The sequence below is a fragment of the Rhinatrema bivittatum genome, chromosome 4 (assembly GCF_901001135.1).
Source record: "Rhinatrema bivittatum chromosome 4, aRhiBiv1.1, whole genome shotgun sequence".
Taxonomy (NCBI): domain Eukaryota; kingdom Metazoa; phylum Chordata; class Amphibia; order Gymnophiona; family Rhinatrematidae; genus Rhinatrema; species Rhinatrema bivittatum.
The window spans coordinates 422,828,025-423,116,382 of record NC_042618.1 but is presented as its reverse complement, the minus strand read 5'-3'; the positions used below and the strand labels follow the sequence as shown (position 1 = coordinate 423,116,382).

The 288,358-nt window shown below is 44.9% G+C and overlaps 3 protein-coding genes across 17 annotated transcripts; all 3 read left to right on the top strand.

Moving 5' to 3' along the window:
* Positions 1–137,059: 137,059 nt before the first annotated feature.
* Positions 137,060–183,397, top strand: ALDH1L1 (aldehyde dehydrogenase 1 family member L1). 2 transcript variants are annotated; one of them, XM_029601357.1, is made up of 23 exons: positions 137,060–137,215; positions 139,630–139,785; positions 139,906–140,140; positions 141,245–141,410; positions 141,756–141,857; positions 143,302–143,391; positions 145,686–145,823; positions 150,501–150,626; positions 150,983–151,074; positions 153,042–153,189; positions 154,186–154,305; positions 155,204–155,331; positions 156,572–156,722; positions 157,466–157,536; positions 160,020–160,125; positions 160,958–161,045; positions 161,411–161,504; positions 162,762–162,861; positions 163,261–163,359; positions 164,660–164,825; positions 166,452–166,557; positions 168,911–169,110; positions 182,477–183,397. In XM_029601357.1, exons 2-23 carry the CDS (start codon positions 139,659–139,661, stop codon positions 182,530–182,532), a joined length of 2,709 nt encoding a protein of 902 aa, XP_029457217.1. In that variant the 5' UTR covers positions 137,060–137,215; positions 139,630–139,658; the 3' UTR covers positions 182,533–183,397. The 2 variants fall into 2 exon arrangements, with proteins under 2 accessions (XP_029457217.1, XP_029457219.1); XM_029601359.1 differs by lacking the exon at positions 137,060–137,215 and adding an exon at positions 138,186–138,573.
* Positions 183,398–184,577: 1,180 nt separating this feature from the next.
* On the top strand, positions 184,578–280,339 carry SLC41A3 (solute carrier family 41 member 3). Of its 13 annotated transcripts, none has more exons than XM_029601343.1 (13): positions 190,471–190,660; positions 191,471–191,697; positions 192,373–192,450; positions 211,917–212,225; positions 238,125–238,232; positions 239,373–239,444; positions 258,910–259,054; positions 260,479–260,625; positions 261,530–261,674; positions 264,043–264,122; positions 276,450–276,584; positions 278,155–278,303; positions 280,055–280,339. In XM_029601343.1, the coding sequence occupies exons 4-13, from the start codon at positions 211,941–211,943 to the stop codon at positions 280,217–280,219; spliced, it is 1,431 nt and encodes a 476-aa protein (XP_029457203.1). In that variant the 5' UTR covers positions 190,471–190,660; positions 191,471–191,697; positions 192,373–192,450; positions 211,917–211,940; the 3' UTR covers positions 280,220–280,339. The 13 variants fall into 13 exon arrangements, with proteins under 13 accessions (XP_029457201.1, XP_029457209.1, XP_029457203.1 ...); XM_029601346.1 differs by having other exon boundaries at positions 190,477–190,660; positions 211,917–212,058; XM_029601352.1 differs by lacking the exon at positions 211,917–212,225 and having other exon boundaries at positions 190,484–190,660.
* Positions 264,696–272,670, top strand: LOC115091243. 2 transcript variants are annotated; one of them, XM_029601356.1, is made up of 2 exons: positions 264,696–264,736; positions 269,839–272,670. In XM_029601356.1, the coding sequence occupies exon 2, from the start codon at positions 271,666–271,668 to the stop codon at positions 272,605–272,607; it is 942 nt and encodes a 313-aa protein (XP_029457216.1). In that variant the 5' UTR covers positions 264,696–264,736; positions 269,839–271,665; the 3' UTR covers positions 272,608–272,670. The 2 variants fall into 2 exon arrangements, with proteins under 2 accessions (XP_029457216.1, XP_029457215.1); XM_029601355.1 differs by having other exon boundaries at positions 264,719–264,769.
* Positions 280,340–288,358: the final 8,019 nt, after the last annotated feature.

Sequence of the window (288,358 nt, the reverse complement as noted above, 5' to 3'; positions counted from 1 at the left end):
AGCACTAGGTGGCACTAGGAGCTGTCTCTCAAAGCTTTAGAGGTTTTTGCCCTACTGGGCATGCGTGGCAGTTCCCACACAAATGATTATTCCAGAAGTCCCCTCAGTTCTTTTTTTTTTTTTTTCTGTGCATCGCATGAACGGTGGAATCCTTGTCTCTCAATTCCTCTCCTCAGTTTGTTTGTAAAAACTCACTTATGCGAACCCCAAAGAGCACTTTTCAATGCTCAACATGGCTCAGAAGAAACCTTCGGGGTTTTAAATATTGAAGTTGTGGCCACATCATGGCCATCATTTACGGCCACAACTATTGTTATCTCTGTCTCGGCCTGGGCCCACAACCAGGCAAATTGGCGCAACTGCAGAAGGATATCACCAAGGGCAGAGAGGCAGATGGCAGAAAAAATTGCTCACCTTCAGAAAGAACGTTTTCCAAAGATTAATGCTGACAATACATATCCAGCAACACCAATTTTTTTTTATGGTGCAATACTTGTACGAGTGCATACAATTATTAAAGCCATGCATCAGGAGGGAGAAAGGCCAACCAATCTCTCAAAAAAAACGTTTCATGACATGGAAGAGAGGCTCTGGCGTTTCCTAAGATCAGAATATGAAGGATTCAACTCAGCGGCAAGAACCTCAGTGACCTCCATAGTGGCAAGGCACATTTCGTGGCTGCAAGCAAGCAGCATAAGGGAAGATGCACATGACAAGTTGACAGACCTCTTTTGTCTAGGTGACAACCTCTTTGGTGAAAAGCTGAAGGAAACAGTCACATAAATAAAAGAGCAGAATTTCACAGTACAATCCCTCTTTACCAGTCAAGCATGCCATGGTGTTTCTATCTTCAATATAAGAAACCCTTCTTCCCAAGGTCATGCTGACCATACCAGGGCTACCGGCAGGTTCCATATCAATCGCTGTTGTAGTTCATGGAAATAAGAATGCTTAAAACCAAGAGCTGTAGAGAAAACAGACTTATGTTTTTTAAATGCTATACCTTGGAGAGAGAGTCATCATGCTCTTCAAAGCACCGATGTAATACTTTTTCTCAAGTGATTTTACTGATAGCAAGGCTATATATAGGATTTCTACACTTGTTTCATCCACCCCTAAGCTAAATTACATACTTGACAAAATTTCTCTGATTGATTTTCTATTATAAACAAATAATATGAATAGACATATGGTAATTTGCTCTCAGTTTCTATGTTAATTATTCTTGTCTCTTATGTAAATAAGATTATCTATGACTCGCAACTGCTGTTCAAAAATGTTCTATAACTTTGTAGTTCAATATCTTTTATCTAACTTATAGAGTCTTTTTATCTAGGAAAACAAGTACAAGGCTGAGACTAATGTTGTTAGTACCTACAAAACTGCTTATAATCAAACATAAAAAAATTTAGGAGAACAAGAGAATGACTTCATGTATGACATGTCAAAAAGTGCATCTTCACCACTTTCATGTCTGTGATGGAGGCTTGTAAGCACCACAACACCACCACATCCTCAACAATCAACTTCGGAATCCCGTGGATGACAGAGATATATGCCAGCAAAACAACTGCCACAGACAGAGGCAAATCCTCAGTATAACTTTTAAAATCGCTACCGCCACAGCAAATGACATCAGTCGGGGGCAAAATTCAGCACTTCGCAAACTACTGGTCCACAATAATGACAGACCAATGGGTGTTGACAATAGTACAGAAGGGGTATCACCTGAATTTTAAAAGTCAGCCTCCAACACCTCATCTGGCGCTACTTCCTCTTGACTGTTCCCAAATGACCTTTCTACATCTAGAAGTGTAATCCTTTTTGAAGCTGAATGCCATTCAAGAACTAGCCCACTCTCAGTACAATCAGGGCGATTACGCCAATTTCTTCCTCTTCCCCAAGAAATCTGGAGGTCTACACCCTATCCTAGACCTCAGATCTCTCAACAAACACCTACACCGAGAAAAATTCAGGATGACATCTCTAGGAACCATCTTGCCTTTCATCCATCACAGGACTGGATGTGCTCCCTAGACCACAAGGATGCTTATGCTTATATCCCTATGTACCCATCTTCTTGGCATTACCAAGGGTTCAGAGTGGGAGACAAACACTATCAGGACAAGACATATCGTCAACCACAAGAGTTTTCACAAAGTGCCTAGCTAAGGCAGTAACCCAACTATGTCATTCTGGAATAAGGATCTTTCCGTACCTGGATGACTGGCTGATAACAGCCCCCTCGAAGGAGACCCTACACTCTCACACAGAGTTGGCCATGACCTGCCTGGAGACTCTAGGTTTCGTAATAAATTATGAGAAGTCAAACCAAAATCCAACCCAGTCCATACAATTCTTAGGGGCTTGGATAGACTTACTTCAGTCCAGAGCTTTCCTTATGGAAGACAGAGCAAACAACCTTCAGATCTTAGCAAACCAAATCTGCCAATGGACCTATACATCGGCATATCACATCTTAACGTTACTAGGTCATCTAGCTGCGGTAAAACATGTAGTCCCTTTAACCCATCTATATATGTGACATCTACAGTTAGGGCTGTGAACACAGTGGAATCAATTCCTTCAACCTCTCATCCAGAATTATCATTACTGAGTTCATGAAAATGGACGTCAAGTGGTAGCTCCATGAAGGAGTGTTGGAAGTAGGAGCCCCACTTCAACCATAACCATACCAAATCATACTCACAACAGATGCCTCCACTCAGGATTGGGGAGCCCATCTCCTACAATTCAAAATGCAAGGGCTGTGGTCAACCCAATAATTATTTTACCAAATAAATCTGCTGGAATTAAGAGCAATTCGATGTGCACTGAAGTTTTCCAACACATGCTTTGGGGAAAGAGCATAATGATTCATACTGACAATCAAGTAGTGCTCTATTACATAAACAAACAAGAGGGAATGGGTTCTTGGACCCTCTGCCAAGAAATGCTGAAGATCTGGGACTCGACAAGATCAATTTAATGACCCTACAGGTAGTTTATCTTCCAGGAATTGCAAACACAGAAGTGGACAGACTCAGCAGAGTTTTCCAACCACACGCAAGAAATAGCTGACTGCCTGTTCCATCAATGGGGATGCCCTTGGATAGACCTGGTCACCACAGAAGGGAACAGGAAGGGGACCAATTTTTTCTCCATACGTCCCAGCCCATACAGAGGCTCTAGACACCTTCCTAATTTCATGAAATCAGAGACTACTCTACGCTTTTCCCCCAATTTCACTAATAGCCAAAACACTACAAAAATGCATGCAAGACTGTGCCAGGGTGACTGAGGCAACCTTGGTATGCATATCTCATACAACTTTCAGTAGGTCCACCACAAAGTCTGGGAAACAGCCCAGCACTACTAACCCAGGAAGGGGGATTGCTCCATCACCCTTTATAGCCTTCACTCAATCTCACAGCATGGATATTGAATGCTTGACACTAGCACATTTTCAATTATCTAGCAGTGTTGAGGATATCATAGTATCAGTAAAAAAAACCTTCTATACGCTGTAACCTCGTCTTTAAATCGAGTCATTATTCCACATAGTGCAAGGATCGTTCCATTGACCCACTTACCTGTGAACCTTGTCAATTGTTAGAATATCTACATCTCCTTTCCTGGAAAGGCCTCGCAACCTCTTCCATCCAAATGCATCTAAGTGCAATAGCAGTTTATCATTAACAGGAGAACGGAAATCCCATATTGATACATCCACTCATCTCCCGATTCATGAAAGGGCTAATTCGTGTACATTCTCCTACACAAAAACCTCCAGTGCCTTGAGACCTATATGTAGTTTTCAGAGCCTTAATGGAACCGCCATTTGAACTCCTGAAAAAAGCCAAATTTAAATATTTGACATTTATTAGTTTAATTTATTTGCTTTTATATGCCGATATTCATAAAACATCATACCAGTTCACAACAGTTAAAATGCATAAATAACAATCTCATTAAAAATCTAACATCATACAATATTGTATACAATTAAAATATAAATCTAAAATAACAAATACTTAAAACACTACAAAAAATTACATTAAAAAACCCATCATATTTCAATTAAAAAATTGCATCAAATTAATAGCATAAAACAGATAACATGACCAATGTGGAGACTTAATAACCTTAGGGATCTTACAATTTCATATCTGGAAAGTAATTTTCTTAGTGTCAATTACCTTGGCAAGAAGAGTGAATGAATTGCAAGAGTTGGTGCACTTCCCACTATATCTACACTTCTTCCATTACAAGGTGGTCCTATGAACCCATCCGAAGTTTTTGCCAAAGGTGGTATCAGCATTCCACTTAAATCAATCCATCACGCTCCCCACTTTCTTCCCAAAGTCGCATAGGCATGAGCGGGACTGACAACTGCACACCTTAGATTGCAAACAAGCATAAGCCTATTTCAAAAGCAGGACACAAGATCAAAGTTATAGTCTTCTCAGCTTTTCGTGCCACACGATCCCAATAGATTGGGAGCACTAGATGCAAAGTGAACGTGCTCTAATTGGATTATATCCTGCATACAACACTGCTGTGAGACGCAGTCCCATACTATGTCGCATCCTATAAAGGCATATCAAGTATGAGTGATGGCAGCTTCGATAGCGCATTTGCAAAATGTGCCCATAGAAGAAATCTGTAAGGCAGCTGCTTGGTCATCTGTTCACACCTTCACATCCCACTACTGCCTAGACGAATTGGCAAATGCCTGGGGAAGGCAGTATACACCAACAATCATCCAGACAGATGCTGTCCACAAAAGAGTCTGGGTTGTATAAAAAAAACCCAAAACACTTGCCTAGATATGGCCTTTATATTTTTGACAAAGCTTGGGTATCCCCATGCAGCATGGCTAATTCCGCCTGCTTATCCATTGAAAAAAGCAAGTTTACTTACCATAAATGGTGTTTTCCGTAGATAGCAGGGTGAATTAGCCATGCATGTCCGCCCTGCTCCCTGGACAGCATTTTTACGTATCTATATAGCTTATTTGCTTTGATATGAACTGAAGAGACTTCTGGAATGATCATTTGTGGGGAAACTGCCATGCATGCCCAGCAGGGCAGAAAGCTCTAAAGTTTTGAGAGACAGCTCCACTTACCATGATATCACTCAAGCAACATGGCTAATTTATCCTGCTATCTATGGAAAACATCGTTTACAGTAAGCAAACTTGCTTTTCACTGGGCTTGGTTTGGATGGGGTAGGGCAGCTTTAAATAGGAAGAGAAAATATCTGAATTTAAAATGTACACATGTAAAACTACTCCATTGAATGCCTGCAGCCCAGTACAGTCACAGAGAAGTTGTCTGTCCCGGATTTGGCCCTGTTTGGTTTCTGAGATCTCCTGGGTCCTGGTAAAAGCATCTGCATGGTCAAAACATTTCAGTGCTCGGAGCCAGATCAAAGCCACATAGGCTCAGAGCCACTTCTAAAAATGGATCCAGGCTAGCAAGGCCCATGGGATGTTTAGAGGTTTTAAAGGCAAAAATGAAAATAAAATGAATTCCAGCATTTAGACTCAATACCTATGGCTGAGTAAGAGGGGAGGAGTGTGTGTGGGGGGGGGGGGGGGGGGGGGGGTGTGTTGGGGGGGGGGGAGGGTAAGCACACTCTGTGGCGTACACAAAGCTTCTAAAGGCTTTCTTACTGAGGGCTAATTTCTAAAATGTATGTGTGTGTCTGAGACATGAGGATTCGGTGTTAGGTGTGTCTGTGTGTATCTTCTTGACGATTTACACCCATGCACTTTTATTTAATTATATTTTACAAAATGCATTACATCTTAAGATTTTCATGAGCCTTTCATTTAACATAGTAGCAGAGTAAATGACAGCAGATAAAGATCAAAAAGGTTCGTCTAGTTTGCTCAGTAAGGTATTTAGGGTTATAATTGCAATTCCATGCCAGATTATCCCCATGATTTCGGTTTAGGGTTGTAACTGTTGCTCCATATAAATTAATCTGTACTAAACTACCCCTCCTCCCCCCATGAGATTACTGGCTCATGTACCCACCTCCCCTGAACCTGTGACAAACTGTGCCCCAGACCCAGCCTACAGCAGGGATAGGAGGGTGGGGGCAGGAAAAGAGTAAAGAGGGTGAGTGAGCTGGCTCACTTCCTTTAAACCTTTATCTTTACACCACGTCTGACCTTTCGCTTGGTCTGCTGCCTCTGTCCAGTGGATGGAAGATAAAAGGCCATGATTTAGGTATGTCGTAGCTTCCTGGAATCCTACTCCCCATCCCTATCCCTGTCCCCTTGCCAACAAGGACACAAAACAATTTCCAAAATGCTCTTTGAGTAGATAAAAATGGCCACAGGCATACAAGCATGAACTTAAACATAACATACAGAAAGACTTTGTGCAAACTTAACATTAACCTTTGATAAGAGAATGGCTTACACCCCCACCGGCAAAGACTTCATGCTGTTATCCCCTCCCCCCTCCCTTGCTGCCGCTATCCCGGTGAGGCGGCAGCCTTCCAACCTGCCGCTCCTTGAAGATGGTACCCACTGGCATCCCGCTCCGTGAATGCTACTGTGGTCACTGCCGCTCCGTGCAGTGTGCTGCCGCCTCTCCAACCCCCTGGCAAACCTTGCAGGCCATGCCTATTTATTTACACCAGGCCTCCATTTGGCCACGCCAAGATCGGCCACCATCTCGGTCTGCGCCATCCATTGCTTAGGCCCATAGCCCCCTGCCTATTAATAGGCTGACCAGTCGCACCCTGCTTCACGGACACCCCCCCCCCCCACCTCATGTTTCCCCCTATGCGTAATCTGTGGCACCTGGACCCTTCCCACTTTCACAAACACCAAAGCGTCTCCCTATGCACCGGTGAGGGCACTGCTGCTGTTAGCTTAAGGCTGTGACTAAGTACTGCCCAAAACCCATGCCCTGTAATGCTATGTGGTGGTGGGAGGGCTGCTGTCTCGTCCTCTGTCGGCAAATGTGCTGCTCTGCCTCCCCTGCCCCTTATTGCTGCCTCTCCCGTTCTCATTGGTTCCTGGCTTAGTTTTAAATCAGCCAGGGGGCCCTATTGGCCACTTGCTCCCCCCCCCCCCCCCCGAGCTGGCTGCAGCCCACCTGCCCAGTTATGAGACCCCTGCCTCAATCGGCTGGGCCTCCTTTGTGAGAGGGTTCACCCCTTGGGAGGAGGGAGGATAGCGGTGGCACCTAATTAATGACGCCTGCCTGAGCACTCTGGCTCAGGGTGAGGGGGGTGTGTGTATGTGTGTGGAACCCTTCTTTTTACAGTTTGAAAGATGACATGGACCATACAATAAGGAGTAAATCTATTTCTGACTTGTGTAGTTCATCCCCCAAATGTATTTCAGTCTCACCTGATGGCGCTGTAAATGATTGAGAATTGTACTTTACCTAGTAATCATTTCTTTTTACTCTAGAACTTGCATAGGTTTAGCTTAGTGCGTTTAACCCCATCCTTTGTTACCCATTGTTTTATCATTAACCTCTTACTATTCTAATCGCAGTCAGCAGAAGAATGAAAACTGCAAGTCATTCAGCTACTACACAATGCTGCTAGAAAGGTGGAGAGGGCATGGGGCTACGATGTAGAGTGAATGTCTTCACCCAATGCCTTGCTGAAGATTCGTGCTTCTATCGAACCTTGCCCCATAAAATTGAATGGAAGTCTTTTGGAAGTCTTCCTAGGCTATAGACAGTGACAGCGTAGATAACGGTCATTTGGCCCACCATGTTCTGCCTGGCTGCCCCCGTCCTACGCTGCTCTAGCTAAGGATATTATTGAAGCCTGCTGAATATTTTAATGTTTGGTTTCCTAACTCCCTCCCCCTCTCTCTTCCAGTGAGTACATTTAGGGGGTCATTTTCAAAGGAGTTACGCATGTAAATGTGACATACTATTGTAGCAATTTTCAAAAGCTATTTACTCGAGTAAAGTGCACTTACTTGAGTAAATCCTATGGACAATTCAATGGCATATATTGTAGCAATTTTGAAAAACCCACTTACTTGAGTAAAGTGTATTTACTCGAGCAAAAACCAGTTTTGCTTGAGTAAATGCTTTTTAAAATCTACCCCATAGAGTGTTAAGCCTTGCTAGGTAGTGCAAGTGTTGTATGCCCTTTTCCCAAACCACTTCTATCCTCTCAATGTCCTTATGAAGGTTATGGCCTCCAGAATTTAACACAGTGGTCCAGGAGAATCTCTTTATCACAGTGGCTCTCATCTCAGCCCTGGAGGCACATCTCGCTGGTCTGATTATCAGGATAGCAGTAATGAATCTGCATAAGAGAGACTTTTTTTACACCAGGTCTCCAATTTATTCAAATCTCTCTTATTTATTTATCAGGATTTATTTACCTGCCTTCTTGAACATTTGTTCACCCTAGGGGGGTACAATAGCTTAAATAAAGTAAATTAAGGTACAATGACATGATGAACAGGTAACAACCAGAAAGATACAGCACTTAAACAGCTTAACAGGCCGATGCAATAAAACCTGCGGGAGAGCGGGCGCTCCAAGGCGAGCGCCTGCTCTCCCGACGCGCACCCAGGCATCTCTCCTGGGCGTGCAATTTTGTATTTAAATTAGGGCCCGTGCTAATAAGGAGGTGCTAGGGACACTAGCGTGTCCCTAGTGGCTCCTTATTAGTGGAAGTGGCGGCTGTCAGCGGGTCCGACAACCGACGCTTAATTTTACTGGCATTGTTTTTGAACCCGCTGACAGCCACAGGCTCGGAAAATGGACGCTGGCAAAATTAAGCGTCCGTTTTCGAACCCGCCAACTGGCGGGAAGATTTTTTTTTTCCTTTAAGTTTTTGGTTTTTTTATTTTTGGGACTTCCGACTTAATATCGCTATTATCTGACTTAATATCGCTATTGTCCAACTTAATATCGCCTTTCTGTACACTTTTCCTGGTGCTTTCTAAATTAACGCCTGCCCTTGGGCAGGTGTTAATCTCTGAGAGTAAAATTTGCAGCTTGGCCGCACATTTTACTTTCAGTATCCCGGGCGGCTAACTAATAGGCTCATCAACATGCATTTGCATGTGATGAGCGCTAATAGTTTTCACGAGTTTGGCCGCACGTTTTCAAGGCGCTATTACCCCTTACAGTATAAGGGGTAATAGATGCAAGTCGAAAACGCACGGCCAAACGGGTACTAAACAATGCGCTTGGCCAAGCTCACCGTACTGAATCGGCCTGTAAGTAAATAAAAGTGTAACCATTTAGATAAGCAAAAGTACAATCACATAAATAAATATGCAAAGAACCTGGAAACAAACCAAAGGGAGCAACAACTTAAACAAATCAATAGAAGTCACACAATATTGTGGGTCATGTAGCCATGGCTCTCAGAGCTGTTACAAGGTGTTACAAATATACTTATGTGGATGAGAACTAGGAGGATTCAATACACAGTGACCCATTGGGATCCAGTTCTTCCAGGCAGGATGGGTAGAGCTGGTCAGTCAGCACCGCCCATTGATTGAAGGTAGTCCTGGATTTAGCAAAGCTGCTCTTGGGAGAGAGTTCCAGAGGGTGGGAGCAGCACCCAAGAAGGCCTGTAGAAGGGTATTGGACCTTTTCATTTCTGGCATCACTGGGTGCTTAAGGCAGCTTCTTGGGAGGACCCTAAAGTGTTCTAGTCGGTTCAAATGTGGACCCTAGGTCCAGAGGGTACTCACCAAGGATCAGCCTTGATGAACTCCTCTCCAGAAGGGGAAGTGGACAAGCCCAGGCGAGAGTCAAGGCAGGCAGCTGGTAACCAGAGTTCAGGTCCGGGCAGGGTCAAGGCAGGTGGCAAACAAACAGAATTCAGGTCCAGGCAGGGTCAAGGCAGGCGGCAAACAAACAGAATCCAGGTCCAGGCAGGGTCAAGGCAGGCGGCAAACAAACAGAATCCAGGTCCAGGCAGGGTCAAGGCAGGCGGCAAACAAACAGAGTCCAGGTCCAGGCAGGGTCAAGGCAGTACCAGCAGAGAAGCACCAGAAACAGCTTCTCAGGAACCTTGTTGCAAAGGCGTCTGCTGGGTCCCAGGGAGAGGTTTAAATCTCCCTGGGTGTTGACATCATCTTCCGGGGCCGGCCTGGACCTCGCGCTGCGGCCCCTTTAAGAGGTGGGGCCTGCTGCGCTCTCCCCGATGCTGTGGTACGGACGCCGGGGAAATTGTGCTGTGGTCCGCGCGCTGACCGCCGCGCCGGGAGGAGGCCCCACTCAGAAGCACCGAAGGAGGTAGGGGGTCCTGGCCGAGGGCTACCTCGGCCAGGAATCGCAACATAAAGGCCTAGCAGAGCATAGAAAGATAATTTGTCCTTCAGGTGATCTAAACCAATTTCTCTTAGGCCTTGAATGTTAGGGTTTTAAATTTGGTCCTGCAAAGTACTGGTGGCCAGTGTAGTTTTTGTGGACTGGACAGAGTGAGGCCACTGTTCAATAGGCCATTTAATAGACAAGTTATCCGGCTAAAGTTAGCTCCATGGGGCCATGCTCTGCTCACCCCTAAAAACTGTAAAATATAGAAAGACCCCCATCCCGGTGAATTATTAAAGTATATATCAGCCTATCTCTTCCCTTCCCTCCCACAAAGGATTCAAAACATTGTGGCGACCCCTGACCCTTTCTATCCCCGCCCCAGTACCTTTTTGGCTAGAGACACCACTGGAAGTGTAAATGTAACGCAAGCTTCCAGGAGGCGCCAGATGTACGGCAGAGGGTCCCTCGTTCCCGGCAAAAGGTAACATGTTAACAGAATACCTGTCATTAGCATCCTTGGATCGATCGTATAGTGACACAGCACAGCATCTCACGTCTGCATGAGAAGCAAACGTACTCACCCCAAACTAGAAATGACCTATACCCAGTATCTTAGGCAGCACAGATCTTCTCCTTTGAAGAGAACTGGATGGGAAACAGTTTTGGCCAACGAATTTCAGGTGGACCTTTCTTTGTCCAGGGCAGGCTGCTGATGGACCTGTTTCTCCTGACTCAAGAACACAATCCCAGTCATCTGGGAATTTCTGTGGGCTTGGGATTCATTTGGATGACGCCTGCAGCTTGCAAAAGTCCACTATGAGCAATTTTAATAGCAACGAGTACAGAAACTACATAAACGTATTTGCGGGTCACCTTTGAGCAGCACGCATTACTTGTTTGGGATCGTTAGTGCGTACGGTAGAATTCAAAAGGTTTTCCATCCATTTCCCTTCCATTTTACTTTAGCCTTGTGCTATAATCTCTGAACCACATTTGTAATGCAAATTGCACTGTAGCTTTAAGAACATAAGCAGGACCACGTTGGGTCATTCCAAAGGTTCATCTTGTCTCCGACTGTGGCTTATCTGGGTCACAAGAACCCAGAAGATCCTAATAGGGAGAACCTTTCCCTGTTGAGAACCCCACGTCTATTTAGCTAATAATTAAGAGACCTGTCCTCCAGAAACCTTATTCATTGTTGATTTAATATCCTGGAGAGACAAATACATTTCACTTAATAATCCTGTAGCTCAATATTAACAGTTTCAATTCATATAGTGCCTTTAATCCCAACAGCATCAAATACACTTCACAATGTACAGCTTCCAAAATGCATGTGCAGCCACTGCTGGGGTGGCTGGCCTAGAGAGAATATTTCTAGCTCCTAAATTGCACGAAGGCCTCTGAAGGGGCAAGAAAAACAGGAAGCATGTTGGACACAGCAGTCGGTGAGTAACCTGACATCATTCAGTCATGAAAACAGCCCCGTTATGCCACCCTCCTCTGTGCTTTCCATCTTTGGGTGAATTCACTGTTTGTTAACACTGGGCCATTCCGTTTCCATGACTTAAAACGTCAGGGGAAAAAAAAAGAGACATGGAAATACTTGCAGAAGTCCAGATGCCTGTATATTACCTTGTACAGAGCAAAGAGGAGCCCTGTCCTGTCTGCAACATGTGAGAGAGAGAGCAGATCTGTTGGGTATCAGCCTTCCGAGATTTATAGCTCAAATTCTTCACCCAAGACGTAATGTGGTCATTTCAGGATAGGAATAGACACCCTCCTTGTTGTTTAGCAAGGTCTGAAATGTTGCTGATGTTTTCTAGGGTGCCTAACACACAGAGCTGAAAGAGGAACATCTCTAGTGACAGCCCAGACATTTAGATATCCCGTTCATTCAAAAGCATGGAGGTAAGAGAAGGTCTTCAGCAGCTCAGGGCACATCTCCCATGCCTACAAAAGATTGCATTCTCAAGGATGCAAACTGGTTTGGTCTGGAAATGTGCTCTCTTTTTTTTTTTTTTTTGCCTGGTAGTTTCCTTCGTTTCCTTTGAACTTCCATTCCAGTTGCATCCAACTTTCATTTGTAACTACCCAAACTTTAACCCATGTTAATTACTTTCTCGCCCATCTAGCCCAGCCATCCCAGAAACGGTCAGTGACCACAGACCGTAAAATTACTGAAAGGTCTGATTAAGAGAGAATGACAGATAACGCTTCTTAGTAAAGACCCCAGAAAGGGTAGATAAATGCTTGGAAGAGACAAAGTGAAAGACTGCCAATGTTGGACTATGTAGAAAAGACAATTAACAAATTTGCATTAGCCAGACCTGCAAAATCCCTGCTTAGCACAGACAGACTTAGGGCACAATGAATCAGATTTAAGTCTAGGACAAGGATGGCCAACTCCAGTCCTCGAAAGCCATAAACAGGCCTGGTATTCAGGATTTCCACAATGAGTATGCATCAGATAGATTTGCATACAATGGAGGCAATGCATGCAAATCTATCTCATGCATATTCATTGAGGTTATCCTGAAAACCAGGCCTATTTGTGGCTCTTGAGGACCGGAGTTGGCCACCCTGGTCTAGGGTAAAAGAAGTCCTTTTGCCTACATAATTTAGAAATGGTGCAGCTTTTGTCCAAGTACCTAATTTTCTACCAATTCAGGAAGCAAGAAACTGCAGGGGAAAAAAATCACACAAGAGCCAAAATTTGTGCTCAAAGCACTGTGGGATGTTAGCCCAAAAGCACATCATGTAAGAATTGGGTCAAAGCTCCCCAGCGCTTTTGCACAAGGTTTGACTGCCCAAGCTTTTTCTGTAGATTTTTTTCCTTTCCTTTCCAGGAGAAATAGGGAATTCAATTCAGAAGATGCATTGTTTCAAACTTCTGCACAGGAACTGCCTTTTGGGCTTTTTGTACTTCATTTGACTTGCTTTTATTTAAACTTTGCTGCTTGCCCAATACTGGGTACATTTTCAAAGGATTAGCTGAGAAATCCATGCACAGTAGGGAGTTATGTGGATAGATTTGCTGAATATCCAGTGCTGATTTTTCAGTATCCTGAAACTGCATCCATTCACAATATGCAATGGGGCAGATCTTAAAAGCCCTACGTGCACCGAGCCTATTTTCAAAAGGCCCGGCAGTGCTCGTAAAGCCCCGGGACACGCGTATATCCAGGGGCTTGGAAAAAGGGGCGGGGCGGGGCAGGCAGGGTGGGACCGAGGCCTCCGGCACAGCGGCCATTTGCAGCTGTGCCGGGGGATTGTGCGCCAGCATCTGGCAGGTGCTCGCAAGTTACGCCTACCAGAGGCAGGCGTATCTTACAATATAAAGGTAGGGTCCCTGCTGGCTTTCCCCGTTCCCTCCAAGGCCACTCCGAAATCAGAGCGGCCTCGGAGGGAACTTTCCTTCCGCCCCCCCCCCCCCCCACCTTCCCCTCCCTAACCCACCCCCCAGCCCTACCTAAACCCCCCTCAACCTTTATTTTATAAGTTGCGCCTGCCTCTCGGCAGTGTAAGTTGCGTGCACTGGCCAACGGCCGGCCCGCGACCCCAGGCACAGCAGCAAATGGCCGCTATGCCTGGAGGATCTGGCCCCGCCCCTGGACTGACCTGCTCCACCCATTCCCCACCCCTTTTATCAAGCCCCGGGACTTACATGCATCCCGGGGCTTTAAGTGCGTCGCCGGGCCTTTTGAAAATAGGCCCGGTGCGCGTAGGGCTTTGAAAATCTGCCCCATATTTTCCTCTGTAGGTAGACATCCTTTAGTAAGATCTCTGGCTAGAGCCCCATGGTGATTTTAATTGTACAAAGCTCACTCAGCGATTGTCCGGGAATCCTATTGGAGAGGTCCCCAACTTCACAGTAAAAGTCCTACCTTGCTGCATCTCCTCTCTGGACACCCAGCCCGTCCTTGTCCCTTGGGCGGAGATCCGGATGGGGTCTCCCGATCTTGTTCTTCCTTCCTTAGTTGTCATTTCAGGGAGACTTCTCGTGGGGAAAAGTCAGGTGGGATCAGACAAGTTCTCAGCACTGCAATCCCTGTGGGGAGGGGGGATCCAAAAACCTCCCCACTCTTCTAAAGTCCAAAAAATACTTCAGAAGTTAACCTGGATACATCTTCTGCCCTCACTGTCTCTCGCATCACTGGGAGTTTAGAGTTGACTCATAGGTCTTTGGTCCCCTGGTGAAAGCCCCTTTGCCCCAAAAGAGTATCAGGCGTAAAAATCTATCTCTTTGTAACTTAGGAGAAGGACTTGGCAGGGAGTGCATAGTGAGGTGTCTCTTCTTAAAGAAACTCCATGTAGGTGAATCTGGGAGGCCTCGCCAGAGTGTGGAACTGAAACATCTTTACTGTTCAAAGGCTTCCTCAACTGTCCCCAACGTGTTCGAAAATGGTTGAGCTAAACACTGTTCAGGCATCCAGTCCAGGCCCTCCAGGTGGGAGGGACTGAGGGGTATGGATGGCTTCTTATTAGAGTGTTATCATACAGGAACAGTGACATCTGGTGGCCAAACCAGCGGAGCCTGCCACACTCCTATACACTTCTTGTGGCATAAGTGCCACAATTGCATGAGAACACTAAATATCAAGGGGTAAGCAAATCCCATCTGATACATTTTTGCTCATGGAAATTTGACAGATATTAAATTATTTTGGCTTTTGGAGTTTGCACTTCAAATTCAGTGAAGTCTGTGAATATTTGTTTTTATATTCGCATTTTTAGATCTGCTCAAACAGTATAAACAGGGAAGAAGTTTCCTGTGTTCCCTCTCTTACTGGGAAGGGCTAGGTTGAAGAGACTTAAACCAAACTTGGGCGCAGGCCGCATTTGTGTTTAAAAACAGATTTTCTTTTTTTTTTAATTTGTACATCCCTACTACTAAGTAGGTCAGGCACAGAGCTGCCAAGTGACCCGGTCCTTCACTGGAGATATCTAGTCATCCCTGGAACTACGTGCAGCAAGTGCATCAGGAGCAGGTATCAGAAAGCCAGGCCTGGCCTAATGTCTTCAACCAGGAATGAAGTCACTTGGCAGCTCTGTGGTCAACAGGGAGAGACGGTCAGCCGATGCAATACTACGTGCTGAAAACATGCGTCCAAACTGGACACACCTTTTTTAACGTGCGCACAATCACCTCTCCTGGGCGCTCGATGCAATAGGCAAATGAGCTGCAGCGCTAAAAAGGATGCACTAAGGTTAAATTGTGCGTCCCTAATGCATCCATGGCATCAAGCGCCCAGGAGACATGGGTGTGCGCAGGTTAGGGAAATGGATGCTCAGTTTTACCAGGGTCCATTTCCCTAACCTGTGCAGAGCCACGGGTTAGGACAATGGACGCTCATGAATTGAGCGTCTCTTTCCCTAACCTGACCACTTTAAAGACCTTTATTTTTTATTGTTTTGCTGCTTCTGTGGTTCCCCTTGCTTAGTATCGCGACAATACTTAGTCGGAGGAACCACAGAAAAGCGGTATTTTTTGCTTTTCTCCGCATGACTTGTGGCGCCTCAAAACTTAATGCCAGCTCGGGCTGGCGTTAACTTTGAATGTAAAAATGTGCACGTCCGGCGCACAGTAACTTTTGACATCACGTGTACTGGCTAATAGCCTCATCAACACGCATGTACATGTGATGAGCGCTATTAGCTACGTGCTAGTTTGGACGCGCTAATCTCGTTATTGTATCGGGTGTTAGTCTAGCACGTTCAAAATGCGCATCCAACCACGTGTTCAGCAGCGCGCTGACCTTACACAGGCCGATGTGATATCAGGGGCTGTGTGTGTGTGAGAAGACTTTTGTTTCTGGGGATGAATCTATTCTTGGAGATGTAACAAATAAGAGTAATTACAATGTCAGCGAGTCTCAATAAGAATATCATTTTAGGAGGCTTTAGCCTACCGCCTAGAAATGTATGATAGGTGGACTATAAATTTTTTAAATAAATAAATACAACACAAAGCCACAGGAGAGTGCAGCTCTGGACTAGCTTGGGAGCTGGTGTACAATGTGCATGAGGGCACAGCTGGCTCAGGAAGCTAGGGTAATATTTATACCATGTGCCCAGATAGTGCCAGTACCATCAGTCTCATGTGTGGCTCAGGTCAGCCAAGAGACGAATCAATAGATCATACTGTATGGGATGCTGAAGCATAAGGATGCAGGAAAAGTCTATGCAGAGAAGCTGGTATTATTTGTCTTCTGCAAGATCTTCCAAGTAGTTCAACTTTTGCAGAACATTTTGTGAAACGACATGGATTCTTTGCAGGTCGTGATATACCTTTCATTGGATTAACGCAAGAATTATCCAGACATGAACTTTTAGCACTGTCTGGGTAAGTCCTGTCTTTGGGTGGCAAGTTTTTTCCAGGATCAATATGGCTTTGAGAACTCATGATTATTTGAAAGCCAAGAACCCATTTGAATAATGTCTTGGAAAAATCATAGCAAATTCTCACAAAGAAATCATGCTAAATCAGTCGTTGATTATTTATTTAAGGCCTGCTTTTTTGTGTTGAGGGCAAAATATTAAGGCAAAAAGTGGTGTTTTTTGCAAGTAATTTACAAGACACAAGCACTTGAATTTTTGCACTTTACCCTTATTAAGCAACATTTTTTGCACATCTGTACTTAGGCATTAATTCCACATCTGGGCTCTGCTACTCTCTGCAAACACTTGGGCCATAAAGCCTGATTTACAACTAGAACAGAAAATCCTCACTGAATCATCCTCTTTCATTTGATCGTAGATGTGTTTACTCATTACCCCTGGACACCTCATTTAATTCCCGAGTTCCAATGCTCTCGCTCTTTCTCACTCACTTTCAGTGAAGTGTGCAAATTATCCAACCTTCAGCTGCCAGTATTCTCCCATGCTTCTGGATATAAATAAATTCAAAAGGAAGAGGAATGACGATCTGTGCAGAAAATGTATCATAACATCTGAATGAAATAACTGTTGCTAGGGCTGGTGGCCTTGTGCCAACATGGAGAGGATCCCAATCTCTCTGCAGTCATCACATGAGCGGCCAGATTGTGTGCTAGGCTCTAGACCTTCAAACAGCAGGCAGGCTGCGTAGACACAGTTGGGTTTTGTTGGGGGGGGGGGGGGGGGGGTTAGGGGGATGAAAGGAAGGGAATGCTTTTAAAATGAAAGATAAACTATTTTTTACAAAATTTGAAGCTTGTTCTCTAGCTGTTCAAGGGCTGATCGAAAATCTGCACAGTGCAGAAACCTACTGGGCAGTCAGAGAAACCCACCCAGTTTTATACACATATTAGTAGACTTTTTTCCCAAAGGGGATATGGCGGCATTGAGGAAAAATGAAAATGATCTTGGTTATGTTTAAGGACGGCTTTCAACATTCTGGTGTCTTTCCATTCAGTTACCATAGGCTTTCCCAGTGAAGAGTGCGAGAGAGAATGCCTTGGCTTCCCCTTAGGACAATCCTGCTTTTGGAAGTCGTCTTTCTTGGCAGAGACCTCAATATTTAGTAGAAAAGGAAGATCGCCTAATCCGCCGTTAGTATATTCATTCTGTAACAGTGTTGTGTCCGTCGGTGCCCGAAGCCCTCTCTCCGCCCTCCTTACCTCTCTGGCGCCTCCCTCTCTGTCCACGGGAAGATTGGCTGCCACGGCGTTCTTCTGCTGCAAGTCTTTGGGCATTCCTGGACAGCTCGACGCTGCTATCCGCCATGTTCCTGGAGGCCTAGGGGCACGCGCGCGGCGCTGCCCCGACTGAAGTACCGGCTATGGCGTGAAACTCGGGGGCGTCCCCCGAATATGACGTCACCCGCAACTGATATTTAAGGTCTCAGTATTTGCTAACACATCGAGTTAGCAAGGGTTTTGCTACCTAAGCTACTCTGCCTCCTCGGACTTACCAGAGGTACCCGCTCCTCGGGGGCCTCGCTCTCTCCTTTGTTTTTCAGGTGTCAGTTTGGAACCGGTACTCGCTCCTCAAGGGCCCTTGTTCCCAGACTTGCTTCATATACTCTTCTGCCTGGAAGTCATCACTACCATCTTCTATATCAACTATATCAATGAATTACCATCGTTCTCTCTGAGCTTTCCCTGGAACCAGGAACTCGCTCCTCAAGGGCCTATACATTCAGGCTCCTGGGCTTCTATTGAGACATTGTGTGAGTGTTACCATCTGCATACCCTGCCTACTCTACAGCTCAGCCTCCAGGGATCACTGTTCCAGTATCTGAGGGACTACAGCCCAGCCGGGCTTTCCAGCTCACTACTGCCATCTCTGGTAGTTCAATATATTGTTTAATAAAAGAACTAGTGTGTGTCTGTCTCCAAACTCTGAGCCTGACCGGTGGTCCCTCTCGGGATCTTCCCCCGGGGGCGAGGTCATCTGCCACCGGCCCAAGGATCCACCCACAACTATAACAGAGACTGCTAACTCCCTAGCAGATTCTGAACAGACAGAGATTACATAGAAACATAGAAATGATGGCAGAAGAAGACCAAACGGCCCATCTAGTCTGCCCAGCAAGCTACGCACTTTATCCATTTTTTTCCCCTTTTTTTCTCTCCCACCTGTTACTATTGGCTTCCAGTACCCTCCATCCCTAATTCCCCTCCACCCCACCACCAATTTAGAGAGCAGCGCCGTATCTGCATCCAAGTGAACATCCAGCTCAATTAGGGGTAGCAACTGCTGTAACAAGCAGGCCACACCCTTACCCCATACTCTTACCCACCCCTGTTTTTATTTTTTTGTTTGTTTTTTTGTTTTTGGGGTTTTTTTTGGAGATAGCAGCCCTCCATCCTTCCGCTCCGTGAAGGTGGAACACCGACTACTGGCCACTGGCATCCCGCTCCGTGAATGCCTCTGTGGCTACTGCCGCTCCGTGCAGTGTTTTGTTGCCTCCTCTTTATTTACGCCCACTAGACTTGATGGATCCACAGTGTTTATCCCACGCCCCTTTGAAGTCCTTCACAGTTTTAGACTTCATCACTTCCTCCGGAAGGACATTCCAGGCATCCACCACCCTTTCCGTGAAGAAATACTTCCTGACATTGGTTCTTAGTCTTCCTCCCTGGAGCCTCAGCTCGTGACCTCTGGTTCTGCTGATTTTTTTTTCTGACGGAAAAGGTTTGTCGTTGTCTTTGGATCATTAAAGTTTTTCAAGTATCTGAAAGTCTGAATCATAGCAATCACGGTGCCAATTAAAAATAAGCGATAATGAGGGCAATTTTCTAACTCATCACAATGGAACAGGGATCAGAATGGAACAGGGATGGCCCAGAATTTTCTAACTGATCACAATGGAACAGGGATCACAATGGAACAGGGATGGCACAGACTTTTTATTCGTGCACTTTGCACTCTGCCGTGGGCATAAAGTCCGCGCGATCATTCGCATCTGCTTTTTATGCAGGCAAAATTTTGCTTGAGAAGTTACAGGAGTAGATCTGAAAATGCCACCTAGGTACATTTCCTCCCCCAGCCTAAATACCGCCCTGGGAAGGCTCCTCTCAGCCACATCGAGGAAGGGCAATTGTCAGACAGCTGACTAACGGACACGGGTAAAACACTTTCTTCCTATGTAAATCATATGTGGTCAGCCCTATACCAGACTTGGAAACATAGATGATGTAAGGAGCACCCAGTCTGCCCAATTGTATCTGCGTACTGTGCTGACTAGGGGTGTTCATTTAATTTCTTTTTCGTTTTGTTGTGTTATGTTGCGTTATATTTGTATATTGCCTTCATTAGCCATAGTCTAACCCAAAGTGGTTCACAAAGCATGGAAGTAATATACTAAATAGCAATACCTTATGAAATGAACACATCAAAAATACAATAAATAACATAATACATCATAAAATAATACATCAGAAGTACAAGTTATCAAAAATACAATAAACATTAATAGGGCCACAGCTTGAACCTACCCCACTCTTACTTAGACAAGACAGAGCTGCTTCCCCAACCATTCCAACTTTAATTAATAAAATCACTCTCTTAATACCATACCTCTGTGCAACAAAATGGCACCAGCATTAGAGCCTGCCGGTGCCAATCTTAAATACCAACAGGCAAGGTTGGAGCACCTGGGGATCGCTCCTCTCCCATGTGGATTTCTTAAGATCCATGGATGGTATAAAATGTGGCTCTGAGGCTGGTAGGGGAAGGGTGCTGGCAGGCTCCTTCTAGAGGGGGACTTTAATTTTTACTTTTTGTAGTGCCAATGCTGCTTTCTTTCTTTTTTTTTTTTTTTAGGAGAGGGGAGGGTGGAGGGGCTGGGATTAGCTGCTACTGCCTTTTTGTTTTTAAATAAACGAAAACAAACTGTTGTTGATTTTTCTTTCTTTTCATTTTCAAAAGGAAAGAAAATAAAACAAGAAATGTTTTATTTCAAACAAAAGCACACTCTTAGTGCTGTCACAGGTCTTACTCAATCTCTGTTCTCACTCATTGCCGCCATGGTCTTTGTGTGTCTCTCTGGTGCCTGTTTGAGTTCTGCCACTCTTTTGGCTTCAGTAACATCTGCTGGAAGTCTCTTCCAGGTGTCCGCCACCCTCTCATTGAACAAGTATTTTCACACACTGCCTTAGAGTTTCCCTCCATTCTATGGAATATATCCTGCTGGATATTTGAATGTTTACATCTTACCTCCTTTTTTTTTTTTTTTTAGAAAGTACACCTTACTCAATAATCACCACAATTGACAGCAGGGAAACATCATTCTAATCAATAGGTCTTCAATGCAAGTTTCTTTTGTTATTTTATAATTCAGAATCCATTTTTCTTTAATATGCCAAGACTGTGAAATTGAAAAAAAAAAGAGGTAGACTGGGTCGCTTTGATCTTTCCAGGGTAGCAGAGTTTTTCCTTGCTTTATTTTGAGTTGCATTTCGATTATTACAGCTCTGAGATTCCCTACGAACAAAGTAATTCAAGCTACAGAGCACCTGGCTCAAACCCTTCAAAGTATACAGATGTTATATAAATTCTGCTTGTTAACTCTGGCAGCCGATGCTCTGATTGCCAAGCAGACAGTGGGATAGGAGTCAAAAATGTTCTGGTTGATACTGATCTTTGCAGCAGACAGACAGTATTTCAGTATCCTTGAAAAAGTTTCTTTCAACATCACCAACTGGTGTTATCGACACAATGGACTATAAACAGAACCATCTTTCTGAATATAAATGACATGATGTCCTCATTTCACAGTGGCACTCTATTGCACTACACCCTTTAAGTTTAAAAAAAAATACATATACATATATCACAAGACACTCTATCCAGAGTGGGCTACAAGCACTTAATATGTTCAAAAAATGTTCTTAATTATTTTTAATTTTTTCACAAATCATTTTTTATTATAAAAAATAGTATCAAAAACAATTACAATCCAATGTACAATATAGTCAAATCACTTTACTCAGTTAACATTATATTCATAGGTTTATCCTTATATTGTCTGATTTATTTGTTTATATATATATATATATATATAAAATATTGAATGTGAACCGACATGATGTTACTAAACGAATGACGGTATATAAAGAACCTCAAATAAATAAATAAATAAATAAAATATTTATATATATATATATATATATATATATATATATATCACATTCCAACCACTGGCTGTGAATTGGAATAACTGGGTTTCTTGTTTCCCAAAACAGGGGGTGCTTCCCTCCCTGAGCAAGACAAGGGGAACCAGGGAGCAGATTAATAAAATCCAAATGATTCTTGAAATTCCAAAACACTAAGACATACATCTGGTGGACCAGCAAGGTGTTGTCTCATTCCCTATCCCATGTAGCCAGGAGTGTGAGCCCAAGCCAACATAGAAACAGGAGAGCAAAGAAAAATATATCCTCTGGTTTCAATGACTAAAAATATCCATCACTGCTCTCAGGCCCCACCTGCTGGAACCTAGCACTGCAGAAACCTTATTGCTGGGGGGGTTCTATGGCAAAGTGGTATGTTCCAAATCCTATTTCTCTTGTAGATTCTACTGGAGATCCCCAAGGATTTCGCTATATAATCTTTCCTCCTTCCACTCCCCCAGGAAGCTCCTGCACATCTGGGCTTCCAATTTCATCAGAACTAATTTCTACTTGGGGTATGGTGCCACGAGCCATGAATCTTCATTCACAGCTATCTGCTTCTTTCCTCCCCCTTCTCTGCCCACTCATTTTGATCCCTCTTTTGTCTATTTCAGACATCTCAGTAACAAACCTCAGCCAAAAGCCTCAGACAACAGACCATTCTGGAACCTGATTAGTGGCTGTCACTGTTGTGTGACACAGTTCCCCACCAGTGGCTATGAATATTGCCTCTACAGTATCCCCAGCACCAACCACGGAGGTTCTAAATACATTTAAAGAACAATGGGATCCTGGAACCATCTAACCCAGGGCTTCCCAAACCTGTCCTGGGGACCCGCAGCCAGTCGGGTTTTTAGGATATTCGCATTGAATATGCATGAGATACATTTGCATACCATGGAGACTCAGTATATGCAAATGTATCTCATGCATATTAACTGTGGATATCCTGAAAACCTGACTGACTGTGGGGTCCCCAGGACAGGTTTGGGAAGCCCTAATCTAACCCATGATGCTGGACTTTTAAAGGTGAAATTTAAAAGCCTGGTGTGTGCCAAAAGTGGGAGATATGCACACAAGTTGAGCTGGCGTGCACTGAGTGGCTTTTAAAAGCCGCCCGAGTATATGCGTACTTGCCACTTCGCACACAAATGAAAAGTTCCAAAAAAGGGGCTGGGTGTGGGCGTGGCTTGGGCAGAGCATGGGCGTTCCTGGATTTCACACTGAAATTAGTGCATAAATATTTATGCGACCAGGCACGCGCCAGGGTCCCCTGCCGCATAACTTTACTTCTGCTATGGATGATGTGGAAGTTATAAAACAACAATTTCTAGGTAGATCAGAGAGATTTTAAAATTTGGGGCTAACGGAAGAAGGGAAGCTATTAAACGAGAAGGGTTTTCTGTTCTCACTAGCAGGCCGATACAGTACAGTGAGCTCCAGTGGAGCGCACTGTTAACTGGCATTTGGAGGCGCGTTTTCGATGCACTAGCATTACCCCATATTCTGTAAGGGGTAATAGCACGTCGAAAAAGCGCATTCAACCCCCCCGAGACTAATAGCGCCTGCAGCATGCAAATGCATGTTGATGGCCCTATTAGGTATTTGCACGCGATTCACTAAGTAAAATGTGCAGCCAAGCCGCACATTTTACTTTAAGAAATTAGTGCCTACCCAAAGGTAGGCGTTAATTTCTGCCGGCGCCGGGGAAGTGCACAGAAAAGCAGTAAAAACTGCTTTTCTGTGCACCCTCCGACTTAATATCATGGCGATATTAAGTTGGAGGTCCCAAAAGTTAAAAAAAGTTAGAAAAAAAATATTTTTTTAAATGAGCCTGTGGCTCGCGGGTTGAAAACCGGACTCTCAATTTTGCCGGCGTCCGGTTTCTGAACCCATGGCTGTCAGCGGGTCTGAGAACCAATGCCGGCAAAATTGAGTGTTGGCTTTCAAATTCGCTGACAGCCGCCACTCCTGTCAAAAAAGAGGCACTAGGGATGCACTAGTATCCCTAGCACCTCTTTTTACCGCGGGCCCTAATTTAAATAAATTAACTTACTGAATCGCGTGCACAGGAGGGTGGGCGCTCTCCCGCGATTTTTACTGTATCGGCCCATAGGTAAGAATAAACATAAAGAGGCCAACCTGCAAAGTTGTGCGAACGCCACTTCACATGCTAAAAGATCTAATAGTGTGCATTACTGGCGATAGCTTGCACTTTTCCTCTTTTAGCATATGAAATTTAGTGATTTGTTTCACAGAGAACTAATGTTACGCATTTTGTTATGCATGTGAAATTTAATGTAAATTCATAGTATGAGTGACTGTGATGCAAAATTAGGTTAAGCAGCTCATTAACATGCTAAAATTGTCACAAATGCAATTTCACAAAAGCTTTAACTACATCTCAGTGAGTGTATGTGTGAAAAGGTTGGTAACCAAACTACGTGCATTATTTTTCCACTGACCTCATTTGCATGGATGTCCTAGTAGCAAAATATCACGTTATTTACTAAAGTGTGTACAAAGTTTGGCATATCAACCTCATAATGATTAAAATCAATGTAATAAACAGCGCAGCTATGAGCTGGAGGTCATAGAGCAGGCGTCTGATTTGTAAATTTTTAGAGTGTTCCATGGAATGGCCACATCTATAGGGTGAGCTATTAAAATATTAACATGTATATGATTCACACACAAAGAATGATCTGAAGGGAAAGCAGATGTGTTCCTTCTCTTCTGTCGCCGTGTAAAACTTTGCAGAGTGGAGCTGGTCTTATTTTGAAAATCAAAATAGGATTGAAAGCCGTACAAGAAGAGAGCCAGGAGTATATTTATAGATGTAACCCCTGGGAAGATAATCCGGGATAGAGGGACCCGTGGCACATATCTCAAACACAGTTTTACAGCAATATCTACGATTCCCTGAATGGGGTATAGACAATGCTTCTAGGCCCTGTGCATTGCGGTTAGGATTGTCCCAAAGTAAAGTTCATGTATACAGCAGTGATGATCACGGAAGTAACTACGCAGTAAGAAGCATGCTAGAAGCTGAAATGGTTTCTAACAGTACCTTTACGGAACAGTTATTAAATGTTGGAAAATGATCTTTACTTAGTTTCTTTGTAATGATGTTACATCCAAACCTCTTAATAAATTTGTGATTCCCTTTGATCTTTTAAGTTTTTGAGAATGGTACAGCCAAATTATCAGTAAATCCACAGTAGATATTTCAACTAAGCAATCACTCATCTCCTACCTCATTCAGTAGTGTTCAGAAAATATTTTCTTTTATCTCCTCCTAATATGTAATTGGTGTACTCTTCATCTCCCAACTTCTCCAGTAGATATAAGTGGGCCCTTGAAGGTGTTCACAATGACTCCTCTCCCCCTCTTCTCTCTGCATAATAGTAAGTCATACCTCCTTATGCATAGAGGTGATCTCAGATTCCTTGTAAGGGAAGAACCCTCTCCTTTAGAATTTAGAAAAATCAAAACGAAAAACCTGAATTCCAAATAGTGAGGGACCCTGGTAATGCAAACTAAAAACAGGAGGATAGGGAGGTTGGAAGAAATTGTCCATATCTTAACAAAAAGAAAATTCTCCACGGTGGCCTTAACTCTTAAAATAAATGAATACACAAAGGGCAGCTATAAAATACAGTCCCTAGGAAGGGTAACAAAAGCTCCACATTGACAAAGGGTGGCCAAAGCTTAGCTTATATATTTTATTTATTTATTTATTTATTTATTTATTTATAGGTTTTTTTTATACCGACCATCATCAGAGATATCATGCCGGTTCATAATTAACTAGGGAAATGAAGTGGGAAGATATCAGTTACGAAAAACAGGGGTCTTAAAACTGGGGGTGCGAGAGAAGAGGCGCACGGGAGGGATAGTAGAAGGGTACAGATAAGGATATACAACGGCCGACATAGCTACATAACAGCTGAAACTAGCTACTGTGTGGTTACGTTTGTAAATGTAACAAATGTTAACAGACAGTGGACCTATTTACAGTTCCTATATCAGAGGAACTCACCATTTGCTATCTGCCCATAGGGGAGCTAACCACCCACACCACTTTGTCTCCTCCTAAATCAAAAACTGGTTTACCCTTAACTGGTAGAAAACCAATGAGTCTCTACCTAGGCAAAAAGTTAAGAATTGCCTACAAAGGTGAAAGAGCCAGGGTACATTTCACCTAGTTGCTGTTCAGGTTTCTTTCGTGACTGGACAATATGATAAAGAAAAGCTTCATTTTGTCCAGGAAAAATAAGAGCAGTGACAATATGTTCATCTTATCCAGCAACTCACTTTACCTACAAAAGATACACAATTAGCAGTGAAAAAGTGACAGGAGTCTCTAGTGGCAAGAGTTTAGCAATGCACGTAACAATGTTAGGGTCATTCCTTAACATAGCAAAATTTCCTTTCCTCTTTCACGCCATCTTTAGACTTCAGGATCACCAGCTCGCCTCCCTGCTTTAATGAAAGATTAATCAGGAGCTGAGAGGCTGAAATACGTATGCAGGGAATGACTGCGAGGGGGAGGGGCCTGGACAGTCACAGGTGATGCAAACAGATTACACGGACACGTCACTACACATCCAGTGCCAGAGTACAAGAAAGGGATTGGTGTGACCCTGATTTCTCTACTGGAAACCATTTATAATTCCACATACATTAACAAGCTGTCAATCAAAAGAGGACAACAGAACTGAAGCATCGGTATGGCATGTCGTTGGCATCTATAATATCTTGCTTAAAGGAAATATATACAATCCTAATAGTGCAGTGTGCTGTCGGGAGAGTGGGGGGTGGGGTGGGGTTGGGAGTCCCTTTTCGTAATCCTGAGCTGGGAACCTAGGAAGGCATCTGTGATAAAGGTGGTTTGTTGTGGCAGAATGTGATGTCTACAGCAAACTCTGCTTCAAATGGAGGAGGGGCATTACCATAGGTTGCGATTCTTCTTCTTCTTCTCGTAACCATCAGAATCAGATTTCTTTCCACTGGTGAGCACATTTCAGTGCTCATGAGGTGACCTTAGCAAGATCTCACACTGTGAAGGGGTTGTCCTTAGGCAGTGGACAGACCAGAAAGCGTTGCATGGTCTCACCACAATTGCAGGTCTCAGTTCTGGTAGAGAATCCCCATTTCGCCCCACTGGCTTTTAACTTACCAACTTGGGTAAGGAGATTATTTAGGGCCTTCAGGATGGTCCATGTGATAATGTGGATAAAGAGACTTGGTATAAGGACATGTAAAATGAGGTAGCTATGTAAAACTTCACTCTGGAGTCAGGAAACACGCTGAGTCCAGCCGTCTTCATGCAATGACACTTTATTTACAACACAAAACAAGGTATACACCAGACTCCCTACCTCTTGCAGTATCTTCAATACCTTGGGTTAGGTCAGCAATATTGCAGGAGCTGACTTCTCCTGGAGGCATACAGGTCCTGCCCATCCCCACCTGGGTCCCAACTCTTATTCTCCTCAAGCTGGTCTCGCCCTCTGAGTTCCTCCTGTCCAGCCGGGTCCCGCCCATGGAGCATTCTCCCTTTAGGGAATTTAAAGGGGACCAGGCATCTAGTCAGGCTCTGCACAGACTCATAAGGTACCACTAGGGGTGCACTCTCACATTTGCCATATCAACCTCGCCATCGATCTGATGTCACTAGTCGACTGGAGGGAACATTCTATAAAGTAATCTTCACAGTCAAAAGTTTGTTGATAGTTCAAACACAACTAGAATATTGTAGAAATATTAGGAATAATAAGTTATATTATTTTTAACAAACAAAAAATTACTATTCAACAAATACTGTTTTCAATTTTCCTTTCCAGGTGAATGACTAAAATATAAGCTGGTTCCTTTAAAGAACTTAATCAGATTATAATATTATTATTTGTTCTCTGTTTGTATTGTATTACTTTTCCAAATTTTCTTTAAAGTATTGATTCTTTATGTTTACTTATGTCTATCAGGTATCACAATAAAGATTACCAGCAACAAGGTAAGTATGGTTAAATTGTTTAAGTATTCTATTTTGTTTAAATGTATTATCTTCTTGTGTTTCCTTTTTTTGTTCACTCTATTCTGTTATATTAGTATTCTTTATTAACATGTGTTTAATGTACACTCAGTTCATGTTTACCCACTTATCTCTGGGTTCTCTTTAACAATAGAAGATGGGGGAGGAGCTTGAGTTTGTGACTAGCTTACCTTAGTATAGGAACCCCAAAGTAGAGAAGCTTTTGATGCTAGCTGTCAAAGTGGCTCATGTAGACTTGCATAGACAGGAACAGAACTAAACAATACCAACTGTTGAGCACGTTGTCTATGAGCTTTTCCTACTACTCTACCTTTACAAAATCTTTAAAAGAAACTATCTATCCTCCTTCAATCTGCAGACCTTCTGCCACTCTAATGTGTTTCTCAGTGTATCTGGTAGTCTGTGTGCTAAAATGTATACTAACTAAACAAAACAAATGATAATTAATTATCCCTAACTTTGCATTCAAGTAGAACTGGGAATATTTTAAATATGTACAATAATATCCTATATCTTGTGATGACTAAGTAATTAATTACTTCAGCATACAAAATAATAATAAGTATGCTCATTCATACACATATACTTCCAAATTGGGTCATATATGAGTTATATACATTCCTTTTCTTTTTGTTCACTCATTAATAGTATCAAACCCACAATGAATTTCTGATAAATTCTTCTACCCTCTCCAAATTTGGATCAATGCTCCATGCACCCCTTTCTCAGTCTTTCTTTACTTTATAACTTTCACCAAGGGTTGAGTAGCTTTTGCTACTAGAGTCTCTTCTTAGAACACATTTCAAGTATGTCCCATTTATCTTCGATAAGAGATGTCAATTTACCTGCTCCCTTCTCTACATGACAGGTCTTAATATCAAAATTGTCACTGGGAGAAAATTTGGTTTTATCAGTAAATTAATTTTTATCTAGCTTATCTTTAGTGTTTATTCCCTTTAAATAATAATTTTTATTCAGTTTTCCAACTTTCATTATTATTATTTATGCTTTTTATATACCATCGTTCCTGCGAATGATCACAACGGTTTACATAAATTGCATATAAGTACAATGTAATATCACAGGATTTACATATTCATTAAAGAACAAATAATTGTTAAGTAACAGTTATAATATTAATATGTTCAATAACATTAGAGGATGCAACACAATTCATTAGGTAAGAGTTTTTGTTAAAGTGTTCAAAAAGGATCTAGATAAGCTGATAATAAGCTGCCATTCAGCTAATTAAAATTAACTAGTTAGTAAATATTTTGAATAATTATATATCATTTAATTTGAATAATTAAATGATATATTTCCATTCATACACATTCATTCTCTAGTGTTTTCTAACTAGTTTGTGTTTTAAAATAGCAAGAAGGCTTCAACATGTAGGCTCTCAACTCTCTCTATGTGCGTTCTAAACTGTCAACATCTAAAGACTGTAAAATTCCTGCTTCTAATGACGTCACTCTTAAAAACAGGGCTCGTTATACTCCGCTTTATCGTTAGAACTTCACATTTCTGCACTTAAACCCCCCTGCTCATGCACTTGGGTTAAGAAAATAATTTTGAGACTCAATATAATTTTTTTCCCATTCAGATACTAAAATAAAATCAACTGTGATTTGCCTAATGAGTGTATAATTCCATTGGACCCAAACATCCTGAGTTCAGGAAAGCTACCCTGTTTCCGTGGCACTTCCTTGATTACAGCTTTCCTGGTTACTAGTTGCTGTGCTGTATCCAGCTGCCAGAGCTCCCCAGGCTCCCGCGGCACCTCCTGCAGCACCTCTCGAGCTGGCCAAACGTCGGGGAAGCCCGGAACGATACTGATCAGCTGATCTCTGGGACTCCCCAAGGCATGGGCCGCTCCTGCTACAGCCGAGGGCATGCTGCCGCTTCACTTGTCAAACTCGGCAGGAAACCACTGCTTCTCCTCCTGTTTCTCAAAATAAATACAATTTCCCGGGCTACGTTCCCCAGGACTTCCAGACCCCAGAAAACCCCTCGGACTCCTGAAATAAAAAATAAATAAATCAGGCCAGTATCCTTGGACTTTGGGCCTCTCAGGCAACAGGGACAGTCTCCAGCAGCCCAGAACAACTCCATGGTGCAGGTAAATATTTATGATTTATTTTTTTTTACCCCATTCCAAGTAGCACTACAGTTATTCATAGTGTGATTCACTTTAAAATTGCACACATTTCCAACATTCCGTTTAACCCCTGGTTAACCTGTGGTTGGATGCGCGATTTGGACGCACGTCCACAGACCCTTATGCTATAAGGGGATTAGCGTATCTAAAATGCATGTCCAACCCCCCACCCCCCCCCCCCCGGCGAAACTAATAGCGCTCATCACATTCAAATACATGCTGATGAGGCTATTAGTTATTCACCCCAGATCTAAAAAAAAAAAAATGTACACCCGACCCACACATTTTTACGCTCAGAAATTAACGCCTGCCCAGCCCAAAAAATTGTATCGAAAAGCAGATAATACTGCTTTTCTGTACATCCTCCGACTTAATATCATGGCGATATTAAGTCAAAGGAACCAAAAGGTTTAAAAGGTTAAAAAAAAAAGTGCCAACAGTCAGGTTAGGGAAACGGACGCTGAATTAATGAGCCCCACCTTCCTAACACTTCACTGTGCACAGGTTAGGAAAATTGAGCATCTGTTTTCCTAACCCGCTGACAGCTGATTTCTCCTGGGCGCCCGCTGCCAAGGAGGTGCCAGGGGTGCGCAATTTTCCCTAGCGCCTCCTTGGCAGCACGACCCCTCATTTAAATATTGCATCACGCACCCAGGAGAGGTGCCTGGGCTCACATTAGGAAAGTGGGCACTCAACACTGAGCGCCTGTTTTCCACGTTCATTTATTGCCTCGGTCCCTATATGACGAGGTGTAACACACCCATGAGAAAACAAAAAAGGGAGGGAAAAGAATGACAGAAAGACAGCCCAGGGTCAAAAGAGGCAGAAATAAAGTTGAACCAAAAAAGGGAAAAGGTTGTGAGGCAGAGAGAAAGGGAGTTCCTGGGTGAGGGTTTGGGGAAAGGGAGGGGAGGGGAGGGGAGAAGGCAGAGGCAGCTGAAGGGATGGAGAGCTGAATCCCATAACACCTGAAGAAGGCGACCCAGGGCCGAAATGTTAGAATCATACTCCCTGACGATACGAAAAGAGGAAGGCCTTGCAAAACCTCACAACTGAGATCTAGCAAAACTAGAAGGAAGCCAAGGAACAACGTGGGATGTAGCCCAGGCCTTCAAAGCTAAACTTTACTGCTGTGAGGAGGTTATACAACAGAAAATCCAAGATAAAAGCAGCCCAGAGGCCCTTTGTTGGGCCTATCAGGAAGCAGCTGTAGATCAGGAACGATTTGTTGTAAGCTTGGCACCATGGCGGCATGCATGACTTCTGACTTTTTGAGTCAATTTAATTGTCTTTTTAATTAGGTGCTTTTTGTAGATTGATAGGTTTACTAACAACGATTCTGGAATTACTTATAAAGGCTAAAATAAAACCATGAAAGAAACAGAAGGACCCTGGTATGAAACTGAAATGTGTTTATCAGCTCTCCTGCTCCCTTCCCCCCACCCCAGTGCAGGTTTAAGTGTTTTCATTGTGCATTCAATAGCCATAAAGAGAGTCTGTACTTCCTTTAATAAATATTATTTTAATCTTTCTGGGTTTTTTTCTGCAGTGGAGGGTTTTTAATGTGCTACTTGACGCTAGGCTGTGGAAATGTCTGCGGCACGGTCCGGGCTGGGTTCCACACCATGAAGTGAAGCAGCTTCCCTGTACAGACTTCCATTCTGTGCCACACAGGACTGCACTGTGCCAGAGTGGCCTCGGTGCCCGGGAGTGAAGTGGCATGTGGTTGGCTCTCTGCGTGCCACTAATATCGCTGAAAGGAGGCCCTTGTCTTTTGCCAGCTTCATAAAGTGAGCTCATGCTCAAGGAGATGGAATCTGGCTTGATAAATGAGGTGTGCGGTGGAGTCCACAAAACGCTTTCCTCAAAAGCTTGGACGGTATGTCCATCCAATAGCAACCTCTCAGAACAAAATGTACCCTTTCATTTGATGTACCAACTCCCATAACTTTGTGCGACAAACACATGACTGGAAAGAGTTATCAAGGGAGGCCTGAAATGATGTAATCTGGAGAAAAGCAGTTGGTAGAAAACATTGGCTGTGCTGAACCCTTCCGAAGGAGACTTTAGGAAAGCGTGTTCCCACCTGGTCCAGTTCTTGGTTCCGATTCCCCTATGAGACACACCAGACCCTCACCAGAGTCCACCCTTGGGCTACACTCACTTAGGCAGGAAGGGGAGATGGGGCTGGCAGTCTTTATCCGCCATCATGTCCTGTGATTCTATATAGCGCCCTACTGTCCCCACAATGATGGTCTCAGAAGAGAGGTCATGGAGATGGGCTTTCCTCTCATCCCTAGAGGCAGGCCCTGCAGGGAAAGAAAGAGGCACTGTCACAGATCGGTGCAGGGGAAGCTTGCATTGCCTGTGTTACTACCCAGTTGTCATGGATACATTTCACAATCAGAAAATGTACCAAAAAAAGTGTTTAAAAGTTCATATTGTATTCCCTGCTTGAATATTTTAGCTAGGAGGCAAAAACTATTATTTTTTAAATTTATTGTACTTAACATTTTTAGTGCTGCTCCATTAAGAGGCCTGGTCAGGGTTGCAGAGTTCTGCTACGGGGAAACTGGCTGCTCTGTCTGGCAAGAGAGGAGAGAAGTGCTGACATCAGGGCCATAATCAGCTGTCCTGTGTGTGTGTGTGCGGCAGGGGCAGAGGACCCCTGAGAGTGCGTGGCAAGCATTGAAATAGTAGTGGCGGTGGGCTTTGAGTCAGGCATGGGACCAGGGAGAGGCAGCAGCAGCAAGCAGAGAAAAGAGTCAAATGAGTTTCGGGGGAAAAAAAGCATCCATGATTGGAACCAGCACTCCTGCCATAATCAGCTGTGCGCTTCAGGAACTGCTTGCCTGTGGAGGACCGAGCTTTTATGTAGGAACTAACCGCTTGTGAGTGAAAGCTGCATAGGGGGACAGAAACAGGGACGGAACATTGGATGACCAGGTGCAGGAACAGCTGTGTTGCGGTCATTTCTCTGCCCCTTTGGAAAAAATAATTAAAAATAAACTTTTGACAGCGACACTTCTGTTTGAGATAGTAAGTGTGGGCTTGCCTGAAAGCTTTTAAAGAGTTCTTTTAAACAATGGTATTAATGGGTCCTTTTAATATATTAGTTTCAAAACAGAGTTCCCTTTAAATCTCGCTCCAAAGGCTGTTCAGTAGTAACCCTGATAAAGAAAAACAAACTTCCTAAAAGGGGTTTTATTTAAGAAACTGGAATGATTTCATGTTTCTGATCGCTCTGTGACAGTATTTATTTATTTAAAATATTTCTTGTCCACTTACATCAGACGTTCTGTACTAAGCAGATTACAAAGCAAGGCATAATAAAACAAATATACATCATAAACAGTTAATATAAACAGATATCACTTGCATTAATACACTGTGCACTAATAACTCTTAAACTGACAGCCTGCCAAATGCTTCCTGAAACAAGAAGTTTTTTAGTTGCTTTCAAAACAAACACAAATCATCAAGGGATTGCAATAATTCAGGTAGGGCATTCCAAAGAAGAAGGGTCCACCATGGAAAAAGCCTGGGATCTTGTTTCTTTTAAATGAGCATCCATCAAAAAGGGGGGGGGGGGGGGGGGGGGGGGAGGGTGTATCACTGGTCAAAAATAATACACAGTAAAGGATAACCACATATGCAGTATCTGTTGTATTTGTTTGTAGGACCTACAACTTGATGAGTTTGGCTAACGTACAAACTCATACTCTATGTAGAAGGTCCATTTGCTTTATTTTAAACACTCAATTTTTAAGTTTTTGTTATTTTGAACTCCACCGAGTTACTTTTAAATAAAATTCTGTGTCAATAAACTGAAGCTGCCACACAAAGTACTTTATAAATCACACGTTTCTGAGACAAATGCTCACAGAAATAGTCCGACCTTTGTCTACTTGAAAAAAGAGTCTCATGAGTATATGTTGGAAACACATCAAATTACCAAATAATTGAGAAGAATACTCATCTGTATCTTTAAAAGCAAAAGTCCATTGCGAAAAGAGTCCTGACACGATTGTGTTTCGGACCATACCAGGTCCTGCTTCGGGGCACACGACTCTTAAAAGTAGCTCTTCATCACCCGACGCAAACTTCAGTACAGCTTCATTTCTTTGTTCTCCAAAGCACAACGCTTTAATGGTTGAATCAACTATTGTTCAGCGTGGTCTGCCTTCAAACCGCAATTTAACAAAAACATGGCGGACCCTTTGATTTTATACACTCAAACCGGAAATGCTATTACATCATCGTAAGTTCTCAACCAGGTAATGTTGAAAGCAGGGGCCAAAAATGGAACAAAAAGCAATGAAAAAATAATAATAAACTGGAGAATCAAAATGTGAAAAAAGACTCTGCATACACCAATCAAATATCCATCGATACAGAAGAGCAAGGTATCAAACTTTATCCAAAATGCTCACAGCAAAGTCCAAATGGCACACTATACGTTAAGGGGTAGATTTTAAAAGAAGCGCGATCAGCCTACTTTTGCTTGCGCATCAGACTCAAGCAAAAGTACGCTGGATTTTAGTAGATACGCGCGTAGTCGCGCGTATCGGCTAAAATCCTGGATCGGCGCGCGCAAGGCTATCGATTTCGTATAGCCTGCGCGCGCCGAGCCGCGCAGCCTACCCCCGTTCCCTTCTAGGCCGCTCCGAAATCGGAGCGGCCTAGAAGGGAACTTTCCTTTGCCCTCCCCTCACCTTCCCCTCCCTTTCCCTCCCTAACCCACCCGCCCGGCCCTGTCTAAACCCCCATCCTACCTTTGTCGGGGGATTTACGCCTCCCAGAGGGAGGCGTAAATCCCCGCGCGCGAGCGGGACTCCTGCGCGCCGGGCCGCGACCTGGGGGCGGGTACGGAGGGCGCGGCCACGCCCCCGGGCCGTAGCCACGCCCCGTACCCGCCCCCAAAACGCTGCCGACACGCCCCCGCAACGCCGCGCGCTCCGGCCCCGCCCCCCGACACGCCCCCCTCCGAGAACCCCGGGACGTACGCGAGTCCCGGAGCTCTGCGCGCGCCGGGAGGCCTATGTAAAATAGGCTTCCCGGCGCGCAGGGCACTGCTCGCGTAAATCCGCCCGGTTTTGGGCGGATTTACGCGAGCAGGGCTCTGAAAATCCGCCCCTAAGAGCGCAGCATGAAACCATATCCTTAAGACAGTTTTCAACTAGGTCTGTCTAGGAAGACAAAAGTTCAAATCAAAGAGTACCAGTTTATCTTCTCATTAAGCCCCTGGGGATGTACAGCACGAAGTTTGTAAATCCAGAAATGTTCGCGGCGATTAAGGAGGGCTTGAATGTCTCCGCCACGAATGCTCTTATGAAGTTTCTCTTTTTGTGCGACCCATATAAATCTTATCACAAGGACACTGAATTACATAGATAACACAATCAGATTCGCAGTTGGTTAAAGCTGTCTGTTGCACTACAAAACTTGAATTAGGCAAACTCCAATGAGTCCCCGTGATAGCAAGAGCACACATCTCGCATTTTCCACAAGTTTGATGTCCACCCATGCCAAAAGTCCCTGGTGGTATGGCGGGGGTCCTAGAGCGATCTCCTGCACTTGGGCCATCAGCTGCCGGTATTCAAAATGGCACCGATAGCCTTTGCCCTTACTGTCACAGGGGCTAACGGTGCCATTGGTCAGCCCCTGTCACATGGTAGGAGCAATGGATGGCCGGTGCCATCTTGTGCTCCTACCATGTGACAGGGGGCGACAAATGGCACCGGTAGCCCTGTGACATAGTAAGGGCAAAGGCTATTGGCGCCATTTTGAATACCGGCAGCCAACAGCTTGAGTGCAGGATATGGCTCCAGGACCCCCACTGGACCACCAGGGACTTTTGGCAAGTCTTGGGGGGGTCAGGAGGGTGGGGGTTTATTTGTTAGTGATACGTTGTATTCGTGGGAGTTCACCATACATTTCGTGACCCCCACGAATACAACGAATTTGGCATATACGTTGCGGATTTCCAATTTGTTGCAAATGAATGCACACCCCTACTAAGACCTACAAGCTAGTTAGTCTGACCTCTGTGGTGAGCAAACTAATGGAATCGCTGCTAAAACTGAGGATAGTGCAATTTTTGGAATCAAGTGGATTGCAAGATCCAAGGAAGCATGGTTCTACCAGAGGTAAATCTTGTCAGATGAATCTGATCAATTTCTTTTAATGGATGACCAGAGAGTTGTATCAAGGAAGAGTGCTAGACGTAATGTACTTGAATTTCAGCAAAGCCTTTGACACGGTTCCACACAGAAGACTTATAAATAAATTGTGCATCCTTGGTATGGATCCTAGAGGACTGACTGGTTTAGAAACTGGCTGAATGGAAGGCGACAAAGGATAATGGTAAATGGAGTTTTCTCTGAGGAGGGGGTTGATAGTATACTAGTGGTGTGCCTCAGGGTCAGTCCTTGGACTGTTCTTTTCAACATTTTTGTGAGTGACATAATGGAAGAGTAGTTGGAAAGGTTTGTCTTTTTTCCAGTGATATCAAAATATGTAACAGGGTAGACAGCCAGGAAGAACTGAAAAACATGCAGAGTGATCTAGCAAAGCTTCAGGAATGGTCTAAGGTTTGGCAGCTACGATTTAATACTATGTAAATAATGCAGAGTAATGCATTGAGGATGCAAAAACCCAAGAGTATTGGAGGTGAAATTCTTCTAAGCACAAAGAAAGAGAAGGATCTGGGGGTAAATGCATCTGATGAACTTAAAATGGCCAAACAGGTGGATAAAGTGACAGTTAAAGCCAAAAAGATGCTTGGCTACATAGATAGATGAATGATCAGCAGAAAAAGGGAGGTGATATTGCCTCTGTATGGGTCCCTGGTGAGACCTCACTTGCAATACTATGTACAGTTCTGGAGACTGAACCCCAAAAGAGTATAAAGAGGATAGGATTGGCCCAGAGGGTGGCTACTAAAGAGATTAGTGGTCTTCGTTCTAAAGCATATGGGAATAGACTTAAAGATCTAACATGTATACCCTAGAGGATAGACGAGATAGGGGAGATATGATAGAGACATTCAAATATCTCAGTTTTCTATGCATAGGAGGTGAGCTTTTTTCAATGGTTGAAAGGGGGTAGACTCAGGAGTAATCTCAGGAAATATTTCTTTATAGAGAGGATGGTGGATGTGTGGAACAGCCTCCCAGTGGTGTTGCAAGGGTGGATCCTTGCACCAAGGCAAGGTTGATGTTACCTGAAGGGAGGAGCCCTGCAGGACCTCGCCATCGAATGGTGGAATTGACTGGTACAGAGACCCAAAATGACCTTCACCAATACCAGGTATCATTTCTCGTAGGTTGAGTCCTTGGGTGCTAGGGCTGGCTGGACTTACGTGCAGGTCTCCGACAAAGAAGAATCCTACAATGACAGCAGGCAAAAGCGGAGTAAAGACATACCAAGGAGCAGGGCAGGCGGCAATCAAGGGAAGTCCAGGAAGTGAGCAAGAGGTCAAGACAAGCGGCAATCAAGGCGAAATCCAGGAGACGTGCAAGTGGTCAAGACAGACGGCAATCAAGGCGAAGTCCAGGAGACCAGCAAGGCTCCAAAGTCAGAGAAGCAGTCCAGGAGGAAGGCAAGACGAAAGGCTGGAGTCAGGAACATGGAGTCAGGAACACGAAGAGAAGCAACCAACTACTCCTAGGAGCGCGACCTGTTGCTGAGGCATCTACTGCAGGCCAGGTCGGGCTTTAAATAAGGAGGCTGCAGTGACATCATTGGTGGGCATCGGGGGAATTTTCCTGCCGCGGGCCCTTTAAATTGAAGAGAGATGCGTGCATGCGCACCTAGGGATGCTTACACAGAATAGCGGCGTCCCTGGCATGGCATGGTCTCTAGAGTGCAGTGGCCTGCCAAGTCTGAGTCGGGGGAATCGAGGCTGCATCAGCATTCCAGCCACTGCCCTGGGTTTCGGGTGAGTGCAGCTGGCCACGGTGTAGGCCTCTGGTCGACCATACGTAACAGTACCTCCTCCTCTAAGCCCTCCCCCCAGGGGCCAGGTTTTCCTAGCATGGACTGCATGGAATGCTTTGAGGAGATTCTTATCCATGATGTGTAAGGCAGGCTCCCAGGTAGACCAGGAAGAGCGACGAAGTGGGTCATTTTACAGAAACAGTTGATGATGATCCAGATAATACAGCAGCCGTTAGAAAGGGGGAAATCAACCACAAAGTCGGTGGACAAATGGGTCCAAGGTTCCTTGGGGGCTGGCAATGGCTGTAACAGGCCCTCAAGGTCATCCCACCATAGGTTTTTGCTGGGCACAGGTCTGACAAAAGTCCACATAGGCCTTGGCATCCTTTTGCATCTGGGGCCACCAGTAATACCGCTGGAGGAGTGGAAAAGTCTGGGCCCTACCAGGATGGCCTGCGACACGAGAATCGTGGGACCATTCCAAAATCTTTTGACAGAGGCGGAGTGGAACGACCATCTTTCCTAGAGGGACAGGCATAGTGGTGGCCAGTAAGATTTGTGCTGGGTCAATGATGTACCCAGGTGGGTCAGGTGTGTCTTCTAGCTCGAAGGACCGGGATAGGGCATCTGCCTGGGTATTCTTGGATGCCGGTCTGTACTTCACTTCGAAGACAAAGTGGGCAAAAAACAGGGACCACAGGGCTTGGTGAACATTCAAATGCTGGGCATGGCGGAGGTGTTCTAAGTTTTTATGGTCAGTGTAAACAGTGATGCAGTGTTGCACTCCTTCCAACCAATGTCGCCATTCCTTGAGTGTCATCTTTATAGCTAACAATTCCTTGTCCCCGATGCCGTAGTTTCATTCAGCAGGTGAAAATTTCTGAGAGAAGAAGGAGCAAGGACGAAGAATTCCTGTGTAAGAAGGCTGGCTTAATACTGCCCCGACTTTCACTGAAGAACATCCACTTCAAGTATAAAAGGATGTGTGGGATCAGGGTAGCGGAGGCAGAGTTCTCGAAGGAAAGCTTGCTTCAATTTAGGGAAGGAGTTGATATTTGCTCCCTTTTTGGTGAACGCGATCTGAGAGTAATTGGGAATAAAGTGTCGATAGAAGGTTGCAAATCCCAAGAACCATTGCAGAGGACAGAGACCAGAGGGTTGTGGCTAGTTCTGAATACATTCCACTTTCTCAGGGTCCATGCAAAAGCAGCTAGAGATTATGTACCCCAAGAAGGGCAAGCTCTCCTTTTCAAAAATGCACTTTTCGAGCTTGGCATACTGTTTATTAGAGCATAGAATTTGGAGAACTTGCCGGATGTGCTGACGTTGAGAGGAAAGATCTTTGGAAAAGATGAGAATGTCATCAAAGTAGACTATCATGCAGACGTACAAGAGATCTCAGAAAATCTCATTCATCATGTTTTGGAACACGGCGGGAGCGATGCAGAGGCCAAAGGGCATTACCAAGTATTCATAATGGCCATGCCGTGTGTTGAACGCTGTTTTCCATTCATCATCTGATTTAATGTGGATAAGATTGTACACCCCCGCGGAGGTTAAGTTTTGTGAATATCCTGGCTCTGTGAAGGAGATCGAGAAGGGGCAAGGGATAGCGATCCTTCTTCATTATAGCATTCAGATCCTGATAGTCTATGCAGGGTCATAGTGTACCATCCTTTTTTGACATGAAGAAGAAGTCTGCCCCAGCTGGGAACTTGGAAAGTTGTATGAAACCCCTTAGAAGGTTCTCCTGGATGTACTAAGACATAGCCTTCGTTTCTGGAGGAGATAGTGGGTAGATTCTTCCCCTCAGTGGAGTAGCACCTGGTATAAGGTTGTTGGTGCAATCAAAGGATCGATGCTCCAGTAAGGCCTCTGCTTTCTTCTTAGAGAATACAGCTGCAAAATGAGCGTACTGCGGTAGTCCCAAGGAGGTCATGGCTAGTGGGACAGGAGATAGAGGCTGAATCTGACAAAGATAGGATGTATGGCAGTAGGGACCCCACTTTACTAATTGCAGGGTTCCCCAATTGAAACTGGGAGAATGAAGCTACAACCAGAGTAATCTGAGCATGATTGGGTGTACAGCCTTCTTGAGGACAAACAAGGCTATCTCCTCCACATTTAGGACGCCGGAGCAGAGACGTAGTGGCACAGTCATTGAAGTGATCTGACCCGGGAGGAGTTCCCTATATATGGAAGATATGATCAATGGAGTGTCTCTGGAAACCATGGGTAGTCTCAGGTGATCCACCAGTACCTTCATGATGAAGTTTCCCCCTGCGCCGGAGTCCACTAGTGTGATGGTGGAGAATACATGATCTCCTGAGGTGATTTCCATGGGAAGGGTGAGTTTGGGAGCAGGAGTAGTATAGCCTAGGGAATCTCCCCACTGGTTCCTAGGCTCAGCAGTTTCCCTGTTTCACAGGGCATTGTGCTAGAAGGTGCTCCTTGCCTGCGCAGTAGAAACAGAGGCCTAAGGTACGGTGATGGTGTTTCTCCTCCAATGTGATGTGGTTCTGCCCGAGCTGCATGGGTTCCTCTGGACAGGTCGAAGTGGGCGTTGTCACCACAGTTGACATATGGGGATGTGAAAACGATGGGGCTAGTAGCACCTGCCTGCGTGGTGCTCGCAACTCCTGAGCCCATGGTAGAAGACGCTGGTCAATCCTCCCGATCAGATCTTTGAGGGCGTCTAGGGAGTCAGGCAGCTTTCTGGTAGCTAGCTTATCTTTATTTCGAGGGGGATACTCCTTCAGAACAAGTGCTTCAGAGGCTATCCTTTTGCCAATTTAGTTCCGTGGCCATCATGCGGAACTTGATGGCATACTCCATCAGGGGTCTGGTGCCCTAATTTTGCTTTCCTCCCTCTCCAGTATGTTCCAAGTATTGCTTTACTTGGACCCTATCTTCATACCTATATTATGTATTTAATAGTAACATTAACATTCTCATGTTTATCATCACAGTTCCTTGCAACTAGCATTACATGTAATTAGCAATTAGCATTTAGCATTACATGTAATTAGCATTCAGCATTCTATGTTATCAGTGTTCTATGTAATTAGCAATTAGCATTTAGCTTTCTATGTTATCAGCGTTCTATTCGCATTTTATGTTCCATGTAATTAGCATGCTCTTATGCTTGTGTTCAGTTTCAATGTAAACCGAGACGATATGCAATACCTTGTATGAATCCCGGTATATAAATAAATAAATAAAATGATCCGCCTGTGGCCAGATGTCCCAGTTCATCAAGTACCTGTTTAAAGGCTTTGATAAAGAGTTGTATGTCCTGAAGTAAAAGATCTCCACGCTCCCAGAGGGGGGAGGCCCAGGCTAAGATCTTCCCATCCAGAAAAGAGAGGATGAAGGTGGTTTTAATGGTATCATTTGGAAAACTGTGCTGGCTGAAGAGAGAAGGGCATAAAGTACTGATTCAGGAATCCGCGACATTGTATAGGATCCCCCGCATATCTGGGAGGTACTGGGAGACTTACTGTGTGGGGTGCCACAGTTATTGGTGCCGCTGGAACCCCTAGGCTTGTTAAGGCAGTGGTTGCGTCAAGACGGTGCTCAGCCATTCCATCGAACTTGCCAGTGCTTCCAGGAATTGTTGCTGCTGCTTTATTTTCTGAGCCAAACCCAGAATGGTCTGGAGGCCAGATAGCTCAGCCGGGTCCATGGCCTCAGCAAATTGTAGCAAGGGGGGATCCTTGGACTGAGGCGAGGTTGACACTATCTGCAGGGAGGAGCTCTGCAGATCCTCGCCGTCAGCTGGCGAAACTGACCGGTGTGGAGACCCAACAGGACCTTCACCAATACCAGCCCTTGTTCCCCGCAGGTTGAGCCCTTGGGTGCTATGGCGGGCTGAACTTAGGTGCAGGTCTTCGATGAAGAAGAATCTCATGACGACAGCAGCTGAAACCACAGTCAAGACGTACTAAGGATCAGGGCAGACAGCGAAGTCCAGGAAGTGAGCAAGAGGTCAAGACAGGCGGCAATTGAGGCAAAATCCAGGAAGTGAGCAAGAGGTCAAGACAGGTAGCAATCAAGGCAAAGTCCAGGAGATAAGCAAAGGTCCAAAGTCAGAGAAGCAGTCCAGGAGGAACTTAAGGCAAGATGAAGGGCCGGAGTCAGAAATACAGAGTCAGGAATACAGAGAGAAGAAACCAGCCCAGACAGACATTTCTGAAAGTCAGCAAAAACTCCTCAATGGATTGCAATCTTTATATATATTCAAATATCAAAGTATTAAAATCTTGTAACAGAGTGTCAACAAAGAAGTTGAAAAGTCCATGATAAAAACTGGATCCTTACTAATGGTTTCAGAAGGACAATATAATACTAACATCCATTCATGGAATTTAACCACAAAATTCTCACACCCATTTCCCACTGAAAGTGGACCACATTTAAAATTTTAAAAAGTTTTATAAAATAAAAATCCCTACCCCTCTGGTTATCCCTAAAATGTTGATAATAGGAGTAATAAAGGGGGTATCCAATCATGTAAGCCAAGTTTCACTAAAACATAATAATCCTAAATCTCCTTCAGACAATAGGGCGGATACAACATCAATTTACTTTCACAAAGATGCAATATTCACACATATAACCGATAATGTGTGATCAACTGAAATCTGCAAAGGACAATCGTGAAATCATGAAAATAATACATCAACTCTTTAGAAATAGGGTTTGAACTAACCAGCCTGGGGCAATCAATAAAACTGGGCCCCTATTTACCTTTTCCGTGTAAGACCAGGATAGAACTCCACCCCCCCCCTCCCCCCACTACCAAGAAGCCAGAAATAAAGATTAAATTATGCAAAAGTCGAAGCAAAGGTCCTAGCGAAGGGACAAGACTCTTTGACATGGCCCTTTGCCAGAAACCCGCCTTTAGGTCCATGATTTTAGCAGCCCCGTGGGCCTCTGGTGATGACATGGCGAAGAAGGAGCGGAGCTGCTTCCTTCAGCGTCCTCAGGCAGAGAAGGTAGGCTGAGTCAAATAAAGATATAGAACTGTTCCAACCTTCCACCAAGGATTCCGGTGATAATTCTTGTTGGATGTCTAACCTTCCCAGTGCTTTTTAAAGAGACCTTGAGGAACTGTTCTTGGCATTTGGTTTGTTTTAAAAGTTTATGTTTTTTCAAATTATTTGAATGGGGTGCCAAGTTCCTATAGGAGCCTATGGGAGAAATAAAAGTGATAGTTGGCTGGCAGGAAACTGTAACTCAATTTTCTTTAATAGCAACGTGTGTTGGAAAGAGGAGAATAACTTCCCAGGGTTTCTGAAAACTCTAGCAGTCAGCGGATGTGGAAAGAAGACATTTGTATTGTTTTATTTGGTGATATTTTAATACTGGTTCATTTGTTTGTGAAGTAAAAGTTTATAAAAAGAGAATATAACAGAGAATCAGAATGGATGGATTTTTACTAATTTTGGGCTTGATTTTCAAAAGCGACTTGCGCACATGAAACCCTGCTTCATGCATGTAAGTAGCATTTTGAAAATCAATCAGGGATCAGTGTGCATAAAAGTGCATGTATAACCCAGTTTAACAAATACTTTCAAGCATATTGAGGAGGGGCGTTCTGGCAGGGGCTGGGAGGCAGTGGCATAACGCAAATGCAGACTTTAAGTGCTATGTGGGCTGTTATAAACTTACCCTCCCTGTGGTTAGTGAATTTAAATAGAAGATTGGAGAATGCTGGATTATTTACATGGAGGCAATCTTAACTGTTACTGAGTAAAATGTGAAATAATTTGATTGGATGGAATTCTAGTGACTCACTGGTGACATTAGTGGGCAGAAGAAGTTTTTATGCAGAATTTACTCTAGCCAATCAAGGATTCTGTTTAATTTGCAAAAACGTATTCTAGCTAATCTGAGCTCCTGAAACACGAAGGGAACAGAATGCAGATGGTTCTTGGCTGCTCAGCTGTTGTCAGGCTTCATGTGAGAGTGGCTCCTGCCTTGTTTCACAGGAAACTAGGCTGCTGAAGTTGTAAAGTTACAGTGACTACAAAAAAAAAAGTAATAAGCTGCTATATTGCCAATTCATATTGTGACTTAATGTCATATAGATATTTTGATATGAATGTACATTTGTAAACTGCCATGAACTAATGAATTGTGCAGTAAAGAAATAATTTTAAATAAATATCCCTAACATATTTTAGGATAGGGATAGTTTAGTTTTCTTTATAAACAGGATTCAGCAAAGAAAAGGCATACATCTAGGCATACAATGTGATAGGATAACCTGGAAGAAGGGGTGCATTGCCAGGTAAGAGTTAATAGTTTCATTGGTTCTAGAGAGAGAACTAAGGCAGGTCATAGTATTGAATCCCCAAGAGAGTGACACAGATGTATGACCAGTGAGTTCATCTCCTTGCACACATTTACACATAAAACGTTGATCAGAATTAAATACTCAGAACTGAATTGAAAGAGTTCTGACATAAATTTATATTAAAATCCTCATTGGATTAAGAAAATAAAACACTGGTAATGTGTATTCTGTAAAGGTAAAAGAAAGTGTATTAATAGAGTTACTAATAACTTTGAGGCATGAAAGAAACATACTTAACTGAATTATAAGGGAGTTTGATTTCAGCCAGAAGGACCTGAAAAAAAAAAAGATTTAAGAAAAGAAACTTTGTCTTGAATATAACCCCTGACAGGGCACACAACATTTAAAAAAAAAAAGCCTGGCACCTGGTCTGTGGCTGGTGAAATAGACCAGGCACAGAGGGGATGAGGGAATGAAGGTCTCATACTGGACAAAGACACACTTGATTTCCCCTCTGTGATTCTTAACTGTCCCCCCTTTATTACACTCTTGCCATGCTCTTCAACCATTCTTGATCAGACTCTGGATTTCATATTCACACTATGGGATCCAATAACTCATATCCATATAGCAGGGGTGGTGGTTCCAATGTGCAAACAAATGATTTACATCTTGTGGGGAATCAGCAGAACTTCACACAAAATCATGAATCACGGGCTCCTATAACAGAGATAATACCACATCAGCCAGGACAAATAAATATAGCTCTATCCCTTAGCAGCCAGGTTATTAAAAAAAAAACCCTTTTCATCCTGATAACAATAGGCATCTACTCTGTCTCCCATGATAACCCAAAGATTCTTCTGAGAGCTGAGTCCATCAAGGATTATCCCAAACAGGAAAAGGTTGGCTCTTGCTGATGTCTGCATCCATGAGTCCTTCTAGGACTCCATGAAGAAAAACTAGGCATTAGCACCCAGGAGTTGTACCTTGGGATTCCATCACTAATTGTAAGATTATTAAGACCCTTCTAGACTAGGAAGACCAGAGTACTTCTAGAGAAAATAACATAACCCCTTAATAGGCCCTGTTCTCTTGAATTTCAAATGCAGACTCTTTCAGAAAATTCCCCCTCACTTGAGAAAGTCAGTGTTACACACTACCTGCAAAGGATGTTACACCACACTCAGTTAAAGGTAGCAAGACATAATTACAGCCTAGAACGGCAGAATCACCCTCCCCCAGAACATGAAGGTAGATGTTAAGCAGTAGAAGTTAAATACACATTTTACCATACACCTGAAGATCACACTTTTGGGACCAGGGTCACACAAAGGCCTGGATTTATCAAAATGCACTAAATATCACATGCGATAGGAAAAGGGGTGGGGAAAGAGAGAGAGAAAGACTAGCCATAATGCCCTCATACTAAGTAGGTATTTATACTTCTATATGAGGCCCACCTAGTCACTCGAGGTGAGGTTTAGGTATTAGTGTAGGGGTTAAGGGCCACTTTGACATTCAAAGTGAGACGTATGAACAGAACAGTGCTCTCTTGTGAAGATTTGATGACCTTCAGAGTGAGGAAACTCACCCAAAGATGAGATTTGTGCAATGTTCGCTCAACCCACTTGGTCACAAATCCTGCCCCAAACTTCTCCCCTTTTTCTAATTTGCATTGCACTATGCATTATGGGGTAGATTTTTAAAAAAAGCACGTTCGCGTACTTTTGTTTGCGCACCAGGTGCAAACAAAAGTACGCTGGATTTTATAAGATACGCGTGTAGCCGCACATATCTTATAAAATCCTGGATCGGCGCGCGCAAGGCTGCCGATTTTGGGCAGCCAGCGTGCGCCGAGCCGCGCAGCCTGTCTCCGTTCCCTCCGAGGCCGCTCCAAAATCGGAGCAGCCTCGGAGGGAACTCTCTTTCGCCCTCCCCTCACCTTCCCTTCCCTTCCTCTACCTAACCCACCCCCCCGGCCCTATCTAAACCCCCCCCCTTACCTTTGTCCGTAGATTTACGCCTGCGAGAAGCAGACGTAAATCTATGCGCGCCAGCGGAGTGCTGGCACGCCGTGCTCCGACCTGGGGGCGTGGTCCGAAGGCCTGGACCACGCCCCCGGGCCAGCGCCACGCCCCCGGTCCCCCGCCGCGCCACGCCCCCGAAACGCCACGTCATCGGGTCCCGCCCCCGACACGCCCCTTCCGAAAACCCCGGGACCTACGCGCGTCCCGGGGTTCTGTGCGCGCCGGCGGCCTATGGAAAATAGGCGCGCCGGCGCGCAAGGCCCTGCTTGCGTAAATCCGGGCGGATTTACGCGAGCAGGGCTTTTAAAATCCGCCCGTATGGCATTTTCGCATGCGTTAAAGGCGTTTTTTATGTGCGAAAATGCCTTAATGCATGCGAAAACGCCATATAGCAGTTTGATAAATGACCCCCAAAGTTAGCTTTAAAGCTATATAATGATGATGCTTTGCAAAACATATCTATTCTAGGATTCCCAACTTCCAGGTCATATTTATAACAAATTCCTAGGAATAAAAGAAGAAAAAGGTTAATAAGGGAAGAGTGATCTCAAATAAAATTAATCAAGACTATAAAGATTTAAAGGTTATTTACCTGTTAGTTGAGTTACAATTTCTGTGAAGAAAAGAAAGTCAAAGAGTTAATCAATCTTAAAGTGAATCCTGAGACAATGAGAAAGGTATAAGAATTTTATAAACACTTAACAGATTAATTAACCTGTACTGAAGAGAAGTTTTGGTATTAAACATTGATCTAGGTTAATGTGAAGAATGTCTTAAAAATGTTCTTGTGTTATGTGAAATAACTTTTTTGTCAGCAAAAGAAAAAAAGCATGAAGGCATATTAAAGAGCAAATGGTCCATCCAGTCTGCCCAGCAAGTTTCTTATGGGAGTAACTGCTGCTCTGTGCAGGTTACCCCCAAGCCTTATGTGAAGGATAGTAATACTTACAATCAAAACCAAGCAACTGTCAAACCCATAACAAAATTAATGCTAGCAATATATTTACATGGTGAGCAGCCTTCCTGATAATTCAGACAATGCTGTGTTTTACTTCTGGACTTGGCCGTTGAAGCAGTGCTGTGCTTTATCCCTAATGTCAGTGGATCAGTATCCCAGACCATAAAAGTCATGGCCCAGTGTTTGAATGTTGTCTGAATCCACTAGCCCTTTATTCCTCCCCTGCCATCATACTTTTTCACATGCGCGTAACTTGTGATTTTAGAACGTGCTATAGAAGTTAATAAGTTGATTGAAAATCTGTGATTTGAAGTGGCCGGAGATCATCATATTTAACAAATGTCTGTCTTATCCTTTCCTTTCTGACCTCAAGGGAAGCTGTAACAGTGTGGGTTTACCCACTACTCAAGTATCTGCTGTAGAAGGATAGGATTGCTGGGGGTAGGCAAGGCCCCCCCCCCTCCACCCCCCAATTTAATGTAAACCCTCAGGTGAACCTGCAGCTGTGCTAAAAGATCCATGTAATTCCATACTAGAAAACCCTAGCACTTTGAAGCAGGAGGCTTTCGTCCTCTGGGCATGCTACAGTACATTGAAACATGTCATATTGAGAGAAAAGGACAGATGGGCCAATGCTTCGTATAGCCATGTCCTCAAAATATTCAGCATTTTGCTCTTACTAGTTTAAGATCCTTTGCCCTTCAAATCCATTGCCTTCCCTCAAGGAATGGTACAATCCATTGGACCCCCTGTTGTAACACTAGGGGTGGAAAGGGGGAAAAATTGAGTTTCATTTTTTATTTCATTTTTGTGTGGGGTTTTTTTTTTTTTAACAGGAATTTTGTTTCGTGTAATCTTTATTTCGTTTCTTTAGTTTTAAAAAAAACCTGAAATAAACAAAAAAAAAAATATGAAAAAAAAAGAAACTCAGGGTCACTGGGAATTCTGTTTAACCCCCCCAGCACATATGGAAGAAATCTGAAAGCGATCCAGAAAATCTAAAAGTGTATTCAGTGAGATCCATTCTGGATTTTCCTTCGGGAAAGAGTCATCAAGCAATCTGATAAAACTTCTGAATTTTTCCAGGTTTTTCAAATTGACTGACAGACCTATTTTGAAGAAGTTTACATGTCTCCAAGCCTCCTATCTTCATCCACAAACTCTGCCCAGTGACTGCAATGTTGTTCTGCCAAAATTCCTTCCCGTCTGAAATGTCTCTTCCACAAAGCATGCTTCTAGTGTTTCCCACATTATAAATGTGCTAGTTTTGGATACTTATGAGATTGCGGTTACATTTCTGCAAACATACATTGGATACAAAAGACTGGACAAAAGGCAATGAAGAAGCATTTTGAAACCAGAGGAAAAAAAAAAAACTTCTCTCTCTGCCATGAAACAATTGCATGGAGAATTCTACCTGCGAATCGGGGCCATCAGCTTATTTTCCAACGTCACTGCTTTTTATTGACCTCTGCCAAGGTAGGGACCCAAATTGCAAGTCATTCTGGTAACTAATACTTTCTCTAACAGTAATGACAGTAGGACCTAAAATAGTTTGGCTTCATGTAGCAAAGCCTTATGTAGCACTGACATCTGATGCATCCATCAGCCTGGAAAACTGGTTTCGTCGGAGTGCTATAAATCTCTAAAATGTATAAATAGAGCTGGGATACAGCGCAGTGTGGTCCTGAAGTATTTGGCAAAAACAGGCAGTACATTGCCTGAAGATAAAGTATTCCCAGCCAGGAGGACATATGTGGCCTTCCCTAATGCTTCACAGAGGATATGAATTAACCTTCTTTGAAGAAAGGCTCGATTGGGAAGCCAAGCTTTGCTAGGCTGGTTTACTGAATTCTTACCAAGGACATTACAAAAATCCTCAGGCCCCTCCCCCCCCCACCCTCTGGACGTGTTAGCAGCCCTCTCTGCTTGGTAACGGTATAGCCATTACCTCGGGTGGGCCCAAGGTTAACATGGGTGGGCTGTAGGCATACAGGTCTGAACCCTACAAGTTGTACTCTTATTGATAAATAATGCCTTAGCATTCACTCTACATTCGGTTTCTAAGTAGTCTACAACATCCATTATGCATCATGAATGAAACTTTTAAAAATATTTTAACTCAATTATTTTAAGCACTACCAACATTAAAAATTCCTTATTAATCTGTATTAATTTATTTTATATTTATTGCAGTTTATAAATACACAATAATATCATGTAAAAAGCAAAGGCCACATATATATCAGATCCAATCAATCATGACAAAAACAAATATCAGTGTATTCTTTCATGAATTCTCTCTCCAGAAAGGCAAAGATCAATAAAATATCATGTTATTTTGACCAATATAAAGTATGCAGAATTTTTCAGAATTTTTAAAGTTTTTGTGCACAGAATTTAAAATTTTTTTGTTCAGAATTCCCCCAGGAATAAGTAACACAAACCCCTGCAATAAAAAAAGTGCCTAGAACCTTGCCATGCCAAAAAATCACAGCACTGACTCTCAAGACTCAAATAACAACAATCTTATGAAAAAGCAGCAATGCAAATAGTACACCAGGCCTTAGAACATTAATATACCACCTACTGGGCTAACAGAACAAACCAGACTGCTACAAATCTCTACAGAGAAACTACACGCTAGCAGAAATATTGTAGCTCAGTCATACACAGGCAGAACACAGACCGACCCTTACCTAATACAGAAATAAGGGATTACAAATTAGAAATAGAAACATGTAAAAAAAATTGAAGTAGAAAGCCTCAGAAAGCAGGTTCTGAACTGTGGAACTCTAAAGAGCAAAATACAAAAATATAAGATATGCACATACCCAAAGATGGCATATTCCAATCGCTAAAAACTCAAAATAATTTTTTTTTTACCTTTGTTGTCTGATCTTTTTATTTTTCTAATCAGTTGGTCCTGGTCTCTTTCTTCCACTTTCCCTATGTCAGTCTTTTCCTAATTCCTTCTCCAGGGTCACTCTTTTCTTTCTGTTTCTTCTCTCTCCTTCTGTCTTCTTCCCTTCCTCCCTCATACACATACACACCCTTATCCTTTCTCTCACAGACTCCCTCACACACACAAGTTCTCACTCTCACATACTCTGCCACACATACAAGTTTTCTCTGTCACTCTTGCCCCTAGGCTCCCATTCTCACACACACACACAAAATACCCAGGCTCCTATTCTTACATATACAAACACATACACTCAGGCTCCTATTCTCACATACAAACACCGAGGCTCACATTCACACTCTCACACATACAACCCAGGCTCCCAGTCTTATGAAACCCCCTGGGGTTAAAAATTAATATAATTTTTTAAAATAATAAAACTGACCTGGGCTTCTGGGAGCTGCTGGGAATGTGCTGCATAGGAACCCCTGGGAGACCTTCGCGGCACTGGGGAGGAAGCAGGAGGTGGCTGGTAGTTAGTCTGCTGCTGTAGAAGTCGCAGGAAGAAGATAGAGGCCCGCAGTGAAGTAGGAGAAGCAGAATCAGCTGTTCAAGGCAGCCATGAGGGTCCCATACCTTGCAGCTGCATGAGAAGCAGCAGGCAGCATTTGTTTTTCCCTCCGACAGCAGGAGATCTGGCCCAGAGGAGGCAGGTCTGTTACCCACGATGATCGCGGGTGAAAGAGAAGCCCCAGGCCAGCTGGTTTGAGCAGCAGCAGCGCTGGAGACATTGCCAAGGCCCTAGAGAGGCATAGATTTGCATCAGGGGTCCCCTGGGACCAAGTCTGGTTTCGCTGTTAAATCAGGGGAAGTTTTACGTTTAACTAAAAATAAAAGTAAGAGGCGGAATCATTTAAAACAGCGATTACGAGCGGGGGAACCCTCCCTGAGCGCCGACGTAATTTTAAAGCTCCCAGGAGAAAGTCACCTGACCCGAGATCTAAAATTGCCTAGAACTCCTTTAAAATTGAGAAAAGTGACCAAACAAAAAGCTGTGACCAGGTGAGGGGAACCTCCTGAGGTGGTCCTTGTAGGCTTTAGGGCCCCAAAGGGATTTTAATGGCCTCAAGTTAAAAACGGGTGTTCTGTCACTTTAAATTCCCCAAATTCCAGCCAGCTCGTGCTGGTGGTCAAGTGAGGACAAGCTAATTACCCTAAGATGACTTTCAAAGCGATTTAAATCAGACCAGTGCAATGTCGGTCACTCAGGACGCGCATTTTGGATGCACTAGACTTCCACCCGATGCAATAGTGGGATCAGCGTGTCCAGAATGCGCGTCTAAACCAGCGCGTGGCTAATAGCGCTCATCACACGTAAATCCCATGTAGATGAGGCTATTAGCTATTACCACCCAATTTTAAAAATTCCCACGCAGCCAAATGCGCCCATTGTAATACAGCAAATGTAACACCAGCCCAGGAGCTAGCATTAAGACATGCCGCAGTCAAGGGCTCTACCAAAAAAACCCCCAAATCCTACTTTCTATGATTCCTCCTATTAGTATCTCGCGATAAAAAAATAGGAGGAACCACAGAAAGCAGCATCGCGCCAAAAAATAAAATCTTGGGAAAACAAAAATTCAGGACGCTCAATATACACGCACAATATACACGGTCCAGGCCGTATGTATTGTGCATGTTTCTTGTGCTGGCAGCCAGAGAAAACAGAATCTCATATTGAGCGTCCATTTTCCTAACCCGCACTGACAGCCACGTCTCCTGGGTGCCCGATGCAGAGGAGGTGCTAGGGAAGCACAATTTCCCCTAGCGCCTCCTTTTTTTATGTAGCAGCTCATTAACCTATTGCATCGCGCACCTGTGAGAGGTGGGTGGGCGCGTGAGTTAGGAAAGTGGGCAGTCAATCATCAGCGCCTGTTTTTCGCGTGCTGATATAGGATCGGCCCCAAAGTGTTTAAAAAGGCTCAAATTAAATGTGAAATCTGGGGGGGCAGAAGAAAGCTCTACCACAGTTTTGACAGGGAAAGTTCTCTTAGAATCACTTGAAAGAAATTAATAGACCTCCAAACAGAAGCCAGATGGAGGGAAAACTATGGGGAAACTTTTAATTTTATTGCAATGTCCGTTAACACAAGTTTAACTTGTGAATGGGGTCTGTGGACCTGAGAGAGACTGTAAGCCACTTTAAATTGGCAAAATAATTAATTAAGAAACATTTTCTTGGTCTTAACACCAAATGTTTATAACAAAAATATTAGAGTTCAGTCAATAAAAACCTCCGAGGCACTTCAGAAGTTGAAACAGCAGACTCCATTTTGTGACAGAGCATCTATGCAAATGAGCTAGCCTCCCCATTTTCTGGGCCAGAGTCAAGGAGAGTGCTGCGAAGAGGCTTGTGGAATTATACTTTTGAGTTCCCCTCTGATCAAGTAACTCCGATAACAGTTAAGGGCCTGCTTTTAAAAAGCATTTACTTGAATAAGCAAGCTTTTGAAAATTGCTACAATATATGCCATTGAATTGTCCATAGGATTCACTCACATAAATGCACTTTACTCGAGTGAATGGCTTTTGAAAATTGCCACAATAGTAATTACATTTACGCACGTAACTCCTTTTGAAAATAGCCCCCTAAGTTTCTAATGAAGTTCTACAATTCCCAAAGATTCATTACTGTTTCTTAATTCAAAAATGTGGAGAGTCCATCAAGAGCAAGGGTATTAAAAGTCTTTCAAAGCTTATCCATGGACTATCTAAAAATAAACTTGTCTTAAATATGTCAAAAACTGAGATTGTGTATCTCACAAGATAAGATAGCCCTCTCAAGAAATCCCAAAGAAAACAGATGTGGATGGAACTTCGATTGCTATAATTGAAGAAGTTAAAAACCTTGGTTTCATCATGGATACCAAACTATCGCTTCGCCCACAGATTAGAAAGTAGTACAAATCTCCTACGTTAAATTACAAATGCTTAGGAGAATTTGGCTTTTTTTTTTTTTTTTTTTTTTAAATGATCTTGACTTGAAACTGTGATTCATTCTCTAGTTCTGTCCAGTCCACTGAGTACTGTAATTCATTATACATGGGGCTCCCAAAGAACACAATGCACGCTTTACAAAATGTCCAGAATTCTGCCATGAGAATAATAGAACGAATCTCTATTCATTATCATATCACTCCATTCCTGATGAAACAGCATTGGCTTCCTGTGGCTTGGTGGGTAAAATTTGAAACCCTAATGCTAGTGTACAAAGGAATGAAAGGCATTGAACCGCCTAGTGTGAATGTGGCCCTTAAATTGTACTACCTGGTCAAGCTCTTCATTCGGGATCAATGCTAAATTTAGAAGTTCCTTCTTTTAAGCTTGTACATTTGGAAGAGTCCAGAGAACGTCTTTTTTAATGTTCAGGGCCAACACTTTGGAATACACTACTACAGCAACTTAAAAATGAAGTAGTGCTGACAACATTTAGAAAGACGCTAAAGGCCTTTCTGTTTACACAAGCCTATAATCTATAATTTAATGATTGTTGCTATATATGATGCCAGTTTATTTATCATCTCACAGACTGCTTTTTATGTTTTTACTATTTTAGATGTATGATCTTTTATCTTCGCTTTTTTTATTATGTTTATGATTAATATTTTATGGTTTCTGAATGCTTTTTGTAAATCGCCTAGGATTGTAGGTAGGTGATGAAATCATTTATACATAAATAAATCTGTGCTGATGTCATCAGCAGTGCAGGAATCTCTCAAAGGGGTCAATGCAATAGTTATGTGCAGAAGGCAGGCGCTGAACAGTCAGCGCCCGCTTTCTTAATGCGTCCTCAGGCGCCCCCCTGTGGGGGCGCCATGCAATATTTAAATTAGGGGTTGTGTTAGCAAGGAGGTGCTAGAGTCCCTTGCGCGCCCCTAGCGCCTCCTTGCTAATGAGAACCCGATTGGCTTCAGCTGTCCGCCAGTTAGGAAAACCGACGCCGAGTTTAACGGCGATGTCGACGATGTCAAGGGGCTGAGCGCACTGTATTGCATCGGCCCTAAAGAGATTTTATCGGTTAGAAGCCAGTCAGTGAGAGGAAGAGCTGACAGAGACAGAGGTGCTTTTCTCACCTGATTCTCTTCAAAGACTGCCCTACATGTCTGTAATCAATATAAAACACAGAGGAAATATTTTTAGGCACATTTCTGAGTGAATGGGATGGCGTGATTGAGAACTTTAGTGCCTGTATTTATTAAAGTGACCAGCTGCCAGGACAGAAATAGATAGCCTTCAAAAGTTCTGGGCCACGGATTTTATTTTCTCAGCAAGTTAGCTACGCCAAGAGAGATCATAAGTTTGTGTGAAATAAAAATCCACATCTTAAAAAGTTTCTGTTAGTGAGAAATTTCTCACAGTACAGTTGTTTAGTACTGACTGAACATTTTAAGGCCGACCTTCATAATAAAATACTGGCAGATACTGTTACCAGTCCGAGCTTATCAGTCTGAGTCCTGTGGCTGTTCTTAAAATTGCTCTACTCATCTCCCTGTTACCCAAGTGAAGGGAGATTGCTCCTTTGAAACCCAAAGCCATAAGAAAAGAGAGATAGAAAGAGAGAAGAAAATTTGAGCTCTCTTTTGATTTATGTAAAAATACAGGGTAAATATGAACAAAGGACTTCAGGTGAAGAACATTACATTACTGCATCTGAAGTAATATTTGAATGCAGCTTGAACAGTGAGATTTTCAAATATAAGGAAAACAAGAATATCAGTACCAGAGGTGATATTTTCATTTTAAATATAGAAATAATATAATCTCGCTTGAACAAAGAGGTGAAATAAACTAATTATTCTGCTAAAGAGAGAGAGAGAGAGCCTCCCCCCTAGACAGGTATTTTTATCCTTATGGGAGGCCCACCTAGTAACTCGAGGTGAGGTTTAAGTATTAGTGTAGGGGGTTAGGGGCCACTTTCACATTCAACATGAGACGTACGAACAGAACAGTGGTCTCTTGTGAAGATTTGATGACCTACAGAGTGAGGAAACTCACTCCAAGATGAGATTTGTGCAATGTTCTCTCCACCTAGCTTGATGGACTCTCTACCTGGGTAACAACAAGCTAGGTGGAGAGAACATTTCACAAATCTCATCTTGGAGTGAGTTTCCTCAAATCTTCACAAGAGACCACTGTTCTGTTCGTACATCTCATGTTGAATGTGAAAGTGGCCCCTAACCCTCTACACTAATACTTAAACCTCACCTCGAGTCTCTCTCTCTCTCTCGCCCCGTGATATACTGGCAATGTAGCCGGGCTAGGGTAATTAGTGTACACACTATTTCTTTATTTAAAGTTAGATCACATTTTTATCCTCCGAACCCAACAACCCAGGATTTCAGCACAGCTGAACAGAGAGCAAAGGGACCCAAAGGCTCATTCCAAACCTAGGTTTCATGGTCCGCTGCAGTGGCTCTGCTTTAGCTTGACCTGAGATTTTTAATCATCTGAAATTAAAGAAAAAAACAGTTACGTCTGCGGGAATGGATGCCAGGCGGGTAATTGCTACCATGATGTGATTGCCTCTCAGCTGTTTTAGATCAAATGCCAAGTCTGAGCTAGGGCCTGAGAATTGTCCTTTCTTAACCATTATCCTGGCATTGAGAACCTATACAATATAGAGGATGGGGAGAGTTAACATCCTGGTATCTGACCCCACTGGGGACAGAATTACAATATGACTGTGCCACCCTCCTTGATCTGGACCATGAATTACCCCTATGCTTGGGGTGGGGAGGACCACATGAGAAATTATATTTACTAATATGATTTATCTTCGGGTTCCTAGCCTAAGTGGAGGATGAGACCAGGTCCCAGTCAGTCTGATACCACAATTCTGAGCCCTTTCCAAACAACCTCTCACTTGTGGCACCACAAACCAGATAAAATCATCACACCAGAATAAAACAGTAATTAACCCTTTTACTTGTATTGTGTAAGTAGACAGTAAATTCAGCTAGAACATTAAATGGGAAAAGAACAGTAGCGAAGCATAATATAAACTTGCAGTTTTCTTATTTTATATCAAGCAGTGCAAAAATAACACTGGGTATGGCCTGTTAGCCAGGGTAACCAACATACTCATGGATAGTAAAAAAAATATAAGAAATGCTAATACACAAAGGTTGGGGGAGGGGGAAAGCAGTGAAGTACACATCTTTTAAAAATTGTCTTTACCCCTGAGTACTAGAGTTGAGTATTAATTTTATAGCTAATACAGATAGAATTGGACATGACTTATAACACACACTAATTAATATTTATTATGAAACTATGTTACAGTATTTTGATAGCACCTGTTTAGTTAATATAATTTAAGCCATTTTATGCAACATGAAGTTATGTACCTTATTGTGAACCTTTGTGATGGCATCTAGCTTAACAACAGTATAGAAAAGATGTTAAATAAACAAATAAATAAATAAATACTCAAAAAGGGGGGAAACAGGTCCACCCCAATGTCACCAGTTTATAAAGGGGCGGATTTTAAAAGGCCCGCGCGCCGGTGGCCTATTTTGCATAGGCCACCGGCGCGCGTAAAGCCCCAGGATGCGCGTAAGTCCCGGGGCTTTCGAAAAGGGGAGGGAGGGGGCGTGTCTGGGGGCGTTCCAGAAATGACGCGGTGTTTCGGGGGCGTGCCCCGGCATTTTGGGAGCGGGCCCGGGGGCATGGCACTGGCCCAGGGGCATGGTCGAGGCCTCTGGACCAGCCCCCGGGACCGGAGGACGGAGCGGGGATGCCGGCGACGTGCGCAAAGTTACGCCTGCCGACAAAGGTAAGGGGGGGGTTTAGATAGGGCCGGGGAGGTGGGTTAGGTAGGGGAAGGGAGGGGAAGGTGGGGGGAGGGCGAAGAAAAGTTCCCTCTGAGGCCGCTTCGAAATCGGAGCGGCCTCGGAGGGAACAGGCAACTCGCGCTGGGCTCAGCGCGCGCAGGTTGCACAAATGTGCACCCCCTTGCGCCCGCCAACCCCGGATTTTATAAGATACGCGTGGCTACGCGCGTATCTTATAAAATCCAGCGTACTTTTGTTCGCGCCTGGGGTGCGAACAAAAGTACGCGCTCGCGTATTTTTTAAAAATCTGCCCCAAAGGGTGCACCCTATCCCAAACACAAAATTGTGTGGAAAAAACCCAATCAAGAAAATGAAGAAGATCCTCTTTATGGAGGAGCTGGCTAGATGACAAACCAAATAGATGAGCACTGTAGTGTGTGAAAGGTCTCCCTCTCCTAGGGAGTTTCCCCAATTGGTTTACTTGGTACTATACAGAAAGCAGGCCTGGTTTCAGTCTCTTACAGAAAGATTACAGTCCACCAGTTTTTCTTTCCCAGTACCTGCCAGCAAGGTTTATGCTTGACTTTGGCTGAAAGGCTGAAATAGCTAAGATGAGATACTGAATTTGTGACAAAAAGCAAGGAAATAAACCTCCCTTCTCTGCTAAGATACTCTCTGGGCAAAGTTTACATTACTTAACTCAGTTTATTAGACTTGTGATCCAGCCATGTGCTCCTGGGCTTGGATATGTCTGGAAAGGAAGTCTCTCAGTCTCTCAGTTCCTGGCTTCTCTGTCCCTTGTTGGGATTTTGCATGTAGCTCGGCTATGAAGCAAGAACATCTATCTGTCTCTTTATTTCCTCAGTGCGCAGACTTCTTTCTCTCCCACTTGATAATTAGCTATTCAGGAGAACTGATTGCAGGGCTGCCAGATGCACTCCTCTCTTCCTGGCTTCTGACTCCAGCTCCTGGCTGCCCTCATTTCGCACACAGACAGAGCCAGCCAAATTGCGCCTTTTCTATCTTAAATGGTCTCCCAGCATCCCTTTGGCTTTCTCCTCTGCTGGCTATGTAGTGTTGTTCTCTGGGCAGGCTAAAGAGTACAGCCCTTTTCCAAACTTGTGGCATGCTGGCTCTTGCAGAACATTTGTCATTCACGTGAGAGCACACATGGGTTTTTATATATTTTTATATTCCTTCACCTTGGCTGTGGTGGCTTGCAGTCTCTGCAAGGTTGAAAACCCCATTTTGAATCAGATCCAGATGCAGTTTGGTTCATATTGTAAGACTCCAACACATGATAAGCTCGTAGGGGCAGGAACCTGATTTTTAGTAGCTTGTTACACAACCATTGCTAAAGCCCATAGCAGTACGATTAAATCTCCTGCTAAAAAAGAACAAAAAACTAAGATTTCTAGTTCCCTGCTGCTCAACCAGGTGGTTTTTTAAAGGGTTTTTTTGTATCTGCTGTTCAGCACTTCAAAGCAGATGACATTTGGGTACTGTATTTCAGGAAGGGGTGACAGTTGACTGGGCAAATTTTGACTTTTGTGGAATGTGTGCAGGTGAGAGGGTGATGGCCATCCTGTGAAGATGTTATTCCATGTCAGTTAAATCACATCGCTATCAGTGATCCTGAGGGAAGAATTAGCTCTAAAGAAAGATAGGGTACTTCCCTATCCCCAGAGGGCTTATAATCTAAATTTGTATCTGGGGCATTAGAAAGTAAAGTGACTTGTCCAAGGTGCAACAGTGGGCCTTGAACGCTGGTCTCATGGCTCATAGCCCACTGCTCTAACCACTAGACTACTCCTCCACTTGAAACAGTTAAGCAGTAGTGCCAGTTGTCAAAGCTTCAATCCAGCTTACGATCCCTTCATGCATCTTTCATATGTATTCAGAATTCAATCATTTTCTAAAGAAAGACAATGAAAAATTAATGTAGATGAATGAGCTGTCACTGCTTCATGAATGTTACTAAACAGCTTGGAGAGCTGACACTGACAGAGAGATAGGAAGATCCTCCAGACTCTGGGGAAGGGACACTACTGTATTAGATTCTAAGCTCTAGGGAGCAGGGGCTGGTGTGTATTTGCACAGTGCTGGGAAATCTTTTTCAATTCAGTTCATTTTATTCATTTTTGGATCATTTTTTATTTGTTTTCTCATTTTGTGTCTTTTTTTCCTTTGTTTATTTCATTTTTGTTTGTTTTGGAAAACAGTGCGCACTATTCCCAAAAAGTGAACACTATGTGCAAGTAGTATGTACTATTTTCCAAAATATATGAATGCAAACATTTGGGGGATTTTTTTTTGGGGGGGGGGGGAATTATACATTTGTTTCAAGGGAAAACAAACTGAAACAAAAATACCTGATTCAGATCAGATTACCATTCATTTTAAAACGAATGGACATCCCTATTGCCTAGATCAAGTAGCACTGTGGATATGGAAGTGATAAATGGCAGTAGTAGCAGTGGTATTGCTGGCCCATTTGGTGTCCACTAAGCATCATGAATGTGGTGAATCTCAGCCTCACTGCTGGTTGCTCTGGAGTTCAGCTTTCCTCAGCAGCCGTCAGTTCACTCAACTGTAGTTTGAAGGTGGAGCATGCGCAGAGTGATTACTCAGCAAGTAAGAATGCTCCAGAGTGCAGGGCATTTCCTGGTGCAGACTAGCAAAACAAGTGCCCAGGTGCACTGCAAGGACCCGTGATACTTCATGCTCAGAGTCCAACCAACACCTCTCCTCCCAATGCTGATTGTGAGCATATGGTATGTCTGAGCCAGGGACCAAAAAGAGCAAGTGAGCAAAATGTCCTGTTTACCCAGGAACCGGATACAGAAAGCAATGCCAGTGTGTGGGGGATGGGAGCAGGATAGTCCTTCCCAAATGAGATTTTTTTTTTCCTACAGTCACAAAGTGGAAGAAGAGAAAACCTTTTATTAAACTGGACCTTTAATCCACTCTTCACGTCTCTTATCCTCATTTTCTTTCCAAACTTCAATCTTTTCCATCAGTCTATTCTACAATCAGGGTTCCTGATTCGTTTTGTTTTACCATAGGGAGGGAGTTGAGAAATCGCTATATAGGATAGCAGTTCTGAACCTCTGCATGGCTGGAAGCCCAGGGATTTTCTCACAGGAAGGGGGGTGGGGGGAGGGAAGAAGTGGGAAAAGTCCCTAATTGCATCAGGAACTTTGCAATTTTTCTCTCTGATTTTCAGGGATCTTATTATATTAAGACTTCTGAGTGCAATCCAATGTACACTCACCATGGGAAAATCCATGAATTATAGGCGAGGCAAGAGGACTTTAAAAATAACAATCCAATGTCCAATTCTAGTGTTTACCAAAGCATCCCTTGGATGAAGCTCTACATTCAGTCATGTTCCGGCTGTGCTGCAGGGATGCTGCGCAGCTGAGGACTGGGTAGAACTTGGTTTTGTGGGAGATCCCTTTTCTTCCTCCAGCTCCATCCTTAGGTGCTCCTGAACAGTGGCGTAGCCAGAACTGAGTTTTGGGGGGGGGGGCGGTAGACATACAGATCTAGACCCTACTAGTTGTACTCTTAGCAAGCACCCTACAATGGATTTCTGAGTAGTCTGCAACAGCCATCATGCATGAGTGACATTCTAAAATATTTTAATTCTATTACTTTAAGCACTTGCCATCACAAAAAATGCCTTATTAATCTGTATTAATTGGAAGATATGGCAGCTGGGATTCAATGCCAAGAAGTACAGAGTCATGCACCTGGGGTACGGTAATCCGAAAGAGCTATATGTGATAGGGGAGGGTGAAGGGCTGTTGTGCACGGAGCAAGAGAGGGACCTTGGGGTGATAGGGTCTAGCGATCCGAAGACGGCGAAGCAATATGACAAGGTGATAGCTAAAGCCAGAAGAATGCTGATGCATAGAGAAAGGACTAACCAGTAAGAAAAGAGAGTTGATAATGCCCTTGTACAGGTCCTTGGTAAGACCTCACCTGGAGTACTGCGTTCAATTCTGGAGAACATATCTCAAAAAGGATAGAGACAGAATGGAGGCAGTCCAGAGAAGGGCAACCAAAATGGTGTGGGGTCTGTATCGGAAGACTTATGAGGAGAGGCTGGAAGGATCTAAATATGTATACCCTGGAGGAGAGGAGGTGCATGGGGAGATAATGTACAGACCTACAGATACCTGAAAAGTTTTGATGATGCACAATCAACAACAAACCTTTTCCATTGGAAATAAATCATTAGAATTAGAGGTCACATAATGAAACTCCAGGGAGTATGACTCAGAGCCAACGTCAGGAAATATTTTTTCATGGAGAGGGTGGTGGATGCCTGGAATACCCTTCCGGAGGAGGTGGTGAAGACAAAAATGGTGAAAGATTTCAAAGGAGCATGGGATAAACCCTGTGGAGGCTAGAGGATGGAACTGAAGGAATGAGTACATGGGAGTAACTAGCTGAGTGGCAGTTCCTAGCCTTAACCAATAAGCCTTCATGCTGTTGATGCAACTCCATCATTGCTCTCTGCTTCAACAGCAGGGGAAAAGATGAAAAAGGGAATCAGATTCAGACAGCAAACAAGGACACTGAATTTTGTGGACTGGGAAAGCAATTAAGCATAGGGGTAACTTGCTGATGTGGCTGTATCTACTCTTAACCAAAAAGCCAAAAACTCTTGATGCAACTCCAATATTGCTCTCTGCTTCAATGGCAGGAGGTTAACGGGGAATTAGATTCAAACATCAAACAAGAATGGCCCTGACTTGATGGTCTGATAAACTGAAACGTATGGGGGTGACTTGTATGGTGTGGCAGAGACTACTATAAGCTTGCTGGGCAGACCGGATGGACCATTGATCCTTTTCTGCTGTCTTTTCTATGTTTCTATGTTTCATATTCCCACACAAACATATAGACTCTCACATACTCTTTCTCACATGCAGACTTCTGCTCCCACTTCCATGCATATGTACACAAACAGGCTCTCACTCTCATATGCAGGCTAACACTCTCACACAAACACACAGGCTCCCACTCTCACATGCAGGCTCCCACCCCACATACACAAGTTCTCACTCTCACATGATCCACCCCCCCCCACCCCCAAGGTAGGCTCCCATTCACACACGCACACACAAACAACAGGGAAGGCTCTCATTCACACACTCCCAGCCCCCCAGACAGGCTCCCATTCACACACACACACCCCTCCTGGCAGCCTTCCATTCACACACACACACACACACACACACACACACACACACACCCATCCCCAGGCAGCCTAATATTCACACACACACATACCCAAGCAGGCTCCCATCCTCATGTACCCTCCCACCCAGGCAGGTTCTCATTCACACACCCCACCCCCCCACCCTCAAGCAGGCTACCATTCACATACACCCAGGCAGGCTATCATTCACATACACAGTTATACACACAGATAAACATAAAACACAAGCAGGCTCCCCATTGGGAGCAAAAGGGGGAGCCTTTTCTGCTGCTGCTCCTCATGTGCCTGCCCATGGTATTCAAAATTTGTGGGGCTAGCACGTCCTCTGTGCTGATCTTGTGATGCACGAGATCAGCATAAAGCACTTATTGGCCACAACATGTTTTGAATACCGCAGGGCCGGCACATGTGGAGGAGCAGAAGAGGCGCTTTCCGATGAGGGTTTTTTTTTTTTTTCTTTCACCGCCTACTCCTCTTCTCGGCTGCTGGTGGGATAGGGTGCACTGGCTGCCTTGCAGGCCTCTTTCTCTTCTCAGCCCCCCGGTAAGATGGGGTCCACCGGCATTGGCATGGGCCTCTCAGTCACTGCTCCCCTTGATGTGCACGCCCGGCATATTCTCTGCGGCCCTGTGACAGGGTCTCTCTTCTTGGGCTGCCAGGCAACGCTGATTGGGTGGGCCAAAGCCCAAAGTGGGTGGACCATGGCCCGTCCAGGTCCACCCATGGCTCCGCCACTGCTCATGAAATTTTCCCCAATTGAACACATCCTAAGAGAAATCATCAGCAAACTCACAGGGAAGTGCTAATGTAGGCCTGTACTGTAACCAAAGCAGCAATGCAGGCTCCTCAGGGCAAACTTTTTTATGAACAGGATGACAACAGGGAGGAAGCAAAAGTGCCAGGAGATACTGCTAACTCGTAAGAAAAAAATCTGTTTTCAACAGTGACCCTTAGGTCTTCCTCCTTATTTTCCTCCTCCTTGAGAGTTTGTGCACCAGCCATTGGAAAATCAGGGCAAGACGAGGAGAGGAGGAGGGGAAGTCGAGGGTTTGTAAACTCCGAATTGATAAAATGTGAACTATATTTCTATCTATATGAGTCCACAGGGAGTGCTAACCGCAGAACCTGCATCTGGTGGAGCTAAGTTGGGCTTGCTGGGAAAGAATGCTTAAAATCTTAATTTAAAAATTTTTTTAAAGGGTTACTATCAACTGCCTCTATTTATTGTGTGTTAGTTTCTAAAGTCAGTATTTGCTTGCAAGTGTGAAAATGTGTATGTGTTTAGAAATAGGACTTTGGGTTAATTCTGGGAACTTGTATAAGTTATTATTTGGTGGCCACTGTTAGAAATTTTGAGAGTTTAGGGATAGTAGACTTTGAGCTACCATAATTTTGTGAGTTACTGTAAGTTAGTATTTGTTTGTAAGTATTAGAATTGTGAGTTTGCAAAGGTCACATACTTGATCTGAATAATACTGGTTTCTGAGCAATTAGTCACTAGTTTGACTCCCATCCACTCTATGCTTTTTTTTTTTCTCCAATAATAATCTCCAAAATAGGAGGCAATTAGAGATGCTGAATAATTTATAGTTAACCCTGATTTTAGTGATTGACTAATTTTTGTCTTGTTATTGGTCATGCATAAACTATCCTGGGTCAGGCAGGCTGGGCTGGGATCTCCCTCAGCAGGAGTAGGGCCATTCTTGGAGGTAGGGCCAGACTGGGACCTCTGCCTGTACCAGCCACCTCCCTCGCAGGCTGAGCCCTTAGGTTCTGGTGGTCAACAGGACTTATCTGGAACTGGACGAGCTAGGAGTTGAAGCATGGCTGGAGCTGGAACATGGTACAGGCTGGAAGCTGGAGCAAGATTCAGGCTGGGAGCTGGATACAGGCAGGGCTGGAGGCAAGAACTGGAATCAAGGGAAGACTGGGCCAGAAAACAAGGGATTGAGCTGACAGGTCAGGGGCTGGAATGAGCAAGGCAGGACAAAGACTGGACTGGGCAGGACAGGACAAGGACTGGACTAGCCAGGACTAGAGAAGGTCTGGACAAGAACTGGACAAGGACAGGATTAGAACAGGCAATCATAAACTAGAAGGTCCAAACAGGGCACAAGGCTGGCTAGACAAACCTGGAATGTCCGAAAGCCGCAAGGCAGGACAGAGAGGCCCAGAAGGCCACTAAGCAAGGCTGGAAGGCCTCAGAGCAAGGCAGGGAGTCCTGGAAGGGCACAGAGCAAGGCAGGTAGGTCTGGAAGGCCACAGAGCAAGGCAGGAAGGCCTGAAAAGCCATAAGGCAAGGCAGGAGGCTGAGGTAAACTGAATGAAAAGGCAGGAGGCCAAGGTAGGCCACAAGGCAAGGCAGAGATACAAGACAAGGACGGCCAGTTCAAGGAGTCAAGGTGACTTGATGAAGAGGTACGGAGGAAATGGACAGACTGGGTTAAGTAGGACTGGAACTACCACCTCATGTGATCAGCGATGAGATGGCTAGAGCAACTGTAAGAGAAGCTTACTGATTACCTCTGCTGGTGGGAAGGCTGCATAGCAGGTGGAACCATGTCACAAACTAATGTAAGTCATCTAGTTTTCACCTTAGATTTTAAAAGTCACCAAATAATTTAAAACCCTTAAATTGAGAGATATACCAATTTCATTAAATTAAGAAGCAGATAGAAGTCTAGCAGCATTAGAGACTATCTAGTCTTTTGCACCGAGTGCCACATGTATGATTATCTATGTGTTTGTTGCGGAGCGCACCCTCAGGCTCTGTTAGGAGCGCGGAAGCGCGGTTCCATCCAAGGTAGGATGTGAGCCCTTGGGTCACGGCGCGGCTCAGGGAGGAGCCCCAAGACACAACACGAGAGGTGAGCCAGTACGAGCATGGATGGAGCAAGAGCAAGGCTGGACTGAAGATAAGGCGAGGATAATCTGGAACAGGAACTAGGCAGGCTCAGACCTCCACTGGACCTACAGGTACCAATGAGATCTAGCAACGCAATGCTGATCTTGAGAGTAGCCCTTCCGGACCCGCCGCTATGGAATGACGAGTGCGTGAGGCCAGACGGAGGCTGAGGGCAGGAACATGAAGGCTCAGACGACGACTCAGGATACTCGGAGGATTCAGACAAAGACTTGGGTACTCAGGAGACTCGGACGAAGACTTGGATACTCAGGAGACTCAGACGAAGACTTGGATACTCAGGAGACTCAGATGACCCAGACAAGGATTCAGGAAACTCAGAAGACTTGGACAAGGATTCAGGTTATTCAGAAGACTTGGACAAGGATTCAAGTTGCTCTGAAGTTTCAGGCAAGGTTTCAAGAGGCAGGCGAAAGTACTGGGTGAGAACTGCATCGCAGCACGTCCTACACAGCCGCCCATGGCTGGTCACGGACCATGCTGAAAACAAAGCAGACTCCAGACGAGGTAATGGAACTTGAAACTGGAACATGGTGAAGATTTAGTAGAGGCCTGCACTAGGGCATGCCCTACACAGCTGCCTGTGGCTGGTCGTGGACCACGCTGGAGCGGAGCAGGTTCTGGCAGAGTCTTAGGCATGGACAGATGCAGGCACAAGGGAACTCAGTAGAGTGGGAACAAAATGCTCAGGAACAAGGCTTTAAAAACAGAAGTCTCCTGGAGGCTTGCGCTGCAGATGAGAAGAATGCCTTGTACCATGAGGCACCCTACACAGCCATCCCATGGGCTGGTCACGGACCATGACATGGCACGCCAAGAGAGATAAACAGACGAGGGACCTGGGAACTGGACAAAGAGCTGAAGATGAGACAGAAGAAGTTAAGACAGGAACATCAGACATCAGGAACAAGGAACATGGCACTTCAGGACACAGGACATCAGAATATCTGGACAAGGAACATATGGAAAATCAGGAAAAGAAGACAGGTGATGAGGGAGCTCCGACGAGAGATGAGACCATGGACATCAAGGAGACGAAGTTCAGGAACATGAAGAACATGGAACGAAGATCCATCAAGAGACAGGAGACCACGGGAGACATGGATCGGAAGGTAGATCACAGACAATGTGCAAACCTGACCCGAAGGCACTGAGGGGGAATGGTAGCAAGGCCCTTTTATAGGGCTGAAGCAGGAACAAGTTGATGACATCATCAGTGAGGGCTGCAGGGATTTTCCCGCCACTGGCCCTTTAAATACCAGAGAGAGGGATGCGCCTGAGCCTATGGTGAAGGATGAAGCAGAAGACACGTCGGCGGCATCCCTACCACGTGGGAGGCCTGAGGAGAAGCGGCTTCCTGCCGTGAAGACGGAGGAAGAGGCAGGCACCCGGGAGAGACAGCTTCCCTGCCACTCGAGGACTCCGGCAGTGGCACCAGCCGCGAAAAAGAAACGTTGGGCGGCTCAGTCCTGCCGCTCGGAGCAGGAGATGGCCGCAGCCTCTGGGCCGTGGAGGGTGGCAACGGTGGCAGCCTGCTGCAAAAACAGAGGAAAGGTAGGGAGACTGCTCGCGCCTGTTGCGGGGAGGCTCACAACAGTGTTGGTGAGATGTTCTATGTGTGCAATCGATGCAAAGAGCTCCTGGCTCTCAGAGAATGAGTCCGATCTCTGAAGGCTAGAATGGCAGACCTGGAGGAGCTGAGGCAGACAGAGAAGTATATAAAGGAGATCTTCAGGGACATAGTAGAGTGGTCCCAACTCCAGTCTAGCAGCTCATGTGCGACTTTGGAGTGGCAAAGTCACCTGGCAAGAGATCATCACCTTGATATAGAAGGACGTGATCCTGTAGCTAAGACCTACCCTCCAGTTGATACCTTAATCTCTCACACTGAAGATGTGCTTCCAGAGCCATGTGCCCAGGAGAGAAGGGTCAGAACGGTCGTTATAATAGATGATTTGATTATTAGAAATATAGATAGCTGAATGGATGGTGGGTGTGAGGATCACTTGGTAACTATATATGGTTATGTTTGTTAACCATCTCAAAATTTTATGATGTTTGCAGTATACAAATTTTTAATAAACTAAACTCAACTAAAAACTTAGTAATGTGCCTACCTTGTGCAAAAGTATTAGACCTCATGTGCCACCTAGACAATACTCGAGAATGCTGGGGAGACAAGTCCAACTTATCACATGTGGGTAGGGTACCAATGACATAGGAAAGTCCAGGAGGGAGATTCTAGAGGCTAAATTTAGGCTTTTAGGTAGAAAACTGAAATGCAGAACCTCCAGGGTTGCATTTTCAGAAATGCTCCCTGTCCCACATGCAGGACCCCAGAGGCAGGCTGAGCTCTAGAGTCTCAATACATGGATAAGACAATGGTGCAAGAAAGAGGATTTTAGATTCGTTAGGAACTGGGGAACATTCTAAGGAAGGGGAGCCTACTCAGATGAGATGATGGCACTAACCTTTAAAAAGGAGAGCAACTTTTAAACTAGATGATAGGGGAAGGCCAACAATCGCTCAGAAGTGCATGGCTCAGAATGATGTATCTTTGAATGATATAAACAAAATAGGGAAGTTAGGGCATCCCAATAGGTTGAAATAAATGCTAAAGTAGCTCAGGTGTTTTTAAATAAAGGGAAGAAAGAGCAAAAAGATTCCAAATTACCCCTGTCAACTGATAAACAGGTTGTTAATACAAACAAAAATCATATTTTGAAATGTTTATATACAAATGCTAGAAGTCTAAAAATTAAGATGGGATAGTTAGAATGTATAGCAATGAATGAAGAGGTAGATATAATTGGCATCTCAGAGACCTGGTGGAAGGAGGATAACCAATTGGATACTATGATACCAGGGTACAAATTATATTGCAACGATAAGTTAGATCAAATTGATGGATGGTTGTTGCTATATGTTACAGAAGGCATAGAGTCAAACAGGATAAAAGTTCTACACAAAACAAAATACACTGTAGAATCTTTATGGATAGAAATTCCATTTGAGAAGGGGAATAGAATAGCAGTGAGGGTGCACTACTGTCCACCTGATCAGAATGAACAGATGATCCAGTGCTACGGTAACAGAAATTACAGAAGCTAAGAAAATTAGCAACACAATAATTAGCAACACAGTGATTTCAGTTATCCCAGTATTGACAGGGTCAATGTCATATCAGATCATGCTAAGGAGGTAAAGTTTCCAGATGAAATAAATGAATGCTTCATGGAGCAGCTGGTAGAAGAACCGACAAGAGGGGTAGCTAATGTAAATAAGGGTAAAACAAAATAAGTAAATAAATACCTGCCCAGTGGCTGTTGGGGTAATGGAGTTCCTGATCTAGTAGCCTGAAAGCTGGTGGGGCTGAGGAGGCCCTTGAGAGTTGTCCCAATGTTTTGTTTATTTTATGCGGGGCCTAGGAACAAAAGCATCCTCTAGCTGCTGTGGCAGCTGGCCATGATGAAATTGAAAGTGGCATGGAGCCGCGATACAGGGAGGCCGGTGGTGCATTCAGGAATCCCGGAACAAGCAGCTGATAGGCCAACAGCACCGCTCCGAGCAGTCCCCCGTTGCTGTGGCATTGAACCACGTAAGTGAGGCATGAGGGCCGCGGGAGCTTGGGGAGTCCCTGGCGGACTAAAGACAGGCAATGTTGGGACCGTGGGAGCCTGGGGAGCTCCCAGAGGCCTGAAGAGAGGCGGAACAAATGCAGCAGGAGCTAGAGCAAGCAGCAAGACTGGTTGCCACTGCCACTCTGACTCCCAACATCAGATGGGGCCACGACAAAGTTTTTATTAATTAAATAAGTGCCGATTTAATGTGTTTGGGGCCAGAGTGTAGAGGCCGTGCTGGGGCTGTTGCCCTTGCGATATTTAAGGAGCAGACTTGTAATCAAAGCCCCGGCGCATTACAGGCGCAAGCCAAGGGGGTCCTTGCTGATGTTGGCAAGTGACGTCAGTGAGAGGCTGGCCAAAGAAGTGCCTGAGGCAAATTTAAACATTTTAAAATTGAATAAAAATAAAACAAACAAATACAAATTTCAAAAGGTGGCATTTTTGGTGGGGAGCTTAAAGAGAGATTCCCACCTTAGTTTCAGCCCTCAGGAAGGACACTGGTGAACCCGGCACCAATAAGTTCATTAAACTTTCACAATGTAATATTCATTTGTTTGCAAGTATTGATATGGTTTAGGGGCTCCTGTAACTTGACCACATAAGAATTTGGGGTCAGAAGTGAATATTAATCAAGTTATCCCATCTACTTTTCCCAGGGGGTCCCTGAGATTTAAAAAGTGAAAAAAACATTTGTGCGCGGTGTCCGTATGGGTATATATTTTATATTATGTCATCGAACACTCTACACACAATCTTGTAAAGCAAAACTTAGTTTACTAAATGTTGTAAATATATGGATAATAAATCAGCAAAGATAAGTAATATCAAAACTGAATACAGTATCACAGTAAGCTGTACATAAATCATTACAGGTAAATAAGACAGAAATAAAGTCAGAATATTAATCAAAGGACAACAAAGAACATTTCCCTTATATGTCTTCCCTCTAGATAAGCAAAGAGTAAAATAGGCAAAAGTCCAACAAAGATAAGGGAACTCTATAGACATTGCTGAACGTTCATGTCCTTCTTCCTTTCATTGATTCCCTCTATATAAGCCAGTGTTCTTGAATACCTGGAAAACTGCGAGCTTGGGGACCCTAAAAAGAACCAGCTGATTCACTCTTTGTTCCTTTTAGATCATCCAACTAAAATAAGCAAATGCAATGCCTTATATATCCCTCTGCAAGTTTTCAGTACTAGTCTTTTGATCTTGCCATTTGTTAAAAGATACCAAATTTATAAACTCATTATCAGCTCATTGGAATCAGTACTTGTCTTTAGCATTTGATCTTTCCAGGTGTTAAGAGACACCAGATGTGTTAGCCTTTGACGTCCCCAGAGACACCAAATGTTCCCTGGGGCCATCCCAATTCTTCTGTTGCCAGGATGTCCCGGGAACCACGTGCCTTTATATAATCCCTGTACTCAACTTATATGCAATAATTATCAAACATTGAGCCTGTTCTGATCCATCACAAAGTCTTCCAGGGATCTAGCTAAGCTGCCTAAAATTATCTTCTTACACCATGGTTTTGACCTTTCATTTGGGGGATAAATATTTTATTCTCAAGTTATAAATATAATTAGCTTTAACAGTGTCTAAATTAGCTAATATGGTTATGAAAACACACAGGATACCTGTTACATTTATTTGGAAGCTAACCTGAAAATTTGGTGTGGTTTGAAATTTTGTGAGTGAGGTTTTTGTTTGTTTCATTTAACAAATGTTCCCTATTCACTTTAATGGGAAATGTAAAAGGTGGTCAAAAATAAGATTCGTTCAGCTCTCAGAGAGGAAAAAAAACTCCTTAAACTACGCCGTGGCATCGCTATAGCAACGTTACACTACCTCAGTGTTTATGCAAAGCAGTTACGTGATCAGTTCTGCATAATAATACTAAATTAAGCCAAGGCATAGGAAGATTTAAGAAACAATTTACTGAAAAATAATGTTTTGCATTCCCACAAAGTTCCCACAAAGCCTGCATAATTAGACAGGGCTCATATAATTATCTTTTTGATTTCTGTTAGCAAGAACTCTAGTCTCAGATGTTGAGACCCACACTAGCAACATTGTAGACTGTGGAAGATTGGCAGCATTAGGAAGTCAGTCTTTGTTATTTATTTGATTTGAGTTAGTGTAATAGGCAAGCCACTGTATCCTGAGAGTTCGTGATCAAGAGTGGTGGGTCCAGGTCCAGTCTGTGCTATCAAGCAGCATGCACTATTTCTTGATAACACGCCACCAAAGGTTCACTTCATTCTTGAGTCAGCGCACTCTATCCAGCGTTCCCAAGCTGTGCTCTCAAAAATGTATTATCCAGAAATAAAATAAGTGTGCACCAACAAACTGTAACAAATTTGGTAAATTGCAGTAGTGCAACACACATGGACAGACAAGAAATCATAGCTAGTTAAAAAAGGTTAAAGACAAACTCTGTTCATACTTACCTGAAGGGAATCCTGGAGAATTCTAAAATACCTTGAAGAATCCATAATGATAAAAAGTTGACACAAAGAATCAGATTGCTTGAATTAAAATTAAAAATTCAACATTTGTTCTCATTAAGATATAACTACCTGAGAAAAATACTTATCTGATAGCATCTTGGTAAGAAGAAATCCTTGTAAATTCATGTTTAAGAATTTAGAGTGTGTGTCAAATATAACAAAAATTGTTTTGCATATCAAAAACAAAATATTATCATTGAAAATATTGAAACATAAGAACACGCCAAACTGGGTCAGACCAAGCCCAGCATCCTGTTTCCAACAGTGGCCAATCCAGGCCATAAGAACCTGGCAAGTACCCAAAAACTAAGTCTATTCCATGTTACTGTTGCTAGTAATAGCAGTGGCTATTTTCTAAGTCAATTTATTTATTTATTTAAAAACTTTTCTATATCGTTGTTTAGTAATGCACCATCACAACGGTTTACATTTAGGCAGGTAATAGACTTCTCCTCCAAGAACTTATCCAATCCTTTTTTAAACATAGCTATATTAACTGACCTAACCACATCCTCTGGCAACAAATTCCAGAGTTGAATTGTGCGTTGAGTGAAAAAGAACTTTCTCTGATTAGTTTTAAATGTGCCTTATGCTAACTTCATGGAGTGCCCCCTAGTCTTTCTATTATCTGAAAGAGTAAATAACCGATTCACATCTACCCGTTCTAGACCTCTCATGATTTTAAACACCTTTATCATATCCCCCCTCAGCCATTTCTTCTCCAAGCTGAAAAGTCCTAACCTCTTTAGTCTTTCCTCATAGGGGAGCTGTTCCATTCCCCTTATCATTTTGGTCGCCCTTCTCTGTACCTTCTCCATCGCAATTATATCTTTTTTGAGATGCGGAGACCAGGATTGTAAACAGTATTCAAGGCGTGGTCTCACCATGGAGCGATACAGAGTCATTCTTACATTTTCTGTTTTATTCACCATTCCCTTTCTAATAATTCCCAACATTCTGTTTGCTTTTTTGACTGCCGCAGCACACTGAACTGTCGATTTCAATGTGTTATCCATTATGACGCCTAGATCTTTTTCTTGGGTGGAATATGGAATATGGAATATGGAACCTAACATTGTGTAACTATGGCATGGGTTATTTTTCCCTATATGCATCACCTTGCACTTATCCATATTAAATTTCATCTGCCATTTTGATACCCAATTTTCCAGTCTTACAAGGTCTTCCTGCAATTTATCACAATCTGCTTGTGATTTAACTACTCTGAACAATTTTGTATCATCTGCAAATTTGATTACCCCACTCGTCATATTTCTTTCCAGATCATTTATAAATATATTGAAAAGTAAGGGTCCCAGTACAGTCCCTGAGGCACTCCACTGTCCACTCCCTTCCACTGAGAAAATTGACCATTTAATCCTACTCTCTGTTTCCTGTCTTTTAGCCAGTTTGTAATCCATGAAAGGACATCACCACCTATCCCATGACTTTTTACTTTTCCTAGAAGCCTCTCATGAAGAACATTGTCAAAAATCCTTCTGAAAATCCAAGTATACTACATCTACAGGTTCACCTTTATCCACATGTTTATTAACTCCTTCAAAAAAGTGAAGCATTTGAAATGTTTTTTCTGTTCAATAATTACACTTATTTCTAGAAGTGAAGAACCTGAAAAATTATCCATTTGTTGGCAAAATATGTTAGGGAGCGCTAGGAGAGCGGTCCCATTTCAAGGAGAAGTGTGCCCTTGGACCTCGGCGAACCAGGAGAGGAGCTCAAAGGAAGCGCCGAGGCAGGTGAGACGAAGTCCTATATGGGCTGAGACTGGGAACCCAGGCCCCCGCCGACCTGCACAGCCTTGGTGAGGCCAACCACGCAAGGTTGGTCTCTGAGTAGTCTGACCACTCCAAGCCCTTTCGGACCTACCGCTAGGTAACGGCAGAGGCGGCAGGCCAGACAGGAGACAAGGGCGGATGAAGACTCTGGAGCATGAAGACTCAGGCGAGGAACTTGGAACATGAAGACTCAGGCGAGGAACTTGGAACGTGGAGACTCAGACGAGGATTCAAGATCAAGTACTAGGTTGAGGCGGTGACACAGCGCACCCTACACAGCCCACCCATGGGGCTGGTCGCGGACCACGCTGAATGTGGGGCAGACTCCGGCTGCAGACCCTTTAAATCTAAGAAGGAGGCGCGGCCCCGTGCCTAGAAGACGGGAAGCAGGAAGTGCAGGACCCTGGACAGCGGCCATGCTACTGCTGCCACTGAGGAGCAGAGCTGGGCCAAGGAACAGGCCCTGACATGAGGGAGGCGGCTTCCCTGCTGCACATGGTAAACAGAAGACGGTTCCACACCGCAGACAAGGCTGGGGACTGCGGCCTCCGGGCCGCATGGGGAAAAACGGCAACAGCTCCCTGACGCGCAGAGAAGGAGACATCAGCGGCCTCCGGGCCACAAATGTAAGCGTCTGCTCACGGCTAGGCCCACGAGCAGGAGCGCAACAAAATAAAAACATGAATCTGATTATAGAAGTACCTTGGAGATCATTTTTCTATTTAAATGTATTTCACAGTGAAAACACTCTGGGTGTGCAAACTATTTCCATAACATCTTTTAGAGTGGAAACCCCAATAGCCTTACCATCTGGCTACCCACATGACGGTGCCCAAAATAGTTTTGTGCCCACGGATATTTACACAATTTTAGACCTAATCCTTAGTGGCACACGTGATTTGATGAAAGAGGTAACGATGTTAGAATTAGTATTGGCATTAGTGATCATAACATGATCAAATTTGACTTGATACGTAGAGGGAAGACCTTATGGAAATCTACTGCGATAGCATTTAACTTTCAAAAGGGAGACTATGATAAAATGAGAAAAATGTTTAGTAAAAAACTGAAAGGAGCAAGTGCAAAGGTTAAGAATAACTTTAAAACAAGTGCATGTCTACATACGCGGGTATATGGACGTGTGTATGCATGCTCATGTATTTCATATCATGCACCCGCACAATATAAAATACATGTAAATCTACCCAACAACATATTTGTGTATCTGAAAGATAGCTGGATAAGTAGTGTTTTAACACTTACCTGCCTATATTGCATACATAGCAGATAAGCAGCCACTTTCCCAGAGAAATCTAAATGTATACAGATAAATTGCACAAATCTGCTTTGCATGTGAAATTGTGCTCCTAATTTTAATCCTTTACAGAAGATTTAACTTGCACAGTTTTCTTAGCAATTGTTGGTTTTTACACACATTATTCCTCAAATTTTGTAAAATGCACCTGAGAATTAAATTACCAGTTTTACCAAATATGTATTAATATTCCACCTTTCAGCCACTTCAAAGTGGATTATATTCAAGTACAGGAGGTTATTTTCCTGTCCCAAGAAGGCTCATAATCTAATTTTGTACCTGAAGCACTGGAGGTTGAGATGACTTTCCCAAGGTCATAAGGAATAGGAGTAGAATTTGAACTCGGCAACTGCTGGTTTACAGCCTGATACCCTAACCACTTGGCTACTTCTACCAGTTTACCTAGTCTACTTGAAGCTTAGCAACACCCAACTGTCTCTTCAGCCTGAATTCCTCCCATGTCACACAGACCCTTCACCCAGCCAATTTTTTTCACTTTTAAGATGTCTGTGATCACATACGCCTGAAATTGAGCAGCAGTAAATATAAGCAAGTAAAAAAATTATGCATGTTACATTGGTAGATTTTAAAATAGCTACTTATGCATGTAAATTTTGGCCCTGCATCGGAACACCCCTAACAGGTCCCTTTTTTATGCACGTTCTGTTGCACAAGTTAGATGCAAAGCATTGATAAGGAAGACAATGGTGGAATATGAAAAGAAGTTTGCTGTGGAAGCAAAAACTCATAATAAAAACTTTTTCAGGTATATTTGAAGCAAAAAGCCTGTGAGGGATTCAGCTGGACCATTAGATGATCTAGGGGTAAAAGGGGCATTAAGGGAGGACAAGGCCATAGCAGAGATATTAAATTAGTTATTTGCTTCAGTCTTTTATAACTTCATTTAAATTCTAACATTTTAAAAGGCCCGCACATGTCCACATTTTAAAAGGCCCGCACATGTAAATTTTGGAGGTTATGTGCGTGGCTAGGCCTTGCGTGCACCGCTCGCATTTTCGGAAGGGCTCGGCCACGCGCACAACCCCTGTTACGTGCAGACGTGCCGGGCCTCTCAAAGGGGCCGGGCTGGGGGAGGGGTCTGGGTGGGGAGGGGAGGAGAGGGGAGGAGAGGGGGGCCAAAATGATAAAATGGATGGATCATAACATAGTAACATAGTAATGACTGCAGAAAAGGACCAGATGGCCCATCCAGTCTGCCCAACGAGCCTCCTATGATAGTATGTGCCACTCTGTGCAGGATACATCCATGTTTCTCTCAAGGGTAGTAACTAGGATCCATTCTCCTATGATGAAAGGATAAAGAAGTTAGGGGTCTTTAGCTAGGAGAAGAGATGACTGAGGGGAGATATGATAGAGGTCTATAAAATAATGAGTGGATTGGAATGAGTAAATGCAAACTGGTTATTTACTCTTTCAAAAAGTACAAAGACTAGGGGACATGCAATGAAGTTACTAGATGAAACATTTAAGACACATAGGATACACATATTTTTACTCAACACATAATTAGACTCTGGAATTCATTGCTGAAAGATGTGGCAAAAGCAGTTTAAAAAGGTTTGGATGAGTTCCTGGAAGAAAAGTCCATCAATTATTATTAAGTTGGACTTGGGGAAAACTGAACTACTGCTTATCTCTAGGATAAACAGCATGGAATCTATTAACCTTTTGGGATCTTCTCAGGTACTTGTAGCCTGGACAGTTCATTGTTGGAAACAGGATACTGGGCTTGATGGACCTTTGGTCTGATCCAGAATGTCAAATCTTATGTTCTTATGTTTTTATGAATACTGTAGAACAATGAATTCCTTTTGTTCTTACTGTAGAAAGGGCTGTCCCCTGCTTACAGCAAACTTGTCTCTTCATTACAAAAGAAGACACTGCTTTTGGAAGTGGGGCTTATTAACTCTGTAGTGCAGGAAGTGTATCTTTAACATGGCTATTAAACCACATTAAATAGGTTTTATGCAATCCAGTGGTATTTAGTCAATGTGCAATTTTTGCTCTATGACTTCAGCTGCATCCTTTAAATCATACCATATTATTCTGTTTTAATATTTAAGGAGAAATCTGCCTCTTCCATTAAATAAACATGCATTCTTTTTGGTTTCACTTTAGTTCATTCATCATGTTTTTCACTTAAAAAGCTTCTGAATGTTTGGTGCTCCTAAAAGCGAACAGCTATGTTCATTTAGTCAGAGTAAAAAGAAAAACCTTCAATATATGCCATCCGCATGGCCCTTAGTTCTGCCCCAGGTCTTGGCAGTACTTAGAGGTGCGTTATCTGAAGCACTGCCTCCAGTGACCGGCAGCAGCAGCACAAAAGTTCAGGGTTACTTGCAGAGTGAATAAATGACAAGCATTCACCAAAAGGTCTATGTGATCTTATTCTGTAAATCCACAGGCAATGCTCTAGTTACCAGCTTGCTGGTCCTATGCAATTAATCCAAGAGTCCAAAAGATAAGAACGATGGAACAAAAATGTTCTACAACAGGGGACGTTCTCCAAGCATCTGCTGTTATAGTCAGTTGTCCAAGTATCTGGTGCTTTCCTTGTCTTACAATCTACATTTGCCTGAACATTGGCTGAAGGGAATGACATCCTGCCCTGTACACTACATGTAGAGAGATGCCTGTCTGTCAAAGAGTCCTGGGCTCATGATTGGCTGATTGCTTATAAAGAGCCGCCGTGTCACCGGCAGGGTTGATGGTCCTTCAGTGGGGGAGGATCTATGCCTAAACTGTTTTATCCTGTGCAGAAAAGGCCAGGCAAGTTTATTCCCGGGGCTGTTTCTTCCATTAGGCCCAATGAGGCATCACTTAGGGCACCAAAATTTGGGGATAGAGGGCAGTAAAAACCTTCAGGTGCCACCTACCTACTTTTGAGGCTCTGCGCGAGTGGGAGATATAAGCTCAGAAGATGTGGGATGCGGAAACAGAGAGGAAGCTGGATGGCTGGGAGAGTTGTGGGAAGAGGGTGCTGGGCGGGTGAGAGTGAGATGGAGATAGAGGATTCTGGTCAGGAAAGGAGTGGAGAGAAAGAGAGAGGATGCTGGGCACTGCAAAAAGGGGGCAATGAGACTTGGGATAATGCTGCAGTGCTGAGCAGGGAGTGAAGGGGAGAAAGAGATGGAAGTTGTCAGGGAGACAGAGAGATGGAAACGACGGGGCAGCCTCCCCTTAAATTCAGCCATGGACCCTGGCTGATGTAACAGCCACCTCTTTTCAGCTTTGTGGGAGTAAGGACCTAGCGGACCACAGGCGGCCTTGACACCCTCCGACCGCCCCAGATCCCACAGCGTAGCAGAGCAGTGCGGCAACGATCGACGGTGCAGTGCTGTCTGCAGTAGAAGCTTATTGGTAGGGTTAATTGTGATGGGAAAAAAAAACTGGTACAACTGCTGAGACTGAGGGCACTAAGCTGTAGACTCGGGGCATGGGACCCCGTGTGCCCGGTGCTAATGACGCCCCTGTACATGCCCTTCCTCAGGTCGAAACTAATTGAGCAGGGCAGAGCAGAAGATGATATTGCCTTACATTGTAACAGTGGAAAGAACAGGAAGGAAGGAAAGGAAGGAGAGGACTGATCTGTTTGCAGAATGAAGAAGGTGACAACAATAGCAGCATTATGTCTAATAGTGGGTGAAAAAATCCAAGTCTCTGTTAAGACCTATTGTGTCAATTTTGAAGTGTTCGGTCATTTGAACTTCAAATGTCATACGCTCCTAGATAGATAGTTCTGAATCTCCCTTTTAGTGTCCTCCTGATCATAAAGCTGCTGCTGCAGTGATCCAATTCTGAAAAATGTTCCCCCATGGAAGTGTTACCTTTCTCTTCTTTGTGATGCGCTATCTTGTGTCTGTGTTGGTTTATCCTTGTCTTTCACTTCTGGTCTCATTTGCAGATGTAGCATCCCTCTTCACATTTATCCGCATTGACTACTGTATTGTACATTACAGGACTGTTCCCTTTTTGTGGACTGTTTTACCCCTGAGTAGCTGTGGAGTTTTGTGTTATGTGCTGGCATAGTTTGCAATGTGGTATATTGCAGGCATTTGTGCCACTTTGCTTTTCCTGAGTTGATTCAGATTAGGTGGTTTTTTTTCAGAAGGTCAGTACTGGCGGAGCTGGGAATGTTTCTTTCTCCAGTGACTCATTCTCCAAACTGAAATTATGCTAACCATTAAAGTATCTGCAGAGGAATGACCTGAACCCTACTTGATAGTCATTCACTGAACTGTAGACCTCATCCACCTCCTTCAGTCTTTATTCTTCTGACCATCTGAATTTGATATTTGCCTCTTAAATTCAAGCAACTGAAGTTTCTATTTATAACACTTAGGATGCATTTTCCTGGTGGAATTGATCCATCTTCTTGTATGGCCTTAGCCTGTTCCTTTAAGCCACGAAGTGCGCCAGGGTGTCGGCTTTGAGTCTTCAGAAGGCCATTCCTCAGTTCTGGCTGACATGTGTTCATGTTGCTCAGTTTAATTACTCATACTAAGTTTCTGTACACTGAAGCCCTCTGTTTTGTAGGAATGCCAGACAGGAGCCGGCTTGCTGCTGTATAAACTCACTTCTATAAATGGATTATTAACTTGGCAGGAAGGCATATGCATAACATCCCATATGGCACTGAACTAGAAATATGACACTCAACCAAGACAACACCAGTCGGATCAGATTCTTCCTCTCCTGATAGCATGGATGGTTCTATTGAGTCATGTTCTCTGCCTCCTTAATATCAGCAAGAGCTGGTGATCTCTATTGCTCCTACAATTCTCAGGGCGGAGAGATTTAGCAGTGGACATTACATAATATGCGCACTATTGCAGGGCTTCCCTTGGTTTGAAGAGTCTGTCAGAGATGGAGAACACTATTTCAAGCTATGAAAACATTTTGGGCGCAGCAGTTCAAACATCTAACCTTCCTCACCTTGCCAGGGTTCAAAAGTTCAGGCACATTCTTTAACCAAATGCTCCTGACCTTATCTTGTCCTGGACCATGTCAAGATGGGGGTCACAAATGGGTGAGGAGGGGGTCACAGATGGCTACCAGATACTTCAACACCTCCCACCCTCTTCTGAATGCTGATTTCCCAAATTCTCATACTCTTACAGTTAAGATGCCCAACAGACCCCAAATTATTACTGGAAATGCTGCAATAGATGCTTGACCTTGCTATGGCAGGTGCCCTCTCTCGCCTAGCACCCCATGAGAACACATGAGAGAATGGATTTCTCTTGCAAGTGGAGCACATGCCAAATGATGAAAAACAATCATTAAAACAGAAAGTGCTCACTCACCCATCATTTAACAACAATTACAAGGCAATCTGCATTTGCAGTACCCTCCTATTAACATTTTGGTAATGCTTTAACATACTATGAGCATCACTGGAAGGGTGCTGGGCAAATCATAGTCAAAGATAATAATTAATAAATAGTCCTTGAAAAATAACGGCATCAGTAAAAATACCGTTGAAGTGTTACCTGTGATGGATTTCTGGAATGCTGCCCAGCACACAAAGGATTGGGCACTTTTTTCTAATACTTGCGGAACGAACAGGACTGGTTCTCATTAATAATGATAACAGCTGAATCTAAGAACATTTGACACACCAGCTGTGGAACAGCTGTGAGGCCCTGAGGAAGGTTCAGGTTTAAAGTGCTGCATATCACATGTCGGCGTGGTGATGGAGAGAAATATTATTGCCCCCCCAGTCCCCTGCTGTGGAACCCTGAGAGCACTGCGGTCCTGATTCCTTCACATATGGGCAGCGTCTGCATATAACCACAAAAAGAAACCAGCTGGTTCTGACCCACTCTTAGGCTACATCGTCCCACTTTAATCCTAATATAACTCCCAAGGGCGAAACAGGAAAAGGAGAGCTTTTGAACTGTCATGGAGCCAAAGTGGTTAACCTCTCTGCTTTGTTTTTCCTCCAATGGCAGTCACACATAAACGAACACTTCTTCTCTGTACTGTGATTATTAACAATACTAGTGGTATCCTCGGAGATAGGGAGAGAAGTAACTGCCATGAGATTTGGTTGCAGAAAAAATAATCAATGATATTCTGAAATTTAATAGGTGTAAATTCACAATAGCTTGACCCAAGTTTTCAAATTCAATAGAATTAATTTTTTTAAAGAACATGAATTGAAGAAACTTCTTTTGGTAACAAGTAAAATTTCTTTAAATACTTTCCAGGAGCAGCTTTAACAACTTCAAATGAAATATTTAATAGGTAAATATATTTCTTTTAACTGCTTGCCTCTCACTATTAACTACTTTCTTTTCCCTTTTCAGGTTTTTCAAAGAACTTCAAATGTTAACTTTCCTTTTTCTTTTATCTTGCAGGTACAAGAATTCACCAACAGAAAATAAAAATCAGTTTCAGTTCAAATAATTAACACAAGCTTGTAGTACAAATTTCTTAAACCAAGAATAAGATTCTTTTTTCAAAATATCTTCACTTTTTGTCTCTCGCAGGTTTCATTTCTTACTCAGAAAATAATAAATTTTCTTCAGTTCTCAGGAGGTGGAACACTAAATTTGTCAGTCTTTCCTTGTGCCTCACTCTGTGTGTTCCTAATCCTGAGTATTCCTGTGTGTATTTCTGTCTGTGCTTCCCTGTGTTTCTGGCCAGAAATGTTCTGTCTTTGTAACAGGTATGCAAGAAACAGCTCATAGCTCTGCAGTCCTTGCTGGTGCTGCAGGAGTGTGAGGGCCCACTTTCGTCTTCTTGAACTCTTTTGTCCTCGGGTCCTCTGGTCCACGTTCAATCACAACAACAGTACTTACTATCCTGAGCTTTAACAACATCAATAAGAGAGACTATCTAAACTGTAGGCAAGTTATCTTTTGGTAGAATCTATTTATTTGCATGCCTTATTTGCTGGAACCATTGGACTGAGTTATGTATTAGCTAATAAAACAAAATGCACAATAAAAATGTGTGATCTTATCTAATTTGTATCAATTGCTTAAATTTACTTTTCTTTCTCTAATTATACATATGTCAATCTTATTAGCATACAGCTCTAACAGAGAAGGCCTTTAGAAAGCAGAGAAATCATCCTTCATTTTATCTCCCCCATATATTAACTAGGACAATACTTCTCAACCGGTGTGTCGCGACACACTAGTGTGTCGCCAAACACCGGCAGGTGTGTCATATCTCCCGGTGTCCCACTGCCCGTTGCACTTCTCTTCTCCCTTTTTCCAGCCCCCACAGGCCAATTGGAAGCCTCCTTTCTTCCTACCTTTGATTGGCCGGTGAGGCAGGCATCAGAATGCCCGGGGGTGGGGTGAATAGTTGAACTCCGACGAAGTAAGGCTGCCACAGCCCGTGGCGGCGAAGAGGAAACCCGACCCCGACCAAGCAAGGCCACCACAGCCCGTGGCGGTGAAGAGGAAAGCCGACCCCGACCGAGGCCACCCCGGGAGCCCATTCCCGTGGTGGTGCAAAAAGAAGGCCCGCCAGAGTAAAGCCGTGGTGGAACTGGAGCCCATCCCTGCAGTGAAGAAAGAATATGTTTTTGGTGAGAGCTGGTGTGTCTGTGTGTGAATGAGTGCCTGGGTGAGAGCTTGTGTGTCTGTGTGTGAATGAATGTCTGGGTGAGAGCGTGTGTGTCTGTGGGTGTGAATGAGTGCCTGGGTGAGAGCTTGTGTCTGTGGGTGTAAATGGGTGCCAGGGTGAAAGCTGGTGTGAATGGGTGCTTAGGTGAGTGCTTATGTGTGTGGGTGTGAATGGATGCCTGGGTGAGAGCTTGTGCTGGGGGGGGTGAATGGATGCTTGGGTGACAGCTTGTGTTTGTGGGTGTGAATGAATGCATGGATGAGAGTTTGTGTCTGTGGGTGTGAATGGAAGCCTGGGTGAGAGCTGGCGTGAATGGGTGCTTGGGTGAGAGCTTGTATGTGTATAGGTGTGAATTGAAGCCTGGGTAAGAGCTGGTGTGAATGGGTGCGAGAGCATTTGTGTGTGATCGAGAGCTTGTATATAAGAGACCATGAGGGTGATTGAGAGAGAGACTGGTCAGTAAGATGACTGGTGTGAGAGAGACCGAGACTGGTTGTAGGGTCTAATTGGGGGTGTGTGTGTGAGTGACTGGTTGTGGGCGCTAAGGAAGAGGACTGTGAGGACAGAGCTCACAGCCCTTGCTCCTTCTGGTGAGTGCTATTGGCCTGGAAGGGAAAGGAGTAGGAGAGTTGCTGGAAAGAGTAAGTAAAGGTGGCTTTTTAAATGTATTTTTCTTGATTAACTGCCATTTTAATTATTGGGTATTATGCGATGTCTGCTGTTTTGAAATATTTTATTGATATTTGGACCTGTTTTAATAATTTTTATGAGTTTTTAATTCTTGATATTATTCTGTTCAGCAGCTGTTTTGTAACATTTGTAGTATAGCTGTACAATTATTTCTCTGTGGGTCTCTATAGCAGCTTGGCTTATTCTGTTTTTCCAATAGGAATTGTATTAGTGTTTAGGGCCTGGTTTAATAGTTGTATTTCTTAGATGCAAAGAGCTCCTGGCTCTCAGAGAACGAGTCCGATCTCTGGAGGCTAGAGTGGCAGACCTGGAGGAGCTGAGGGAGACAGAGAGGTATATAGATGAGACCTTCAGGGACATAGTAGTCCAGTCCCAACTTCAGACTGGCAGCCCTGGTGCTGCCTTGGAGGAAGAAGGTCTCATAATGGGAGAGCACCAACCAGATGTAGCAGGAAAGGATCCTGTAGCAAGGACCTGCTCTCTAGGTGATGCATTGTCCTTTCGCACTGAGGATATCTCCCCAAGGCCTACTGCCCAGGAGGGAAGGGTTAGGTCGGCCGTCATAGTTGGTGATTCGATTATTAGGAATGTAGATAGCTGGGTGGCGGGTGGGCGTGAGGATCGCCTGGTAACATGCCTACCTGGTGCGAAGGTGGCGGACCTCACGCGTCACCTAGATAGGATTTTAGACAGTGCTGGGGAGGAGCCGGCTGTCGTGGTACACGTGGGCACCAACGACATAGGAAAATGTGGGAGGGAGGTTCTGGAAGCCAAATTTAGGCTCTTAGGTAGAAAGATTAAATCCAGAACCTCCAGGGTAGCATTCTCTGAAATGCTCCCCTGTTCCACGCGCAGGTCACCAGAGGCAGGCAGAGCTCCGGAGTCTCAATGCGTGGATGAGACGATGGTGCAAGGAAGAGGGATTCAGTTTTGTTAGGAACTGGGGAACCTTTTGGGGAAGGGGGAGTCTCTTCCGAAGGGATGGGCTCCACCTTAACCAGGGTGGAACCAGACTGCTGGCGCAAACCTTTAAAAAGGAGATAGAGCAGCTTTTAAACTAGAACAAAGGGGAAAGCCGACAGTCGCTCAGCAGCGCATGGTTCGGAGAGATGTATCTTTAAAGGATACTAATGATGCATTAGAATTAGGGCTTCCCGACAGTGAGGTTCCAATAATTAGAAAAGTAGTCCAAGTGCCTGTAACTAAAAACTCACCTGAGCTAAAAAATTGTAACTTATCCCTATCAATTAAAAAGCAGAATAAAAATACAATCAAAAAACAAACTTTGAAATGTTTGTATGCTAATGCCAGAAGTCTAAGAAGTAAGATGGGAGAACTAGAATGTATAGCAGTAAATGATGACATAGACTTAATTGGCATCTCAGAGACATGGTGGAAAGAGGATAACCAATGGGACAGTGCTATACCGGGGTACAAATTATATCGCAATGACAGAGAGGAGCAGTCGGGAGGAGGTGTGGCGCTTTATGTCCGGGATGGCATAGAGTCCAACAGGATAAACATCCTGCATGAGACTAAATACAAAATTGAATCTTTATGGGTAGAAATCCCTTGTGTATCAGGGAAGACTACAGTGATAGGGGTATACTACCGTCCACCTGGTCAAGATGGTGAGATGGACAGTGAAATGCTAAGAGAAATTAGGGAAGCTAACCAAATTGGTAGTGCAGTAATAATGGGAGACTTCAATTACCCCAATATAGAGTGGGTAAATGTATCATCGGGTCACGCTAGAGAGATAACGTTCCTGGATGGAATAAATGATAGCTTTATGGAGCAATTGGTTCAGGAACCGACGAGAGAGGGAGCAATTTTAGATCTAATTCTCAGTGGAGCACAGGACTTGGTGAGAGAGGTAACGGTGGTGGGGCCACTTGGCAATAGTGATCATAATATGATCAAATTTGATTTAATGACTGGAAAAGGAACAGTGTGCAAATCCAAGGCTCTCGTGCTAAACTTTCAAAAGGGAAACTTTGATAAAATGAGAAAAATTGTTAGAAAAAAACTGAAAGGAGCAGCTACAAAAGTAAAAAATGTCCAAGAGGCGTGGTCATTGTTAAAAAATACCATTCTAGAAGCACAGTCCAGATGTATTCCACACATTAAGAAAGGTGGAAAGAAGGCAAAACGATTACCGGCATGGTTAAAAGGGGAGGTGAAAGAAGCTATTTTAGCCAAAAGATCTTCATTCAAAAATTGGAAGAAGGATCCAACAGAAGAAAATAGGATAAAGCATAAACATTGGCAAGTTAAATGTAAGACATTGATAAGACAGGCTAAGAGAGAATTTGAAAAGAAGTTGGCTGTAGAGGCAAAAACTCACAGTAAAAACTTTTTTAAATATATCCGAAGCAGAAAGCCTGTGAGGGAGTCAGTTGGACCGTTAGATGATCGAGGGGTTAAAGGGGCACTTAGAGAAGATAAGGCCATCGCGGAAAGATTAAATGATTTCTTTGCTTCGGTGTTTACTGAAGAGGATGTTGGGGAGGTACCCGTAATGGAGAAGGTTTTCATGGGTAATGATTCAGATGGACTGAATCAAATCACGGTGAACCTAGAAGATGTGGTAGGCCTGATTGACAAACTGAAGAGTAGTAAATCACCTGGACCGGATGGTATACACCCCAGAGTTCTGAAGGAACTAAAAAATGAAATTTCAGACCTATTAGTAAAAATTTGTAACTTATCATTAAAATCATCCATTGTACCTGAAGACTGGAGGATAGCAAATGTAACCCCAATATTTAAAAGGGCTCCAGGGGCGATCCGGGAAACTACAGACCGGTTAGCCTGACTTCAGTGCCAGGAAAAATAGTGGAAAGTGTTATAAACATCAAAATCACAGAACATATAGAAAGACATGGTTTAATGGAACAAAGTCAGCATGGCTTTACCCAGGGCAAGTCTTGCCTCACAAATCTGCTTCACTTTTTTGAAGGAGTTAATAAACATGTGGATAAAGGTGAACCGGTAGATATAGTATACTTGGATTTTCAGAAGGCGTTTGACAAAGTTCCTCATGAGAGGCTTCTAGGAAAAGTAAAAAGTCATGGGATAAGTGGCGATGTCCTTTCGTGGATTGCAAACTGGCTAAAAGACAGGAAACAAAGAGTAGGATTAAATGGGCAATTTTCTCAGTGGAAGGGAGTGGACAGTGGAGTACCTCAGGGTTCTGTGTTGGGACCCTTACTGTTCAATATATTTATAAATGATCTGGAAAGAAATACGACGAGTGAGATAATCAAATTTGCAGATGACACAAAATTGTGCAGAGTAGTTAAATCACAAGCAGATTGTGATAAATTGCAGGAAGACCTTGTGAGACTGGAAAATTGGGCATCCAAATGGCAGATGAAATTTAATGTGGATAAGTGCAAGGTGATGCATATAGGGAAAAATAACCCATGCTATAATTACACGATGTTGGGTTCCATATTAGGTGCTACAACCCAAGAAAGAGATCTAGGTGTCATAGTGGATAACACATTGAAATCGTCGGTTCAGTGTGCTGCGGCAGTCAAAAAAGCAAACAGAATGTTGGGAATTATTAGAAAAGGAATGATGAATAAAACGGAAAATGTCATAATGCCTCTGTATCGCTCCATGGTGAGACCGCACCTTGAATACTGTGTACAATTCTGGTCGCTGCATCTCAAAAAAGATATAATTGCGATGGAGAAGGTACAGAGAAGGGCTACCAAAATGATAAGGGGAATGGAACAACTCCCCTATGAGGAAAGACTAAAGAGGTTAGGACTTTTCAGCTTGGAGAAGAGACGACTGAGGGGGGATATGATAGAGGTGTTTAAAATCATGAGAGGTCTAGAACGGGTAGATGTGAATCGGTTATTTACTCTTTCGGATAGTAGAAGGACTAGGGGACACTCCATGAAGTTAGCATGGGGCACATTTAAAACTAATCGGAGAAAGTTCTTTTTTACTCAACGCACAATTAAACTCTGGAATTTGTTGCCAGAGAATGTGGTTCGTGCAGTTAGTATAGCTGTGTTTAAAAAAGGATTGGATAAGTTCTTGGAGGAGAAGTCCATTACCTGCTATTAAGTTCACTTAGAGAATAGCCACTGCCATTAGCAATGGTTACATGGAATAGACTTAGTTTTTGGGTACTTGCCAGGTTCTTATGGCCTGGATTGGCCACTGTTGGAAACAGGATGCTGGGCTTGATGGACCCTTGGTCTGACCCAGTATGGCATTTTCTTATGTTCTTATGTTCTTACTTTTTTATTTATAGTTTGTTTTTTTTACCGACATTCGTAGGTACATCTGTTTGCATGTGTTCCACAGAACAGGTGTAACTTTGTGTGGGTTAGTTTGTGTGCATTATTGCAAATCCTGAGAGTCTGTTAGGTGCTATATTTCTCTTTCCATTTCTCCAGGTTCGCACTGCATGCAGAGTGGCTTTTTTGGTTTTCCATTCCAGTTTCTGTCTCCATATTTATAATTTGTGGTTTTTTTGTACTTGGTGAAGGGTGTGTGACCGAGGTGAGGTATTTAACTAGCATGTAGGCATTTGTATCAATCTTATTTGTTGTGTTTTCTCAATAGGATATGCATTAGTGGTAAATTACTGTCTTTTCATAAGGAAGGCTATTTTGCCTGGTAGTAAAAGGAGTTTGTTTTGCTTTTACTGGGATGTCTTCAGAGCCAGAATATCTTTTTTGTATGGCGAGTTGTACAGGGTAATGCCCTAGTTCTGCTCTTAACTCAATGCTGGGGGTTGAGGGGATTCCTGTAGATGCAGAGTGCATGTTTACATTTAGCCCTGTGATGGTCACGTGTTCAGTGTGTCACACATGTGAGAACCATCTGTCAGTTGTGTCCCAGACAAAAAAAGGTTGAGAACCACTGACCTAGGAGATTTAGTTCCAATCCAAAAAAAACAAACTGTTGTTGTTCTGGATATAATAACACCTAACGTACACTAAGTGGGATTAAATATGAGTTTATAGACACTTAGACAGCTGATACCTTAGATAATTTTTGTTATTGTTATTGATATTCTCCTACGACTTCATCTCCTCAATTACTTTTGTAAGATTAGCCAGGATTGATAATTGTGTACATGGAAATGTATATTATTATATATGGCTATATCTCTTTTCCAATGTAAGTGGTATCTTACTTTGTATTATGTGAAAACACAATAAAGAGTAAATTAAAAAAAAACAAAAAACTGTACAGATCTCAAAACTGCCCTTTATATCAGCAGGTCACTCTGCCAGGGTGCTTGTGCAGAGCCAGTGTTGCAATGCTGCCAGCAAGCAGCCTCTTAGATTTCTTCAGCCAGCTGGCCTCTTCCGACGCCATCTTCTGCACGGCGGGCCTTGCTGCCATGCTCCCATGAAGAAGGCCACCGACATCATTTCTTTGCAGCAGGAGGCCGCCGACGCTCCGCCATGTGGCTGGTGCCGCCCTCGGACTTCCCACGCGGCTCGGAGACCGCGGCGCGGCAGAGTGCCGCTTGAGCTTTTCTCCATCGGCCTGGAAGCCGGCGTCTTTGCCGCTCCCACGGCCGGCCAGAGGCTGCAGCCTGTCTTCCCTTCTGGCACGGAGTTGCCCTCTGTTCACCTCTTCACAGCATGGACGCTGCCATCGCTCTGCTGCCCATGTCGGGGCCTTTCCTGCGGCCTGTTCTCCTCCTGCACTCAGCAGCAGCCTGGCCGCTTTCCATGGTCCTGCTTCCTGTTTCCTGCTTCCTAAGCGCAGGGCCGTGCCTCTCTCCTTTATTTAAAGGGCCCGCGGCCAGATATGACCCAGGCCCCACCTTTAACTCCTCCCTGGGCGTCTTCCTTCTTCGGCCCTATAAAAGGGCCTTGCAGTCATTCCTTCTAGGCCTTGGCAAGGGGTTAGTCCTCCTTAGGACTCTTTGTTCCTGCTTCCGCCCGGCATCTCTTTATGTTCTTCATGTGATCCCTCGTTGCCTGTGTTCCTGGTCTCTGCTGACGTTCCTGATGTTTCCAGATATTCCTGATGTCCATCTGTCTGTATCCTGAGTCTGAGTCCTGATATTCCATGATCCAGTCTTGATGTCCCTGATGTTCCGTGATCCAGCCTTGATGTCCTGTACCTCTGGTTCCTCATGACTACCCTTCCTGGTGTGCCATGTTGTGGTCCATGACCAGCCCCATGGGCAGGTTGTGGCACAAGGCCTGCCTTCTCGTCTGCAGCACAAGCCTCCGGATGGTCATCCTTGCCTGAAGCCAAGTCCTGTCTTGGTCCTGTGACCTGAATCTCGTCCCGGCCCTTGGATTCCCTTGTGTCTGCTCCATCCATGTGTTAGACGCTGCTGGAACCTGTGCCGCTTCAGCGTGGTCCATGATCAACCTCAAGCGGCTGTGTAGAGCATGCCCCGGTGCAAGCCTCTACAGTATCTGGGACATGTTCCTCGCACTTGCTTCACTTCTCGTCTGGAGTCTGCCCGCATCCAACGTGGTCCGTGACCAGCCCCGTGGGTGGGCTATGTAGGGTGCGCTGCATCGCAGCCTCAACCTAGTACTTGATCTTGAATCGTCTTCAGTTCCTTGTTCCTGAATCCTCGTCTGAGTCCTTCCAAGTTCCATGTCCTTGTCTGAGTCCTTCCAAGTTCCTTGTCTGAGTCTCCACGTTCCAAGTTCCTCATCTAAGTCTTCATCCTCCAAAGTCTTTGTCTGCCCTTGTCTCCAGTCCTCTGCCGTTACCCAGCGGCAGGTCCGAAAGGGCTTGGCATGGTCGGAGGACTGCTCAGAGACCAACCTTGCGTGGTTGGCCTCAGCGAGGATGTGCAGGTCGGCGGGGGGCCTGGGCTCCCGGTCTCAGCCCAGATAGGACTTCGTCTCACCTGCCTCGGCACTTCCTTGGAGCTCCTCTTCCAGTTCACCGAGGTCCAAGGGCACACTTCTCTTGTTCCCGCGCAACAGCTGCTCCTGGCCTCCCGCGCGCAGCACCTTGCCAAAGCCTGTGTGCACAACACCAGTATTTGAAACTGCATTCCAGTCAAGTTTTTACAGTTTCTGGGTTTAATACCAGCCTCTGACTGAGAAAATCTTTTGATCTATTGCCTCAATTCACAACTAAACAGATTCAGTTCAAGCTTTAATGTACTCATACTTTTAAGATCAGCAGATTAATATTTTTCCACACGACTCTGCTGATAACTAACTTTTAATTAAACTTCCTTCCACACAAATTTATTCTTTTGTTTACCTTTCTCTTCAATGGCTCTCTTTTTCTAGTAGAGCTGTATCACTGGATTAGAATACAACCCATATCTGCAAAGGAATAAGGGTCTTGCTCTGGGCAAACAATTTCTTTTGCTGTCGTACAAGAAAACGACTTTTTTTCTCATTAGCTGCAGCTACACTGATATGCTTCTTGTTCTCTCAAAGTCTCTTTCCTATCTGTCTCCAAACTGGTTCCTTTCCCTCATGCAGAAGTGTTAAGTACTGGCACTGCTCAGCTCAACTGCTTGTTTACTTTTCTCCCCTATCCTCTTTGTCCACTGTGCTTTTATGTTTGCATTTCCTTCCTGCAGAAGAATCTACAGGTCAGCAAACAATTAATTTAAAATGGACAGGCTCTCTCTCAGGCCGATACAGTGCCCGCTCTCCCAGCGTGCGCACAGGCCACTCTCCTGTGCACGCGATTCAGTATTATAATTTATTTTAATTAGGGCCGGCGGTAAAAAGAGGCGCTAGGGACACTAGCGAACTTCAGAAAGAAGACAAAGAGATTGGGGAGATGGTGCTGTGCTGAGCAGAGAATGAAGGGGAGGAACAGGAGGATGCTGGGGGAGGGAGAATAAGAGAGAGGAGAGATGCTGGGTACTGTGAATAAGGGGGCAAAGGGAGAAGGAGGAGGTCATGGCGGAGGGTGAGAAGAGAGTGATAGGTGGATGCTGAGTGGGGCAAGAGAGAAGGATGTTGTACCAGAGCTGCTGCTGATAGGCAGGTGTATAAGGGGGAGGGCACAAGATGGAAGGTTTGCTAGGGTGCCTTCTCTCTTGCCCCACTCAGCATCCACCTATCACTCTCTTCTCACCCTCCGCCATGACCTCCTCCTTCTCCCTTTGCCCCCTTATTCACAGTACCCAGCCTCTCTTATTCTCCCTCCCCCAGCATCCTCCTGTTCCTCCCCTTCATTCTCTGCTCAGCACAGCACCATCTCCCCAATCTCTTTGTCTTCTTTCTGAAGTGCGCAGTATCCTCTTCCACCAACTACTCGACCAGAATCCTCCACCCCACCCTCATTTGCTCAGCATCCTATCTCCCCCCCCCCCCCCCAGCTTCCTCTCTGCCTCCACTCCCCACATCTGTCTAACATCCATTCCCTTCTCTCTTTTGGTGCCTTCACTTAAAAGTGGTCAGCAACACCTGAAGGTTTTTGCTACTCCCCAAAAGTTTGGACCCCTATGCAACCGCTTACTTCATGCCTAATGGAAATACTGGCCCTGATTTTGGGGACTGAAAACGAATCAATTGAGCTTAGTTCATGCCTAATATCTGTGTACCAGTCCTGCCCCAAATCAGTCTTCTTTTACCATGGTACTGCCCATATCCATAAACAGGTTATCTAAAGGATCCTGTGGAGCACTTGTAACATGTTTTACCCTGAATTAGAAATGCAGTATACCAGAAAGAATCCACAGCTGGGTTACTCTGTGAGGCGCACATTACATTAAAAATAGAAAGCAATTTTCCATATCCTAAGCCAGTTCTAAATCAGTATGAAAGCAAGTCATGGTGACCTCAGCCATTCAACCCTAGTGCATGCCATGAGACCTGCCAGCCTAAGTGTGTTCTCATTGGCTAAAGGGAGGTGGAAAGCTGAGGGAGGAGCTTAACTCCAGCTCCTCCTCCTAAGCTGTTCACTAACTGGCAGACCATGTGATCAAAGTGTGAATAGCAAACAGTACAGTAAGAGAGATTGCTCATGCTTATCCTCACCCCTCTGCTTCACAGCTTTTTAAATCTGGTCTGACAAGGTTTTTGTAATCAGGGAGTTGGCATGTGAGAAGCTATTCCAACCAGCAGCTTCCTGAGAGAGAGAGAGAGAGAGAGAGAGAGAGCCCAGTCTGGGAATATGAGCCTGTTCCTGACTATTAAGCTCCTCCAGGAGAAGCCAGGTGTCTTCAGTAACGTGGACTCCTGTCTTTTACACATTCTGGGAAGCTTGAAAAACCAGCACCAACTCACCTCATGGCCTGGAGCCAGCTGAAAGGGTTTCCATGACCAATAGGCAAAACCACAAATATTGAAAAACTGGCTGAGATTGCCACCGAATGTAAAAGGCATTGCAAGACTAGGTACAGAAAAAAAAATCCCCCAAGATCAAAGGTGAACTGTTTTTTCAGTTCATCGTCAGAAGTCTGAGACATTATGACACACTGCAATATATCCATCTTGGGAATAGTTTTATCACTCAGCATATTCTCGAGTCTATATTATTTTGGGAGAGGAAGTAATTCATTTACATATTCTCTTCAGGGCAGTATTTTACATGCAAATCATCAACTGATTATAATATTTGAACTTGTGGCAAAACATTGAGAGAGGTGGGAGAGCGCAGGAAAAAAGTAATTAGAAGAGATGGGAGAAAAGCAGAAGAGGGGAGGTGAAGAGAGGAGGATGCGGACAGAATTGTAAGATGAATCCAGCCAGTGCCAGAGAACATCTCTTATACCATAAGAGACATCACACGGACTCATGCAGGGTTGGTTTTCTGAGGAGGATCACAGTACACTTACCTGGAGAGGTGAAGCTGGGGTAAGCACACCTTGGTGATGGAGGGATTGGAGACTTGTGAGAAGGAGTGGCCCTTATTTTCTAACCAAAGAAAAGGTACCCGCTCGGGTCCAGTGGCAGCCTCCACCTTCCAAGTTTTCTGAAGAGAGGAAAGGAGCCACATTCAAAATGGTTCAGGGTTGGTGATCTAACATGATCCGGAAGAAAGTCACCACTGAGTGACCCTCTCTTGTAAAACAGTGCAGCCTCCCATATTAGGAGCGGCAGTGGGAAAGCACAGGTATTGGAGGGTCTTGTGGCTTTTTTTTTTTTTTCCCTAATGGTGAGAACTTCTTTTGAAACATGCCAGAGTGCTGCAGAAAATAAATGCAAAGACAAACTGTAAAACCACATTTACAATCATCCACTTAAAGCAGTCAAATTGAATTCTCCTTTTCTGGCAAGCGTGGTATCCAGTTAAACTCCACTTTCCTTCTTTGCTGTGAGCTCACAGCAGCATCGGTGAAAGGATTTCTGCAGTGGTAATGCTGTGCATGCCACAATTACACCAAACCAGGGGCATGTCGGGGTATTCCTGGCGACTCAGCAAGATGATACTTTGCAGAAACTGCAGGCAGAGAGCTGGTGCCAGGATTGCAAGCTGGAAGAGGAGGTGCCAGCCTCCCCCGGGGGCAATCTGCAGCACCCAAGCTAGAGGCAAATGCCTTGTTGAACTCTGATATTGCCATTGATGCTCCTCTCATCTTTCTCATCTTGCTGGGAGTTAAGGGTTAAGTATTCAGAGCCCCACCACAATGCCTGCGACCTTTTCTTAGCACAGTACTACAGAGTTTTTTGCCATTGCCTTCTGCAGCACCCAACGCTGGGTCTTTCCTGGTGGCCATTCATCTAGGTACTAGCCAGGCCTGACCTTTAACTTCTGAGATCTAACAGGTTTGGGCTCTCCCTCCCAGGGACTGATCTGACTAAACTCTAAACACTAACCTGCTGGCAGCCTGTGCCACCAGAGATCAGAATGCTGCCCTCAATGTGAATTCAGCTTCATGAGGCGGGGGTCTAAACCCCCAATTTTTACTGCAACGCAATTAAAGTAATTCTAGAGCAATAAACTGACCCAGGAAAACTGGACACATATAATAAAACCAGTGTGTAAGGGAGTGGCGTTACTACCCCTCCTGGATCCGTGCAGGACCAAGCTAGAGGTCTGGTTCACCTTAAACCCCATAGAGGGAGAGAACTCTATGGGCAGGAACCTGCTGGACAGAATAAGAAGTGGAGCCCAACTGGGATCAGGAGGCCCCCACATCTCCAGGAGAAGCCAGAGCCTGATTCCTCTCTGGTGGAAGCTAAGGAGAGAGTACACTGCTGGAAGGTAGTGTCTGTGTGCTGATTATTACAATAAAGTTGAATGAAGAAAGGCTGGGGCCAGTGTGGTTCCTGAATCCAGCCTATGAAGTTTTGCTCGGCTTCCCACAAAGTGAAATAAACAGAAAGCTAATTTTCCATCTCATACAGTAGAAACATAGAAACCTAACAACAGAAAAAGACCATATGGCTATCTCTAGTCTGCCCATCCACCCAACTAATGTAGAGCTACAATTCCCATCACTCCCTCAGAGATCTCCTGCATTTATCTCATGCTTTCCGGAATTCGAATACTGTTTTTGTCTCCATCACCCTCAATTGGTGGCCATTCTAAGCATCCACTATACTCTATGTAAAGAAATATTTCCTAAGATTCTCCTGAATCTATCTCCTTTCAATCTCATCCCATGATCCCCATTCTAGAACCTCCTTTCCATTGAAAAAGGTTCACCTCCTGTACATGGAAACCTTTGAGATATTTAAATGTCTGTATCATAACTCCCCAACTCCCTTTTCTCTAGGGTATACATGTTTAGATCTTTAAGTCTATCCACATTTGCTTTATAATGAAGACCACAGACCATTTTAGTAGCCACCCACTGTACCGACTCCAACCTGTTTATATCCTTATGAAGGTGCGGTCTCCAGAACTGTACACAGTATTCCAAATGAGGTCTCACCAGAGACCTATACAGGAGCAATATCACCTCCTTTTGTCTGTTAGCCATTCCTTTTCCTATGCAGCCAAGCATCTTTCTGGCTTTTGCCATAGCAAGATCATCAAATACGATGATCCTCCGATCCCGCTCTTCTTTCGTGCTTATAGGAATTTCAACTCCAATACTGTACCTCTCCCTGGGTTTTTGCATCCTGAATGCATTACTCTGCATTTTTTTAGCATTAAATCTTAGCTGTCAGACCCTAGACTATTCCTTGAGCTTTGCTAGACTCCCTCCTCTTGTTTTCCACACCTTCCTGGCTGTCTACTCTGTTGCAGAGTTTGGTGTCATCTGCAAAAAGACAAACCTTACCCAACAATCTTTCCACCGTGTCCTTCACAAAAATGTTGAAAAGAACCAGTCCAAGGACCGATCCCTGCGAAACACCACTAGTAACACTCCCCCTCCCCTTTCCTCAGGGTAAACTCCATTTACCACTACCCTTTGATGCCTCCCACCTAGCCAATTTCTAACCCAGTTACTGTGGGTTCCGTACCAAGGGCACTCAGTTTGGATAAGTCTCCCATGTGGAATCATATCAAAGGCCTTACTAAATGCAAGTACACTACGTCTAGTACTCTGCCTTGATCCAACTCTCTGGTCACCCAATCAAAGGAATTGATCAGATTTGTCTGATAAGATCTACCTTTGGTAAAACCACGCTGCCTCGGATTTTGCAAGCCATTGGATCCCAGAAACTGCACTACCCTCTGTTTTAACAGCAATTCCATTAATTTGCTCACTGCAGAGGTCAGACTAACTGGCCTGTAGTTCCCAGCTGCCTCCTTACTTCCACTTTTTTTGAACAGGAACCACATCTGCCTCTCTCCAGTCCTCCAGAATACTCTCGACTCTAAAGAAGCATTGAAATAGTCAGCTAGTTCATTTTACTCTTAATCATTAAAAAAGAAATAAAAAAGAACCAAACTTTTAAGCACACTCTCAGGAAAACCTAATAATAATGAGGGAGAAGCATTAGGATCATGTGAGGACAGGCAGTCCCACTATAAAATGAAAGCTTTACGGTGTTTAAAAAGAGCAGCACTTTAATTCATCTCCCTCTCGCAGTACTGTAATTGCTCAAGTCCGGCTCTTCTAGGGAGTCTTTCTGTGATCTTGGGCAAGTCATATTAGTAACTTAGTAACAGAGTAAATGATAGCAGATAAAGGCCAGAAACGGTCCATTCAGTTTGTCCAGCAAAGTGTTTAGGGTTGTAACTGCTTCTCCCTGCAGGTTACCCCCTTGCCTTCTGTTTAAGATTGTAACTAGGGATGGGTATTCGGGAAAAACGAAATAGCAAATGAGACGAAATTTTCAATTTTGTTTTGGATTGTTTTCAAAATGGAATGAAATCCATTAAAAAAATAAATAAATAAAAAGTCGCTGGTTGGGCCTAGGACCAAAGCCAGGGCCTTGCCTAGGAAATAAGCCAAGACCCAAAGCAGGAGCCCCAGCAAATCTGGTGCCTCGGCCTAGACCCTGGCCGGTGCCAGAGCCTAGACCAAGACCCGAGCAAACGCACAGGCCTAAGACATTTCTTAACAACTCCTCCCATACTTACTAAATCCGACACCGCTTCCTGGCCCAGACCCAGATGTGATGCTGGGACTTGGTCTGGACCCAGGCTCGATGCTGGGGCCTAGCCCAGAGGCTGGGTCCTGACACCTGGGCCTCGGCCTAGGCCAGGGCCCAAGCCCAGGCCCGACACTGTGGCCCAGCCCAGGGCTGGTCCTGATACCGGAACATCGGCCTGGAACCAGGTCTGAAACCAGAACCCAGCCAAAAGACCAGGTTCTGACACCTAGGCCTCAGCTCCTCTTCAAAGTCTTCTTTCTTCTTGTTTTCTTCGCAAACTGATGCTGTCTGCTGGGGTCACTAATTGAACTGCCATACATCAAAATGGCGCTCTCTGCCGAGGAGGTTTCGCTGGAGTTAATTAACTCTGACACAAAACCAACAGATGGCATCAGTTTGTGAAGAAGACAAGAAGACACTGAAGAGGAGCTCCGAGGCCCGGACTCTTGGCCAAGGCCCATGCATTGGGATCCGGCCTCTGGGCTGTGCACCGGCATTGGACCTGGGTCTGGGCTGAGGCCCTCCAATTGCAGTATTGGGCTTGGGCCTGGGCCCTGGCCTAGGCATAGCGCCCAGGTGTCATTACCCAACCTCCAAGCCTGAGCCTTGCATAGGGCCTAGACTGAGGTTGCAGTGACCTACCACTGCTTAGGCCTATGCAAGGCCAAGGCTTTGACCCGGGCCTAAGTGTCCGGACCAATCTTCGAGGCCTGGTCCCGATGCCTAAGCCCAGGTCAACACTTCAGCCTTGCATAGGCCTAGGCTGCAGTAGGTTGCCGTGACCTTGGCCTAGGCCCTATGCAAGTTCCTGACTTGGGCCAGGACCTAAGCTTCATGTGCCGATCCTCACAGGACTGAGTAAGTGGGGTCTGGGGAGGATCCTCGCCCTGGTATTTTTCCAGGTGGGAGGGATGGGTGGGGGGCATGGGAGACCTTGGGAGGCCATTTTTGGGTTGTTTTCTTTAATATGTTTTTTTTTTTTAAACTAAAGAAACAAAATAAACATTACACAAAATGAAATTCATGCGTAAACACTCCCACCCCCAAAACGAAATGAAAAACTAAATTACATTTTTTACCCTTCCCACCCCCAGTTTTAACTGCCACTCTGTGCAGGTTACCTCTATGCCTTCTGTTTAAAGTTGTAATTGCCCCTCTTGTAAGTTACCCCCATACAGTAACGTTACCTCGGTGCTTCAGTTCCATCCTTTTGCCACTAGGGATCCTCTTTGTTTATCACACACCCTTTTGAATTGTATCACTGTTCTTGTCCTCATCATCCCTTCTGGGAGGGCATTCCAGGCATCCTCCATCCTTTCCATGAAAAAAAATATTTCCTGATGCTGTCCCTGAGTCTTTACTCCACACGGAGCTTCATATTATTATCCCTAGTTCTACAGCTTCCTTTCCTTTGGAAAAGGTTTGTTTCTTGTCCATTTGTAATATCTTTCAGGTATTTAAATGTCTGTATCATATCCCCCTATGTCTCAGTTTATCCAGCTGAAAGAAGGTGTGACCTAGTGGTTGGTTAGAACGATAGGCTTAGAACCAGGAAAACCAGGGTTCAAATCCCACTTCCTGCACTGATACTCCTTGTGACCTTCAGCAAATCACTTTATCTCCTGTCACCTCAGGAACTCACTGAGGGGCCTATTTATTAAATGTGTTCTCCCATTCTGCATCTTTGGGGAGAATACTTAGTAAATAGGGCCCTTAGGTTGGAAGCTCTTGGGGGAAGGGACTTATTCTACCTGAAGTACTAATAATGCAGTAAGTTGCCTTGAGCATTATTTGCAAATGCAGGATAAAAATACAAGTGTAACTGTAATAGTCCCTTCTCCCATTACAGAGACAAGGCATCAGATCTGGTGGCGAGTGGGAATCCAGTTTGGAGGAAAGAAAGATATTGTTTCAATCCAGACTGGTTTCACTGTCAGTTATTATAGAGCAACTCGTGGTGTCCTCTCAGTGCAGGGTCGCCTCTACCCAGGGCACGCTGTAGATGATTTTTTTCGTATTTTTGGTTTGTTTTGCGGATTTGTAAACAACTTTTATTGTTGCATCTGTTTATGTAATATGCAAATTTATACATAAATAAACAAACAAACAGACAGACATGGACATGACTCTACCAGCCAAACATGAGCTGGATTAAATTAATTAGCACAGGACAAGAACCCCTCAGGGGATCCTAAGAAAAGTAAAATAAACAGTTTTTCTGATGTAACCTCCTTCCTGGTTTTCATCATGTCTGTGCTGTCTCTTGTCTCCTTATTCCTGGCTCCTTCTTTCACGTTATAAATCTTGTGCCTTTTCCTGTTCTCTTGTTTCTTCGGTTTCGCATCCTTTCTCTTCATGTCTGTGTGTGTCTCTCTCTCTCCAGACTTGTGTCACCTTTCCCCTCTTCTCTCAGCCCTGTCTAAACCTCCGCCTTTTTCTGTCTTTTCAATTCTTCTCTCTCCCGAGCCCCATTCGGTTTCTCCCCCTCCCATCCTCACTTCACCCCCCTGCAGCCTGCCCCTTCCCAGCTTCCCCTTTCGCTTCCTTGCCCCCTCCCCCGCCCCCGCAGGGCTCACCTGCCTCAGGGGAACCCTTGGGGTCCACTCCCCTCTCAACAGTGCTGTGGAATCATTGATGCTGTCAAGACTAAGGACTGAGAGCATGGAGAAAACTTAGAGGAGGCAACAGAAAAGACTCCTCATATTTGCCTTTTATTTTTCTTATTTCTGTACTTTTTGGATTGCTGCTGAGCTCTGATAAAGTGAAAATGCCCCAGAGAATTTCCGTTTCGTTCAGATCAGGTGAGGACTGGAGAGGGTAGCCTCACTCTGTTAAATACAGTATCCTTTTGCTGCCCTCTAATGGCTAAATCCTGCAACTTCACCTGTTGTACAAGGAGACTGACAAGCAGATGATGCAGCCCCTGCTCTGATGATACATTATGAAGCACACTATTACTGCAGTTCATCCAGGGTTCCTCCTTATTGTTATGCACTTGGCAACAGTGATCATAACATGATCACATTTAAACTAATAACTGGAAGGGGGACAATAAGTAAATCTGCAGCTCTAACACTAAACTTTCAATAGGTAAACTTTGATAAAATTAGGAAAATAGAAAAAAACAGAAAGGTGCAGCTGCAAAGGTTAAAAGTGTTCAACAGGCATGGACATTGTTTAAAAATACAATTCTAGAGGTGCAGTCCATATGTATTCCACACATTAAGAAAGGTGGAAGGAAGGCAAAAAGATTACTGTCATGGTTAAAAGGTGAGGTGAAAGAGGCTATTATAGCCAAAAAAAAACATCCTTCAAAAATTGGAAGAAGGATCCATCTGAAGAAAATAGGCTAAAACATAAGCATTGTCAAGTTAAGTGTAAAACATTGATAAGACAGGCGAAGAGAAAATTTGAATTGAAGTTGGCCATAGAGGCAAAAACTCACAATAAAAACTTTTTAAAATATATCCGAAGCAAGAAACCTGTGAGGGAGTCGGTTGGACCATTAGATGACCGAGGGGTTAAAGGGGCTCTTAGGGAAGATAAGGCCATTGCAGAAAGACTACATGAATTATTTGCTTCCGTGTTTACTAATGAGGATGTTGGGGAGATACCAGTTCCGGAGATGGTTTTCAGGGGGTGATGAGTCAGACGAACTGAATGAAATCACTGTGAACCTGGAAGATGTAATAGGCCAGATTGACAAACTAAAGAGTAGAAAATCACCTGGATGGTATGCATCCTAGGGTACTGAAGGAACTAAAAAATGAAATTTCTGATCTATTAGTTAAAATTTGTAACCTAAACTCATCCATTGTACCTGAAGACTGAAGGGTGGCCAATATAACCCCAATATTTAAAAAAGGCTCAAGGGGCAATCTGGGTAACTATAGACCAGTGAGACTGACTTCAGTGCCGGGAAAAATAGTGGAAATTATTCTCAAGATCAAAATCATAGAACATATAGAAAGACATGGTATAATGGAACACAGTCAACATGGATTTACCCAAGGGAAGTCATGCCTAACAAATCTGCTTCATTTTTTGAAGGGGTTAATAAACGTGGATAAAGGTGAACCGGTAGATGTAGTGTATTTGGATTTTCAGAAGGTGTTTGTCAAAGTCCCTCATGAGAGGCTTCTAAGAAAACTAAAAAGTCATGGGAAAGGAGGTGATGTCCTTTCATGGATTACAAACTGGTTAAAAGACAGGAAACAGAGAGTAGGATTAAATGGTCAATTTTCTCAGTGGAAAAGGGTAAACAGTGGAGTGCCTCAGGGATCTGTACTTGGACCGGTGCTTTTCAATATGTATATAAATGATCTGAAAGGAATACGACGAGTGAGGTTATCAAATTTGCTGATGATACAAAATTATACAGAGTAGTTAAATCACAAGCGGATTGTGATACATTACAGGAGGACCTTGCAAGACTGGAAGATTGGGCATCCAAATGGCAGATGAAATTTAACGTGGACAAGTGCAAGGTGTTGCATATAGGGAAAAAAACCCCTTGCTGTAGATACACGATGTAGGTTCCATATTAGGAGCTACCACCCAGGAAAAAGACCTAGACATCATAGTGGATAATACTTTAAAATTGTTGGCTCAGTGTGCTGCAGCAGTCAAAAAAGCAAACAGAATGTTAGGAATTATTAGGAAGGGAATGGTTAATAAACAGAAAATGTCATAATGCCTTTATATCGCTCCATGGTGAGACTGCACCTTGAATTCTGTGTACAATTCTGGTTACCGCATCCCAAAAAAGATATAGTTGCGATGGAGAAGGTACAGAGAAGGGCAACCAAAATGATAAAGGGGATGGAACAGCTTCCCTATGAGGAAAGACTGAAGAGGTTAGGCCTGGTCAGCTTGGAGAAGAGATGGCTGAGGGGGGATATGATAGAGGTCTTTAAGATCATGAGAGGTCTTGAACAAGTAGATATGAATCAGTTATTTACACTTTCGAATAATAGAAGGACTAGGGGGCATTCCATGAAGTTAGCAAGTAGCACATTTAAGACTAATCAGAGAAAATTCTTTTTCACTCAACGCACAATAAAGCTGTGGAATTTATTGCCAGAGGATATGATTAGTGCAGTTAGTGTAGCTGGGTTAAAAAAAGGTTTGGAGAAGTTCTTGGAGAAGTTCATTAACTGCTATTAAGCAAATTTACTTAGGGAATAACCACTGCTATTAATTGCATCAGTAGCATGGGATCTTCTTAGTGTTTGGGTAATTGCCAGGTTCTGGTGGCCTGGTTTGGCCTCTGTTGGAAACAGGATGCTGGGCTTGATGGACCCTTGGTCTGACCCAGCATGGCAATTTCTTATGTTCTTATGTCTCCTGGTGAGTACTTTTAATATGGCTCAGTGAATGATTCTTCTACTTGGTCAAGCAGATGATGTAATGAACCTCAGTTAGCAAGGAACACTTTACTCCTGGGGGAATTCTGAGCCCGCAGAATTTGTGCAGATTTCCCCTCCTGTGCAGAATTTATGGTTTTTGAGCAGAATTTTGGAGAAAGGCCCTGAGGGCTGCGAGCAGAGCCCATCCCGTGCACGGTGAAGGTTGGCAGCCTGACAAATATCGCTATGAATGGAGCCCATCTCACCCACGACCAAAGAAGACAGTGTGAGAGGTAAGAAAGCTTGTGAGCCTGTGTGAGAGAGATGAAGTGTGTGTTGAGGGGGTGTGTGTGTGCACATGTGTGTGTGTGTGTATGTGTGTGAGAGAGAGAGAGAGGGAGCCTGTGTGAGGGGGTATGTATGTGAGTGAGAGTCTGGGAGCCTGCATTTATGAGTGATAGTATGTGTGAGAGAGGGATTGTGCATGAGTGTGTGTGTGTGTGTGTGTATGTATGTATGTGTGTGAGGAACGGTGCGTGTTTATGTGTGAGAGAGGAAGCCTGTGTGAAGGAGTGTGTATGGCTGTGGATGAGAGAGAGAGAGGTGGTCTAAGTGAGGATGAGATAGAAAGAGATGAGTGTGCTAGAGAGAGGGAGCCTGTGTGCAATGGGTTGTGCGGGTGAGAAAAAGAGAGAGAGGTAGTCTGTGTGAGAGTAAGAGCCAAAGAGAGAGGTAGCCTGTTTGAGGGGTGTGTGTGCCAGACAGATAACCTGTGTGATGTGGGTATGTATGTATGTGTGTGTTTGTGTGTGCGAAAGAGAGAGGGAGCCTGTGTTAGGGTGTGTGTGAGTGCGAGAGAGAGAGAGAGGGAACCAGTGTGAGGGTGTGTGTTTTTGTCTGTGTGTGTGTGTGTGTGTGTGTATGCAACAGAGAAAGGGAGCCTGTGTGTGGGGAGTGTATGTGCAGGAGAGAGAAGGAGCCTGTGTGATGAGGTGTGTGTGCGTGTGTGTGCGAAGGAGAGAGGGAGCTTATGTGAGGGATGCATGTATGTTTGTGCGCAAGAGGGATAGAGGAGAGTGGTATGAGAATGGAGTCAACATCTGGGAGTGAACGCCTGGGGGGTGAAATTAGAGTGTAAGGGGTTGAGCCTGGAGGGGGAGAGGAGACTGGAGAGATAGTGGAAAGCAGAGGGCAGAGTGAAAGAGGTCTGGCCAGGGGACTAGGGAAAGAGGGTGGAAGGGTCCCTTATACAGTGAACTTCTAGGGAAATTGTTGGGATGGCTGGCCTTGGCACCACAAGGCCAGCCACACTTACCCTCCAAACTGGCCCTGCCCGGCCTCCTACACCCCGGAGCTGCGACTGCCGCGTCCTTTCCGCTGCCGCACCACCAACCTCACTCCCTAGGCACGCGCAACCCCCCTCAGCACTTAAAGGGGCCACATCGGGAAAACTTCCTGTGGTCCCAGATGCCCACATCAGCAGGGAGGGCCTATTTAAGTCAGCCCTTACTGTTCTAACATTGCCTCAGCAACAGGTCGCACTCTCCTGAGTCTACAAGTTGCCTGTCCGTGTTCCTGCTCCAGTTCCTGCTTCTCCATGTTCCTGCTCCAGTTCCTGCCTTTCCGTGTTCCTGTTCCAGTTCCTGCTTCTCTGTGTTCGTGTTCCTGTTCCAGTTCCTGCTCTTCCTCTCCTCCTGGCCCTGTGCTCCCGCCCCGGATCTGCTTTCCTGCTCCTTGGATGGTTCTTTTGGCTTTGACCCTGGTATGTTCTTCGGATTTCGTCTGTCTGCTGCCCATCCTGACCTTTGGTCTGTTCCCTGGATTCACCTATCTGCTGCTTACCCCTGACCCCAGCCTGTCTGGTTCTGCCTTCGCCTGTCATCCTCCTGGATTCATCGCTCAGAGACCCGCGCCTAAGTCCAGCCGGCCCCGGTACCCAAGGGCTCAACTTGCAGGGAACGAGGGTTAGTAGTGGTGAAGGTCCAGTGGGGTCTGTGCATCACTCTGCTCCACCTGCCGATGACGAGGACCTGTGGAGGGAACCTCCTTCTGCTGGTAGCGTCAAACCTGCCCCGGCCCAAGGGTCCACACCACAACAGCTTGCTGAAGCCATGGACCCGGCAGACCTCTCAGGCCTCCAGGCCATACCAGGTCTGGCACAGAAACGTCAACAACAGCAGCAGTTCCTGGAGGTGTTGGCAACATTGATGGAACACATAAACACCTGCCTCAATGTCTCAGGAGCCCCCACTAACACTCCTCCTCCTCAGACAGCACCTGCGGCCCCCACCATTCGCCTTCCGGCTCCTCCTAGATATGTTGACGACCCCAAGCAGTGCTGCGGGTTCCTCAATCAGTGCTTTATGCACTTTACCCTACAACCAGCACAATTTTCTACAGACATCATCAAGACTACATTTATTCTCTCCCTCCACCCGGAAAGGCCTTGGCTTGGGCCTCCCCCCTGTGAAATCGTGAGAACCCACTTCTTCAGGACCTACAGAGCTTCGTCCAGATGTTTAAGCAGACGTTCGACAAGCCTGGCCATTTAGCCGCGACAGGGTCGGACATCTTACATCTTCGCCAGGGAACCAGGGCCCTCATCGACTACGCCATAGAGTTCCGCACCATGGCAACGGAACTCGGCTGGAGGGAGGACTATCTAAAGAGCATCTTTTTGTTAGGACTATCCTTGCGTATTAAGGACAAATTTGGCCAGAGACCTCCCCAAGTCCTTGGATGAGCTCATTGACCTGGCCGGAAGGGTTGACCAGCGCCTTCAGCAGTGAGCCCGAGAACTTCGGACTCCACGTCGCCCCATCACTCTGGCTCTATCTTTCTCCTGCCCACTCACCAGCACTGCCTCTGCTCCGGTACGCCCCGACAAGCCCATGCAGCTAGGGCGAAGCCCACTGACCCCAGGGAAGAGACAATGCCTTTGGGTAATGGGCTTATGCCTATATTGTGCTGGGAAAGGCCACTTCCTTGCCCAGTGCCCAGAGAAGCCAGGAAACTCCTGAGCCTAGGACCCATTGGGGAGACGGTCCTAGGCTTCACTAGTCCTGCTCCCCAACTCATCCTTCCTGTAGTTCTCTGCTCTCTGTTGTAAACTGTGAGGTTTGGGTAGACCCTTGGACACTGTGGCAGCTGACCACGCCCATGGGGGGAAGTCCCGGGAGGGGCCACAGGTCAGGCTTAGCTCAGGACACACAAACACAGAGTTTGATCTTTTATTAGACTGTGTAATGAAGCCACCAGAGGTGGCAGTAGTGAGCAGCTGGAGTAGCCCGGCAGGGCTGGTATCCCTCAGGTGCTGGAACAGTGACTCCTCCAGTAGCAGTGCTGTAGTGGAAAGAACTGAGAGAATGAGTACAGTGGAAAATATACAAGACCCCAGTATGGAGATCCCCAGGGTAGGGAGAGCAGACCCTCGAGGAGCGAGTATCTGATCCTTGAGAGCTGGGAAGCTTGTAGATGATGTACTCATGCAGCGGTTCCACGGAGATGGCACTAGGGCTGGAACGGAGGCAGGCCCTCGAGGAGCGAGTGCCTGGTTCCAGGGAACAGCTCTGAGGTGAAGATGGTAGTACTCACTGATGTTGAAGATTAGCGAACTCTTCCAGGCAGAAGAGAAGGTAGGAGTAGGCAGCGAGTCAGGGAACATGGGCCCTCGAGGAGTGAGTACCGGTTTCCTGATAGTGACCTGGAAAGCAAGTGAGGCCCCCGAGGAGTGGGTACCCCGTTAGCGTTAGAAAGTCCAATAGAGATTGGAGAGGCAGAGTAGCTGGGTACAGAGAGCGAATCCCATCCGTAGGATTACCTGAAGGTTACCCCGTAGGTTACCCTTGCTAACTCAAAGGCTAGCAAACATTGTAGGCTTTAAATATCCGGGCATCGTGACATCATCACGGGGGGGGGGACACCCTGGAGGTTCGCGCCAGGTAGGAAATAAGAAGGAAGGCTGCGCGGCACACGCACCCTATGGTACATACAGAGCATGGCGGGAGGCAGCGCCCAAGCTGGTCCAGGGACGCCAGAGAGGACGGTAGGCAGACGCCACGGCAGCCAGGCGTCCATCTGCCTGGCGTCCATCTGAAGCAAAGAGAGGTAGGCAGAGTGAAGCCGTCGTAAAGGGACGGTTGCAACACTCTCATACCCAGGAATTCCAGACTCGGGCTCTTGTCGATTCTGGAGCAGGAGGGAACTTCATCATGAAAAGCCTGGTGGAACACCTAAAGTTACCTACCATCCAGCGGGACCGGCCTCTTGTGATCTCCTCAATCTTAGGAGATCCCCTCCCGGGACAAGTCACAGAGACCATGCTTCCCTTGTGTCTACGCACCGGCCTGCTGCACCTGGAGATCACCTTCCACGTGATCGAGAAGGCCGTACACCCGGTTGTCCTCGGGTTATTGTGGTTGCAACTGCACTCCCCCACTACCGACTGGGAGACTCTCCAACTTAGTAGATGGGGTTCCCGCTGCCATCGAGGGTGCCTCCTACCTGTCTCATGACCTCCCATGGTGCTCCTCGCTACCACTGCTCCTAACTTGCCTTCGCAGTATGCGGCCTTTTCAGATGTCTTCTCAAAGGAAAAGGCGGAGATCCTCCCCAAACACCACCCCTACAACTGCTCCATCAACCTGACCCCTGGGACTGTCCCGCCATGCAGAAAAGTGTATCCTCTGTCCCGCCCAGAAACAGAGGCCATGGTACAATACATCAAGGAGAATCTGGAACGGGGTTTTATTCGCCCTGCCACATCTCCGGCAAGCGCGGTTCTTTTTCATGATTAAGAAAGACGGCACCCTTCGGCCCTATATCGATTATTGGGGCCTCAATGCAATTACCAAGAAGGACCGCTACCCTCTACCCCTCATCACAGAATTGCTAGATCACTTACAAGGGGCCAAAAGCTTCACTAAGCTAGACCTCCAAGGGGCGAACAACTTGGTCTGCATCAAACCAGGAGATGAATGGAAGACCGCGTTCAACACACGAGATGGCCATTATAAGTACCTAGTCATGCCTTTCGGCCTGTGTAATGCCCCTGCGGTGTTCCAGCACATGATAAACGAAATCTTCAGAGATCTGTATGTTAACGTAGTGGTCTACTTAGATGATGTCCTTATTTTCTCCAAGGATCTCTCCTCTCATCAACAGGATGTGCGGCAGGTGCTCCAATGACTGCAGGCCAATCAACTTTACGCTAAGCTCGAGAAATGTATCTTTGAGCGAGAATCTCTCCCCTTCCTTTGCTATATTATCTCTAATACTGGCTTCTGCATGAACTCAGAAAAGGTGACCTGCATCCGGAACTGGCCCCAGACCTCTGGACTTCGATCCTTACAGCGGTTCCTTGGCTTTGCCAATTTTTACAGACATTTTATTCCCAACTTTTCTCAATTGGTCGCCTTTCTCACGGCCCTTACCAAGAAAGGGGCTAATCCCAAGGAGTGGCCAGAAGAGGCAATCTCGGCGTTCCTCAGACTGAAGCAGGCCTTCTTATAGGAGCCATGTCTTTGCCACCCGGATCCCACCCGTCCATTCATTGTGGAGGTTGACGCTTCTGCTATCGCAATTGGGGCAGTCCTCACCCAACTCTCTCCTAAAGGGACCCTCCAATCCCTGTTCCTACTTCTTGTGGAAATTCTCCCCCATGGAAAGGAATTACGGTATCAGGGATAAAGAATTTCTGGCCATAAAGCTGGCCTTCGAGGAATGGCGCCAATGGCTAGAAGGGGCACAACACACTATTACGGTCTACACAAACCATAAAAACTTAGAGCACCTTCGTCACACCCAGTGATTAAATGCCCATCAGGCTCACTGGTCCCTGTTTTTCTGCTGTTTCGACTTCGTGGTAAAGTACAGACCGGCTGTGAAGGGCATCAGAGCAGACGCCCTTTCATGGTCTTTCGACTCTGAGGAGAACCTGGACCCTCCTGGATATGTGATTGACCTTGCACGGATTTTGCTGGCTGCCTCCCACACTGTTCCTGCTGGAAAAACAGTGGTTCTAGCTAAGCTTCGACAACGAGTGCTGGAGTGGTCCCACAATTCTCAAGTAGCGGGTCACCCAGGCTGGGCCAGAACCCTCGCTTTACTTAAGTGATACTATTGGTGGCCTCAGATGGACCGGGATGTAAAGGCCTATGTGGATTCGTGCTCCATCTGCACTTGACAAAAGCCCTTGGTGGGGCGACCTTGGGGGCTGTTACAACTGCTGCCAGCCCCAAGGAACCCTGGACCCACCTGTCTACCGACTTTGTGGTAGACCTTCCCCTCTCTAGCAGCAACTGCATCATTTGGGTCATCATTGACCGCTTTTCCAAAATGGCCCATTTCACTGTACTCCAAGCCTTACCAGCTAAGCTGTTCACCATGCACATCTTTCGTCTCCATGGGTTACCATGGCACATCACCTTAGATCGGGGTGTCCAGTTTACCTCCAAGTACTGGCAGGCCCTCTGTCACAAGTTCAATATCAACCTAGACTTTACCTCGGCTTACCACCCCCAGGTGAATGGACAAGTAGAACGTGTGAACCGGACCCTCAAAACCTTTCTCCGGGCATTCGTAAATGAAAGGCAAGACAACTGGGCCACTCTTCTTCCCTGGGCAGAGTTTTCACCCAACTCCCACATTAATGCAGCCACTGGATCTTCTCCAACCACTTCCACCACTTCCTCTATCCTTGGTCGTCCTTCACCGGCGCCCACCTGACAGCTCAGGAGCTCCACGACCTTTGGATCTGGACCAAAGGCATGATTCAAAAGGCAGCTCAGAAAGCAAAGTATTTCATGGATAGACACTGGTGCCCCACTCCCTAGTTTAGACCTGGGGATAAAGTCTGGCTGAGAACCCACAACATTCGCCTTCGAGTTCCTTCCATGAGATTAGCATCCCCTTACACTGGCCCGTTCTTCATCCTGTACCAGATCGGCCCTGTCACTTACCAAATCTGGCTCACCACGACCTTAAGGATCCACGACATTTTCCATGTCTCTCTTCTCAAACCAGTGGTCTTGTACTGGCCCACCAGGGGGACCCCAACCCCACAGAAGGTATCTTCTGACGAAAATCTGGTATACCAAGTGAAAGAAGTATTGGATGATTGCCGCAGGAACAAAAGATGGGAGTATCTGTTATCCTGGGAAGGATACGGCCCAGAGGAAAACTCTTGGGAGCCAGCAGCCAACATTTTGGATAAACAACTTCTCCAAAGCTTTCATTCTCTACACCCTAGAAAGCCCAAGCTACCGGGAGGGGGGCATAGAGGAGCGGGTACTATTGTGATAGCTGGTCGCGGCACCACATGGCCAGCCACACGTACCCTCCGAACTGGCCCTGCCCGGCCTCCTACACCCCGGAGCCGCCACTGTCGCATCCTTTCCACGTGGCTGGGAGCCGGCACTCCCACCACTGCGCCGCCAGCCTCAGCCCTCTCTAGGCATGAGCAGCCCCCCCTCAACACTTAAAGGGGCCGCGGCGGGAAAACGTCCCGCAGTTCTAGATGCCCATGTCAGCAGGGAGGGCCTATTTAAGGCAGCCCCTGCTGCTCTAACATTGCCTCAGCAACAGGTCGCACTCTCCTGAGTCTACAAGTTGCCTGTCCGTGTTCCTGCTCCAGTTCCTGCTTCTCCGTATTCCTGTTCCAATTCATGCTCTTCCTCTACTCCTGGCCCTGTGCTCCCGCCCCAGACCCACTCTCCTGCTCCTTGGATGGTTCTTTGGCTTCGACCCTGGTACGTTCTTCGGATTTCGTAAGTCTGCTGCCTGTCCTGACCTTTGGTTTGTTTCCCGGATTTCGTCTGTCTGCTGCCCGTCCTGATCTTTGGCTTGTTCCCCGGATTTCATCTGTCTGCTGTCAATCCTGACCTTTGGCCTGTTCCCTGGATTCACCTATCTGCTGCCTACCCCTGACCTCGGCCTGTCTGGTTCTGCCTACACCTATCATCCTCCTGGATTTGTCGCTCAGAGTCCCGCGCCTAAGTCCAGCCGGCCCCGGTACCCAAGGGTTTAACCTGCGGGGAACGAGGGTTGGTAGTGGTGAAGGTCTACCACTCTGCTCCGCCTGCCGACGATGGGGACCCACGGAGGGCACCTCCTTCCACTAATAGCATCAACCTCGCCTCGGCCCAAGGGTCCACACTGCAACAGAAATTCTGCTGAAATTATTTAAAATGCTGCATCTTTGAGCAATAACTTTTCTGTATTACATTTTAAATTAATTACTCAAAGACTTTGATGTATATTGTGTTATTTTGACCAATACAAAGTGTGCAGAATTGTGCAGAATTTTAAATTTTTGTGCAAATTCCCCCATGAGTAATATTTGGCTAATTTTTTAGTGGGGCAGTGGCATGCACAAGCTCCTCTGCTTTTCCAAAAAAGGCAAATTGCATTGAAATGGTGTTGCCAAGCCAAATGCCTTTATTTAAACTGTTTGTGGGGTAATTTTTAAAAAGCTCCTCTAGGTACAAAGAATAAGGGTACTTGACATTTTACTTCATTTTCACAAAATTGGTTGATTTAGCACAAGTTTGAAACCGGTGAGCAGTAGCACCCGTCATCAAGGCTGTGATCCTGGCTGCTGTCCATTCATGCAGCTTTCATATAGAATACGTGAATGGACAGCAACCAGGGTCGAAGCCTTGACGATTGGGTCTACGGCTCACGAGTTTCAAACTTGTGCTAGTTCAATCTTTTTTTTTTTTTTTGTCTGTTACCAATTATCCAAAACATGCACATGGATTTTCTACCTAATTTTGAAAGGTAAAAGTACTTTCCCTTTGAAAATTGCCATAGGCAGAAAGCTGGGTGCTTGGTCGCCCCTCTACCTCCAAGCAGAGAAACCCTCTCTTCTCCCCACCCCCTACTATGTTAGACAAGTAGAGCAATAGTTTAGTGACAGGCAAAGCCAGGTCACACTTCCTGCTGTCTAAAAAACCGAAAAAGAATGAAAGCAGGATACTGGTCCAGTTCTTCTTCTAACAGTACCTTTACATCCGATACATATAACATTAGACAATTCACAATAAGATGTTATTACTTTTCTAACCACTTCATTTCATAAACTGAATACCATACAATACACAGAACATTTATTGATGATTGATCTCCATGAGGAAGATCAAGAAAATACTTCATCAATTTATCAACATCTTTTCTTAAGATAACCTGAGATGGCAGGGACTTATCCGCTAGAATTAAACATTAGTTAACCAAGCACAGCAGCAGAGGTCACCATTATTTTGAAAATGTATACACATGTCATTAACTGTCTTCTTAAAAATACCTTTAGCTGATCTCCTTGCGTAAGATCATATAAACGGGCTTACATGGCCACATACACTACTCTAGAGTGGGAAACAATAGCACATGTCAGAAATAGCAGGGAGAAACTTCAGAATTACCAACACTTTAGCATAGCCATAGCATATTCCCTTGGGGAGAATATCAGAGTACATATAACTGTTTATATTCAAATCTGGCTCATGGAGGCAGGGATTATGTTGGAGTCATTTTTTGTTACTTTTGCTGAGAATGTATTTAGAGGTTAGGCTGTATGGATTCAGAGAATGTATTTAGAGGTTAGGCTGTATGGATTCAGAGTTCTCACTAGTTTGAAGGCCACAGGCCAACCTCTGAATGAACTCCTATTTACTATTTTGCACTGTAAAATGCTTACGAAAAGGCCAAGAGTCTGTTTAATTCGTTATTCCAACAAGCAAGAAATTAACTTATACTAATGCCTGAGAGAGAGTAAAGGCCACAAAGCTGCGCCTAAGATTGATAAGAACTTAGAGGAAGAGAACATTGCTGCATTTCCCAAGCATTTTAGTGTACAAGGAGTAATAACAGCAAGAGAGAGGGAGAGCGCGCCTTCAGATGTGATAGCAGGCTGATCCTTTGGAATCATGTAACCTTTTAAATATATGTAGCAATTGTCATTATCTACCATTACTTCTTCTGTATGATCTAATTTTATTTGTTCTATCCTCCTATTGCTCAAATAAACTTACTTTCCTAAGTACCTGGAACCGTGATGTACTGAATCAAAGTTTGTGTAGGGAATAAGCTTCTGGGTTCAAGCTCCCAGGTATAATCCCAGTAATTGTGTGTGTTTATATTGGGTAAGCCCCTGAGGTAGTCCTGTGAGCACACAGGTGATAAACCCCCCAGGTCAGAGCCCCTGGGCAGAATGCCAGTGTGCACAGTCTGAACCCGGAACAGACCTCTACAAAATTGCAATTAAATTAGTGTGAACATCCTAGTACTTCTCCACTAGGCAAATTCCAAGAGAGGTTTCCCAACCCATCTCTCCATCTTTCTTATATACTCCTATACAGGTGCAGGACACAGGGAACAAAGAAAAGTTATCCTTATAACTTTGTGGAAGGATAATAGAACAAGGTTCCAAAATTGTGGAAGGATAATAGAACAAGGTTCCAAAATTTCCAGATGTGAAAAAACATGAAGGGATAGTGCAGCAAAATAACACAATCTCCATTCAAACAATGAAACCCAAGATGTAGATACCAAGTCACAAATAATTGTACTGAACACCATGAGGTCCATTTTCAGCTGCTATGCGGCTTGGCTAGTCAGCCAGATAAATATACCTAGCTGTCTTAAAGTTAGCCAGTTATGTCTAACAGGCAAACTTTAGGACAGCCCTAAGGCCCTACCAGAGTTAGCTGCATAGGTTAAGTGGCTAACTCCGAATATCTTATGCGGCTAACTCTGCTCTGCCCGGAAACACTTCCCGGAATGCCTGCAACTTATGTGGCTCTCAATATAGCAAGTGTTGCGTCCGTCGGTGCTAGATGGCTTCTCCCCGTTTGCCTCACTTGTTCACGGCTCCTCCCGCATCCCTAGGGAAGATGGCTGCTGCCGTGTCTACAAGCCAACCTCTTCGGTGTTCCCGGAACGGCTATGGTGCTGCCTCCAGCCATGCTCCTCCTAAGGGCCTACTAGGGTGCGCGCGCGCATGCCACCCACGTCTTTATTCCAGCAATAGCGCGAACCTCGGGGGAGTTCCCCTCTACTGACGTCATGCCATCTGGGTATATAGCCTGTACTATGTTGCTAGCTCGTTGAGTTAGCAAGGACTTGGTCTCGGCTGGTCTAAGCTACTCTGCTGCTTCTGTGCTGCCACTGGAAGCTCTCTCTCGCTGCCCTTCGGGGTAATTGCTAACCTGGGTACCCGCTCATCTGGGGCCCTCTGCTTTATTTCAGATGCCTTACAGTGATCAGGTACTCGCTCCTCAAGGGCTTGCTCTCCCTGCCTCGGTGCCTGTACCATCTTCTTCAACCTGGTGGAATCGCCAACCTTACAGCTACCATCTAGTGAGTAATCTAACTCTCAGTCTATCTCATCCACAGCGCTGCCTTGCTGGGAAACCTACACCGGAATCCCCCTATACCAACGGGGTGAGAAGGGTCCCCTCTGCCGAGGGTCCTAAGACTGTTACATCCAGACTACCTCACTATTACCACCTCTGGTGGTACACTTCAAGCTGTTTAATAAAAGAACTAACTCTGTGTTTGTGTGTCCTGCGTTTAGCCCAGTACTGTGGCGCCTCACGAGGCTCCTCCCTGTGGGCGTGGTCAGCTGCCATGGTACCCGATAATCCACCCAAACACCGCTTAACCATAACAGCAGGTAGCCATTTAGACGGATAACTTTTCAGTTATCCATCTAAATGGCTTTTGAATATCGACCTCCATATATTTTTTATAGTTTTTTTATGAAATATTTTTCTTTTTTGTTATTTATAGTAGAAACTTTTTTCTTTATCTTAAACAATTGATAACATGATAGAATTGCAATAACTCAATAATGCGCTTAAAATATCAAATTCATATCATATCAATTAAACATTCCCACCCTTTAACCATGGTATTAGCATGTAGATCTTAAATCCAGTTATTCCCGCAGCAGCCCTGGTCTTCCATCTGTTTTCGATGGTACTTGAGAGCCAGGTGCCACTTTCTTGTAAAGGGGCTGGATTCACTTGAAGATGAAACATAAGAACAACATATGCCCTCCCACAACAAAAGCAACCCCAAGCATTTCTGGGAACCAGTAAATCAATCACTTTAATAATCTACTAGCAACAATAACCATTTCAGCCCTGAACAATATCAGCAATATATCCAACAATGTAATATTTTCATCAGGACCAACAGTAATTTGCAGCAGAATTTGTCAGTAACCATATTATTGTCGCATACAGTATTGAATAGATAGGCATTAGGCATACCCCTCGTTATATTCACTAGGAGGTGGTAGGGGATCGTAGTGGTCTGGATGGGATTTTTTAAGCAAAGCCCCTTTAGGCAACAAACACTCAATCTAAGCTGTATCCAATCATCTATCCCAATGTTAGTATCTGACCCATCTTTATGGACATTCCTCCCCCACCTTCATCTCGTGGATCTTTCTAGCAATGGCATCAGCATAGTCAGGATAGCTATGTATATACTGCTTGTCCTGTTTGTCCTTAATGATCACTTTATCTGCATATTTCCACATCCATTCTTCATGATGGCATTCAATATAGTTAATTGAGTGGAGAAGTAGCCTAGTGGTTAGAGCAGCGGGCTATGAACCAGGAGACAAGTCACTTTATCCTCCATTGCCTCAGGAAGAAACTTAGATTGTAAGCCCTCTGGGGATAGGGAAATACCTACAGTACCTGAATGTAATCCTCTTTGAAGTGCTGAAAAAAGTGCGAAAAGCGGAATATAAAAATCTAAATAAATAAAAAAAACAAATATAAGGGAAAATATAGGTAGTACAGGTCAAACAATGCATAGGCTTTCTGCTTGCGATACCCGTCTTAGGGTCTGCCCGTGCTCAATAGTGCTGGGGATTACATATGATTGATCCATTACCTCGGTCAGGATAGCATGATCTAATACATCAGTTGTTTCCAAATTCCCAGGTCCACTGCTGCCAGGGGATTTACTTCCAGAGGAAGGAGAAACCCCCTCAGAATAGCTACTCAATGGGGATGTCTGCCACCCTTTCCTCTCCGTTAACAGGAGCACAAAAGTGTGGTCACAACCCATGCAACAGAACTCCAACATGGTACAGGGATCATGCACCACCCCTTTGCTTTGAGGTTTGATGATGGCAAATCTCCTTTTGGTGTTTGTAGCGCCACCGCTGACTACCATATTCTGTTCCTGAGAATCACAATTCTGACTGATTACCCTACAACCTCCCTGGGTGCTGTGGGAATCGATGGAACTTTTGGCTGATGACATGGCTCTCAGTGATGCTGACGGATGCAATACTAGGGGTGGGTGATTGGTCCTCACAGCCCTCATATGGCCCATAGAAGATGTCCTGCGTAATGCTGTGGGACTTCGCTCAGTGTGCAATGCTTCCACTGCTCATGCTAACTTCTCCACCCCTTCATCAGGTTCGGCCCATGAGGGTTCCTCCCTCACACTCATTCTTGAGGCTGTGCTTTCTCCGACTACCTTTGTGATGATAACATCTGGCCCATGGTGCATGGCACTCTTAGAATTTCCCACTGGCTCTATTATTGCAGGGGTACTCCATTCCCGTTCTACAGTTCAAATTTCGGGGCCTACAGATACAATATATTTTCCTGTCTTCATCTACCTAAAAACATTAAGAAGTTGCCATACTGGATCAGACCAAGGGTCCATCAAGCCCAGCATCCTGTTTTCAACAGTGTCCAATCCAGGATACAAGTACCTGGCAAGTACCCAAATATTAAGTAGAACCCATGCTACTAATATCAGTAATAAGCAGTAGCTGTTCCCTAAGTCAACTGGACTAATAGCAGTTTATGGACTTCTCCTCCAGGAACTTGTCCAAACCTCTTTTAAACCCAGCTAAGCTAACTGCCTTAACCACAACCTTTGGCAAAAAATTCCAGAATTTAATTGTGTGAGTGAAAATTTTGTTTTAAATGTGTTATTTGCTAACTTCATGGAATGTCCCCTAATCCTTCTATTATCTGAAAGAGTAAACAACCAATTCACGTTTACCCATTCTAGTCCTCTCATGATTTTGTAGCCTCCATCATATCCCGTCTCTTCTCCAAGCTGAACAGCCCTAAACTCTTTAGCCTTTCCTCATAGGGGAGCCAATCCATCCCCTTTATCATTTTTCTCACTCTTTATGTCCATGCTCAATGCTTCTTAACAACTTGATTTGATGCCTTGCTGTCCCCTGAGTTAACACACTCATCAGTGCAGCTTACGTGTTGATGCCTCCTGGTTCTCCTGCACTAGCATCTGATTCCAAAATATCACTGCACACCAACAGCAACACTGCAGTGATACCAGCTGGGGTCATTGAAAGGTATGGCAGTCCACGCATTTGGCAGAAGCCATCATGCTGCATTCCAGGAGGGACAGCTGGAGCCTTCCCTCATGGTAGAATAAGCGCACGTCTTCTGGAGTCACTATAGCTAAACAACTCCCCAGGCGTCAGGAACATTGCCACTAGCCAGAGTACTCACTGGCTTGCCTGCCGACAAACTTTTTCCTTCAGCAAGTCTGGCCACTTTACAATCCTTCTCACTTCGGGGTATCGCAAAATCCGATATGGTCACTCAACTGTTTTGTTTGGCTGGTCCTTGGATATACCTGAGTCTGGCCACACTCACTTCCAGCTGCCGCTGATGCTGCTGGACTCTGCAACGCGGTGTATCAGGCGCATCCTCCACCTCTGCAGCTCTGGGCTCAAATGCTGCTGAGAACTGCACAGGACAGCCACGTGTTTGGGCCAGGCAGCAGAGGAGGAGAATGCACAAGGCACCAACACTCTCTTCCTCCTGCCATTGATCACTTGGGCTGAAACACTGCCATCTTCCTCCTGCCGGCCTCCAAAGGCGTGTGTGCACAGAGCACACAAAACATAGAGACCCTGCAGCGGGAAACTACCTGAGGTGCAAGGAGATAACGTCAGAGCCAACTGGGGACTTAAATCCCAGCCATGCTCCCAGGTGGCACCTCAGCAGTGGGTCTCCTGCCTTGAACAGAGTATGTTGCCAGAGTCTCCAGCCTGCACTACCTTGCTTCTTTGTCTTCAGCCCATCCTGCCTTGCCTCCTTGTGCCTAGCTCGCCTTGCCTTGTCTCATCCAGCCTGCCCTGCCTCACCTAGCCACTTGTCTTCGCCTTGGACTGACTTCTGGATCTGACCCTAGCCTGCACCTTAACTATGTTTACTTGTGACCTGCCATTAACCCTTGCCTGGACTTTGACAACTCTTACTTGCCATCTTCTACCGAACCTTGCCTGTCCTGACCCAGCCTGATCTGGACTCTCTGTCTCTCTATATCCTGAGGGACCCTCACCTAAGTCCTGCCAGTCCTAGAACCCAAGGGCTTAACCAGCAGGGAAAGGAGCTGGTATAGATGAAGCCCTTGAACTGTCCCATTCCAGAATTCACCTGCCAGCTGTCAGTGTGGGCCTAGAGGCTTTGCTCTCCAGTCTACATCAACCACACCACAGCACAGGGGTCCACCTCCCTTACACCAACATTGTTTGGCTAGACTTTTCTCAGTGTTGCTGTCACTCCTCCCTCTTTCTCTTCAGGAATTGTCATGCATCTGCCATCTTCCTATCAGCTAGGTGGGAACACTTCTATTTTGTCCCGATTTCATGAAAATTGAAATACTTCTGTAAGTCCACAAAAACCTCCTTCGGTAATAGGGTTTTCTTCTTCATGAATCTCCACGACCTCTACGCTAATGGATCCCTGTTCAGGCACCATTTTATATAGCAGGAACCCCATTTGGCATTTTTGCTGCACTCGAGGCACTATGATGCCGGGGTTCTTCTGTCAGGGGGAAACTTGACTTCTTGAGTCCTTGGCATGGACATGGTCCTTCTTATCTTACTGCTCTTTGGAATTTGTGCCAAGGGTGATGCTGGAGGGGGCCAGAAAATTACAGAATGATAAAAAAATGCAAAAACACCACAACACTCGCTCTCCTTTCTTACTGATCCTAAGTCCCAGGAAACGTCTTTGAGTCTAACATGGAGTTCAAAACTAAATTTTACTTCGGTTTGTAAATTAGAATCCAAGCCAAGATAGTGAATATCAAAAAGAAAATGAGGAAAAAAAGTGTCAAAAATACCATAGTCCCTGTATCCATGCCTCTGCTCCCTTGCACCATTATCCATACCAAATAATCCTTTCCCTCTTAGGGTAGGACATCCCTGTTGTACCTCCAACATCCAGAACTGGGAAAAAAGTTGACAAAGGTCCCCTAAGTCCATAATCTACTCTCTTAAAAATCAAGACCACTCCAGCCACTCCTTCTGGAAGGTACAAAATCTTAGATTTCGTCACCTCTTGCTTTACTACTTCACCAGAGGCAAGAAAGCACCACATCCAGTCCATCCAGATACCAGGGGGCATCTCTTCTGTAGGAGCTGGTGCAATTAGAAGTCTCAAAACAGCAAAAATCCTCTAAACGCCACAGCTGGGTCCTTGTACGCCTCTACTACCAAGCAGAGAAACCCGCTCTCCTCCCCACCCCCTACCATGTTAGACAAGTAGAGCAATAGCTCAGTGACAGGCAAAGCCAGGTCACATTATATTTATCCATTATAACTCTCCATTATCTAGAATCAGTACTGCCTCTCATTCCTCATTCTTAATTGGATCTTGCTATCTGTCTGCTATTGACTGATGGCTTGATATCTCACAAATTAACTATGATGTAACACACTTTGAAATGTTACAGTGGAAAAGCGTGGCAAAAAGTAACGATGATGCTGACAAGAAAACCTGCAGTCACAGGTCCTAACTTTGGCACAAAGACAGGCAGTAATGTCCCACTGGGCTTTCAACCCCCTCCTTTATCACATCAGGTTGGCACAACCAGTGGACTTCCCATAAGAATTCATTTTCACCCTGATATTTAACTTCAGGACACTGCTTCCTTCCACCACTGCACCCTGCACCACTAACACTTGGGAGAGTTTCTGGTTCCACTCAGTGTCTGACCCACTTCTCCGGTTGCCTTTCCTAACAAATCCCTTTCTTTTCCCAAAAAAGGCCGTTCTCAGAATCCTGCTCCTTGTCGGATATTTGATTCCGGAGACTCTGTCACTGTCACTCACAGACTCGAGGTGTGTCTCCATCAGGTCCTGGAGCTGCTGTATCCAGAGCTCAAACTCCTTTCCTTGAGCACTGGCAGCCCTGCCAGGCAGACATTAGATTTGGGTCCTCTCCATGCCAACTTCTTCTCCCTTCGCACGGCAGAATCTTTCTAGAGCCTTCTGTTTTTCTCTTTGACTCTTTCTTAGATGGAAAAAAAAAGATCCCGTGACTTTCTCACTGACTCCCCAGCTGGAGCCTGGACTCAGTCACTCAGTCATATTGAATCTCTCTTCAGGGGTATTCCTGGGGCACACTACTTCTTAACCACAGGGGAATACACAGGTAAAATTCCGATTTCTCCCCAGCAAGAGATGAGCAGCCATAATCTGCAGCATAAGCTGGATGAGGTGAGACTTAAGGAACTAAATACCATATATATACCCTAGAGCAGAGCTTTCCAAACTTTTCATGTTGGTGACACACTTTTTAGACAAACATAATTTCACGACACGGTAATTCAGTCTACTAGTAAACCAGAGGTTAAAGGTTAAACGAACGAAACATATTTCGACAATTTATGTATGTTTCCTTAAATATATACATAAATAAAATGTTTCACGACACAACCTATCTCATGAAAACCTTAAATTTATATTAAAAATATATATTCCAAGATTCATGTTATTGTTATAATTTATGAGAAACAATAATAAAACAAATTGTCTGTCCCCCACACACTCATCTCTCTCCTCCCCCCAGCACATGTCTGGCCCCCACACACTCATATCTCTCCCCCTCAAGCACATGTCTGTCCCCCCAGCACGTTTGCCCCCCCACTCACTCATCTCTCTCCCCCCAGCACATGTCTGGCCCCCCACACTCATGTACCTCGTCTTTTTGATTGTTGCCAGTTAAGTGCTTCACTCCCTTCCATGATCACCAGACACTGCTGCTTGCAGTCAGTACTCCTCATGGCCAGGCCTCATCGGCAGCAGCAGCCAATGCAAGGATGGCTGGGCTCGTTCCACCCACCAAGCCCCCCAAAAAAACGCGATTGACAGCAAAAATCACCCAATAATAAGCAACCCATAAACTGAAAAAAAAAAGTGAATCTCTAGAAAAAAAAGCGCCCAAACTCGCATCAGAGTTGACCGGGCTTGCGCGACACACCTGCACACTGCAGGCGACACACAGTTTGGAAAGCTCTGACCTAGAGAAAAGGAGGGAGTGGGCAGATGATAGAGACATTCAAACACCTGAAAGGTATAAATAATGTACAAGAAGCAAACCTTTTATTAGATGAAAGGATGTTCTAGAACAAGAGATCAGAAGGGAGTCTCGGGAGTAACATAAGGATATGTTTCTTCATAGAGAAGGTGGTGGATGCATGGAGGAGCCTCTCTGTGGTGGTGCTGGATGCAAAAACAGTAACACCTCTGCTATATAAGCTCTGACCACCATCTTAGGGTGTGGAGTTTTCTTCCTAGGTGCAGCATATTCCGGGCTGTTCCCTGTTTTTTCAAATTGATTTAATCAGTTACTTTTAGATATGGGAGTTTGGTTCCACCCTCTCTTTTTGTTCAACCTTTACGTTCCTGAACCTTAAAAGGTAGAGGTCCCTTCATTGAGAAGGAACCTACAGGTCATCAGTATCCAGAGAAGGAATGACTTAAAGCCATCCAATGGAGAAGAAAGGGAGAAAGGACCATTTAAGGCCCATGAATATCTACTAGAGATTTGGAGAACAGGAGTATCATTCTGATACTGGAAGGGAGAAGATGAGTATATTTGGTGCCATTGAGATACTGTGAGGAAACTAAGGAGTTCAGAGGAGAAAACCACATGGAGATAAATGAGTGTGTAAAATGGATTTCACCTTTAATTCTTCACCAGCATTGGAAGGGGAAGCACTAACTTGTCCTATGCCAATGGGATGGGAGAAACATCAGATTAAAGACTGAATCAATTGGTTTAACATCTTAGGAAATACTGTAGACGTCACAAATTTACTTAAAGCTTTTACACCATCAAGAATGTGAACTAAACTGCGGTAAAGAACATTTTCCTCATTTCACAACATCTTAGTAAAAATATTGTTGGAAACCAAAGTCAGCTTCTAGTGTGCTTAGTACTAAAAAATGACTTGAGCACTGATCCGTGCTGTAATCAAGAACTGTGAACTGGGATTTACATTTTGTAATGCGAAGGGCCTTGAAAGTTATCTTTCCCCCCTGCTCAGGGAACCTCGAAGTAAGACCCTTTAATATTATGATGATTTTACTCCCTGAAACTGTGCTTGAAACCTGGTACCACTATCCCCGGAACAACCAGCACAGGGTTAACGTAAAGTTGGAGATCAAGTAGTGTCTGAGACATTGCAAAAGGAAGGACCTGGGCAGACGGGCAGGGAAAGGGAAGCCTCAGGAGAGGATGGGTCCTGGAGCAGCTCCAGGCCTTTATGGGCTCATGACACAAGGCTTACAGCTCAGGACCAACGTTTGCTCTAGATAAGGCTGAGCCCGACCTTGTTTGCTGTCACCCCACCTGTAAATAAGTAACCCCTGGCTCCTGCCCAAGGCCAATTAAAGAGTCAGCTTGCTGAGGCCGACTTTGAGTTAAACTAAGAGAGGAAATTTGACTCTGCAAGGCAAAACAGCCTTCAGATGCTGAAGAGCACATTGCAAACAGAAAAAGCAGGACTGTAACAAGCATTAGTGCACAGCACAACACGTGTGTACTAAGAAAGGTTATGGGGATATGAAATCTTACACCGAGCACAGAGAGACATTAAGTTCTTAGCTTATATTTTACAATTTTATTGGTTTACATTTAGGGCCTGATTTGCTAAGACTTTTCTCCCGTTCTGGACCTATAGAAGTAAAGCCCTAGTGAATCAGGCCCTGGACTGCTTTGTTTTCCTAAGTTATTGAGTTTTCTTTATTACTGTAATAACCCAGCCACAGTAACAAAGCTGGGACTCGGCAGTGTAAGGCCAGCTCAGAGGAAGCACCAATTGACTCCAGAGCCAGGCTTTCCATCAGAGATGACATCGCCCTGTCTCCTGAGTACTTCGGTACATGGCTGCTAGGGTTTATGAGAATCTCTAGAGGGATGGTGAAGGAGGAGTAAGGTGCTCCCAGCAGGAAATTTGCCTATAGAAAGAAGAAGAGTGAGCAGTGCTTCCTGGACATTTTCTGGACCCAACTGGGACAGCGAAGAGCTGCTGAAGCTTGTCCCAGGAGAGAAATTGATTTGTTCGGTTCAACTATCCTGTGTTCTGGTGACTGGTGTGTCTTTCCTGTCAGTCCTATAGAGGGGTGGGGGAGGGGGGGGGGTGTAGAATTCTATATAAAATACAATTTTAAAATCCTGTGCAAAAAATTTTAAAATGATGGAGTCTAAGCTGGTGGCTGAGTGAGACACTGTCGAGCTCTGTAAACAGACTAGATTTACCCTTTAATTTCTGGTTTCTGGGTTCTTATGCCTTGTAAGTGGAAAGGCGAGGTGAGGCCTTCTGTACCCTCCCAGGCCATGCTGTTTTGGCAAACGATGATGGTGGAACATCTCTGCCCTGCCGCCACATCTTCATTCGAGGGGCCAAGGGGCCCGTTGCCAGTGGCTGGGATAAAAGCTGGGGCTTGGCTGGATGTGGAGTTTTCTCTTAGGCTGAGCGAGAGAGCTGTTCCTCTGATACTGGAATCTGGTGTAAAGGCCCTGCTGGACGAGCCACAGGACCCAGATGAGGTGAGGAAGGGACCAACTTGGCAGCTTCAGCCTGTATACAGAGCCTCCCAGAGTCGCACCAGCTTGGCCTCAGAGTCGGATGGGATGAGTCAGCAGGGGTCTGTGGGCTGAAAGGCAATAAATCCTTTACAGGACAATATAGAATGATGCGGCTTGGCCGAGCGCACCGTTAGCCCCCATTTGGCCGCACGTTTTTGACATGAGGTCAATATTCAAAAGCCATTTAGATGAAAAAGTTATCCATCTGAATGGCTAACTGTCTGGCAATATTACATCCATATTCAGAATTTAGCCACATAAGTTGGGAACATTCCAGGGGTCGGCTGGAGGCGTTTCGGGGAGGAGCAGGGTTAGCCGCTTAATTTATGCGGCTAACTCTGGTTGCGCCTTAAGGCTGCCTAAAGTAGGCCACATAAACATATGCAACTAACCTTAAGATAGTTGGGTATATTCAATGGCACAGCCATGGGGTTAGAGAGACTGGAATTGGGAGTATGCATGAGTGTGTGGGTGTTGTCGGGGAGTGGCAGGACTGGTGGTTTGTGTGGATAGAGGGTGTTATCATGGAGGTGGGATGTGGTTTGCATGGGGTGTCTAGGAGGGGCTGGGGGTTTGGTGTGTGGAGGTGTTGGTGAGTGTCTGGGATGGAGGAGAAGTGTGTGGGGTAGGGGTGTTGTCAAGGAATGACTATGTGAGGAGGTAGGTGTGCGCTCTCTTCTCCCCACTGCTCTCTCCCTCTAGCCCCCTCCCCTCCCATTGCTCTCATCTTCCAGTCGTCTCCCCTCACTCTCCTACTTATCTCCCTCCCACACTGCTATCCTCCTCCAGGTCCCCCTTCGCCCTCACTCTACTCTCCCTCTTCCCTTCCGACATCTACTCAGGCTCTCCTCTCTTCTCACTCCTCCCCCACCTTATCCCCCTCCCACCTCTGGCTCCAAGGTCATTTCCCAGTGACTTAGAACCCCCTGCCCTTCTGCTGCCTGCTCTGTTGCTCCTCTCTCTCTTGCTAATGGTGCCTCCGTCTTTGTTTGTTTTTTGTGCTGCTGGGGCCCGGGAATCTCCACCGGCTGTTTTGTTGCCAGTGCCTCTGTTTAGTTTTGTTTTTTGTGCTGCTGGGGCCCGCTGCCTGCGTTGCCGCTGCATTCCCTGGCCCCAAGCTCTCCATCGTCAGTGTTCCTCCCTCACTGCTTACAGCCTCCCTCTCCTCCGGGTGATGAGCAGACATGACCCAATGATTACCCGAAGCACCTAACATTTTTATAATATCGAGAGATTAGGCCCAGACTTCTCCTCCCCTCATTTCTCTCCCTCCCTTGTTCCCTCTGGTTTGGCCTCACCTCCTGACCATTCTCTCTCCCTTTTCCCAATTCTCAACCCACTGCTTCTCTCCCTCCCCCAGGCTTGCTTCCCTCAGTTTTCTTTCCCACCAAGGCTACCCCCCTTCCCCAGCTGTCTCTTTCTCCATCCCCCGGACTCAATCCCACGGATTCTTTCTCTCCATCCACCCTCAGGCTGAACTTACCAGCTTTCTCCCCTCCCTGCCAGGCTTGACCCCCCCCCCCCCCTTCAGCCACAGACTTCAGAATGGGGTGAGCCACAAGGGCCATGGCCTGACCAAAATCTGACCCTTCCCACAGACTTGCTGCAAGTAATCCAGGGCCAGAATGGCCAGACAGCAGCTGTTTGACAACAGCAAAGAAGTAGAGGAGGAGAATGCACCAGGCACCAATACTCTCTTCCTCCTGCCACTGATCATTTGGGAGGGGAGAAGGGGGATTATATGGGGGGGGGGAGGGGAGAAAGGAAGAGAGAGCAAGATAAGGATGGGGTAAGTGGGGCAGGAAGAGAGAGAGAGAGAGAGAAAGATCGGTGGGGGACAATGAGAGGAGGGGAGGAGGCCGGGTTTGGTTGGATGCCCCCCCCCCCCCAATCAAAAAGGTGTTCCTGCTGCCCCCGCCCTCAGTTTCCTCCCCCCCCCCCCCCGGCTTTCTCTTTCTCCTTCCCAGCTCTCTCTCTCTCCCCCTAGGCTTAACCCCCACCCCCTCTCTCTCCTGCACCCTCATCCTCCCATCCCTCTCCCCCGTTCTCGTGGCAGCCTCACCCTTTCCTCGTTCCGGACTTCCTGTTACTAAAGTATGGAAAAGGAATATCCAAGTCATGGGCCTGTGCAGTAAGATGTAGATGTGTGAATTTTCAGTCAGAAGAAGCTTCACTGCTGATCTGCTCTTAACCACTGCCAGGCTCAGTGGGAACAAAATCAGAAAGCCTGACATGACGAGGACATTCTAAAAGAAGTGCAGACATATCCAGGATCTTTTCATCCCATTTCGTTTAATCATTGATATTCTACATACATCTGAAAATATATGTTGCGCAAAGCAGATTACAATCAAATAAGAATCAAATTTACAACAACAACAACAAAAAAAATTACACAATATGGAACAACAATGGAAAACATCTCCAGGGTAGGATACAATAAATTTTAAAAAGTATACAAATATAGAAAATTGTTCCCTAATCAAAAAAAAAATTGTAAAAGTATAAATGGACATAAATAAAACCATTCCAAAATGCACGTCAAGTCTCTGGAGCCACGTGCAGAAGTGAGTTGGCAAACCCAGAGGATATTAGGGGCTGGACTGCTAAAATGCAGAGTATTTATACCAGCAAGGCTATAATACCTAGAACAAAAGCCATGCAAGATGAATGAATGAATACTTCCTTGTCTCTGCCCTATGAAACAAGATGGTCCTCGACCCTGATATGATAATAGAGTGAAACCACACTAGGTTAAGGAGCCCTATCCATTTTATCCTGAAAAGGAAATTAAAAGCAGTGCTTTCCTCAATCCTCTGCTAAAAAGTTGGTAGCGTAGTTCTAATGCCTTTCGGAGCTTCTAAGGAGCCTCAGAACTTCCAATGAACCTGACAAGGGTGCATAACTGCGCCTTTAAACACTTCCTGTAACAAAAAGAATTAAATTCCTGACATACTTCCACCCAGCAAGTCATTCCAAAGCATGGAGATAATGCCACAGAAGGTCCTTTCTCTTCTTCTAACTTGGATTTCAAGTTTTAAGGAGAGCAGAGAAAAAGGAGATTCACGTTGAGTTCTGATACTACACTGGGATGAGTGCCAGAGCCATTGCTCTCTCTCTCTCTCTCTCTCTCTCTCTCAAATATTCCAGATTGCTTAGTCTGAAGGATAGAGATAACAATTTCAATTAAATTTTTTGTTTTCACTAGCAGCCAATGCAAGGTTTGCAAAGCTGGAGTTATGCTAATTCTACAATTCTGTCCGTGAATACCTGTTTTTGGAAAATCAAAACAAACCGGGATACAATAATTCAATGGGGGGGGGGGGGCAGTTGCATAGCTAGAATTGATTTTTTGGGTGGGCACAAGGTTACATGGGTGGGCTCTAGGCATGCAGGACTGAAACCTACTAGTTGTTTTTTATTGATAAATAATGCCATATACTGCACCCTAGAATGGCTTTCTAAGTAATTTGCAACAGCCATTATGCATCATGCATGAAACCTTAAAACATTTTACCTCAGTTATTTCAAGCACTTACCAGCATTAAAAAGTCCTTATTAATCAGAATTTATTTTATATTTATTGCAGTTTATAAATGCACAAGTATAGAAAACAATCAGATCCAATCATGTAATAAAACAAAAATTTATGTATTCTTTCATGAATCATCTTTGCAGAAAGCCAGAATTCTTCATAAATACAATAAAATACAATTAATCATCAGAACAGGTGCAGCACAGAGCTAGGGCAATTCAAATTACAACTAACGTGAAAAAAACATTTCAAATTCTGGTGTCACCTCAGCAAAAAATAACCCTCCACTGCTATTTTGTGAAGTAACACAAACTCTTGCAAAGAAAGAGGCATCTAGAACCTTGCCATACAGTCACAGCACTGACTCTCAGGATTCAAATAACAGCAACCTTATGAAAAAGCAGTAATGCAAATACTACACCAGGCCCTAGAACATTAATACATCACCTACGGGAATAACAGGACAAGCTGGACTACTACTACAGAGAAACTACACGTTAGCAGAAATACTGCATTTCAGTCACACACACAGGCAAACAGAGACCGATCTTTAACTAATATAGAAATAAGAGACCACAAATTAGAAACAGAAACATGCAGATAAAACCAAAATAGAAAGCCTGAGAAACTAAAGTCTTTGAACAGTGGAATACTGAAAAAAGAGCAAAAAACAAAAATATAAGAAATGCACATTCCCAAAGATGGCATATCTAACATCTCAAAATAATTTTTTTACCTTTGTTGTCTGATCTTTGTATTTTTCTAATCAGTTGGTCCTGATCTCTTTTTCCTATTTTTTCCCTTGTCGCTCATTTCCTAATTCCTTTTCAGTGTTTTTCTTCTACTACTGTCTTCTTCCCTTCCACACACACACACATACACGCTTTCTCTCACAGACTCCCTCACACACTCAAGCTCTCACTCTCATATGCTCTTCTCCCCACACACACAAGCTCACATTCTCTGCAGACACACATACAAGCTCTCACTTTCTCACCCCTCCCCAGGCTTGCATTCTTATGCACACACAGACACACATCCAGGCACCCATCCTCACCCACAAACCGATGCTCCTATTCTCATCCACACATACACATAATCAAGTTCCCATTCACACCCACACATACACATATTCAAACTCCCATTCTCACCCATACATACACACATTCAAGCACCCATTCTCACCCATACACCCAAACCCAGACTCCCATTCTCAACCACACATACACACATTCAAGCACCCATTTTCACCCATACACACAAACCCAGACTCCCATTCACACCCACACATACACATATTCAAGCTCCCATTCTCACCCACTCACAAACCCAGACTCCCATTCTCACCTACACATACACACATTTAATGTCCCATTCTCACCCACATATACACACATTCAAGCACCCATTCTTACCCACATATTCAAGCTTACATTCTCACCCATACACAAACCCAGGCTCCCATTCTCACCCACACATACACATTCAAACCCGCACACAGCTTCCGCTTCCTCCCCCTCCCAAGCAGGAAGATCAGTTGGCCTCTCCTGCTGCCACCAGCCTCCTGCTATCTTTGGGCTGTACGGCCCATCGATCTTCCTGCTTGGGGGGAGGAGGAAGCGTAAACTGTGTGCGGTGCTTCTACTCCCTCCCCCCCAAAATAGGAAGATCGCTTCCCCATGTGTGCCGTGCAAATGCACGGAATGGCACACTGGCCCTGGGTCCTCCTCTTCGCTGTGCATACCATGGAGGCTCAGTATATGCAAATTTAACTCATGCATATTCATTGTAAATATCCTGAAAACCCGACTGGCCGTGAGGTCCCCAGAACAGGTTTGGGAAGCCCTGTTCTAGCATGTTTGCTGGCTTGTGCACTGAGAGTCAAACAATACTTGGTTCTCCATACCTGCAAGAGCAAAGCACTCCCCCTGCTCCTCAGCCGACCAGACCACAGAAAGGAGCCCATATCAGAAATGGATGCCAGGTCACCTGCTTGGCAACATGAACCAGTAGACCAGGGTAGGTAACTCCAGATCTCAAGTGCTGCAGACAGGTCTGGTTTTCAAGGTATCCACAATAAATATGCATGAGATGTATTTAAATACAATGGAGGCAGGAGGTGGAGAGTAGAGGGAGCAAACATTTTCTTGTCAGCTGCGGACCTTTTTTCAGGGTAAGATTTTCTTGCCTTGTTGATTTCCTATCAACTTCAGCTGCAACCCATGACTCGCTGAGAGGGGCGTTCTGGAGGCCGACCCGGAAGTGACTATTTAACAGCACCACTTGCGGCACACAGCAGACGCCGGTGCACCGCTTAAGCCGTGCTCGCTCAATTGGGACGCGGCTAAGCAGGGCTGCAGCCGGGCTGCAGCCGGGAAAAGAAGTGGTGAGAAAAATTGTTCTTTATTTTGTTTTATCTCCCTTTATCTCTCTGAACCTCAACCTTGAGATCCAAATAGAGTGAGACGTGGCGGAACTGAGTGTCCTTTTCTTTTTTTTTCCTGTGATTAATAATTTATAAATGCCCCATTCTGTCCGAAAAAGGAAGGCCAAGGAGCATGTAGCCTCAGCCATTCAAGAGGTTATACCTATAGTAGGACCAATGGATGCTCATGTCCTCCGTAGGATGAATTTGGAGGTAGAGAACTCGCTGAGTGCTATGAGGGAGGAAGAGGAGCCCTCTAACACTCCAGAGTTTTTAACATCTCTCTCCTCCAAGAGGAGATTGTCACCGCCAAATCCGGCCGTCAGGCTCCAGATGGAAGGGGGGAAAATCAGGCCGCCCGAAATGGAGAGCCAGATAGAATTCCCTCTGAGACATGGTACCCATCAGGAAGTACCTGCGGAAGAAATTAACATCCAGGAGGGTGATGAAAACTATAAAGGAGCGACAGATGAAGGACCTGGACAGAACTCTATCGAAACCCCCCTATTACCATTCAAGGACTTGGTAAGGCCTCAGATTTTCAGTATGGAACTTATTTGGGAGGCTATAAATGCTTTAAATAAGAATATGGGGTTACAAACGGAAGTTTTATTGAAGATGGTTACAGGCACGAAAATCAGAGTTGAAAAAATCGAAATGGATAATGTACAAGTTAAAAAAGATTTGTTAATGCTTAAGAATGATGTGGGGAAAGTTATTGATTTACATTGTGCTATGATTAAAGAAAATCTAGGCTTACAGCTTAAGGTTGAAAACCTAGAAAATGTATCCAAAAGTAGGGATATTCACTGTATAAATTTTCCTAAGCTTGAGACTGCTACCCCATTGCAAATCTGGAGAAGATACTTGATGGAGGTATTAGATATACCTGAAGCTACTTTGCCTATTATTTCAAAATTATATTTCCTTCCTCCATTAAAGAAAACCTACAGATTTTACAATCAGCCCATGAATCAAATTAAATAGTTCTGAAATATTAGAAAAATCAGAGTCTGAGTTGGCAAAGCCTGCAACACTTTTGGTAACCTTTATGTTAGAGTCTGACAAAGATTGGCTTTTTAGAAAATATTTTTTAAATAGATCGAAAGAATTTCTGGGCTGTAGAGTCCTGGATGTTTCCAGATCTATCATGTCAGACTCAGAAACGTAGGAAACAATTTTTAATATTAAGACCCCAGGCATTGCAGCTTGGAATGTATTTCATCTTAAAGTTTCCATGTAAAGGTTTAATAAAATTAAATGGGAATACCTATATATTCACTCAACCATCACAGCTTACACAATTCTTATTTAAAAAAGGGAAACCTTTCTTAAGTTCAGCTCCAGGAAATTCATGAAGCACTCATTTAGAGGAGATAAATCTCTTTAAGTTTAGTAACATCCTATAGTCAAATTTCTTTATTTTATTATACTAGGTATGTATAATTATACTTGAAGTTGTGTAACTTGGATCTCTTTGTGGGCTTGATAGACAGGTTTGAAAATAATTAATTTCCTTATTGAAGAATTATGGTAAATTTTGTAATTGCCTTTATTACCTGTAATTCCACTCAAGTTTGTTTTTGCTTGATGTTTTATTATGTAAAATTTAATAAATAATAATAAAAAAAAATAAAATGGAGGCAGTGCAACTATGTCTCATTTATATTTATTATGGATATCTTGAAAATCTGGCCCTTTGTGACACCCCTGCACTAGACAATTGGGCTGGCGTCTTAGGGGGGAGTGGATTGGGTTTTAGATTTAATTACTTGCCTTTTCCAAATCCAAGCTCAAGGCCAGTTACAATTCAAATGCTATAGTTATTTCCCTTCCCAAGCAGACTTGTGCTCCAAGTTGTATCTGAGGTGATGGTGGGTGAAATGAGTTGTGCAAGGTCACAAGGAGCATCGGTAGGAGATGCATGATTCAAACCCTAGTTTCTCTGGTTCATAGCCTGTGCTCTCCTCCATTTGCAAGTATATTAGCAGATGTGAGTCAAACACCCTACAGACCCTTTCTTTACAGCTAGGGATGTGAATCGTTTTAGGACGATTAAAATTATCGTCCGATAATTTTAATATCGTCTTAAACCGTTATGGAACACAATACAATAGAGATTCTAACGATTTATCGTTATAAATCGTTAGAATCGTGAGCCGGCACACTAAAACCCCCTAAAACCCACCCCCGACCCTTTAAATTAAATCCCCCCCCCTCCCGAACCCCCCCCCCCAAATGACTTAAATAACCTGCGGGTCCAGCGGCAGTCCGGAACGGCAGCGGTCCGGAACGGGCTCCTGCTACTGAATCTTGTTGTCTTCGGCCGGCGCCATTTTCCAAAATGGCGCCGAAAAATGGCGGCGGCCATAGACGAACATGATTGGACGGCAGGAGGTCCTTCCGGACCCCCGCTGGACTTTTGGCAAGTCTTGTGGGGGTCAGGAGGCCCCCCCCAAGCTGGCCAAAAGTTCCTGGAGGTCCAGCGGGGGTCAGGGAGCGATTTCCCGCCGCGAATCGTTTTCGTACGGAAAATGGCGCCGGCAGGAGATCGACTGCAGGAGGTCGTTCAGCGAGGGTTCCGGCGCCTCGCTGAACAACCTCCTGCAGTCGATCTCCTGCCGGCGCCATTTTCCGTACGAAAACGATTCGCGGCGGGAAATCGCTCCCTGACCCCCGCTGGACCTCCAGGAACTTTTGGCCAGCTTGGGGGGGGCCTCCTGACCCCCACAAGACTTGCCAAAAGTCCAGCGGGGGTCCGGAAGGACCTCCTGCCGTCCAATCGTGTTCGTCTATGGCCGCCGCCATTTTTCGGCGCCATTTTGGAAAATGGCGCCGGCCGAAGACAGCAAGATTCAGTAGCAGGAGCCCGTTCCGGACCGCTGCCGTTCCGGACCGCCGCTGGACCCACAGGTTATTTAAGTCATTTGGGGGGGGGTTCGGGAGGGTGGGGGATTTAATTTAAAGGGTCGGGGGTGGGTTTTAGGGGGTTTTAATGTGCCGGTTTTGCGATTTTACGTTTTTTTCGATTTTTTACGATTTTTCACGATTTTTCACGATATTTTACCCCCCCAAACGGCAACAATACGATTCCCTCCCCCTCCCAGCCGAAATCGATCGTTAAGACGATCGAGGACACGATTCACATCTCTATTTACAGCTCAGGATTCAGAGAGGCAGCCAGAAGATGCTTTGGTTTTCTCCAGCCATCATTCATACCCTTTGCTGTAGCTCAGGAACTCTTATAGCGTTACTTTATTAAGGGCTGGACATACTAAAGATTTTTTTTCCCCATAGATGCAGTTCTGGCCCTATGAGACAGATGCTTAAGCATTAACTTAGTGGGGAGAGGTTGTAGGTGTAAGGGAATGGGACAAACATGCAGAATACTCTGCAGGACCCAGACTGGACACTTGCACAGAAACTGACAGACACAAATAATAACAATAAGCCAGAACCAGTGACCCTAGTCATCGGATAGGAATGCCCTCTGGGTAGGTCAGTGTTGCACTATATTTATAAGTGCTATTTTAGTCAAGCTTTACATATGACTAATTCTGTTTTGATCCGATGAAGGGAGTGCTAGCTCCTGAAAGCTGATCAAGAATGTATTATGTTAGTCCAATAAAAAGGTAACTCCTGATATATTTTATTTATTGACCATTATTTCTACACATTCAAGTGGACAGCAACCACATTCATGGTTTATATAAGAATACGTTTGTGCCATTGATCTAAACCTACAACCTTGTAGCTCCTCTACACCCTCCTCCCCTTCCCCAATAAGATGTCTTGCATGCACCACAAAGCCATCTTTGAAAAATATGAAACTTTCCTTGCTGCCATCACAAACCGGCAGGTCATGCATTCATTCATCCAACCTTCCAGAACATTTCGGTATTCTTCACGTCTGCTGCCACTCAGTCTTGGGAGTGTCAATGCACGGAAAAAAAATGCTGGTTTGAGTCATTATGTCATTTCGGTTATATTTTTTGTCAGGTATATCATTTTGTTTCCATGGTATTTTTTTTTCATTCGTTTCGGGTTCTAGAGTGTGCCATTTATTTTTTATGTGCATTTTTTTTTTTTTTATAATGCATGTACTTTTGCAAATATTTTGAATAAAGGTTGCTAAACTGACATAACACAAAATGAAATTTCCTTCATTTTTTTGGGCTGTTTCAGGGGGGAAAGGACCCAAAAGTACACAGGAAATATTGTTGATGTTGTCATGTTTGTTTTAAAGTGATAGCACATCTCTACTCAGTTTAAGGGATTTTTGAAAAACCACACGGCTAGGGTAACTGGTGGGGGAATGCAGTCCTGCCACTTCCCTGCAGAGCGGCAGGGGTGTTCTGCTCCAGCCCCTCCCCTTCAGGCATCCTGAAGGGAAGGGGACAGAAGAGGATGAGCCTGGAGCAGACAGAGCAGAGAATAGTCACTCTACCCTAATCCAGCCCCTTCCCTCCTGTTGTTCCCCCACCCCTTCCCCTCTACAAAAAACAGAAGGCGAAAGGGCAATGCTGAAGCAGATGGTGCAGCACAAAAACAGATACAAAAAAGGGCCTGAATTAACACAAGAAACTTATAAGCAATATAAGCAATAATGCCAGATCAGTGGTCAAGGCTTCAAGGCTGGCCTTGATAAGCACTACAGGACACAACCACATTTTGTATCTTTTACCCAGGGCTTACGTTTTGGCAGAACAACCAAGAATGGTGTTCTGTCACTGTTTTTCCAGGCTACAAGGAGACAGAGTAGAGCCGGCGGTAAAGCAGTTCTGGCTCCCCCCACAGAAGAGGAACAGAACTAATGGTGGCAGGATCATTTCTGGCCCCCCAGGCCCCAAAGAAAGCAGGGAGTGCTGGAGTTGCCTACCCTGAGATGAGAGCAGCCACATGGCCTGGATTTTTGTGCAATTTCCTGGCACAATTGAAAGACCATGAGAGAGGATGGGAAAGGGGTGAAGAGACACAAGGTGAATGGCTGACAATCCCACTGCTTCTGCTGCAGCTGCTGCCACTGGGTGTGTTTGCATAAATATGTGTCAGGCCGATACAGTACACTCGCCATTGGACGTGCATTTTTGACAATCTAGCATTACCCCTTATTCAGGGAGAAAGGGCACATTAAAAACAAACAAAGCCCAAACCCACCCCAACCCTTCAAATTTCATTAATTGCAACCCTCCACCCTCCCGACCCCCCAAGACTTATCTGACCCCCCCCCCCCAAGACTTACCGAAAGTCCCTGGTGGTCCAGCGGTGTCCCGGGAGCGACCTCCCCCTCTTGGGCCATCGGCTGCCACTAATCAAAATGGCCCCGATGGCCCTTTGCCCTTACCATGTGACAGGTCTATCGGTGCCATTGGCCAGCCCCTGTCACGTGGTAGGAGCAATGGATGGCCCACGCCATTGCTCCTACCATGTGACAGAGGCCAGCCAATGGCACCGATAGCCCCTGTCACATGGTAATTGCAAAGGGTCACGTCGCCATTTTGTTTACTGGCAGCTGACGGCTCGAGAGCGGGAGATCGCTCCTGGGACCCCGCTGGACCACCAGGGATTTTAGGCAAGTTTGGGGGGGGGGTTGAGAGGGTGGGGGATTGTAATTAATTAAATCTTAAGGGTTGGGGTGGGTTGTTTTCTTTTCAGTTTGGGACAGCCGGAATAAAATCAGCCCAAACCGCGGGAAACGAAATTTCCTGTGGCAGGCTGATAACGAAGGCTGAACCTAAAGGTTCAACTGAATCACATCTCTAATAAAAACTTTTTTTAAACATATATGAAGCAGGAAGCCTGTGAGGGAGTCAGTTGGATCATTAGATGACTGAGGGGTTAAAGAGGCACTTAGGGAAGATAAGGTTATCGCTGAAAAACTAAACAAATTCTTTGCTTCAGTGTTTATTAGGGGTGTGCATTCATTTTCGACGTATTGGCAATCCACAATGTATATGTCCCTATTCGTTGTATTCGAGGGGTCACAAAACTTATGGCAAACCCCCACGAATATAACATATCTAATGAATTAAAACCCCCACCCTCCTGACCCCCCCCCAAGACTTACCAAAAGTCCCTGGTGGACCACCGGGGGTCCTGGAGCGATCTCCTGCACTCGGGCTGTCGGCTACCGGTATTCAAAATGGCGCAGATATCCTCTGCCCTCACTATGTCACAGGGGCTACCGGTGCCATTGGTCGGCCCCTGTCACATGGTAGGAGCAATGGACGGCTGGCGCCATCTTGTGCTCCTACCATGTGACAGGGGCCAACCAATGGCACCGGTAACCCCTGTGATATAGTAAGGGCAAAGGCTATTGGCGCCATTTTGAATACTGGCAGCTGACAGCCCAAGTGCAGGAGATCGCTCCAGGACTGCCACTGGACCACCAGGGACTTTTGGTAAGTCTTGGGGGGGGGGGGGGGTCAGGAGGGTGGGGAGTTGCAGTTAATTAAATTTAAAGGGTTGGGATGGAGTTTTTTTTTGGGAAACGAATACATACATAACTAATGAATAGATCGGGGTCTCCCGAGAATGGATGCAATGGATTTGGCTCCCCACGAATACCGTGCTGCGAGATACCCATTCCGGAGACAGTTTTTAAGGGTGACAATTCAGATGAACTGACCCAAATCACGGTGAACCTGGAAGATATAGAAGACCAGATTGACAAACTGAAGAGTAACAAACCACCTGGACCAGATGGTGTACATCCCAGGATTCTGAAATAACTCAGTTGTTAGACTGTGTGTAATTCTGGTTGCCACATCTCAAAAAAGATATAGTTGCACTGGAGAAAGTACAGAGAAGGGTGACCAAAATGATAAAGGGGATGGAACTGTTCCCCTTTGAGGAAAGGCTAAAGAGGTTAGGGCTGTTCAGCTTGGAGAAGAGATAGCTGACGGGGGATATGAAAAAGGTCTTTAAAATTATGAGAGGTCTAGAATGGGTAAATGTGAATTGGTTATTTACTCTTTCAAATAATACAAGGACTGGGGGCACTCCATGAAGTTAGCAAGTAGCACATTTAAAACAAATTGGAGAACATTCTTTTTCACTCAACGCATATTCAAGCTCTGGAATTATTTGCAAGAGGGTGTGGTTAAGGCAACTAGTGTAGCTGGATTTAAAAAAGGTTTGGATAAGTTCCTGGAGAAGTACATAAACTGCTATTAATCAAAGGGAATAGCTACTCTTGTTGCCAGCATTCTTAGCATGGGATCTATTAATGGTTGGGTACTTGCCACTGCCAGGTACCTGACTTGGATTGGCTACTATTGGAGACAGGATACTGGGCTTGATGGACCCTTGGTCTGACCCAATATGGCATGTCTTATGTTCTAATGGTTTTAGTCTGGTGGGTGGGGGGAAGGGATTGCTTCAGTTAGGAGCTGAGAGGAGAATCTGCAGGTGTCCAGATTTGTTTGGGAAGCACAGGTCCCGATGTCAACCATTGCATCAAGTCAATGTGATTTTCTGGGTAAGTGGCCCTGAAGATCCTTTCTTTTCTTCTTGTCTCTGGTATGGGGATGATCGAGGTCCAGGGAGCACAAGTGTTGGGCTTCCTTTCTGGTGAATCCCAGGAAATACATCTTTACAGGCACCATGGGAATTTTAGCTCCACCTCTAACCTAGGATTTAAATTTCCTATGATAAAAAAAAAATGCAGCCACCTTCCCGCATTGCAGGGAAATGCCTAACGGGCAGGACTGACCTTAGGAGGATACAGAACCCAGGGCAAATCAACTGCAGTGGAGCCCTGGAACGCTGAATTAAATAATAGTGTTGACAATGGGGCTATTGTAATTGTGTAGGACCTTCAAAGTATGGGGCCTAGAGCAGTTGCCCCTATTTGTTCCCCTCCCCCCCAAAAAAAAAAGGATGGCCGTTAATGCGGTCATTAGCAAGGGATTTGCGTAAACACACAATAATCCTAGCTTTGGTTTTAACCCAAATTTTAGCACGTTTTTTTCTATGCAAAAAAACCCTGTTAAATACAAGGGTTGCGTTTGCTTGGAAAAATGTGCACTAAAAAGCAAGTTACAACCCATGATAAGATCAGCGCACTTTAATATATCAACCCCATGGAGCAGAATTCTCAGCCATCCTCTGTCAGAACTCCTGATTCCTTTATCCTGACAGCCCACTGTCCCAATAAAGGGAGCATAATTCTCAGAAACTAGTCACAAATGTATTAACATCATTGTTGGCCCTTATTTTATGAATCCGAATAAAATAATGGGGCAACTATAGGACTTTCTTAATCTAACCTCTGTCCGAGAAACTGAAACTCTCACATTATATCCCTACCTCTCCAGTCCCTTCCCTCTGCTATTTTGTATCTGTAGCAAAATCCTTCTGAAAAGCGAGGCTCTAAAAATGCTGGCCTCCGTACAGAGACAACATTATTGTATCTTCCAGCTCATGTGCCCAGAGCAAAAGTAGGTGTGAGACAAGTGGAAGGAGCTGGGGTGGGAGGAATGGAAAGGACAGCAGGAATCAATCTCCGTGGAAAGCAGCTCCTACCTCAGAAACTGATTTATACTTCTTAAGGTCTCTAAAAAAGTCTTGCTCAAAGATCATATCTAGATTTCGATTTGCTACATCGTTAGCAGTTGCAACACAGATAAAGGATTTTTTTTTTTTAAATTAGACTCCACCTCACTCCCAATCCCCCTCCCAGCCGCAATGCCTGCTGAGCTTGTAACCCTAGCAGTCAACACTGGCCCCTGGACCTGAAAGTGCCTTTCACCTAATAAAAGTCCTGCAGGGCCGCTTCTGCCCGGATCCACAGTCCAGCTCGGCAGGAGCGTCCCTTTTGCCGCTACTCCAGGTAAGGCTGCAAATTCCAGGCTTGCTCCCACCAGCCCGATCTCCAGTAGGGTTCGTGCTAACGTGGCAGCTGCACACGGCGTCCGGGCCAGGACGGCTCCCGATCCCAGCTTTCTTTCCCTCGGCTGAGCGGGACAATCCGGGCTGGGGCTCGCGGATTCGACGCTTCCAGCTTCGAGGACTCCGTCTCGGTTTCTAGCGCTGGGGGGGGGGGGGGGGGGGGGGGCGCCTTTCTGCGCGGGCACACTACGTCAGCCTGATTACTAGCACTGACAAGGGATCCATCGGGAAGGCTGTGACCGTAGGTAGGGGGTGGGAATGGGTAGCGCCTGTGCTGGGTGGGGGCCACGATTCGTGCCTTTGTGGGCTGAAGGTGAGATCGAGAAGGTTGGTGCCTATGCAGGGGAGAAGGAGAGGGACTTTCTGGGGAGACTTATGTGATGGGGAAAGCTGATGCCCATGCAGGAGGAGGCGGAGGGGAGAAAGCCGGCTATTCCTCTGTGGAGTGAGTGTAAGGCTCGTGCCCAATGCAGAGTGAGGGGGACTCTTTGTAAAGTGAATGTGAGTGGGGAAAGGTCTGTGCCCCAGGTAGGGTATGGGATGAGATGGGGGTGGTGCAATTATCCCTTGCAAGGTGAGTGATGGGGGTAAATGTGCGTGGGAAAGACTTGCTGCCCTCCTGCAGGGTATGGGGGTGAGGGGGAATGGGAAAGGTCAGTGCCGGCACAAGGGATGAGTGTGTGTGTTGGGGGGGGGGGGGGGGGGAGTTGTACGCATCTTACCGTCTGACTTTCAGTGACCTCGCCTTCCGCTGGTGTTATTTGCATACCGCACGATGATTGGGCACGCCTCCCGGAGGCTGGTGCGTAGCTGTGTTAGGATTGGTTGACATGGGATTGCTCTCTCCTTCAGTGGTTACCTGAGGTTAATCGCAGAATAAAAGATTTGTATTCCGCAAAATAATACCAGAGGTAATAAAATACTTCCGGGGAAAAGAATGAACAGGATAGTAATCATCTTTATATATAATCTTGGTGGAAAAGAAGAGAAACAGTAGTTGGAGCAGCAAACTATATGTGGGATCCTGTCACCGGGCCAGAAATGTAATCTGACCACAGAGAATACGATCCAGCACCAGAATCCTGGAATCGTCATTTTATTGGCTTTTGTAATTTTATTATATTGTTATCACTATTGTAGATTATTTTTCTCTTTTTTTTTTTTTTTACCGCGTCATATATTCTTTGGCAACAAATATACAAATCGTCAGGCCAGTAGAGTTTCTTGAGTCTGAATCATATTCAGCTTCTGAATCATATTCAGCTTCATCCTTAGAGATATTCTGGTTCAACAGTTCCAGTGAGTACACAGCAATGGTTTTACTTCTTTCTCACTTTATATTTCTAGTTCATTCCCTTGGCAGAATAAGTTAGATCCTGCCATTTGTAACCTTCCTGCTAAGAACAGATCCTGGTAGGCATTTATTTATTTATAATTTTTATATACCGACATTCTTACATTAAAATGCAAATCATACCGGTTTACATAAAACAGAAAAAGCAGGAAAAAATATTTCCATAGTCAAATACAGAGAACATTTATAATAAAATTGTTAACAAAGGCATAAGGTAGGAACTTGAAAAAAGGTTACTTAACAGAAAACGTAAAAGAAAAAATAGTAAATGAAGCACAAAGAGTTGACGTCGGGGGAGGGGCATGGTCACACAGCGCAGTCACCCATTTCCCCTCATGCATGGGATGCATCTTGCTGTTTGGCACCAGAAACCTTTTCTGGTAAATCTAGATCCACAGAACAATTATTGAAAGATGAGGTCTGACTTCTGAAGAAGGAACCTTGGTGGTCTGGAATGCACATATACATCATCTTTTGATAGTCCTTATTGTTCAATAAAACAGGTTACAACTTGCAAGATTCCATTTTTCTTTATAACAAAAAGGCTATTTATTAAAATTTAATTAGCAATTTTTTAAACAGTCCTGAAAATCTATGGCCTTGTAAGAAAGCTATTGCAGTCCTTAACTGGATTTGATTCCATTCCTTTGTTCAGTATTTCACTTTATTATTTTAAATCCAGTTTATTCAAATTGAAAATTGCAATTACCCAAAATGCATGCAGCTAAGGTTCTACAGCAGCTGGGGTAGCATCAGAAAGTCAAAATTCAGGACTGGGCAGATTTGGATGACCGGGGCAGTAGTGCTTTGGGATGAGACTTAAAACAGAGGCTTGGCCAAACGTGAGTGAGTGAATTGGCATCAGCTAGCACACCTTCCACTGCTAAACAATGAAGCAGTGTCCGGAGACGATATTGGTAGCCTGCTGCTGATATCCTGGTTCTGGGCTGTGAGCAGGGAAGTGGAGCAATTACAGCAGGTCTTGTGATTCATCCCTTCAGGACCAGAATTTGTGCAACCAGTGGAAAAGATGAAGATTGCTGTGATTGGTCAAAGCCTGTTTGGGCAAGAAGTTTATAAGGAGCTTCGAAAAGAAGGACACGAGGTGGTGGGCGTGTTCACCATCCCAGACAAGGATGGCAAGGCTGATCCACTTGGTAAGTAACAGAGAAGTCATACATTAAATTAGTCATTGGGGAGGGGGGGGGGGGGAGTTGGTTTCCTGGCTCATCGAAGGATCCTCACCTCTAGTTGCCTGCTCCATATTTCCAATACAGCCAAAGAGGCGGAGAAGGACGGGGTGGCAGTGTTTAAATTCCCCCGATGGAGGGTGAAGGGTCATGCCATCCCAGAGGTGGTGGAGAAGTATCGTTTCGTAGGGGCAGAGTTGAACGTGCTACCTTTCTGCTCTCAGTTCATACCTATGGAGGTCATCGATGCGCCCAAGCATGGCTCCATCATATATCACCCCTCCATCCTGCCCCGGCACAGAGGGGCATCTGCCATCAACTGGTAAGGGGAGAGAAAAAGGAAAGCCCCCCCCCCCACTAACCACAACATTTACCCATCCAGCATAAAATAATTATTATTAACAACATTAATCAATATATCATTAATATTTATAAAGGTATTATTAATACTTATAAAGCACCAGGGATAAACATAGAGCTGTGCTGATGTAAGAAGTTGTTGAAAAATGCACCAAATAAACAAAATGTTCAAATAACAAAAAATGGAAACCTAAAAACACACAGAAGCTTGTAGGTAGAGCCATCACTGCAGCTAACCACAATAGTACTGGAGAAGAAATAGAGGAATCCGAATACGCCTTGTAGAGCTCTGCATGGAAGATAGAATGATGTAATTCACATTATTATTAATATCTCACTGTCAGGAAATGGTAAGGGAGTAGTAGTGCACTGTTTGGTCTAACAGAAGCAGCAAAGTTTCCACCAGCAGGGTTCTGCGGGGAAGGAGCTGGGAGTCCCTGGGGAGTAGATTTCAGCAGGGGTGATCAAGGAAGACAGCATGGGACAAAGCAGATCACCCAGGGGATGGGACATAGACTGGCTACAGAATGAATCAGAGACTGGAAGGAGCTACAGGGAAACATTTAAGACTCTTGTTGTTTGCTTCGTTGAATCTGTTCAGCTTCTACTGAGAGATTAATTTGTCAAGAAGCCCCAAGCTGTATCTGTGAGGTAAAAAGTCCAGATGTATCTCAGGAAATTCAGACAGTAGTAAGGGACTCATTCTGCTACTTAATGGAAGCCTTAAAATCATTTCCCCTGGGTGTCAAACATGTCTCTCTGTAATCTCTGCTTAAACCCAGCCCAGTCATCTCCTGCTATGCCCCTGAGAAAGAGGACATGAGAGCTACTTGTAAGCGGATAAAGCTATTCATAGAATTAGTCTGTAAAGTGCTTGTGATGTCACTGCTAATGAAAAACATGACCACTGTTTGTTACCGGCACAGAATCTTATAACACCTGTAAAGTCACGATAGAAACAGGATACAGCCCATCTTGCCGGCAAATAAAGTCTAAGATCTGGAGTTCCCTGCCTCTGTAGGGCAGAACTATGCTCACAATGTCAGGCCTCTCCTTAACCTTTTAGGACTCTGATGCAGGGGGACAAGACAGGGGGCTTCACCGTGTTCTGGGCAGATGACGGGCTGGACACAGGGGCGATCCTGCTACAGAGGGAGTGTGAGGTGTATCCGGATGACACCGTCAATACGCTTTACAACCGGTTCCTGTTCCCTGAAGGAGTGAAAGGCATGGTGAGACACAGCACCCAGCGCATGCAAGTCCAAGCTTTCCACCTGGGAGAGTAGAGCAGCCTCTGAATAATTCCGAAACCAATGCATCTGACATTGGTGTTAGCATTTCACTGAAAGATGTCTGAATTACAGCTCCCGGAGAGTTGGGGTCCTTGGATGACTAGGGGATGTTGCATTATTATTTTTATTATTTTGCATTAAATCTGTCTGTCTTAATGATAGGATTCTAAACCTTTTTCCGTCTGCCGATATGTGATGTACCTGTAGTGGGATTTTTCTGGGATGGGAGCTCTTGCGAAGTTAGAGAGACTGTGCACCTGTAACTGGCCTGCCTTTGGTCTCTAGGTGGAAGCTGTGAAGTTGATTGAGGAGGGCACTGCTCCTAGAATTCCACAGCCCACGGAAGGTGCCACATATGACGCGATCCAGAAGAAGGAAACTGCCAAGGTGCCCTTGCTTACCCCAAAACTAATGGAGAGCTCTGAGTAGATTAACAGATTCTTACACTGGGCTTTCTGCCACTTTAAAGTTTCTTGTTCTAATTGACTAAGGTTTGTTTTGTAAAGAACTATACTAGGGCAGCTGCAACTTGCATTAAGCCATGCACCAGTGAAGAAAATGTTACCATATATGACCAGAAACATGTAGCACAGTAAATGATTCATATTCAATAATGTTTTTCAAAAGGACACATGGACACTGTGTACATTTCAGACTGAGAAAAGGTTCAGGTTTGGTATGGAAATGTGCACAGTATCACTTGTTTCCCCTAGGTAATGGTACTCAGGCAGGAGGAGAAGTAATCCTGCTATGTTTCATTCAGTTTCCTTTTTTTTTTAAGTGTACAGGAAAAGCTTAGGATGTTTATAGAACAGAAGTACATTTGCAGATCACCTTTTGAGGCACCTTGAGTAAAGTCGTGCTAGTAAGCAGCTAGCTCTCCTATTAGAAACCTGTTCAACAGGAGTCTTGGCTTAATTCGGATGTGCCACCTCGACCCGCAGAATCTGACGGCAGAGAAGAACTGTAGTCTGCCTCAGAATGGAATCACGCAGAAAGTCTTCACACAATGGCAAGGAGGGGAGCGGGTTTATTTCCTGCCGGCTTCAGCCATTTGTGATCCCTCAACAGCTTTCTGTTCCTGTGCTGGGAATAATCTTGCATTTTTGGGGGGAAGGGAGCAGGGAAGGCAAATTTCTTTTAGCTGAAGGAACCGTACTATTGAAATTACCTCGGGTTTGAAACTTGTGAGCAGTAGTGCCAAAGCCTTCAGTCCTGGTGAGTAGCACTGCTGTTCACAAGTTTCAAACTTGTGCCAGTTCATCCTCTTTTGTGTGTCTGTTCACATGAGTCTGATATATGTGCAGGTACTTTTCTTTTGAAAGTGTGTGTTGGGAGAGACTCTTCTGTAATCTTCATAACCTGAAGACTGGTTTCTAGGGATGAGCAAGGGCGGAACTCTGCTGCTGGTGGGGAAAGGAGCATCAAAAGCATTGACTGGGGATTATCAATTTGGTAACATCAAATGAAGCCACAGTATTGCATAGGGCTTGAGCTGTTTTTAATAGGAATATGTTTTCCTCAGACTGAATGATCTTGTTTTACTGCCACAGTAAAGCCTTTGATAGAATCAATTTGTAACCTGACTTCTGATAACCTCCCCACGCTCTAGATTTATTGATTGATAAGATTAGATTATTTTATTGCTGCCATCATGTGATTTATTTTCCCATTTTTATAACTGTTGTAAAAAATAAAAAGTCTCATCTGACTGATGGAGACCAAGCCTCTGACCCCTTTTCCTCCAGCAGTGGGTGATGTCCTCCTTTCTGGCTCCCCGTAAGGGTAAAGAATGGATCTCTGGTGACGGGCGTGTGTTATTCTCCTGCAGATTAACTGGGACCAGTCAGCAGAAGCCATCCACAACTGGATCCGAGGGAATGACAAGGTTCCTGGCGCCTGGGCTGAGGCTGATGGCCAGGTGTGTATTTTCAGTCCTTTGTGGGGTGAGGGTAAGGGAGAGGGAGAGTAAGCTGGACAGATAGGATGTCCCCTTTCTCGCGGCTAAGGCCAGAACACAGGATTTTCCAAGTAACTATGTGAATTTGCTCTGTCTGAGGGCAAAACAAAGCTAGTTCTTCTTTACATGCATTATGTGCATCATATATGCATGTATTTGGAAATCCCAAGAATCAGATGTGTGTTTCACAAGGACTTCAGGAGTTGACTTGCCTTAGTCTAGTGCTCCCATATTTCATAAAAACTCCTGCGTCACCCTATCTGCCCTGCGGCTCACCCCCTGCACCGAAATGCTTGCAGAGGTTACTCAGGCCAGGTGATGTGCTGTTTGCTCAGATTTCACAGGTGGCCCGGTGCCTGACCTTGGAGTGATTTCATCTGTAGAATAGCAGCCTTATGTAATCATTTTGGCTGGCAGAAGAGCTCTGTCCATTGATTTGAACTCAGCTTTCTCCAGTTTGTTCTTTGTAGACTCTTCTGGTGAAGCCGGCTTTCTACACACATCACACATAGTGGCGAATACATAGAGCTGTGACTCTGTTCTGTGTATTTCCTACTGCTTGGTACTCCAAGCCCCTGTGTGAAAGCTCTGATGGTAGACTAGGCTCAAATGTGGCTCCAGTGGAGTGCACAGAACAGTTGAGTTGGTAGGAATGACACATAATTTTGTGGCCTAATCTGATGGCCGTTGGAGCGCACTGTTAACCTGTCATTGGACGCGCGTTTTCCCTTACCCCTTATTCAGTAAGGGGCGGAAAACGCGCGTCCAACCCGCCGAACCTAATAGCGCGCTCAACATGCAAATGCATGTTGATGGCCCTATTAGGTATGCCTGCGCGATTCAGTAAGTAAAATGTGCAGCTGAGCTGCACATTTTACTTTCAGAAATTAGCGCCTACCCAAAGGTAGGCGCTAATTTCTTCGGGCACCAGGAAAGTGCATAGAAAAGCAGTAAAAACTGCTTTTCTGTGCACCCTCTGACTTAATATCATGGCGATATTAAGTCGGAGGTCCCGAAGGGTAAAAAAAGTAAAAAAAAAAAATTTGAAGTCGGCCGGCAGCTGTCGGGTTGAAAACCTGACGCTCAATTTTGCCGGCGTCCGGTTTCCGAGCCCGTAGCTGTCAGCGGGCTTGAGAACCGACACCGGCAAAATTGAGTGTCGGCTGTCAAACCCGCTGACAGCCGCCGCTCCGGGCCAAAAGGAGGCGCTAGGGACGCGCTAGTGTCCCTAGCGCCTCCTTTTGCCCGTTTCTACTGCCGGACCTAATTTAAATACTACATCGCGCGTGCAGGACTTTACTGAATCGGCCTGTAAGTTAGGGCCAGTGGCAGCTTCCACCTTCTACTCCAGCTGCAATGAGGAAAAGGAAGCAAGTTCCAGAAGCGCCAGGTATTTTTCTCATGGCTGTGTCTTGTGGTTGGCTGTAGAGTTACAGGGAAAGTAGCTCTGGAACTGCATTCTGCTGTGTCTGCCACAAGAGGGCTCTGCAATGCTTGGCTTGCATGTGATAGAGGCAATGGGACAAAAGAAACTTTCATAGTCTGAGGAACCATAATTCAGGAGACAGAGAAACTGAAAACATCCTTTGTGTTCTGACGATAAATCTCTTATCCGTTTACCAGTAGCCTGATGAGTCCTTTAGAAGATATTAGTGACTTTCAGTATTTCTAGTGGAGTAATGTGTGAAATGATTCCTTTTAAGTCTGAGGCACTTGATATTGACCTCTTTTTGGCTAAGATATGAGCCCCAAGCTAAGGACAGTCCCTTCTCAGCCATTTGGCTGAAGTTGAGAACCTGTGCAATATGGGGAGTTAACGCCTTACCAGCTGAGCCCACTGGGGTCCGGATGTAACCCTGTCAGAGCAGGAGGGTTAAACCTATGGTAAAAAAAAAATATATATATAAAATTAACAACTTAATGTAATTAAAATAAAAATGTCCTAGACTGCACTGGCTGATATTTCAGAAGTAATACCTGCCCTCTGCAATCACTTGTTACTTTTTAGCGTTTATTACTGAAATCTTTTAGTGTTCCCCCAGAGACCCAAGATGTAGTCACATTTGCATTCATGTTGGCAGTGGCTTTATTTAAAACATTTATATTCCGCCTATGGCAGACCATCTGTGCTAGGCGGATTACATCACTCTGCATCTGATTGGTCCACACCATCTCTGTCCTCCCAATTCGCCTCCCATCTAAGAGACCCTGCTGCCAAAAGATGACCCATCCACTCTTGCTTTCTTCTTTCCCAGATATTGACATTTTTTGGCTCCACCTTGCTGGACAACGGCCTGGTGGCAGAAGGAGATCCCCTGGAGCTGAAGGGAGCCAGCAGACCGGGAATCGTCACTAAAAAGGGACTCGTGCTCTTCGGAAATGATGGGAAAATGGTACCCGGCCTTCCTGTAACCTCAGAGAGTGCATCCATGGGGTTTTCTGCTTTGGGGAATGTGGGGACTCAGAAACAGTGTGCAATATATTGGCAGCGGTCAAGCTTGAATTTAATCCAGTGCGGGCTTTGTTGCTTTCCTGGTGGCTTGTATATGTAGAGATGTGAACAGAGGAAAAATGTTCTTTTAGATTTGTTTTATTTGGGTTTTTTTTTTAATTGTATTTTTTTTGTTTCATTTGGCCTTTATTTTGGTTCGTTTCATTTAATTGAAATGAAATAAATGCCAAAGCAAAAAAAAAACCAAACAAACCCCAAAAGATAAAAAGGAAAGGAAAGGTGCTGGGTTCTCCCCTTTCCCATAGGCAACTGCCCATGGCCCCAAATTCCCAAGCCCAAGAGAAGCCTGCTTCTGTTTGTTTTAGGGCCATGTGCTGATGCAGCACTCTGCCCCTGGGTACCAAAATCTTAAATCCAGCCCTGCCTCCCCCCACCAGATCCCCCCAGTGCTGCCGCAATAAAAACAAAAAGTAAATCCCTTACTCTTCCTGTACCCATTTTACCTCATCTGTTGGGCTGTAAAAGTCGAAATGGGGCAGGAGTGATTCCCAGTTGCTCCTGCCCTGCTGGTTCTCATTCTCAAAATGGTGCAAGCTGGCTCCTGCCACATATAAAATGGGATGCCTTTTAAGTCTGAGGCAGCAGCAGGCCGGGATCTGCACTCTGAAACAAAAAGGAAAACCCATCAAATTTCAGTGTAAATTGGTTATTTACTCTCTCAGATAATAGAGGGACCAGGTGGCACTCCATGAAGTTAGCAAGTAGTTCATTTAAAACAAATCAAAGAAAATTATTTTTCACTCAGCGAATAGTTAAGCTGTGGAAATCATTGCCAGAGGATGTGGTTACAGCAGTTAGTATAACTGGGTTTAAAAAAGGTTTGGATAAGTTCCTAGAGGAAATACCCATAAACTGTTATTACGGTAATTAATAAGTAATAGTAGCTTGTGATTTATCTAATGTTTGGGTACTTGCCAGATATTTATGACTTGGATTAGCCACTGTTGGAAACAAGATACTGGGCTTGATGGACCCTTGGTCTGACCCAGTATGGCATATCTTATGTTCTTATGGTCACTGGGTTTTTCTTTTTGTTTCATTTTGAATTGACATGAAACAAAATAGTGTTTCAAAAGGAATGCACATACCTAATATTTAGACTGCATCTCTGTTTGGGCTAGAGCCATTGACTTTTGAAGATTTTGGAAAGTTTAAGAAAGAGAAACAATGCTGACAGGTTCTGTTTTCCAGTAGGAGGCAGCAGTCCTCTGCAGTAATGCATGCTGCAGATCTGCCTTCATGCCGTATGCACTATTCTGCATTTTCAGGTTTTACTGAATTTCCATGATATTTTTTATTGGCGTTATTCAGCTTTTACCAGATTACACCCATTTTTCAATTCACTCAATAATATTTTACCAGGCATTTCTTTTTCTGATATCCCAATAGATGGTTTTTTCATTGCAGCACTGAAGCCGAAGCAATTTTTAAATGTAAATCTCTCTCCAGACACACAATGGAGTCATTCAGATAAAATTGTTAATATTTATTTATTTATTTATTTAGTGGCTTTTATATACCGATATCCGTTTGCACATCGTATCGGTTTACATAGAACTAAGAGAGCAACATCAGGTAACAGGTGAGGCTTTTACATTGAACATGGAACAGCAAACATTTACAAGGAACATGGAATAATAATAATATAATTAGTAATAATAATAATAATATTATTATTAATATTAATATTAATAATAATTATTATTAATAATATAATAATAATATGATTATTATTATAACAATAATAATTAGTAATAATAATATTATTAATATTATTAATTAGTAGTAATAATAATATTATTAATTATAATTAATAATAATAATAATTAGAAGTGCTAATATAGTGCCATGCCTGGCACTCAGAGGTCAATAATTAAACCCCGCAGGATGCTTGCAATTAAACCCTTACCTGCGGGGCTTTCATAATGAAAATACTCTGCTATCCTTCTCTAGCTTTGCCCCCAGCACCATCCATTTTGACATGGGTAAAGGCATGCTGACTGGCAACCAGTACACATATTTGTAGCCGCATTCACAGGGGGCAATAATCACAATTTATCTGCATAAAAACTTTGGATTATTGGCCACTTAGTGCCTTTTTTGTATTTTTATTCTTCTTTCTCAGCTTTTTCAGCTTTTTTTTTTTTTTTATCTCCTTTTGATCCTGATTTCGACCCAGGTTTTATGTTTGGAAAATAAACCCTGAACAATTCCTGGAATTATTCTTTGAAAATAAAACCTGACAATGCAAAACATGAAGTGTGCGTTCTGGATGCATCACAACATGTCCACGTGCATTTCTGCAGGGGCTCTGGAGATGAGGGATGCCTCTTACTGACAATTATTGATTGGCTTCTAGAAAAATAATTGATTTGGGGGAGGGGAGGGGATGGAATTTTCAATAGCCAGGGTTGCATGCCAAGCATGGGGGCTGTGTCAGCTTGCGCACCAGCTCTTTGAGGGAAATAACCTGTATTGTTTCCCTTTCAGGAGGTGCAAAGTGCACATGTTAAAAGCCTCCACATACCCTGTACCTACTGTTGTGGGGGTTGGGGTGGCCGAGCGGGGGCAGAATAATGGGTGCCCTTTGGGAAATCCCACGTATGCACACGACCATCCTCCCCCGACCTAAGCACAGCTTCGGCAGTGACTCTTTTGAATGCGGCTAAAAGGGCTCATGTTATGGGACCTGTGCAGCTTCTTACCTGATTCGAGATGGGCAGTGATTGTTTAGTGAGGCCCAAGATGCTGGGCTTAATGGACCCTTGGTCTGACCCAGTATGGCATGTTCTTATGTTGAAAAATGGCCTTCTATTGAACAAAACTCAAAAGCACTGAGCTGATCTGGAAATAATAATTTTGAAACAAAAGGAAAACCAAAAAAAAAAAAATAGAAGTGCTAATTTTTTTACTTCACAGTAGTATAGTCCAATACTCGGAGCATGCGTGTTAGTGCTGAGACTATCTGTGACATGAGGTCCCAGGGCACAGCAGCAAAGCAAGAAACTTTTCCAAGAAAGAGGAGGGCTGGAATTTTAAGAGATGACGCAAGCCGCTCGGCTCAGAATTGTCCATTACCGTGGATGCTTTCAGTAGCCTCAATGACCACAGAAGGTGTCCTGAGCAGAGGGCTGCACATCTCCCTCCACTAGGTGCTGCTTTGTGTCGGGCCCCCACCCACCCACACACACACACACACACACACACACACACACACACACACACACACACAAACACACACACACACACACACACACATATATACACGCACACACACACACATATCTGGGAGCTGCAGGTTCCAGGTTATGTTTTATGCTGAATGTCATTCGCATGAAGAACATAATTTGGGCAGAAGCTGGAAATATTTGTACCCTTTAGTCATTCACTGGAGGTGCATGTTGTGTGACGACCGCTGGCCCCCTCAAACACAGCCACAATCCTTCAGCCCCTGGGAGCAGGCCTGAATTTGTCAATAGGCGCACCAGGCCTGTGCCTAGGGCAGCAGAAGTCTGGAGGAGCAGCAGGGCTGGCTGAAGATTCGCTGCCTTTCAGCTGTGCTGAATCTCACTCAGCAGAGAACAGCCCTCTCCTGATCCACTTCCTCCATTCCAGGCAGCGTGCAGGGAACAGGAGAGCCTGCGGCAGACAGAGCATAGGGGGATCATTTTGGGGAGATTAGGAAGAGGCTGAGTAGAGATCCTTGGAGGGTGGAGTCTGGGGAATGAGAGGGGGATCGGCTGGGGGGGGGGCGTATGTCTGTCCTATGAGAGAGAGGGGAACAAGGGTAGGGGACAGTGTTTCTATGTGTGTGAGAGAGAAGGGATTGGTGCCAAGTGTGCATCTCATATTGGGGAGGATGTTAGAGAGGAGATGCAAGGAGGGGCAGGACCGAAGCATGGTAAGGACACCTCCCTCCTCTCCTCCCCCATAATGTAATTCAAATCCTCCATCCCCTGATCTTGGATTCAATCCCCAGATCCCGGACCCTCTCTTCCTTCCTTCCTACCACTCCCTAACCCTTCCTTTTCCCTCCTCTCCTTCCTCAATCCAAGAACGGCCCTCTTTCTCCTTCCCTTTCCCCATCCCAGATTCCTAATCTTCCTCATCTCTCATCTGCTCCATCCCTAGTCCTCTTTCCTTCTCACACTTGTCCCCCCCCCATTCCTGCTCCTCCTCCCTCCCTCTCCCCATCTCTGTCTCCTCCTTGTATGGATACTTGAGATCCCTTGTCTTCACCCAATAAAACTAAAATTATAATTATAATGTAAAGCTACTTTATTTGTATAATGTAATATAAAAGATGGAAATGTTTGCCAGTTTGCTTCAGAAGTTTTTAATTTTTGAGTTGCCACAGGAAACAAGGAGACTGTGCCTTAGAGCCTTAGACCTTCTGCTCCCTGGTTTCCAACCTCGGGGGGGGGGGGGGGGGGGAGAAGAGGGGGTGACAGGGCCCACAGTGCCTAGGGATGGTGGGTGGGGTTGGAAGCGCTGTCGCAGGCTTTGTGCAAATCAGAGGATGCCGCGCCTGTGAACCTTTCTTTCGATCCCCACACAGGTTCTGGTGAAGAACATTCAGTTTGAGGATGGAAGGATGATCCCAGCAGCTCAGTATTTTAAGGCCGCAGACAGCGGCACTCTGCAGCTGTCGGACGAGGAAATGAAGGCTTCCGAGGAGATCCGGGTAAGACGCGCTTGTCCTGGTTTCTTCTTGGCCAGTTTTGGTTAAGGTTAGCAGGCTGCATCCTGCCCTGCTCCCCGAGCCAAGGACACATCCTGTGGGAGGCACTCTCTTTACTCCCAGTTTAGTTGACTCGTGAATTTCCGGATTCTAAACCTGACGTTACTCTCTCCTTTCTGGCTTCACCTGTCCTTGGGATTTAAGTAACGTGGTCTCGCTTACACGCACACAAAACGCAGGCAATAGTTTCACACTGCACTAACATAATATCTTTGCAACTAGCTTGGGAGCGACCTGCTCCTCTAACAGGAAACTCCCACGATGGCCTGAGCATGTGCCTGTGCCTTGCTTTGCTACAGGCTGCCTGGAAGAGGATCCTCACCAATGTGGAAGCAATTGAGGATTCCACGGATTTTTTCAAGGCCGGAGCTGCCTCCATGGATGTAGTAAGGTAAAGGGGAAACCTGGGGAAATGCTGGCAGCCCCATCTGTGTTCTGTGCATCCAAGGCCCGCAGACCATCCAACGAAAGGGTAACCGTGACCCAAAAGAGGGGGGAGGGGGGCGCCTTCTGCTGCCACTTCAGCAGTCTGTCATCTCCAGGGCATACTTTGCAGACAGAAAGGAAATGGAACTGTGGAGGGGATGAAATGGGTAGGGCTAAGGCCAATTTGACCCCTGTGCAAAGGGGCGGGACCAGGGTCAGGCGGGAACTCTCAATCAGACCGATGCAATATTGGAGCGAGTTAAACGGGCACTCATGATCGAGTGCCTGCTCCCTTAACGCATGCCGATCCACCTCTCCGGGACACCTGATGCAAAATGCCCCTAGTGCCTCCTTGGCAGCAGTGGGTTAGGAAAATGGACCCTCAATTTACGAGTGTCGTTAATATCGCCATGATATTAAGCCAGAGGAAGTACAGAAAAGCAGTATTTTCTGCTTTTCTGAACAGTTTTTGGGCTTCTCTCAGGGCAGGCGTTAATTTTTTAACGGCTGCTCTCAGGGCAGGCGTTAATTTTGGCAAGTAAAAATGTACGCATTGGTTGCGCATTTTTAGTTTTTGCATCGGGGGGAATAGATAATAGCCTCATCTACATGCATTTACATGTGATGAGCGCTGTTACCTACGTGTGCGATTGGATGCGCATTTTGGACACACTATTCCCCGTTTTGCATTGGGGATTATGGACGCGCATTGGCCGTGCACTGCAGCCAGCGCACGCACTGCATTGGCTTGAATGTCTCTCTCTCACACACAGACGTACACACACATGCACATACAGTACATATATACATACCCGAATCAGTCATGTGGCTGCCCTCGTCTCAGGGTAAGCAGCTCCAACACTCTTTGTTCTTCTCTGTTTCCTCCAAGGGCCGGGTGGGGGAGACCATGAATGATCCGGGCAACCACAGGCTCTGTTCTGTTTCCTCTGGGAAGCCAGAACTGAGATACACTGCCGGCTCTGCTCCGCTTTCTCAGCTCCCATAAAAAAGATGGCAGAATGCTGCTCTGGGTTGTTCTGCCAGAAATTAAGCTTTTGGTAATGGACACAAAAAGGGGTTGAATTAGCATCAGTTTGAAAGTTGTGAGCAGTAGTGCCATTCATCAAGACCAGGGTTAAGAACATAACAAGGTAAGAAATTGCCAAACTGGGTTAAACCAAGGGTCCATCAAGCCCAGCATCCTGTTTCCAACAGTGGCCAAGCCAGGCTACAAGTACCTGGCAAGTCCCCGAAACACTAAGTAGATCCCATGCTACTGATGCAATTATAGCAGTGGCTATTTCCTAAGTCAACTTGATTAATAGCAGTTAATGGACTTTTCTAAACCCAGCTACACTTGGCATTACTGCTCACAACTTTCAAACTGGTGCTAATTCAAATCTTTTTTTGTGTCTGTTCTTTGCTCTGCAGTGTCTGCTTCAGTATCACCCCTTCCACTTCTGTTCCTTGCAATACAGGAGGAGAAGGGGGAGAGGGAACAAGAGAGGAGGGGCTGGATTAGGGAGCAGAGTGGCTGTTCTCTTCTCTGTGTGCTTCGGGCTCAGCCCCTCCGCTCTTCCTCGCAGGCTGCCTGGAGTGGAGGGGCTGGAGCAGACACCCTGCTGCTTTGCCTCTTAAGCCTGAAAACAAGTGCCGTAACCACGTTCCACCCCGTTCCCCCCACAAATTAAGCCCTGGTCATCTCATGGAAGAATCTGAATAAAACCTTACAAGGTTTTACCCATCACTGTGTGCAGATGGATTTGGTTGTGAACTGGAACCTGAGCGGCCCCTGAGCCTCCCGTTAGTGACCTTGACTTTCTGTATGTCCTGTGACTGCTTTACTGAGGCAGGGTGGTACCAGGGTTGATCACCCCTGAGATAAGGCAGAGTAACTTGCTATTTCTCCCCCACCCCCCTCACTGTTTGCAGGCTAGTGGAAGAGGTGAAGCTGAAGTGCAGTGGCTTACAGCTGCAAAACGAAGATGTTTACATGGCAACCAAGTTTGAAGAGTTCATCCAGATGTTAGTGAGGAGAATGAGAGGGGAAGACGGAGAGGAGGAGTTGGTTGTGGATTACGTAAGTATCTGTCAGAGTATGCTTGGAACGAAGATGATTAGTCCAGTCTGCTCATCCCTGCCCCAGTAACCTCACATGGTTACTTACTGATCTGCACTGCTGGCTTCATCTGCTCCATGAGGACATGAACCTGACAGAATGTTGCTTCTTAAGCTTAGGAGAAATGAAATGGCTGCCAAGCCCTCTCAGCTCGGTGACTGGCAGTAGCAGCACTAGAATAGCCACATGCCAAAGATCAGAAGCAGAATTCCTATGCTGGGCTAGCCAGACGCCATTTATTGTAGACAGATGATTCTGAACCAGTAAAAAGGAAGCATTTCAGGTCAGCCCGGTGGCTCACTATCATTCAGAAGGTCTCTGATTCAATCCCCAAGTCAGATCTTCTGTCGCTCGGGTTGGCTGAGGCTGGCGATGCTGCGAAATCAGAATTCACGGCCCTTGGAGAGGGATGGAGGAGAGTTGTAGTCATTGCCTTAGGGTGACACCTAGTGGCCAGATTCAGGACCCATGATTGCAGGGTTCTGGAAGGAGCTCTGGTGCATGGTCCCTGGCTGCTGTGATCAGATTAGGCACATTTTATGAGGGGGGATGGAAATGAGAGAGAAAACAGAGCAAAAAAAAAATCCCTGGGTAGCTGCACATGAAGGCTCATGGAGCTGGATCTCAGCCTGGTTCTGACTGAGCTGGAAGCGAAACTACCAGATTAAAAAAGAGGCCTTTCACACTAGCAGGTTGCAATGTTCTGTGAGCATGTGTGACACTAAAACCCAGCACCGCACACCCTCAAAGGATAAAAATAACTTTTAAAAGCAGATGTCTCCATGAGAAGCTGTGGTGATGTTAGGTGAATGAGTCATGTCTCAGTAAAACTCAACTTCTATATAAATTGCTGTCAGACATATACACACTCGCACACGTCAATGCAACTCCTGTTCTTGTCTTTCTCAGCATTTTTTTTAAAATGCAAGAACCAAAGAAGCTCTGACTTTCTTCCAGGTTGAGCGAGCTTTGAATAACATGACGATCCGGATGCCTCACCAGCTATTTATTAATGGACAATTTCTGGATGCCGAGGGTGGCAAAACCTATGAAACTATCAACCCAACGGATGGAATAGTGAGTGGGAGTGGGGAATATAGGGATGGGGGGAATGAACAACCAGCCAAAACAGGTCCAACTCTCCTATGGCAGCCCTCAAAGCTGCAGAACTGGGGAGGTCTTGACTTGGCAAACATGGGTTTGAAATCCTCATGTGTGGAAGAAGTGGTGGGATCCTGAATTGGACTCTGGACATTAGGAACATGGAAAAAACTCAGGCAGGACATTGTCTCCTTGAGTTGGAAGACAAAGCATTAAGTGTTCAGATGGATTAGGATCCATCTTGAGTGCTTGGCTGACTGCACCATTCGCGATTATCAGCAAAACGGATCATGCATTTGCAAGGGGCAGTAATTTGTGGAATTAACCTGCCAATAAAGTCCATACAATGGGTGGGGTTTTTTTCCGTTAACATTTAATTGAATCCCATCATTTCAATATTTATGCACATTAGAGATTTTCATACATAGCATAACTTAAATGAACTAAATAAAAAATTGCATCATTATAGAGACAGAAAATCTTGCCACTTCCTTCAAAGGTTAGGGTTTTAGATTTCTAATTCTGAAAGAAATTGTGCCTTGTAAACCATTAAACCATTCGTCAATCTTTATGTTATTGTCTGACTTCCCAGGACCTAAGAATGACATTGGTTTTCGTCATTGGTCAATGGGTAATCTTTAGTGATGTCAGCAACTCTATGTGTGTGTGGGGAGGGGGGGGGGGGCTGTTCCTCCTGCCCACAGCTACAGGCATCATAAGGGTCCATCAGCAGGCAGAAAAGAGAGGTGGGGAGAAAACCAAACCTCTACTATTGCTGCTGGATGCTCTGTCTTACCACGTAGAGTTTTGAAACTCTTAGAAATGCGAGTGCACTTATCCAGGATTTTCCACTTTATGCCTACGTTTTCTTCAGCCCATCTGTAAAGTGTCACTGGCTCAGATCTCAGATGTGGACAAAGCAGTGGCTGCTGCTAAGGACGCCTTTGAGCGGGGAGAATGGGGAAGAATGAATGCCAGGGATCGTGGCCGGCTCATATACAAGTAAGGCTAGAACAGCTCAGCTGGTTACAGAAGTTGGTTTTATGGGACAAAAGTAAACACAATGGGCCTGATTTTCAAAAGCATTTACACACTTAAAACTGGGTTTTACATGAGTAAATGCACTTTACCTGTATAAGTGGGCTTTTGAAAATTGCTGCAATAGGATGTTATATTTACATGTATAACTCCTTTGAAAATCCACCTGTAAATGACTTGGTTAAAAGGCACCCAAAGCACCTTTTAGAAAACTGGTAGAGCACATATTACTGTTCAAAAACCCCTCAAAACTCTGGTGTGTTTTCTGCACTTCCTGGGTCAGTATTGATAGTTCTTACAATCTTATTGGGTAATAGAAACTCCCTCTCTGACTTATTTTGTGATGTCACAATCCATGGTTTGTGGCAGGACATTTTACTACTGTTACTGTGATTGTGGCATCATCTGACAAGTCAGATGGGAAGAGAGAAGTGATAATGGAGTCAGTTTTTGCCAAAGTAGAAAAGCAGTGGAAAGGAAGTCCCAAAAAGCAAATGGCAAATATTTATTTTTGCCTTTCATGAGTAAAAGTGCTGCTTTTTGGTAACATTAGTAGTCTGTTGTATAGTTTGTTCTCTTGCTGGGCAGTTTAATCTTGTGGAAGATGTGCCAGCCTGATGGCTTAGTGGCAGTGCTGCACTGCCACACTGGGAACCTGGGTTTTGGTTCTTGAGTGCAGCTTCTGCTTTCTGGGTCAGCTGGGGCTAGGGATGCTGTGGAGATAATGCTCACAGTCCTTGGGTGGGAGTGGAACCAAGTCATTGCTCAACGATGACACCTAATGGCCAGACTCGAGGTGCACTTGTGGGATGGCTGGGCTGGACAGGAGGATGAAGAGAGTTAAAAATGGAGAAAAGCTTTGGATGGTTGTCAATGAAGTCTCATGGCACTGTAGTCCCTGTAAAGGCCAGGTCTAATTGAGCTGGGAAAAGGAGAAGGAAGAAATTGCCAAAACAAAGTGTAAAAGACGATGCATATTCCTCATTTAAGAACAGAATGTTGCCAGTGTGTAGATGAGAGACATCCCAGGCAGAGAGATGGGGTAACTACTGTAAGCTTGCCGTAATCTGACAGAAACATATGGCTTTTCCCATCCATGTGGCTCTTTACGTGGCGACAGAGGAGACTGGAGCTGAATGGCCCACGTTGCGAGCTACTCCCCATAATATGCTGTCTTCTCTCTCCCATACTTCTGTTCCTCCAGACTGGCAGATCTCATGGAAGAGCACCAGGAAGAGCTGGCCACCATTGAAAGCACCGACTCGGGGGCAGTTTATACCCTGGCTCTAAAGACCCATGTGGGGATGTCCATCCAGACCTTCCGCTACTTTGCAGGCTGGTGTGACAAGATTCAGGTGAGCAGCAGATCTCTTATTCTGGAAGAGCTGGGGTTGCAGGGGATGAATTAAATAAATGAAACCAAAATGACTGAGAAGACCAAAAGGAAGAAAGAGTTTCCATGTGTGAATACAAATGGGACAGAGTATCGGTATTTTGAATCTAGCCGTGAGTTATCAGTACAGTATAGGGTATTGTGTAGGAAGGCTTCCCAGTCCTGGTACCTGATCTGACAGCTTACAAAGCACAGAAGGAACAATGCCATGAAAATTGTTATAAACTAATTATTGAGGGACAGAGAGAGCAGGTTTGAATATTTCACAAGAAGCCATTTCGGCTAACCTAAACTACACACATTTTGGGGATAATGTTGTTTTTTACAACATCTTGATACCATAAACTCCTGAATGGGCCTTAAGTATCTGGACACGATGTCCTTCAAGAGACTTGCAGGGAACATTGTGACCCCAGGTCAGCTCTGATGTGTGGAAAGACACCTGCGCCCACCAAGGTCATTCGGAGGAATAAAGTCATGTTGGGGGGGAAGGGAGGTGACATCATCGGTGTCACAGCCAACAAGAATATTGCACTTGATACCCGAGGAATGTTTCTGTAACACATTCCCATAAGAAATGGCGGCAATCACAGGTGAGAATTTCACCATGAGATCCTGCATGGAGATAGTAACTCAGTGCTGACATTGTTATAACTCTAGTCTACTAAATTCAGTAAACATGGCTTCTTTGTTTTTCATGTGTAGGGTTCTACCATCCCAATTAATCAAGCTCGGCCTAACCGCAACCTAACATTCACCAGGAGGGAACCCATTGGGTGAGTTTTCAGTCTTCACCGTGAGTGGACCTCTCCTAGCCATGGGGATATGGACCCATTAAGAGGACACCGCCGGCTATGATAAATGTAGTGACATTTCCTGACATGTTTAACAGCATTGCTTACTAAGACTTGAGGCAGCATGATGCCCAGAGGTGTGGGAGAACTATGTAAACAATAAGAATATAAGAACATAAGGTTTGCCATACTGGGTCAGACCAAGGGTCCATCAAGCCCAGTATCCTGTGTCCAATAGTGGCCAACCAAATCACAAGTACCCGGCGAGTACCCAAATATTAAATGAATAGATCCCAAGCTACTGATCCTTATTGATTAATAGCAGTTTATGGACTTCTGCTCTAGGAACTTATCCAAATCTTTTTTAAACCCAGCTGCATTAACTGCCTTAACCACATCCTCAGGCAATGAATTCCAGAGATTAATTATGCATTGAGTGAAAAAGAATTTTCTCCGATTTATTTTAAATGAGCTACTTGCTAACTTCACTGAGTGCCCCTTAGTCCTTGCATTATCCGAAAGAGTAAATAACTGATTCACATTAACCCGTTCAAGTCCTTTCATGATTTTGTAGATCTCTGTCATATCCCCTCTCAGCCATCTCTTTTCAAAACTGAACAGCCCTAACCTCTTTAGCCTTTCCTGATAGGGGAGCAGTTCCATCCCCTTTATCATTTTGGTCACCCTTCTCTGTACTTTCTCCAGTGTAGCTATATCTTTTTTGAGATGCAGCGACCAGAACTGCACACAATATTCAAGGTGTGATCTCTCCATGAAGCAATATAGAGGTATAATGACATCCATTCTTTTATTCGCCATTCGCCATTCCCTTCCTAATAATTCCTAACATTTTGTTTGCTTTTTGACTACCACAGAACACTGAGCCATCGATTTCAATGTATTGTCTACTATGATGCCTAGATCTCTTTCCTGGGAGATACTTCCTTAAGTGGAATCTAACATCGTGTAATTACAGCAAGGGTTATTTTTCCCTATATGCATCACCTTGCACGTATCCACATTAAATTTCATCTGCCATATGGACGCCCAGACTTCCAGTCTCATAATTTCCTCCTGCAATTTATCAAAATCTGCTTGAGATTTAACTACTCTGCATAATTTTGTATCATCTGCAAATTTAAGTACCTTACTCATTGTGCCCCTTTCCAGAAAATTTATAAATATATTAAAAAGCACCAGTCCTAGTAAAGATCCTTGAGGCACTACTGTTTACCTTTTTCCACTGTGAAAAAGCCCATTTAATCCTACCTGTCTTTTAACCAGTTTGCAATCCACAAAAGGACATTGCCTCCTATCCCATAACTTTTTAGTTTTCTTAGAAACCTCTCATGAGAAACTTTGTCGAATGCCTTCTGAAAAAAAAGTAAACTGTTAGATTTATTATAAAAAGATTGGAGTTCCTCATAAGTGTTGGTTTAAAGTTGTATAATTGTACAGTGAGGATATAGTAGCCTACATAGAGAAATTATTTGAGTATCATTCAGTGTTTTGCACTCTAACTCTCCCATCTTACTTCTTAGACTTTTGGCATTAGCATATGAACATTTCAAAGTGTGTTTTTTGTTTGTATTAACATTCTGCTTATCAGTTGTCAGGGATAATTTGAAATTTTTTAGCCCAGGTGATTCTTATACACACATGGACTCCTTTTTTTATTTTTGGAACCTCTCTGTTGGGATGCCCTAACTCTAATGCTTCATTAGTATCCTTTGAAGATACCTCTCTCCGAACCATGTGCTGCTGAGCGACTGTCGGCTTCCCCTTTGTTCTAGTTTAAAAGCTGCTCTATCTCCTTTTTAAAGGTTAGTGCCAGCAGCCTGGTTCCACCCTGGTTAAGGTAGAGCCCATCCCTTCAGAAAACACTCCCCCCCTTCCGGAAGAGGTTCCCCAGTTCCTTACAAAACTGAATCCCTCTTCTTTGCACCATCGTCTCATCCACGAATTGAGACTCCGGAGCTCTGTCATGATGAGATAGTTACTACTGCCAGTATCAGCTGTGAGCTTCTAGCTTACTCCAGATACAAATGGCAGGAAGATATCTCTCACCACAGATCTTAATATGGCTTGTTGAGCTTTCTAAAGGGGCAGTTTTGAGTGTTAAAATCCTTTTATAAATGACAGGGAAGAGAAATCCTGACCGACCATCCAGTCAATAGAAACTTACTGAGTGCACTTGTGGTGTCTGCTGGCCAATCACAGCATTGCATTTCCAAGCGCCATTTTTTTTTAAAATGTACTTTCTGTACTGATTCATGTGTTTTACACACACCGCCTGCTGGATGTGCAACAGCGCACAGGGCACGTGCTGCAGTGCCCATGCCACTTTCAAGAAGGGTCGAAACCTCCTGATTTGAATCCAGCTGTAGAGGTTTCCCCCCAGCACATGTCCTGGAGTCTTCTCGTTGATTTATAGAGTGATGCTGACATGGTTTGTGTTCCTCCAGAGTCTGTGGTATCGTCATCCCATGGAACTATCCCCTCATGATGCTGGCATGGAAAACAGCCGCTTGTCTGGCTGCTGGGAACACTGTTGTACTGAAGCCTGCTCAGGTGACTGATTCCTCATTGTCCATAGTAACAATAGTTATTCATTTACTGGTAGATTTAAAAAAAAACCTAAGCATGTCGAAGCCAGGAGATATGCATGTGACTTGGCATGACACGCGCCACGTGGATTTTAAAACCCACGCGGGTACAACGAATCTCCCAATACGTGTACAAATCATAAAAAGCAAAAAAGGGTGTGGAGTGGGCGGGATCTGGACGGGACATGGAGGGTCATAGGTGGGTTGAGTCTGTAAAATGAAGTCAGTGCATAAGTAGTTAAGCGCACGCCGGGGTCCCCTACCACATAACTTCTGCTATGGTCAGCATGTAAGTCATGTAACAAAAAAAAAAATAAGCTAGTAGGTGAGGTTTTAAGGGTTGGGTATTAGGGTAAAAGGGAGGCAAGTTAGTTGGGTTAGGAAGCCCTCTCCTTTACTGGGGCAAACTGGGAGTGAACTGGGAAAATGGGCTATTGCGTCGGTGCATGTAGCTACTAAAATTCCTCCCCACTTACGAGCACGAGGCGGAATTTGCACGCATATGTGCACATTAATATAAAATTGTGCGTACGTATAGCCGATTTTATATCACGCACACATATACGCGCATGCTATAAAATCACCACATCCATGTGTGCACGCGGGCAAACGTGCGCACATGTGCAACCACGCATGGGTCTTAAGATTCACCTCTTAAAAGTGTTCAGCATAGCACAGTAAGGCCGTCACAGGTCCTTTGGGTCCTATGTCGTTCTTTCTCTCTACAAAAGTTTCTTGTCTGGTACTTGATCCTGATGCTATGTGCTTTTGCTACAAATCTCTTTTGCTACCTTCAGGTGACGCCCCTCACGGCTCTGAAGTTTGCTGAGCTGTCCGCAAAAGCTGGATTTCCTAAAGGGGTCATCAATATCCTTCCTGGGGCAGGTGGGTGCAGGGATGGGGGCTGTTCCTTTGAGTTTCTTCTGCAGCACTTACAAAACACAGGCAGGGAAAGAAAATAATAGGCATGAGGCAGAGGAAGGGTATAGTCCAATATTTTTCTCAATGTACAAATAATTTTGCAAGAATTTCATATTGGTTACCTTTTCCTGAAAGCTCATGCTGTAGGATTTAGTGTGAAAAATTTTTCATGCCAACACTGAAAAATCTTCCAAAGTTTATTTTTAACAGAATGCAAAATCTTCTTAGTGCAGCGTCTGTGAGAATGAGGAAACGGAGAACAAGGGCATTGCATGGGCCCGATCTGGGTACATTCCTAGGCACACACATGTCGGGTTTCTCTGTTTTAGGTTCTCTGATTGGACAGAGGCTTTCCGATCATCCTGATGTGAGGAAACTTGGCTTCACTGGATCTACTCCTGTTGGCAAACACATCATGAAAAGGTAGGTCTGCTGGCACCCTTGTCCCTTTAACCCTTTGGTGCTTAACAACCGCCTTCTCGCTCACTGGTTTTCATGGAGCTCTATGGAAATTTTCAGTCTGCAAGGGGTTCCTGTCACTGGACAGCAATCGACGATTCCTGCTATAGTCAGAATTGCCCAGAAACTTTATCTTTTGCTGGGCCTAATGGAGATGTTTTGGGCTTCCAGCAGGATCTTACAGCGTGGGGAACGATGCCTTTTTTATATTTGGAGAGGAACCTGGTTAACCAGTGGAGTCCTAGACCCTGCTAGTCATTCTCATAAGCTGCCTGTTCAAGTGTATTCTTTATATTTTGTTTTTAATTGTTCCAGTGGGAAAGTTACTTCTTAATGGGATCCACATGTGTAGTCTCTAGCCTCGCACTGACACTGGCTTCATAGACATGCAGAATGCCCCGGCAGTTTTGTCATCAAAATCTTTTTCCTCTTTATTTATTCCTACCTCCAGGGGCTGGAGAGATTTAACTCTGAATGTAGTTTTAACTATGAACAAATGTGGATCTCAAATAATCACGCCCCCCAATTGTAACAGCCTCCAGCCTAATCTGATATTGATTGTGGAGGAGGTCATCATTTTGCTGGGTTCAAAGAAACATTATGAAGATCCTTGAGGGGTGTTTCTCTTGCCTGCCTGTACCTAAGCGTTACTCTTACCTGCAGAATCCTGAGAAATAGTTGATGCATCCATCACCCTTTAACAGTTTGGGTTGCTTGCTGAATACTGTCATGTCCTGGCTGGGTATCACATTTATTCTGTGTTGCTTAAGGATGCTGTTGCACAGTTAATCCAGTGGGACCATACCATTATTTCTTATCTGGTGTGTGTGTGTGTGTCTTTCTATCTATCTAGTATATATATATATATATATCATAGGCTCGATATTGAGTGCTGGCCAGTTAAGTAACTTAGCTAGATATGACTTATCTGGCTAAGTTACAAGGAATATTCAGCGACATGACTATGCCGCTGAATATCCTGCTCTATGGCCGGTCTAACTTATCCGATTAACTTAACCGGGTAAGTAGCAGCACCCTGATCCTCCCACAAATTGACCAGCTAAAGGATAGCCGGATAAGTGACTTACACAGCTATTTAGCGGCCATTGATTTTCAGGGGACTGCTAGATGGCAGGATAAGACCTACTCAACCAGCTGTCAAGCGCTGATCGCGCGTTCAGTATCAGGCCCAATGTGTCTTATTATCTTCCATCTTTTCAGCTGTGCGCTAAGTAACGTGAAGAAAGTCTCCTTGGAGCTGGGAGGAAAGTCCCCCCTCATCATCTTTAGAGACTGCGACCTGGACAAGGCCCTGCGAATGGTACATATTTATTTATATCTTCAAATTATTATTCACCACTTCCCAAGTGCGCAAGGTAAATGGTACCCACGTATGCTACATTTATGAATGAACAGAGCGGTGAGGAGAATGGACAGCTGTACTGCATAGGATCAGTCTCTTTTCTTGAATGTATAGCAGAAATCCTACCATCCCTAAAATAATTTTGGCGGCTTATTAACAGGTGGATACCCAAGCTTCCTTTCCCCAGAGACACACAGAACAGCTCGGGAGCGGTCCATCATAAAATGAAGATAATTTAGGCTAATGATATTGATCATGAAGCTGTAACAGAGGTGCCAGTCTATACCGATGCTCATGAACTGTAGCTGCTGCTCAGCTGATTAGTAAAACTCTTCTAATGGCTCCCCTTTCCTTAAGGGAATGAGCGCGGTGTTCTTCAATAAAGGTGAGAACTGCATTGCGGCCGGACGACTTTTTGTCGAAGACTCCATCCACGATGAGTTTGTGCAGAAAGTGGTGAGTGTTGGCACACTGCAAATAACCCCAGACCTGTGTGTTTGAGGCTTGGTTTCTCTCTTGACTCACTGTGTAATCTGACATCGATTGGCATCAGAGGGCACTGAGCACAGGGACGGGGTTCCACGTTAGCAATGAAAATCCATTCTTAGGATATAGTAAATGATATAGTAAATATTAGTTATTCATTACTAGTGCAAGGTAATAATGGAGTAAAGGTAAACCTTCCCTACAGAGCTTGCTTTGGTGTAGAATAGCATTGCAACTGAAAAAAAACTGAGAGGGGTAGACATGAGAGGTCTAGAACGGTCTAGAACGGGTAGATGTGAATCAGTTATTTACTCTTTCAGATAGTAGAAAGACTAGGGGGCACTCCATGAAGTTAGCATGGGGCACATTTAAAACTAATCGGAGAAAGTTCTTTTTCACTCAACACACAATTAGACTCTGGAATTTGTTGCCAGAGGATGTGGTTAGTGCAGTTAGTATAGCTGTGTTTAAAAAAGGATTGGATAAGTTCTTGGAGGAGAAGTCCATTACCTGCTATTAAGTTCACTTAGAGAATAGCCACTGCCATTAGCAATGGTAACATGGAATAGACTTAGTTTGGGTACTTGCCAGGTTCTTATGGCCTGGATTGGCCACTGTTGGAAACAGGATGCTGGGCTTGATGGACCCTTGGTCTGACCCAGTATGGCATTTTCTTATGTTCTTATGTTCTTATGTTCTTATGTAGAGAAAGTGACTTAGTCAAGGTTTCATAGAGGGTAAGGGGCAGAGCTGGAACTAGAACAGTGGTTCCCAGCCCTATCCTATTGTTTCCACTGCCAGTTGGGTTTTCAAGATAACCATGATGAATATGCATGAGATATGTTTGCATATATTGGAGGCACAGTACATGCAAATTTATCTCATGCATGTTCATTTGGATATATTGAAAACCTGACTGGCTGTGGGGTCACCAAGACAGATTTGGGAACCGCTAAACTAGATCCTGTGGAGCTCTGATTGGAGTCTTGTTTCACTTCTGACCCCTATCCTTGTCTTCCCCTTTCTTCTGGCTCATATTTTTGTGTGCAGCTTCTCCTCGGCAACCATGTTCAAGGTCTGCCTTTAGCCCTCTGGTGTTTCACCGTTGCGTTAGGTCTGCGAGAAGTTCTCAGCCCCGGACCCAAGGGCTATGAACAGACCTGGTTTTCAGGATGCCCACAATGAATGCTTATCAGATATATTTGCATATACTTGATCTATGTGAGAATGTCTTCTAAAAGCAAAGTCAAATGGTGCCGACATGCGACAGGTAGAAGAAGTGAAAAAAATGAAGATTGGGGACCCGTTAGACCGGTCAACGGACCATGGACCTCAGAACCACAAGGCTCATTTGGACAAACTTCTTGAGTACTGCCAGACTGGAGTAAAAGAAGGGGCGACACTGGTCTGTGGGGGGAAGCAGGTTCCTCGGCCAGGTATGTACAGCTGTTTGATATCAAGCATGTGGCAGTCGTGTTTACTATCCTTGAGTCATTCCACCATTAATCCCCAGCACCACAGATTCCATAAAGGTGGAACTACCCCCTTCGTAGTGAGCAGCGATGACTTTGGCCCTTCAAACCTGCATCTCTGTAGCCCACTGTGGTAAACAGTGGGGCAACCAGCAAAAAGCCAGCCTTGACCCCAGTACTTGCCAGGGAGGAGATTCCCTGCCATAAAGCCCAGGAGCACCTAAATAATATCCCTACATCAGCGCTACAGTGTGAATGTCTCCCTTCAGCATCTTCGTAGGAAATAGCTGGATCAAGCGAAAGTGATTTTCTCAGTTTTGTCTTGTGAGAAAGCGTAGAAGGTTCTCTCTTGTTTTCAGCATTTGCAGTGTACTTTTTAAAATTACGCTGAGGTCAGTATTCATTATTCAAAGCCACTTAACATGGATAACTCACAAGTTATCTGTCTAAATGGCAATTTTCGGAACATTGAGCCATTTGTCCAGTTAGATTTTTTAGCTGGCTAAATCCTAATCTGCCTAAAATCTGGAGCACCAGGAGCAGGTAAATGTCTACTTCACCCCTGGCAGGGGTTATTGTGTATTGGAGGGGGATGGAGAGAGTCTGGGGGATGGCCTGGGACTGGTACTGCAGACGGGTTCCTGGGGGAGGGGGGCATCATGATTTAAAATTTCGTTACAGAACAGGGAAAGGGGTTGGGGGCGAGGCAGGATTATCACATTATGGAGGGGTCTGAGGTGGGGGGGGGATGGGGATGACCAGCCGGACAGGGCATATATGACATTTTGTATGGGAAAGGGGATTGGGTCAGAGGCACATTTACGTTTTTTTTTTAATTTAAGCTGTAAGCAGAGCTACTTAACTAGATATCTTTTGAAGATGTCTGGTTAAATAGCAAGTTATCCGGATCACTAAAGTATCTATTCAGTTACAGTATATACATGAATAGCCAGTTAGGCTTTTTTTTTTTTTTTAGTTATCTGACTACACGTAGCTGGATAACTTTAGGCGAATATATTCAGTGGCGTATTTATCCTGCTGAATATCCGGGACAGGTTATCTGGCTAACTTTAACTGCATGACTTGTCCTCTCGCCAGCTTATTGAATGAATATATCCCCACATGTCTTTTCATTTTGGAAATCCAGAATTAATGTTTCTACTAAACTACAGTGTGGCGATGCTCTGGGTGTGGTGAAGGTGGGGAGTAGGAAGGGAGGGAAGGAGAGAAGGAGGGAGGGAGGGAATGGCCTACACAAAGATTACTGATTCCCAGGGGGAAATGGTACAAGTCAGGCAGCTAATTGGCAATGGCCGCCAGGAATGGCTGCAGCAGCCAGCGAGTTGGCCATCATGGCTCCTCCAGAGGCAGAGACTCAGACATGCTTTGACACACGGCTTAAACTGCTGAGCGGCCCTCAACTGGAAGAAGGTCTCACTGCAGATTAATAGCTAAAAGAACCATGCAAATACAAGCAAGAAATAGGGCAAAAGAGAGAGAGAGAGAGAGAGAGCGTTTGGGTGGCCATAACTGTATCAGCCCAGGTTCAGCTCGTACACCTAAAAGGCTGCAAACATTCATTTCTTTCAGGGTTTTTCTTTGAACCAACGATATTCACTGATGTGGAGGATCAAATGTTCATAGCGAAAGAGGAGTCCTTTGGCCCCATCATGATTATCTCCAGGTTTAGCGACGGGTATGACATTGTTTTTCTCTAATGTGGTTTTTTTTTTCTTTACTGACTCTCAAGAAATTTTTAAAAAATACATGGTTTATGTGGGAACCTACAGGGCAACACTAGTGGGTCATCTGCCCACAATATCCCAGGTGCCACTTATACAGTGACCCAACAAAAGCCGCGGCAGTGACAGTGCACATCATAGTATACCATGATATTCTGCAATCTTTCGGAAGGAGTTAGTTTGGGGGGTGGAGGGGCGGGGGAGGCCAGGTAGCATCCCCAACCTGGGTTGGGGACGCTACCTGGGTTAGGTCCCTGGGTTAGGTCTTCTGCTCCCTGGGGAAATCAGTCAGTTCTGGTCACTGTGGAAACGTGGCACCTAGTGGCTGGGTTTAGGGCTCCTGGGGTTGCAGGGTTTCGGAAGGAGCCCTGCTGCATGCCCTCCTCCCCAGCCCCTTCCCAGGCAAGGAGTGTCTCTGGAGTAAGTGAGTTGGGAGGTGACATAAAATAGGAGGAACAATCCCCGTGCGGCAGCGCCTGCAGGCTCGTCATGGGGGCAGTAACCCGAAGGAGGCTGGTTCTGATTGAGAAGGAAAGTCAAAGAAGCAGGAGGAAACTGCTGAGCAAAAGAAAACAAAAACAGATATCAGTGGGGAGTATCACTGTACCCAGTGGAATTACTTGTCTCTCCCAGATCACATTACTGGAATTACTGCACTTTAGTAAGGAGCCTGTGAGTTAGGACGTCCAACATTAGGAGTGGTTTTACATCTCATGCACCCCTCCATTCTCCTAACCTGGCTCAGTTCTCTCCCTCCTGTCAGCAGGAGAAGAGCAGCACTTCTTAGCTAAGCCTACACTCCTCCTCCTGTCAACTTGAATCTGCAGTCTGAGCATATGGTGACAGCAATCCCCCGATCCTGAAATCCTGCGGGGCACTGCACAGTACACACCTCAGACTCGGGCTGGTTCAGTAAAATGCGCGGGAGAGCCGGCGCTCCGAGGCGAGCGCCCGCTCTCCTGACACGCACCCAGGCCACTCTCCTGGGTGGGCGATTCTGTATGCAAATGAGGGCCCACGGTAAAAAGGAGGCACTAGGGACACTAGCGCGTCCCTAGTGCCTCCTTATTGGCAGAAGCGGCGGCTGTCAGCAGGTTTGACAGCCGATGCTTAATTTTTCCGGTGTTGGTTGTTGAACCCGCTGACAGCCACGGGTTCGGAAAATGGACGCCGGCAAAATTGAGCATCTGTTTTCCAACCCGCAGGCTGCGGGCAGATTTTTTTTTTTTTTTAATTTTTGTGGCCTCCGACTTAATATCGCTATGATATTAAGTCGGAGGGTGTACAGAAAAGCAGTTTTTTTCTGCACACTTTCTCGGTGCCGGACGAAATTAACGCCTGCCTTTGGGCAGGCGTTAATTTCTGAGAGTAAAATGTGCGGCTTGGCTGCACATTTTACTTTCTGTATCGCACGGGACTAACTAATAGGCTCATCAACATACATTTGCATGTTGAGGGCGCTATTAGCTTCGGGGGGGGGGGGGGGGGGGAGGGGTTGGGCTCGCCAAACAGAGGCTAATGCTGCACTCGTCCTGAACACACCCTACTGAATCGGCCTGACTGAAGCCAGCAGGAGAGGAGGCAGACGCCACACAAGTAAGAAGTGCTGCTGCATGCTACCTGCTGTCAGAGAAAGGAGAAAGGATGCCCCTGTGGCTCCCTGTGCAGTGCCCTTAAGCATCCACCTACTGCACTCAGCTGATAGTTGTAATATGCAGTTGTGTGTCGTTCGCACAGCAACACTCTACCTACTAAAATGTTACAACCAAAGCCAACCGCTACAAAACTCGTTTTTAGGTGACTGAAAGAGGCCTACTTCCACCAGAACTATCAACAATGTTATAGCAAGAATGAGACATAGTTATCCCCTTTTTCTTTTAAATATACGCTGTAGATACTGACTTTGAACTGATTAGGAGATTGATGTTATCACAAATTAGTCATTTTTTAATGAAGCATTTCAATTAGGTTTGTAAGTTTGTTTAAATCAATTTTATGATTTTATGTATGTTTTTATTGTGACTTTCGCGGGACAAATTTATTGGCAGAGGCAGGATACAAGATTTTTAAAATAAATGAACTGCTAGTGAAAACCATACAGATTCAGCCATGACATTCTTTCTGAGTTTCCTTTAATGCTTTGGACAGGTCCAGAACCAGATCATGACACTGCACATCAGATACATGTGGGGAGTGTGTGTGATTGTGTGAATGTGTGTGTGTGTGTGGGGGGGGGGGGGGTAGTACCAGAGCACAGATCCATCCATCCCTAGGATCAAACCTGATGACAAGGTGTTTCTTTTCCAGTGACGTCGATGGTGTGCTGACGCGTGCTAATGACACAGAGTTTGGGCTTGCTTCTGGGGTCTTCACCCGGGACATTAACAAAGCGTTGTATGTCAGTGAGAAACTCCAAGCCGGCACCGTATTCATCAACACGTACAATAAAACCGACGTGGCCTGCCCGTTCGGAGGCTTCAAGCAGTCTGGATTCGGGAAGGACTTAGGTAAAGGCACTTCTTGGCACCTGTATATTATTTGTGTCTATATTTGTGTGTAGGCGAGACTTCTTACATTGGCTCTCCGAGATCTTTTAAAACTCTCTGTCCATGGCTTCTTCCTTCTGGACATAGACATAGCCTCCCAAGAGAGGTGGTGGAGACAAGAACAGTAACAGGATTTAAAAAATCCCGGGATAAATGCAGAAGGAAAAGTCAGAGATCAGCTGAGGTCTGTGGCACTGTACCAGGAGTGAAATTGGGCAGAGCCTGGATGGAGCTCACAGTCCTTATCTGTTATCAGATTCTCTCTCTCTCTGAGTCAGGAATTTCCGCTTGATTGCTAATGTGCTTCTGTCCTTTGTTCTGCTTTGTGAGGAGTCAATTGAATCTGTATCCAACTTTAGAAATTCCAAGGCAATTCTATATTTTCTCCGTCAACGCCCCCCTGAGAGAATAGATGGTTGTAGCTAGATAGCTTATGACATGTGTAGACCCCTCCAGCTGAGAAGAGTTTGAAGCATTTAGGAAGAATGGCAGACACCTAGAATCAATTCCATTTTCTCTTCATTCCATCAGCATCTGTTATTTATAACGTAGTGTAAAAAAAACGAAATATTTTCCCAGACTTGTGTTATTTTTTTTTAGGTGGGGGGGGGGGGGAGAGGATGGGGTGACTTACTGTACTTTTTGTTTTTAAAATTAAATATCTGTCTCTGGGCCAGCAGATCTTGAATTGTAGGCGCCAAGAAATGTTTGGTAAGTTGTATAATGTTTGGAACTCAGCTCCTTGCCTTGCACATAGAGCCAAGAAACCAGAATTTAAATACCCATGCATTTGTGAGTCTATGATGGGATTCGGCCATTGAGCTAGTGCTAGTCTTTTCATACAAACTTCAGTTTTGTCCACTGCAGAATCATCCTGCCTTGGTGTCATGGCAAATTCAGAATTAATTTTGCTTAGTGTAAAAATAACAGTTTAAATTAAATTATTCAGGACCTGATTTACTCAGGCTTTTCCCCTGTTCTCTGTGTGAGTGGGGGTGGGGGGGGGGGTGGGGGAGGGGAAGCTTACTAAAGCAGGCCATTTGTTAAGTAGGAAAATAAGGGGTTAATAAACACGTGGATAAAGGTGAACCGGTAGATGTAGTGTATTTGGATTTTCAGAAGGCGTTTGACAAAGTCCCTCATGAGAGGCTTCTACGAAAACTAAAAAGTCATGGGATAGGAGGCGATGTCCTTTCATGGATTACAAACTGGTTAAAAGACAGGAAACAGAGAGTAGGATTAAATGGTCAGTTTTCTCAGTGGAAAAGGGTAAATAGTGGAGTGCCTCAGGGATCCGTACTTGGACCGGTGCTTTTCAATATATATATAAATGATCTGGAAAGGAATACGACAAGTGAGGTTATCAAATTTGCGGATGATACAAAATTATTCAGAGTAGTTAAATCACAAGCAGACTGTGATACATTACAGGAGGACCTTGCAAGACTGGAAGATTGGGCATCCAAATAGCAGATGAAATTTAATTTATTTTATTTTATTTATTTAAGGCTTTTATATACCGACTTTCTTGATACAAATCAAATCAACTCGGTTTACATCGAACAAAGCGGTTAACTGTAACCAAAAAACAAGAGACACAGATTGAAGAAGTAAAAGTTACATTGTAACAGGGGTGTAAAAAAACTGGGAGTAGGAAATAAAGAGGGGAGAGCAGAGATAATTAACTATATACAGAAGATGGTGTGGGAGGGAGGCAAAGGAACCCACCTCATTATAACATATGAGTACTTAGTGTTTGATCACAGTAGAGTGGAAACAGTTCTAAGTCAAGCTATCAGCTTAGGAACACGGAAAGGCTCGACAGAAAAGCCATGTCTTGAGTTTCTTTTTAAAAGTTATGAGACAGGTTTCCTGCCTGAGGTCTGGTGGCATGGTGTTACAGATGGAGGGACCTATTGTTGAGAATGCCCGGTCTCTAATGTTTGATTGGTGCACCACTTTGATTGGCGGGATGTGTAAGGATCCTTTGTAAGCTTCCCTTAAGGGTCTGGTCGTAGAGTGAAGTTTGAGTGGTTGTAGCAGGTCCAGAGGGGTCTGGTGGTGTATGCTTTTGTGGATAATTGTGAGTGATTTATGGAGAATCCTAAAGTTTACTGGGAGCCAATGAAGATCTAATGTGGACAAGTGCAAGGTGTTGCATATAGGGAAAAATGACCTTATGTCCTAATATGGAACCTATGTTAGGTTCCTAATATGGAACCTATGTTAGGTTCCATATTAGGAGCTACCACCCAGGAAAAAGATCTAGGCATCATAGTGGATAATACTTTAAAATTGTCGGCTCAGTGTGCTGCAGCAGTCAAAAAAGCAAATAGAATGTTAGGAATTATTAGGAAGGGAATGGTTAATAGAATGGAAAATGTCATAATGCCTCTGTATCGCTCCATGGTGAGACCGCACCGTGAATGCTGTGTACAATCCTGGTCGCCACATCTCAAAAAAGATATAATTGCGATGGAGAAGGTGCAGAGAAGGGCTACCAAAATGATAAGGGGAATGGAACAGCTCCCCTATGAGGAAAGACTAAAGAGGTTAGGACTTTTCAGCTTGGAGAAGAGACGGCTGAGGGGGGATATGATAGAGGTCTTTAAGATCATGAGAGGTCTTGAACGAGTAGATGTGACTCGATTATTTACACTTTCGAATAATAGAAGGACTAGAGGGCATTCCATGAAGTTAGCAAGTAGCACATTTAAGACTAATCGGAGAAAATTCTTTTTCACTCAACGCACAATAAAGCTCTGGAATTTGTTGCCAGAGGATGTGGTTAGTGCAGTAAGTGTAGCTGGGTTCAAAAAAGGTTTGGATAAGTTCTTGGAGAAGTCCATTAATGGCTATTAATCAATTATACTTAGGAAATAGCCACTGCTATTAATTGCATCAGTTGTTCAAGACAAATCAGCATACATTAGGGAGGTGGAACGTCAACTGAATGACCATGAGTACTATCAAAGGCTTGATGCAGACCCTACTGCAGACATCAAAAGAAGAATAGATGTCAGAATAGATGAGGCCCACAAGGCCAATTGGATCACGGAAAAAGAAGCACAGTTTCTCACAGTCAAGTTTCCGGTGTGTCTGGTCTTCTACACAGTGCCCAAGATTCACAAATCGTTACAACAGCCACCTGGCAGACCAATTGTATCATCAAAGGGATCCCTCTTGGAACCACTTTCACAATTTGTAGACCGGTCATTACGTCAGTTCATACCTCAAATAACATCATACATCCGAGATTCAGCACATCTTATGACTATGTTACAGGACATTCATCCAGATCCAACATCAACTTTACTGGTAACTGTCGATGTAACAGCATTATATACTTCGATTCCACAGGAAGAAGCCATAGAGGTCATTACAAACACTCTCACCACAGCACATATTCCACATAGAATTCCAAATGCTTTCATAGTGGAGTTGGCCAGCATAGCACTACAAGAAAATTATTTTATGTTCTTAGGGACTTTTTATAAACAAATCAAAGGCACAGCAATGGGGGCCACCATGGCCCCCGACCTGGCTAACCTATACATGTCAGTATTTGAACAAACATGGGTGTACAAAAGTCCGTATTATGTGTATGTGGAGAAATGGAAAAGGTTCATAGATGACATATTTTTCATCTGGCGAGGAGGTGAAGAAAAGTTGAATGAATTTATGCACTGGTTAAATGGCTGTAATCAACATCTGCGATTCACCAGCCAACATCACCATCAAACTATTTCTTTTTTGGACATACAGATCTCATTGACGGACGCAGGATTCCATTTTACTATTTTTCAAAAACCCACGGACCGCAATACATTACTCCATTATTCATCATTTCACCCGAACCATCTCAAAGATAATCTACCAGTTGGACAATTCTTACGTCTGAGGAGGCTATGCTCCACCACAACAGAATATAAGACACAGTCAAAAGACATGACTAACAGGTTCCTACAACGAGGGTACCCCCCAGCAGTAGTGAGGAGAGCATATAAACGGGCCAGATGGGCCAACAGGGATTTACTCCTGGAACCTAAAACCCCACATAGAAATGAAAGGATGGTGCGTGTGCTACCATATACACCCCAAACGCAATTGTTGAAAAAGAGCATCTTAAGACATTGGGCTATTTTGCAGATTCATCCTGAGTTCCAGGAAAAACCAATGTTTGCCCTTACTAAGGCCAGAAATCTCAAGGACCTCATAGTCCACTCCAATTTGTTACCCTCAAGAGTGGAGGACTTTGATCAACAGGGCAACCATAAAAAATGCGGAAAATGTAGTGCATGTAACTTTGTTTATGAAGGCACATCACTCAACATACCTGGAAGAAAACCTTATCGATTTCAGCGAACATATGACTGTGAGTCTACAAGAGTCATTTATGCATTATGGTGTTCGTGCCCTAAAATTTACATAGGGAAGACTATGAGGAAACTGAAGAACAGAATTCAGGAGCACGTAAGCCGCCTCCGACATCAAGTGGAAGGGGCACCCCTCACCGACCACTGGTTAGAATTAGGCCATTCCCCAGAAAATTTTCAAGTAGCAGTCATTTACCAGGTTCAGTCACATCCAAGAGGTGGGGATCTGAATTCAAAACTTATACAAATGGAGCAGAGATTTATCTACACTTGGAACACCACCATTCCCAATGGACTTAACCGTGAGATAGACTGGACGGTTTTTTCTTAAAGCACAGTGATACTTCACTGCCACTTTAAGCACAGAGTCAAGTGACAAGACATCAATACGAGGAGTTCTCACACATTTACACATATTGACTCAGCATCCAATACATATAATAATACCACAGAGGGTTACATTTCAATTTATTTAATTTACACAGATGAAGATTTTCATCACGCAGTGAGCAGGGACCTAGCAATGAGAGCCGCAATACTGGAGAAAGAAGAGGGATCAGCTGATTAAACAACAGGATCTCGATGAAGATAGAACATTGGATCCCCCAGGTTAACAAATTAGTCACGCGAATTTCAATGGCCTAGGTAGGCAGAGAAGACATATAGTATCGCAACAAGCTAACGCTACAAATTAAGGCGGGACTACACCCTTTAGTAAAAATGAACACGCCCTCCAGCAAAAATGAACACGCCCCCCTGGCTTAAGAGAAAGAGCGGACGTGGGAGTGTGTAGTCTCCCACCAGGTCCGCAGAGGCGTTTCTAAAAACCATTGATTAAATTGGGGTGGGATCACAATTTACTTCAAACACGCCTCCTTGGCGAAAGAAAAAGTGAACATGGGAGTGTCCAGTCTCCCAAATAAGTCCCGAGAGGCGTTCCCTGCAACTGCTAATCACCTTAATTACAAACACCGCAGTTAGTCTCGGTTTGGTGCAGAGTCAGGGTAGATTCCCGCGGTAAGTATAAAACATTCGGAATAGGCAAGCGCGCCTCAGACACGGAAGAGTTGGCGCCGTCCACGCAGAAATATGGTCATCACATAAGTAAGTGTTTTAACAAAGTGCAAATGGTATATTGAAATTGATTATGCATGATAAGCAATCAGAATGAGAGTTATTTGTGCTAACTTTATAGTTGGAAACGCAAACAGCTACTGTGTACCTGATAGGACACAGCACTACCCCACCCGTAGCCCCTGAAGCAGGCACGGAGGTGCCGAAACATGGCCCATGTCGGGCTAGCAGACGCGTACCCGTGAGAAGAAGCTGAGACGGTTGCCTTGATAAGTATATATACATCAATAGCGGGTCGCCTCGGAAAACGGGCAATTGGGGGTTTTTCAAGAAAATGACTGACGTTGCAGAAAATTTAAAAAACGGTTTCCCAAAAAATTAAGATAATAAAGAATAATAGACGGGGCGAAAGACAAGGGCACCCACCAAATGGGCTGTCCTTTAACATAGCCACCGTACATAAGTAACACCAGAGCACAAGTGGTCCCTTGTATCGGTGTATGTTGAAGAATTAATTGCATCAGTAGCATGGGTTCTTCTTAGTGTTTGGGTAATTGCCAGGTTCTTGTGGCCTGGTTTTGGCCTCTATTGGAAACAGGATGCTGGGCTTGATGGACCCTTGGTCTGACCCAGCATGGCAATTTCTTATGTTCTTATGTTCTTAATATTAACTGTATGGCTTGTACCCATATCCTAGTATGGTGGAGAGGTCAGGGATTGGCTTTCCCCCCTTTTTTTTGCATTGCATGTTTCACCCGATCTGTCCTGAAGGTGCAGATGAAGGAGAAGCCTGTCCTACTGATGGCTCTGGCCACTGCTGCCAGAGAAGGCCATACTTGTGCTGGATACTGGAGCACAGGAAGAACCTTATTCTTGAGTACCAAGACCTGTACCACAAAGGACTGCTTTCTCAATCTCCCCAATACTTCTGGATGGTTCCATTATGCACCACTCTCCAAACAGCATGGTCTCCCGCAGTTCACTCTTGATCCTGAAGCTCCTCTGAAGTCCTCATATGCATCCACACAGAAGAAACTGACGTTGTCATGTAGCCTACATACTTCATTTACTATTTCCCTTCGCTACTTGTTGTTGTGATCCTTCTGATTCTTGTGTGCCATCTGATATATTCCACAGAATTCTGTAACACAAAGAAACAAAGGTAGGGACAGAAGGCAGTCCAGTCTTGTCTGATGCCTGTCCTGATAGGAAAGGGATCTGATTTCCAGCCATTTATCAAAAAAACAAAACATGTGAGATGCAGTTGAAGGCCTTCTCCTGGTTGCGGCTCATGACAGTAGTTTGAATACGATGGTCTTTTATATAACAAATGATGTCCTTGATTCTGCTGGTCTGATTAGGGGTAATTTCTTGCAAAATAATTTCCTTCAGTTTGTTAACCATAACCTTTGCCAGGCTATTTTAGGCCATATTGAGGACAGAGACGGGGACACTGTTAGGATCGTGGACCCTTGGGCCGGCTGAGGCTGTGGGTATCGTGCTGTGGATGCCCACAGTGGGTGTAGCAGCTGGCAGGTGGCGCTGAGGAAAGGCTTTGAAGACGGCTTCACCACTGGAAGCCCGAGGTCCCCTCAGGAGGAGCCCGTAGGGACCCAGGCCTCTTGGTCTTAGGTGAATCCTATGCGACCAAGGATCAGAAGAGCAGCCTGCCAAGGTAATCCAACGATGAGATGGTGCCCAGGAGGTCAGAAGAGACTTCACACTTGGAAGCCCACGGTCCCCCCGGGAGGAGCCCGTGAGGACCCGAGCCGCTGGGGCTTAGGAGAAACCTCGGGGCAGGTGATGAACAAGTACCTGCGGTAGTGGAAGAGACGAAGCCGAAGTCCAGGAACAAGCCAAGTTCGGGAGTCAGATGTCAGATGCCAAAACCAGGGACGGAAGCAGAAGCCGGAGTCGGAGAACGAAGCAGGGTCAGGAGCCAGGAATCAGATGTTGAATGCCAAAACCAGGGACGGAAGCAGAAGCCGGAGTCGGAGAACAAAGCATGGTCAGGAGCCTGGAATCAGTTGTCGAATGCCAAAACCAGGGACGGAAGCAGAAGCCGGAGTCGGAGAACGAAGCAGGGTCAGGAGCCAGGAATCAGATGTCAGGAAGAAGCAGGAACCGGGAAGCAGAAAGCATAACTAGTTACTCTGAAGAGTCAACCTCGTTGCAAGCGAGGTAGGAGTGTGGCTGCAGGGTTTAAATACCCTGCAGCATCTGACGTCAGCTTGAGGGCGGTGCTGGAGTTTCCCGCGCTGGTCGCTTTAAATTGGGAGCTCCAGCACGCATGCGCGCGTGTAGGGGGCGGGGTTAGCCGCGGCAGGACGCCGGCATCTCCCTCGAGAGGGGAGCGCCGTATCGGAGGCCCAAGCAGGCCCGAATGAGGCGCCAGCGGCCCGGGCAGAGGTATGTGAAGGTCCAGAGGCACGGCCCGGGACCGCAACAGACACCATTTTTTTTTAGGTCTCATCTCTTTCCCTTTGGCTTATAGAAGAGAATGAGAAGTCTTTCGCTGCCCACCTCCACCATCATCTCATGCAGCTCTAGCTGGTCCGTGTAGGATAGACTCCAATCAGTGGAAGGGGAGAGGGACAACCGGGGCCAAAGAGTAGACGAGCTAGAAAGAAAACTACACATATGTCTCACAGAGATTAAAGGGGCTGAGCTAGCGTATCTAAAAAAATGGGCTGTGGTGCATCAGGGTCATGTACTAGTCTGGTGCACATGATGGAAGGAGCCAAAAGTACATCAATGTGATGATGAAAACTGGGTCCCACAAAACAAATGAAGCATCTACCTAATTTCACTAGAAAAAATAAACGAGATCACTCGAAGGAGTGCTATGAAATCTATCCCTCCCCACCGTGAGCTCTTTTGGGCCGTGCTTTCTATGCCCTATTGTGCCAGAGTATCCCCAGATGTTCGTTTAGTCTATCCCAATGCACGATAGTATATGAAGTGATGTTCACAATGTCAGCTGTCGATAAGTACAGTTCCTGTGGAGCAGATCATTAGCCCAGCAAGATATGCTTTGATCAGTAATACTTTCTAAATTGTTCTCATTAAATCAGAAGTGGATTTGATAACTAAGAATCCTGGACCTTGATCCTATAGGAGATAAACCTATTTTCTGGCTCGGGGCCTGTGATAACTTCACAGTTTAAGCAGTTTTAAAGCAAAAGCAATGGTGATCTTTCGTGACACCAGAGCAAGGGCACTTTTGGCTTATTTGCTGAGCAGTTTACAGAGGCACTGCACTGTATACATACTGATAATCCAGTACTGTGTATATAACCCAGCAGTGTTAGCTCCAGCTGTGTTTCTGCAACATAACGGGTCAGCAAGATCAATGCCAGCTATTTTTCTTTCTTTTCTCTCCTTTTGGGGGAATGCCAGATCTTCTAATCGCTGGAAAGTTTGTTCTGTGCTGTCAAAACCAAAGATCTGCAACAAACCCCTCTGGGGTGCCAGAAAATTGAGCCCTTCCTCAGTCTGGCACCAGGAGTCAGTAGGCTGTTACACATTTTGAGCTTTATTTCTCAAGTGTTTTCCCACAGGCACAAGTTGTGAGAAATCCCTTATCAAATCCAGATCTCTGACTGTATGGCCAAGTGGCTCAAGATCCCTCACTGGCTGGAGGGAAATTTCCTTTAAAACCAAGTCCTCCCCTACCCACCAATGGCACTCTTTTGCCAGCAGGGGTCACCACAGTCACAGCAGCAGCTACCATCCCTTCCTCCCTGGAGTGGGCATCCACCACCTCTCCACAACAGGCCTAAGCCAACGGCACCCAGCAGCCAGGAGACATCTAATACAGAGCTAAAGCTGGCCCCGGCGTGACTGGCTTAAAGGCAAGGAGTCATAGCTGTGGTGTTTCAATTCAGCGTCATTGTCCTCTAGCGGGATTTCATGGTTTTCATTCTATTTTCAGGACTGAAAACATTTTGCTTAGACAAAATAAGTAAATGAATGGTTTTTGCAATGTGCTGAGCGCCGTTTAATGCACTGGGTATACTTGATTTCATGTCACACTGGGCAAATCTCCCCTTGGATGTCTACATCCTGGTGGTGCTCTCCTCCAGTGCACAGGTTGCGTGAAGAAGAGCACCACAAGGATGCAGACAGATCTTGCGTGCCTGGTGTGAAGATGGTGGACCTCGCACGTCACCTAGATAGGATATTAGACCGTGCTGGGGAGGAACCGGCTGCAAGGTATATGTGGGCACTAGAGACATAGGAAGCTGTGGGATGGAGGTTTTAGGTAGAAAGTTGAAATCTAGAACTTACGGGGTAGCATTCTCTGAAATGCTCCCTGTTCCACGTGCCAGTCCCCAGAGGCAGGCAGAGCTCCGGAGTCTCCATGTGTGGATGAGACAATAGTGCAGGGAAGAGGGATTTGTAAGGGACTGGGCAACCTTTTGGGGAAGGGGGAACCTATTCCAAAAAGATAGGTTCCACCTTAACTAGGTGAAGGTGGAACCAGGAGATAGAGCAGCTTTTAAAGTAGAGCAAAGGGGAAAGCCGACAGTTGCTCAGCAGCACATGGTCCACAGAGAGGAATCTTTGAAGGAAACTAAAGAAAGAGGGGAGTTAGAGAATCCTGATGGTGAAGTTCCAATAAAAGCAAAAGTAGCCCATATGCCTATGAGTAAAAAACAGGCTGAGATAAAAGATTCCAAATATCCCTAACTGCCAGGAAAGTTGTATATTTAATGTAAAAAACGTATCTTGAAATGTCCTTATACTAATGCCAGAAGTGTAAAAAGTAAGATAGGAGAATTAGAATGAAGCACTGAATGTAGAGGTAGACATAATTGGCATCTCAGAGTCCAGGTGGAAGAAGGCTAACCAGTGGGATAGTGCTAAACCAGGATACAAATTATACCACAATGATAAGGTGGATCAACTTGGTGGGGGTACAATGCACAATTTTAGTGATAGGTTACACATTTTTACTGATATGTCTGAAATTTCATTTCTGAGTTATTTCAAAACCCTGGAGTGCATACCATCCAGTCCAGGCAATTTACTACTCTTCGGTCTGTCAATCTGGCCTACTACATCTTCCAGGTTCACCATAATTTGGTTCAGTTCATCTGAATCATCACCTATGAAAATCGTCTCCGGAACGGGTATCTCCCCAACATCCTCTTCAGTAAAACTGAAGTAAAGAATTTGTTTAGTCTTTCCGCAATGGCCTTATCTTCCCTAAGTGCCTGTTTAACCTCTCGATCATATAACAGTCCAACTGACTCCCTCGCAAGCTTTCTGCTTCGGATATATTTTTTAAAGTTTTTAATATGAGTTTTTGACTCTACAACCCTGGTGCTGCCTTGGAGGAGGAAGGTCTCCTGGTCAGAGAACATTAACCTGGTATAGCAGGAAATGATCCTGGAGCAAGGACTTGCTCTCCAGGTGATGCATTGTCCGTTCACACGGGCAGATACAGTAAAATTCGCGGGAGAGCTGGCACTCCGAGGTGAGTGCACATTCTCCCAACATGCGCCCAGGCCACTCTCCTGGGCGCGCGATCCAGTATGCAAATGAGGGCCCATGGTAAAAGGAGGTGCTAGGGACACTAGTGTGTCCCTAGCACCTCCTTTTTGACAAGGGCGGCGGCTGTCAGCGGGTTTGAGAGCCGATGCTTAATTTTATCGGCGTCGGTTCTCTAATACACTGACAGCCTTGGGTTCGGAAAACGGTTGCCAGCATAATTGAGCGTCCATCTTTCAACCCGCAGGCCGCTGGCCAATTAAAACATTTTTTTTAAAAATTTTTGATTTTTTTTTTAATTTTGGGGCTTCCAACTTAATATCGCTATGATATTAAGTCGGAGGGTGTACAGAAAATCAGTTTTTTCTGCTTCTCGGTACACTTTCCTGGTACCGGCAGAAATTAATGCTAGCCTTTGGGCAGGCGTTAATTTCTGAAAGTAAAATGTGCGGCTTGGCTGCACATTTTACTTTCTGTATCACGCGGGAATAGCTAATAGGGCCATCAACATGCATTTGCATGTTGCGGGCACTATTAGTTTCGATGGGGGGGGGGGGATTGGCCGCGCACTTTAAACACGCTATTACCCCTTATTGTATAAGGGGTAAAAATAGCACATCGAAAATGCACGGCCAAACGCGGGCTAACAGTGCGCTCGGCCTGTATCTGAGGATGTGTTTCCTAGGGCTACTGCCAGGATGGAAGGGTTAGGTCAGCCATCACAGTTGGTGATTCAATTATTAAGCAGATTGACCACCTAAAGAATAGTAAATCCTCTGGACCAGATGGTTTACACCCCAGAGTTCTGAAAGAACTAAAAAATAAAATTGCAGATCTATTACTAGTAATTTGCAACCTATTATTAAAATAGTCTATTGTACCTGAAGATTGGAGGTGGTCAATGTAATGGCAATCTTTAAAAATGTTCCAGAAGTGATCTGGAAAATTATAGACTGGTGAGTCTGATTTCTGTGCCAGAAAAAAATCATAAAAACTATTCTAAAGAACAAAATCACAGAGCATATACTGTAGAAAGACATGATTTAATGGAACACAGCTAGCATGAATTTACCCAAGGAAAGACTTGGGTAAAATCTGCTACATTTTTTTGAAACCATGAGCCAGTGTATTTGGATTTTCAGAAAGCATTTGACAAAGTCTCTCATGAAAGACTCCTAAGAAAATTATAGTCATGAGCAGAAAGCAGTGTCCTGTTGTGGATTACAAACTGATTAAAAGAAACAGGAGTAGGATTAAAAGGTCAGTTTTCTCAATGGAGAAAAAACAGTGGAGTGCCTCAGAGATCCATAATGGGACCAGTGCTTTTTAATGTATTTATAAATAATCTGGAAAAGGGACCCACAAATGAGATGATCAAATTTGCAGATGACACAAAATTATTCTGAGTTATTAAATCACAAATGGATTGTGAGAAACTGCAGGAGGACCTTGCGAGACTAGGAGACTGGGCATCCAAATGGTAAATGGAATTTAACGTGGGCAAAGGCAAAATGATGTATATAGAGAAAAGTAATCCATACTTTAGTTATATGATGTTAGCTTCCATATTAGGAGTTACCACTCAGGAAAAGGATCGGGGTGTCATTGTGGACAATATTTTGAAATCCTCATCTCAGTATGTGGTGGCAGTTAAAAAATCGAGCAGGATATTAGGAATTATTAGGAAAGTAATTATAATGTGACTATCACTCCGGTGTTGTGTGCAATTCTGTTTTACACATCTAAAAAATGTGAAGAGTTGAACTGGAAAAGGTACAGAGTAGGACAACCAAAATGATAAAGGGGATGGAACAGCTCCCCTATGAGGAACAGCTATTGAGGTTAGGGCTGTTTGGCTTGGAGAAGAAATGGCTGAGGGAGGATATTATAGAGGTCTATAAAATCATGAGTGGAATCAAAGGGGTTGCTATGAATCAGTTATTTATTATTTCAAAAAATACAAGAAATAGGAGACACTTCATGAAATTAGTAAGTAACAGACAAAACAAATCAGAGAGAATTCATTTTCACTCAATGCAAAATTAAGCTCTGCCAGAGGATGTGATAAAAGCAGTTGGCATAGCTTGGTTTAAAAAAGGTTTGGACAATTTCCTGGAGGAGAAGTTAATAAACTGTTATTAACCAGGTAGTTTAGGGGAAAGCCACTACTTATCCTTGGGCTTTAGCAGCATGGGATTTATCTGCCGTTTGGGATCTTGCCAGTTACTTGTGAACTGGATTGGCCACTGTTGGAAACAGGATGCTGAGCTTGATGGACCCTTGGTCTGACCCAGCGTGGCATGTTCTTATGTTCTTACGCTGAGTGGAGTAATATGCTCACGTCTGGCTCCAGATTCACCCAGTTATTTTGTGTGTTTCAGGCGAGGAGGCTCTCAACGAATACCTGAGGACCAAAGCTGTTACCATCGAGTACTGAGAGGGGAAGGGAAGGACCATTCCACGGAGTACCTGCCAGTAGTTTATTTTATGGGACACAAACAACTTTGTTTTAGTTGCTATTTTTCTTTAGTAAAAAGAACTATGGATATTTTGTAGTCTCCTGAAAAGGGACAAAAACAATGGCAATCCTTTTTTTGTTTTGTTTTGTTTAGGCCTTGTAACTGTCATTGTACCTTGGCTGCCTTTCAAATGGGTGGCTAGAAGTTAAATCACAGTTGGCAATAGTGTACACCAGAGGTGGACTGAAAATGTCTGAAGCCCTGCTGCCTTCTAATGCAGGTGTTTTGCTGTGGGGGGGGGGGGGGGGGTTGTTGGATCATGATTACATTGAACTAGACAAATCAGGAAAGAAACAAGAAAGTGTGCAGTACATTCTCCCTTATTCCTTACTTTATCTTTATAAGATTCTCATTCAGTTAGCCTCACTGCACTATAATTATTATTTTTATTATTTGGATGTATTACCTTCATTTTTGAATAAGAAATTCACCCAAGGTGGGGCGCAACAGTGAAATGGTTAATGTAAGCTGAGTATATGCAGCTTGACATTGAAAAAAGTGCCTAACTAAACTTTAAGTCGCTATGTCTGCCTATTGTAGATAAATACATTTTAACATCACCAGCTTAAAACCGGATTAAATATGCAAAATCCTAGATAATGGGGCAGGTTTTGAAACATGATTTTTCTGCCTCTCTCTACACAGTTTGGAATAGAAATCTGTCTTATTTTCACAGGGATGTTTTTTTGGGGGGATGGACAGACTGGGAGCTGTTGCTCCTGCAAGTCATGTTTGTTCATTAGCTTCCATAGTCTGATTAATAAAGTGATTTGTATTAACTGATCCAGTGGTGTATGGTGACATTTATAGCAGCCTTGATCCCTCTTCATGCCTATTCCACTTCCTTTCCGAGCCATCAGCAGTTTTGCTAACTCTCCCCTCCCACACCTCCCTATTAGGTTGCCCTCACTCCCCTCTTCCCAAGACACAAAAGATACTTGGAACCCAAGTGAGAGAGGGAGAGAGAGAGAGAGAGAGCATGTGTGTGTGTGTGTGTGTGTGTGTGTGTGTTGCAGGGAGAAAGAGCCTGAGTGTGCATGTTTTTGAGAAAGAGAGAAAGCCTGTGTGTATGTGTTAGTGTGTTTAAGGGAGAGAGAGAGAGAGCCTGTGTGTGTGTATGTGTGTGAGAGAGAGACAGAGCCTGTGTGTGTGCATGTGAATGAGAGAGCCTCTATATATATATATATATATATATATATATATGTCTGTGTGTGTGTGTGTATGCGAGGGAGACAGAGAGCCTGGGTGTGTGAAACCTCTATGTTTGTGTGTGTGTGAGAGAGAGCCTGTGTGTGTGTGTGTAAGACAGAGAGCCTGTGTGTCTCTGTGTAAGAGAGAGAGAGCCTGTGTGTATGTGTATGTTTCTGGGAGGGAGGGAGAAAGAGACTGTATTTGTGTGAGGGAGAGAGAGAGCCTTTATGTGTGTGAGGGGGATAGAGAGAACCTGTGTGTCCATGTGTGTATGTGTGTGAGGAAAAGAGTGAGCCTGTGTGTCTGTGTAAGGAAGACAGAAAGCCTGTGTGTGAGGGCGTGAGAGAGCCTGTGTGCATATGTGTGTGTGTGAGAGAGAGAGAGTGAGCCTGTGTATCTGTCTATGTGTGGGAGGGAAAAACTCTTGTTTTGTGAGAGGGAGAGAGAGCCTGAATGTGTGTGTGTGTATGAGAGAGAGAGAGTCTATGAGTCTGTGAGTGTGAAAAAGACAGAGACTATGTGTGTGTAGTAGGGGGAAGAGAGCCTATCTGTGTGTGAGGGAGAGAGAGAGCCTGTGTATGTGTATGAGAAAGAGAGAGAGCCTGTGGGTGTGTCTATGTGTGTGTGTGAAAGGAGAACCTGTGTTTTGTGTGTGTGTGAGAGAAAGCATATGTGTGTATGTGAGAGCATATATGTGAGTGTGTGTGAGAGAAAACCCATGTATGTGAGAGAGCCTATGTGCACATATGTGAGAGAACCTGTATGCATATATTTGTGTGTGTGAAAGATTATGTGTGTGTATGTGAAGGAGTGAAAACTTGTATGTGAGCCTGTGTTTGAGAAGGGGCATGTATGTGTGAGAGGGGATGGCGTATGTATGAGCATGTGTGCATGAGTGCCAGTGTACATGAGTCTGTCAGTGAGAGAAAGGGCATGAAAGTGTGTGTGGAAGAGCAGGCTTGTGTGTATGTGAGAGCGAGAGAGGATAAAGTGTGTGCGGTTCCCCACCCCCAATCCACGACAATCTCAAGGTGGCTGGAAATAAAAAAATCCCAGGTACGGAGAATGGGAGATGTTTTAAATCCTTATAAATTTAATTATTGAATGTTATTTGATCTGTCTTCTGTTTTGAAATATTATATTGGTGTTTTAGGAAATTTATAAACAGTTTGATGAGGTTATAATTATTGGATGTTCTGTTCATCAATTGTTTTTGAAATATGTATTATTTTATTTAGTATGGTTTTACTATTATGATTGTTCTATATTTCTTGATTTTATTGTTTGTTGGTCCCTTATTCTGTCTTTGATAAGAGTCTGTCTGTGTTCTGTATGTATGACAAAGGTGGGGGATTCTGCTAGTGTATAGTTTCTGTGTCTGTAGCAGTCCGTCTTGTTCTGTTTTTAATAAGAGGTGTATTGGTCTTCTAGGGCCTGTTGTACTATTTGCAGTGCTTCTCTTTCCTGGGTAGGGTTGTCACTGTTTGAGTCCTGGGAGTTAATGTTTTGATATGGCAGATTTGTATCTTGGGGTAAACTGTATTCTTGGCAGGCTGTGACAGCTTTTATTGGATGTATGTATGTATGTATTGTCCAAAAATACTGTACATGATCTATTGTTACAATATAGAATCCATCTTTAGATGTGAATGTCTCTGCTCTGACATCTGAAGTAGGGACCTATGTAGTTTTAAAGGCTTTTGACCAATATTTTTAGATACATGTATATTTAATTTTACAGGTATTTTTAGGTAGTCTGTCTTTATTTTCTTAACAGGAGGTGTATTGGTATTTTAGATTCTGATGTAATATTTGCAGTGTTGCCTTTTCATAGTAAGGTTGTTACTGTTTGAGTGCTAGCAGCCAGTGTTGTTTTGGTATGGGAGGTTTACTATACGTGACTTCTATTCAGCTAGAATCCATGACTATCAATTTAATTCAAGTGCCCTCTTTTCCTATGTTGCTGATCTCACAAAGCCCTCCCTTCCCACACCCCATGAAAGCAACCCCATGGAAAAATGTGAAGAGCTCGCAAAGTATTTCCACAATAAAATTGCAAACATCATCAAGCGCTTCCTCCCTACGCCCATCCATACCCCTTTGCTCCCTATCCACAATGGCCCAATGCTGAAATCACTAGACCTTACATCCACATCAGATATAGTGTCTATCCTAAAAAAGATAAAACCAGCATCCCATATAGCAGACACTATCCCCACAAAAACCCTCCTCTCTATTCCCACCTCTATTGCTAAATCCTTAGCTGACATAATAAACTGCTCGTTATCATCGGGCATGGTCCCAGACCCACTCAAAATAGCGGTCGTCAAACCCCTCCTCAAAAAACCATCCCTCAACCCCTCTGACCCAGCAAACTATCGTCCTATATCCAACCTCCCCCTGATTGCCAAAGTACTTGAGAAGGTAGTCAATTCCCAAATTTCAGACTTCCTCGAGGACCACCACATTTTACATCCATCTCAATTTGGGTTCCGCAAGGAGCGTAACACAGAAAATCTCCTGCTAGCAATCACCAACACCATACTCATAGGTATGGGCCAAGGGACATCCTTTCTCCTCGCAATCCTTGATATCTCAGCTGCCTTCGATACAGTCAATCACCAAATCCTACTTTCCCTACTAGCAGAAATAGGCATCGCAGGCACTGCCTTATCTTGGTTCTCCTCATACCTCGCCAATAGAGAATACATAGTAAAAATTGACAAAGCTGAGTCTTCTCACATCCCCCTCACACAAGGAGTTCCTCAGGGGTCCTCACTCTCTTCTACTCTGTTCAATATTTATATACTGCCCCTCTGCCACCTGCTCTCTGACCTAGGACTGAACTTTTTCTTATATGCCGACGACGTTCAAATCCTCATTCCTATCCAAAATACTCTAAATGAAACCCTTCAACTATGGGACTCCTATCTTACATCCATCAATTCTCTCCTCTCCAACCTCCACCTTGCCCTCAATGCTGCTAAAACTGAGATACTCATAATATCTAATCAACCTGAACTTACCCTCCCCAATATTACATCCTCCCCCCACGTCTCATCTCCAACTGTCAGAGACCTTGGCATCGAACTTGACCAGCGCCTCGATTTCAAAGCCCACATTAAATCCCTTCTTAAGGGAGGCTTTTACAAGCTTCACATCATGAAAAAGCTAAAACCACTACTCCACACACAAGATTTCCGTCTAGTCTTGCAGACCACTATCCTTTCCAAAGTGGATTACTGCAATTCCCTCCTCCTTGGCCTTCCAGAGTCGACCATCAAACCCCTACAAATCCTGCAGAACGCCATGGCGAGAATCCTAACGAACACACGAAAAAGAGACCACATCACCCCCATACTGAAGGACCTTCACTGGTTACCCATTTCTTTCCGTATACAGTATAAAACCCTCACCATACTACACAACCTCCTCTACAAACCCAACCCCTGGCTCAAGGACTCACCCCACTTCCGCATAACCAACCGTCCTACCAGATCCTCCCACGCAGGTACCCTACATACCCCCTCCCTCAAAATCGCCCATCTCACCTCCACGAGAGAAAGGGCCTTTACCATAGCGGGCCCTTCACTCTGGAATACTCTCCCTACCTTTCTCCGCCTTGAACCCTGCCTGGCCACCTTCAAAAAAGGCATAAAAACGTGGCTTTTCAGAAAGGCCTACCCGGAAACCAACCAAACCTAAACATTTCCACATAATCTACCCCGAAACCATCCAAACTTATACATTCCCACATAATCCCCCCCCCCCCCCACTCAGATTCCCAGCCTCCATCCCCCCCACCCCACCCGCCCTTTTTTCCCCCCCCTCCTAAGGCTTTCCCTTTTTTTCCCCCTCCTTAGGCCTTTTTTTCCCCCCTCCTTAGGCTTTTCCCCCCCTCCCAAGGCTTTCCCCTTCGCCTCTCCTTGCCCGCCCTTCCCCCTTTATCTTCCTACAATTCTACAAAATTGTTCAATTTAGTCCGATATAATCAATCCTATGCTAATTGTCACTAATGTAAATATTCCTTTTTTCTGTAAATAAGTTCCTTTTATTTCTTATGTTAACGGTTGTTTTTTATACTCTCACTCATGCTACCTATCTTTCCCTCTCTTCTTCCTGTCTCTCCCTTCCCCCCCCCCCCCCCCCCCCTTTTCTGGCCTGCTCCCATCCCCCGGCCCCCTGTTCATTGTAATTTCCTCCTTTAACTGAGTTACTTGTAAACCGGCGTGATGTGCCTCACGAACGTCGGTATATTAAAAGTTGTTAAATAAATAAATAAAATAAAATATTGTAATTGCTTATTCATGGCTCTGAGAGGACCAAGTCTATAGTCAATACATGTTCCAATAGGCTCTCTCTCTTTCTTTTTCACATATGGGAGGTTTACTATATTTTAATTGTTTATTCATGGCTTTCTGAGGGCCAAGTCCACAGCCAATACATGTTCCACAGGCTCTCTCTCTCCCTCTCACATATACACACACATACACCACATGCTCTCTCTCTCTCTCTGAGACACACATACATACAGCCTTTCTCTCTCCCTCAGACACACATGCACACAGGCTCTCTCCCTCACACACACACACACAATTTCTTCCTCTCACATACACATACACACAAACACACACAAAGGCTCTCTCACTCTCTCACACACACATAGACATTTTACCTCACACACATACACAAATGTTCACACCCAGGGTGTCTCTCTCACAGACACTCAGGCTCTTAAACTCATACAGACACTCACCGGGCCTCCCCCTCTCCTCTGGGCCTTTTCTTCTAGACCCTGCAGGCCTCTTCTTTGGCTGCCACAGGATGAGCTCTGCAGTAGCCCACTGGGCCTCTGTCGCTCTCTTCAACAACTGTGACCTGCTGGGCTTCTGTTGCTATATTTGGTCGCTGCAGGATGGGATCCTCCTTGGCCTGCTAGGTATCTCTCTTGCTTCCTTTTCGGCCACTGTGAAATGGGCTCCACAGCAGTCTACCAGGCCTCTCTCATTCTCTTCGGCCTCTACAGGATGTGCTCCGCACTGGCCTGCCAGGCCTCTGCCACTGTTCTTATATTTGGAGTCAAACCCCCACCCCCCCCAAACTCCACCTATGGAAACAACTGCAGATGAAGGAAAAAAGAAACCACATACACAAATAAAATTGATTAGGAGTTATGGGCATTCATTGAATCAGACCCTGAGCTCATGCTACTAGTCTGATCTGTTTGTATTGTTATATTCTTGATTTCTGCTGGGGTTCTCCTGGCATATTGATGGCTTTGGAATTCCAGGAACTGAATCCCATTAATCCTGCTCCAGTACTCTGTAACTATCCATGCATATGATTCCCAAATGGCTCCAGATTTTCCAGACAGGTTGATCCAGTCCTGGTCTTATTCCATTGCATTGTTCTTATTTCCTATTGCATTCCCTAAGAAAAGCAAAACTGTAAGTATCTGCATGCAGGAGAGTAAAACCAGGACTAGATCAACCTGTCCTGAAAATATAGAGTCAGTTGGCAACCCTGTTCATGCATCACACATCCCTGACATCATACATCAGTGACATCATATGTCAGTGACACCACCATAAAGCTCTAAAGGTACAGAATCTCATGAGAGCAGGAAATCTGTTCTTTCAGTTCTATGTAAATAGAGTTAGTAGCGTTTTCAGGAAGGATGTGGGTAGCTTGCACAGAACATCCATTTTATAAACCCTAACAGCAGCAGGGTGACTTCATCAGGCTTATAAGGCTGGGGAAATCTTCAGATGGCGACCATGGTTATAACCCTAACATTAAAGAAAATGGGGTGGCCACATGTTTCTGATATTATCCTCACTAGTTTTGATGGTTGGGTGGGTTATTACAAACTTGGCAGTAAGAAATGGTCAAGGTCCTGGGTGTTGTACTAAGTCTGGGACTTGTAAGAACCAAAGCGGAAGACGAGAAGGCCTGGAATAGCCTAACAGCAGGAGGTGGTGGAGGCCCGCACTATAACAGAATTTAAACACACTTGCAACAGCTGTAGAGGGCAAATTTAGGAACAGGGTTGAAAGGTCAGGTGAAAAACATTCAGGGAAGGGGATGGAGGTGGGGCGTGCTATTGGTTTAAGTATGGTAATTTCTAAGTTCATCTGCTAGAGAACCAGAGAGGAACACAAATATCTATGTAATTTGCACATTACGGGACAAACTGGTTCCTCTACTAAGATTTAGTTGTGTGGTGATTACTTATAGGGAAGATAAATATACAGCCTGGATCTCCCTTGACTTGTCTAAGTGACCTGTAGTGGAATAGCCCGAACAGAGGACAATTACACAGCACTCTAGACGGTCTGGTAAGCACCAGCAGATATGCTGTAAGATGATTTGAAAAAATACAGCTATAATGGCCCAGTCCAATCAAAATCTAGAAATCATACCTTAAAAAAAAAAAGATTCCACTAACCCACTCTAGCTGCGTTCCAGAGCTCAGCTCTAGATGGCTTGGATTTGGGCAGGGCTCTGCCTGTAGGAAATCTTGGGTAAGCAGACTTGGAGTCTGCAGCACTCTGTGACCCTATCGGTCAGCATGCCTCGGCATTTAGGCCCTTGAGCTCCAGGGTGAGGTCACAAACTGGCAGGCGGGCTGCTGAGAAATGGATTCCTGATTGCTTTATGTTACCAGTGTTTACTCTGCTGGAGCACGATTCTTCGTATTGCTGGAGATGACGTGTTATTCAGGTCAAAGCAGTCAACAAGGATACTACAGGGGACATTCAGCACTTACTTGCTCAAAACCCCAAACATGAGAGAGATTTTTGTATGTCACTATAACAGAGGACTTATGGGGGCTATTGACAGCTGCTATTCCAGGTCAGTGGCATAAGAACCAGCTGCGACAGTGTCTTGTATTGTACATTCAGCAGATCTGGGACCAGTAGACGTTTTATGGCTTAGTTACAAAGGGGCTGTCTCATTTGCTGGTTCACTGAGTTCAACTGTAAATACATAATGCTGAAGGCAAACCTCTAAAAGTATCCAGGGGAAAAGCTGTGCTGGCAAACACAGCATGGGAAACTTGCTCTTGTCTTGTATTCTGCGCCCGCTTGATAAGGTACACTGGGCAGAGGGCACAGTTTTAGCTGCAGTTGTGCGTAAACTTTATTCCCGAGGCAACAAGGAGTTTTGTGCACAAAAAATGTTATGTGTAGAACTGTGCATCCTGATTCCTGCCCTTGCATGGAAACCCCATGCAAATGAAGGCATTAGCTATTACCCCCGAATGCAGAGATGTGTGCTGGCTTACCTCATTTTCATAATGCTGGAAAGGCTACTCCTGCTTTGAGGTGGAGTAAAATTTCCAGCATTATGGGCAAAAGCAGGAGCTCTGGTGTCAGGACTTGTACTTGGTATTTTATGCACAGAAAACATGGTTTATGTGCACAAAAAGCATGTCTTCAGTGCCTAAAATATGACTTAAGAACATAAGAACATGTTTTGCTGGTGCTAAGCTTTTGTTCTGTGCACATTTTTCAGTTTGTGTGTATTTTCTATCCCCAGATGCATTGATATATCATTAGCTTACTACATCAGGAGTTAAAAAAAAAATTAGCTTGTGCATTGAGAAACTGTGTGCTGAGTTTTAATGCTCAGCTGACTACATCCCCCCTCCGTCTGCCTTAGCTGATCATCCTAGGGGAAGCGCGCCATCAGCACAAGGCAGGGAATAATGCAGCGTGGGCTGAAATTGAAGCCTGGTCATTTTACAAATGCTGTGGAAAAGAAACGCGTGGCCCCGGGAAGCAGCAGCAGCAGCAGCTGCAGAGGCTTGTAACTGTCACTTGCAAAAGCCGACGACCCTGGACCCTGCCAGAACTGAAGTAACGAGCTTGAGCTCGTAGGCCATTAAGGTACCGTTCTTTCTGCATGAAGACGAGTCTAAACTGCTGTGTAATACAAGAGAGTTCCTAACTCTTTCAGATAAAGGGGTCTAAATGTACAGGCATGCATGTGCTCTGAATCCCATTGCTTGGCTGTTGATAGAATGCTTCCCCTATTAACACTATTGCCCATAGGAGCCAGCTTTTTCAGTGATTGGAGGGTGCGAAACTCAACACAAATTACTCAGTAAAGGAGTTTGCTCAGTATTGGGGATGCTCAAGCACCCATTACACCTACAGAGCTGGCATCTATGCTATTGCCTGTATTTAGCAGCCCTGATCTGTGCCAGGATGGACTTCTGTACAACCATCAGATAACTATTATAGATGTATTAAACATGTCTCCCGTAGATACAAAATGGGGAAACACCCTTTAGTACATCTGATGCATAATAAGGAGAACTTTCTTTTCACTTCTCTTTCATCAAAGAAATCAAACATGAGAATGTTTTCCAGGCTGGGCTGGAACATGGACAAATCAAATCACTGAATACCATGGAAAAAAATCAGTTTCTTGGAAAGCATAGGAAGATGCTGTTAGGAGTTCAGCTCCTGTGATTCCCAGATTTGGGTTAATAAAGTGAACTGCAGTGTCTTCATCAGTTAACTTAATGACATGTGACTGATTTTGTAAATTTTGTGCAGCAATAGAGGTGAAGAAAGGTTCTGCAGGCCAGACCTTGTTATCGGACTTCCTTTGAAGAGTTCTGCTGCCTTCCTCAGGTCAGTACAAGGAAGGGGGTGCAGCTCTGGAAAGCTGCTCTCAGATCTATGAAGTTAGTCACCTACAACTTCGTTGACCTTTGCTTTTATATATCCAAATGGATGAACACTGCAACCATACGATTTTGTAAAAGTTTTAAAATTGCTTGTCACGTTTGCTGAAATATTTGGGGTTAAGCAGAAGAAGACTTCTTGTATGCAACATTTGTGTGCGGTCAAATGTACATGGACAGGCTAAATATATATTCTGGATGAATAAACTATAACTGGTGAATGACAATTTTTAATATACAGTATGAAAACTGCTGCTTTAATAGTGATATTCCAAGAGTCTTCAAGTACCACCATATCATGATCTGGTGACCTCCACTAGGAGTTAAGAATAAATTCAGAAGCAAAATGCGGGTCAGGTGACTGAATAATGTGAGAAAGATGGGCAGGTTTCAGATATATTAAACCTGTTCCTCTCTGGAGGGTTAATAATATGTTTAGCAAGAAGTGAGAGTAGACTCACTCCTTAAAAATATTTATTCAGGACTAAGATTGATTTGGTTGAAGTGATTCATCCCGATTTCCATTGCATAAACAAACGACCCCTGTGACAGTCATAAATAAACACATTCTCATAAATAGGTTAAGCTGTGGCATTGGTCCTGCTTTGAATGGACCACCCTGATTTAGGACCACCACTCTTCCCAACTGTGATGGGAACATTTTATGTCCCACATATCTGGATGCAGGCAAAGAGTCCCAGGGTGCAAGAGTGCAGAGAAAGAGCCGCAGAGAGCACAGATGCAGGGAGAAAGTCCGACAAATGCAGAGAGAGAGTCTTGAGGTACACAGGTGCAGGGAGTAAGTCCCAGGGAGTAAGTTCCAGAGTGCACAAGTACAGGGAGAGTCTCAAGGTGCATGGGTGCATGGAGAAAGTCCCAGGGTGCACAGATGCAAGAGAGATCCCCAGAGGGCACAGATGCAGGGAGAGAGTCCCAGAGAGTAAGTCCAGGAGTGCACAAGTGCAAGGAGAGAGTCTCAAGGTGCATGGGAGCAGGGAGAAATTCCCAGGGTGCACAGATGCAGGGGGAAAGTCCCAGGGTGCACAGATGCAAGAGAGATCCCCAGAGGGCACAGATGCAGGGAGAGAGTCCCAGGGAGTAAGTCCAGGAGTGCACATGTGCAAGGAGAGAGTCTCAAGGTCCATGTGTGCAGGGAGAAAGTCCCAGAGAGCATAGATGCAGGAAGAGAGTCCTATGGTGCATGGGTGCAGAATGACCATCGCTGCATTCCACAGTGATATGGTGTCAATTAAGCTGATGAAATAGACTGGAGTTCTTGACAAAGCAGGACAATACCAATTTCTGAACAAATGTTTGTCCTTGCATGATACTGTGATACTGTGACAGCAGCCCAGCAGGCATATTTTAAGTCCTGCTAATTGAATTGCCCCTGAGGCAGCGCTATGAGCGAAACTCGGCCAGAGTCGGGCATTGTAATAAAGGGCTTCTTTTGATCGTCCGATTCTTATTGTCTTCACTGTAAAATAATGTAAGTGACATTTTCACCTTAGAATACTGTACGTTGATATTTTTAATGTAAAATGTTATACATTTATAATTCTTAGCAGTATGTGTGGAGCAGCCCGGGGGGGGGGGGGGAGGTTGTGGGCGGGAGGGTGTTGTACAAGGCTATAAGGTTTGCCTAGGTCACCTAATACCCTTGCATCAGCCATGGATTACAGGGGGGGGAGGATGTCAGTTTTTAAAGTTTGTATCACTGGAGGGAGCTGGGCTTTTTTTTTTTTTTTGGTGGGCCCAGGCCAGGCAATGAATTAACAAGTGGGGAAGGGGCAGCACAATAATGGTTCACACAGTGCAGCAAAAAAGCTAGCACTGGCCCTGCATCCCCAGAGCAGCATGGTGGAATCCCTCCTACCCTGCAGTGTTAAACAAGCCCAGAAGAAATGGAGTTAACTTCCCCAAAAGGCGTTACAAAAATCTACAAAATACCCATCTGGACCAGGGCATTTCCCTTTGGGAAGAGCGGCCACAGCAACCTAACGTTCCAGAGGTAGATAACTGTTCTATCTGATGGACAGGAACTTTAGGCAGATCAACGGGCCGATACAGTAAAGTCCGCGGGAGAGCGGACGAACGCCCGCTCTCTCGGCGCATGCGATTCTCTATTTAAATTAGGTGACGCGGTAGATCCGGGTAAAAGGAGGCGCTACGGACACTAGCGCGTCCCTAGCGCCTCCTTTTTGACAGGAGTGGCGGCTGTCAGCGGGTTTGACAGCCGTCGCTCAATTTTGCTGGCGTCGGTTCTCGAGCCCGCTGACAGCCATGGGCTCGGAAACCGGACGCCGGCAAAATTGAGCGTCCGGTTTTCGGCCCGACAGCCGCAGGCCGAATTCAAAATTATTATTTTTTTTTTACTTTTTTTACTTTTCGGGACCTCCGACTTAATATCGCTATGATATTAAGTCGGAGGGTGCACAGAAAAGCAGTTTTTACTGCTTTTCTGTGCACTTTCCCGGCGCCGGAAGAAATTAGCGCCGACCTTTGGGTCGGCGCTAATTTCTGAAAGTAAAATGTGCGGCTTGACTGCACATTTTACTTTCTGTATCCCGCGCGCATACCTAATAGGGCCATCAACATGCATTTGCATGTTGAGGGCGCTATTAGGTGCCGCGGGTTGGACGTGCGTTTTCCTCCCCTTACTGAATAAGGGGTAAGGGAAAACACGCTTCTAAGAGCAGGCTAACAGTGCACTCCGATGTACTGTATCAGCCTGAATGTGAGGCAAGAAAGGCCCCCAACCACCGTTACATCTTTGTGACCAGGTGCAGAGTATGTTGCACAAAGGCCTGCTCAATAGCATTAACAGAGTGCTGCAACCTACCTCGCCCATCCTTGATAGAAGCCATTATACCAGCACCCATCTGTTTTTTAACAGCTCATACCAAAAAGGCTCCGGCCTTATTCCCATGTTCATAATATTTTAAGCATGTACATTTAATGGCCCTTTCTATTTTCACAATTTCCAGAGTTGTTAGCTCTGATCTGACTTTTTCCAGCTCACACAGAGTTTTTGGCAAACAACTTTGCTTATGTTTATCTTCCAGTGCTTTAATCTTAGCTTCTAAGACTTCGTGCAGCGCCTTGCACTTCTTAGGCTAGAGCATGCAATTATTCGCCCCCTCGAGCACACTTTCAAAGCTTCCCACCTCAAACTGAGATCGTATTTTTCTTCTGGGAGGAATTCTATCTACTCAGCGATAGCTTCGGCAACCAGCTCTTTAAATATTCTGTCTCCAAGCAAGGAGGTATTCAAATACCCTGTGGGTACTTGTGATCGAGTCCCAGCCAAATCTATGGAAAGCCATAAGGGATGATGATCAGAGAGACAACAAACGGGTGCTGTTCTAATCCCTTCTCTGTGTCACCAGGGTCCAGACAGGGATGTCCCTCTATCTTCACTGTTATTTGTTTTAGCGATTGAAGTGTTGGCAGAAAGGATCCATACCTGTCTGGGCATCACCGGATTTCAGGCAGGGGGTGTGTGAAGCACGTCATCTCCCTATATGCTGATGATGTTATCCTCTTTGTGACAAACCCAAGGAGTGCTGGTCCAAAACTCTTAAAATTATCTGATTATGGCAGAGTTTCTAGGTATAATATAATTTCTCTAAGTCAGAAGTACTTCCCATTGGTGCTATGGGTATCCACGAAATTCCCTCTTGCTTTTCATAGATCCAAACGGCAGGGGGCAGAATTAAATATTTAGGCATTCAGGCCCCAGTTGTTCTATATAAGTGGATCTATGCACCTGTGGTGGATCAAATACAGAAAGATTTAAGGGTCTGGGACGATCATTTTCTTTCATGGTCAGGCAGAACTAACATCCTAAAGATGAATACTCTCTTGAGATTAATGTACTTATTTCAGCATGTACCATGTTATTTACCTGAGGATTTTTTTTTTCACTTCAGTACAAGGGATACTAGTTAAATTTATCTGGCACAATAAAAAGGCCCAAGTAAAGATGAGAACGTTATGGAAGCCAAAGGAGGCTGAGGGTACGGAATTGCCGTATCTGCAGGGAAACTAGTGGGCAGCTGGGCTAATGGCTTCATAGAGATTAGATGACACCATGGTATTCTATAGAAGTACAACTAACTGGTGGACTGGACCTATCAATGTTATTATTGGAGCCGGATCTACTCTGGGGATGCGAAGGGCTGGATGTTCAAGCTCTCCTATCTCGCACATCTTAAAGGTGTAGAAAAATATGTGCAAAACATTAAGCCTTGTTGTACAACCTTTGTCGGGAATGACACCTATACTTACAGTGTAATATGAGGCTGGTGTCCACTGTGATGCATAGCAACGCGACTGAATTGTGGAAATTAGATTTGAGGTTCCTGGGGCAACTCTGGGAGGAGAAAAATGTGCAACTGAAAACCTTTCAGGACCTCCAAAATATTTTTTCAACATTTGATGGAGGAGTTGGAGGGATATAGGCGCAGGGGGGTGAGAGCAAAGAGTCCTCACCTCAGTCCGGTGGAGAAAGTAATTGTGCGGGAGGAAATCCCTAAGCAAAGAATTTCTAAATTTTACAAGGCAGTTTTAATATGCAAGGTGGATCGTGACCCTCTTCTCAGAATTGCTGAACAGTGGAACCAGGACTTGCAAGTAGATTTGAGTGTTGAAAATTGGATAGTCATCTGGAAAAAGGTGCACCAGTAGTAGTAGACGAATGGAGCTTATGATTAAACTGTTTCATAGAGTATAGAGATATCCAGCATACTACTATAAATTTTCAGTGGGCGCCTCTAATTTATGTTTGAGAGGGTGTGGTCAAGTGGGTTCCTACCTGCATGTGTATTGGTCCTACCCTTTGGTGGGGAAGTTCTGGATGCAGATAAACACGGGAATAGGTCGTATTTTGCACATAAATATAGATTTGTCACCACTGGTCTGTAATAACCTTAGTAAGGCAAAGAGTACCTTGGCAGATCATTTGATACATGAAGCTAGGTTTACGATAACTACCTTATGAAATCCAGCTCCTATGCTAGCTTGCTGGCAAAGGCAAGTGCATGAACTAGCCATTGTGGAAAAGCTAACCTACACAATTCAGAGACAGCTGAATATCTATGATAAGCTATGGGCGCCCTATTGGACATACTGGGCAGAACAGGGTGGGTGGTGGCTGACCCTATTGTAAATGGATTAAAAGGTCTAGACCATTGGTAACTTAGGAGTGTTGTATGTAGCAGTGACAAGAGGTTTACTATATTTGAGGTGTTGAAGGTCATTACATACCTGCTGTAACAGAGGTAGATTAGTAAGATGTTGATGTATCTCTCACATATATGTTATGCTTATGATTGTGGCTGCTGCTAAAAATTAAAATAAACAGTTAAAAAAAAAACCCATCCAAAATTCCAAATCGAATACCTGCTTACTCCCAGCCGCAGAGGACTGCGATGGTCGGTTACTGTTTATCAATGAAGAAGGCGCTGTGAGACGATCGCGGCAGCTGCTGCTGCCTATCTGCTGTGCCCTGCTCTGCCACTCCTGCTCCCATAGCGAACTCCACAGCACAAGGCATTGGATCTCCATTCCCTGAAATGTCCCGCAACTGTCTGACCTTGTAGATCTCTGATTCCCAGTTCGGGCAAAAACAGACTTATGAATAGTGACTTCCAAAGCCCTCGGCAAAACAAGGGTCAGGCTTGTATAACCTGTGTCCTCTGTGTCATCCCAAACTTGGAATAATGAGTAAAAAGTCTCACATAATGCTCGTGGTGCGCTAAACTGAAGAACAAACTACACAAACAAAAAATAAAAAAGGAAATCGTCTTGAGAAGAGACTCCCAACTGCATTAACTTTAACGGCCGCGATCTTTGTGTAAGCATCAGAGAGGGTCAGTCCGCAGCCCAATGAGGTGAGGATTTCTTAATGTCTGCAACCAATTTTTCAGTGGTTCTGACATGGGGACCTATAGTGGCTTTCCTATCAATAACCACCCGCAAGTTAGTGGCTATTTTGTAAACACAAGTAAGATGTTGAGATTGGAGGTGGGGTCTTACTTGTGTTTCTTCCTTTTCCCTTTTTTTAGGTATTGGGAAATAGCACACACTACTTGCAAAAAGTGCGAACAAATTTCCAAAAACAAAACAAAAAAAAAAAAATGGTTTGAAACAAAATGAATATCTAATCAAAATAGCTCTGCACACCCCTATGACATTGGTTATCCTTTAGTCTTCAGGTATAGTGGTAGATTTTAATGTTACAGATTGACAGAAGCAGATATGCAATTTCATATTTGAGTTCCTTCAGAACTCTGGGGTGAATACCATCAGGATCTGGTGATTTTTTGCTATTTAACCTGCCAATCTGCTTTAATACATTCTCCACTGTCATTGATAGTGCATGGTTCACAGGTGTGGGGGGAAAGATGGAGTGGTTCAGGGTACCATCATGAGGGGCAAATATTTTGTTGGCACTTGCCAAAATAGGGGGAAAATCTCCAGTTAATAAAGAATGAAAAATCCCCAGATACTAATGAACACAAATAAGTTTGGCAGTGAGGTAAATCTCAATTGATTTTCTGAAGTGTGTTTATGAGGAGTTAACTAAAAGTAGATAAGGTGATGGGACCAGAAGGGATAAATCTGAGGATATTGAGTGAATTTCGAGAAGTCCTGGCAGCTCTGCTGGCTACCTTTTCAATGCTTCTTTAGAGTCAGGAGTAGTTCCGAAGGACTGGAGAGAGGCAGATGTGGTTCCTGTTCATAAAAGTGGAATTAAAGAGGAGTCTGAGAAGTACAGGCCAGTTAGTCTGACCTCTTTGTTGAGCAAATTAATGGAATCACTGCTAAAACAGAAGATAGTGCAGTTTCTGGAATCCAGTGGGCTGTATGATCTAAGGCAGAATGGTTTTACTGAAGGTAGATCTTGTCAGATGAATCTGATCAATTTCTTTGATTGGGTGGCCAGAGAGTTGGATCAAGGGAGAGCACTAGACATAATGTACTTGGATTTCAGCAAGGCCTTTGACTCGGTTCCGCACAGGAGACTTATAAATAAATTGAGCGCCTTTGTTATGGAACGTAGAGTGATTGACTGGGTTAGAAATTAGCTGAGGGGGAGGTGACAAAGGGTAGAGGTAAATGAAGTTTACTTGGAGGAGGAGGATGCTCCTAGTGGGGTGCCTCAGAGATCAATCCTGGGATTGGTTCTTTTCAACATTTTCACGAACGACATAACGAAACAATTGTCAGAAAAGGTTTGTCTTTTTGCTAATGCTGCCAAAATCTGCAACAGGATAGATAGATAACCAGAAAAGTGTGGAAAATATGAGGAGGGATCTAGTGAAGCTCGAGGAATGATCCAGAGATTGGCAGCTAAAATTTAATGCTAAAAAATGTAGAATAATGCATGTAGGATGCAAAAACCCAAGGGAGAGGTACAGTATTGGAGGTGAAATTCTTCTAAGCACAAAAGAAGAGCAGGATCCGGGAGTGAATGTATCTGATGATCTTAAGGTGGATAAAGTGATGGCAAAAGCCAGAAAGATGATTGGTACATAGGGAGAGGAATGGTCAGCAGATAAAGGGAGGTGGTATTGCCCCTTTATAGGTTCCCTGGTGAGACTCACTTGGAACGCTGTGTACAATTCTGGAGACTGCATCTTCAGAAGGCTATAAACAGGATGGAGTTGGTCCAGAGGGTTGGATGGAGGAGGTCCAGAGGGCGACTGCTAAAATGGGTTGTGGTCTTTGTTCTATAGCATATGGGGATAGACTTAAAGATCTAAACATGTATACCTTAGAGGAAAGGTGAGATATGATATGATATATGACATGATACAGACATTTAAATATCTCAAAGGTTTCCATGCACAGGAGGCAAGCCTCTTTCGGTAGAAAGGAAGCTCTAGAACAAGGGGTCATGGGATGATGGCGAAAGGGGGTAGACTCAGGAGTAATTTTAGGAAATATTTCTTTATAGAGAGAGTAGTGGATGCATGGAGCGGCCTCCCAGTGAACGCAATGGAGATGAAAGCAGCATCTGAATTCAAGAAAGCATGAGATAAATTACAGGGGATCTCTGAGGGAGTGATAGGAATTGTAAGGGCTACATAAATTGGATGGATGGACACACTAGATGGACCATATGGCTTTTTTCTGCCATTATGTTTCTATGTTTCAAATCCCAGCTCTGGTTCCAACTGAGTTGAAAGTTCAAAAGGAGCAGGAGGAAACTGCCTGGCTAATATCCCACCCCCTCCCAAAACAATAAAAGAAAAAAGAAACGGAAATCTGAGAAGTAGGGTGAATTCTTCTGAAAAGAAAAGTGAAATAAAATGGCAAGTTTAGTACTTGGAGCCAGAGTCTATAGTAGTGCCTTGTGGTAGTTGTGGTCCTCCCCTGGGGTGGAGGGGGGGGGGGGGGGAAGTACTCCTGGCTAGGTTACAGGTATGCATTTTGATACTTGTAGTACTGCTCCTGGGGAAGGGGCAGAGAGAGAAATGCTCCAGGCTAGATTCTAGTCCTGTCAGGGCAGGGGCTGCTCCAAGCTGGTTTGCACATGCTGCATTAGGATACTTGTAGTCCTGCCCCAGAAGAGACGGTTGGTGCTCCTGGCCAGATTACATGCACTGCGGGATGGCCCTTGTAGTCTTGCCCTGGGGGAGGGGGGAAAGGTGCTCCAAAGCAGATTAAACATGGTGCACTGGTAGTACTTGTAGTCCTGTCCTGGGAGGTGGGTGAGATAAGTGCGAGATAAGTGCTCCAGCTAGGTTAGCCAACCCTTTTCATGGAGGCACACCTATCCAGTTGGGTTTTCAGGATATCCACAAATGGATATGCATGAGATAGATTTGAATGCACTGAATACCCAGGGTATGTAAATCGATGCTATGAATATTCATTGTGGCAATCCTGAAAACCCGACTGGATAGGTGTGCCTCCAGCAGAGGGTTGGGAAACATTGCTCAACACCAGTGATGGTGAACTCCAGTCCTCGAGTGCCACAAACAGGCCACGTTTTCAGGATATCCACAATGAATATGCATGAGATAGAACTGCATTACAATAGAGGCAGTGCATGCAAATCTTTCTCATGCATATTCATTGTAGAAATCCTGAAAATCTAACCCGTTTGTGGTCCTCGAGGATTGGAGTTTGCCATCACTGCTCTACATTATGGTATTCATAATCCTGTCTTGCGGGAGATACTCCAGGTTGGGTTACATGTGCTGCATTATGGTACTTGTAGTCCTGTCCCAGAGGTGGGAGGAGAGGTACTCCGGATCAGGATACTGTGGAGGTGGGAAGGGAATGTGCTTCAGGTCAGGTTACACCTGCTGCATTATGATACTGGTAGTCCTGCCCTGGAGGAGGTACTCCAGGGCAGAATGCTTTACATTTCTGCCTGGGTGTGGAAGGGGAGGGGAAGGACTGTCATCCTGCCCAGGGGAAGGAGGGGAGGTGTTCCAGGCTTGCTTACATGCAGTGCATTATGGTACTTGTAGTCCTGTTCCAGAAAGAGGGTGTGGATGAGCTTCCCAGTCTATCCCATCCTTCTCGTCTCTTCACCAGAAGAGGCAGAGGAAATTATTTATCTGGTCACAATAAGAACTGTGGCGACAGTTAAAGGTATTTTTAGTGCAGCCCTGTAGGATAAGAGTTTGCAATACATTTTCTTCTAAGAAAATAAAAACTTCAGGATAATGCCTTGAAACAGGTGGATGATGGAGATGCTCCAGGCTAGGTTACACATGCTGCATTATGATACTTGTAGCCCTGCCCCAGGGGAGGTGCTCCAGACCCAGTTACACATGCTGCATTGTAGTATTTGTAGTCCGGTCTGAGGGCAGGGGAGGGGGATGCTCCAAATTGGGTTACAGACAGTGCATTGTGGTATTTGTAGTCCTTCTCTGGGAAAAAAGTGATGCTCCAGGCTGGATTACAGGCAGTGTGTTGTGGTATTTGTAATCATAATTTGAAGGGGTGAGGTGTGGTGCTCTAGATTTGGTTACACACAATACATTATGATATTTGTGGTCTTGTCCTGGGGAAGGGGTGAGTGGTGCTCCAGGCTGGATTACGCACAGTGCCTTGTGGTAGTTGTAGTCCTGTCCCAGGGAGGGAAGGGAATGGTGTGTTGTGGTTCTGCCTGAGGGGGGGGGCGGGAAGGTGGTAAGTGCTCCAGGCTGTGGTTATATGAATTGTGGTATTTATAATTCCACTGGGGAACTCCAGGCTCGGTTACATGCTGTATATTTATTTTTTATTATTTCTCTAAAATCTTTTCTATACCATCGTTAAACTAGTTGCCATCACAACGGTTCACAATAAGGCACATAATTTCAAACTTAAATGTGTTGAGTTATATTAACTAAACAGGTGCCATCAAATACTGTAACATAGTTTCATATTAAATATTACTTAGTGGTTGTGATAAGTCATGTCTACTTTAAGTATATCGGCGGCTATATGGTACTTGTAGTCTTATTTATTTATTTTAAATTTTAACCCCAGTGCTTCTCGTCCCAGTCTCCGGAGAACACCTAGCCAGTCAGGTTTTCAGGATATCCACAATGAATATGCACAAAATACTTTTGCATACTGTGGAAGCACTGTATGCAAATCAATCTCATACATATTCATTGTGGATATCTTGAAACCTGACTGGCTAGGTGTGCTCCGGAGACTGGATTGAGAAGCTCCACAATAAAACATTCAAAATAAAAACAAAATACAAATAAGCAAGTACAGACATGACAAAACAGATTAAGCAACATTCTTGCACATTATCGCAGGGGGTAGGCAACTCTGGTTCTCTAGTGCTGTTGGCCGGTTGAGATCTCCACACTGAATAATCATGAGATGTATTTGCATGCAAATGCATCTCATGCATAGTTATGGTAGACATCCTGAAAACCCAATCTGCTTGCAGCGCTTAAGAACCTGGAGCTGCTACCCCTGATCTATTAAATTTTACAGCAGCAAAAGAAATTCATGCAGGACCTTTCAAACATTGTAGCAAACAAATACTGCCAGAGAAAGCTAAGTTTAAGATTTGCGGGCACAAGGGGAATCTCCAGCATGGGTTAAACACAGTGCATTGTGGTACTTGTGGATCCGTTCGGGCCTGCGCTGCCATGATAGAGCCGGGGAACTCGGCTCCGGCACTACCGAGAAAAGGTGAGACCAGGTCGGCGGAGGAAGGAAGGAGCCTCGCGGCCAGAGCTCGATCTGGGCCGTACAGTCCTGGAGCGGAGGTGTTGCGGGCCGCCCTTGCGCTCGAGCTCATCTCAGGGTGGCTCCGGGGCTCTTCTTGGATCGGACCGGACCCGACCCGGGGAATATTCCGGGCCTCCTAGCATGTGGCGGCACGGCTGGCAGCAGACAGCGCTATAGGGCGGGTAAGTGATGCAAACGAGGGCGCTGGAGACGTGTCCTGATCTGCTCCGCTGAGACCGAAGTCAGGTTCGGCGTGTGCAACCCTGGGCAGTGTACGCAGCACTGTACGGGGCTAAGGTAGCCCTTAGACCCCAGACCCGAGGCGGTGGAGCATGCCTGACATTAAATGCGCCTTCCTCCCTTCCCTCATACCAGAGCAGTTCCAGAGGGAGCAGCCAGCGCTAGGGGGCAGATGCTGGCAAGCATTGGCAGAGGACCCGCTGCACCCGGCTGGGGGTGGCTGCAAGCCCCTACGAAATGCAACGCCCTGCAGCGGCAAACGTGCAGGATGCCCGCTCTCGGTAAAAGACTCTCCGGGCAGGAACTGGGAAGCGGCAGCAGAGTCAAGGGGTTTCCGGCATTGTCCTGGTGACCTTACTGCTGATATCCGTCATTAATATGCATGAGATGGATATCTGGGCACACGTAGATCTAGCTCATGCATATTCATGCAGGATATCCAGAGCTATAGGAGCCAACTTTTCAAAATGATTTGGGGGGTACTAAATTCAAAACAAGTTACCCTTCCCTGCACTGTGCACACAGTGAAGGAGTTTGCTCAATACTGGGGATGAGCAAGCGTCTACAGACAGAGGCGTAACGAGGGTCTCTGGTGCCCGGGTTCCGATTTATAATTTATTTATATATTTATTAAAATCTTATATTTGCAACTTTCTTGCAAAAAGCTTTCAGTGTGGTTCTGCCTGAGAGGGGGCGGGAAGGTGGTAAGTGCTCCAGGCTGTGGTTATATGAATTGTGGTATTTATAATTCCACTGGGGAACTCCAGGCTCGGTTACATGCTGTATATTTATTTTTTATTATTTATCTAAAATCTTTTCTATACCATCGGTTAAGCTAGTTGCCATCACAACGGTTCACAATAAGGCACATAATTTCAAACTTAAATGTGTTGAGTTATATTAACTAAACAGGTGCCATCAAATACTGTAACATAGTTTCATATTAAATATTACTTAGTGGTTGTGATAAGTCATGTCTACTTTAAGTATATCGGCGGCTATATGGTACTTGTAGTCTTATTTATTTATTTTAAATTTTAACCCCAGTGCTTCTCGTCCCAGTCTCCGGAGAACACCTAGCCAGTCAGGTTTTCAGGATATCCACAATGAATATGCATAAAATACTTTTGCATACTGTGGAAGCACTGTATGCAAATCAATCTCATACATATTCATTGTGGATATCTTGAAAACCCTTTCTCTTCCCCCCATTATCCGCCAGCGCATTACCACACGGCGCCGCCATGCAGGGCTAGTGCTAACTTTTCTGCAGCCCTGTGCAATTACTGGGCTGGCCCCTCCTCATTCTATTTTTTTTTTAATTTAATTTGTATTCTTTTACTAATCATGTAATCAGGGTTAGTGCAAGGGTATTAGGCATCGAAAGTGAATCTTATAGCTTTGTGTCCAATCTTCCCCTACCAAGCTTCTCTCTACACACAGTTTCAAATTATGCATTTATAATAAAAGATCTTACATGAAAAATGCTCAAAGTACAGTTTTTTGAAGTAAAAATATTGCAACGGCATGCATATTATATTTACATGCACTGCTGTGGCGTCAACCGGAAAACCCTGCATAAAAGCCAAAAATACATTTGGAACATATATGGTATTAGGACTATTGTAAAGCATGTTGGGTGTGGGCTTGGTCTTCAGAAAGCCATGAGCAAGCTAAATTACAATTACAATATAATAAACCTATTCGAAAACAGCACTAACCACCAGCACTCAAACAGTTACAACCCTATGAAAAGGTTACCCTAAAACACCAATATATCTCCTATTAGGAAAACAGAACAAACCAAACTTCTGTAGATCTCTACATAGAAACGACACAGTAGCAGAATACTTGACCCAATCACACATGCAGAACACAGACAGACCTTCACCAAATACAGAATAAAGTGATCATAAAATAGTAATACAAATGTGCAGACAAAAACTGAACTTTAAACCATAACAGGAGAGACTTTGTATGCAGCCCAACAATGGAAAAACAGAAACATTACAATTCTTCATAAAACATCAAACAATAAAATCAGGAACTATAAATCATCAACAGAAGTAAAACCATACTAATAAAAAGAATATTTCAAAAAAGCTGACAAAAAGAATAACATCCAATAATAAAAAACTCATATAAATTTTCCAAAGACCAATAAAATATTTCAAAACAAGTCACATACACCACCCAGTACTTAAAACTTAAAAAAAAACCCCTAAGATAAAACCCTTGTCCATACCTGGGATCTTTTGATTTCAAGATGCCCGGAGCTTGTTGTGGATTAGCAGGGGAGAGGAGAGGAATTGTTGCTCGCAGTCTCTCTCATATATACATACATGCTGAATCATAGAACATGTTCTTACACACACAGACACAGATATGCTCACACACACACAAACGTACTCTCACACATTAACAAAGACAGACATGCTCTAACACACACATACACACACACACAGACATGCTCTCACACACATACAAACACAGACAGGCTCTTTCTCATACACACACACACACACAGAAACACTCTCTCTCGTACACACACAGATATGCTCAGTTCCTCCCCCTTCCCCATCAGACATATTCACTTCCTCCCATCAGAAGCAGAAGTCCAGCGGGCAGCCTCCTCTTTTTGAGGCCACGGGGGCTGATGCCACACTGTTTCCTGCTTATGCGGGGGTGGGGGGTGGGGGAGCAACGCGCTCTGCTCCTCCTGTGGTCCAACACCATGCAGGCCCAGGATTGATGCTTCATCCTTCCGTCCCTGTAGACCCACCACTTCCTTTTCCGGGCTGTGCAGGCAGGAAGGAAAGACCATGCTGTCACCGCCCCCAGACCGGTGGCATTGTAGGCCAGGGGTGAGCAAACTGTTTGAGCCACGGCCTCCCTTCCATCTGTACAATTTGTTGAGCCACCCACCCACCAAAGTTGGGTTACATCGTGTACATGTATATATGCATATATGTCAGAGTCTCTCACCAACCAATCAGCTGTTGAACAGTTTGTCAAATAGCAGGCAATCACGCTGCCAGCCAGAAGCTCAAAATTCCAGTTTTGATTCTCTTCAGGTTGCTGAAAGGAGCAGATACAACACCACATCCAGACAGGCACCTCACAGTAATAGCAGCACAAACTCCTTCCAGTGCCAGACACATTGTGAACTAACACAAAACCCTGCAAAAAAAAAAAGACACTCAAAATCTATATAACCAACCTGTCATAACGTAACAGTAGTAACACCAAAGACTCAAACAACAAAAACCCCTACCTGTGAAAAAGCAGCACTGTCAATATTTCACTGGGTCCCAGAATACCAGTACACTACCTACTGGGGAAATGAAACAAACCCGATTGCTATAGATCCCTACACAGACAATACATGCTAGCAGAATCTCTCACCTTGGTTACACGTACAGAGCAGAGACAGATCCTCACCAAATACAGAATATTAATAAAGGATCACAAATTAGAACCAGCAATATGCTGACAAAAACTGAAATGGAAACCCCAAGAAACCAGACTCTGTGTTTAACAATGGAAAAACAGAACCACCATTCTTCATAAACCAAATAAAATCAAGAAACATAAGGCACCAATTATAACTAAGTACAACAAAGGAGGTAGATGCCAAGGTCTTTTTCAATTCTTTATTGAAGTGGAGACGTGTTAACTAATAAAAGAATATTTTAAAACAGTTGACAAATAGAAAAACTTCTATTAGTCATATACATTTTTTAAAAATTTCCGAAGTACCAATAAAATATTTCAAAACAGCATACATATCAAGTAACACCCAATAATTAAAACTATTAAGGATTTTAAAAAGCCCCTGCTGGCCATACCTGGGAACTCCTGATTTCCAGTCACCCTGAGATTGTCTAGGATTAGGGGCTAGGGGGACACACAAACTTTATCCTCTCTCTCTCACATGCACTCGCATGTTCATTCTCTCATACATACACTGTCGCATACATATACATAAATGCTCTTATACACATCCACACACTATCATACACAGGCTCTAAGACCTCCAGGCACCCATTCTCACACACACACACACACGCTCCCATTCATACACATACAAACAGTGAAGTCAGGCCCCTTCTCATTGTTTGCCGGCAGCCTCAGAGCCTCTCTCTCCTCTGCTGCCACTCCAGGCAGGCACCCATTCAGAATCACACACACACACCCAGGCAGGCACCCATTCATTCTCTTACACACAGACAGAGAGAGATTCCTAGGCAGGCACCCAGTCACAATCACACACAAACTCAGAGATCTCCAGGCAGGCACCCATTCGTTCTCATACACACAGACAGACCCCCAGGCAAGCTCCCATTCTTTCACACACACAGACAAACAGATCCCCAGGCAGGTACCAATTCATTCACTCACACACACACACACACACACACACACACACACTTCCATTCATCACATACAAACACCGAAGTCAGGCCCCCTGTCATTGTTTTGCCCCTCAGAGCCTCTCTCTCTTCTGCTGCTGCTGCAGTCATTGCCGCCGCTGCTGTTGGGGAGGAGCCGATCACTCATCGCTGCTTCTGCCTCCTCTGTGCAGGCCCCACGATATTAAAAATTCACGAGGCTGTCACTTCCTCCTTGCTGATCTCATGCATCACGAGGTCAGCATAGAGAGTGTGCTACTCTCGCGAATTCTAATACATCGGGCCTGCACAGACAAGGGGAAGGGTGTCCTCAGCTCACCTGCTGTTGGATGAGGTCCACTGGCAGCCTCTCTCTCTGTTTTTCGACTGCCTGTGGGATCGGGTCCACTGGTGGGCGCATGCACCTTCCCCCGTGGTCCGTAATGTCCCGGCTCAGTGCTGGTGCCCCCCCCCCCCCCATGCTCTCGGCGACCACGGGCTTTTTCCTTTTCTGCCACCAGGCGGGATGGGCTCCCCCAGTGGCCGCGGGCCTCCTCTTGTTCTGCCTCTGTGCGCCCTCCCTACAGCCTTGGGCCCCCCTGGCCCCCCTCTCGCTACGTCACTGCCTACAGAACTGGCACCTATGTCCCTAACTCCTGACTGGCTGCCTGGTCACCAGGATGGTTTGGGGAGCGCTGGGTTGTGAGTCCAACTGAGCACAAAAGGACAATATGAAATGTGTGTTTGTGAAAAAATGAGGCTATCAGTACAGATCTCAAAGATGGTCAGTAAAGAAATAGCCTCATGAGTTGGCAATCACCAATCTGAAGGACTTGATAAGGTCCATAATAGTTTTCCCTTAAAATTGCAGCTTATCTAGGTAAGATGATCCCAGTATTAGTGTATAATCATGGAGATGGTAAAGTGACGCTCTGGCTCAGGTGGCTGAATAGAAATAGGAATCACTCTTTCACTGTGCCTACAAAGCAACAACAACCAAAAAAAAAACCCAATTATCCTAGACAGCTCACTGGTGCTGCAGTGTAATGTGTTTGCAGTGTGTCTTGACCAAGGTTTCTATAGTTTTATTACAGTGAGTGAATGAATTGTATAAACACTGGGAAAGTACCAGATGATTAAATATTTTGTGCATATATATATATCTATATCTATAAAGCAAAAAAAGGCGGGTGGCACCTTATAGACTAACCAATATATTGAGGCACGAGCTTTCGAGGACAGAGTCCACTTCGCCAGAAGAGATGCAAGATGACAGTGTCATAAGGAAAGTCTCACTGGGAGATGTTTTAAAATCTGCATTAGTAAAGCATGAGTAGACTGGGAAACCAGGTGCTGGTGTTGGTAGACCGGTACCAAAGGCACTTGGGTTCCGTTTTATTGGTCAGTACAAGACAAAGCATTTTCTCGTTGACTGGATTTCACCAGTATGACAGATAAGCCTTCTATGTTCACATCATCCTCTTAGCATTTAAGGACAGTTCTCCAGGATGGATAGGGACAGAGATCCTTGTGGCTGGATTCTTGACTGATATCTAAGAGTAGAAATGCTGTAGGTTGCTTCTTGGTGTTTGTGGATGTACAGCTCTGCTGAAGAACAATTGAAAGTACATTACTATGTTGTACTCTGTAGGCCCAATATAATGCGGGTGAAGGGGGTCCAAAAATTTGGTCTGCATTATAAGTAAGCCTGGGTTATATCGAGTTTATAGATTTTGCTGTAATAGATAAGAAAGATGTGATAATCTTATCCTGGAATTTAGGTTTTTCCTTTTATACATGTATTAGATTTGAATTAAGATTATTTTTAGGTTAATTGTGATGTATTTTATTTTGTTGTGAACCGTTACGATGGGCCCTTAGTGACGGTATATAAAACCTAATAAATAAATAAATACTGTACAATTTTTGGGATGCTGGAAATAAGGATTTAATGGAAATAAAAGTTTTATTACTAAGAACAAAACATTTGCACTCTGTCATTAGCAATTTATAAAAATCAAGAAATAAGATGTGTATTTTAACATTGAGAAAATTGGGAACTGACCTTTGACCACATTATAAGGAATTTCACATTATATTGAGCTGCATTTTATCAGGTCTACAGTATATTCATAGCTGGAGAGGCATACCTGCAGAAGGATATAGATCAGAAGTGGCTAATTCTGGTCCTCAAGAGCCACATACATGCCTGGTTTTCAGGATATCCACAATGAATATGCATGAGATACATTTGCAAACAATGGAGGCAGTGCATACAAATCTATTTCATGCATATTCATTGTGGACATCCTGAAAACCTGAACTGTCTGTGGATCTTGAGGACCGGAGTTGTCCACCCCTGATATAGATATTTTGTATCTGTAGGCATGGAGAGTAGCATATATGAATATTTTATCTATAGCAGAATCATGGGGTGTATACGGCTGTTTGTTTGGAGGAGAAGGTTACCTGTAAAATGTGGAGAGGGGGCAGTGAATGGATATGTGAGGAGGAGAGGGCTAGACTGTGAGATGTGCAGAGGAGAGGGATACTCTGGTGGGCTGTGGTGGATGTGTGAGGAGATGAGAGATACACAGAGAGAAGCTTAATGCTGATTTTCCTTACTCTGATACCCTAGTTCTGGACTTTTATTTGACCACCTAAGAATTGTACATAATTGTCTAGTGACCTTTCTATCAGGCTGATTCAGTAAAGTCCGCGGGAGAGCGGACGAACGCCTGCTCTCCCGGCGCGCACACAGGCCACTCGCCTGTGCGCGCAATTCAGTGTTTAAATTAGGTGGTGCGGTAGAAACGGGCAAAAGGAGGCGCTAGGGACACTAGCGCGTCCCTAGCGCCTCCTTTTAGCCCGGAGCGGCGGCTGTCAGCGGATTTGACAGCCAAAGCTCAATTTTGCCGGCATCAGTTCTCGAGCCCGCTGACAGCCAGGGGCTCGGAAAACCGGACGCTGGCAAAATTGAGCGTCCGGTTTTCGATCTGACAGCCACTGGCCCATTTTAAATTTTTGTTTTCTTTTTTACTTTTTTTACTCTTTGGGACCTCCGACTTAATATCGCCATGATATTAAGTTGGAGGGTGCACAGAAAAGCAGTTTTTACTGCTTTTCTGTGCATTTTCCTGGTGCGGCTTGGCTGCACATTTCCTGGTGCGGCTTGGCTGCACCAGGAAATGTGCACCAGGAAAGCCACTTTCCTGGTGCGGCTTGGCTGCACATTTTACTTTCTGTATCACGCGGGAATACCTAATAGGGCCATCAACATGCATTTGCATGTTGAGGGCGCTATTAGGTGCCGCGGGTTGGACGCACGTTTTCCGCCCCTACCTGAATAAGGGGTAAGGGAAAACGCGCGTCCAAGGGCAGGTTAACAGTGTGCTCCGTCGGCACGCGCTGTACTGTATCGGCCTGTAGGTTAGTAGAGCTCCACTAGACACTAGGAAGAACTCTCCAAACTGTCTTCACCTGGGATTGACGCCAGTCCTCTGGAGGTAAAAGGTTAGTTCAGTAGTTCAGGCTCTGTGCTACCCACTTCTTCAATCTTCTCTTTGGTCTCCCCTGCCAGAGCCATCAATTTGATAAAGTCAGGATGAGGACTGAGGAAGTTCGGCAAAGGAAAAAAGAGGGCAGGACTGAAAATGGAGACCGGTCCAGGCACAGAGGAAAGAAGAGTAAACACAGGGCCGGCCAAGTTGGCAGCAGAGAAGGTGAGGATGTCCCTTTGGTCTCACACAAGCGGCAAGCAGAGGGGAAGGAGGCCATGGCAAAGCTGGAGGAAGAGTCAGCCATTGCCATAGGGCTGCAGGTCCTTTTCCCGTACCTGCTGGCAGGACTGGGCATGGTTTTGGCTGGAATGGTGCTGGATTCCGTTCAGGTAAGTGCAAAGTGACCTTTGTGCTGTATGTGACAGCTAACCATTGACTTTACTCCATACTATAGGGCAGATGCACTGCATCCCACTGTATTTTAGAATGCATTATTTAGAATAGAATATATGTGCATAAGAGCAAGTTTGCAGAACATCTCATACAAAGCCCCACCCAGTGTAAGTCATTTGGGATTTCAGTAAAGTATTCTGGAAGTGCCTGCTTGTCTTGATAACTGAGGTCCATTCTGTTAGAAGTTCCGGGGCACTGAGTCATCAGAGTAATGGTTCTCCTTCTTTTTTTTTTTTTTTTTTTGTGGGAGGAGCTCGGGTTGTTGAATGGACACACTCCTAGAAGTAAAGGACAAATCGGGTTGAATCATGCGGTGGTAGCCCTTGTGGTTTTTAAGTGTTGCATTCCCCAGTCATTCTTGCTAGGCTAACGGAAGGCTGACCCTGGAGGCCAACAGAGCATGCCATTTGACCTTGGATCTTTCTGGCATTTTCTCATCCCTTGTTGTTTGCTCTCTCACTATTGATGTCTGCATATGTTAGGGGAGATTTAGGGAAATGAGGTTACAACACCACACACACGTCATTTTTTTTTTTTTTTTTTTTTTAATGACCAGCCTAGGATCTGTGAGCCTTCATTCGCAACTACCCTGTGGATTTTTTTTTCCCCCCCTACCAACTTACTCAGTCCAGCTGTCACTGGGACGGTTCTTGGCTGGGGGGCCATGTATTAGGACTTCTTTATGGGCTCTAAACCCGGCCATTAGCAGTCACCATTGTGCGATGACCATGAATTCCTCTCCCCCAGGGTGGGCAATACAGGAAGTGGAAGACCCAACTCGGGATCAAACCGGGAGGTTGTGTGTGTGTGTGTGTGTTCGTTCAGCTCTCTGCCAAGTGCATCATTCCCGGTCTCAACAGGCCATGAGGCAGGAATTTAAAGGTAGGATTATACAGAATTTAGATTCATCATTTCTTAGGTCAGCTTCAGGTCCTGGTCAGGCCTTCTTCTCCCTGACTCATAAAAGACCCATTTCAGTATTTTCCTAAAGCTCTTTGTGGAAAGAATATTTCACAAGTCTCCCACTTAGATACACTTATGCTGTTAGGATAGAAAACTGGGATTTAAACCTCTGGAACAGTGAAGGATAATGCCATGTTCACATTTTATTGTATGTAAAGCTCACAGAACATTCATTGCATTCTTTTAGATTTCAGCCCCCTGAGTATTTAAATAGCATGTGATAACTAGATGGGAGGTCACTCTGCCCTTAGCGATCTGACCTAGGAATGTTTGTCTTCTGCCAGTAACTTTCGACACATTTGTAATGATTGTTAAATGGCATCAGTTTCCAGGCTCTGCTGGTATCTTGGACTAGCAGGCAAAAGAAAACAGTAGCCTAACAATTGGGTAAATTGCTCATTTATCTCGGTCATTTGTGCACTCATGTTTGATATGCATGGAAATTATTAGCACATAGGTGTGTATGAATTCAGAAGGCATGAGACAAGGCCTGCTGAGTGACCCAGGTCTGCAAGGGAGACTTTAGGCCATTTCTGGCTTTTTTTTTTTTTAAATATATAAGAATCCTCCTCCCACGCACCATCACCTGACCCTTGCAAGTCCATTTTTGATACCTGTAGTGTTGATCCTGAATGGAAGAAGCAGGACTACAAATTCCACAATGCACTGGGATGCAAATTCAAAATCCAGAGCTGGCCAAAAGTCTCTCTCCAGAAATGGGGTCATTTGGCAGCAGCCAAGACAAGGATACAACTCAAACAGATATGTTTGAAAAGAAGAGATAGTGGATTAAAAAGAAAAAGAAAAAACTCAACTCAGGTCTAAACGGAGAAAGCCCAGAGTCAACAGTCATACGTCAAGACAATCACTTCGGGGTCGGCCGCAACTTATGTCTCAGAAGGGGAGGAGTGACCGGGGATTGCTCCTGCCCCATTTAGACTTTAAAGACCAGCGGTGGTGTAAGAGGCATTTAAGGGGTGGGGGCAGGCTGTGAGAGGAGGGCCTTGAATTTTTTAAATTTTGAGGCAATAGGGGTTTTTTTTTCCAGCAAGAAGGGGGGGGGTTCCCATTTCATGTTATTTTTTTGTTTTCTCATGAGAGGCTTCTAAGAAGACTAAAAAGTCATGGGATAGGAGGCAATGTCCTTTCATGGATTACAAACTGGTAGGAGTAGGATTAAATGGCCAATTTTCTCAGTGGAAAAGGGTAAACAGTGGAGTGCCTCAGGGATCTGTACTTGGACCGGTGCTTTTCAATATATATATATAAATGATCTGGAAAGGAATATGACGAGTGAGAATCAAATTTGTGGATGATACAAAATTATTCAGAGTAGTTAAATCACAAGCAGATTGTGATACATTACAGGAGAACCTTGCAAGACTGGAAGACTGTGCATCCAAATGGCAGATGAAATTTAATGTGGACAAGTGCAAGGTGTTGCATATAGGGAAAAATAACCCTTGCTGTAGTTACAGGATGTTAGGTTCCATATTAGGAGCTACCACCCAGGAAAAAGATCTAGGCATCATAGTGGATAATACTTTAAAATCGTCAGCTCAGTGTGCTGCAGCAGTCAAAAAAAGCAAACAGAATGTTAGGAATTATTAGGAAGGGAATGGTTAATAAACCGGAAAATGTCATAATGCATTCTATATCGCTCCATGGTGAGACCGCACCTTGAATACTATGTACAATTCTGGTCGCCGCATCTCAAAAAGGATATAGTTGCACTGGAGAAGGTACAGAGAAGGGCAACCAAAATGATATAGGGGATGGAACGGCTCCCCTATGAGGAAAGGCTGAAGAGGTTAGGGCTGTTCAGCTTGGAGAAGAGACAGCTGAGGGGGGGATATGATAGAGGTCTTTAAGATCATGAGAGGTTTTGAACGAGTAGATGTGAATCGGTTATTTACACTTTCAAATAATAGAAGGACTAGGGGGCATTCCATGAAGTTAGCAAGTAACACATTTAAGACTAATTGGAGAAAATTCTTTTTCACTCAACGCACAATAAAGCTCTGGAATTTGTTGCCAGAGGATGTGGTTAGTGCAGTTAGTGTAGCTGGGTTCAAAAAAGGTTTGGATAAGTTCTTGGAGGAGAAATCCATTAATGGCTATTAATCAATTTTACTTAGGGAATAGCCACTGCTATTAATTGCATCAGTAGCATGGGATCTTCTTAGTGTTTGGGTAATTGCCAGGTTCTTGTGGCCTGGTTTTGGCCTCTGTTGGAAACAGGATGCTGGGCTTGATGGACTCTTGGTCTGACCCAGCTTGGCAATTTCTTATATGATTTATTTTGTTTCCAGTAAACAAAATGAAACAAAACACAAAGTACGCACGGGCTTTCGTGGCACATATATTTATATCCAAACAGTGAGAAGATGTTCCTGGAGGCGTGGTTAGGTTGCAGGAGGCAAACCGTGTGCATAGATTGAAGTTTCAAATCTAAACACTTGTCTTCCATTGAAATTTCACCTGCACAAAAAGGAGCTACGAGGTGCACGGGTGCTTTGCACCCCATGGGCAGAGAACATGACAGAAGCAGTTTGTGAAAATGAGCTGTGAGGGCCATGGGCATGTCACCCACATAATCTCATGGTTATCGCTTTCATGCCTACAGCAATAAACCTGCTGGGAAATTCTGAACCAATAGGAAATTGATGTTAAAAACAAAACACACAAATCAGAAATGTATAAAATGCAGACTTTTCCACTATGGTACCATTTTAAGGTATGCAATTTCCAAAAATATCACTTAATTAAGAAACCATATCTGGATTTTGAGCACTTTTCAGTTTTTGCCCTATTAAAACTAACCTCACTCTTCTTGGTTCAAGGTCATTTTCAATCGAGTAGATACCAGGTCAACATCCAATGCAAATTTCATCCCAATCAGTCCAGTGGAAGACATGTAATTATGCCTCCAGACAGACAGATGGATGGATGGATTTAACCACAGGACTAGCACTTTCCATCCTGGAAACGAGAAGCACTGACAATGAAAGTACTTTCCTGTTTCAGGACACCAACCCATAAACAAAATGAGGTTGATATTCAGTTTCACTTAGCTGGCTCAGTGGCACTGTGACTGTATGAATATTCAGCCATTCTACTGGCTGTTTATCCAGGTAAAGTGAGGGGTGAGATGGGGCGTTCCAGAGTGGAGCTACTTATCTGGCAAACTTAGCTGAGTAATGCCAATATTCAGCCTTATCTAGCTTAGGCCTAGATTCATCATTTTGCTATAAATATATAAAAGTTAACTATACCATTGTAAGAGGAGCCACTAATAACTCGGGGTGAGGTGAGTTGAGTTCTGGAGGGCAGTTTTACATGCACAGTCATACTTATGAACAGAACTGTTACCATCATTGAAGATTTAACGTGATTTGGAGGGATGAAAGGTAAAAGAGTAAATTTGTACACTTTACTCTCTACCTACCTTGATTGCAGCTAGGTAGAGAGAGCATCAAGCTAGGTAGAGAGAACATGGTACAAATCTACTTTTCTTTTACCTTTCATCCCTCCAAATCACATTAAATCTTCACTGGTGGTAACTATTCTGTTTGTATGTGTGGGACTGTGCATGTAAAATTGCCCCCTCTTATAGTGGTATAAAAAGGGGAAAGCCGACAGTCGCTCAGCAGCGCATGGTTCGGAGAGATGTATCTTTAAAGGATACTAATGATGCATTAGAATTAGGGCATCTCGACAGTGAGGTTCCAATAATTAGAAAAGTAGTCCAAGTGCCTGTAACTAAAAACTCACCTGAGCTAAAAAATTCTAACTTATCCCTATCAATTAAAAAGCAGAATAAAAATACAAACAAAAAACAAACTTTGAAATGTTTGTATGCTAATGCCAGAAGTCTAAGAAGTAAGATGGGAGAATTAGAATGTATAGCAGTAAATGATGACATAGACTTAATTGGCATCTCAGAGACATGGTGGAAAGAGGATAACCAATGGGACAGTGCTATACCGGGGTACAAATTATATCGCAATGACAGAGAGGAGCAGTCGGGAGGAGGTGTGGCGCTTTATGTCCGGGATGGCATAGAGTCCAACAGGATAAACATCCTGAATGAGACTAAATACAAAATTGAATCTTTATGGGTAGAAATCCCTTGTGTATCAGGGAAGACTACAGTGATAGGGGTATACTACCGTCCACCTGGTCAAGATGGTGAGATGGACAGTGAAATGCTAAGAGAAATTAGGGAAGCTAACCAAATTGGTAGTGCAGTAATAAAGGGAGACTTCAATTACCCCAATATAGACTGGGTAAATGTATCATCGGGTCACGCTAGAGAGATAACGTTCCTGGATGGAATAAATGATAGCTTTATGGAGCAATTGGTTCAGGAACCGACGAGAGAGGGAGCAATTTTAGATCTAATTCTCAGTGGAGCACAGGACTTGGTGAGAGAGGTAACGGTGGTGGGGCCGCTTGGCAATAGTGATCATAATATGATCAAATTTGATTTAATGACTGGAAAAGGAACAGTGTGCAAATCCAAGGCTCTCGTGCTAAACTTTCAAAAGGGAAACTTTGATAAAATGAGAAAAATTGTTAGAAAAAAACTGAAAGGAGCAGCTACAAAGTAAAAAATGTCCAAGAGGCGTGGTCATTGTTAAAAAATACCATTCTAGAAGCACAGTCCAGATGTATTCCACACATTAAGAAAGGTGGAAAGAAGGCAAAACGATTACCGGCATGGTTAAAAGGGGAGGTGAAAGAAGCTATTTTAGCCAAAAGATCTTCATTCAAAAATTGGAAGAAGGATCCAACAGAAGAAAATAGGACAAAGCATAAACATTGGCAAGTTAAATGTAAGACATTGATAAGACAGGCTAAGAGAGAATTTGAAAAGAAGTTGGCTGTAGAGGCAAAAACTCACAGTAAAAACTTTTTAAAATATATCCGAAGCAGAAAGCCTGTGAGGGAGTCAGTTGGACCGTTAGATGATCGAGGGGTTAAAAGGGGCACTTAGAGAAGATAAGGCCATCGGGGAAAGATTAAATGATTTCTTTGCTTCGGTGTTTACTGAAGAGGATGTTGGGGAGGTACCCGTAATGGAGAAGGTTTTCATGGGTAATGATTCAGATGGACTGAATCAAATCACGGTGAACCTAGAAGATGTGGTAGGCCTGATTGAGAAACTGAAGAGTAGTAAATCACCTGGACCGGATGGTATACACCCCAGAGTTCTGAAGGAACTAAAAAATGAAATTTCAGACCTATTAGTAAAAATTTGTAACTTATCATTAAAATCATCCATTGTACCTGAAGACTGGAGGATAGCAAATGTAACCCCAATATTTAAAAAGGGCTCCAGGGGCGATCCGGGAAACTACAGACCGGTTAGCCTGACTTCAGTGCCAGGAAAAATAGTGGAAAGTGTTCTAAACATCAAAATCACAGAACATATAGAAAGACATGGTTTAATGGAACAAAGTCAGCATGGCTTTACCCAGGGCAAGTCTTGCCTCACAAATCTGCTTCACTTTTTTGAAGGAGTTAATAAACATGTGGATAAAGGTGAACCGGTAGATATAGTATACTTGGATTTTCAGAAGGCGTTTGACAAAGTTCCTCATGAGAGGCTTCTAGGAAAAGTAAAAAGTCATGGGATAGGTGGCGATGTCCTTTCGTGGATTGCAAACTGGCTAAAAGACAGGAAACAGAGAGTAGGATTAAATGGGCAATTTTCTCAGTGGAAGGGAGTGGACAGTGGAGTGCCTCAGGGATCTGTATTGGGACCCTTACTGTTCAATATATTTATAAATGATCTGGAAAGAAATACGATGAGTGAGATAATCAAATTTGCAGATGACACAAAATTGTTCAGAGTAGTTAAATCACAAGCAGATTGTGATAAATTGCAGGAAGACCTTGTGAGACTGGAAAATTGGGCATCCAAATGGCAGATGAAATTTAATGTGGATAAGTGCAAGGTGATGCATATAGGGAAAAATAACCCATGCTATAATTACACGATGTTGGGTTCCATATTAGGAGCTACAACCCAAGAAAGAGATCTAGGTGTCATAGTGGATAACACATTGAAATCGTCGGTTCAGTGTGCTGCGGCAGTCAAAAAAGCACACAGAATGTTGGGAATTATTAGAAAAGGAATGATGAATAAAACGGAAAATGTCATAATGCCTCTGTATCGCTCCATGGTGAGACCGCACCTTGAATACTGTGTACAATTCTGGTCGCCGCATCTCAAAAAAGATATAATTGCGATGGAGAAGGTACAGAGAAGGGCTACCAAAATAAGGGGAATGGAACAACTCCCCTATGAGGAAAGACTAAAGAGGTTAGGACTTTTCAGCTTGGAGAAGAGACGACTGAGGGGGGATATGATAGAGGTGTTTAAAATCATGAGAGGTCTAGAACGGGTAGATGTGAATCGGCTATTTACTCTTTCGGATAGTAGAAAGACTAGGGGACACTCCATGAAGTTAGCATGGGGCACATTTAAAACTAATCGGAGAAAGTTCTTTTTTACTCAACGCACAATTAAACTCTGGAATTTGTTGCCAGAGAATGTGGTTCGTGCAGTTAGTATAGCTGTGTTTAAAAAAGGATTGGATAAGTTCTTGGAGGAGAAGTCCATTACCTGCTATTAAGTTCACTTAGAGAATAGCCACTGCCATTAGCAATGGTTACATGGAATAGACTTAGTTTTTGGGTACTTGCCAGGTTCTTATGGCCTGGATTGGCCACTGTTGGAAACAGGATGCTGGGCTTGATGGACCCTTGGTCTGACCCAGTATGGCATTTTCTTATGTTCTTATGTTCTTACAAGTGAGCCTCCACTCTCTCTCTCTCTTTCTCCCGTCCAGAACTTGGATTTGTGATAAATCCCATTCGACTACTAATTTTAAATTTCCATATGCATTTTACGAGGTGGTATTTATCGCATGTGTTAGGGCATTATCGTGGGCATTAGGGTCCTAATGCATGCGATAACGCCTTAACGCATTTTTATAAATGGCCCTCTTAGTTAGATAGATAAATCTGGGACAGCATATTTAGATATAAGCTAGCTGAGTATATTCAGTGGCGCCACTGTAAATCTCGGCCAAGTTAGCTGAATAAGTTTTTCCTACTTACTTGTTTAGCCTCCATGTAAAAAAAATCACATTGCTCAAACACAGACTGAAACTGAAGAACATCCTGTCCTTCTTCCTTAGAAGAGCAGGCCCTCGTCTCATTTTTCATCCTGCCATGCAAAGGTGAGAAAGGACATCTGTTCCCTGAGCTGCCCTTTGAAGTGCCACAAACTTTATCATGCGACACTGCAACTTCTCTGGGATAGAGTTAATCATATGTAGAATTTATGATGTCCTTATGCACATCTTTTGCAAGACATTATAAAATCTTATGTCGATTGAAAGGACATGGCCTACTGGACTTTCTCCTCTTGGCTATGTAAGTGATCTGGTTATAGAGCTTGAACCTTTTATATTCCCTGAACTTGGGTGGATGCCAGGCAATACCGCACCTTGTGTTGTGAACAAGTATCTTCAGCCAGCAGGCAAAGACATTTACAAGACGGGGCAGACAGAAAACACACAGTTTAGTGTCTCCTTTCCTACAGTTTTATATTCAGAGACATCTGTCGGGCCCATGGGTCAAATCGTGTATTTCTGGTCTCCATATACAAGAAAAGATCACATTGCACAGATTTTATGCATTCATTTTATGTGCAGATATGCTAGTGAATAGTCCAGTAAATCTGCCTCATGTCCGTTGTGCATAGTGAGCAGTGTTTTTAACTGCAAGGTCTCATAGGAAGGCAGCTAATAAGTCCTGCACCCCATTTGCTTGCAGGAAAGTACACACTTCTGTATCTTCATGTACTTATTTCAGCTCCATGATTCCTTGGGGAAGTTGGCATCTGCAGCCTTGGTTCTGGCATGGTCAGAGGAGTATTGAGGGGTGGAAGCATGAGGAGCTAAGAAGCTGAAGGCAGAGACCAGGGCTAAAGAGAGTGGGGAAAGGTGCAGAGAGCCGAGGACATTTTAAGGAGTATTCCTCAGCACATGCGTTCCATCCATCGACTGATCTGTTTGTCCATGTTTTTGTTGCTGTAATTTGCTGAGACAGCAAAAGCACTGGAACTCCTTCCTTACACCTCAGAAGCCAACGAAGAATGCCCTCTCTCTCACTGGGTATGCAAGGAGGCGCAGTATGGTTGTACATAAAATCGATGATAATTCTTTAGTATTTTGCACAAAGCTGAGAGAGAGAGCAGGTGATTCTGAGGAGCTTTGGCCCTCCTCAGAAGAACAGAATCATCACAGCAGCAATGCATGAAGTCCTGGCATCTGGGAGCTATGCAATGGGCCTGCAAACAGCGACAGTACAACCAGGGGTGGAGAACAAGAAGGGGAAATCAGAATGTAGAACTGTACAGACCTTGAGAAATTTGCATGGTGTGATGACAGCATTCTATTGCATCAGGAAGGCCTTTCAGAATATCATTCTTCCAGTGCCTGATTATTTGGACTGCTTAATCAAGCAATTACCATGGAATTCCAAAGGGTTTCAATATATCTCACATTATGAAACTACAGAGCACTGGCTTTGATTTTTTTTTTTTTTTTTTTAGGAAATGTTTTCATTTTACAGATTAAAAAGGTACTGGGAGTAGATGGATATCTACCTACATCATACCCATTAAACCAGCTGTCAGGTGCCAGTGTATATACAATTTATTCATGTAATTTACAAAATACTAATTGCATGGAACACAGTCTGATTGCTTCTCCAGTATCCAGTTCTTGCTAGTATTATGCAACAAAAGGCAGTTCTTTCTAAAAAAAAGGCTGTCGAGCATGAGCTGAAAACAGGTATATTCTGTACAGCAGTTCACCTATAATTGAGGTTGTTGACTGACTTGCCCACTTTTCTAAAGGTAAGGTTACTTGCTGGTTCAAAACTAGGAGTGGCCTATTGTCATACAGGGTTTTTTTGTTTAAGAAACATCATGGAAATACATGTTTTCTCTCCGCTTCTCTGTCTTGCTCCAGATTGTAGCATGGAGTATTAAATGTTTCAGGCATGTGCTGTCAATGACATGGAGGCATTTTAAAACTATAAATTCTAATTATTTATTTTAACTTTATGAATGGGGAAGGGACCATTCGTCGCACCCTCTCTGCCCAATTTCATTCCTGTTATTCATTCCACCCAGTGCCATGAACCTTAGTTGGTCTCAGGTTTTCCCATCACTTCCTTGCGCCTAGGAATCCTTCTTGAATTCTGTTACTGTTTTGGTCTCCTCCAACCTTTCTGTGAAGATAAATTTCCTGATGCTGCTCCCAAGTCTACACCCTTGGGGCCCTCACACCAAAAACAGCAAAAGAACTCTGCACATGGAAAGAATACCAAATTCAAAGGTGCAGACAAGTATAATGGCCCCAATCGCCAAAACATTCCCTTGCACATTACTATAAACATAGGTAGCTTTGTATTTGAAAAGGTGATTCTTTTCCTTTCCTTCCTCTCTACCAAAAAGGTCATCTCAGTGCCAGCTCGTTCATCTAACAAAATTCCATTGCACAAACACCAGCCTCTTCTCATTGTTTTACTGACCCGTCTGCCTCTTGGAGTTGGACCTTGGGATGGGGCACTGGGATCCCTGCTCCACAGGCGAGCCTGAGAGAAAGAAACGCGAACATCTCCAAGATCCAGAATCTGATAGCAGGGTTAAAGGATGAAAAGAGCGGCAGGGTGTTTCCTCATTCTCCCGTTGCTGCAGGTGGGACCCTGACTGCAGTAACACAGGGTTCGTCTTGAGACGACATCGCCTCTGTTGAGGGAGCTGTAGCAGTGTCGAGCTACAGAGGTACATTGGTGGAGAAAGAGGAAAGTCAGCAGGTGATGCTGGAAGGAGTTGGAGGTGCTTGTGAACAGGTTGGAGGGGGGAGGAGTATGTTGATGGGAAGAGCAAGAAAATGGATTTTGCCCCAATTGCCTCTTCTCCCGAAGTTTCCACTAACTCGGCTGCCTAGATGATGAAATCTCATACTTATAATACCTTCCCCATCACATTGGAGAACATGTGGTTAACTTGATATTGTCTGTGTTGGAGAAATTGTTTTCTTTATTAGTTACTATTACAACTGATATAACCAGATGCAATCTCAGGATGCCGTCGTATTAGGGCATTCCCAGAAAATAGAGGCACTGGAATAGACAATCTTGCAGGTGCCAGTGGTTCAGTCAGTCTTGCTCAGGATACATTGATGGTCAATCGAAGAATTGAAAATTTGGATAAATCAGTGAGGCATTTGAACTTGCAAATTTTGAATTTACCTAAGGTGCCCCTGGTTTCTCCTAAGGAACTATTTAAGAATTGAGGGGCGGATTTTCAGACTCCGCGAATAGGCCTACTTTTGTTTGCGCTCCAGGCGAAAACAAAAGTACGCTGGATTTTAGTAGATACGCGCGGAGCTGCTAAAAACCTGGATCGGCGCGCGCAAGGCTATCGATTTTGTATAGCCGGCGCGCGCCGAGCCGCGCAGCCTACCCCCGTTCCCTCCGAGGCCGCTCCGAAATCGGAGCGGCCTCGGAGGGAACTTCCTTTTGCCCTCCCCTCACCTTCCCCTCCCTTCCCCTACCTAACCCACCCACCCGGCCCTGTCTAAGCCCCCCCCTTACCTTTGTCGGGGGATTTACGCCTCCCAGAGGGAGGCGGAAATACCAGCGCGTCAGCGGGCCTCTTGCGCGCCGGGACGCGACCTGGGGGCGGGTCTGGAGGGCGCGGCCACGCCCCCGGGCCGCCCCAGGCCGTGGCCACGCCCCCGTGCCCGACCCCGGAACGCTCCCGACACGCCCCGAAAATGCCGCGCGGTTCGGGCCCGCCCCCCGACACGCCCCCTCCGAAAACCCCGGGACTTACGCGAGTCCCGGGGCTCTGCGCGCGCCGGTAGGCCTATGTAAAATAGGCTCACCGGCACGCAGGGCCCTGCTCGCCTAAATCCGCCCAGTTTTGGGCGGATTTAGGCGAGCAGGGCTCTGAAAATCCGCCCCTATATGCGTGACGTGCTCCAAATTTCTCAGGAAGCTCTTCTTCCCATTTCTAGGGCCTTTTTCTTGCCTGGTAGGAAGGGAGTGAAAGATGCTGCTAGTCAGAGAATCGTAGGGGACTGTCTGATGGTGCTTTGAGTTTATCTGGAATGCTGGATGTCTCTTCAATGGATGAGTCTCTTAGGACTCCTTGCTGGTGATTTTGTGTTCTTATAGGACTGGGACTCAATCCTGCACCTGTATTTCTAGAAGGCTAAGAATCTCTATGTATGGATCATCAAATGTGGATTTATCTGAACTTGTGTAAGTCTACACAAAACCGATGGAAAAATTGCTTTGCAATGCGCCAAGAGGTGTTAGCACTAGTGGCATCTTTTCTGCATCATTTTTCTTGTAAATACTTGCTGGTACTATCAAATGTTAAATACATAGGGGCAGATACGCGCATACCCCCTGAAAACCTGCCCCAAGCTCCTTCTGCGTGCGCCGAGCCTATGTTGCATAGGCTGCCGGCGCGTGCAAAGCCCTGGGACGGTGTAAGTCCTGGGACTTTCCTGGGGGGGGGGGGCATGTCGGGGGTGTGTCGCGGCCGGCGCGTCATCGGGGGCGGGGCCGCGGGCATGGTTCCGGCCTCCGGATCAGCCCCCGGACCGGAACATGGCGCGCCGGCAGCTGGCCTGGCGCGCACAAGTTACACTTGCCTCAGGCAGGCGTACCTTTTGGAATAAAGGTAGGGGGGGGAATTAGTTAGGGCCGGGGGGTGGGATAGGTAGGGGAAGGGAGGGGAAGGTGGGGGAGACGCAAAATCGGCGTGCGCAGGCTGCCGATTTTGCGCAGCCTTGTGCACGCCGACCCCAGATTTTAAAAGATACGCGTGGCTACACGCGTATCTATTAAAATCCGGCGTACTTTTGTTTGCGCCGGTCGCATGAACAAAAGTACGCGCGGGCGTAGTTTTTTAAAATCTGCCCCATAGTTTTTGAACACTCCCAATTACGTCATTTCTTGAACTGTAAAAGGTAATTCATGAGATTACATAAGAAAAAATGAAAACAAAACCCAGAGGAAGGGCCCATAAACATCCGCCATTAACCAGGGGATAACATCACACCATTGCAGCCCACCCCATAACTACGAACCATCGATCCCAACAGGTGAGGATTTTTAGAGATCGGTGCTTCTTAGTTATGGGGTGGGCTGCAATGATTTGATGGAGGATGTTTATGGACCCTTCCTTTGCGTATCGTTTTCGTTTTTTCTTAGTGTACTCCCATGAATTACCTTGGTTCGTTTTTTATATACTCATTAATTTTCCACATATGAGATTGCTGTTTTTTGTATTTTCTTTTGTGAGTGTATTGCTGGACAAGTTTATACTTGAGTACGTATATGGAAATTAATAAAGAATACGTTAAAAAATAAAAGATGAAAGGAGTGGGAAGAGGGAGAATGACCGGATAACTAGAGGTCAATAGAAGTGGGCAGTCTAGCTCATTTTGGTCCATTTGCCTGGCTAAGTAGCAGTGATTTCCAATTCTTTTTTTTTTTTTAATTGCTTACTGTATTGGCTACCATAGTCTTCTTCAATCAAAGGCCCATGCTGTATATTGAACTGTAAAACCCAATCAGGGCTGGCCCATTTTATGCACTAAAAATAAATTTCATCTTTCTTGACTTGGACTGGCAGGACTCCAAAGACAGTAACCTAACTCTGACACATCAGGACATTTTAATCCAGCACTGACTTCTCTAATTTCCTTCTGAGTAAAAACCATCATTTGAAAAAAAAACCATGTATTTTTATGAATTTAAACATGTGAGACAAGTAGTGGAAAAAGGGAACTTGTTAAATACTGCCCTGACGCAGCCATGTTCTGACAAAGTATACACCTTTATCAAGAGGGGAGCTTGTGGTGCCATTCAACCAGGGCTGGAGAAAATGACAGTACCAAAGCCAGTCTTTAACTGTGTGGCGTGTCCACCTTGTTCAGATCTTGGATGGCAGATGATGGTTTTTACCCAGACACTTTTAGAGAACTTTAATGTAAATTTATGGGGGTGGATGATCACCTTATTTTGAAACCCTTTGTGGTTACTGCAGAAAGCTAGCATTTTATGATGATCCATTTTCCAGCTACGCAAGTACTCTGTGATTTTTGTGAGTGAAGTTTAAATAGAGAAGTACCTACCACACAGCTTGTTCCCTTTGATTCTAGCCCGCTGTGGGTGTGAACACTCTACCCTGGCCCCATCCAGCAGCACTTAATGCTTTCCATATGGTCCCGTGGTACGTGGCATGTTACTCCGGCTGTTCATATTGTGATAAAGTATAGTGCTGCCCGTTGCCCATGTGTGACACGACGGTACTTTACTCTTTCCTGTACAGAATTTCTTTATGTCGAAAATGAAGCAAAAAGCACCCCTGCTTGCTGAATGGCATGAAAGGCTAGGTAAAAAAAAAACAAAACAAAAAACCCAACCCAAAAAAACAGTCTGATAGGGCAGGGATGCTCAAACGTTACATTCTGATTTCTGTAACCCACCTTCCTTGTCATGCACGGTGCATGTGGCAATGGTTGGACTTTCCTGAAGAATGAGACCCTCCTGTCAGGTGCTGGCCCTTCAGAGACTGCTCTCAGGATTCATGAATGGAGGAGTTTCAACAACAGAAATACTATATCTACTTCTGTTTTGTTAAAAATGCTCAGGGCACTAATTATGCTCCTTTTTTTTTTTTTAAGCTCTTCTCACCTTCTCTCAGCTCTCTTGAGATACTGGGCCCTTTCAGCTCCTCCCTGAGATTTTCAGCCTGCTGTTGGTGTCAAGGCCTAAATTCAGGACGTGGAGATTCGTGATTTGCTTAGATTTGAAAAGATGTGCATTTTTAAATTTCAGATTTTCGAACAGGAGCAAAAGACTGGGAAGAGATTTCCTGCCCCATTCGCTGGCTAGGGCTGAGCCCTCTCCCCTCGTGTACTAGCACCCACCACACTGGGCACTAGTGCTGGCATAACATCGACTTTCCCCATTGACATTCCTTGTGACCCTTGGCAAGTCACGTTATCTCCCATTGCTTTAGTTAGTACCCATTTAAAATGTAGTACCCATTTAGATTGTTAGTACCCACTTAGGTTGTAGATTGTAAAATCAGTTTTATCACACCTAGAAGACTATCTAGATGATCATCACAACCTCATCCAAAGAATCGCTCAACTGAGACTTTACTCATATCCTTAACGGACCCCATACTACGGGGATTTAACAATGACGAATCCTACTTTCTGGTTCTTCTCAACCTAATGGCTATGCAAGCAGATGGAAAAAATTGGAAATGGTGGCTATGTAATCAAGTAGTTCACCTCCTTCTTATCAAAAAGAACTTTCCGAGTCAAATTGGATAACCATATGTCTGACACCTTCCCGACTGATCGATTGATGCAGATATCCCCTAGCGCTCAGCTCTCTTGGCACTCTGTTCAACATCTGCATGCTCCCTCTGTGTAAATTACTATCTGACTTAGGTATTGCCTTCTACCTATACCCCGATGACATTCAGTTTTATATCTCATGCCACAAATCCTTTGAAAATGCAAGGCTGACTCTTGCTTCACACATGAAGACTATACAACATGAACTATCTAAACTCAAACTAACTCTAAACACTAAAAAAATCTGAAGTCATTCTGTTAAGAAGAAATCTACCTATAGCAACTCCTCAAACACTTGATCTGGGTAACTTCGATATTATACCCTCAGACAAGTACGAGACTTAGGTAAACAGATTGACAAGTTCTTAACAATGGATAAGCACGTAAATAAATTAATAAAATCTGGCTATGCCAAACTGCACTTACTACATAAGAGCACAAGAACATAAAAAATTGCAATGCTGGGTCAGACCAAGGGTCCATCAAGCCCAGCATCCTGTTTCCAACAGAGGCCAAAACAGGCCACAAGAACCTGGCAATTACCCAAACACTAAGAAGATCCCATGCTACTGATGCAATTAATAGCAGTGGCTATTCCCTAAGTAAACTTGATCAATAGCTGTTAATGGATTTCTCCTCCAAGAACTTATCCAAACCTTTTTTGAACCCAGCTACACTAACTGCACTAACCGCATCCTCTGGCAACAAATTCCAGAGCTTTATTGTGCGTTGAGTGAAAAAGAATTTTCTTCGATTAGTCTTAAATGTGCTACTTGCTAACTTCATGGAATGCCCCCTAGTCCTTCTATTATCTGAAAGTGTAAATAACCGAGTCACATCTACTCGTTCAAGACCTCTCATAATCTTAAAGACCTCTACCATATCCACCCTCAGCCGTCTCTTCTCCAAGCTGAACAGCCCTAACCTCTTCAGCCTTTCCTCATAGGGGAGCTGTTCCATCCCCTTTATCATTTTGGTTGCCCTTCTCTGTACCTTCTCCATTGCAACTATATCTTTTTTGAGATGCAGCGACCAGAATTGTACACAGTATTCAAGGTGTGGTCTCACCATGGAGTGATATAGAGGCATTATGACATTTTCCGTTTTATTAACCATTCCCTTCCTAATAATTCCTAACATTCTGTTTGCTTTTTTGACTGCTGCAGCACAGTGAGCCGACGATTTTAAAGTATTATCCACTATGATGCCTAGATCTTTTTCCTGGGTGGTAGCTCCTAATATGGAATCTAACATTGTGTAACTACAGCAAGGGTTTTTTTTCCCTATATGCAACACCTTGCACTTGTCCACATTAAATTTCATCTGCCATTTGGATGCCCAATCTTCCAGTCTTGCAAGGTCCTCCACAAGCAGACTGTATTACAGTCCGCTTGTGATTTAACTACATACACTGAAACCTTTTCTGACTCACGCAGACTTCCGCATGGTCCTACAGACCCTCACCTTCTCAAACTTAGACAACTGTAATTCTCTGCTTCTTGGAGTACCCAACTGTCTTCTAAAAAAAATCTACAATTATTACAAAATGCCGCTACTAGACTCTTAACAGGATCGAGGAAATTCAATCACATCTCACACTCTTTGATAGCTCTTCATTGGCTACCTGTTCAATCCCATATCAACTACAAAGTCCTATCATTAATACACTCCACCATCCACACTAACAACTCTGGCTTGGTAGGTTTAGCTCTACAATGATACAAGCCGCAGAGGTCATTAAGATCTCAAAACAAAGGATTACTAGCTGTGACGTCATTACAGAACACTCACCTAACTAAAATAAGAGACAGTGAGTTCTCAATAGCAGGTCCTAAACTATGGAACTCTCTGCCTGAATCTCTACGACTGACTCCAGCCACCAAGAAATTCAAACGTGAACTAAAAACATGGTTATTTCAAAATGCCTATAAACTAACTTAAAATCATCTGAACTCAGAGCATGCACCCTCAAGGACAACTTCATTTAAATATATCTTTCTGACCTCTTCCAGATCTATAATATGTACATCATGTTGTAAACCGTTGTGATCTTTTATTTGGAACGACGGTATATAAAATGGCTAAATAAATAAAATAAGTAAATTGTAAGCTCTCTGGGGCAGGGGAGGGCTTTTTGTTACTGAATTTGAATAATGTTGTAAAGTCACTTTCAGCATCATTTGGAAAGGTGGGCTGAAAATCCAAAAATTAATATTTTTGGCAGCACCAAAAGGCAATTATGGCAAAAACAGTATTTTAAAAAAAATGACAAAGCATATTTAGTATGACGGAATGTCCCCATTGCTACAAAGTCGGTGGCTACTTATTACCCACCATGTTTGCAAAGTGAAGGTACACAAGGACTTGTGGGTACAAAGAAGCTGTCTATATTTGTGCTTCCTTTTGCTGTGGGCACCTCCGAACATCACAATTGCTTAGAAGAGCTTTTAACAGCCGAGTCGCAAGTTATAATAAACTGATTTGGGTCGACATATTCAAATTTGAATGATGCATAACCCCCTAAACTCTTTGCATGTGTTACAACTGGGAGTAGCAAATCCTGAAATTGAAATGAAGATGATACAGTCAGCCTGTCTGATCTCTGCAAAACCATTACTCCTGTCTTTTTAAAAAATGTAATAACATATCACAAGTTAAACCATCGTTTCACAGCAGATAAACAGATAGAAACCAGTTCAGTCGTATCAGAGCAGGTAGATGACACCGGAATGAAAAATTTGACATCAACTGCATAAAGACAGGGTCCTTGTACAGAGCCCGGCTAGCCTGCAACACGGGGCGAAGATGACAAAATATTAAAAGGGCGGCTTTTAAAATATTAAAAGGGCAACTGGACATGGAGTAAAGTTTCCTCACAATCAAGGGCTCATGAGAAACCAAAAATGTGGCCCTTGGTGTGGTGATAAATGTGCTTCTCCTAGGACAAGCACGATGGTAGCCCTCACATGTGGGTGACATCGTCCGATGCAGCCCAGCACGGAAAACTTTTGTCAGAGTTTCTAGAAGCTTTGACCAGCAGACTGAGCATGCCCAGCCTGCTACTGTCTACGCATCCACATGAGATTCCCCCCTTCCGCGGTGCAGTCTCTTCTTTTCCGCGGTGCAGTTGCCTCGCGGTCTGTGGAGCTCCAATTTTTTCGACTTTTTCAAAGCAACTGTGCTCTCTTGTAGGATTGTTTCTACAGATTTGCATAAGATTGAGTTATTTGGGGTTAGAACAAAAAAAAAATGTATATAGGGAATAGTGAAATGGAGCATGATGATTAGCTAAAGAACACCTTAAAACATCGTGGGCGATTGCTTTCCTTTTGATAAGACAGGCATTACAGATTTCTGTAATTTCATGTAAACCAAGCACTTTTGTCAGGAACAATTTAGACGTCCATCCTTGTGCCTGATGCAATAAAAGTTTGAGTGCCAGAAACGCACATTTCTCCTTAGCACGCCCTTTTTGTACCCTGCTCCACTTTCTTTCTCATTTAAATATTGCATCGGGTGCACAGGGGATGTGGATGTGAGCTTCTTATTGCATCGGCCTGTGATTGGGCTTCCAAAAGACTGCAATACATGCATTGCAAGTTCTCCAGAGCTAAGCTGCTAGGCTGATATGTGGACTAAACAGGAGAGCTCATATTTTGCCTGTTTTAAAAGAACTTCACTGGCTGCCCATTTAAAATTGCGCTGTTGATTCATAAAAATACTGAAAACTGACTCTTTGCCCTGGATAAGTCACCTACTTTATAATCTATAATCTCTCATGTGAGCTACGATCATCTCAAAGGGGACTTTTAGATATACCTTCAGTGCGGTTGATCCGCTTGACTGAGTCATGGGAGAGGATTTTCTCTGTCACCAGTCCTTTGCTACGGAACTCTTTGCTTCTTGGCGTGTGGACTACAGAAAGCAAGACCTATCTATTCCATCAGGTGTTTGATGATTGAGGCTTAGAATCCCTAATCTGTTTGAGAAAGGCAGCTACCTTTGCTTTGTCCTTGTCCTTGGGTGATTTTAATATTTTATGCACTTTATTTTATGTATGAATGTAAATGCTGTAAGCCACCTAGAGCCGTGTATAAACAGCCTATAAATAGTGAGGGAACCTGTTTTAAGGGCTTAACCTTAATAATGAAACATGTGGAGTATTAATCATTGGAGCTGAGAACTGACATCCAGAATTCTGCTGAAGTCCTTACACTGAAATCCTGCTGTCACCGAGGCTGTTCCACCTTTAGTAAATCACATTATCTCCCAGTGCCTTAGCTCTAATCCCTGGCTCTGTCACATTATCTCCCAGAGCCCTAGCTCTAATCCCCGGCTCTGTCACTGACTCTTTGTGTCATCTTTGGTAAATCACATTATCTCCCTGTGCCTCAGCTCTAAGCCCAAATCACTTTTCCTCAATTTACTGTACAATTACTGGGTGGTAATAATAGTAATTGTGTATTGATCTTTTACTATCCTGTAAGGTATTTTGCCGTCAAAAGTGTGTGTGGGGGAAAAAAAAAAGACAAGGAAAAGTAAAAGGGATAACAACATCCCATGCCTACCACCCCCAGCCAAAACAAAAATGTACAGAAGATTCTGAAATCTGAAGGCAGTTTTTCAGAACGGAAGGAGGCAGCCTAAACTTGAAGGCCTTTGTGGCTGGGTGCCTGGATAGGCACCTTGTGATTTTCTGGGGCTATGCACAGGATGGGCATGCAAAGACACAGGACTACCTTAAATAAAATCCTAGTTCAGTGACTCTTATCTTGGCCTTTGGAAAGTAGCTGAAGGCAAAGTGATGACAGCAGATAAGGCTTAAGCTGATTGGCTGGTTCCCTGGGATTTTTTTTTTATGGCTCTGGATCCTTTACCTGTACAGAGACAGAGAGATATCACACTCTCACACCTAGAAAGGGGCCAGTGCCGACTGGACCGGACAAGTGGACTTTGCATCAACCAAAATACAACTTTTCTTTTGTGCTCTGCATTTAGTGATAACTTTATACCCTGTGGCTTATGCCTGCGCTTTACCGGCCAAAAGAATAGTCAAAGGCCAATAGACGGAAAATTGGAGACTTTAAGTTCTTGTAAAAATGAAGGAAAGGTCAGCATGCAGGAGGCGAGATGCTGCTGCTGTGGGAAATCATCTTATCTGAAGAAGAGCGGCCTGAGAATCCGTTTTGAGGGTGAAGAGGCAACGCTCTCATGCACCCTGAGGGACAACCTCCACTGCTGGCCTTTAATATCAGAGACCAAGCAGGTCTTTCTTGTTTCTTCTCTCCCTTTTTTTTTTTTCTAGTTTGTGGAAGTTTTTTTTTTGTTGTTTTTTTTTAAGTATTGACAGACAGCAGGCAGCTCAAGAATGTTCTGAGTCCTCTTGAAGGGGAGCTTGTAAAATGTGTCCCGAAAAGTAAAACCGCATAGTCTGCCTCCCGTTTTTGCTCCTTTTGAAGGAACCTTTTTGGCTCTCCTCCGCTTTAGATGCCAAAGAAGCGTTCCATCGTGCAGGTCCCCTTTCTTTTCTCTCTGTGAGGGGCAAAAAGAGAATAGAGGGAACTCGTGACGGCACCCGTGGCAAGGTCCTTGTGGCTTCCTCGGCTGATCTTTTGGCCCCCTGTTGAGCATGGGTTAAGAGCCCTTGGCCATGGTGGTCACACAGCTGGAGCTGGAATTCTGCTACCACGGGGAGAAGCTGAGAGGATTCACCTGCAGGCTGACCAGGTCTCCCAATGGATTCCTTCCGGAGACATCTTGCACCATTGCCTCTCAGATTTTCGTGCCATTCCTCCTGGCAGGTTTGGGGATGGTGGCGGCGGGCTTGTTGATGGACATCGTTCAAGTACGTACCGACCACTCGTAACTCGCCCCCCCAGCGAAGGTGTTTTAGAAATCCTAGCAGTCAAGTCTCAGAATTGCAGTGGTATAATCCCGGGGGGGGGGGGGGGGGGGGGGGGTCTGTCGAGGCGATCTCTCTTTTCGTGCTCTCTTTTTTTTTGTAAAGTCGATTCCAGCAGGACCTCGAGGCAGGAGGCGACGCGGACTTCCTGCAGTTTCCGGCTGAGCTCTCCCAGTGGCAAGCTTCCCGCCTGGGTTCGTGACCCTGGGGCGAGGTAGAAAGCGCCCGCTGACCTTTGTGCCTGTCTGTCCTACAGATAAAATGTCGGTGCTTGAAATGACAAGCCCTGCGCCCCCAAACCCCCTCCAGGGAGCTCCAGCTCAAAGTACCGGCAGATCATTTGTCAGGCAGCTGGTTTCCCCAGATAAATAACTATTTACCCACGGGAATAGCTTTCCAAATTGCCCTCCTAGAGACCCAAGGGCCTGTTTCAGTGAAGCTTTTCTCTCATTTTATGTCCATGGGGAGCAAAACTTAGAGAATCAGGTCCTTTTTTTTTTTTTTTAATGATTCTTCAGCTGAACACCGGCTTTGCTTCTCAGAACAAAGTTCACAGACTATAATATTTATTATTTTTACTGATGTTCATTGCTTGCACAGTTAATTATCTGTTGGACATATCTATGTCATGTTTAGTGTTTAAAGCCCGTTAGTGCACTCCATTTTACCTCTCATTGATTTCCTCTGGGGGGGTTATTATATATACGATTCTGTTGTAGAGTCACAGAGCCCAGGGTGTTTACTTTGTCTCTTTATAAACAAGGCAGGTGCTTCCATTAAGGCAAACTAGGCGGTGGCCTCAAGATTTTGGGGGGGGGGGTGGCAAAATGCTGCCGGTGTGAGATCCAGAGAGTGCCGTGCTGGAGCCACTGCCGCCAGTAGTTAAGGTGAAGGAGGGGTGTGAATGAGCAAAAGTTCATCTAGGGCACTATATGCTTACACTAGCCCTGGTTATACAGGCATTTGCTTCTATTGTGTCACATCTTGAAGGTGTGCAAAATATTATGCACAGGTCCATTCCTGCTGGTTCAAGCTACATGTACCCTGAGCCAGGCTGAATTATCTTCCTTGCAGCAGGAGATATTTAGTTATTTTGCAGAATTGAGATCATGCTTAATGGTTATATTATAAGGTCAGAATTTTGTTGACTGGTTCCTGCAACTTTATAAGCCAGGGGACCACAAGGTTATATGTTCTATGTCGGACCCCTGAAAAGCAAAATAGGATTACTATTGCTGTGTTAGTTGTAGATAGTGTTAACAATTGCTTTTCTTCCTAACCAGCATCTTTCTGCAGCAGCTCAAGAGATGGTAGAAAGCGGGTGATATTGCAAAGATTTATGTTGTTAAAATCAGCTTTTCACTACATAAATCTAACAGGTGAAAATTTCCCTCTTCTTACCCCTAAGATTTAGCAAAAAGGGGCTGGATCAGGGCCTGCTTTCCAAATTTAGCCTGTTGGTGAAATATTCAGCGCTAATTTGAAAATTTTGTTTTTTTCTGTGGCTGCACAATGGCTGCTTTAAATCTAACTGTATGAGTTTTACGTGGTTAGATTTAACCGGACATTCAGCCGCACCTTTAGTTGGTTAGCCGTGGCTGAATAAATGGGCAGGGTTAACCGGTTAAAATTAAATTTCTAACTTTGCTGCTCTAGAACCCTTCATCTGCTTTTTTGAAAATCTGCCTCAGATCCTAAACCGCAGAATTGCCTCCTGTTTAACCCCCTTTGGAAGTGTGAATCAGAAAACGAAAAGCTTGATTGATGCCAGGGACTTGATGGCCCATGAGGCATTTTGCAAAGCTCCGAGCCAGTAAAAGCCTCGCTGTTCTCCTAAGAGTATCAGCTGACAGTAGGTGATTAGATTGCAGGAGAGGATTTTGTTAGATGCATTCCAAATCCCCCACCCTCAACAGACCAAAGACAAGCAGAGAGTTGGGATCCAGCAGAGCTGTGGTGAATAGTTTCTGCAGTGCGCAGATAAGTGACCCGCATATGTAACTATAATTACACAGGTGACGCTTGCGATCCAAGAACTTGCAGGCTGAGAAAAGTTGTCACTTACATGTAAGAAGTTGGCAGCAGCTCAGAACAAACTCTCCATGAAGTGTAACTTTTCAAGGTGATGAGAAGGAGAAAAATTTGAAAGATGGGATTTGGGTAGAGGAGATGCAGATCACTGGACGTCCTGGGCTTGGAAGAGTGGAATATGGGTAGAGGAGCCCCTGATTATTGAATTTCCTATCCTTGGAAGTGTGAGATTTGGGTAGAAGAGATGCAGATGATTGGACAACCAGACCTTAGAAGGGTGGGATGTGGATGGAAGAGCTGCAGGTCATTTAGAAGTCCTGATTCAAATGCTATCAGGCTGAACAAGTTAACTGGCTAATTTGACATAGATATTCAGCAGCACATCCGTGCCACAGAATATCCTTGGCTATCTTACAGTTAGCCAGATAAAGTTTATCCAGCTAACTATAGGGCATCCAAATATCTATTCTAGACTTATCTGACTAAGTGGGGGCTGCTCAGTGCAGCTAAATATTCATATAGTGCAACTTAGCTGACTAACAAGCCGATACAGTAAAGTTCGTGGGAGAATGGCAAGCGCCTGCTCTCCTGGCGCGCACACAGGCCACACTCCTGTGCGCGCGATTCATCAAAAAAAATATTCAAATTAGGGCCCACGGTAAAAAGAGGCACTAGGGACACTAGCGTGTCCCTAGCGCCTCTTTTTTGGCAGGAGCGGCGGCTGTCAGCGGGTTTGACAGCAGGCGCTCAATTTTGCCGGCATCGGTTCTCAAACCTGCTGACAGCCACGGGTTCGGAAACCGGACGCCAGCAAAATTGAGCGTCCGGTTTTCAACCCGCGAGCCATGGGCCGATTTAAAATTTTTTTTTAAATTTTAATTATTTTTTACTTTGGGACCTCCGACTTAATATCGCCATGATATTAAGTTGGAGGGTGTACAGAAAAGCAGTTTTATTGCTTTTATGTACACTTTCCCGGTGCCAGCAGAAAATAACGCCTACCTTTGGGTAGGCGTTAATTTCTGAAAGTAAAATGTGCGGCTTGGCTGCACATTTTACTTAGTGAATCGCGCGGGAATAACTAATAGGGCAATCGAAGTGCATTTGCATGTTGTGGGCGCTATTAGTTTTGGGGGGTTGGATGCGCGTTTTCGACGCGCTGTTACCTCTTACTGAATAAGGGGTAAAGCTAGCGTGTTGAAAACAAGCGTCCAAACGTGGGTTAACAGTGCGCTCTACTGGAGTGCACTGTACTGTATCAGCCTGTAAGTCAGAAGTTAACTGACTAAGTGTCACTGAATATCGACCTCTGACTGTCCTGTCCTTGAACTGGTGGGATGTGAGTAGAGGAGCCACTGGTCATTATTTCAGATTTGGGACAGATGTGATATAAAGCGGTATGATGGATATGCAGCAGGAGATAAAGATGGAGGATCCAGTCTTTAATGGTACAAATTGAAATGTCTTGGATGACTGTGTAGTAAAATAGATTGCACAGTGAGGGCACATTTGCCTTCTCAAAGCGTGCATTGGTGAAATATTCCGCAGAGTCGTGTACTGGGGATATGCTTTTTATGCTAGCATTCACTACAGCTACTGCACATTAGAAATCTGCATGCAGCCATTTCCTGCCTGTTTGGGCCATCTGGCCTTTGTTTCATGACAGTGTCTGAAAAGATGAGAGGAATGAACAGTATGGGGTGACATTGTGCAGAGATAGTGTGAAGGCCTGAGTTATCAAAGGTTTCCTCCAGTTCTTTGATAAGACCTTTGATAAATCAGTAATGCAGTCAGATTTTATGTGGTGCATTACTGGAGTGTGGGTACATGTATAAATATATGTTTGTGCCCTAAATCTCATGCAATTTTCCCCTGCTGCTCTCCCACCAGGGTATATCAGCTATAGGGAGCAATAGCGTCAGGTCTGTTATTGGACAGCAGTTCATGTTATCCACACTGAGCCCCTTATTCAAAAACCCTGCCGAGCGGGTCAGCTGTCCGGATTACGTTAGGCCCTGCTATTTGTGCAGACCTGCTTGTCTGCACAAATTTAGCTGGAAAGTGTTCCATGTTGCACTATCAGGCTAAATATATCAGCCTGCTCTAGCTCTGCCTCCTACCCCGCCTCCTTTCTGTCAGGTAACTTTGTCCGCACAAAACCTTTTATGAATATGTGGAAGAAAGGGGGGAATTTTTAAAGGGCCAGATTTATACAAGTAAAAGTCAATTTTACTTGAATAAATCTTTTGAATGTGGACCTCGTTGTAGAATTTGCTAATTTTGATCGCTTCCACCAATACTCTCACTGATGCTGGCTGCTACTTTTTTCATGGTTCTTTTGCACATCTAGTGAATACCAGCACAAGTGTTGCACGTTCAGGCGGGTATTACTTTGCCACAAGTCTGCCTCACCAACAGGGTTAAGTTCTCTCCATTTTCTGTTCCTTTCCCTGTAGCACTGGGATGTGTTTAAGACCATAACAGAAGTGTTTATTCTGGTTCCTGCTCTAGTGGGCCTCAAAGGAAACCTGGAAATGACCCTGGCATCCAGACTTTCCACCGCTGTAAGTGTGAAGCGCAGACCCCACTGCTCTGCAGTACCTGAAAGGGGAATGGAGGGGCGTCCAGGTTTGCTGTGACTTTTCTGTTAATTCATTGTTAATCGGTTCACCAAAAGCAATAGCATTGCCAAAAATATCTTACCCATGTCTGTGACTGCTGACCATTTCCTTTCGTCTGTATCCCCTTCTATTCAACACCTGGGCTATTCTAAACCGTATAGTATATTTTAGGGATGTGAATCGGGTGCCCAATTGTCCCCGCTTTCGGGTTCGTCTAACCGCAGGAAAATCTCGTTTTCCCATGGATCCCCATTTTTTTTTTTAGTGAAAAACGATTTTTATGAAAATTTGGGGGGAAAAGTGATCGTTTCTTTTTTTACCCGATATATTAACAAATTTAGAAATGTCGTACGATATTTCAATTCGTTAGAAAAACGATTCACATCCCTAGTATTTTTACCTTTGTCGTAGCTCTGTGATCACCACTTAGGCTCAATAACCATTGGATAACAGTACATTAGCGCTCATTTCATAAACACTCAGGAGTCAACAAACTTTTCTACATACATATGATGGCACGTGTTCAGGGGTGGGGAGAACCTGGAAGTCTGCCGAGACTCCCCAGGAGGGATTTTATTATACAAACTCTGGGCTAAATGTAAGGATTGCTTAAAAGTCCTACAATGTATTTTTTTTTCCCGGTGGATTTTTGTTTTTCCCTTCCAGAGTTGCAGGTATTTAAAGCTTCAGGCCAAAGATGTGGTTTTTGAAATTCTGAAAAATGTCTTGCAGGCTTTTTACATTTTTTTCCCCTTTGTCCAGCTTTAACCTTTCCTGGGATGTTGAGATTTTTCTTATTTTTAAAATGAAAGTAAGCCACTGTCCAATGGTCTTACAGTTGGTAAGTTCAATGCAGCCTTGTCTTTGGGCCATAGGAGTAGGGGAGTGGCACATAGGGGAGCTGGAAAGTTTTTCTTTTCCGGGGAAGCTGCCACAAATTCTCTTAGACACCTATCTGGAAGGCTAAACAAGAAATTATAATACTAAGGCTGCTAGTATAATAAACAGGAGAAAACGCTACCTGCAGGGACCTCAGCCTTCTCTGGGTCTGTTGAAAACACTTTGTCTTCTATTTGCTTCTAGGCAAATACTGGGCAGATGGATGATACCAAGGAACAGTGGAAACTGGCTACCTGTAACCTTGCTCTGATTCAGGTGGGTGGACGTTTTTTATTTAAAATTTTCCCTTTATACCTTACTTCTTTGATCCCAGTTCCCCAGTCAGCATGCCTGGGTAGCTCTGGAACCCTGATTGGCCCTAGAACGGCCAATGGAGAAGCATACTCTCAGAGCCCCTTGTTGGCCATCAGGAGGCACCTCAGTCATAGCAGCCTTTTCCCTTCCCTGAACAGGCCTGAATGCACCACCTCCATGCTATGCCCAAGCTGATCATGAATTGGGATGGGGGGGGGAGGTTAAACCCAGATCCTCCACACCAGTGGTTCTCAACCTTTTTCCCATCATGACACACTTGACAGACCATGCTCACATGTGTGACACATTGCTCATTACAATTCACAGCGGAAATAAAAAATAAAGGCCCAGTATTATTTTTATTGTTAAGAATGACACAAGGGAAAGATACGTATTCTGTCTGAACAGAAATTGCATAATTCCCTGTATGTACCCGATCAGTCCAGACACCTGGGTTTTGCCTCCCCTCCAGCAGATGGAGACAGAGAAGTTTTAAAACAACCCTGCCCTATATACCAAGGTGCCACCTACAGTCCATCAGTATTTCTCTGTCTCCAGCAGATGGTGAAGGTGCAAAATCCACAGTCTCTTCTGATTGTAAAAAAAAAAAAAAAAAAGGATTGATTGAATAATTGGATAGAGACAGGTAGTGTTAGGAAAGTTAGGGGATTGTTCCTTTAATTTTTCTAGGTCTTAAAAAACAAAACAAAACCTACCAAGCAGCTTATTCAGACAGCACAGGTTCATTCAGTCTTCCAGGGGGTTGCTAGGTCCTGAGGGGACCATCCTCCCTGGTTGAGGCATCTGCTGGGAAGGGTTGAGGACCTGAGTTAAGCAGCCCTGCAGTGATACCGGAGAACCTGGTTCACTCACCCCAGAGGGAGTAGGAGCAGGAGCTGAACCAGGACCAAGGACAGCAATCGGGCAAGTGTTTATTTAAAAAAAAAAAAAATATATCTGAGTCTCTTTATTTTTTTCAGTGCACCGGCTCTCCTGTCCTTTCCTGACCCCCGCTTCACTGCACTGCCGTTTTTGGTTATTTTCGTCGCTTTGCTCAGTTTAATTTTTGCTGCGATTGTGATGCTCCGGGGATCGTTGTGCCGCGCGGTTATCGAGGGAGGACCTGTGTGTTGATTGTCGGGAGGTGAAGGCCCCTCCGTTTTGCCCTGGGAGGGTCGAAATTGGGTTTTTCAGCCTACCACGTGGTTGCTGATGAGTCGCACAGCCTCAGATGCTCCGTTCCCGATGGCGGGAATGGTGGCCATGTTGGATGCTGGACGGGAGGCTGCGCGGGCCGTGATGGGGAAGGGGTTGTTGCCACCATCCTTTTCCCCGCAGTTGGTTCCCCCCGGAGGGGGTCTACCGTCCAGTCCAGCCTCTTCTGTGCCTGAGGATAACCCTGAGGCGGTTGCTGATTCCTCCTCTGAGTCTTCTTTTTCCTCAGAGTTTGTATTGCTTCTCCACAAGGCCTTTAAAGCCAAGAAGGCGGGGAGGAAGCATTTGGGGGAAAAGATCCCAGAACAGCCGCAGCACCAGAAGGTGCAGAAGCACTCCAGGTCAAAAAAGGGATCTGAGTCTCAAAAGAGTAAACGGCCATTACGCTCGGTGCAGGCTGGGACGGACTCGGACTCCTCGTCGTCAGCGGAGCCCGATCCACCCTCCAAGCCCCCCCCCGGGGGGCAGATGTGGACGCGGACCCACAACAGGGCTTAGACCAAAGTTTTGAAGATCTGGAAGGCAACAATCCGAAGGTGGTCAGGCTTTTCAAAAAGGAGGAGTTGGGTCCGCTCCTTCCAGCCATCCTGGCGGAGCTAGGGTTGGAGGTCCATCTGGCAGAGTCCCGATTGGGGGTGATGGACCCAGTGTTGTTGGGCCTGAGGGGGGCCTACTGCCTCTTTCCCTTTCCACTTCTCAGCAACGGACCTATTGTTCCGGGAATGGGACACTCCAGATTTGGGGTTAAAAGTCAGTAAGGCAATGGATAAACTATATTCCCTACCAAAGGAGGCATTGGATCTTCTTCGAGTTCCCAAGGTGGATGCAGCGGTCTCAGCCATCACTAAGAAAACACCATCCCAGTCATGGGTGCGACGGCTGTCAAGGACCTGCAGGACAGGAAGTTGGACCTACAGCTCAAGAAAAACTTTGAGGTGTCAACTCTAGGGGTGCGAGCAGCAATGTGCAGCAATTTTGCTCTGCGTGCGGGTCTTCGCTGGGCACAGCAGCTCCAGGCAAACGCTGACCTTTCGAAGGGTGAGGCTCTCCAAGCTGGTCGACTTGAGGTGGTAATTGCTTATAGTGCCGATGCGCTGTATGATCTATTGCGGACATTGGCCAGGACCATGGTATCCGCGGTCTCCGCATGCAGACTTCTGCACGGAACTGGGCGGTGGATGTCTCCTCTAAGGCCCAGCTCAGTTTGCTACCCTTCAAGGGCAAGTTGCTGTTTGGCAAGGACTTGAAGGACATGATCCAATCTCTGGGAGAGAACAAAGTTCATAAGTTGCCGGAGGATCGGCCCAAGTCAAAGGGTTCATTTGCGACTCGGTCTCGTTTCCAAGGTAACAGGAGGCCTCATCCAGCTCGTTTGATGGGGTCGTCCTTTCGCCCAGATTCAAGCAGACAGCAGTCATGGTCTCAGTCCTTTTGGAACAGATGGTTCGGCAGACCCAATAACCCCCAGTCTGCCTCTGGAGCGAAGTCCTCACAATGAGATACTGCGGGTCCATTCCTCAGTGCCGGTAGTGGGGGGCAGGCTATCGTTCTTTTTCGAGGAATGGACCAAGGTGACATCGGACCAGTGGGTCCTCACTGTGATAAGTCAAGGTTACGCTTTAGTTTTTGTACGGCACTCTCAGGACAAGTTTCTCATCCCCATGCGCTTACCGAGAGAAGCGAGAGGCGGTACAAAGTACGCTGCAGCGCCTATTGGACCTGGGAGCCATAACACCAGTTCCGCCCACGGAACGTCAGAGGGGACGCTATTCCATTTACTTCGTAGTCCCCAAAAAGGAAGGCACGTTCCGGCCCATCTTAGATCTAAAGCGGGTCAACAAGTGTCTTCGAGTGCCTCGTTTCTGGATGGAAACCCTGCGGTTGGTCATCGTCTCGGTAAGGAAGAAGAGTTTTACGCTTCTCTGGATCTCACAGAGGCATATCTCCATATTGGCATCAGACCGGCTCACCAGAAGTTCCTCAGGTTCTGCACCCTGGGACCTCACTATCAGTTTCGAGCTCTTCCTTTCGGTCTTGCCACTGCTCCCAGAACTTTCACCAAGATAATGGTCGTGGTTGCAGCACAACTCTGGAGGGAGAGGTTGTTGATGCATCCTTACCTTGACGATTGGTTGATTCAGGCGAAGTCTGAGGTCCTGTGTCGATCAGCCATCCAAAGAGTGCTGCCGATCTTGCGATCATTCGACTGGGTGGTCAACCTTGCCAAGAGTCACTTGACTCCCTCTCAATCCTTGGAGTTTCTGGGAGCCCTGTTCGATATGGAGCAGGGAAGAGTATTCCTCATGGCAGAGTGCGTGGTCAAGTTGCAGGGACAAGTGTGGGACTTAAGCTCCAAATGGATCCCCAGGGTGCAGGATTACTTGACAGTCCTGGGATCCATGACGTCCACTCTGGAGTTGGTGACCTGGGCCTTTGCCCACATGCATCCCTTACAATCAGCTTTGTTGTCCCAATGGAATCCGGTTTCCCAACAGTTTAAACTGCCTCTTCTGCTTTCGGATTCAGTGAGATGCAGTCTCGACTGGTCACTCGTCTCAGAACATTTGGTGCAAGGAGTTCCCTTGGTGATGCCTGACTGGACAGTGATCACCACGGATGCCAGCCTCTCAGGTTGGGGAGCAGTCTGTCTGGGGCAGTCAGTTCAGGGACAGTGGTCCCGAGAGGAATCTCAATGGTCAATCAACCGATTGGAGACCAGGGCAGTGGCGTAGCCCTACAAGCTTCCTTCCACTCCTTCGGGGGAAGTCAGTCAGAGTGTTGTCCGACAATGCAACCACTGTAGCCTATATCAATCGCCAAGGGGGAACCAAGAGCCGACCAGTGGCAGTGGAGGTGCAGCAGTTGATCAGCTGGGCAGAGCAGCACCTCGTAAGCATTGCAGCATCCCACATAGCTGGAGTGGACAACGTACAAGCAGACTTCCTCAGTCATCACAGTCTCGATCCCAGGGAATGGGAGTTGTCCAACAAGGCCTTCCAGCTCATATGCGACACGTGGGGCAGACCAAGCATGGATCTGATGGCCACATTCAAGAATGCCAAGGCCCCGCATTTCTACAGTTGCCGCAGAGAAAAAGGAGCCGAAAGCGTCGATGCTCTGGTACTTCCCTGGCTGGCAAATGTCCTACCTTCCGTGTTTCCTCCCTTGCCTCTGATAGGCAAGGTGATCTGGCGTATAGAGCTCGATCTGACGGAGGTGGTTCTAGTGGCTCCAGAGTGGCCGAGACATCCCTAGTTTGCGGATCTGCTCAATCTGATGTCCGCGGAGCCATTCCGTTTTCGGGAGTCTGCAGCTCTTCTGCATCAAGGCCCTGTCTGTTGAAGGATCTCTCGCTGAAAGTAATGTTTCTGATAGCTATTTCTTCAGCCCATCAGGTGTTTCGGAGCTGCAGGCATTGTCGTGCAGGGAGCCTTTTCTACGGATTTTGGATTCAGGCGTCTCCTTAAGTACAGTTCCTTCCTTTCTTCCGAAAGTGGTTTCTTCCTTTCATTTGAATCAGTCAATAGAACCTCCGTCCTTTTCTGATTTGGACCGATCGGATCTGGTGGCTAAGGATTTGAGGAAATTAGATGTCTGCAGAGCTCTGCTAAGATATCTGGAAGTTATGAATTCCTTCCGTGTATCAGACCACCTTTGTTTTGTGGCGTGGTCCCAAAAGAGGTAATATGGCATCTAAGGCTACAGTAGCCCATTGGCTGAAAGAAGCTATAAGTTCTGCATATTTACTGCATGGTAAGCTGGTGCCAGTTGGCCTTCGTGCCCATTCTACCCGGTTACAAGCTGCTTCCTGGGCGGAGTGCCAACAAGTCTCACCCCAGGAGATTTGCAGAGCAGCTACATGGAAGTCTTTACACGCTTTTGCAAGGCATTACAGACTGACTGTTCAGGCCCCGGAGTCCGGGGGATTTGGAGAAGGAGTGCTCCGAATGGCTCTCTCCGGGTCCCATCCTAGGTAAGTCAGCTCTGGTACATCCCAGGTGTCTGGACTGATCTGGGTACATACAGGGAAAGGAAAATTAGTTCTTAATTGATAATTTTTGTTCCTGTAGTACCACGGATCAGTCCAGAAACCCTCCCAGTGTATGCACGAAAGTATCGGAGAGTCCGCTCGTTCACCATTTCTTTATAATTGTATTGTAATCTGCAGATCGCTGGTTCTCATGGTTCAGGAAGTTCTGTTCCCTGTTGGGGGTTTGACTGAGCCATGGGAAAGTTTATTTAGTGTACATAGTTTTGGTTTTAGTCCATTCTGCTTTGACACAGATTAATACTGATGGACTGTGGGTAGCACCTTGGTATATAGGGCAGGGTTGTTTTAAAACTTCTCTGTCTCCATCTGCTGGAGGGGAGGCAAAACCCAGGTGTCTGGACTGATTCATGGTACTACAGGAACGAAAATTATCAGGTAAGAACTAATTTTCCTAGAGTAAACATCCCACACCAAAACAGCACCAATTTCCAGTACTCAAACAGTAAACACCTTACTTAAGAAAAGGCAACACTGAAAATATTACACCAGGCCTTAAGACATCAATACACCTCCTATTAGGAAAACGGAGCAAGCAGGCTACTATAGAGCCCTACACAGAAACTATACGCCAGCAGAAAACCTCATCTAAATCACATGTGCTGACCCTCACCTAACAAAGAATAAAGAGACCAAAACGCATAACTAGAAGCATGCAGACAAAAACTGAATTAGAAACTGCAACAAGCCAGGGTCTCTGTATGCAGTGTAACAAAGGAAAAAGAGAAACCTCACCAGTCCTTATAAAACAAATCAAGAAATATAAAATCAATAGAAGCAAAACTATACTAACAAAAAGAACAGATTATTTCGAAACAGCTGATGAATGGAATATCCAATAATTAAAGACTCATATCAAAAATTTCTAGATACCAATAAAATATTTCAAAATAGCAGACACAAAGGCCCAATAATGAAAAATAATAAGGATACAAAAAATGTTTTGCTCTGCATACATGGGAATGTTTGATATCCAGGTGCCCTGAGATTGTTTTGAATTAGCAGGAGGAGGGATGGTTTGCTTGCAACTTTCTCCTCTCTTTCTCACACTGGCTCTAAATAGCTCACATGTACACATGCTTTTTCTCTCTTACTTATATAGGCTCTTAATTACACATTTACACACATGCTGTCTGTCTTTTCATGCTTACCCACTCAGGCTTTCAATCGCACACATACATGCTGTCTTTTTCTCTCACACACAGACTCTCATTCACATGCACTCTCTCTTTCTCTCATTTACACACAGGCTCTCAATCACATACTCACATGCTCCCTCACCTAAACCAGCTCTCAATCAAACACAGACACACATGGTCTCTCTTTTACTTATACACACAGGCTCTTAATCATACATACACATGATCTCTCTCACACACAAATGATCTCAATCACACACGCATACTCTTTCACACAAACAGGTTTTCAATCACAAACTTACACATACAGGTTCTCAGTCATACACTTCCATTCATGCTCTCTCTCACACACAGGCTCTCAATCACAGACATACTCTCTTTCACTTATACAGGCCTCAATCATTCACATATATGCTATCTCACTCTCAGACATACACACACAGGATCTGAAACACATATGCTTGCTCATTCACTCACTCTCCCCCCTCCCCCACCCCCGAACTAGCGACAGCGGTGGGTCTGATGGGGTGCTGCCAATCAAGCCGAGCAGTGCTTGTGAGAAAGTGCCTCCAAGACCGAGGAGGAGGCACTCGTTTCAGTCTGGTGCCCCTCACTAGCTACCTACGGCATCTAGTGGGAAATCAGAGGCTTGTTCAGAGTGTAATCCTGTGTGCTGGGGCATCAATAGCAGCACAACTTCAATATAAGCCCATTAAAATGGTATTTTATTTAATTCTATACCCTCGTGCGTGTCAGCTGCATATTTACAATTCCAAAGACAGTGATAAGAGCAATAATGAAAAGGAAATTGCTGTTGTTTCGCTGGACATCTGGAGACAATTTTCAGAGCATTTTACTTACATTCATTGGGTTTCTGAAAATTAATCTCCCCCAGTGAAGTGGAGGCATTCCTAGGAGCATGTTGAGGTCAGGGGAGGAAAAGTACATGCCTAGTCATCAGTTTTAAATCTCTGCACCTACATTATTTCTTGCAAAAACCTGCCCACATAAAAAGGAGCTGTAAGTTCCCTGTATGTACCCAGATCAGTCCAGACTCCTGGGTTTTGCATCAGTGCCAGCAGATGGAGACAGAGAAAGTTTAAACTGATACTGCTACATAACCCTGTGTACCACCTGCAGTTCCTCAGTATTTCTCTGTCTCCAGCAGATGGTAGATGGTGCAAAACCTGCAGTTCTGCAGTCAGAAGATCAAATCTAGGGTTACGAGCTTTCCTCTCAATGGGTGTTGGGTCCTGGGGAGACCATCCCTGTTGGTTGAGGTGGACGAGCTGGGGGTTGGTGATTCTTTTATATGCTCAGTCCATGCATCTGTGGGGTGTAAATCTGGTTACCCAGATCCCTCCCCTTCACGAGGTTGCTGGCTTCAGGCTCAGGACAGCTGGTTTCTAGCTGTCCCTTTTTCTTTTTTCTTGTTGGACAACTCTGACTGTTTGGATAAAGTTTTAAAAAGAAGAAAAGCAAGTAGGAAATTTGCCTGCTGGTGCTTGGCCGGCTTTCTGCCTTTTCTGCTTTGGGCAGCGGGGGAGCTCTGCATTGTTGTGTTCAGCGCTGGTGGTTGCTTCGGGGCCGAGGTAAGATTCCTGCTGTCAGAGGCATGGTGCGCCGGTCAGCTTGCCGCACATGTAGCTCGGCACAGGTAAGGGGCTGTCTGAGGGTCCAGGGGCCACAAAAAGGAGGAGGCAGACGCCCACCCTGATTTCTCCTGCGCCGCGGAGTTCGCGCCAAGTTCATGATTCTTTTTTTGTTGGCACGGAAATGGTGGCCATTTTGAGAGCCCATGCAGCCTGGGCCACACCAACGGAGGGGGATTCGCTCCAAGGCTTTCCCTGGCTTGCTTGGACTCGGGGGAGGAGCGGGAGGGGAGGGTAAATGGGGACGGCAGTCCTATATTGCCGATCTCTGGTTCTTCTCAGCCCTTCATTGGTGCACTCAAACCTTTCTCCTCAGATTTTGTGCTGCTATTGCATGAGGCCTATTTGGCTCAGCAGGAGGCAGCTGCTTCTGGCTTGGGGAACTGGGCTCGGCCTTCCAAGGGTTTGGATTTGGATTCCAAATCTCTTCAGTTTCGAAGAAAATGGCCTTCTTTGGTCCAGTGCTTATTGAGTGTGGTTCTGTCTTGTGGGGCTGCGGTTGATAGTTCAGATGACTCTGATGAGGCTCCTGAGATTCCATAGGTACATCTGGCGCATGACCTGATGGTGGATCTTGATGCGGTCAGTTTGAATCTGGGAGAGGATCCTGAGAAAGTTCAGGTTTCTGAGGGTGATGATCCGAAGGTGGTCCGGAATTTTTGCAAGGAGGAGTTAGGGCCATTGATCCCTCATGTTTTGGAGGAGCTCGGGGTCAAGGTTCCACAGGAGGACTCTGATCTGGAAGGGGCTGATCCGGTCCTGGATGGGCTGTGGGGTCCAGTGAAAGCTTTCCCTTATCATAAGTCGGTTAAAAAGCTGGTGGATCGGGAATGGGGTACTCCTGAAGCCTATTTAAGGGTAGGGAGGGCTATTGTGAAGCTTTAACCTTTGTCAGAGTAGACAGATCTTTTTCCCCTTCTTTAGGTTGATGTGGTGGTATCAGCTGTTACCAAGTAGACAACTATTCCAGTTACAGGGTCCACAGCTTTGAAAGGTGTTTAGGATCATAAGTTGGAGGTACATCTCAAGAGGATTTTTGAGGTGTCTGATTTAAGTTTCCAGGTGACCATTTGTAAAGGCGAGTTTCTGGCTTTTCTAGACTTGACAGAAGCGTATCTATACATACCCATCCATCTGGATCATCAAAGGTTGCTACGATTCATGATTCTGGGTCAACATTTTCAGTTTCAGGCTCTTCTCTTTGGTTTGGCCATGGCACCCACTATTTTCATCAAGGTGATGGTGGTGGTGGTGGTGGCGGTTTTGCATCATTAAGGGGCTCTGGTTCATCCTTATTTAGACGACTGGCTTAGGGCAAAGTCGGAGGACCTTTATCGTCAGTTGGTTCAGAAGGTGATCAAACACTCGAGTCGCTCTGCTGGGTGGTAAACTTAGCAAAGAGTCACTTGGTTCCATTGCAGTCTCTGGAGTATCTAGGAGCTCAGTTCGATACTCTGATAGGCAAGGTGTTTCTCATGGAGGAGTGTGTTCCTAAGTTGCAAGGGCAAGTTCGTCGATTGTTGAGGTTGCCAATGCCCAAGGTCTGAGATTATTTGCAGGTTCAGGGCTCAATGGCTTCGACCCTGGAGTTAGTGCCATGGGCATTCGCACATATGAAGCCCCTGCAGAGAGCTCTGTTGTCTCGATGGAAACCGCTCTCAGAAGAGTTTCATCTTCCCTTGCCTCTCAAGGGCACTGGCAGGGACAGTCTAGCCTGGTGGCTTCTGAGTTCCAATCTGGCTTGTGGTATGGAGCTGGAGGTTCCGGTTTGGATGATCCTTACTACTGATGCCAGTCTGTCTGGTTGGAGTACAGTTTGTCAGCAGCAGTTGACGCAAGGCTGTTGGTCCTAGACAGAGGCTTCCTGGTCTATCAATTGGTTAGAGACTAGAGCATGTGTTACTTGCTTTCTGCTGTTGATCAAAGGTTGGTTGGCGAGGGTCCTGTCGGGCAATGCGACAGTGGTGGCCTACATCAGTCAGTAGAGAAGTACCAAGAGTTGAGCAGTGGCTCAGGAAGCTCAAAAATTAATTCTTTGAGCAGAGTGTTACCTGGAAAAGATAGCAGTGTCGCACATCGGAAAGGTCAAAAATGTCCAAGTGGATTTTTTGAGTCTCAAATTGCTAGATCCGGGGGAGTGGGAGCTGTCGAAGAAAGCAATGCAGCTCATCCACGAGGGTGAGGCTGACCCCATGAGGATCTAATGGTGACTCATCAGAATGCCAAGACGAATTGGTTTTTCAGTTGAAGGAGGGAGTACAGGGCCAAGGGCATCAATGCTGTGGTGGTGCCTTGGCCTCGGGAAGTTCTGCTTTGCTTTCCCTTCGTTGCCTCTGGTAGGCAAGGTGTTGTGGTGGATTGAGAGACACCCAGGCAAAGTAGTTTTAGTGGCTCCGGAGTGGCCACATTGGCCTTGGTTCACGGATCTAGTCAACTTAACCGTGGACGGTCCACTGTGCTTCGGTTATCTGCCAAGCCTTCTTTCTTAGGGTCCCATATTTTCAAACCAGGCTGCTCACTTTTTTGTTTAGTGGCTTGGCTTTTGAGAGGTGGCAATTGAGGTGCAGGGGGTATCCTGAAGTGGTTATTGCTACACTGTTGCAGGCCAGGAGGAAGTCTACTTCTCTTTCATATGTGAGGGTCTGGAAGGTTTTTGAGTCCTGGTGTACCCCGTTAGCGATACAAGCTCTAGAATTTACGGTGTCTCATATTTTGTCCTTTCTTCAAGAGGGTCTGGTCAAAGGTTTGACTTTGAATTCTCTGAAGGTCCAGGTGGTTGCTCTTGGTTGTCTTTGGGGGAAAAGATAGGGATCTTCTCTCTTCACTCATCCAGATGTGGTTCAGTTTCCCAGGAGGCAAAGAATTTGCATCCGCTGGTAAGGAAAGTTTGTCCATCATGGAATCTTAATCTCTTCCTCAGGGGTTTGTGTGAGGCGCTGTTCAAACCACTCAGGAGAGGTGACTCTTAAAGATTTGACTCTTAAGGTTATTTTCCTAGTTAGTCATATGTTCCGCTAGGAGGATTTCGGAGTTACAGGCATTGTCTTGCCGTGATCCATTTCTGCAGATTTTGGAATCAGAAGTGTCGTTGCAGATGGTTCCTTCCTTTTTGCCTAAGGTGGTATTGGCGTTTCATGTAAATCAGACTGTGGAGCTTTTGGCTTTTCCTGAGGTGGACTCCTCCGCACCTCTTGCAAGGGAACTTAAGCTTTTAGATATGCCGAGAGCATTGTTGAGATATATCAAGGCAACAAATGACTTGAGGAAGTCATATCACCTCTTTGTTTTGTGAAGTGGTCCGAAAAGAGGTTCTCGGGCATCTAAGGCTACGATTGTGAGGTGGCTTAAGGAGGTAATTGGGTCAATGTACATAGCTAAGGGTTGTCCGGTTTTTGAGGGTTTGCGAGCCCATTCTATGCGTTCTCAGGTGGCATCCTGGGTTGAGGCACAGTTGGTTTTGCTGCAGGAAATATGTAGGGTGGCAGCTTAGAAGGCACTATCGTCTGGATGTGGGGGATCTGGAGTCCCAGTCTTTTGGCAAGAGTGTTTTGCGAGTGGGACTCACCAGGTCCCACCCTAAGTAGGGAGCTTTGGTACATCCCAGGAGTCTGAACTGATCTGGGTACGTACAGGGATCGGAAAATTGGTTCTTACCTGCTAATTTTCATTCCTGTAGTACCACAGATCAGTCCAGAACCCGCCCAATATGTTGAGGTGGAGAGTCATCCGCTCGTTCTAGGTTCTGAGTATGGAATACAGACTTGTTTATAAAAAAGAAAAAAAGAAGAGTGAATTAATGTAAGTTGGTTTATGGTTTGCTGTTTAAGCTTGGGTACAGATCAATACTGAGGAACTGCATGTGGCACACAGGGTTATGTAGTAGTATCACTTTAAACTTTCTGTCTCCATCTGCAGGCTGGGATGCAAAACCCAGGAGTCTGGACTGATCTGCGGTACTACAGGAACGAAAATTAGCTGGTAAGAACCAATTTTCCTTACCTGCACATAGTTAGTTTTATTATTTTATATACGGCAAATCCCAAAAAGTATCAAAGCAATGTATAGTACAATCACCAAAAATCATTTACAGCAGTGTTTCCCAACCCTCTCCTGACGGTATACATAACTAGTCGGGTTTTCAGGATATTGATAATGAATATGCATAATACAGATTTGCATACATTGGAGACCCAGAATAAGCAAATCCATCTTGTGCATATTCATTGTGGTAACCCTGGAAACTCAACTGGTTAAGTGTGTCTCCAGGAGAAGGCTGAAAAACACTGATTTACAGCATTAACAAAATTAACCAAAATTAACAGTATATAATAAATAACTAGAATTAGTAATGAATACACAACACAAAGCACAAGCAGTAAAATAACTAAATACAGCAAACAGAAAAAAGGTTCTCAAACATATCTAATTAAAAATAGTAATTACTAAAAAACAAAAACAATAAAAAATTAATAACAAAGTAAGGATTGATAAAAGGAAAAGGTAAAAATAAATTTAATTAAAAGTTCTATCAAAGCTGGCCATAATACTATCAACTTGAAGTACAAATAGTGATCAAATTAAAAAGCATCCCCACAGCAATATTCAAAGGTTAAGTGCGTGGGTGCATTCCCTTCGAAAATGGGTAAAAGCATGCGGAGAAAAAAGTAAGGGGGACTTTGTGCCAGGGTGGACAGTTTGGAAGATTCCTCCTCTCAATATATCATCAGTGACGTCTGTAAAGAAAACGCCTCCCCCGCATTAGCTGCTTTAAATAAAAGTGTTATTGAGGTCGATATTCAGAGGGTTTGTCCGGGTGAATTTTCAAATTACCTGGACAAGCTCCAAGATTTGAATATTTCCCCCATCTAACTGTGCGGGTGAATTTTGTCCAGATAGCTCACTTAGGGGGTCATTTATCAAAATGGGGTAAGTACCGCTTGTGATAGCAAAAGGGGTGTGTTTTATGCTAATATAGGATTTATCGCAATTTGCGCTAATTACCTGTGCGAAGAGCTAAGTTAGTGCAAATTGCGATACCATTTCAGATTCTGTGAGAGAGAGAGACTGGGCATAATAACATGGCCCATAGGCAGGTATTTGTATCCCTAGGGTAGGCCCACCTAGTAACTCGAGGTGGGGATTAGGTAAGTGTGTAGAGGGTTAGGGGCCACTTTGACATGCTATGTGACACCTACGAACAGAACAGTGGTCTCTTGTGAAGATTTGATGGCCTTCGGAGTGAGGAAACTCACTCCAAGATGAGATTTGGGCAAGGTTCTCTCAACCTAGCTTGATGTTAGTCCATCAAGCTAGGTTGAGAGAACCTTGCCCAAATCTCATCTTGGAGTGAGTTTCCTCACTCCGAAGGCCATCAAATCTTCACAAGAGACAACTGTTCTGTTCGTAGGTGTCACATAGCATGTCAAAGTGGCCCCTAACCCCCTACACACTTACCTAATCCCCACCTCGAGTTACTAGGTGGGCCTACCCTAGGGATACAAATACCTGCCTATGGGCCATGCTATTATGGCCTCTCTCTCTCTCTCCCTCCCTCCTTCCTTCCTTCCTTCAAATTGTCTGAAATAAGCCTTACAGGACACATCACAAATGGCGATGAAACCTCACCGCATGGGCACAGCCTAACGCAATCCCCTAACTCCACCTATTTTTGGAATTTGCATTGCACCATACGATATGGTATGCACCCTTCCATTATAATGTCTGCAGGCAGGAGACTCAGCAGCAGTGTATGGGAGGAAGGAGGCTTCTGTCCGTGGTTGTAGGTGAAGAATCAGCCTGCAGGGAGGAGGAGAAGAGAGTGAGAGGGAGGGAGGATGCTGGGCACTGTGAGCAGAGGGAGAGTGAGCAGGGCAAAGGGGATACTGGTGCTGGGTAGAGGGGTAGGGGCTTGGGAGAGAGAGATGCCACCGCCACTGTTGAAGGAGGAAGGGTTGTACCTGAGCTCCCGGCAAGGTGATGGTAGGGGAGGGGTGCCAATTTCACTTTTTTGCACAGGACACCAATTAGTCTGGGTAACTTTATCTGGTTGCGTTCTGCCAGATACCTGCGTAAAGATATCTTGGTAACTCCTGCACACTGGCCCGCTGAATATCGACATTTTCAAATCTCAAAATAAGGAAAACTTTTCGAGTTTGCGTGCATGGTTGCTTTTGCTGTGCACGCTTCACTTGGTTTAAGTCTGAGTTCATGGCAGCCCTTCCCTTTTCAGCCAGGTTTCATCATGACAGGAATTTGTTACACTGTAGAAAATCTTGCTGTTTTATACTTAGACTTTTTTTTTTTTTGGGCAGAAGTTGAGGCAAAGTCATGTTCACTTCTGTCTACCCCCATCACGGGGAGGCCTCCAGTGGACTGAGGCGCGACGTTTCAGCGTTTTTAGTTTCCGATGAGACTGGAATTTAGGTAACGCAGGCACCACCCCAGAGCGCCGAATTCTGAAGGTGCCCAAAACCTGGGACCTGACCCTCGCTGCTCTCCGATCTCAGAAGGCAACAGCATTCTGATTTCTGGAGCCCACTCCACCCCAGTCCTCTGCCTGTGGGCGCCGTAATCTTAAATCCAGCCGTTTGTCCCAGGTTCACAAAGGAGGGGAGGGGACCATAATCCCCAGAATTTCAGTAATACGGGAGATAGATTTAAAAAAATACAGGTTTTTGGTGGTTACTGACGCCCCAGAATTCCTGCAGGCATTTATTGAGAGGGCAGATTTCAAAGGCACTTCCATGGGCAGTGTTTTGGGGGTCTATGAAAACTGACTCCCATCTTCGCCTGTAAAAGTGCACCCGTGCTGCTGGTACAAGTGCCCTTTTACGCGCAGAGAGAGGAGGCGCTCCCGGGGGCAGAGGGGTTAGCACTTACGTGCGTAGTTTCTCTGGAAAAGTTATCCCCACAAATAACCGGTGCAGGTCTGCGTGTGGATTTTTTTTTTTCTAACCCAGTTTTCAAAGGAAAACATTTTCTCTTTTTAAAATGTAACGTAAAATCAGCGGGTAAAACGTCCCCCACGCGCTTTGCTTTTCTGCTCACGGCTTGAAAGTCTTCCTGCAACGCAGCGGCACTGTGTGAGGACATTTTTAGACAGGGTGACCAAGCAGTTACCCTGGTGGAACTGGGAGCTGAGAATTGCTTTTTCCCTCTGCGGGTATCTTTGAAGGGGGTGAGCTGACCAGGAGTGCTTGGGGATTTCATTTTGAAATTCCCGTTCTTGCTTTATGGCTTTGTACCATCCACAGTTAAAGTTTCCGGACTTCCCCTTCGAAAATTAATTTACAAATTATCTTCTCTGTTTGCATTGAAAATCTACCCCAGTTCTGCTTGGGGCTGCCTTCCTTCTGACAGCAAATCAGCAGGGAGCATGACTTTAACATTATAAGGTGCTACCACACCTTACAGAAATCATGCACGATAACTTTACATTTCCTCACTAAATGTTAACAACTGCTGGAACAGAAAAAAAAAAATCCCACAAGAAGCAATAATACAGATCGGATAGTGTTTCCTGGTTGAAGGATGTTGACTCACTGTCACATGGCAGTGTCTGTCAAATCACAATGTTTTTTTCTCACCCATTCTCCAAAGAGCGTTCTCGTATCCAGCCAGCATTTCCTTATTATTACTGTGAATGAATTTCTTACTGCCTCCTTTGCCTCGGGGTATATCCCAGTTGTAATAACAGAACTACATGGCTAGAACTCATAAATGACCCGTTATGAAGCCAGAGGAGGGCAGCTCCGCAGAACCCTTCTTAACTTGTTATTTATTTAGCTGCCTTTTTGAGTAATAAATCAAGCCTGCAATATAGCCTCATTCTGACACACAGAATGTCACAGTGTACATAACAACATATCACACACAAAGCAAAGCTTTTGTTAATCATTAATACCCAAATGTTACTCTAGCCCAGTGACATGTTTTGGTTTTGCAAAATTGAGTCTGTGATTGCCTAATCTATTCTGTACCCATTCATCAGTGCTGGGACAGATTGGTAGCATCTGCATTCAGAATCACTTTGCCGTATAATTGTAATTTTATTGAAGAAGTAGGGGCCAGACTAATTTCTGTCTCCCATAGCTTTAGGATGGCAATAGGATAAGATGAACTGCCAATTAGCCAGCTCCTAAAAGGAGTTAGGAGACTGCCTGGAAACAACAGAAAGGAATTATCTCCTGTAAGAGCTGCTACACTTATCCTTCTCGCTTTGTCCCCAGAAGTTAGCTGGTGGGATCCTACTGTACTTCCATTTGCATCTCCTTTTCTATCCTGAGTATTTTTTCCCCTTTATGATAAGTGCTGCTGTGACTGTGTGAATGAACAGTAATAGTCACTGGACATGTGAAAGATGCTCTATTGGGTAGCTCGAGTATGGATGGGCAGGCAGGTCTTGTATCTGCTTGCCCGTAGTAATATGGGGGCCAGGCTCACTTTCAGGTTGATACAGTACCGACGCGTAAAAAAAAGTGCGGCAGTGCACATTTTGGTTCGCAAGCCGTGTGCACATTTTGGTTCGCAAGCCGCTCGATTCAGTATTCAAATTAGACGCAAATCCAAGTGGCGGCAAAGGAGCGTCAAAAGTGCGCCTATGAAGCGGTAGGCGTTCGCAATCCATTTTACTGTATAGAGCGGTATACAGCGCCTATACAGTATCCAGGGTGCGCTGGCTCCATACTTGTCATTTCAAATGTCATTCCAGCAGGTAAGTGGATGGTTCTTTTCTATAGACCCCGCATGGACACCAGGGCCACTGCCCTGCGCATCCGGACGTCCTTGATCGGAGGCCACCCCTAACCTTCCACGTCCGGGTGCTTAAGGACGTGCAAGAACTCCGGGCGTCTGTGAAGGTCGGGACCTGGCAGTGTTCATCTTGCTGGTTGATATTCACTATCGGGCCGATGCAGTAAAGTGCGCAGGAGAGCTGGTGCTCCGAGGCGAGCGCCCGCTCTCCCGATGTGCACCCAGGCCTCTCTCCTGGACATGTGATTCACTATACAAATGAGGGCCCTCGCTAATAAGGAGGCACTAGGGACACTAGTGCGTCCCTAGCCCCTCCTTATTGGCAGAATCGGCGGCTGTCAGCGGGTTTGACAGCTGAAGCTTAATTTTACCGGCGTCTATTGTCGAACCCGCTGACAGCCACGGGTTCGGAAAACAGACGCCGGTGTACAGAAAAGCAGTTTTTTCGGTGCCGGCCGAAATTAACTTCTGCCTTTGGGTAGGCGTTAATTGCAGAGAGTAAAATGTGCGGCTTGGCTGCACATTTTACTTTCTTTATCGCACAGGACTAACTAATAGGCTATTCAACATGCATTTGCATGTTGCGGGCGCTATTAGTTTCGAGGGGGTTGGCTGGGCGTTTTCCACGCGCTATTACCCCTTACTGTATAAGGGGTAAAAATAGCACATCGAAAACGCGCGGCCAAACGGGGGCTAATGGTGCGCTCGGCCTGAGTGCACCGTACTGAATCTGCCCGTATGTGTGTTATTGATTGCCTACTTGTGTTAGGCTTGGGCACCTGTTTGTTATATAAATAAAGCTACGGCCTATTTGATCCCATTTTGGTGTCTGTGTATTTTATTACATTTGTTATTGTAAATGGGTGGACGCTGGCAGAAGTGTTTGTCCTGGCTCCCGATATTAAGCTGCAGTGCATGTCAGAAAAGTTTGAATGCAGGGAAGGATGCTGTTTCCACTAAGCATTGGCATGGACCAACGTATCATCTCAAGCTGATGCATGCATAATCCATGCATCCCACATTAACACACAATTGCTGGAGTGAGCCCAGTCCTACCCGGTTCCTGTACTGTTGGGGTATGCTGTCTCCATGCAGCTCTTGGTAGCAGGGTGTCTGCTTTCTCTCCTCACAGACGGTATGTCTGCATCTGTTTGCTGCTCCTCTCTGTCCTCCTAATGGTCATCCCCTAACATTATTTTTGTAATGCAAGTGATTTTGGAAGATGATTACCCAGGGAGCAATCTTCAGAACGCCGCCGAGCAGTGAGCTGGCTAAGTGTAAGCACGTTTTCAGCTGCAATCTATTACCCATCCACCCCCAGCCCTCCAACCTAATTCCGTCACCCAAAATGCTCGCCTTTATACAGTGTCTAAAATATAGCTGTCTCTGCAGAGAGGAATTGCCACCTCCACAATCTTGCCCGTTAACTGCTTTTCCAAATGGACACCTTTAGAGGTGAAAGAGGAAGCAGCTGCACATTTCCTGCTTCTCCGGCAAAAGCAGGTTAAGATAATTTCTTGTCCGTGGAGCCTTAGTGAAATGCTTTATGGCTGACATAGTATACGCCCCATTCAATTTAAGATTTTTTTTTTTCCATAGCCACGAAATGGAGGAAAGTCCTTTCTGTGTTAAGGCCCCTGTAAATCTCCTCCTCATGTAAGGCCCCTGTAAATCTCCTCCTCATGTACAGGCCTCACCAAGCATGTCGCTTGGTGAGGCCTGTACATGACATGGGTAACATAATCAGGACAGGGACTCACGGACCGTCACGTCTTACGTTAAACGACCGCATTTAGGTGTTCAGTTCTGCAAAAGAACTTCCTGGGCTGAGGTAAAATGAGAGCACAGAAACGTTCTCAAAGCCGGCACGCCAGATTTCCTGCACGGTTTAGGAAACGCTTCATCTTCCGTGCAACAATTTCATTTCCCACAGCTTGTGAAAGGGATCAGATTCCACAGAAAAGCCATGAAAGCAAAACGTGGGTAAAAAAAAACAAACCCCAAAACCCCTGTAGGATTTCTGCTTGAATTCGTAGATTCAGCACTTGTGGATGAAAGTCCCCCAGCGCTTTTTGCAGAAGGCTTTTCTCACAGGACATTTGGATACAACCAGTTACCCTGAGTTACCTGCCACTTTATAGTTTGTCATATTCTAGTTTGGATAAATACAGTTTTTTTTTAATTTTAGGCATGTTTCTCTAGTGCAAGGGTGCGTCCATCAGTCTTTCTGTCTGCAAACACCGTAGGGACCTGCCTGAAATTCAGCAGCAGAGATCTAGAGTAAAAATTGTTAAGGAATTTGTATTTTGGTTGGAATCGACTGCAAAATTACAATTGCCTGGACAATTTTTATTGTCTATCCCCCATGCCGACGTTCATTTGCTCTGAGAGAGGGAAATGTATGCATTGTCTCTTGCTTCTTGCAAAGCCTTTTCAACCTGTTTCCGCTTTCTTTGGCCGGCTGTTCCGTGGACTTGCTCCTCTCTCTGTGAAAACCAGTGCTTGCCCTTAATCCCCAGCCCTGCCCCTCTCTCCTGCTCAGAAAGATGTCTTGTGTTGTCTGTCTGCCATGTGAACAACTGAAGGTTTCAGCCTGCTTGGCTGTGGTTTCTCTTTGCCAGGTGCAGGCCACCGTGGTGGGGCTCTTAGCCGCCGTCGCTGCCGTCGTCCTGGGATCCCTTTCGAAAGGCTACGTGCGGCTGGATCAGGCAGCGGTGCTCTGCGCCAGCAGCGTGACCACGGCCTTCATAGCTGCACTGTCCCTGGGTAAGCTCCGTGAAACGCCCGTCGAACCATGGCTTTTGACAAGGCCTCGGTTTCTCTCTGCGCAGGGCGTGCCTTCCTCTCGCTGCTTTAAGGGTTTTAAAGGAGATCTGCCCTTAATTCGGGAGGCCATCCCCCCCGTGTAGCGCAAGACCAGAGCAGTTCAGACCAATCAAATTATCATTATTATAGGTTTTATACTAATAATCGCCCAAGTCCGAGGCATAGCTAGATAATTTAATATCCCCCTCCCCCGTTCACTAAGTGAAGAGCAGCAGCAGTTCCATCCCTTCATGCCATTGCTGGCAGCTCAGTCTGTGCCTCTCTGAAAGATGTGCCCTGTCCTGCCGCATCCCTCCACCCCCGTCCGCCCCATCTTAGTCCGCATTGTTCACCAGTGATGTCATTAGGACTGCTTGTTAGGGATGGCCAAATGTGATCCTGCATCTGACCTCTGATCAAGGTTTTTGACTGTGGGCAAAGTTTATGGGATTGCAGTTGGGGGATTGCAGTGGTGCAAGCCCACAAAATCAAGGTAAAATTAATAAAGTGCCTGATTTGTTACGACTATAAAGGGTGTTTTTAAGTTAACCTCGATTTCCTGCATCGACATTATAGCAACCCGTTAAGCGCCACTCCTAGACTGGAGGCAGGGAGTAGGATCGCGGGAAGCTGATGACGCATGTTCAGCCCGTTTTTACCATGTATTTAGCCTTTCGCTTCAGCCCAAACCCATTTGAACTGGAGAATTCCACTTTCCACTGCTTGCCCACGTTGCCGTATCTGAATTACTGTATATAGATAAATCTACCATGAAACTCGGGTCAAGGACCAGCCCTTCAAGCTGCTGGATCCAGACTTCATGGTTCACAGCCTTTCCGAGTTTGTCCGTTTGCAGATCTACAGGGAAAATTAACGAGCAGCCCTTGGAAGTAGGATGACAACTGTGGCATGTTGTTTCCTGTGGCACTCTGCTGTCACACTGGTGACACAGTTCACCACCAGGGTATCAAGCCAGTGGGGCTCTTCAGTTTTAAAAATAAACCACGTACCCCAGCATGATTCCACTGGACATGTCATTCTTTTAAGGAAATATCCAGTAAATCACGTATTGGTTCTCTTTGCTGTTTTCCCTATTGCAATCTTTTTTTTATTTTTCACTTTGTACCGTGAAGGGAACACATCGGTATTTTAGGCCAAGGCTGTGGTCCTGTGTAATATTTCTCTTGTGTAGTGGAGCAGCATTAGTGAAAATATATGGCAAAGTAGGTGCAGTTTTCTGTATAGGTGTCTGCTGTGGGTTGTCAGCTTGTCCTCGATATGCATGGCTTTAGGGCAAAACGGTGGAAGATACCTAGCTCAGCTCTCCTTTCTCTTTCTCTCTCTCTGAACTCAATTTCTGGGTTGTTTTTTTTTTTTTTTTTTAGGGCTGGTCATGATTGCAGTGATCATCGGCTCGAGGAAGGTGGGGATAAACCCTGACAATGTTGCCACTCCAATCGCTGCCAGTCTTGGAGATCTGATAACTCTTTCCCTGCTGGCAGGAATCAGCAGCATGCTTTTCAAATATATAGGTATGGTCTGGGGTGGCCATTGTATGTTCAGTATACAAATACTAGAAATGCTGAAGGTTTGGGGAACATTTCCGAATATTTGTGATTTATGGACTATAGTTTTGTAGCAAACATATACAAGAAACTGTCTGTGATGAAACATTCCATTGCACCTTACTGTTGTTCCATAAATTATGATTTTCATACTTTTATTCCACAGAATTATCTATAGATCTTTGAGGAGTTTGCTACTTTCTGTTGTACCAGTATAATCATGATCTGCTGGCTAATCTATGGAACCAGGAAACAGGGAAATTCCTATTCCTTGTTCCGTGTATGACCTTGGGCTAGTCACTTAACACCCTGTACCTTAATTTTCCCAGATGTGCATGGGTAATAATATAATAACACTGTTTCCTGTTCGCACCACAGATCAGTCCAGATGAGTGGGTTTTGCATCCCTACCAGCAGATGGAAGCAGAGAACCAAAGAGTTTGAGGCACAGCTACATAACCTAGAGTGCCACCTGCAGTCCCTCAGTATTTCTCTGACTACAGCAGATGGTAGAGGTGCAAACCTGCAGTCTGGCATTTAAGAAAAAAAAAATAAATTTAAGAATGGTTAGAGAAGAGGAGACACTCCCTGAGGTGTTAGGTTCCTTTGTGGGCCATCCCTCAGGCAAGTGAGCCAGGCAAGTGGAGGGTTGGAAATCCCTGAGCAGCTTGACCCGCAGTCCTTACTGTATCGGCCTGAGAGTTTGCAGCATGATGAGGGGAAGGGTTTCTATCTTAACATCCAGCTGACACAGCTTTGTGATCCTGCCTCTGGGCTGCAGTGCCAAAAAGCAAGAAACCTACTACCAGGAAGGGGCATATTAACCAATTCTCTTTGGTGCCATGAAAGTTTTGCGTTTCCTCCTTCACAGATGTTGTGTACCTCTCTCCGCTCATATGTGCGGTTTTCATGATCCTGATCCCTCTGTGGATCGCTGTTGCCAAGCAGAACCCGTCCATTGGCGAGGTGCTGAAGTCTGGGTGGCAGCCGGTTATTGTTGCTATGTCCATCAGCAGGTGAGCAGAGGTCTCCGCCTCGTCGCCGATCCAGATCACGGTTTCAAATGCTTAGTTGGAAGTTCTACGTACAGAGGACAGTTCTGGAGTGCATATACTCGGGTCAAAACCTTTTTACTTGGCTAGAATGCCAGTTTTGAAAACTGACCCTTGTAAATATGGTTAGAAGAGTGCACGCCATTACACAAACACATGCACGTTTAGCCGTGTTTATGGGAGGCTCCTGGGACTGTGTCAGGGCAGGATTAGAAGATAGCATGCACACGTTATCTGGGGAAATTTTAACCACACACGGCGCAGCTGCAGAAGTCTACAGGTACTCATAGTGGCTTTCGGAGGGAAAGTGCCCACATACATTTATTTTGAAAGTTTGGTACGAGATCTGCGGTTACAGAGTGACCATGGACTTTGCACCTTGCCTGGAAGTTTGAAAATTATCCCACAAAATCTAGAGCTATGTACACAAGTTGTGTGCGTACACCTAAATGTGCTAAATATACATGCATCATGGGGGCAGGTTACAAATGTACATGCGTAAATTGAATTTTCAGACATTATGAGGTCAATATTCAAAGGGGTTGTCTTGGTAATTTTCCAGTTACTCAGACAAACCCCAAGGTTTTAAATTCCTGCCCCCTAAACTGGGTACAATTTATCTGGATAAGGGTGAGGGGGAGCTTTCCTTGCAGGCCAAAATTAACCAGTTAACTTAGCCAGATACCTCAGATATTCAAAGTTATCCGGGTATCTTACCAGTAGGCAGTCCTAAATTTATCTGGATAACTTTGGGTTTGTCTGATTAAATGCCAGCATGGTTTGCACCGTTGAATATATGGTGTAAGCTTATCACGGAATATCTCCCTTTGTGTATGTAACGCAGTCCAATAATGTATATAACTTTTTATTCCGCGTTTTGCAATGGGTAAAGGGATGCATGTATGTTTAGCCACACAGCAACCCCGATACTCGTTGCTAGCTGAGGGGTGGTTACCTTGTGTTTGTAAATCACACACGTAACCATGCAGTTAGATACACTCCTGGAAACTGACCTGTATGTATTTAGGCTGCAATTCTATACCAGCACGCATAAGAAAACTGGCAAATATGTGCCTAATCACCTGCACACAATTACACCTGCTAATTATCCCCTCCACAATTATCCCTACTAATCTGTGCACAGGAAAGTTTTTTAAAAATCCAAAAGTATGCGCATGAGGACAAACTCCATTCCTCCCGCTCCAGGAACGCCCCTGCTCAGTCCAGGTGGGCAGCTTTATAACAGTTCCATGGGTAAAGCACCGTTTCACCTGTAGAAGTGCATTTGAAAGTGATCCTCCCTAGGCTTTAGATAAACAAATACATGAATGCCTTCTTCAGTTACACTGCACTCTACCGTCCGTAGCAACTGGTGAAAAAAAACAAGGAGTGGGTGGATTGTCTCCGATTCAGGCTCATGCTAATATTACCTCCTGCTACCAAGGTTTGTAATAAGATCACCCAAGGAGGCTTTCTGCTATGCAGGGGTCATTTTGAAAAATGATGCCAGCTTCCCTAGTTAAGTAAGGAGCATTATTGGCCTTCTTTTACCTTGAAATGTGCTGTGCTGATAACGTGCCTTTCCCAATTCCTGCCGTATTTTATTTGTCCCCACATGCTGCCGGAAAGATCAATATATCAAAAGCTTGCTACAATAGCACAAGGGCTTATTTATTGTAGAGTGACCTCATATAATGCTTAGGCTTATTAAAGCTTTCTTTGAAAGATAAGCCCAGGACAGCGCTAGGGCTCTATAATCATAGGTCACTCTATAAGCGGTTTATGTATGCTTTCAATTAAAGCTATATTAATGTCCTTTAAAGATGCTTTTGCAAAAAGCTATCTCAACACTTACCTGCAGTGAGTCCACTATATTGGCGAGCCTCTTATTACCCGTTGTTCATTATCCAACACTGCAGTGTTTCGGAGAGTGTGCTCCTTCTTCAGGGAAACGAATTGCTGGAATTTTGGCGTCCTGTTATGTGGACTGTTGTGAACTTATTTGGTCAGTATGTTGCTATGTGCTTATTAATAGATCAAAGCTTCTTCAGCGGTGTGCCATCACGGTGCGGCAAGCTACCTGCTGCTTTAAGATGCCTCGATAAATACTGACTGACATATCCAGCATTGCAATTGAAACATTGCAATGTTGGATAATGAACAACGGGTAATAAGAGGCTCTCATGCTGTTGTAGCAAGATTCTGATATATTGATTTCTCTCGTGATTTTCATGCTACCGGGGTCTCTTTTCATTTTGCCGGAAAGATCAAGGCATGCATTTTAGATTCATAGATTTAGAAATAAATTCCTTGTGCTTCTCTTGTATTGTAGCATTGGGGGACTCATTTTGGACAAAACTGTAACCAATCCTAACTTTGAAGGGATGGCAGTCTTCACACCAGTAATCAATGGTAGGTTACGTTTTTGGACTTCTTAGTACTAGCCCAGCTGTTTGTAGATGAATACATTATCTTCCTTTTTGTTTCTTTGATGATTCTTGCTATTAAAATGAACCAAATGTTTAAAGATCGGTTGGCCAGGTGCAGGAGCCATCTGTGTCCTGATACCATTTTATGAGCGGAGACTTTGATTCAGGTTGATTGGATTCATTTAGGAGATAGTTGTCCTAATAAGTAAACCGGGAAAAGCCAACCAATTCCCCCTCCACTGCTGAGATGATGTGATGGGAGCGTAATCAGCATGTTTTTATCTACTACGGGATATAGGTGGGCCCGACCTCGCGCGCCGCACATCGCGCGTCACAATCCGACACAGCCTGGAGCTCCGGTGGGGGGGGAGTGACAGCACGGTGCGTCACTGCCGTTCTCCTCCTCCCTCCCCCCCCCCCTTCAGCCATGCTACCCATGTAGCCTTTCAGCTTGGTGGCACGGGATGAGGGGGGAGGGGGTGGGAGGATGAGTAGTGGGCGCGGGCGATGACGTCAGGGCGCCATTTATAAAGGCTGAGCTAAAGACCGGTCACTCTTTTTTTTTTTTTCCGATTGAGGCAGCTCTTTCCCGCCCCAGTAAGCATTTCTTGAGATCTGGATGGCATCTCGGTTGGTTCTATAGGACATTATGGATGGTGTTCGTTGTCTAAAATTAGATAGTTCAGAACGTCAGCTAGTGGTCACTGATATATATTATTGTATATGTGATATTCTCCTTCTTACATGCATATAGCGCAGACAGCAGCAAATGTTATGCAGTTAGCGAACATATATATGTGTATGTACGGGCTCTGTTGTTAACAACAGCGTGGGGGAGGGGCGGGTACCCAAGCCAATTTTGGGGGTTTCAGACGTGGTAAGGACAGTTCCAGGCTGGCGCCTTACGGCTAATGGCGAGGCGCCGGTGCACTTCGGGAGTGCGGCCCTCTTGCTTGGGGCTAAGGCGGGGGGCCCAACAGATTGCCGGCCTGCTTGGTTTACCGTGGGCGGCCGGGGTAGCCCGGTTGGCTATTTGTGGGTCAGCTTGGGTACGGGTGTGTAAAGTTTATATCTGCTGTTCAGTAAAGCTGCAGCCTTTTCACCCACCTAATGCTTATGTTTTAATTGTGTGGTTTGCAGATGTTTATGCTAGCTAATGTTTTTGTGCTACCTTAAATGTATGGGGGTGGGGGGGGGGGGTGAGCATAGCCAGGGCGGCAACATTGGCCGCGGCTGCTAGAGTTACAGCTTTGCACAGTAATCCCTGGATAGGAGGGTGCAGACTTGAGGCTTCTGCAGGAGCTTGCAGATCTGTACCGGCAAGGGGCTGGAAGCCTCGCTGATGTGACTCTTGGCCTTTCCAGAGAGTCACGCCAACTGAGGACAAGGTGGAAAACTAGAACGCAGCATTTCAAAAGGGCACGTGACACATGGCCTACACCATGGATTCTCTGACCCTGGACAAGTCACATTATTTGTCACTGTCATAGGGGGAAAATAAGAAGAAATCATATTCCACTTGCCCAACGGGAGACTGTTTTGTGATCTGGGGTGCTACAGATGTACTGCCGGGGCATTCGCTGCTTGAATTCTGCTGAAGACTTGCACTGTATTGTAAAACATTTCAGGGTGCTTTGCAGGAAGAGCATTATTGTAATCCAAATCATTATCACCAAGTGCTCATGAGCTGCTGAGCCCTTCATAGTACCTGCACTGAAGGGAGAGAATCTGTGCGCAGTATCTGCAATGTTAAGAGTTTTAAGTTATCAGATGTTTGATGTCCATAGTGTCACTTTCTGGATAGCAAAGTTGGCAGGATACATTTTTCCAGCTATCTCAAAAGTTAGCCGGCTAACTTTAGGATCGCTCTTTGACTCGCCCTGACTTAGCCAGTGAAGTTACCTGGCTAATTTTGAATATCAGAGTTAGCCGGACAATTTAGTTGGCTAACAACTCCTTCCAATTATGCTCCCAGAAAGCCCTAACTTAGCTGGCTAAACTCTAGCCAGTTAACTTATTAAACAGCTATAATTTAGGAGGGTACGTGCCCAAATCTTTTCTGAGTTATCCAGTTAAATGCTTTGGAATATGGACCTCCAGATGTTTCTGTTTGTAGGAGACAGGGTTCCTAAACATCTTTTGTGAGTCAGATTTTGCTGGTTGGATTGGTGGACAGATCAATAGGTCGCTGGAGAGGTAAGTAAGTGATAACATGGATGTACTATTTTGTCTGCACATTTAAAGAAAAGAGATTAAGAAGCCTTTCACTTTCTGAAAAATGCATTAAAGGTGCCCTGCAGAAGTTTTGTTCTGTGCTCCCAATTCTGCTGTCAGCCATCCACATTTTAGACAGGCCCAGCGCTACTAGGTGTGCACACCGTGAAATTGTACAGGGTGACACACCTGGGTGGGGGTGGGGGGAGTGGCATGGCGGAAGAAGAGGAAGCCTGTGAGGCCGTCGGTGGACCCTATCCCACCGGTGACCTGGAAGAGGGCGAGGCTGCCAGTGGGATGGAAGAGCAAAGAGGCCCCCAAGGCCACCGGTAGACCTCATCCCACCAGTGGCCTGGAAGAGGAAGAGGTACGTGAGTCCACCAGTGGATCCCATCCCACTGGTGGCCGGAAGAGGATGAGGCCTGCAGTGCCACTGTTAGACCCCATCCCACAGCAGCCGAGAAGAGGATGAGGCCCATGAGGACACTCTTAGACCCCCCCACCAGCACCCAAGAAGAGGAAAAGTTCCGTGAGGCCACTGGTGGACCCTATCCCACTGGCGGCTGAGAAGAGGAAGAGGCCTGGTGGCTGCCAGTAGATTCAGTTCCCAAAGGCGGCTGAAGAAAGAAGGAACCTGTGGTGTTTTCCTGCTCCTTTTCGGTGCCAGCATGTGCTGTCCAAAACATGTGCAGCTAGAACATGCTCTATGCTGATCTCACGATGCACAAGATCAGCATAGAGGAAGTGCTAGCCCCATGAGATTTGATTAGCCTAGGGGCCAGCCACAAGGAGCAGCAGCAGAATGGCTCCCGATGGTGTGTGAGTGAATGAATGATCGAGAGCCTTATTGGGGTGTGTGTGTGTGTGTGTGTGTGAATGGGAGCCTAGCATGTGGGTGTGCTGTGTGTGAATGGGAGCCTGACTGGAGTGTGTGTGTGTGTGTGAATGGGAGCCTAACTGGTGTGTGTGTGTGTGTGTGTGTGTGTGTGAATGGGGGCCTGACTGGGTGTGTGTGTGTATGTGTGTGAATGGGAACCTACTTGGGTGTGTGTGTGTGTGTGTAAATGGGAACCTGCCTGCCCGGGAGGGGGGGGTGGTGACTGGGACCCTGACTGGGATGTGTTTGTGTATGAATGGGAACTTGCTTGGGGTATATATGTGTGTGTGAATGGGAACTTGCTTGGGGTATATATGTGTGTGTGAATGGGAACTTGCTTAGGGGGGGGGGGTGTGGATGTGTAAATGGGAATCTGCCTGCCTGCCTGGCTGGGGGGGTATGTGCGTGAATGAGAATCTGACTGGGATGTATGTATGTGTGTGTGTGAATGGGAACCTGCTTGGGTGTTTGTGTGTGAGTGGGTGTATGTGTGAATGGGAACCTGCCTGCCTGGGGTGGGTGCGTGTGAATGGGGGCCTGCCTGGGTGTGTGTGTGTGTGAATAAAGTTTGTGCTGCCTCACTAATCCACGCCATACTCAGGATGACTGGAAATGAAAGATTTTTAGGTATGGAGAGCAGTGAATTTTCCATTCTTAGTTTGCCATTTTGAAATACCTTTGTTTGGAAAAATTTTTAAATTTTGTATGAGCTCTTAATTATTGGATGTTGTTCTATTCCTTATAAGTATGGTTTTATTAATATTATTTTATTCAAAACCCAAGAGACATGTACATTAAGATATTGTCTTATTTCATGCTGGAATTTTCATCCTTATTGCTGTCTGATTTATATTCCTTGATTTTATTGTTTGATGAATGATTTATGAGGACTGGGGATGTTTCTGTTTCTCCATTGCTGCACTGCATACAGAGTCTGGCTTGTTGTGTTTTCCAGTTCCTTTCTGTTTATAGTTTATAATCCCCTTATTCTGTATTTTGTGAGAGTGAGTCTGTGTTCTGCTTGTTTAGCTGAAGTGGGTTATTCTGTGTTTAAAAAAAAAAAAAAGAGAAAGGGGACAGCACCATAATTGTTCGCACAGGGCAGCAAAAATGCTTAACACCGGTCCTGATTACAGATGGATCTTCTTGGTCTGACTGTCTTAGCAGAAAGAGAGGTTTTGCAGCACAGTGACACCAGTCTCTGTGGGGCAGACTGCAGTAATTAACCATAATGAACCCGCACAGTCAGAAAAAGAAAGCCACACTGGGAACTAGATCAAAGTGACTGGATAGAGCATAGTTGATATTTCCCATCTGCTGGAATTAATTAGAAAACCTTTAATTGCCTCTATTTATTATTTCTGTTTATGTGCCACCCATCATTAGAAACCCAGATGTGCTTTTGCACAGAAGCTCCACCTGCTCGGAAGGGAAGAAAAAGGTCTTTGATGAGCTCAGTCGAGAATCCACATTGAAATCTGCACCTGCATTTTTAGCTTTTGTTTGATCCATAAAGAATTCCCTCTGGATTTTTGAGTGGTTGCTGAAGAAGCATTTAAAATGTCGTAAGCAAGGCTAGAAGGAATCTGAAATATTGGGAGATGCGGTTTTGCTGCCCACGGCCCTTCTCTTCCTGCTCAGTGGCATGGTCTCTTCTTGAGCGGGATTAATGGCGTCCGCCCACACTGTGTGTACCCGCGTGAGGGGAATGGTCATACGATGCACATGGTAATCTTCTGTAAGGCAGGCAGTGACCTCTGGCAGCCGGCCTATGGATGCACCCTGTCCCTGATATTGATGGATTGACCTCGCATCCCTTTGACTGACACACACAGGACTGGTAAGTGGACATTGTAAATATACTGCGGTGCATTTTCAGGCAGAATTATTGACACGGTACAGAAACAGAGGGGGAAATTGCCAAAGGATCATAAAGATTCTCTCTGACTGCCATGCTGGCATTTCCTGGCAGGCAGTTGAATAGAGAGGGAAAAAAAAACCTGAAAAAGGAATACAATTCTGTTCACGCTGTAGCCAGAATGAGATCCATATTCAAAAGCATTTAGTCAGATAACTCAGAAGTTATCCAGGTAAATGAAGGTTTGGGCACTTATCCGGCTAAATTTGTATGTTTTCTGAATCTCTTTCTGTGCAGCCTTGTGTCATTTGGGTCAGCAAGAGATTTTCTTTCCTCCTTATTGCATCTTTTATGTGCAACCCTTATCTGTTGGCAGAACATTTATTTCAGAAAGAGAGGCTAGGATGGCAGATGCAGACTGTAGGGTCTATCCACTCTGCCTGTTTTCCCCAGATTCAGCTTGAATTCTGACATTGCCTTTTCAATGATCTTCTTGATTAATGTGCTTTATTGCAGGTGAGTTGTTTTCTCCCCTTTTTCTTGTATTTCTGCATTACCTTTGCTTCCCCACAACTAAGGATCCTCTGGGCCTGTCTCATGCCTTCTTGAATTTTGATACCATTTTTGCATCTGTCACCTCCATTGGGAGGCTATTGCCTACATCCATCATCTTGGGTAATCATCTATCTCTGCTTTCCGTGAATGAGCTGAAGGGTTTTTTGTCTTTTTTCATCTTTCTCATCATTCTAGGTGTGCAATCAAGATGTCACTTCGGTCACCGCAGAGACTGAGTTTAAGTGTTCATAATTTCATTCTTAAAACTTAACTCTTTCAAGATGAGTATTTGCACAATTTCTGAGAAGTAGTCAGAAGGATGTCCATGTGATCCAGTTGTGATGGACAATGCACTGTTGTATAGATTTTAAGAGATGGAGCTTAGCGAGTAGAGCTGAGTACTAAGAGTCAGAAACTTCTGACTTAGAATCCCAGCATTAGCACTGGGATTATAAAAAAGCCTCTTTTCTTAGCGTCCAGACAGCTGAATCCAGAACCAGTGGGTTATGCACCTCTAACAGCAGATGGGGACGGAGCAAACTGATGTCACAGTATAGATACCCCTGCAGTGACATCAGCCTGCCAGTATTCTCCATCTCCAGCAGATGGTGGACGTGCATTTCCCTGCTAGGGATTGCTTCAAATTCAGAAGAGAATTCATTGGAAATTTGGATTGCCCCACTCTCCTGCGGTGATACCTAATGGTCCCTCTCCCAGTTGAGAATTCCTGAGGTGATTTTTGTGATCCCTCAGATGAGTGCCTTGGTCCAGTAGCTGGTTATAGGCCAGCATGGATTTAGCTGATTAAGTAACTGAAAGCCAGTGGGTGCAGGAAGCTGAGCACGGCGGTGATGGTATATGCACTCTCCCTCCACAGCCGGAGACCATCTCTGTACTCGACTGGGAAGGCTGAGCTCAGGTACGTTTTGAAAAACAATAAAACAGTCGGAGACAGAATGGAGGGGTTAGTTTAGGAGTTCCTCCAGTTTCTGTGTTTGGCGTGCTATCCTAACGTGGGTTCCCACTCCCATGGGGATTAGGGGATCTGAGCAGCCTGGCGAGTTGAGCGGCCTGTTTGGGCTAGGCCCTGCTGTTAGGATTCTTTTTTGTGCGTTGCATGGTAGGCCATGGCGGCATTTCATGTGCTTTTTTCTGCTTGGTTGGCTGCCCTCTACAGGATCGTCGGTGCGGGAAAGTGCATCCTGCTGTGCGTCCAAATTGTGCATGTGACCATGTGTGTGCACTCTCACGCATATCAGTTGTGTGCCAAGGATTGGAGCAGTGACAGTGCGCTTAGCCTTTTGGCACACAAACTTGGGATGCTTAAATTTTGTGCGCATAAAATTTATGTGCATAAATTTTGTTTCAGAGGGACTTAGGCTGGGTGCACATCTTCAGTCGCCAGTTAAGCGTACTTTCGGATTAATGGAGCCAGAGGTTAAGAAGCCTAAGCCTTTGTGCTGCCTTTCATATTAGAGCATCTCAGCCTGGAATGCCCTCTGACTTATACCAGTGATGTTTAGAGGCTCAAGGAGAATTATCTTCATCTGATTTTTATTAAGCCTGGGTCTTCCCAGCATGATGATGGCCTGGTTAAGGATATGTCAAGAGGGTCGCCTGACTTAGGAACTGCCTTGACTGGTTCCTTAGCAGGGTATGGCAGCTTTGTGGGTGCCACGCAAGTTCTTTCTGGTCTTGGCATGGATCCTTCTGCCTTTTCTTGGGTAGAATTTTTTCAAGGATTGCAATCCATTCTTCAGGCATAGTTCTCAGTGCAGTCCAAGCCTGTCAGTTCAGATCCTCAGGCGGTGGCCTCCCCCTCTTCCGGTATAGCATTTAAGCACCAAAGTACACCTCGGGCGGCATGTGTTTCTGACAGAAATCCGGAGGGCACTGATGATGAGGCAGATCCTGACTCCCTGAAGGATGAAGGAAATCCCTCCGAGAATGGATCCGTATAGAACTATGTTGCGGTTCTTTCGTAGAGATTAATTAGTGGCCCTGATTTCCCAGACATTGAAGATGCTGGGAGTCCCTGGGGCAGATCCCATGTCTGAGCCAAAGAGAAATCCCATTTTAGTTTCTTTGTATAAAGCCCCTTGTTTTTTCCTCGTTATGGAGGCCATTCAAGAATTGATCTTGAATGGAATGCCCCGGAGGCAAATTTTAAAGGGGGTCGGCCCTTTGGAGGGCTTGTACAGCCTAGATACAGTGGTGAGAGAGCTTCTGCGTTTTCCGAAAGTGGATGTGCTTGTCTGTGCTGTCTCTAAACAGATGACTATCCCCATGGAGGGAGGAGCGGCCTTTAAGGATGTGCATGATAGAAGGATTGAGGCCATCCTTAAGCAAGCATTTGAAGCAGTGGCAAAGACATTGCAGATAGCTTCCTGTTGTTCTCTAGTGGCTCGCTCTTTGCTTCTCTTTCAGGAGATTGATAACTCTGATATGAATTCCAGGGCAGTTATGGAACCTGCTGCCGCTTTTATTTTATCAGATGCAGGCTGTGATTTGGTCCGCACCTCGGCCAGAGGAGTGGCTTCGGTAATAGAGGCCAAGCTTCAGTTATGGCTGAGAAATTGGGCAGCCAAAGCTAATCTTATGAAATTGCTTTTTAAAGGTTCACTCTTGTTTGTGAGTGAGTTGGAGAAGCTATCCAGTAAGTGGGGCAGATCCCCGGTTCCTCCATTGCCGGAGGATAAGAAGCAGTCACCGCGCCCCTTTGGTATGAGGGATCATCTCAGGGGTTCCAGGCATTTTCATCCCTACAGAGGGCTTGACCTTCTGGCAAATCTCAGTCCTTTCGTCCCAGAGACCCCAAGTGAGGAGCAGGCTCAGGTAGTGGAACCTCCTGAGCATTCCAATAAAGGTTTGCCAACCCACCGCCAAGAAAAGGAGATAGGGGGAAGTCTCTCTTTTATCAGAGTTGGGTCGAGATTACATTGGATCAGTATGTCCTGGAAGTAATACGAGAAGAATATGCACTGGAGTTTCGCAGTATTCCTCGGGATGTGTTCATGGTGTCTCCCTGTCACTCCCCCAGAAGAAGCAGGCAGTTGAGCGTACGCTATCAAGGCTTCTCAGTCTGAGGGCTGTGGTTCCAGTAACCACGTTTCAAGAAAATACGGGTCGATATTCCATTAATTTTGTTGTGCCCAAGAAGGAGGACTCCTTTTCTCCCTTCCTGGATCTCAAAGGAGTCAACCGTCATTTGCGGATTACTCACTTTCACATGGCAACATTGCGTTCAGTGATAATGACCGTATAGTCAGGGGAATTTCTGACCTCCTTGGATCTGTCCGAGGTATACCTTCATATTTCTTTCTGATTGGAGCACCAACGCTTTTTGTGTTTTGTGGTGCTGGGGTGCCATTATCATTTTCGGGTGCTGCCTTTTGGTCTAGCCACCACTCCCAGAAGCTTTACCAAGGTTATAGTGGTAGTGGCGGCAGAACAGAGAAAGGATGGTATCTTTATACACCTGTATTTAGATGACTAGTTAATTCGAGCCAAGAATCTGGAAGAGAGCCATCTGGTGACCTGCAAGGTGATCTCCTTGTTGCAGGAGCTCGGTTGGGTGGTGAACTTAGCCAAAAGCAGTCTTCAGCCATCTCAGTCATTGGAATTTCTGGGTGTGCGGTTCAACATGAAGCAGGGCAAAGTTTTTCTTCCGGAAGCTCGTATTCAAAAGTTGATGGTGCATGTGCATCTCTTGGTGAACGCTATATGCCCGACAGTGTGATTCTACTTGCAGGTGCTTGGGTTGATGGTGGCAACCCTGGAAGTAGTAACTTGGGCAAGGGCGCATATGCGTCCACTTCAGCATTCCCTGCTTTCTTGATGGAACCCACATTCTCTGGACTATTCGATTCGGCTCCACTTGCCGATGGAAGTTTGTTCTCACCTCCAGTGGTGGTTGCAAGTGGATCATTTGAGAAAGGGAGTCTCCCTGAAGTCGCAGGTCTGGTTGGTACTGATAGATGTGAGCCTCCAAGGTAGGGGAGCTTACTGTCAGGAACTAACAGCACAAGGGCACTGGAATACAGAAGAGTCTCTCTGGAACATCAATTGGCTGGAATCCCGGGCGATTCAGTTGGCGTGCTTGCAGTTCAGCTGCAAGCTGCAGGGTTGAGCAGTCCGCATAATGTCGGGCAACGCAACAACAGTGGCTTACATCAATCGGCAGGGAGGATCCAAGTGCCAGCAAGTATCGCAAAAGATAGGCCAACTTATGGAATGGGCGGAAGCGTTCAGGAGATCTGAGCAGACTTTCTCAACAGGAAGAGTCTGGATCCAGGAGAATGGATATTGTCTGACCAGGTGTTCCAGCTGATAATGGATCGCTGGGGCCTTTCATTTCTAGACCTACTGGTGACTTCTCGCAATGCGAAGGTTCCTTCATTCTTCAGTCGCAGGAGATATCCCAAAGTCCTTGGGGATCGATGCTCTTGTGCAGGCCTGGCCAGAAGGCAAGCTACTGTATGCCTTTCCCACGTGGCCCTTATTGGGAAGAATGGTTTGAAGGCCACAGCGGGACAATTCTTCTGGTGGAACCGGATTGGTCCAAGAGGCCATAGTATGCAGATCTGCAAAGACTCCTGGTGGAAACCTCTCTTCATCTTCTGCCGCACAAGAACCTGTTGCAGCAGGGGCTTGTCCTTCATGAAGATCTGACTCTGTTTTGTCTTATGGTATAGCCCTTGAGAGGGCCCGCTTGTTTAAGCATGGATATTCTACTGCGCTGATTGCCACCTTGCTACGAGCACGAAAGTTCTCCACTTTCTTAGCCTATGTGCGGGTTTGGCGAGTGTTTGAGGCTTTGTGTGAAGATCAAGGAGTGCTTCCTCGTTCAGTTAGGATCCTGCTCATTTTGGAATCTTTGCAGGATGGGTTGAATAAAGGATTGGCCCTTAATTCCTTGAAGGTACAGGTAGTGGCTCTTGCCTGCTTCAGAGGCTCGGTGAATAGTGAATCCTTATCGTCTCATCCTGATGTGGCCCGTTTCTTACATTTACTGGTTCCTTTATGGAGTCTTAACCTGAGTTGGATTTTTTGGCAGGCCCTATGTTTCGACTACTATGTAGTCTTTCCTTGCAGCTACTGACCTTGAAAACAGTGTTTCTACTGGTGATTTGTTCTGTGCAAAGAATTTCCAAGCTGCAGGCCTTGTCTTGCTGGGAGCCGTACCTTCAGGTGATTCCAGAAGCGGTACAGTTTCATACTGTACAGTTGCATACCTTCTTGCCTAAAGTGGTCTCAGATTTTCTCTTGAATCAGTCCATTTCCTTACCATTCTTGGATAAGGAAAGAGATGTGGAGGAATACCGCCTGTTGCATCCTTTGAATGTCAAGAGACACATCTTGAGATATCTGGAGGTTTCTAAACCTTTCCGAAAGTCAGATCGCCTGTTTGTCCTTCATGGTGGGGGAAAACAGGGGGAACCAGCTTCGTGGGCTACAATAGTTTGCTGGATTAAGGAGGTGGTCATGGCCACATATGTGGCGGCTGAAAAGCCATTGCCCACTCAGATAAGAGCTCATTCCGCTAGGGCTCAGGGAATGTCATGGGTGGAGGTTAGATTGTTGCCTCCTGTCGACATTTACTGAGCTGTGACATGGGCCTCCTTACATACCTTTTCCATGTATTATCATCTGGATATGCAGGCCTGGGAGGACACAGCCTTTGCACGTGCGGTTTTGACTGGACTGCGGGAGTAGCTTGGACTGGACTGTTCGGGAGTAGCTTGGGTACATCCCACTGGTTCTGAATGCATCTGTCTGGATGCTAAGAAATGAGAAATTACTACTTACCTGATAATTTCCTTTTCTTTAGGTCAGACAGATTAAATCAGCTTCCCACCCCTGGCTGCAGAATGATTGCGCTATGGTCCTCCTACAGGACTAAGAGTTTCCAAGGATTACTGGTAGGTGTTAATCCAGCCCCTAGACTAGTGTTAATGCATTCTGTGTCTGAGCTCAGTGTTTCTTGTTGTTTGAGTATAGTACTGGGGGTTTGTTTTTAATCAAGTTTTTTGCTAGTCTGTCCACAGTTGCTTTTGAAGAGAATACTGGCAGGCTGATATCACTGCAGGAGTATATATACTGTGACATCAGTTTCCTCTGTCTCCATCTGCTGGTAGAGGTGCAAAACCCATTGGTTCTGGATTCATCTATCTGTCCTAAAGAAAGGGAAATTATCAGGGAAGTAGTAATTTCTCATTCCTTTCTCATGCCTCTGTCTATGCACCTGTAACATGACAATAATGATGATATTGTGATTTCCATGATTGTGATGTTTGCTCAGATAGAAGATTGGGAGCATTTAGAGGGAATTTAGGGTTGTTTGGCCACCTATGCTGTCCCTTTTTAGGGAGATTGCACTGTTAGTGGGGTGCCTTGGGGGCTAGCAGGACCTGTTTAGGTAGTGGTCGGTTTGCCCTGGCCATGCAAGTTTAGTTTTTTGGGTTTGTAATTTAGTGCTTGTATTATGTTTATAAATGGTGTCCCAGCTCTTCCAGGCAGTAATAAGATAAGGGCGTATTAAATATTTGGGCCCTGGGGGTGTTATTTTGTTTAGAAAGTGTGTTGATATATGATTATGAATTGTATTACTTTTTATATTTGAATTGCATTTTGATATTGTATTGCTATGTATTATATTTTGTGATCTGCTTTGGCTTGGACTATGTCTAGGGAATTCAGTATTCAAATATAACATAACAGATATGACTATATATAAATACAAAATGTTTAGTACTATTGCTATACCTCTTGGCAGAATGCTGACATATTTAGCTTTATGTCCACAGGGGTTGCTGGGAATTTGGTAGCCATCCAAGCCAGTCGTATCTCTACGTTCCTGCACTTCTGGAGCACGCCCCGGGTGCTTCCACACAAGATGAGACAACATTGGCCCAGTCCATGCACCACATTCTTCTCTGCAGGTAGGGGACAATCTTTTAATCTCAGACCACCCTAGATGTTCTTTCGCTGGTGCTATCCTATGCTTGTAGCCACGGGCATGCTCCCAACCTAGCCTCAGTATATCCTGTTACAGGAGCAAATGAACAGCCATGGTGAATCAGACTGATGCCACATGGGCAGTATAGCGCTATAGACTTACCTGAAAGCACCCACAGTAAAGGAGAAGTACAAATAGTTATTGTGTAGTGGTTGAATCCTGTCTGAATGTTCACCATACCTCCATGCCTAGGTCTCACTACTGTGACATCAGTGCAGTTATCTGCAACTCTTCCTCTATGTTCTGCAGTTGCTGTTTCTTTTACAAAGCCATTTCCTGTGTTCCCCCTCACTAACTGCAGCACAGGTGCTTTGTGTACAGCATCTGACTCTATTACGTTTAAAAAAAAAAAAAAGGCATCGCAAAAACTTGATTTCTGTGGGGACATTGCTTACACTGAGCATGGAACAAGGAAGATAATGTCTCTTTCTGTTCTGAACTAGCATCACGCACACTGCCAAATACTCCTTACATCCAGCCAAAACAGAGTTCATGGAAGGACAGCATTTAACCGTTACCTACCTCCAAGACGCAGGTGGCATTGAGCTGGTCTAAGTGCTTCGGCTCACCCTGCAACCCTCTGACAGGCCGATACGGTGGAGCGCACTGTTAGCCCAGGTTTGGACGCGCGTTTTCGACGCGCTAGCTTTACCCCTTATACTGTAAGGGGTAATAGCGCGTCAAAAATGTGTGTCCAACCCCCCCAAAACTAATAGCGCCCGCAACATGCAAATGCATGTTGCGGGCGCTATTAGTTATTCCTGCGCGATACAGAAAGTAAAATGTGCAGCCAAGCCGCACATTTTACTTTCAGAAATTAACGCCTGCCTTAATTTCAGCCGGCACCGGGGAAGTGCACAGAAAAGCAGAAAAAACTGCTTGTCTGTACACCCTCTGACTTAATATCATAGCAATATTAAGTCGGAGGCCCCAAAAGTAAAAAAAAAAAAAGTAAAAAATTAAAAAAAAAAAAATTAAAAATCGGCCCGTGGCCCACAGGTCGGAAGACGGACACTCAATTTAGACAGCGTCCGTTTTCCGAACCTGTGGCTGTCAGCGGGTTTGAGAACCGACACCGGAAAAATTGAGCGTCGGCTGTCAAACCCGCCGACAGCCGCTGCTCCTGTCAAAAAGGAGGCGCTAGGGACGCGCTAGTGTCCCTAGCACCTCCTTTTACCGTGGGCCCTAATTTGCAAAGGCCAGCCTCCTGAATTGCGCGCCCAGGAGAGTGGCCTGTGTGCGCACGCTGGGAGAGCGGGCGCTCGCCAGCTCTCCCGCTCGTTTTTCTGTATCGGCCTGTATGCTAGTAAAATGTTTTCATCTCAGGGCACGTCCCTGTCCCCTCTAATACTGGTGCTACAGCTACGAAACAGTTCATAGTGATGCAGGGGGAATTATATGAGCTGTTACTGGAATACAGTGTGGCCTGCCCCTAGGAAAATAAAAACATTGAATACATCCAATTATCTCCCCCCCACCCTTGTGTTTTCCAGGTGTAAATTCCACATCCTCCAGAGTCCTGTTTCTTCTTGTTGTTCCTGGTCACCTGGTGTTCCTTTACACAATTAACCTACTGCAGGGAGGACACATGTCCATCACTCTCACTTTCGTACTCTTCTACCTGGCGGCAGCTTTACTGCAGGTAAGAGGCACCCCAAGGCTAGGAGAGAGAGAGAAACCAATCTGCACCGCTCTGCATGTTATGTAGTGACAGGAATGCTTTTATAGGAAGCCTGGAGCTCGGAGGCTGATTTCCAGCTCTTTATAGGAAATTTCCAGTTAGCTTCACTTGGTAAACTTGGTGAAATGTGCTTCTGATGTTTTCATTGTGCATTACACCCAAAGCCTCTCCCTTCCCAACCTCATCCCGGATATTTCCCTATGGAAACCTCCGGCAAGGCGTGCACGCAAAACATCTGAAAATGGCGGCACACGCTCGCTGTTTAGTCCCCACCCCGATCAAAACACCTCTCCTCAACCCCGAATTACAGTCTGCACACTGTGAAGTCCCTCCCGTGCACGCACTGAACACCACAGGAAAAAAATCAAACCTTTTACCAAGGGCCACAGCAGAAAGTAGAATCATTTTTATAAGAAGCGAAGCGCTCATCTAAAGAGAGAGAAGGCCCAGCTTGATTCCCTAGGAAGGTTTGTGTAACTAGACTGTGCACATTAAGGGGGATCATTTTGTAATAGGCAACAAAAATGCACGGTTGGTTACCTGAGTTTCCAAAGCGAACTAGAGCGTGTTACAATTCGCTTTGAAAATGATCCCACGAAAACTACCCACGCACAAGTTCCACTGGCTATTATATGCACAGAAATTGTTCTTGAACTTTCCACGGAGGCATTTGTAAATGTAAAATTGTGCACGTGCAATCGCAATCCCCTTTCCATCCCCCACCCCAGGAATGCCTCCGGACAGCTCAAGCAACCTCAGGTGCACAGTGGGTGGGCAGCCCTGTTATTTTAGATTATTGTAAACTGCTTTTGTTTATCCCACAAAAGGCTGTATAGTAAGATAAACTAGACTAAACTGACAAGCCATTTCTACCTGCAGAAAGGCTTTTGAAAAAGGTCCTCCCAGGGACAGTAACTTTAAAACAAGCTCATGGGCGCCCATATATATGGTACGTGCACATAGATGTGGGACAAGATGCCCTGACATTTTTTATCCTGTGCGCACGTGCATGCGTGTTATATGTGCCTATAATTTTAAGCATGCACTTGCACAGCAGAGAAGTGTCGGCATTTAAGACACGCACGTCAGGGAATTTTATAACATGGGGGCATCCAGGAAATAACCAGTTTGCCCAGTCTGCTGAATAGATATGTCCTCAAAACCCCCTTGGTTCTTTAGCCTGCAAGGCACCCCAGTTGAGCCAGATCTCTCAGGCAGTTCATACATGGCTAGAAACAGTTTTATTTAGACTTAAACCTCATCAATAGCAGAAGTAACTTTGCGCTGAAATGGACCTGGACGCGCACCCCTGCAAGTAGCTACATACACGCATATCTCTTAGCCCCGCCCTGGAATGCCCATGCCCCACCCACATTCTGCCCCTCCCCCCCCCATGCAAGATATTCACGCATTAGTACTTGTGCGCCCATGTGGCAGCTTTATAAAATCAACCAGGCACGCTTAAGCAAGACTTGTTCATGCATCTCCCAGTTTTGCCATGCGTGTTGCTTTTAAAATTCACCTATAAGAGAGCTCTGCTCCAGTGAAAGTCCACAGCACTGAAACAGAAGAAACTCCCAGTAATGCAGAACCGCACCATAAGTTCCCCTGGCAGAGGCGGAGGCCTGCTGCAATGGCCCTACAAATCCCTAGTGACTTCTTCCTTGCTACTGCGACTGGGGAAATACTTATACATCTTTCTCTTCTGCCAGGTGGGCATTCTGCTCTACATAGCAGACCTAATTGTGCGGCTGATGTGGAGAAAGGGTCTGGATCCGGACAATTTTTCCATCCCCTACCTCACGGCGCTGGGAGATCTCCTTGGCACGGGCTTCCTGGCTCTCTGCTTCCGCATGGTCTGGATTCTCAGGAATTAGTCAGGCAAGCAGGACAATGAATGAACTTTCAAGCTCAGTGATCCAACACAGGCCCAAGCTTGTTAAACAATGGACTTTTTTTTGTATCTCAAAGTGGGTGTATTAAAAACTGCAAAACAAGAAAGGGTCAGATTATTCTTACATTCATGACAAAGCAGGTCAGGTGACTGGCCTCAGCTTGCATTGCAGCTGTTCCCGCCTTAGTAAAAGGTTTTGCACCGGTCAGGGCCGGTGCAAGGGGATTTGGCACCCTAGGCGAGCCTTCTTCCTTGCGCCCCCCCCCCCCCCCCCGGTCTCGGCCCCGACTCCTACCTCATTCTCAATCACGCCCGCAGACTGGGGTTTTCTGGGTCGCGAGCAAATTGGGCACTGCTTGCGGCCCGCCAAATCTCCACTCCTCTTTGCCACCACTTGCGGCCCCATATGGCTCGCACCCAGTGGCGCACCAAGGGTCTCCGGCGCCCAGGGGCCAATGCATTTGTGTGCCACAGAAAATCAGTGGCATCTCTAGACAGAAGAATTTGTTTTGGGTGGGGGGGGAGCCAAAATGACATTTCTTCATCACGCCCACCTCTATAGCATGGATCCTGCTTTAAAATTGGTTATAAAAAAAAGTGTTGTTAAAAAAAGTCCAAAGGGTCCTCTGCATTATTTTAAAAAGCTGGCCAGTTTCACACTATAAAATTATTTGATAGCCTCATTCAACTAATTCTATATGGCTATGAGAGTGAAGTCTGGAATATATAGGAAGGGACAGAATGTCAATACAAATCCTGCACCTCCAGTTCTGTATCTCTGTGCATCCACTGAAATTCCCCCAAACAATGGAGCTTGGATGTTTCCCTTACAGCTCATCATACTAAAAGATATTTTCAAATTCTGGTGTCACCTCACAGCAACAGCAGCACAAACACCTTCCACTGCCAGACACATTGTTAACTAACACAAAGCACCGCAAAAAAGACACCCAAAATCTATACTGCAATCCCATCATAACGTAACAGTAATAACACCAAGGACTCAAACAACAATAACCCTACCTGTGAATAAGCAAGGGTAAATATTACACTGGGTCCTAGAATACCAATACACCACCTACTGAGGAAACAAAACAAACCCAATTGCTATAGATCTCTATACAGACACTATATGCTAGTAGAATCTCTCATCATGGTCACACACACAGAGCAGAGACAGACCCTCACCAAATACAGAATACAAAATAAAGGAGCACAAATTAGAAAAAACTGAAATGGAAACCCCAAGAAGCCAGACTCTGTGTATTAGCAATGGAAAAACAGAACAACCATTCCTCATAAAACAAATAAAATCAAGAAACAAAGCATCAGTTATAATAGTAAAACCATACTAATAAAATATTTTAAAACTACTGATAAATAGAATTTCTATTAATTAAAATCATATACATTTTTTACAATTTCCCAAACACCAATAAAATATTTCAAAACAGTACATATAACAAATAACACACAATAATTAAAACTAATAAGGATTTTAAAAAGCCCCTGCTGTCCATACATGGGAGCTCTTGATTTCCAGTCACCCTGATATTGTCGAGGATTAGGAGGTTATCCTCTCTCTCTCACACACATACTCACATGTCCATTCTCTCTCACACATACACTGTCACATACATACACATTCATGCTCTTATACCCAACCATAACCTCTCGCTCTCACAGACACTGACACACTCAGGCTCTAAGGCACTCTCTCCCCCTCCACACACACCCCCACACAAACTCTTACTCCCCTGGATTTTCTCATACACACTCATGCTCTCACTCTCACTGGCTCCCTCACATACACACAAACACACACTGCCAGGCAAGCTCCCACTCGTTCTCACACAGACACACACACACACACACAGGCAAGCTCCTAGTCATTCTCACACTGAACCCCAGGCAGGCTCCCATTCATTTTCACACCACTCCCTCCCCATCCCCCAGGCATGCACACATTCATTCTCACACACACAGACCCCCAGGCAGGCACCAATTTATTCTCACACACACACACATACACCACAAACAGGCAGGCACCTATTCTCACACATACAAACCCCAGGAAGACACCCATACATTCTCATTCACAGACACACCCTCAGGCAGGCACCCATGCATTCACACACATACACCGCCAGGCAGACTCCCATTCATACACATGCACACACTAAAGGCAGAGACCCCCTCTCTTTCTTTTGCCAGCAACCTCAGAGCCTCTCTCATTCTTCTGCTGCCACTGTCACTGCTGCTGTATGGCTATTGCGGAGGTGCTGATTGCTGCTATTGGCACTGAAGCACATTCTGCTGCCTCCTCTGTGCAGGCCCCATGAGCTTCCAGTTCCTCTATGCTGATCTCGTACATTGTGAGATCCGCATAGAGAAAGTGCTACTCTTGCACATTCCCAAAGATTACATGTGCCAATCAGTAAAAAGTAATTTATTTCTTTTTACATTTGCTGTCTGATCTTAGTTTTCTAATCGGTTGGTCACAGGCTTTTTTTTTCCCACCTTCCCTTTCTTATTTTTTTGCCAATTCCTTTTATAACATATTTCTTTTCTCTCCATTCTGCTTCCCTCAAACACACAGTCAGGTTCTCAATCTCACATGCTTTCTCTCTCTCACATACACAGGCACTCATTCTCACATGCTGTCCCTCATACAATCATTTATACACAGTCTCTCTCTTGCACATGCTGTCTAACTCTCACTCCCACATGCTGTCTTGCTCAAGCACAGGTTCTCACTGTCACATGCTCTCTCTCATACAATCATTCCTACACACAGGCTCTCACTGTCACATGCTGACTCACACACACAGGCTCTCTCTCACTCCCACATGCTGTCTTGCTCAAGCACAGGCTCTCACTGTCACATGCTCTCTCTCATACAATCATTCCTACACACAGGCTCTCACTGTCACATGCTGACTCACACTCACACACACACACAGGCTCTCTCTCACTCCTACATGCTGTCTTGCTCAAGCACAGGCTCTCACTATCACATGCTGTCTCTCACACACACAGAGGCTCTCCCATGCTGTCTCTGCAAACATTCAGGTCTTCACTCCCACACACACACACAGTCTCTCAACTCATCCCATACACGCACACATGCACACTGTACAAACCCTCAGTCTCTCTCTCACCTCTGGGCCTCCTCTTCACGGGCCACTGCAGGATGGGCTCTGCAGCGCCCCGGTCTTCTCGAGCCGCGCTGATCCTCTTCTGCACGTGGCTGATGCTCCTCCTCATTCCGGCACGCGGCTGATGCTCCTCCTCCTTCCTGCCCGCGCGGCTCCGGCAACATTTTTCTTCCGGGGCCGCGCGGGCAGGAAGGAGGAGAAGTTCCTGCATTGGCTGATGCTCCTCCTCCTTCCTGCCCGCGCGGCCCCGGAAGAAAAATGTTGCCGGAGCCGCGCGGGCAGGAAGGAGGAGGAGCACCAGCATGTTTAGACGCGACTGTACCACGGTCCTGCCGATCTTCTTGCTGTGTGTATCCGGCACACAGCATAGCAGTAGTTCACCGCTCAGCCGCCATTGGGATGACATCCACCGGCGGCCATTGGCCGTCAGCGGCTCGGCGCCCCCTAATGCTCAGCGCCCTAGGCGATCACCTAGTTCGCCTAGTGCTTCCGCCGGCCCTGGCACCGGTGCATTCTGTGTGTGCTGGTGGGATCTATCAAAAGTTCTGTTCCGGTGCAAATAATCACCCAAAGTCAGTAAAATATTCCAGAATAGTCCCTGGGAAAACTTGCCACATAATTAGAGCAAATGTTTTATTTGAACGTGAATAAATCTACAACCACGGGATAATTTCATTAATATAGAAATATAGACACGAGACACCCGAAATGAGCATGCGGCCTATCCAGTTTGCCCATCCGTCCAACTTAATTCAGCTTTCAAATTCCTATCACTGCCTCAGAGATCCCCACATTCGTCCCAGTGCTTTCTTGGATTCAGATACTTTTTTTTTTTTTGTCTCCACCACATCCAGAGGTAGCTTGTTCCATGTATCCCACCACCCTTTCTGTAAAGCAGGGCTGAGCAAACTGGGGGGGGGGGCAGGGGCCCAGGGAGGACTTGAACAGTCCTGGAGGGGGGGCACACACTGGCTGCCCCATTCAGGAAAGAAAGATTGCTCTGCCGTCGAGTCTTGGGTGCCTTGGAGGTTCTGCAAGCTCGGGAGGGAAGGAGCTGCCGGAACGTAGCGACGTCGCTGTAAGTGTGTCATCACTTAGCCATGGCTCTCATTCAGTGGGCCGGGGAGAGGAGCCGCTCACTCTGCGGCAGAACCGGACATGGGAACGGCCACTGCAGTCTTTCATAACCCAGGAAGAGCTGCCACCCTCAGCCCGGGAGGAGCTCCTGCTGCTGCCGGGTCCCTACCCCCGGGGAGAGATCACGGGGGGGGGGGGGGGGGAATGGGCAAAGAGCGCAGAGAGAATGAGGAAGTGGAACAGAAAAAGGGAGGAGGTGGGGAAAGAAGGCAAACAATATAAAAAAAAAAGTTAAATAAGCAAATCAAAAGATGAGAAAATAAAAAAAAGATGAGCAAACTGAGAAAAATGCAAAAAGAGAATTCAGTGAAAAAAAAAGAAAAAAAGTTGGGCAGGGTGGAGTGGACATTTTCTCCGCTCCTAAGAAAGGTTTGGCTGGCACCTAAGTGTCTTGCCATTGTGGTGTGGAGTGCGTGTGTCTGTGTTTGTCTGGTGTGCTTTGGTCTGTGCGTGGGATCTGTGCCTCTCCGTGTCTGAGTGTAGTGAATCTGCCTGTGTTGCTGTCTGGGTGTGTTGTATCTATGCCTCTCTCTGCGTCGGTCTTCTGGCAGGGTTTAGTGTGTCTGTTTTCCCATCTAGCGGCCCGATTCTGTAAAGTGCGCTCGGCTGTGCACACTGTTTGACACGTGTTTGGCCACGTATTTTCGACGTGTGTCTATTATATTTTTATACCGTAAGGGGTTTAGTGCGTCGAAAACGCGTGGCCAAACCTCCTGGAAACTAATAGTGCTCATCACATGCATGTTGAAAGTAAAATGTGTGGCCAATCAGCACATTTTATGCTCATAAATTAACGCCTGCCCAAGGTAGTATTTTCTGCTTTTCCATACACCCTCCGACTTAATATCCTAGTGAAGATAAGTCGGAGGAACAAAAATAAATTAAAAAAAAGTTTCAATTTTAACGGTGTCCGTTTTCCTAACCGATGGCTGTCAGTGGGTTCAGAAAACCGATGCTTGTAAAATTGAGCGTCGGTCTCATGAACCCGCTGACCGAGCCACCTCTCCTGGGCCAAGGAAGCGCTAGGGGCGCGTAATCGTCCCCAGCGCCTCCTTATAGCTCGACCCCTCATTTAAATATAGAATCGTGCGCGCCTGTTCTCCCGCGATCCTTACTGAATTGGCCTGTGGATGTGGTATGTCTGTCTCTGTGCCTGTCTGAATGTTTAGCTTCTGTTTCTCTGTGTCTGGGAATGAGATAATTGTGGCTTTGTGTGGGGTCTCTGTGTTTGGATATCTGTTTTGCTTTCTGTTGGTCTGGGTGTGTATGTGTGTGAGGGGTCTGTGTCTGTCAGCGTATGACATATCTGGTTTCCCTTTGTGTCCATCCTGAGTACAGGGTATCTATCCCTTGTGTCCGTGTATGTATGAAATTACCGGTGCTCCTTTCAGAAACTTGAAGAGAAACAAAATGGGGGCTTTGAGCTCCTAGTTGGCAGTGTGGCTGCCTGGTGAATACACTTCACATATGTATGTGTGTATATGTTTATATATGTGTAAATGTATGTGCTATATGTATGCATACATATAGTAACCCATCTTGGAGGCCCCAACCAATTGGATGAATGGAAGGGGGGCCATAGCTCAAAAGGTTTGATCAACTCTGCTGTAAAGAAATATTTCCCACAGATTAATCCGGAGTTTACCCACTTTCACCCTCATCCCTTGTTCAAGGACCTCCTTTCTGTTGATAGACACACCTCTTACGCATGGAAACCTTGGAGATATTTAAATGTTTCTATCATATCTCCCCTACCTTGCCTGTTCTCTAGGATATAGATGAACATGTATCTATCTTGAATCTATCCCCATATGCTTTATAATGAAGACCACTGCCCATTTTAGTTGCCACCCTCTGGACCAACTCCATCCCGTTTATATCCTTTTGAAGGTGCGGTCTCCAAAATTGTACACAGGATTCCAAATGAGGTCTCACCAAGGATTTAGACAGGAGCAATATTATCTCTCTTTTCTGCTGACCATTTCTTTCCCTATGCAGCCAAGCATCTTTCTGGCTTTTACCATTGCTTTATCCACTTGTTTGGCCACCTTAAGATAATCGGATATGATGATTCCAGGCTCTCGCTCTTCATGTTTAGAAGAATTTCACCACTCCCTTTACCTCTCCCTTGGGTTTTTGTGGCCTAAATGCATAACTCTGCATTTTTTAGCATTAAATATTAGCTGCCAGACTGTAGATCATTCCTCTAGCTTTGTTAGATCCCTTCTCATATTTTCCATATGTTTCTGGCTGTCTACCCTGGTGCAGATGTTGGTATCATCGGCAAAAGAGAAACTTTTCCCAACAAGCCTTCCACTATGTTGCTCACGAAAATGTTGAAAAGAACCAGATCAAGGATCAGTCCCTCATGCATCTCCATTAGTAATGACCCCTGCTCAGAGTGAACTCCATTTATCACTACCTTTTGTTACCTCACACTCAACCAGTTTCTAACCCACTCACTCTCGGGCCCATACTAAGGGCGCTCAATTTATTTATAAGTTGCCTATGTGGACCCATGTGAAAGGCCTTCCTGAAATCCAAGTACATTACATCTAGCGTGCTCCCAACTCCAACTCTGTGGTCACCAATCAAAGAAATTGATTAGATTAATCTGACAAGATCTACCTCTGATAAAACCATGCTGCTTCAAATCTTGTAATCCATTGGATTCCAGAAACTGTACTATCTTTTGTTTTAGCAGCAATTCCATTAATTTGCTCACCATGGAGGTCAAACTAACCGGCCTGTAGTTCACAATCTCCTCCTTGCACCCACTTTTGTGACTAGGAACGACATCCACCCATCTCTAAACCTCTAGAATTACTACTGTCTCTAAAGAAGCATTGAAATAGTCAGCAGAGAGAGCTACCAGAACTCCTCCAAGTTCCCATCTGGCCCTATCACTTTATCTACTTTAAGAATGCATCTCATCTGGCCCTATTGCTTTACTTTACGGTTAGTTAGCTCCTCATGAACACACATTTCTGAAAATCGATTGAGATTATTTGTGTTTGTTTTATGTGGTCCTGCTCATGGGCCTTCCACAGTGAACACTGAAAAGAAATATTTGTTAAGCTTTTTTTTGTATCAGCCTCTACATGATTCTCTGCTTCACCTTGAGTCTCACAATGACATTTTTGCACTCCATTTTATCATTAACATATCTAAAAAAAAACTTTGTCCCTCCTTTTTACCATATTTACTATTTTTCTCTTCCATTTGTATCTTTGCATTTCTGACTACTCTCCTAGCTTGTTTTAGCATTTCCAGATATTACCTCTCTTCCTCTTTATGCAATCTCTTGTAGTTTATGAATGCTAACTTTGTTTTCCTTATCTTTTCAGCTACTTCTTTAGAACATTATAGTGGCCTCTTTTTTTTTTCCCTCCCTCTTTCCTAGCAAAAAGCTGAGTTTCCCTTACATTGTCTCCTTTTTAGTTTTGCCCCCTCTCTACTTACCCTCCAACTAATGATTTCTTGAGATACTCCCCCATTTTAATAAAGTTATTTTCCTGAAGTCTTGGGTCCTTGCCTTTCAATGAACATGTCCGGGCTCTAATACTGAACCACACCATCCTGTCATCACTGGATCCCAGATGATCATCCACTAGAGCATCAGAAACACTGTGCCATCGATAAGAACCAGGTCAAGTATTAGTCCCTCCTGTGTGGGTTTTGTTAGTAGAGCCAGTGACTAAATCTCTCAGTAAAAGGGAAGATTTGGAGCCCTTCTCCTCATGATGTGCAGGGCTCAGACGCGTTGAGCCTTTCTCTCACTTCCCTTCCTTGTCACCGCTGCCCTGACAGACTTGGGTGGAGCTTCT

Excerpts from the sequence above, each read along its gene's own strand:
- ALDH1L1 (XM_029601357.1), top strand. The coding sequence starts at position 139,659 with ATGAAGATTGCTGTGATTGGTCAAAGCCTGTTTGGGCAAGAAGTTTAT. Across the intron at positions 151,075-153,041 it reads GCCTCCATGGATGTAGTAAG|GCTAGTGGAAGAGGTGAAGC; the intron begins GTAAAGGGGAAA and ends CACTGTTTGCAG. Across the intron at positions 154,306-155,203 it reads TCAACCCAACGGATGGAATA|CCCATCTGTAAAGTGTCACT; the intron begins GTGAGTGGGAGT and ends CGTTTTCTTCAG.
- SLC41A3 (XM_029601341.1), top strand. The coding sequence starts at position 184,658 with ATGTGTGAGAGGGGATGGCGTATGTATGAGCATGTGTGCATGAGTGCC. Across the intron at positions 239,445-258,909 it reads GTAACCTTGCTCTGATTCAG|GTGCAGGCCACCGTGGTGGG; the intron begins GTGGGTGGACGT and ends TCTCTTTGCCAG. Across the intron at positions 259,055-260,478 it reads CATAGCTGCACTGTCCCTGG|GGCTGGTCATGATTGCAGTG; the intron begins GTAAGCTCCGTG and ends TTTTTTTTTTAG.
- LOC115091243 (XM_029601356.1), top strand. The coding sequence starts at position 271,666 with ATGCTGGGAGTCCCTGGGGCAGATCCCATGTCTGAGCCAAAGAGAAAT.